This window comes from Giraffa tippelskirchi, chromosome 5, assembly GCF_054371585.1.
Source record: "Giraffa tippelskirchi isolate mGirTip1 chromosome 5, T2T-mGirTip1v1.2.pri, whole genome shotgun sequence".
Lineage (NCBI taxonomy): Eukaryota > Metazoa > Chordata > Mammalia > Artiodactyla > Giraffidae > Giraffa > Giraffa tippelskirchi.
The window spans coordinates 2065763-2319241 of record NC_137279.1 but is presented as its reverse complement, the minus strand read 5'-3'; the positions used below and the strand labels follow the sequence as shown (position 1 = coordinate 2319241).

Here is a 253479-nt window from a genome sequence, read left to right as displayed (position 1 = left end):
GTTGGTGTATGAACATTCATAACAGATTATCCACAATAGCAAAACAGTAGAAACAAATCAAATGTCCATTAACTAATGACTGGATAAAGGAAATGGTCCATCTATGCAGTGGAATGTTTGTTGTTTAGTCACTAAGTCATGTCTGACTCTTCTGCAGCCCAATGGACTGTAGCCCACCACGCTCCTCTGTTCCTGGGGTTTCCCAGGTAAGAATATTGGAGTGGGTTGCTATTTCCTTTTCCAAGGGATCTTCCCGACCCAGGGATTGAACCCACTCTTATGTCTCTTGCATTAGCACGCAGGTTCTTTGCATAAAACACCACTAATTAAGGATGAGAAACACTTGGAATTTGTAAGGCACCAGAACTATAAACATTCTTGAAATACAGATTCATTCCTTTCAAGTACAAGCAACATAATTCATGTAGAGGGAAAAAAATCACCCAGTAGAGATTCTTAGAAGACTTCAGATTACAATTAGCACATCAATTATCCACATAGATATCCTGTTTCTGAAGTAGTTAGTGGAATTTTTTCAGTGTCTCAAAACATGAACAAATTAAAAATCTCCTCCTACCCTCAGGTCTTGTTTACAGATTTAATGGGTGGTATCGATAACCTGTTTGCTTAGCAAAAGGAACCTCAGCACTGCTCCAACTCAACCATCAGCAGCTGGAAATCACCCAAGTTCCAATTCCATTTAGTTTCATGCACAAGAGATCATGGTAAAGCAGTGAAATGGGAAGAAAAGAGGGTCTCTAAATTCGGGCTCAGAATTCAGGCACCTGGGCATTCTGATTCTGTGCACCTGCCTCATGCTCTTTTCTATCCATCAGGCTGATGCTGGCCCATCTCAATGCAGCCTGCAAACTCTAAGCCCTCCCATGGAAATTCCTCATGAGAGCTTGGCTTTATCCAAAACAGATCTGATCCTGTTACACTCAGGCTCCTATTACGTCTTTATCTTGCATGACCAGACTACCCTAGGTGATCAGAAGCAAAGGTCTGCAAGCCATCAACATGTTCCAAAGGATTCTTTGCATCGAGATCCAATGGATACAGAGTCCAATCCCCACTCCAGTACACATACACACACATGGCCCTACTAAATCCCAATGGGCCCTCTTCACTTTTGTGCTCACAACCCAGCTCTTCAGACGGGGCTCACCATGGGCTAGAGAACTTTCCATTTCATGGGTTACAAGGAAAAGAGGAGAGAGACAGAGAAAATGAGCCATGAAGACCAGGCAGAGAAGGCAAGCAAGGAGGGTTCAAAGTAGATCTGAGACTAACAGGGAATAGAACAACTATTATGTTAAACCCCTACCAAAAAAATAGAGGGGGTGGGGGAGAAATAAACTAGAAGTTGGGGATAAGCTGTTATTATACTACCACCGTATATAAAATACTGATAAACAACAAGGTCCTACTGTATAACTCAGGGAACCATATTAATACCTTACAATAACTTATAATGGAAAAGAATATGAAAAAGAATATATGTATAGCTGAATCACTTTGCTGGACACTTGAAACTAACATAACATTGTAAAACAACCATGCTTTGATAAAAATTTCATTAAAAAAAAAAGTAGCGTGAGAAAAAGGTCAAAAGCCACTCCTCTAACAGTCAAGCAAAAGAAAAGGTAGCTAACGGAAATAAAAAGGGAAAGAAACTGAAAAATTCATAACAGGGAAAACACAATATTTTACATCACAAGCAAAATCCTGACAAAGTAGCTGATGTCACAAAAACTCAGTAATGTTTGTTGAATGAATAGGTAAATGAGTCACTAATTTTAAAGTCACTGCAATAAAACCAAACTCATCATTTTCTCTCCAAAACGCATTACTTCTGTTGATAATAAAATCATTTTCTCAGTTGCCTGAGCTCAGAACCTGGGAATCACCTGTACTATCCATTTTGCTCTCCTGGTCAATTTCAGACATTCAGGTGTAATTAATTCTTTCCTCACCAGGCTTTTTAACCCAACCGTCCCTGTCCACTATCCCACTCAGCCTGCATCTTAATTATGGATTCAACAAGTGTTTGGTGTGGGCCCACTAGACATCTTTCCCTAGTGGCTCAGTTGGTAAAGAATCTGCCTGCAATGCAGGAAACCTGAGTTTGATCCTTGGGTTGGAAAGATGCCCTGGAGAAGGAAATGGCAACCCACTCCAGTATTCTTGCCTGGAGAATCCCATGGACAGAGGACCTTGGCGGGATATAGTCCATGGGGTCACAAAGAGTCGGACACGACTGTGCGAATAACTTTCACTTTCTCTTTTCACTAAACATCCGGCCTCAACCACACATCTTACCCCACGAGATGCTCTGGCCTGCAAGGAGCTCAAATCAGAACTACAAACACATAACACAACATGACAAAAATAACCTGGGGGTCTTTACTAGAGACTGAGTGGCCAGCTCACAGCTGACTTATATATTCTCACTCTCCAGAGCCTCTTCCCTTTTAAGTAAAATTTTCAGCCCCCCCCCAACCTGAGGGATGAGCATGTTAGAGGCACTAGGGAAGGGACCAACCGCTTCACGTGCTTCATCTAATTCATGCCTCACAATAACGCTAGGGTTGTTTAAAAATGAGGAACTGGTGTTTTTCACCACAATTAAAAGTGAGAAGTAATTAAGTTTCCTAATGAGGGAACTAAGGCCCAGAGGGGTTGAACTGCTTGCCAAAGTTTACAGAGCAAGTAAACCAGAGCAGCCGTGTGTCTGATTCTGCACCCGTGCTCGCCTTCTCTGCGGGGAATGCACGTGATCACCAGACATACTTCCTTAAAGCTCTCTGTCACTCATAGCACTGAGACATACACATTACCATATGTAAAATAGATAGCCAGAGTGAATTTGCTCTATGACGCAAGGAGCTCAAACCCAGGGCTCTGTGACAACCTAAAGGGGTGGGATGGGGTGGGATGGGGTGGGAGGTGGGAGGGAGGTTCAAGGGTGGAGGCAGGGGTATGTGTATACCTACGGCTGGTTCATGTTGATGTGTGGCAGAAACCAATACGATGTTGTAAAGCAATGTTCCTTCAATCAAAACTTAATTAATTACAATAAATAAATAATAAAAAAAACCCTCTCCATCACTTGCTTCCAAATCCATGGCCCAAAGGAACACAGCCCTAGGAATCTTCACGCTACTTTTCACCTGATCATAGCTTGCTATACTAGCTTGACTCTCCCCAGAGCAAACTTTGTTCCCTGCAGGATGAACTCCACCTTGTTCCCCTCATGCTTTTCAGCTCATTCTAATCCATTCCTTCCCCAAACCCAACAAGGCTTCCTCTTCTCCAGCTGTTTACATCTTGCCTGTGCTGCAAGATCCAGCTGAGGTCACCATTCTCCCTAAAAGTATTGTCCACCAGCAGAAGCCCACCCTCATGCTCTCTTCTCTGGAATCTCAAAGTCTTGATATGTAATTAACTTGATACATAATCAGACACTGACTTGAATTGCTATTTAACTTTTTTTTTTAATTGAAGCATAACTGATCTATACTTCCCTGGTGGCTCAGGGGTAAGGAATTCACCTACAATGCAGGAGCCTCAGGAGACTTGGGTTTGATCCCTGAGTGGGGAAGATCCCCTGGAGGAGGGCATGGCAACCCACTCCAGTATCCTTGCCCAGAGAATCCCATGGACAGAGGAGTTTGGCGGGCTACAGCCCATGAGGTCGTGAAGAGCTGGACAGGACTAAGATAACTGAGCAGCACAGGCACTCAGAGTGGATCTGCAGTGCTCCAGATGTCCAGGAAAGGGACTCAGTTATACACAATATATGTCATTTCTTCAGGTTATTTTCCCTTATAAGCTATTACAAAATATTGAGTATATTTCCCTGTGTTATACAGTAGGTCCTTGTTGGCTACTTACTTTTTATAGTAGTGTGTATGTGTTAATTCCATACTCCTAATTTACCCCTCCCCGCTTTTCCCCTTCGGTAACCGTAAGGTTGTTTTCCATGTCTGTGGGTTTATTTCTGTTTTGTATGTAAGTTCATTTGTATCATTTTTTAGATTCCACACAAAAGCAATATCATACGACACTTGTCTTGCACTGTCTGGCTTACATCACTGAATCACTATTTAATCAATAAGCATCTGTCCTTAACTGTGAGCTATAAGAATCAAGGATCTTAATCTTTACATCTTTTACCTGTGCTTTTTACAAAGAAGGGGCTTCACAAATAAATGAATACCTGGACATCAATAATGACTCATCACTCAGCTAACATTCTTTTGGGGTTATGGTAATCAGAAATATTAATGGGAATCAAAAAATTAATCAGAAAGGATTAATGCTTGTCAAAATGATAAATGTCTTCAGGAAGGAAAATGCCGCAAATATTGCACTGAGGTGCATATACTAAGCTATAATTAATTTTCCAGTAGATATAAACAAGTGTATTTTTAATATGATATTAGCATAACTTCACTGATGAAAAAAGCTATAAAAAACATCCAGCCTTAAAATAGTATATAGCCACAAAGATACACGTTTAATAACAGCAAAATGTTCTCCACAATGTGCTAATTAACCCAACTCAGATTTGTTTTCAGCATCTAGATATCAGAAGAAAAGGAAAATTGAGGAATGACTTCCCCAAGATCCTTCGAATTCTGACTCCACTGAGGACAGAAGAAGAGAGAGGCCAAAGTGAGATGTCAGGTAGAACCTCCTAACCCAACTTGGTGCTTCTGAGAAGCTATATTAATAGAACCAATTACTTTGAAAATATCTAAAAATAGGATTTTAGGAACGAACCTTTCAAACATCCAGAACATGTTAAATGATTTCTCAAGGACGTTCCCAAATTATTTTTTTTCTATTTTTTCCCCAAAGACAGCGGAGTTAGAGACTGTTAAGATGCTGTACATAGGACTTCCCTGGTGGTCCAGCAGCTAAGACTCCATGCTCCCGAAGCAGGGGACCCAGGTTAGGCCCCTGGTCACAGAAATAGATCCCTCGTGCTGAAACTAACTGCAGCCAAATAAACAAACACATATGTTAAAAAAAAAAAAAAAAAATCTGTGCAGCACCTCAGCCCTTGCCTTCCTTTCCTTCCTGCGGCCAGTGCTCCACCCTCAGCACCAAGGAGAGCTTGATACTTTTGACGATACACCCAGCCCCATCACCCCACAAACAGTGTTAGCTGAGTTATGGACCTCTTGATGTCTCCTGCGGCGAAAAGGCAACTCCTGGTTCTGATGTCAGATCCTTAGCAATTCACCTGACACCGCAACCTCGTTTAAGCTTTAGTCAGACGATGAAATGTGTGCCCTGTAAATAGAGCCAACTTCCCGTGTAATATCCATGCACTCTATTTGCACTGAAAATACCTTATTTGATCTGAAGGATGTATTGCTGTTCAGCCTCTCTTGGAAACCGTTTGCTTTCTGTTTCATTAAGTGGTTAAAGACAGAGCTCTCACGACACGAAGGATGGATGTGTGCCCTCAGCTACATTCTGAGAGCCATGAGTATGAAAATTAGGACATTACAGCCAAACTCAATAGCACATTTTTTGCAGTCATTGTCAGCACTGTCAACCTGAGAGTCATTCAGTGACACACAGGAGAGACGACAGTGTGATGAGGTCCAAAGGCATATGGTACTGAAGTCAGGATCAGTTGTTCATTGAAAGTGAAATCAGTCAGCAGAGTCCTGTGTTAATATCAGAATCTTTGTTTTTAAATACGTCGGAATTATAGATGCTCGTTCTACAGAGATTTATTTTAAAGGACTCTCTATAGAGTCATAGTCTACTTTGTACAGAATGGCTATTATTATCAAAAATATCCAGTACCTTGTATATTAGACATACAAGCTTTTAAAAACAGCCTGAAGTCTTTTGTCTGCATTTCAGAACCATGTGTTAAAGATAAATTCAACTGTGTTTGGTTTTACTTTCATGTGAAGAAACGTCTCTCCTGAACACCAATCTTCCACATCAGTATAATGAAAGGACTTCCTGTGGAATGAGAAATCATGCCTTTGTCATTGACAAGGGAACAAACAAGGCGCTAAGTCGCTTTAGGATCATAGCCATTCGTCCTGTCCACACCCTTCAGCTGTGTGGGCTCAGGAAGTGACCACAGTGGAGTGAAAAGGAACATAAACGCAGGCTCTGGGCAGCCACCACGACGGCCACATCCCTCATTCCCCTGCGGCCGAAGACTTCAACACGGCATATAGGGCCTTCTGGAAATGCCTGACTGTCTACTGTCTACCCTTATGACAGGGCCAAGAATTGTAGCTACTGAATGTCTTTTAAAACCAGAGCGAAAAAAAAATTTTAAACAGACTTCCAAAAGAAAGCCTCCACATTGTTCTTTGTAGCAACGAGTATCTACAGCTCAGAATCCACCAACAGCCAGCGGTTCAGATGCGGAGAGAGCCGAGACGCAGGTGGAAATTCAAAGGCGATGTTGCTAACCTGAAGGGCAATTACGTTGCCCCCATGGTTTCTAGGTTCAAGACTTAAGAACAAATTTTGCCCAAATGACTATATAAAATATCACGTATACACAAAAATTTTAAACCAAAAATATATATTATTTATGAAGTATTTTTTCCTCCAAAAGAAGGAGTCCTGTCCTGCTCTTTGTGGCTTCTGCACGCGGACTCCGGGTCCTGGGCACCTCACAGGCCCTCTCAGCGTGCCCTTGCGTCCTCGACAGCTGGAAACTCCTGGGTCTTCTGCACACTGTGCTATATGTTGAATGAAGTCAGTCTCCCAGGACCCTCTCTCTGCCAAGGGCATGCCTATATCCTTACCATTAGCCCCAGTGTTGACAGGGGTAGTCGTGTGTGTGTGTGTGTGTGTGTGTGTGTGTGTGTGTGTGTGTGTGTGTGTGTGTGTGTGTGTGTGTGTGTCTCGGGTCCAGATCCACATGCTGTCACCAATCTCGTGCTGGTCTCCAGCTGAGATGCCCTCCTGCTTATCCCTGGGGAGTAGCCCCTCTCTCCCCTAAACCATCAGTGATGCCAGAGTCTCATCTGGTCTCTGGTACTGTTAGCCTCCACTGCTGCATTCCAATGGTCTCGGGAACACCCAAATAAAGACACCCAGGAGGCCATGGAAATTCTGGTTCAGAAAAAGTTTCTGGAAGGCTTCAAAGGGCACAGCAAATCTGATACTGATGGGAATGACCGAGATAATCCAAGGAGAAGAAAGCTGAACTCCTGTGCTCTTACAGCCAGCTCTGTGTAATGGGTCCCCATCCTGACTGTGGAGTCCAAGAGGGTAAAGAACGTGACCGATAGATGTCCAGTGCCCCTCGGACTGTGCTGAGCACAGGGTCAGGCTCAGTAGATACCCAGGAAAGTGAAAGCGTTAGTCACTCAGTCGTGTCCGACTCTTTGTGATCCCATGGGCTGTAGCCCACCAGGCTCTTCTGTCCATGGGATTCTCCAGCAAGAATACTGGAGTGGGTTGCCATCTCCTCCTCCCGGGGATCTTTACCCAGGACTGAGTAGCCAACTGCTTCCTGTCCTGGTGGGTGGTAAGCAGCAAGCACCAGTGGTCCCTCCTTCCAGAGTGGAGGCTCTCCATTCAGCAGAGATGGTTGCTCTCTTTGTACCTTCCCTTAAAGTGCTCAGGGACTAGCGACCTCATGGTGTATGGGTGTGACCCAAGGTCTGCCCTGGCACTCGGGGGTCCGGAGTCATGTCCCGACCCCTGCGGAATGAATCACTCACTGCTCTTTCTGCCTCAGCCCCCTCCCCACCTCAACACAAGCAAACTGAAGCAGAAAGCTTCTCCTTTGTCTCAGTCAATATGCTGTGAGCGCTTCAACGCTGTGATTTATAAACCCTCGAGATACAACGTAACCCACTCCGTAATGGCGAGGGAAGCTGCCTTGGATCTCAGTTTGCTTAAGTCTTCATAAAGCAAGAGACAGGAGACACCCGCGGGTATTCCCAGGAATAAAATGTAAGTGGGAGTCAAGCCAAAGCAGTCACGTGCCTCTTGAATTTACTCCTGCAGAACAATTAGCATTTTCCCCAAGCCTCTCCCTCCACAAACCTTCACATGCTGCTCCCGCTGCTTAGAGAAAGACCCTTAGGAAAGTCTCTTCTTCTCTGGAAATTTCAGCTCTTCCTTCAAGGCCCAGATCAAAGTTTCTCCCTCCTGGGAAGGCTTCCCCAGGCAGCGATGGTGACCCATGACACAGCGCTTCAGACGACTGTCTAAAAACATTACATACATGTGCACATGCTAAACTGCTTCTGTCGTGTCCAACTGTTTGCGACACCATGGACCGTGGCCCACTAGGCTCCTCTGTCCATGGGATTCTCCAAGCGAGAGTACTGGAGTGGGTAGCCATTTCCTTCTCCAGGGGATCTTTCCAACCCAGGGATCAAACCCACATCTCTTTATGTCTCCTGCAGTGGCAGGCAGGTTCTTTACCACTAGTGCCACCTGGGAAGCCCATTATCACCTATTTATATGGCTTCCCCCACCTACATTTTGAGCTTCTTCAAGGCTGGGACCAGATCATTTATTTTTTTAAACCCAGAAGGTAAATCTAAAAGTTAATGCACATTGTTCACAGAAAGTAGTTGAGAGTTTTAATTACACCTCTGGTCTGTAGTCAGATGCCCTGGAATATTCTCACACAGAAGGAAACGGTGAATCCAGGCATAAACTGTACAACTCACTGGCTGGAAGCCCCCTCTCCCTTTGTGGGAGGAAATTAAGATACTAGGCTACACGACCATAATGTAAATTTTTGTCAGATTCTGAAGCATCCCTGATACTTTTTCTTGATTAAATCTTCTGAGTATCCGAAGACTATAGAAGGATGTTTCTGGCTTTATGTGATCATAAAGTTGTCAGGATGCATTCTGACATTTTCTAAACGTACTCAAAGCTGATGAAGTGGAGATGTTAGATTCTGGCATTGGAGTGGGGCCTTGAGTTTCAGCCAGAGGATTCCCAAGAGAAACAAAAGTGCTTTATATTGAAACCTAGGTAGGAAAATGTATTGGACGTTAGAGAATGACTTCAAGGTCCATAATCATTGGCATCACTGTCAGGGACTAGAACATCTTCCTAGGGATCCAACAGGTTACAGTTCATGACAGTGTCACGTCAGAGTGACCGTCCTCAACCACTGTCTGCATCAGAACCAACGGGAAGCAGAAGAACTCATTACAAATAATAACGTGCTAACATCTGGGATTGGTGTTTTATGTTAAATGACTGTTTAGGATGCTGTCAGAATGATTTGCTGGCATTTTTCTGAGTTACAGGGGAAAATTATAGTTTTTTTGATAATTCTCAAAGAATCAATGTAAACTACCACCTACCTTGTGCACACACGGTCCATAGTTAATAAGCTTTAAAGGGAATTATGAATTATTTCTGGGCTTCATTTCTCCACAAATTAGCGGTAAGAAGAAGACTTCTCAAAATGTAAATATGCTCATGAGCAAATGGTATACCTATGAATGTTAATTAACATGTATTAGGATAGAAAAAAAACACATACTTCTAAATTCCAGAAAGTCTACCAGATTAATGAGAGTAAGGACACAAAGAACTAAAAGTCTACACCCCCTTGGGCCAACATCCTGGTCCAGGTTTCTAGTGCTTTTCGATTGGGAAGGAGAATCATCTTGAAGGAAGGTGTCTTAACTCGGTTAAAGTCAAGATGAGGTCTGCTGACGCCGGGCCTTCCCGGCGGTCCAGCGGTTAAGACCCTGCACTTCCAACTGTAAGAGGCAAGGGTTCCGACCCCTGGTCAGAGAAGTAAGATTCTGCCTGCTGCACGATACGGCCAAAAAGAAAAAAAGATCTGCCAACGCCAAACACTTCTCCTTTCTCCCAAAAGGAAAAGAGGATTTGTAGCCATGCTTCAGGAATTCTACATTAGCAGCAGCTTCATAGTTATTTATAGGGGTCCTTGATGGGTTTCTATCTCTCTAAATCTGTTCATTCTCCTGAAAAAGACCATAAAGGCAAACAAATTTGATATGCTGGGAAAATGGTGTTTTTATTTTTCATTAATGATATTTTGAAGTTATTCATGCACTGAATAGGTCCCAGGTATTACTGCAGAAATGTCCCTTCCTCACTCTTTCAGGCCCTGCCCTTCAGCCTCATCCATCTTTGTCATCTTTGCAGCAGTAACAATGCTGCTCTCATCACCACTCAGCCCTTGCCTTTCAGTCAGTCACGCATCCTGTTCCTTTTTGATCCATCCTTCCTGCTCTTGGTCTGAAATTAACAACCTCAAGCCCAAGTTATACCTCGACTCTTCGCTCTCAACCACCCTGACTTCTTGCGTCTTTTTTGCCCTCTAAATCCTGTATCTTCCATGAAATCTCTGAGGTCAACAATGAGGCTCAAGTGGCAAGAGATAATGAGTTTTAAATGTCAGATGTTCCAAGAAAAAGAGCACTTTAAAGTTGTATTTTGACTCAAGCTCTTCTTTCCTTGCTATTTTTCTGCTGTTGTAAGAAGTTATATTTTCAGATCTATTTTAATCCATGAGAGATGCCTGATCCTGCAGGGGTAATCAAGCCTGCGTGACCTAAGCACTGGGAGATGAACATGTACTTTTGAGAACATAACACATATATTCAGTCAAAATCTAATTTTTTACATTTTCTTCTGATCTTTGTTTATGATTACTACTTAATACGTATTGATATTTCAACTGAAATTCTGCCATGCAGCAATCAGCTTCCTTATGGAAAGGCATGCTACTGTATACTTGTATACTTGACTGTATACTTGACATGCAACAAAGCCCTAGGAGGTACAAACACACAAAAAATATATGATCCCAGCACTCTCAGTCGAATAAGAAAGACAGACCTGGGACTTCCCTGGCGGTCCAGTGGCTAAGACTCCAAGCTTCTGACGCAGGGGGCCCAGGTTCAACCCCTGGTCAGGGAACTAAATCTCACATGGTACAACTAAGTTTGCATGTCACAGCTAAAGATCCATATGCTGCAACTAAGACTCAGCATAGCCAAATAAATAAACATTTAAAAACAAGAAAGAAAGAAAAGGAAGACAGACCTACAAATATATAAGCAGTGCAATGTGATACATGCATAACCTAATATCTGCCACAACAGTGAGTGGACCATGGCAGTTAGTTTTTGGAGGATTCAGAGACAAATCAGATCTGAACACTGCCCTTTTAGAATTTACAGTCTAGCAAAGAAGAAAAGCTAAGTACAAGGTGGATATAAAACAGGTTAGAAAAAATGAAAATCTTGGTGAATGTGTAAAGCCAAAGGGCAATGAACATTTGGAAGAGAACATTTTCATCCAGGGAAACTCAAGATTGCATAAAGATCATGGTATGTGGGCTGGGCCTTGAAAACACAGCAATGGAAATGCTCTGTGTTTCCAACTCAATTTTGCTGTGAACCTAAAACTGCTCTAAAGAAGAAAGTTGCTTTGCAGCTTCTCTTCTCATAATCTTTTAACACAAAACATAATGAGCCCCATTCCTCCCCATTCATTTCTGTATGCAGAACAAATATGTCACTTTTCTGCGTGTGCTATGACAACAAAAAAGGCTGAGAGGCCCCTGATTCACACTGACACCAACTGAACTTAAGATCTGCGGGAAATACACTGAGAAGGAGCACTTGATAGAACGTGGTGTCCCCATCAGAGCACTCCAGAGAAAGGCACGCCCTCCTCTCTCGGTGACAGGGAAGTGAAACAGAACTCCCGAGGGTTACAGAGGAGCCTCGGTTCTTACCTTCCTCCTCCTCCGAGCTCCTAAATGACGCGTTCTCATCTAAAGCTTTGTGGCCCTTCCCAGTACTCCCAGGAAATGCAATTAATTTACAGGAAACTAAGTTAATGCAGTTTCTGCTCATTAAACACAGCATCAACTACGTATCTCAGGAAGAATGAAAAGGAAGCAACAATACAGACACATAGATATTGAACCACCACAAGGGTTATGATGTCCCAAAGGGGGTTCAGAATCATCTGAGATGGAAAAGGGCCACAGAAAGAGGTTGGTCAGTACCGGAAGCAGCAGTACAGGAGGGATGAGGACGAGGTGGTCCAGAACGCACAGAGAAGCCTCGGAGCTCAGCCTGGATAACCTTTCATGATTCCAAGGTCAAGCAAATACCTAATAGGCACCAATAGCCTCCTTTGGGGTCATTTAAGCTGACCACTCCATGAGAGCCCCGAAGATGCCCCAACACCACTGGAACCTGAGGGCAGGCGTCTGATAGGCAGACTTTGGGCAGGAGGGCAGGTCAGGGAGCCCTCGCCTGATCCCCAAAGCTTTCTCCGTGGACGCCTGTTTGAAAACACCCTGAGTGTGTCTGTGAACGATTAAGGGCCGGCAGTTACCAAATGGTGCTGTTAAATCCACCGGTGCATGCTTGCTTAGACTCACTGGGGCGTTGGAGTTGGGGGTGCTGTCAGAGGTCACCATCTGGAGCAATGTGGTCACTCGGTCCCCAGCCAGTGAGAGGTGGAAGGCTCCTCCCACACATTCCTTTGAAAAGAAGAAAGGATTCGTGGCTGTCATTTTCATCTGTAGCTCTACCCACCGATTGGACATGCGGCAATGAACCCGCCTCGGGCTGAGGGCTGATGACCTGAGGGGCTGACACCGGTGATCTTCACCCCAGTCTGGAGATCTCACGCATCCTGGAGTGTTCTCGGAAGTTGGGGAATTGTTCACAGCTGAGGACAAGTTCCTCACATAGGCAAGCGATGCTGGGTTTTATAATTCACATCTCAGGAAGTTTCACGTGCCAGTTTGCTAATCTGCTGCTGCTGCTGCTAAGTCGCTTCAGTCGTGTCCGACTCTGTGCGACCCCATAGACGGCAGCTCAGCAGGCTCCGCCGTCCCTGGGATCCTCCAGGCAAGAACACTGGAGTGGGTTGCCATTTCCTTCTCCAATGCATGAAAGTGAAAAGTGAACGTGAAGTCACTCAGTCGTGTCCGACTCTTAGCGACCCCATGGACTGCAGCCTACCAGGCTCCTCCGTCCATGGGATTTTCCAGGCAAGAGTACTGGAGTGGGGTGCCATTGCCTTCTACATGTTGCCAAATGCAGTACTTATCTGGGTGAAATACTGCTTAATCACGATTGGACCCCAACTGACTTACTAAGGCTCTACCAAAATATATGCATCAGACACCTCCATTTAAGTCTACTTTTCCTATTATCAGAAAAAAAGACAGTGACAGATAATAACTAGATCCATGGTAGTGATCGCTTTGAAGTGTATGCTGCTAAGTCGCTTCAGTCGTGTCCGACTCTGTGCGACCCCATAGACGGCAGCCCACCAGGCTCCGCCATCCTTGGGATTCTCCAGGCAAGAATACTGGAGTGGGTTGCCGTTTCCTTCTCCAGTGCATGGAAGGGAAAAGTGAAAGTGAAGTCGCTCAGTCGTGTCCGACTCCTAGTGACCCCATGGGCTGCAGCCTACCAGGCTCCTCCGTCCATGGGATTTTCCAGGCAAGAGAACTGGAGTGGGGTGCCATTGCCTTCTCCGTTTGAAGTGTATACAATTATTATATTTTACACCCAACGTTTTTATGTTATATACCAATTATACTTCAATTTCTTTTAAAAAAGGAAAAAAAGACAAAAGCACCCTGCTGTCTGTATAAAGACAATGAATTCTCAATATTCTATGAGTAGGATTCTTAGTTTCCTCAAATCCCGGGATCTCAAGTTGTATGCTGTTAGTCACCTCACAGGAATGGAACTTGCTTTATACTCATGCTTTTTAAATTTCAGTTATATGTTCTATAAAGCAAATGGCCCAAACGATAGTAGACTATATCAAGATGGAAAAGTAAAAAGTAAAAAAAGGAAAAAAATTGATCAATCATTTAGAAAACTGGCAAAGCCCATGTTACTCATCAAGAGATTTCAAAATATTAATTTTCTACCTCTCATGTGGAATTTTGGTTTAGATAGACTTCTCTTAGTTGTTGTTTTGAGTATTTCCTTTCATCAAATAAATTTCAATAATTGTTTAACCAACTGCAACTTTGTTTCATGGGTCCCAGCGAGACTTGGGGGAAAGAATTTGAACACAGGGGGATTTTTGTGATCACTGGTAGGTGGGGAGGGTTGTTTCTATTTAATTTCATTCCTTAAGAGGATTTTTAAAAGCCTCCTATATTCTATCCTTTGATCTCTCTCTCTTGCTTCCTTTCTTGCACCCTCTGTTTTCTCATATTCGCTGTTCCTTTATATCCTTACCAATAACTGTAACAGCCAATGCCCACTATGATTCAGCCACTGATGAGAAAAGTCATTTATCTCAAGTGGCACAAACGGCGACAACGAGAACACGTCACGCAATGTGACCGAAGCCACTGGCTTCTGAGTCGTCTGCAGACAGGATCTGAGCCCAGGGCACCTTTACTGCGGTGCCTGGGCCATTTCTGCTGGTCTGTTCTTCCTGTTTCTTGCCCTAACTCAGATCCAATACAACTCACTTCATATACATGTTCTTCTTAAAGAGTTTGTGTAGGAAGTAGGGAGGCTTGAAACAATACTGAAGAAAGGAGAAAAAAAAATCACCCCTGCCCTCCACACCAGCCTTTACTATGGGCCTGTTAGGCTCTTGAGTGTTAGATTTTTGAATCATGCTGTATTGCTAATGCATAAAAACAAAATTTTGTGCCCATATTTTCAGTTCACAAAGAATTTTTGCATATATCATCTAACATGTGCCACTTCTGATGCCCCAAAGAAGAGAAACATTGTTTATAAATTGAAATTTTATAATAAGATGCTTAATAAAACCTTAAGATTTTCTTCTACCCTGGTAAATTGCCAGATTTAGCAAATAAAAATATGATATCCACTTAAACTTGAATTGCAAATAACCAATGCTTAGTTTAGTACAAATATGTTCATGTGACATTTGGGACACACTATACTAAAAATTATCTGTTGTTTATGTGAAATTCAAATGTAACTGGGCATTCTGTATTTTACCTGGCAACCCTATTGGTAAGAAATAACCTTAAAAATGCTCTTCTAGCCAGGCTTTCTAACAAGCCATTTTTTTGCATAGATAACAGTAAGAGAGACCTTCTTTTTAAAGGAAGTCTGGGTAAGTCTTTTAATGAAGCAGACTCCCTCCATATGACAATCTTGCACAAAGTGACACTTTTGCATGTTTGAATTTTTGTTTAGTATATTTCTCCTACACCTTTGAAAGCACAATTTTAAAACAGGAAGAAAGACTCTTCTTGTCTGTTCAGACTCAACATAGAAATGCATATTCATAAAAGGACCTAGGCAGCAAAGGAAGCGATGAACTTCAAGTATCATAAAGACAAAGACATTAAAACAAATGAGGAAGAAAAACTGCCAGACATCATTTTAATCAACCAGGATATGATGGACTCCATGGTATTCTGCTCTTTAAATATGATATATTAAAGTTTTACTCTGTTCTTGGCAGAAGATATAATATGTACACGAGATAAGCTTAAAGGCTGCAGAAGCCAGGTGGTTCAGAAATGACAACACTGTATTTCAGGGCAGATGACTAGACAGGTCTTCAGAGGAGATCCAGAGCAACGTGGAGGTAGAAACGCTCAACATGAAGAGTGAGGGACCACGAGCAGAGCATCCCTGACCTCTGTCTCCATCGAATCCCTCCTCACTGATGTCGTCAGAAAAACAGCTTGCTGTGCGACGTGGGGCTGAGCTCACCCAGCTTGAGCACCAGTGTCGGTCAGAGTCTTGTATTCAGGTTACAACTCACTTTCACCGAAAGGATTATCCTAGAATCCTATAAGCAGAACTGATTTGGAGAAGGAAGAACTGAGGTCACATTCACCTCAGACCTGCACAGTGTTTAGAAAAGATAAGAGTGATGCTGCTCCCCCAACGCATCCTTGGGAAAGCCAGCCACCCCTGGGGTATGAGCAGGGCCATTCTCGCCACCCCTAGGACTCACAGAGCGAGGCTTCGCATCAGCTGTGCCTCCAAGAAGCTGCAGTTGCGCTGCTTTGAGGCCGAAGGTCATCAGTTCTTCTTACCAAACTATCACAGTTGTGATTTGATTTTCCTAGAACTTGGTTGTTTAGAGAGGCTATTCCATAATAATTTGCATGTGTTTAAGACATGGAGCTCATGTCTGACCAACAGAAACAACCAAAGGGCAGGTCATTCGTTAGAGATAAAACCAGAATAGGGGAGAAACTCACAATATTTAGGATTAAGATTATCTGCTCTGTGTAACAGCACAAGACAGAACGGGCACTTGTTATACCAGCATGTCTCTCAGGAATTTGAATCCGTGGCTATTTCTGATGGACTTAATTACTTAAGCAGTTGAATATATATTTATATGTATATATTTAATATATATATATATATATAATAAAAGCTCTTCTTTTCCTTCTTCGACTGTCTTTCCTTTTCCTTTTGTTTTTAATTCTTGGAAGTTCCAATATGCCTGTTTCTGGCTCACTAGGAACAGATAATGATCATGAAACCAACCAAAGGGTACTTACCATGAACTTGGCCACAGGTTGGACCCAAGGAGGGAAAAAAAAGATAAACAAGGTATAGTCCTTGGCCTTGCAGAGCGTAAGCTTACATTCAAGTAAAGGGTTGGCCTACAAAACAGAAATAATGATGGCACAAATTCAAATGTGGTAAGTGCCCAAGGAGAGAGGAGTGTTATGAGAACATACGTAAGGAAGCTTTCATTTAGGTTTTCCAGAGAGACAGGTTCTGAGTCTTAAGAAGTAGGTAAAGATCTCATTTGGCAGGTTTATAGAGGAAACAAAAATTCTGTCTGTTTTTTTTTAATACTATTTATCTTGGGTTGTGCTGGGTCTTTGTTACTGTGCAAGCTTTCCTCTAGTTGCAGTGAGCGGGGGCTACTTTTCATTGCGATGTGTAGGCTACTCCTGGTGGCTTCACTCAAGGGTCAGAGCATGGGCTCTAGGACACACAGGCTTCAGTGGCTCTGCCCCATGTGGAATCTTCCCAGACCAGGGACTGAACCCTTGTCCCCTGTATTGGCAAGTGAATTCTTATCCACTGGACCACCAGGGAAGTCCAGAAGCAAAAATTCTAAACGTGCACTGGTTGCAAAGCATGGAGGTAATAAATGGTGGGGATCGGATGTTGGATGTAGCACGGCTAATAAAGAACAGGAAGGATCATTCTGACGACACACTGCAGGTAACAGACAGGTTGCCCGGGGGGAAGGAACTTGAGTGTGCCCGTTGGGTGGCGGCGGTGGTGCTTTGCTTATCCCGTGTCTGTTTCCATTTTCCTTATTCTGCCAACAGTACTCTTCTCCCCAGCAATCAGCCACAGTCCCGGTCAGCCTACGAGCCGCACAGAGTGGGAAGAGGAGTGGTCCAGGGGAGGCTCCGTGCACCCCTCGCCCCAGCAGCTAATAACCCAGGGAAGAAGGCAGCTGGGTGAGGGGACGGGGCAGACAGCGGCAGGATCAAGGGGGCTGGTACCTGAGGCCAAAGCTAGGAAGTCAGCAGTCACCGTGGGTGAGAATCCAAGTGTAGTGACTGGAAAATACTCCTCAGGCACGCTGACGAGACCGTCACTGATAAGGTCAGAGAGAAGAGAGAAAAAGCTGTTTCTGTACACTGCGACGGCTGGAAGCAGGGTCCGAGAGAGCTGGTGAGGGAGTGGACAGGGAGGACACAGGGACTTTCCCACCTTAAACGTGATTTCACCTCATAAGAAAGATGGCTGATCCGGCAGGCCTCGGAGGGACGTGGGGAGTGGTGGTGGGTTTTTTTTAACAACTTGCTTTTATTGTGGTAAAAGTCATATAATATAAAACACACTATATGAACCATATTTTACTGTACAGCTCAATGGCACTAAGTGTGTTCACATTATCGTGCAGCTCTCACCATCACCCGTCTCCAGAATTTTTCACTTTCCTGAACTGAAACTCTGTTCCCAGTAAACACTAAGCCCCCAGCCCCCCGCCCCCGCCCCCTGGTATCTACCCACGCACTTTCTGACTCCATGAATTTGACCACTCCAGGTGCCTCATAGCAGAATCAAACAGTATCTGTCTGCACCTAATGGCTTCCCTGTTGGCTCAGTGGTAAAGAATCTGCCTGACAGTGAAGGAGACAAGGGTTCAACACCTGGGTCGGAAAGATCCCCTGGAGAAGGAAACGGCGACCCACTCCAGGATTCTTGCCTGGAGAATCCCATGGACAGAGGAGCCTGGCGGGCTACAGTCCACGGGGTCACAAAGAGTCGGACACAACTTGGCGACTTAGCAACAACAAGGCGTGATTAAAAATAGACGGGAAGAATCTGATCAAGAGAAAGGGCGAAGATGTCTGAAAAAGAAGAAATCACTGAAATAATCAGCAGTGTGAGGTTCCTGAAGGTGGGAGGGGGTAGGATTCCAAGTGGAGGTTGGCAAGTCCTTTGATGGGAGGAGGACAAGAAACGGTGCGGAGGTAGAGAGAGGAGAGTGACTGGAATCGAGAAAAACAGGGCATTCTCCAACAGCAGGGTGTGTTTGCTCTCCGCAGTAGAGTGGTGTGGGATCGGGGCCCATGGTGGACAAGGGAGAAAAGAAGGAAATACATCTGGAGGAGAGGTCTTCCCAGGTGACTCAGGAGTAAAGAATCCACCTGCCCCTGCAGGAGACACAAGAGACCTGGGTTCAGTCCCTGGGTCAGGAAGATCCCCTGGAGAAGGAAATGGCAACCCACTCCAGTAATTTTGCCTGCAGAATTCCATGGACAGAGGAGCCTGGTGGGCTATAGTCCGTGGGGCTGCAAAGAGTCAGACACAACTAAAGGACTGAGCACACATACACACACACACACACACACACACACAAACACACACACACTGGAAGGAAAGGAGTAAGCCTTCAGAGGTTGATTTCTTTAAGGTCATGTTTTTGTTCGCACACTGACTTGGCATACCCATCAAAGCAGCTGAATGGAAGAAGCATACTTGGGGATACTTAGGTGTTTCTCTCGGTCTTAAAACAGCACATGTAGGAATCCCCTAGTGGTCCAGTGGGTAGGACTCCAGACTTTACTGCCCAGGGCGGGGGTTCAGTCCCTGGCCTGGGAACTAAGATAACACACGCGGCACGGCACAGCTTAGAAAAAAAGAAAGAAAGAAAAAGAAAACAGTACATGTGCTGCCAAAGCCAGAAGAACCCACTCTTGACGGAGGCTGAGTAAAACTGCAAGTAAAATAATGTTCTTAATCCTATAGCTTTAGACACTGCTCGGAGATCTGGGTAAATGCAGGTTTTAAATGCCAAACTGAAAATGAGTTTTGAAACCAACAACTAAAGTTAGTATTGCCCCTTGGTTAATACTCTCGTGTGAGACACCTTCATTTTGATAAGTTATATGAACTATAGCTCCTGACAACCATACCAAGCATTCAGATTTAATCAGCATAAGGATAAGTGGATTGCTTGAATAAGTAAACAAATAAATAAATAAAAGAATGGCTTTGTCTTTGGTGCTTGGTTATAAAAACCTTATTCCACCACAGATATTTTAAAAGTGTCATAAACGACCATCCAGTAACATAAATCAGAGCATATACCTTGCAAAGCAATACCACTGATGTCTATGATCTGCCTGTGATTGATCATCTGCTTACCTCAGGCTGATCTAAGTGACAGTCCAGACTGCACACTGAAAGCAGGTTTGGGTCTAAAAATAGGGGTGAGTTTTTTTTTTTTTTAAAGCCAATGCTTTCAGGGTATAGAATTTTTAATTACTCATCTTAAGCATATTCACCATTGGGAAAAAAGGTAATTGTTAGGTTGTAGCATCATGGTGGCCAGAGTAATGTGGGAGATGGCCAAGGTGTCTGCATGGCTCTCTGGATGGAAGTTCCTGGGACCCACTCTGAAAAGCAGCTTTATTAACCTGACATTCAGTAAAGGCCAATAAAGGGGTCTATTCAATGCGCCAAGTCCATCTTTATCTTGCCGCATATCAATTTCTCACCAAATCAATCATCCTATCACTATTTTTTTAATCTGTCAATGATTAGTCTATATTGAGATGTCCTGACTTTTACTCTTCTCTCATTTATGTTTTTTAATTAAAAAAAATTTTTTTTAATATTTATTTGGCTGTGGTGGTCTTAGTTGCAACATGCAGGATCTTGTTTTCTTTTCTTTTCTGTTTTTATACTTTTTGGCTATGTTGTGCAGCTTGTGGGATCTTAGTTACCTGGCCAGGGATTGAACCCAGGACCCTGCATTGGGAGCACAGAGTCTTAGCCACTGGACCACCATGGGTGACCTTCTCTCTTGTTTCAATTCTTTAATCTGTCTTCTCATTCATGATATCTTTTCATCACCTGTGAAAACCCAGTTTAAAATGTCACCTCTTCCATGAAGCCTTCCCTAGCTCTAGTTAGTAAGCTAACCCCACCTCCTCCTCCAACGCCGCTATATACAGCCACACACACCCCTCTGCCCCTAGACCTTTCTGAATCCCAGCACTGATATTGTAATCTCAGTAAAGAGAGGATTTTGAAAGTCACGAGAATATGCGTAGGCACTGAAATAACTGGGACATGACATCTCAAGCGGTTACTTTCACTCCTCCAGTTGCATCATCACATTCTCCTCACACACACCCTAAATGCAAGCCCTGCAGCCACCCATCCCATTTCAGACTCAGACAGCTTCGTATGCTCAACCACGCCCTCTCACGTTTTCACCAACGCATCCCCCTCGCTCACTCTCAGACCATCTCTTGGACACTTCTGTCCACGAAACCCTCTGACCTGAAGCTTATGCTTCTCCCTGTCCTAGTCCGTTTCAATTACCTGTTTCAAGTCACCCCCCTGGAAAGTCGTGGATGCCTTTCGCATCCACTTCTTCCTTTTATCTCCTACCTGACTGCAGGCGACTTCAACAATGGTGTGGAAACGTTGAAAAGCAGTGGAAATCCTAGCTGATGTGGTGAGTATCTTCTATGTGCCAAATGCCATGTCAGCGCATTCTTAAAGTGCCTTGTTTAAGCCTTCCTCCAATCCCATGAGGCCTGTGCTTCAATGAAGCCCACTTTACAGAGGAGGGAATGGAGGCTTACATGCTCCATTTGATGCTTGGCTAAGGTCACACAGCTCGTAGGTAGCACAGCCAGGGTGGAGCCCAGGCAGCCTGTCCCCGAGCTACAAAATGCAGGAGATGCAGGAGACCCAGGTTCAATCCCTGGTCCAGAAGACCCCCTGGAGAAGGAAACGGCAACCCACTCCAGTATTCTAGCCTAGAGGATCCCATGGATGGAGGAGCCTGGCGGGCTACAGTCCATGGGGTCAAAAAAGTCAGACACGACTGAGTTACTAAACAACAACAACGCCTAGTGTAGTCTCTGGCCCATCATAAACATTCTGCTGATTCACCGGTAAAAACTGTCATCCTTGCAATTAAAGAAAGACTACACAAGTTGGTGATGGACAGGGAAGCCTGGCCTGCAGCAGTCCATGGGGTCGCAAAGAGTCGGACACCACTGAACTGAACTGACGCGATGTATGATCTGTCGCCATCTGTCAAGAGTCAAAATAATTTTACCTAGAACGCCACAGGCAACATGCACGTATTCCTTCCCCCCATTGTAAGCCCGAGATCACAGGCGTCCGGGATGCAGGTGGCCCTACACACGCTGCCGCCCCAGCTTCGGTCTGTATTTGAGAATTCACGGGGATTTGTGTACATTATCCTCTCTCCGAGCAAATGGCACTTCAGCTTGACCAAGTTTAATGTCCATATAAAAACGAGAAACGCTGCACACTGAGGCACGTGGACACATTTCCCATCCCTCTTTCAGGCTCCGCCAGCCGTCTGCATCCCGCATCACCGCCGCGGCTGAGCACTTTCCGTCCAGAAACCTCATTCTCCGTGGAATACTTGAATCAGAACAAATTACAGCAATAAGGAAAATGGGCCTCTGGATGCGCGCGCCGCACAGCAAGCACACTCTGGCCTGACTACTTAGCCGTGGCACGGGGTCTCCTAATGTGCTGCGCCTGGCCTCCCTGCACACAGGCCTCGGACGATGGAAGCCTGCAGTTAAAGTCACAGGAGGCCACAGAAACCTGGAGGAATAGAGAGTCAGATTTGTCTCCTTGGGACGAGGCTGTAAAACAATCCGCTAATGGGAAGAAGAAATTGAAGAGGTGCGTTTCAGAGCAGATGTCACAGCGAATGCTGGGCTGGTTTTGCAGTCTCTGCTCAGTACTTGGTTTTCTGCTGCCACCATGTCACTGTAGCTTAGAAAAGCAGCCTGAGACGGCGCGCAGACGGAGAAGTTGAGCTGGGCCTTGCGATGGTCAAGCTCCCCTTCCGTGGAGCACTGCCCTAAAATGGAAGGGGCGGACCAGGGCTTTCTCTGGCTCTCTCTCATGCAGCTTAACTGTCTGAAGAGAAAATGGCACAGAAAAGCTTAAATAAGGATGGTGTTGCCAAAGCATAGAAGTAACCGGCTTAGTTTTTAGCCAATTTCAGCATTTCCCGGTTGGCACTAGTGGTAAAGAACCCGCCTGCCAGTGCAGGACACTCAAGAGACACACACAGGTTTGATCCCTGGGTTGGGAAGATCCCCTGGAGGAGGGCATGGCAACTCACTCCAGTATTCTTGCCTGGAGAATCCCAGGACAGAGGAGCCTGGGGGGCTACCGGCCAAAGGGTCTCAAAGAGTTGGACACGACTGAAGCGATTGAGCACGCACAGTCTGTGCTGTGCACTTTTCCATCAAGACTCCTCTGGAAGGGACTTCTCTGGTAGCCCCGTGGTTAAGAAGCCACCTTCTCAATAGATGCAGAGAAAGCCTTTGACAAAATTCAGTACCCATTTAGGACTAAAACTGTTCAAAACATGGGCATAGAGGGAACCTACCTCAACAGAGTAAAGGCCATGTATGATAAGCCTACAGCAAACATTACTCTCAATGGTGAAAAACTGAAAGCATTCCCCCTGTGATCAGGAACAAGACAGGGTGTCCACTTTCAACACTATTATTCAACATAGTTCTGGAAGTCCTAGCTGCAGCCATCAGAGAAGAAAAAGAAATGAAAGGACTCCAGATCGGAAAAGAAGTGAAGCTCTGTAGATGACATGATACTGTACATAGAAAACCCCAAAGACAGTATCAAAAAATACTGGAGCTAATCAGTGAATTTAGCAAAGTTGCAGCATACAAAACCAATACACAGAAATCACTTGCATTTCTATGCACTAACCACGAAAACTCAGAAAGAGAAATTAAGGAATCAATCCCATTCATCATTGCAACAAAAAGAATTAAATGTCTAAGGAGACAAAAGAACTATACACAGAAAATTATAAAATAGATAGCCAGCAGGAATGTGCTGTATGGCTCAGGAAACGCAAACAGGGGCTCTGTATCAGCCTAGAGGGGTGCGATGGGGAGGGAGAAGGAAAGGGGGTTCAAAAGAGAGGGGACATATGTATACCTATGGCTGATTCATGTTGAGGTTTGACAAAAAACCACAAAATTCTGTAAAGCAATTATCCTTCAATAAAATAAAAAAAAGAAAGAAAAAGAAAAAAACAAAGAAGCCACCTTGCAATGCAGGGGACTTGGATTCAATTCCTGGTCAGGGAACTGAGGTCCCTCCTGCCCTGGGACAACTAGGCCCACGAGCCACAGCCGAGCCAGCACACCACAACTAGAGGTCTGCCCGCCACAGAGAAGACCCTGCGTGCCGCAACTAAGACCTGACAAAGCCAAATAAATAGGAAAATTTAAAAAATACAGAAGGGAACATGGGAATAAACAGAACGATGTCTCAAGACAGAGGCATATTATTACATGGTAGTTAATACGCTGGACCATGACTCAAAACAGCACTGGGCTTAAACATAGCTCTTTCACTTAAAGCTGTAAGCCCTGACCATCGCAGAGCCTTGTGGGTCTCTGTCTACAAACAAAGAATGGATCGTTGTGCATCTGAAGCTAACACAACATTGTAAATCACCTGTGCATGTGCTGTGTGCTCAACTGCTCAGTCACGTCTGACTCTTTGCGACCCCACGGACGGTAGCTCGCCAGGCTCCTCTGTCCATGAATTCTCCAGGCAAGAATACTGGAATGGGTTGCCATTTCCTTCTTCAGGAGATCTTCCCAACCCAGGGATCAAACCTGTGCCTCCTGCGTCTCCTGCATTGGCAGGTGGATTCTTTACTACCGCACCACCTGGAAAGTCCTAACTAACTCCTAGGAACGGGGTGTAAAATAAATAATAATAATAATAAAAAGAATGGAGCTTTTAGTTAAGTTCCAAGGAAACATAGTCATCAATGAATTCAGATGATCTTAGCATCTGCTGATTGCTAGTACAAGGTAACAAGTACCATGTGAACAAGAGGGTGGGTCTACAATTTCTTTCTTTGGTGAATAACATGCAAAAAAACACTTTATATAAATGTTGGCCACTTGGCTCAGTGACCAATGCAAATGCAACAAACACCTAAAGAGGTTGTCCAGGCAGCATGTCCCTCTTTCTCCGACTCCTGATTTCACCTTCAGTGAATCCTCAGTAAATACAGTCTACGACAGGCTTTTTCAACTTAATGATAAAGACAATATATTTGAAATGCTATTTCCAAACTTGGGCAACATTTCTCTGATCTTCAACCACAAAGTTCTACCAAATTATCATCAACACTAAGCATGCAGAATGTTAAAGCATTTCATCTATCAAAGTTGAAGTCAGGAGCTCAAACCAAATTCAATTTAGCTCTGATTTGAAAACATTTTGCTGTTATGGTTCTGTGGTTTTTAGAAGGAAAAAAAAAAGTACTCACAACCAATTCTGGTTGAAACAGGTCGAGGAGGTTAAATCTGAAATAGTTCTCCATTGGTTTGTGGTTAACCAGTTCGTTTATTGTTTCAGAAACTGAAATTGGTTCACCAGCCTCTGGTTTGGGTCCCTGGTTCAGTTCAGTTCAAGATGTTGGCAAATGAATACTCAGAAAAATGGACAATTCCTAAATTACCCTGTGCTAAATACGTCAGCTTTCTCAAAACCCACATGTCTTCTGCAAACCGCTCTTCTGCTGGTAGGATTACAGAGAACTGTCCTCGCCAGGGGCTGCCCAGTGTAACTCAGAGTAGAGCTGAAGCAGACATCTCTCGTCCAAGAGCAGAGAGAGTCCTACGGTCCTGCTTCCAACAGAGGGTGGTGACAGAGCCAAAATGGGCACCTCTCTCCGGCATCGGAAATCTCGGCATTGGTGGCTCTCCACAGCGAAGTCTGGCCACAAAGGGGTATCTCGTTCAGTCATGCGGCACGTCTCGAGGGCTTGTGCTTAGGCGCTCAGTCGTGTCCGACTCTGCGACCCCGTGGACTGTAGCCCACCAGGCTCCTCTGTCCATGAGATTCTCCAGGCAAGAATACTGCAGTGGGTTGCCATGCCCTGCTCCAGGGGATCTTCCCAACCCAGGGGTGAAATCCAGGTCTCCTGCATTGCAGGCGGATTCCTTACCAACTGAGCCACCAGGGGAGCTCCATAAGTGTCGAGGAGTCACTTACAAATAATTGGTGGATTTTTTTCAAGTGGATATATTGATACACACATGAACACATTCATACAGATACTGACTGTATATAAGGATTCATGAACAAATTATTCGCAGTTACCTGTGCTCTGAATGACGTTCTTGCCTAGGAGTAAAATGCATGGGGCAACAGGGTACACATCTAGGAATGTGACCCCAAAGGGGCGTAAAGTGCTGTACGTAGCCAAAGAAAATTGTGACAGCAGATACTTTTTTGACATTCCCTTCTTCCTGTTCATACCACAGATACACTTGGAAATGAAGACCTGAAATTTGGACAAGGCTAAGGACTGAGGTGTGTCCCCAGGCACCCCAGGTCATGGACCCTGCAGTCTGGGTGTTGCCATGAAAGCAGCTCAGCCGCTTAAGCCACTGTGCCCTGCAAACAACCAGCTCCAACAAGATCATGGTGCCTTGACGTGACCACTAGAAAGTCAGCAGGTTCTTGGTTTGATTCTGCTTCAGAGAAATCATCCCTGAATATTCATTGGAAGGACTGATGCTGAAGTTGAAGCTCCAATACTCTGGCCACCTGATGTGAAGAACTGCCTCATTGCAAAAGACTCTGATGTTGGGAAAGATTGAAGGCAGGAAAAGGGGACGACAGAGGATGAGATGGTTGGATGGCATCATCAACTCAGTGGACACGAGTTTGAGCAATTCCAGGAGACAGTGAAGGACAGGGAAGCCTGGTGTGCTGCAGTCCATGGGGTCGCCAAGGGCTGGACACGGCTTGGTGATCAAACAACAACAAAGAGGAAAAATGACACTGTTCCTTTTCCTCAGTCAGGCCCCCGTCTGTGTTTCCAAACAGGTTTCAAGTTCTCACCCTTGAGACGGGCACCGTACCCGGTGACCTTGGTTAACGCAGATTTGCAGAAGCTCAAGCAATAAATACTGAGGAAGGAATCTTCTCCATGTTCCAAATGCGAACTCTGGATGGTGCAGACAAGAAGGAATTTAGAAATCTCCTCCTCTAGTGGCTTCTAGCTGACCAACAGAATGAGCCACGCAGCTTTATTTAAAAATAAATAAAATAGTTTGACAGAAAACAGCAAAATTCTGTAAAGCAATTATCCTTCAGTAAAAAATAATTTAAATAAATAAATAAAATAAAATGCCCATTGACTAAGAATCGCCAGTGCTACAACCAGGAAATCTGGGAATTTAGGAAGCTCCTCCCAAAATTCTGATGATCAGTCGTATGTGGACCCCACTGATCTAGCCCAATCCCCTCCTTCCATTCAGAAGGAAGCAAATGCAGTCCACACCTTGATTGTAGGAATAACAGCTAATATGCTTGGGGTGCCCACTGTGGACCAGACACTTTAATATGTGTTATCTCCGGTCTTTACAACCCCTCTTATATTCATACCATGAGCAGACAACTTCTTACAATCTCCTCTCTCTAGATGTTCAGCACTGTTCTCATGTAGTTATTCCTCGATGGACATTTAGGAGTTTCCAAGTGTTGCTCCAGCAAGTCCTGCCGTCGAAGCAAAGAAGAGAAAGCGATTGAGTTGCACTTCTCATCAGCAGCACGTTCTCAGGGATGTTTCCGGGGACCTTCAGGAATCTACGATACTGTTGGGTTGGTGGCATGGCAGCTCCACAATGATCAAGGAGATGAACAAACTCAGAGGAAATTCATGTGCTCATGATTCACAAGCTGGTATGAATAACCCAATGCAAACCCTCGTGCTCAGCCACCAGGCAGTCAGAGAGACCAGGGCTCCTGGAATTTAACGACCCCTTCCCACCTTCAGCCACTTCCATGTGGGGTCAACTCATGATCTGAATTGATGGGACCACCCAAAGCATTAGGACTCCCAGCTATATGACTGGTTTTCAGATGCAAAGTGGTTTGGCTCTCATTAAAAATATTTTTTCTTGCTGCTTTTTCTACTGTTGCTTGCCTCCAGAATTTCTAGGAAAAAAAAAAAAACACATGTTAATCAAAATGAACATGAATATTTCACTTTTCAAACTATGCTTAAACTTATTAAGCATAGTTTCCCAAAATGACAAAATGAAATATGTCAGCATCTGACATCAACCCTGGCAGCACTGCCACCAGACCCTGCCACTTGCCCTCAGGTCTTTTACATCATTTCTGAACCCCAATCAAAGCTTCCTAAGGGAAAATTTTGGCAGCCTGAAGACACAGCTAATCCCCTTATAAATAGTTGTTCTTCCAAACTGCCAGAAAATTGAATGGATTATAACACAATAGAGCTATAAAAGTTAGTGCCTCCATAATAAATGTCAACTACACTTCTTGTGATTATTTACCTCCTTCTGTCAATTATATAGGTAATGCAATTTATATAATCGACATTGTGTACACAGAAACTAATGCCTGAAACAGGAAGGGGATATAAAAGATTCTCCTGCAAATTAAAAATTTCATGAGCTTTACAAGGCATTCCTTGGCCATATTGAGGGTTTGGTTCCAGATCACCACCCACAGTAAAGCAAGTTATAGGAATTTTTTAGTTTCCCATTACACATAATAATTATGTTTAGGGACTTCCCTGGTGGTTCAGGGGCTTCCCAGGTGGCACAGTGGTAAAAAATCCACCTGCTGATGCAGGAGATGTGGGTTCAATCCCTGGGTCAGGAAGATCCCCTGGAGGAGGACATGGCAACCCACTCCAGTATTCTTGCCTGGAGAATCCCATGGACAGAGGAGCCTGGCGGGCTACAGTCCTTGGGTCGCAAGAGTCAGACAAGACTGAGCGACTAACATGCTGGTGGTCCAGGGACAAAGACTTCATCTTTCAATTCAGGGGTTCGATCCCTGGTTGGGGAACTAAGATCACACTTGCTTGAGACCAAAAAAGAAAAACATAAAACAGAAGCCATATTGTAACAAATCCAATAAAGACTTTAAAAATGAACCACTTCCAAAAAAAAAAACTTAAAAAAAATAAAAAGTTATGTTTATGCTATGCTGTAGTCTGTTACATGTGCCATAGCATTACATTGTTTAAAAAAGATGTACATACTTCAATTTAAACATACTTTATTGCTAAAAATATGCTAAACATCACCTGAGCTTTCAGTGAGTCATAATCATTTTGCAATAATAACATCAAAGATTGTGTATGCTAAGTCGCTTCAGTCATGTCCAATTCTTTGAGACCCCATGGACTGTTACTCGCCAGGCTCCTCTGTCCATGGGATTCTCCAGGCAAGCATCCTGGAGTGGGCTGCCATGCCCTCCTCCAGGGGATCTTCCCAACCCAGGGATCAAACCCGTGTCTCTTTAAGTCTCCAGCATTGGCAGGCGGGTTCTTTACCATTACTGATTACAGATCAGCATGGCAAATATAATAATAATGAAAATGTCAAATTCTGTGAAAATTACCAAAGTATAACAGAGACACGAAACAAACGAATGCTGTTGGAAAAAATAGCACAGATATACTTCCTCAATGCAGAGTTGCCACAAACTTTTAATTTGTAAAAAGCAAAATAAAGCAAAGCACAATAAAATGAGACATGCCTGTATTTATAGAAACATGTGGGGACTTCAGCATCACTGAGTCTTAGCTCACATTAACTCTCCAGGCCCATTCATGGACATTGTCCTGCTTGAGCCTCAAGCAGTTATCAAAGGAAGCAGCCGTGGACCAGTGGAAGGGGAGGACTTCTACCAGGAACCCTAAATTGGAGCCCAAGCTCCTACCGTCCTTGCTGATCAGTTACAGTATTTAACTATGTGTCCATGGTCTTCAGTATCCACATGGAAAATATTCAGGAAAAAAAAATTTCTGGAAAGTTCCCCAAAGCAAAACTTGAATTTGCCACCTGTGGGCATCTATTTACATCTATTTCCATAGCATTTACATTGTATTAGGTATTATAACTAATCTCAGTTCAGTTTAGTCTCTCAGTCGTTGACTCTCTGCAACCCCATGGACTGCAGCACGCCAGGCCTCCCTGTCCATCACCAACTCACACAGCTTGCTCAAATTCATGTCCATCGAGTCGGTGATGCCATCCAACCATCTCATCCTCTGTCATCCCCTTCTCCTCCTGCCTTCAATCTTTTCTAGCATCAGGGTCTTTTCTAATGAGTCCATTCTTTGCATCAAGTTGCCGAAATATTGGAGCTTCAGCTTCAGCATCAGTTCTTCGAATGAATATTCAGGACTGATTTCCTTTAGGATTGACTGGTTTGATCTCCTTGTAGTCCAAAGGACTCTCAAGAGTCTTCATATTGTTCATGGGTTTCTGAAGACAAGAATACTGAAGATACCAAAAGACAACTGCATTTAATCTGCCTGAGCCTCAGCGTCACTACCTGTAAAATGGGAGTGGTAACAGCTACTTTCATTTATTGAAAAGACCAAATGGCATGAACACCTAAAAGCATCAAGCTCAGTAGTCAATTTATACTTTCTGGTGGTGCAGATTCCACTGGGAAATTTTTTATCTTGACAAAATGATTCCAAAACATAACAAGTTTTCAGGAAGAGTCAGTAAAAAGCCTTAAAGAAGAGTAACAACAGGAGACTATTGTGGCGGTACATTAATTACCTTAATGGTCCCAATTTCTCTACCCCTCCCTGCCTGCACCTTCTGTGGAAGGTGCCTCTGCGGTCTCTTCCATCAAAAGGTAGAGTTGAGTTCCCAGACCCTCAGGGCTGAGTTCAGTCATGTGACTTGTTTTGGCCAATGAGATGTTAACAAGCTTGCAACAAACAGAGATTTGAAAACACTGTATCTGCTTCCTGTCCTGCCCTCTGCCCCTTGCAGTAGGAACATCTGGGCTGGTACCTGGAGGATAAAACGTATGCAGTCGGGTTACATGCAGCTCCTCAGCCCACAGCCGGCAAACCACCAGGCTAAGAATGAGACCAGCTAAAACCAACTTAGCCTGACCTAAATCAAGCTGCAGATTCATGAGCTAAATAAATGTGTATTGTTTTCAGCCACCCTTTCTCAATGGAGTCTCCATGAGAAAATTAAGCCCTATAGAAAAAATATTTGAGTGACTATTTTTCTAATCTTCCCCTATGGAACATAGTTAATTAGTTACATATAATAAATGCCTTAGAGTATTAAGGTTTAAATGCTTCTTGAAACCCTGTTTAAAAGGGCTATTTTAAGCCCTTGCATTTGGGGTTTTTTCTTGGGTGGGAGGGTTCTTTTTTTTTTTTTTGGCCCCTCATGCAGGATCTTTGTTCCCTGACTTGGGATTGAACCCATGCCGCCTGCAGTGGAAGCACAGAATCTCAACCACTGCAGGGAAGTCCTAAGCCCTTGCATTTTGGATGGTTGTTATATAGTATAGGGGCTACCCAGGTGAGTCAGTGGTGAAGAAAATCCACCAGCCAGTGCAGGAGATGCCAGAGATACCAGTTTGATCCCTGGCTCAGGAAGATCCCCTGGAGGAGGAAATGGCAACCCACTCAACTATTCTTGCCTGGAGAATTCCATAGACAGAGGAGCCTGGAGGGCTACAGTCCATGGAGTCGCAAAGAGGAGGACACGACTGTGCGACTGAGCAGGCGCTCACATATACAGCATAACTGCACAATAGATAATGGACACAGCCATACATTAAATACACCCACATATAAATATATATTTAAATGCTTTATCAAGTCACTATTGTGCTGAAATACAGTTGATCCTTGAACAGAGCAACACATGGGTTTGCACTTGCACAGGTTCACTTATATCCAGATTTTTTTCAATAGTAAACAAACACTACAGGACCCCGTGGGGCGTGGCCGGTTGAATTCGAGGAAGGGCTGGCGCCCCTAACGCTCTGCATTGTTCAAGGGTGAACCCTCATGTGCCACCAAAACGGCAGAGCAACAGACCAAAATTAAACCTCAAAGAAGCCTGAAATACACACAAAATAGAGAATAAAAGTGGCATGTTAAGTCTTTGGGGAAGAGATGGAGCATTCGATGAGGTCTCTTAGGAAAAGTAGGTATTATATGGAGAACCAAGGTGTCACTACCTGACATCGTGCCTTCAGATACACTCCACCCAGTTAAAAATTTAATCTTTTGTTAAAGAAAGAGCTCTGTCATAAAAAGTAGACAAAAAACTATGTCATCTTCTAGTGAAAGAGGTCTGTTCAAGCATAATATTAATAAAAGGAGCCAAAGCAGAAAGACTGACAGTCAGCGATATAAAAATTTTAAACAGTACATATTTTAAGTATTAACTCTGGCACAAAATGCTTATATTTTGATTCATAGCTGAAAGGCAAACAAAAAATGGAATTTGGTCATGAAAAATAAAGAAGTGAAGTGTTAGACACTCAATCATGTCCGACTCTTTGCGACCCTATGGACTGTAGCCCACCAGGCTCCCCTGTCCATGGGATTCTATAGGCAAGAATGCTGGAGGGGGTTGCCATGCCCTCCTCCAGGGATCTCCATAACCCAGGGATCAAACCCAGGTATCTTGTGTGTCTGACATTGGCAGGCAGGTTCTTTACCACCAGCACCACCTGGGAAGCCTCTTGTATGTATGGACCATATCTATATCCACTCACCTCTTGACAGACATTTAGGGTGTTTCTGTGACTTCGCTATTGAAGTAAATTTAACTTAAATAGCTAAATGAGATAAGATACATAACGTTCTTAGTTCAGGGCCTGACACAAATATCCATCTTCTTCTCTTTTCTCTTTTTATGAATAATACTAAAGTCTAAAGACAACTGAAAATGTTTGTGTGATCGACGCCGACTGTTCTGCTTTATGAACACTAATCTCAATTGGATCCATTCTGCTTATTTTACTTCTTTAATACTCTGTTAGTGCTTCTACGCTTGTATTATAATTTATTTTAACTAATAGAGATTTAATAACCAAATATGTTACAAGATGCTCTTCAATAGTTTTGACCGTGATGTTTTTTTTAAAAAAAGACACCGGGGGACTTTGCCGGCGGTCCCGGTTAAGACCCTGCCCTCCCAATGCAGGGAACACGGGTTCCATCCCTGCTGGTTGGGAAACGAAGATCCTGCAAGTCACACGGTGCAGCCAAAAATCAGCAAAGGCAAAAGTCAATTCTTTGGAAAGATTAATAAAGTTAATTTTAAAATAAATAAGACATTCAGGACACAATTCATGCGCTGACATACATGAGTGGGAAAACATCCACAAAAATATTTAACCTATCTAAGGTCAATAATAAAATCAGAAGTAGTAGTAAATAAGTCCTTTGCTCCCTGAACACCTGCCTCAGCCTGCAAAGCAGCAGGCATCTGTGAGTCATTCAGCATCATTAACGCACTTCATCAGGGGCCTCGGGCACAAGGAAATTAGATGGTACCGCTTTGCTCCTATGTGCGTCCGTGCTGGGTCGCTCAGTCGTGTCCGACTCTTTGTGACCCTGCGGACTGTAGCCCGCCAGGCTCCTCTGTCCATGGGATTCTCCGGGCAAGAACCCTGGAGTGTACTGGACGTAAATCAACACCACACTGCAGCCAGGCCCCTACAGAAGGAATCTGCCTAACCCCTTCCAGAATATCCTAAATAAGAAGGTGCAATAGGTAGAATCAAAGCTGTCTGGAGCTGGGGCACATTTATCTCTCTGACAAGTATGGATTATTCCGTAATACCTCTCAGTGCACTGGCCAGCAGGAGAGCACGGAGAGCTAATGAAAGCAATGACGCCTTTGCCGGACATGAACTCTCTGCCATTGACTCTCTTCTGAGAAATGGGATGAGCCTGTCAAGTCCACGGGGGCACAGCTGTGTCCGTGGGCCACAGAAGTGCAAATACCGAGAGCCTTGTGGTCACTGTGGCTGAGATCATGGGTGTTCAAGCTCAGGGATGGAGCGCTTTATCTAGCCTTCAACTTTACGGAGAAGCGATGATGACATAAGGCCGGGCTCATCGCAGCTGTACATTTCAGCGGAATGGAGAGATAAGGACCCGAGTTTGATAACATCCTAAGCTCGGATGTATCATGTGATTTGCAACCCTGAGCCGCGTCATGTAAACTCTGCATTCTTCACCCCCGTTTAAGGCCCGCTGGAGTCCCTGAAAAGACCCTGATGCTGGGAAAGATTGAAGGCGGGAGGAGAAGGGGACGGCAGAGGATGAGATGGTTGGATGGCATCCCCAACTCAATGGACATGAGTTTGAGTAGACTCCGGGAGTTGGTGATGGACAGGGAGGCCTGGCGTGCTGCAGTCCATGGGGTCGCAAGGAGTCGGACACAACTGAGCGACTGAACTGAACTGAACTGAACTGAACTGGAGTCCCTGAAAAGCCAGGATGAGGTTCAGGTCTGGGGAAGGGGGTCTGTGGAGCGATGGAGGGGACAGGAAACGGCACACAGCGACTGAGGAGGCTGAGTCCACAGAGCCGTGGGCGGAGAGCGGGGACATGCCAGGCTGGGAACGCCGGGCACGCCCCTCGCCCCTGCGACAGAAGTGTCAAGGGAAAGGAGAGGTCGCCGCAAACCAGGGATAAAAATGGCTCTGCCAAAAAGAGCTCCCTCCGGGAGCTGTGACTTCAGAGGAGGGACATAAGCCACCTACAGGGAGAGGGGGGTCCCCAGCAGGTAGTATTGACTGAACCCCACCAACATGGAGGGGAGGGGGAAGGGGCAGGCCACCTCCCAAAAGTCACCGAGCAGGACATGGCAGCAGGGAAAGAGGATCGAAAGGGGCAAACGAGAGACGCCCAATGTAAGTGGAAAGAGAGAATGTACATAACCTCTGGTGGGGGGCTCCCCGGGTGGGCCAGTGTTAAGATGGCAGCTGCCAGCAGGGGTTGCAGGTTCGATCCCTGGTTGGCCCACATGCCTAGTGGCCAAAAAAACCAAACCATAAAACAGAAGCAGTATTGTAACAAATCCAGTAAAGACTTAAAAAAACCAAAAAACAAACAAAAGAAACCTTCAAAAAATGAATAAATAAATAACCTCTGGTGTCGCGTAAGCCTTTCCCTCAGTAATTCCCGAGGTGATACGCTCTCTTGGTTCCCACTCCAGGAGGACCAGTTTGAACACAGGAGCGAGTGAAGGACATTGCTCTCCCCTGGTCAGTTTCCGCAAGCTCTTCCAGGTCACAGACACATCAGCTCCTGCTTCCTCCTTCCTCCCCCCCTCACCCTCCCCAAATCAAGCATCATCACTTCAATCCCCCGAAGAGTATTTATTTTCCTCCTACAAAGAGACCTACAGTTGAGCAGTGACATTCTTTTGAAGAGAATAATTAGAGCTCTCAGTTTTCCCTTTAATACAAATCAGGTGAGCAGTGTACTTCCTCCGAATGCTGGCAGCTTTTTGGCTGCTTGGGAACCCTGGAAATATTGATCAGTTACAAATACTCGGACGCTTGCATCTCCTGAATTTGCTTACTGCAGCCCTTCTTCCTGGTCCGTCAGGAGAGCTCCAGCAATTTTGTTATCATGATAAATTATCCTACCCGGTAGGTCACTCTTTTTTACCTAAAGTCACAATTTGCTCTCTCCTCTAGGTCACAACCTGATTTTTCAGGGTGACAGATTTATTGCTTGCTTTGTGCTCCAAAAAACAAATAGCCAACATTGCTCAAAATACAGTCCTGTCACAATAACTTTGGCTATTTCCCAACAGGAATGAGACCCAGCATTCATGCCTCTGTTTGCATGTGGTGGAGAGAGAAGCCATTTCCACACTGCTATGGATCGGGGCTGAAGGGGCAGTATTAGGTCAAAGCCAAGCTGCTAGTTCAAGCAACTGATAAGCAAGTATTTGCTGGCATGGTCTTGGAGGAGCTTTTCTTCTTTGAAGGAAGCTCAAAAGACAGAGCAAGCAGCTACCTGTGACCTCCCAAGCAAGCCTTTTTGCTGATGGCACATTTTCCTCAGCCCTTGTCCCCATGAAATGTCCCTAAAAGCCGAGAATGATACTCTGATGTTTCCAGGGTCAGGCCAGGTCACAGAGCAGAGCTCACACAATGGAATGTGGACCAAAGTGATGAGCAACACTTCCAGGTCTGTACATCACACACCCACATTCTGTCTCCCAGCTTCCTCCCCAGCCTGCTGCCTGGGTGTGCACCCAGCACCTCTCAATGCACTGCCTCCGGAGGAAGTCTGCCCCCCTCTGCACGCTGGGCTCCAATCTGGCTGGTCTTTGACCCAGCCCCACACCCTGCGTTCTGTTCTCCATCTGTTAATCCAAGTTCATCCTCTCCCCCTGGAGAATTCATGTTTTTCTTCGAGTCCAGATCTCCCATGCATCACCAGCAACCAGAAAAAATTCTAGAGCCTTCTGGCTTCTTTTGATCCATCCATCTGAGAAGTTATCAGAGGTCCCAACTCTGCCTCAGATCCATAAGGGTGTGGTGTGTGCGTGCCCACTCACTCGGTCGTGTCTGACTCTTTGTGACCCCATGGACTGTAGCCCACCAGGCTCCTCTGTTCAAGAGATTCTCCAGGCAAGAATACTGGAGTGGGTTGCCATGCCCTCCTCCAGGGGATCTTCCTGACCCAGGGATCGAACCCACATCTCCTGTGTCTCCTGCATTGGCAGGCGGGTTCTTTACCACTGAGCCACTTGGGAAGCTCTAAAAATAAAGACTAAAATGAGTGAAAAATAGCAGCCTGATTAAATTGTGGAGGAACCTCAACAGCGTAATAGTGAAAGGGAAAAGGGCACAATTCATATGCCTGCCAATGCAAGGAGATGCAAGAGATGCAGATTCGATCCCTGGCTCAGGAAGATCCCCTGGAGGAGGAAATGGCAACCTACACCAGTATTCTTGCCTGGAGAATTCCATGGACAGAGGAGCCTGGCGGGCTACAGGCCATGGAGTCGCAAAGAGTTGGATGCAACTGAGCACACACACACACATAACGTGGTAGGATTCTGTTTATATACAGAGTGAAACAGCAAGATGAAGCTGTTTTTTTACTCTGTGGTATGCATAGACGGTTGGGTGGCAAAACCAAATAGAGATGGCCATTATCCGTATCTTTTCTTTTCTATGTTATTTCTGGATTCTTAAAAAGAGAACATTCTCAGGACTCCCGTGGTGGTCCAGGGGCTAAGACTCTGCCCTCCCAGTGGAGGGGACCCAGGTTTGAAGCCTGGTCAGGGAGCTAGATCCCATATGCCACAACTAAGTGTTCTCATTCTGCAAATAAAGATTCTGCAACTAAGACCCAGCACAGCCAAATAAATAAGTGCATGTATATATATACAAAATTTAAATAACATTCTCTCCATGTTTGACACTTGTGTCTACATAAGTGGAACCCTGAAAATTTAGTGAGTGAAGCACTGAAAATCCAGATGAACTCTTTATGTGATGCCATAAAAAGGAAAAACAACTCAAACAATAAAGTGATTAAACATGAGTTAAGCTCACGACATGGTGTGGATAGACAGAATTCACATTATTTGCATTCCCCACTCTATTCTAGAGCATGCTTTCTGCATCATGTTTCTAAGCATTTATTAAACTCCAGCACTGTGTCAGCCACCACGCCAGCTCTGATAACACAAATATGATTGAGACGAATTTTCCTCCTCGGGGATTTAATGCATCCTGGAAGGTGATAAGAAAGAGGCAAAAATAGTTAAGAGTCACAAAACCTGGTAGCAACTGCTGTAATAGAAATGTGGAAGGGTTCCATGGGAATACAAGAAAAAAAATACCTTTTTCTTCCTGGAAATAGAGCTGGGAAAAATTCACAGGTGAGGCTTTGTTTTGCTTCTTGTTTGAGGATGTTTTTGTTTTCTGTTTTGGTGTTGTTTTTTGGGTGATTTGTTGGTTTTTTGTTGGAAGAAGTTCAAAAGCGGAGGGGAACATTGAGGCAGAAGAGTTTGTACGGAAGTGTGGAAGGAAAGCTTCACGGTGTGTTAGGGAAATCAAAATACAGAAGAATGAGATCAGAAAACGAAGGGGCTTGTAGGTCATGGCTTTTGCTACTACAGACCACAGATGAGTTAAATAGAGGCTGTCATATAAATAAAGCTTTATTGGCACCCAGCCCTGTCCCTTCGTTCCCCATATCACCTGTGGCTGTAACGCAGAACTGAGTGGTTGCAACAGAGACCCTATGACCATCGAGAAAAAATGGACCTTGCTTTGCAGCAATGAGGAACAACAGAATAGTTGTAGGAGTGGGTGCATCCCACACAGGACACCCACACGAGTGGGTGTATACTCAGGGCCGAGTATGCAAGCAGTGCTGCAGTCAGGATGCTTCTCATGAGGGACGAGAGATGAGAGCTATCATTTAACCCACGTTGTAAATGCTGTAGAGGAAGAAGCCTACAACGTGAACAGACTCCAATCTACTCACCTCTTCTGCGATGAATGGACATCTGGCTTGTTGCCAAGTTTTTCCTTCTCTTTTGTGACCACTGCTACCCTGAATCTTTTACTCCAAATCTCTGAGCCCACACAGGCAATGATGAGTTAGTCTGCAGTGAAGATGGGAAGAACTGCCAGGTCACGTGGTCTGCACACAGTCAGCTTTACTAGGTCACATCAAACTGCCTCCCAAACCAGGTAAGCATGAATCACGTGCACCTCGCCAGCCTCCACACTGTCAGGGGGAGAATAGAGCAGAGGGAAGATCAGGGGCTCTGGGACCAGGACACAGACCGTCAGCCCCGGCTCTGCCACTTCTCTGCTGTGTGACCTTGCAAACTCCCCTAACCACTCTGTGTCTCTGTTTCCTCATCTGGTCAGTCAGTTCAGTTCAGTCACTCAGTCGTGTCCAACTCTTTGCGACCCCATGGACTGCAGCACGCCAGGCCTCCCTGTCCATCACCAACTCCCGGAGTTTACTCAAACTCATGTCCATTGAGTCTGTGATGCCATCCAACCATTTCATCCTCTGTCGTCCCCTTCACCTCCTACCTTCTCTTTCCCAGCATCAAGGTCTTTTCCAAGGAGTCGGTTCTTTGCATCAGGTGGCCAAAGTATTGGAGTTTCAGCTTCAGCATCAGTCCTTCCAATGAATATTCAGGACTTCTTTCCTTTAGGACTGACTGATTTGATCTTGTAGTCCAAGGGACTCTCAAGAGTCTTCTCCAACACCACAATTCAAAAGCATCATTTTTTCAGTGCACAGCTTTCTTTATGGTCCAATTCTCACATCCATACATGACCACTGGAAAAACCATAGCTTTGACTAGACAGACCTTTGTCGGCCAAGTAATGTCTCTGCTTTTTAATATGCTGTCTAGGTTCATCACAGCTTTTCTTCCAAGGAGCAAGCATCTTTTAATTTCATCTGGTAAATGGAGATAATTACAGAACATTCCCTATAGGGTTGTTGAGAGAATTAAATAGCTACTCTGTGTAAAGCCTATAAAATAATGCCTTCCTACACAAGTGTTAGATAATTTCTTATAAATTTCACTTCGTGGGAATAAAGTGGTATCTTCCTTGTAGTTTTCATTTCCCAAAATGACAACTCAAATCTCTCCCCACTTTTCTCCTTCATTCATTAGACTTTCTCCTGTTGATTCACTGAAATTCTCTGTGTGGTATTCTGGACTCATCATTTGTCACTTATACGTGTTGCAAATCTCTTTTCCCAGCTGTGGCCTGTCTTGTTCACTCTTTTTATGACACACAGAGTATAGATGAAAAGCATGAATTTTTGAAAAAGATACTGTACATATTGGAAAGTCAAGGGCCTGATGACTAAAGCAAAGTTTTCCGAACAAGCACCTGTCAGCCTCCGTCAGACAATTGCCAAACTCTCCCCCTGGCTTTTTACTAAATCAAACTGGCCTAAACAACACACCAAACTCAAATCAAAGTGAATTTATAATCACTGATCCCCCGTACTAACACAGTCAGGGACACACAGGAAAATAAAGCACAATTCCTGCCTTCATCAGGTTTCATGTCCAGCTCTGACGGGAGAGCAAACACGTGAAAAGACATCTCAGATTACAAGGTAATGACGTCACCGGTAGTGGGCACCACTGTATGCCCACCAGTAGTGGGCACCACTGCATGCACGCTCAGTCTCTCAGTCATGTCCGGCTCTTGGTGATCCTATGAACTGCAGCCCACCTGGCTCCTCTGTCCATGGGATTCTCCAGCAAAAATACTGGAGTGGGTTGCCATTTCCTCCTCCTGGGAATCTTCCTGACCCAGGGATTGAACCTGCACCTTCTGCATTGCAGGTGGATTCTTCACCACTAAGCCACTGGGAAAGCCCGCACCACTGTATGTATCACCATAATTCATTTCTATGTTCAGGACACTTATTTCGTAAGTCACACCAACAAAGAGAACAAAAGGGTGAAAAAGTCACTTCTTGCCCTGTCGTGGGGACCCTTGAAATACCACAGTTTATAATGTCCAAACCACAAAGGAACAGACTCACTAAATTAGTGGTCCACAGATGGGGATGTTGCCATGGATTCCACGTCTGAGAAGACCATCAGGCTGTAGCTAAGCCCCTGCTGTCTCATCCTTACCATCATCTACGATTTCGGACACATCGTGCGTGTTGAGCAACTGCCGGCCTTTAAAGAAACCTCATTATCTCATTTCTTGTGAACATCATGGTTTCTTCACGAGAGTCACTTGGGTTGTTCAAGGATCTTCCCATAGGAGTCTTCAGTGATAAATGCAAGTTGGTCCTAATAATTTGTATTCTTCATCATTTTGTGATCCAAATATGGTCTCTGTGGACCTGAAATATTTAAAGTCGACGGTGTTTGATTTAATCAATCCAACTCTGGTTCCAAGGTCAATATCAGTGATCAGAGCACAAGAAATGTTTCCAAACACAGTTTTCACTGAACATTTAAAATATCATATTTTAGTAGTGAGTATTTGTGGATCCCAATCTCCCAATTTATTCCTCCCCCACTCCTCCTTAACCCCGATAACAATAAGTTTATTTTCTACATCTGTGACTCTATTTCTGTTTTGTAGAACTCTACTCAAAACTCTGTAATGGTCTATATGGGAAAAGAACCTAAAAAAAAAGTGGATATATATATAACTGATTCACTTTGCTGTACACCTGAAATTAAGACAACATTGTACATAAACTATACTCCAAAAAAAATTTTTAAAAACCATATTTTAATCATCAAAACTTACTTGAGTCCATATTATAATTATTAGAAGCCGAAAGACCAGTAGGCAAAACTATTTAAATTCTGATGCATTGCTTCAATTCAAGTAATGGTCACAATAATAATAAGGACAGTTAATATTAAACAAGGGCCCTTGTGTGCAGCCCTGAGCAAAGCACTTTATATCAATTATTTTACTTTATTGCAACAGTCACCCTCTATGCTGGGTATTATTAGCATTCCTGTTTCATGGAATCTATCTGAATTAGGACTTATCTGTTCAAGTCAATAAACATTTCTCATGCACCTGTTGTGCGTGAAGCAGTCCCCGGCTGTGAGGAGGCTATGAAGACTGCAGCACACGTGATTACGCTCCAAGATAGCAGACCACCACGAGGTGTCCTAGGAGAAGCACAGCTGCTTTGGCAGCTCAAACACAGCAGTGACCGCATCTGCAAAGGAATCTGAAAAGGTTTCACTGAGCAGATGTTAGCAGATTACGGCTTTAAAACCAAGGAAACCCCTCCCATTCTTTCCCTCCCCACTCAGACCACAAGGGCTCTGCCCTGGGCCTTTAGCGAAGGCACCACAGCACAGATGACCCCCGGCCCTCCGTCGGGACCCCTGGCACAGGAGTCCTAGTCTCTCTTCCCTGCCTCTATCACCCCCTCTCGGCGACTCTGATTCTGGGTCTCCACCCTGCTTCTTGGAGGTGTCACCTGCTCAGGAGTTGGGTCATGGCCCACTCTGACTTCAGCCCGTCCCACATTCCCAGAAAGATCTGTTAGGACCCAACAGATCATGTCCATGTATTTAGCTGCTTACATAAGGAAATATATAGAGATTTGAAGGTGTATCATTTTACCCCCAAAAGTATGTAATAAAACCACAGAGAGCAAAATCCACTGGACTGTAGTCGTGACTTGCAAGACATTTGGGGGAAATTGCTTGGGCACACAATGATGCCCCTGACTCCAACCCACTCATGTTTTTTCCATTTCCATTTTGTAGACAATCTATAATCACAGGCCATCAAAAAAAAAAAAAAAAAGTATTTCCACAGGAATCAGCAGAATTTTCCAAGGTCCCATCCAAACCGCTCTGTACACATTCAGAATCTGAATCACAGAATTCCTTTTCTGCTGTCAATCACCATGTTTGTCTTCTTTTTGTGGCCACCAGAAGCTACCAGTGAGATAACCCAGAAAACCTCAAGCACAGAGGAGCTGATCGGAATGGACTTTGCTACTCCCCAGCTGGTGGGAAGAAGCCTGCCTGGGGCAAGGAGCTTCAGAGGATGGAGGGTGACTCAACCAGCCGATGGTGTGATTCACCTACCCCCGGGGAGGATCAACTGACAGGGAAGTTAACCTGATCCTTCATGGCAGGTACCAGGGCTCTGTAATCACCACTGCTTGGGAAGACCTGTGGTTCAGGCAGAGATGGGTGTGGCCCAGGGCAGAACTCGGAGCAGAAAGACCTGAGTCTGCCGTAATGCATCATCAGTGCTCACCTAAGCCAGTCCTTTGTTTTCTTCTGCTGCAAAAGAGTGGGTAGTTCACTAAATAATCTTTTAGATTCCCTATCGTTTTAACATTTTCTGGCTAGATTACTTTCCCTTCTAGACATGGCTACTCTCCTGTGATACTCATCAGGCTGGTTTCCCAATATACAGAGGAAGGGGCTCTTAGAAGTAGCAGAAGTTAAATTTCAGGTCACCATCATTATTAAAAACGAAAGTTTCTCTCTGTGCACCAAGATAAAGCACCACCTCTCAATCTAACCTCAAATATGCAGATGACACCACCGTAATAGCAGAAAAGAGAAGAGAAACTAAAGAGCCTCTGGATGAAAGAGAAGAGTGAAAAGGCTGGATTAAAACTCAGCATTCAAAAAACTAAGATCATGGCAAATATAAGGGGAAAAAGTAGAAGCAGTGACAGATTTTATTTTCTTGGGCTCCAAAATCACTGTGGACAGTGACTGCAGCCACGAAATTTAAAAACACTTGCTTCTTGGAAGGAAAGCTATGAGAAACCTAGACAGTATATTAAACAACAGGGACATCACTTTGTTGACAAACGTCCACATAGTCAAAGCTATGATTTTTCCAGTAGTCATGTACAGATGTCAGAGTTGGACCATAAAGAAGGCTGAGCGCCAAAGAATTGATGCTTTTAAACTGTGGTGTTGGAGAAGACTCTTGAGAGTCCCTTGAACAGCAAGGAGATTCAACCAGTCAATCGTACAGGAAATCAACCCTGAATATTCATTAGAAGAAAGACGGATGCTGAAGCTGAAGCTGAAGCTCCAATACTTCGGCCACCTGATACAAAGAGCTGACTCACTGGAAAAGACCCTGATGCTGGGAAATATTGGGGGCAGGAGGAGAAGCGGATGACAGAGGATGACATGGTTAGATAGCATCACTGACTCAATGGACATGAGTTTGAGCAAACTCTGGGAGATGGTTAAGGACAAGGGAGCCTGGTGTGCTGCAGTCCATGGGGCTGCAAAGTGCCTTAGTGACTTAGTGACTTAGCGACTGAACAACAACAAAAGCTACCAGGCGTATCCTGATGCCTCCTGCAAGACTGCCCACACCTCTCCTTCCTATGGACTCGGGGGTAGAGGGAGGGATGGTCCCTGGCTGCCCTTCTCAACACCCCATCCCAGGCCCCATCTTCACTCTTTTTTATTTTCCTCTTTAGCACTTATTAGGGCTTCCCCAGTAGCTCAGATGGCAAAGAATCTGGCTGCCATGCAGGAGACCCAGCTTCAATCTGAGTCAAGAAGATGCCCTGAAGAAGGGAGTGGAAACCCACTCCAGTATTCTTGCCTGGAGGACTCCATGGACAAGGAGCCTGGCGGGCTACTACAGGCCATGGGGTCGCAAAGAGCTGGACATGACTGAGCCATTGACACTGTCAGTACGTACCAACATCTAGCATGGGGTATATTTTATTCATCTCACTTATTCTGTCTGCTCTCTATGAAAGTATATTCTGCTTTATTCGCAGCTGAATTTTTAGCACCTAGAAAAGCACCTGGCACATAACAGGCACTCAACAAGTATTGGTTGAATACATAAATAAATATTATTTACTGTTATGATATGACAATAGCCATTTTTAAAAGAGGGACATGTGTCAGGTATATAACCAAAATAAAGGCAGCCCCTGCCTTCCGGAGGTTTTCCAGCTTCAGATGACAGGAAAGGCCCACTTACCTTCTACTGAAGACAGCAACAACAAAATGAATACATGGGCAATCACGACACAATCTGGTTTCTGACATGAATCAGGGGATGTGGACTCAGGATGATAAGAGAATCAGATAAACACATTATTCTAGAACATTTCCAGTCTGGGCTCAGAGGACACAGAGAGTAAACACAGGAATCTTAAAGGCTTTTCTGCTGGAGACGGTCAGGCCACTTGCAGCCTGGGCTTTGCTTCGTAAGCCCAAAGGGTAGTGAATCGCCCCACAGCTCCATAACAGAAGAAAACCAGGATCTTTCCTCCTAAATGACTCCCAAACCCAGCGCCTGATGCAGTCTGAAGCATCAGGTCAGGGTGGGTGATAGGCCCGCCCTGTGTTCCTCTTTACCCTCTGAAAGTCACGCTTTCTTATCTCCTTGTCAGTTTACCACCTCTGGGCTCATCCTTTGGGTTGGCAGAATTCAGTGTCCTGCAGCTATGGGACTGGGGACCCCGTTTCCAGGCGGGTTGGCAGGCAGGGCCCGTTTCAGCTGGATAGGCTACCCGCCCGCGCACCTCATGGCCCTCTGCGCCTCCAAGCCAGCGAGAGGGTGTCCGGACCTTCTCAGGTGTCCTGGGATTGGTAAACACAACCCACCACCGCTGCTCAAGCTGCGAGTTTGGCCGTCTTCCCTAATTCCTCCTCACCCACCCCGCAAGTGTGTTTAACTATCTCCATGTATGTGTCAAGTGTATCCATTCAGCCCCAACTCAGTTTCACTGCTCTGGCCCCAGAAGCCATCATGGGCCACCTGATACTACGCAACAGCTTAACACTCTCCTTGCCTCCCCACAATCCGATCTGACTTTGTAACTGCCTTCCTAACTCTCTGTTATCCCCAAGATAAAGACCAAAGTCCCTAGCCTAGTTTACGAATGGCATTCCTAATCTAGCCCTGTTGATCTCTCTGATTTCATCTCTGGCTTCTCCTTCTGCCCTGCTCTCCACATGGAGTAAAAATCCAGGATTTCCCTGGAGGTCCGGTGGTCAAGACTTTGCCTTCCAATGCAGGGGGGTGTGGGCTCGATCCCTGGTCAGGGCAGTAAGATCCCACATGCCTCGAAGTCAAAAAAGCAAAACATAAAGCAGAAGCAATACCGTAACAAATTCAATAATGTTTTAAAATGGTCCACATGAAAAAAAAAGAAGAAAATCCAGAATCTCCCTCCTAAGGCTTCTTCTAATTATTCACAAACTTCCTCCCTGCCCCTCAGCCACACCTTTCAGAACTACTTTGTGTTCACCCACTCCCAGTACACACTGCCAGCAGTTTCACGTTCCTGGAGCATTCTGTCCGCCCGTCAGCTTTCTCAGGTATCACTTTGGAAATCATGTCTTTAAGAAATCTTCCCCAAACCTTCAGTTCTGCCATTTGCTGTACCTACTCCCCACACCACACAGTGCATCCTGGTATCATTGTCTGTCTGTCTGTCTGTAACCCCATCAGGTGATAAGAAGCCCTTTTAGGTGGGAACCGTACCTTGTTCTCTGTTGTATCTCTCGTCATAAGACGGTGAGTAGCAAACACAAAGCACCACATTCTGCAAAAAGTCAATGCGTGAGAGTTGCCTCTTCTCCAAGTCCATGATTCTATAGGGCAACCCATCCAAAGGCAGGGTGAAAATCCTGAGCACTCCCGAAGGAGAGTCCTTGAGTTAACATAAGTGAGGGCTTCCCTGGTGGTCCAGTGGTTAGGAATCCACCTTCAATGCAGGGGCCACCAGTCCAGTCCTTGGTCAGAGAAGACCTCACCAAGCCCCTGTGCCACAACTGCTGAGCCCACTCCTGAGCCAGAGGACTGCAATGCCCACAGCCTGTGCTCCACAGCAAGAGAAGCCACCCCAACGAAGCCCACGCACTGCAACTAGAGAAAAACCCCAGCAGCATTGAAGACACAGCACAGCCAAAAATAAATACATAATAAAATAAAAATTAAAGAAAAACTAAATGAGTTGGTAACAAGGTTCCTCTGGCTTTTCCCTTGCTTATGAGGTTTTTTTTAAAAAAAATCTTTCAGAACGTGAAACAAGTGGTCGAAAGTGACCACGTTCTTGAGCATCCGCAGGTGAGAAATCAAGGTGAAACCTAATTCTCACACTTTCCTCCCTAGAGAGCTCCCTGGAAGAAATGGCCAGAATGCAGGTTTTTAGCTAAAAGGAAAATATGTCGTACTTCCTCGAATCGGTAGGTGCCTCCCCTCATCATCGGTGCAGCCACGTGTGGCAGCATAGGCCGTGTGGTGCTAACATCGGCGCCCTCCAGGAGAACCTACACGTGCTTTAAGGGCCAGCGGGCTTCTCCCAACCCCGCCCCTCCCACCGCTCCTGGGTGAGACTGACCTGGGTAAGGGACCACCGAGCGCCCAGCCCCCTGCATGTACAAGGACTGCAGCTAAGATAGCCTCTAGCGTCTCCTCCCGAGGTCATCAGGGACCACACCTGCCTGGATTCACACACAGAAGGCCAAGTGACGGGGACTCGCGTAGATCACACACAGCCAGCCCTTCTGGGTCTCAGACCCCGGACCCCTGTGTTCCCTCCTCCTGAAACCCCATCCCCCGAAGTTCACTCTGCCGGCTGCTCCTCCCAGAAGCTTCCAAAGCTCTCACTTCCCTGACCACCGCATCTAAAGCGAGGTCAGCCCCAGCCTCCCCACCCGCGGCAGGGAGACAGCCTCCACCCTCCTCCCTCGGAAACTGTCAGCCCGAGTCCCAGTGCCTGGAGCACAGTGAGACCAAACAAACGGAAACGTCGGAGTCTGGAGCAGAGAAAGGTTTACTGCAGGGCCACGCAAGGAGATGGTGGCCCATCTCCCGGGCCCTTAAAATTCCCCAACTCCCCAAAGTGTGAAGTGGTTCGGCAAAGCGCTTTTAAAGGCCAGGCTGGGGGGCAGGGAGGGGTCACAGGGTGTGTGATCAGCTCGTGCACAACTCTCTGATTGGCTGACTGTGAGGGAACAGGGCAGGTCACAGGAGTTCAGTCGTCAGTCCAGAGACTCCAGAAGCCCTAGGGCCGTGTGCTCATGGTTATCAGGTAGTTAACATCTTCTATAGGAGACAGGTTTTTACATAGGCAAAACAACTCAGGAAATGTGCATCAAACACCATTATCTAACTCGACATTCAAAAAACTAAGATCAAGTCATCCAGTCCCATCACTTCTTGGCAAATAAATGGGGAAACAATGGAAACAGTCACAGACTTTATTTTAGGGGGCTCCAAAATCACTGCAGATGTAACTGCAGCCATGAAATTAAAAAATGCTTGCTCTTTGGAAGAAAAGCCACTACCAACCTACACAACACAGTAAAAAGCGGAGACGTTACTTTGCCGACAAAAGACCGTTTAGTCCAAGCTATGGCTTTTCCAGTGGTCATGTATGGATGTGAGAGTTGGACTATAAAGAAAGCTGAGTGCCGAAGAATTGATGCTTTTGAACTGTGGTGTTGGAGAAGACTCTTGAGAGTTCCCTGGATTGCAAGGAGATCCAACCAGTCAATCCTAAAGGAGATCAGTCCTGGGTGTTCACTGGAAGGACTGATGCTGAAGCTGAAACTCCAGTCCTTTGGCCACCTGATCCGAAGAGCTGACTCATTTGAAAAGACCCTGATGCTGGGAAAGATTGAAGGTGGGAGGAGAAGGGGACGACAGAGGATGAGATGGTTGGATGGCATCACCAACGCAATGGACATGAGTTTGAGCAAGCTCTGGGAGTTGGTGATGGACAGGGAAGCCTGGCGTGCTGCAGTCCATGGAGTTGCAAAGAGTCAGACACCACTGAGCAACTGAACTGAACTGAACTGAGGTACTTTAGAGAGAAGGTAAAGCAGTGGATCTGGGGGAGGGGGTCTGTCCCAGGAAGACCCTATGGGGTCCTGCTGAGTTACAAAATGATATTGGTTATTCGTTTTTGCAAGCTTCCTCAAATATAGGCTGCATGAAGGCAAACAGCTGCTCGGTCTGTCTTCCACTGCAGGGCCGGGTCGGCACGGTGCCCAGTACAGGTTTATTATCCAGTCAGCAAAGGCTGGTCTTGCATTGCGTGAGTGGCCGAAAGCCTGAAGGTCAATTTTCCAATTGCTGCATTTCAATGGGTTAAATTCCTCATAAGCGAGTCAAAAGCAGAGGCTGTGGCAATTATCAGAAGTTCAGATGCAAAAACCCCACCTGGACCTCAAATCTCCATTTCAAGAGACAGTGCTTGTTCCTGGTTCTGGAGTTGACTTTGTGTAAATCTCCCCATAAACTCCTTTTCTACTGCCAGTGGGCAAGAGGGCTTTCTCCTTCCTCCTCAAGTGGGGAGCTTCAAATGAGTGAGGTGCTGATGTATTATGGACTTGTGTGCAGATGGTTTGGGTGTGGGGTTTTGGTTCTCATTTCCACTGTTCACTTAGAAAAGAGGGCTTCCCTGGTGACTCAGACAGTAAAGAATCTGCCTGCAGTGCAGGAGACCTGGGTTTAATCCCTGGGTCAGGAAGATCCCCTGGAGGAGGAAATGGCAACCCGCTCCAGGATTCTAGCCTGGAGAATCCCATGGACAGAGGAGCCTGGCGGGCTGCAGTCCATGGGCCAGAGAGTTGGACTCGAGTGACACTTCCACTTTCACACTATATACATAATAGATAAATAACAAGAATCCAGACACCACTGAGCAACTGAACTGAACAGGAACCCACTGTATAGCACAGGCAGCTATACTCAACATCCTGAAATAACTTGCAATGGAGAAGCATCTGAAAAATAATATACATATTATTATATATAACAACCGGTACTGAATCCAAGCTCGCTCTGCTTGGCAAATGGAGCCGGCGGACCGAGAAGATGGCAGACTGATGTCTCCAATAACCGTCTTCCCTGGGTCTGATGCCAGGTTCCTTTATGGGTAAGAGATGGGGGAGGCGAGGAAACAAAATATGTCCCAGAGTGGCAAGCCTCAGGCAGGGGGATGTATTAATTTCTTCCTTCCTGCCATCCACAGGTGGACAGGGCTCTGAACAAAGGCATTTTAGTTTAACAGTCAGGCGGAGGGGCGGGATTCTCTGAGGCAGACCACTCTGTGTGACTATAATAACAATAGCAATGAAAAGCACGTCAAAGCAACAGTTCCAACACAGAGTCAGAATTGGCTTTTCCCAGCAACAATACTATGTATAGTGTTATATAATATACATATATATAATATATTGTACATATATATTAATACATGTACAATATGTTATATAACACTATATATATAGTATTCATATAACACTATATATAGTATTCTTATATATTAATATATAGCTGCAATAATACTGTATGGAGTGTTATATTTCCTGTAACAATACTATCTATAACACTATGTATAGTATTATAATATTATATTATATACTAATATATAGCTGAATCACTTCGCTTTATACCCAAAACTAATACAACATTGTAAATAACTATAATAAAAAATAGAAAAAGTTTTACATCGGTTGTCTCAATTTAAATCTTTAAAAGGTTATCTCAATTTAAATCTTTAAAAGAAAGATCTTTCCTGGTGGTCCAGAGGTTAAGAATCCGCCCACCAGTGCAGGGGACATGGATTGATGCCTGGTCCAGGAAGATCCCACTTGCTTCAGGGTAACTGAGCCCCTGAGACCTAGAGCCGAAGCTCTACAATAACAGAAGCCACCACAATGAGAACCCCACACACGGCAATGAACAGGAGCCCCAGTTCGCCACAGCTAGAGCAAAGCCCGCACAGCAACCAAGACCCAGCACAGCCAAAGCGAACAAATAAAAGAAGCCCACGTACGTCTACTACTCTCATGGTTTTCCATCTTTTTTTTTTAATATAATTCATTCTTGGAGCAATTTCAGGTTAACTGAGTGGAAGGTAGAGATTGCCAACACGCCCCCATCTTCACGGGCAATCGCCTCCCCGGCTGTCAACATCCCCCAAGTGCGGCATGCTTGTTACAGCTGATAGAGCTACGCTGACTCTATCATCACTGTTGTTTAGTCGCTAAGTCTCACACTTTTGTGACCCCAAGGACTGTAGCCCGCCAGGCACCTCTGTCTATGGGATTTCCCGGGCAAGAAGACTGGAGCGGGTAGCCATTTCCTCCTCCAGGGGATCTTCCCCACCCAGGGAGCAAACTTCCCTCTCCTGCATTGGCAGGGAAATTCTTTACCACTGAGCCCCCAGGGAAGAGTCCTAGTTCACTTTAGGGCTCACTTTTGGTGTTATACTTCCTGTGGGCTTGGAGAAATATAATCCACCAGAGGAACCTCAGACAGAGTAGTTTCACTGCCCTAAATGTCTTCTGTAGTTTGGAGATCTTTTTTTTTTTTTTACTCTTTCATTCTTAAAAATTCAAATGAACCCTTCACTGTTACCCTATTCAAGAAAAATAGGAAGACAACATTCCAAATGTATATACAGTAATGTCTGGCATTCAAATCCAGAAAGCTGTTGGATAAGATTAAATAAGTGAATAAACTTAGTTTTCCTTTGGTTATTTGGTGGCGGGAGGTGGGGTGGGGGGGAGTCTGACGTTCAGGTTGTCCAGAATCAGACTCCAGGCACCCCCTCGAATCTCTACCCCAGCCTGTCTCGTTTAGTCACTGCTGCTCAGGCACGTTTTGTCCGTTGAAGCCCCCGCGTCTTTGCTGAGGCTGCTCCGCCCACCCCCACCTCACCCCCCCGCAAGCATCCTCCTCCACCTGGTCACCGTCCATCCTTCAAGGCTCAGGGGTGTCCCAGGGCACCCAGGGAGCCACTGCCGGGGCCCCCACCCCTCCCGATCGTCCCCTCTCTGACCTCCTGCTCAGTCTCTGTGCCATCATTTGGTTTTGATTCGTATCCTGGTTTTCACTGCTGTTAAAGTTTTATATGTGTCAGTCTCCTCTCCCCCAGCTGCACGGTAAACAACTAGAACACAAGGGCTCTGTTCTCTCCACAAGAAAGAGCCTCGGTCCAAGCCTAGATACACAGCTCACTACATTCTTTGCACATTTCACAAACTGTCATCAACTCAAGCTGGCAGTGTTTCCACCATAAGAAAACGGATTTCCCACGTGGTGCTAGTGGTAAAGAACCCACCTGCCAATGCAAGGAGACATAAGAGACGCAGGTTCGATCCCTGGGTCAGGAAGATCCCCTGGAGAAGGGAATGGCTACCCACTCCAGTACTCTTGCCTGGAGAATCCCGAGGACAGAGGAGCCCGGCAGGCTACAGTCCGTGGGGTTGCAAAGAGTCAGACACGACTGAGTGACTGAGCACACCATAGGAAAAGCAGGTACGATCAGATCAAGACCATCTTTTTTATGCCTCAGTTGAACTAGAACAGAAGCATAAACCCAAACTGGTTTGGTTCACGATGACAAATCCAGATTTATCTCCTAGCAAAGCTTCCACAAGATGGAATCAAATTGCCAGGAGAAATATCAATAGCCACAGATATGCAAATGATACCATTCTAATGTCAGAAAGTAAAGAGGAGCTAGAGAGCCTCTTGATGAGGGTGAAAGAGGAGAGTGGAAAAGCTGGCTTAAAACTCTACCTTTTAAAAACCAAGATCATGATATCTAGTCCCATCACTTCATGGCAAATAGAAGGGGAAAAAGTGGAAGCAGTGATAGGTTTTATTTTCCTGGGCTCCAAAATCACTGCAGACAGTGACTTCGGCCATGAAATTAAAAGACCCTTGCCCCTTGGAAGAAAAGCTATGACAAACCTAGACAGCGTATTAAACCAGGGGCATCACTTTGCCGACAAAAGTCCATCTAGTCCAAGGTATGGTTTTTCCAGTAATCATGTACAGATGTGAGAGTTGGACCATAAAGAAGGCTGAGCAGCAAAGAATTGATGTTTTCAAATTGTGATGCTGATGAAGACTCTTGAGAGTCCCTTGGACAGCAGGGAGATCAAACCAGTCAATCCTAAAGGAAAGCAACCCTGACTATTCATTGGAAGGACTGATGCTGAAGCTGAAGCTCCAACACTTTGGCCACCTGATGCAGTTGACTCACTGGAAAAGATCCTGATGCTGGGAAAGATTGAAGGCAAAAGGAGAAGAGGGTGGCAGAGGATGAGATGGTTAGACAGCATCACCGACTCGATGAACGTGAATTAGAGCAAACTCCGAGAGACAGTGAAGGACAGGGAAGTCTGGAGTGCTGCAGTCCATGGGATCGCAAACAGTCAGACACGACTTAGCCACTGAACAACAACAACAAAAATGATTCCCAAACAAGAACCAAGTACAGTGATTCCACCTTCATTAGATATTAACTAATCTACAGCTAACCAAACCGATCTTCCCCCAAACTCCACACCCAAGCGGCTCTGCATGTTCCTTAGGGGTAACTGTAATTATACGTGGCAGATAAATTGTTAGCCCTGGGGTATATTCCCTCTAAACCAACTTGCCCTGACATACCAGCTCCTGGTCCTTCTGGAAAATAAAGTACACAAAAATGTTTTTGTACAAGTGACTGTCTTTTGGGTCTAATCTCTCCTGGAGTTCTATAGCATGGAAACAATTACAGCACAAAAGGACAGAATTGAGAAAGGTGTGTTTGTGTAATGAGGATAAACTTCTTTGGTTGACATAAGGCTATTTTTTGCTTAAAAGCTGTTTTAGTGCTGTTGTAAGATACCAGTCCCCTTTTTCTTTTTCAAGCCCATCCCTTAGAAGAAAAGAAAATACGGTCGGTGATCATTAGCCAGTTTTATTTTATTTACTAAGATAAGATTTACAGCTTTCAAGTACGGCTAAGCTCTTGTGTACGGCCCACAATTACCTTTGTGACACAGAATATGGTGGCCAAGTTTCTTAGTAAATGCTGGACTCTCCCAAGACAGTGAAAATTCCTGCATACCGCTTGCCCCAGTGACCTCAAAGAAATAGTCAAATCACAGCTCATTACTGATTAGAACAGTCATATAACAGAAGGTAATGTGTGAAAAATCAGTTATCACAAGACAACAGAAAAACAAAGATTATTTTTAAATGGTATTAGGATAACTAGATAACTTTGTGGACAGGAAAAAGGATGCAAGAGCATGATTTACATTAATGCACAAAATCAAAGTCCAAACTAGAGCACATTAAATAGTTTTAAAATCATTACAATTTAGCAGAAAACCAAGTAGGTCTTTTGAAGAACAATCACATGTTCCTCAGATTTGACACAACTGAAGAAAATCTGAAAGAAAACAGAACTCTATCAAATAAAATAAAATACTTAAATTTCTATACAAAAAAAATCAAGATTAGAGGAAAATTAGTATAAATGTCAGATAAGGAGTATCATAAATATCTCATCTTAAAGTCTAAGAAAAACAGAACTCAAAAAGCCAAAAGACAAAAGATGGAAACAGCTAAGTCAACAAAAGAAAATGAAAATTATAAAATAGTGCCTGTTGGTAGTTAAGGAAATAAAAATAAATACTTATAATGACCGTAAAAATAATGAACATTTGCTATGTGCTGAGCACTAGATAGCACGTGTATCAAGTCTGAGCCCCTCATAGTGGAAGCTCATATTCTTAACCACTGGACTGCCAGGGAAGTCTGAAAAACACTGTCCTAGAGTAGGAACACAAAACAACACAGAAAAGTGTTCAAATATAAGGTACCACTCAAAAATAAGTGTTAATCATTATGATTACAATGATCTAAAATGTAAAAAAAGAGATGGAGAGGAAAACAAAAAAGAAGGGACCACCTATAGTATTTGACTGTTCCTAAGCATCTTAGCTCAGTTGGTAAAGAATCCGCCTGCAAAGCAGGAGACCCCAGTTCGATTCCTGGGTCCGGAAGATCCCCTAGAGAAGGAATAGGCTACCCACCCAGTATTCTGGCCTGGAGACTGTATAGTCCATGGGGTCACAAAGAGTCAGACACAACTGAGCAACTTTCACTTTCAAGCATGTCAAACTGACTTTCAACAAGCTCCACTTATAATCTTTATCCAAATTTTATAAAATAAAAAAATTCTAAAAGTTTCCATAGAAAAACAGAGAAGTATGACCTTATATCCTAGTCATCCTTCTTGTTTCGTTCGAGCCAATGAATTTAAAAACTAATGGGGGTGGAGGTGAAAGACCCTTTAAAACGCCTTAGGGTTGGTAACAGCTGCCCCAACGCAGGTGACAGGGCGACACTGATACCCGTTCTCATAAGCACAAGGGATCTGCAAAGAACTGGGATACTTTCCTTCCTCTGCTCATTGTGGGAAATTTTGTTATTAATTAATTTACATATTTATTCTGGGTGTGAAGGCTCTTCTGCTAGGGCTTTCTCTCGTGGCGGGCCAGGGCTACCGCTCAGTGTGGCGCATGGGCTTCTCACTGCGGTGGCCTCTCTTGTTGCAAAGCAAGGACTCTGGGCACTTCGGCCTCAGGAGTTGTGGCTCTGGGGCTCTAGAGCACAGGCTCAGCAGTTGTGGCACACGGGCTTAGCTACCCCATGGCACGCGGGATCTTCCTGGACCAGGGATCGAACCTGTGTCCCCTGCACTGACAGATGGATTTTTATCCACTGTACCACCAGGGAAGTCCATGGGGAAATTCCTTTTAATTTGCTACAAGGGAAGACAGGCTGTGTCTGAGACCACATACTAGAGAGCTGCCCTCTGGAATCCACTGAGAACAAAAACGGCAGCGACAACGTGTGCGGGGATGTGTGTTCAGTCACCTGTCTGTGTCCGACCCAGCAACAGTATAAGCACCAATATTTTCAGTCTCCCAGATGCCTCTGATGAATTTCTAGGACAGCAGCACTCGACAGTCCAATCAAGACCAGCATGTGTTAGCTCTCCTGGTACTGGAAGAACCGTTCTCATCAGACTTGAGCCCAGTTTTGGAACCTTAATGTGAGCATAATATATATGTGATCCAATATATTGATCCCTAATATGTGCCAGTGTTCACAGCGCGGTATCTTGATTCTGATCCCTTCTTCTGGTATCTTCTTCATCTTTGTCGTCAGAATTTATCCATTCCTCTAATAAACTATGTTAGCTATCATATTAAGTGTGAAAGTGAAAGCAGCCCATTGTTTGACACTTCAGCTAAAGCAGCACAGTCCCCCTGAACTCCCTGGGAGGCTGGAATGTTCTCTACGCACACTGTCCGTTACTGCAGCCACCAGCCATGAAGGACAGTGCAGAAAGAGTTAAACAGCAAGAAACTACACCCCGAGGCCTGCGCGGGACAGCTGCTCAACCCAGGAGTTCAGCGTGGAGCTGGTGGGCTCTGACCTGCAGAGGTGACCGTCTCGGACTTTGCAGCCAAAGTCACTACATCTCCAGGACATAGAGGCCATCTCCAGGAAGGGCGAGATCACAGCCCTTGGTTTCACTTGACGTGCTATTTATTTATGAGTTTAGACTAAAGCAGGAAGCAGAGAGAAATGAAAACAGATCTCATTGTTAGGTGTGTCGAAAACAGCCATCTAAGGAATCAATTGGACATGATATGTGACCAATTAAGATTAATACTAGTGTGTGCTCAGTTGCTTCAGTCATGTCTGACTCTGCGGTCCCATGGACTAGCCCATCAGGCTCCTCTGTTCATGGGATTCTCCAGGCAAGGATTGTGGAGTGGGTTGCCATGCCCTCCTCCAGGGGATCTTCCTGACCCAGGGATTGAACCCGCATCTCCTGTGGCTCTTGCATTGGCAGGCGGATTCTTTACCACTGAGCCATCAGTGAAGTGACAATATTCATTTTCCATAGGGGTTACAAACCCCTAGATCTTACTCCCTTTCTTAAAAGTCACCAAAGGGAGAGGGAACAGTGGCGCTAGTGGTAAAGATGCTGCCTGACAATGCAGGAGACATAACAGACTCAGGTTTGACCCCTGGGTCAGGAAGATCCCCCGGAGGAGGGCACGGCAACCCACTCCAGGATGCTTGCCTGGAGAATTCCACGGACAGAGGAGCCCGGCAGGATTCACAGGGTTGCAAAGAGTCGGAGGCAACTGAAGCAAATTAGCACATAAGAAAAGAGGATTACCACGTCATGTTCTCTTCTCTGACAACTCTCCAGTATGTACAAATTCACAGATTACATCTCAGCCAGAAAAGCCTGCCAAAATCTGTAAGCTCCATTATTAACGACAGCAACAACTACTGCTAGCCAGAGTTCTGATAAGGGTCCCTGCACTGGGGCTTTAAACACACCCATCTTCACCCATCTTAAATTCTGCGTGGCATCCCCATTCTACAGATGAGGAAACAGAAGTTCAAGCATGTTAAGAATTTGCCCAAAATCAGGCAGCAAGGAAAAGAGTTAGGATTTAAACCCAGATCAGTATGACTCAAACACGCATGCTCTTCACAGGGAGCTCTGCTCGATGCGGTGTGGCAGCTTGGATGGGAGAGGAGGCTGGGGGAGAATGGATACCTGTGTAAGTATGGCCGAGTCCCTGTGCGGTTCACTTGAAACTGTCGCAACATTGTTAATTGGCTGTGAAAGTGAAAGTGAAAGTCGCTCAGTCGTGTCTGACTCTGCCACCCCACAGACTATACAGTCCATGGAATTCTCCAGGCCAGAATACTGGAGTGGGTAGCCATTCCGTTCTGGGGAATCTTCCCGACCCAGGGATTGAACCCAGGTATCTCGAATTGCAGGTGGATTCCTTATGAGCTGAGCCACAAGGGAAGCTCTACAAAACAAAAAGGTTTTTTAAATAAAACTCAGCTGAGACAAATAAACAGAAAGATGATAGATTTAAAGCTAATCATATCAATAACAATAATAAATGTAAAAGCTTAAACACCCCAATTGAAGGGTAGAAAAAAACAAAACAAACAAACAAAAAAGCCCATTCTCATTCTTCAGCTTAACTCCATAAACTGAGAGATGGGCACACATGAACTGCAGCTCACATCCGTGCAGCTGCTGGAGGGGATTTGCAAACACAGTAAGAATAACGTCCACCCTTCTCACCATTTGCCTCTGTTTCACAGAACCTGTGTTCTCCTAAACCCAGACTCCTGCCCTCTGTCCCTCCTCCCCTCTTCTCTCTCCATCACCCATGTGGGTCTCCCGGGAGCCTCCCTCCCTGAATAAACCCAAGCTCTTCAATGCACAAGTGATCACACCCAGTTCATCTTGTACCCTGACCGCACTGAACACAGAGATAAACCCAGTGCACTCACAGAGGCTGCTCAGTCCTCGGTGTGTCTCAGGAAAAGAATCAGACATAAACGGAACCCTTTAAACTCATGACTATGATCACATATGTCCTTACTTCCCATGCTGGCTTTTACACCAATGCCTACTGTTTCCAGGGCCTGAGGACAGCTAACATTCATTGAGCGCCCAACTGTGTAACTTGAGAAGCCTGGCACATTATATAATGAACTGCTAAATGAAAGCATAGACAATGAATTTGCCAAAGCAAAGCAGCCTGTATGTTTGTGGATCACAGAACTGATTCTAAAGCCGTTAGTTGGGAACTGCTTCGTGACTCCGAGGGTGAGCTCGGGGCTGGAACCAGAGGCGGCTCTTGCTGACTCCTGCACTGTGCTGAGCCCATCACCTGGTCTCCCCCTGCTTCTATCCGAAAATTGGGGCCAGTAGGTTAAAGCAGACCCGAGATAGATTCTGAAAAATAACTAATCTACTAGAAGGACAGAAAAAAGTCTTTTCTAATGTTATAGGGGAAGAAAATCCTACACGACGGAGTAAGTCCAATGGTCCTAAGGAGCATGTACAAATTACACCCCATTGAAAAAGCAAAAACATAGAAACTCTGGAAGACCCCCAGAGGGGCTCCTGTTTCTGATGGTATTCCATGAGCCATCTGTATAAGGTCGGTTTCCCCACCTCAGTGGGATGGTCCTTTTGTCTCACCTGAAACATCAGGCACTATTGGGTTGTATAGTTTTCTGAAATCCACCCTTTATTTGGATTGCTGCTCAATTAAAAATAGATGAGAAAATTCATAAAGATAATTATGAATTGGAGAGGGCAGGATTTCAGTGTTTATTTCCTATCATTTGAGAAAACAATGCATCCTTTGTAATCCGGAACTTGCCCGAGTCTCACCAAGAAGGGCCCTGAAAATAGATACCTGACATCAAATTGTGCCTTAATGGACACTAAGTATTCACATGGATTGTGAGGTTTAATTCAATGAACCCAGATACTGCCACAGTTTATTTTATTCTCAGAGAGACCAACTTTAGAACACCTTATGGTTTTCAGGGACGTGGGAATGTCAGCTAAACAGTGTTATCTGACATGGTCAGGTCCACCCAAGTTACCTGTCCGGTCTAGGGGAATCCTTGCCATCAACTCCAAGTCCTTAATAACCTAGTTCAACCTGAATCCTTTTCTTTTTTCCTCTGAGCAACCAGTGGAAGCCCATATAATTCTCATCTTATAAAAGAATTCATTTAGAGGTGGTTTGAAAGTTAATGGTTAAACCCATTGTTTGTGGTCCCATGAATATAGGTCACAATAGTAACAAGCCTTTAGACAGAAGGTACATAAAGAGAGAGGAGCAGTTCAGGACCTTATTACAACATGTCTATCAAACCCAGGGGAACAAACAATGTGTCTGATTGATTTTTAAAAAGTCTGGCAGACAGCTCTCATTGTGCCTGTAGCCCCAAACCTTGCCCCAAATTAAAACTGGAAGCTGAAAAAAACAGCCTTCCTGACTCAACCACCGGGACTCACTCTCTTGGGGCAAAACCCCTCAGTTCCACTCAAGATTCTCATCTTTCCTCTCGTGGGTTCAGGTGTGGGTGACCCAGAGATGTCTCCCCATCAGCGACTGTGCCAAGGATGGAGAGATTCTGGACAACAAGACCCACCCACCGTGCCCCTGACGGCAAACATAGGAAAAGCTCCTTTTCACTTTGGTTATGTCTGTTCCCATAAGTCTGTCCTTATGGTAAAGGCCAAATACTAACAGGACAAATGAGTAATATGTAAGAAAGGCCTCTGGAGAATAATTCAGGGAGAGGAAGATAACTTCTGAGCAGTAAGTCACATCTCAAGTCTCCCAATACCAGTAATGAAGAGCTTCTGAAGTCCACACGTAATATGATGGTGGCCCTTCTCACAATACATGTTTGTCTCCACGTGACCATGAACTGTCCCCTTGCCTTCTCATTGCGGCCAGCAAGTGTCATTCAAAAGGTGCCCAGTCCTGTGCATGCAGTGAACAGCCCTGCAGGCTACACTAGGATAAACTCAGCTGGTTGGGGATTTCAGATTAAAGGTGCAAAGCATGTAGCAGATTGTAAAACAATATTTAGATTCAAACAGATAAAGGAAATGCAGCTGGAAACTGCGGAGGATTAATTAAAAGACACGTGGAGTGGGGGTAGTTTTTCTAGGGGTCCAGCAGTTAAGCCTCCAAGCTCCCAATGCAGGCGGCCAGGGTTCAATCCCTGGTCACGGAGATAGACCTCACACGCCACAACTAAGATCTCGCATGTCACAACTAAAGATAGCGAGTGCAGCAACTACGACCTGGCGCAGCCAAATAAATACATAAACACTTTTTAAAAAAAGACTACATCTGGGTCCATTCTAACAGTCACATTTAAGATTTATAAAACGCAGGCAAGTGAACGATAAAAATTGGATGTGGGCATTGTATAAGAAAGAAAGAAAGAAAGTGAAGTTGCTCAATCGTGTCCGACTCTTTGCGACCCCAGGGACTGTAGCCCACCAGGCTCCTCCATCCATGAGATTTTCCAGGCAAGAGTACTGGAGTGGGTTGCCATTGCCTTCTCCAGGAGATCTTCCCGACCCAGGGATCGAACCCAGGTCTCCCTCATTGTAGGCAGACGCTTTACCGTCTGCGCCACCAGGGCATTGTATAAGATTTCATAAACATTTCCAGTGTCCATAAGGTACAAAAGAGGTCTGCATTTGCAATTACTTACAGGAAGAACCATCTTTCTGGACTTGCAGAGCCAAGGGAACCAGAAAGCAGATATCTCAGAGTACAGAAGTAGTATCTTTGGATATAGGGCTTACATTTTCTTTTGCTCACCGATTGGGTCCTGACTACACGAAAACAGGAATTAACTAGCTTAGCAAAATACCAAACCAAATTCCTTTCCCCTAAAAAACAAAAATGAACAAACCAAACAGGTTGTTTGTTTTATGACAGGAGTTAGGAGAGGACCGACATTCACTGGTTTTCAGGTGTGAAACAAGTTAAGAGAGTTTATGTAACCGGGTGTTTAAGGTAAAACTGCAGCTGAAATCACCGCCAGGCTTCTCAGGGAGGCGGTCCCCCTGTGAGTCGTGCCTCCCAGGACAGAGGGGGTGCTGGGCAGTGCCCCCCGTGGGTCCCCACTTACAGTCTCCGCCCCACCACCGGCGAGCCGTTCTGGACTTCACTCCATGGAGGTAACACTGTCCACACTTCCCTCCTGGTGCAGAGGGGTCGGGAGTGAATGGAGCAGAAGACATCCTTCAGGCTGCCCAGAACACACCTCAGAAAGAAGTATAATATATACATACACACACATGCCAAGTGGAAAGTCATCCCAAGTGAAATCAAGTGAGGTTTACATTCCATTATTTAAAATAGAAAAGCGATGATAATAAAGACTGTATCATGTGTTATCACCTCATATGTGGAATCTGAAAAAATGATACAAACAGACTCACAGACATAGAAGACAGATTTATATTACCAAAGGGGAAAGGAGGGAAGGAGTTTGGAATTAGCATATATAGTCCTGAACATATACAGAGGACTATATATAAAACAGATGACCGACAAGGACCTACTGTATAGCGCAGGGAACTCTACTCAATATCTTGTAATAACCCATAATGGAAAAGAATCTGAAAAAGAGCTATACATATATATGTATATGTAACTGAATCACTTTGCTGTACACATGAAACTAACACAACACTATAAATTAACTGTATTTCAATTTAAAAATGAAATGAAATCAAACAGTAGCTAGCTGAGCGCTGAAGAATTGAGGCTTTTGAACTGTGGTGTTGGAGAAGACTTAACAGTCCCTTGGACAGCAAGGAGATCCAGCCAGTCCATCCTAAAGGAAATCAATCCTGGATATTCATTGGAAGGACTGATGCTGAAGCTGAAGCTCCAATATTTTGGCCACCTGACTCGAAGAACTGACTCACTGGAAAAGTCCCTGATGCTGGGAAAAACTGAAGGCAAAAGGAGAAGAGGGCAGCAGAGGATGAGATGGTTGGATGGCATCACCGACTCAATGGACATGAATCTGAGCAAACTCTGGGAGATAGTGAAGGACAGGGAAGTCTGGAGTGCTGCAGTCTTTGGGGTCACAAAGAGTGGGACACGACTTAGCAGTTGAACAACAAGCTTTCAAAGTGATAAGATTTTAAAATTCCAAGATAGTATTTTGGTTTTTTAATACATACACACACACATGCACACATGTGTCTCTAGCTATGGAAGTATATTTTAAACTAAGCCAAGGAGAATATAATATTTAATGTAGATTATAGATTACAAAAGCTGTAAAGAAAATTCCCTAAAGTGACATAGTGTAACTTCTATGCTGAATACAGAAAAGTAACTAAACATCGCCCAAAGGCTCTGGAATCATCTCTCTCTCCCCTTTCAGCGTCTGAGACAGATTTGTAACTGTAACCAGTTTGTATAGATGAGGTAACTAGAGCTGAATTTAAAAAATAAAAAAAAAAACATTATCACAAAAAAATACAAATTGAAGCTCTTGAGATCCAGTTCCCTGGTGTTTGGGTATAACAAAAAAATCTGTTTTCAGATTCACAGGTTTATTGTGGATTTAATTAAAGGTCTTTAGATATTTAAGTCAGCATTCAGCAATGGTTTTGAACTCCATCTTTTTAACATTTGAAATGACCTGATAAATCACTTAGGAGGAGTTAACAATGCAGCTCACAGAAAACTTCAAACGTTATCAACACAATCGGTCTTTTGTGTCTCTTAGTGATTTTAGGGCTGAGGCAGATCCTTGCAGTCAGTCAAAACTGTCCAAACTCCTTCTAGAACAATGACAGTAATCCAGCTGAGGCTTAACAAAGAGTACTAAGTATTGCAGATTTCTGAATTGGGCCAGCTTTAGATAATGCTTTGGGCTTCCCTGGTGGCTCAGACGGTAAGTGTCTGCCTGCAATGCGGGAGACCTGGGTTCGATCCCTGGGTCGGGAAGATCTCCTGGAGAAGGAAATGGCAACCCACTCCAGTACTCTTGCCTGGAAAATTCCATGGACAGAGGAGCCTTGTAAGCTACAGTCCATGGGGTTGCAAAGAGTCGGACACGACTGAGCGACTTCACTTCACTCACTGATGTCAAATAAGATAAAGCCAGAAATACTTAATTTGCTATCAAATTGTTTGGAAACCCATTCTTAAAAAAAAAAAAAGAAATTTAATTCCTAACTCATGTCACACATGCAAGCATTTCTCCATTTCCTGCTGTTTGTTTGTTTGTTTCTGGCCGAGTCGGTCTGAGTAGCACTGGGAGGGCTTAACTGCATCTCGGTATGTGAGACCTTAGTTCTCTGACCAGGAATGGAGCCCATGTCCGCTGCTTTGGAAGGTGGATTCTTAACATACTGGACCACCAGCGAAGGCCCTCCATTTTCTGTGTTTTGCCTTTCGTTTTGAAACTTGAGCAAACCTCCCATGCCTTCATTTGTCAAATAATGAATGGACAGACACTTTGTATGGAAAATATAACACAAATACGCCATCTGTGTTTTGCAACTTCACCAAGTCCTCACAAGCTGAGGCCAGGTCAGCAAAACCAGTGACACACCACCCACCTCCCCAACAATGAAAAAAAAAAATCTCCGTGTACACGGCCCACTTCACCAGGCTGATTTCCATATTCCACTGATGCCATATCGACGTTGAAATCAGAAGGTCTAGAAAGCAGCTTTCACCAAGCACAGTGACAATTCCCAGTATTTGTCCCAAGAAGATATTAAGGGTTTTTCTTGTAATTAATTTACATGTAGGTTTGAGATGAATAAGTGATTGTTAGAATCAATTCCAATCAGTAGTCGATAATTTTCTTCTGCTGCTGCTAAGTCCCTTCAGTCTTGTCCGACTCTGTGAGACGCCATAGACGGCAGCCCACCAGGCTCCCCCATCCCTGGGATTCTCCAGGCAAGAACACTGGAGTGGGTTGCCATTTCCTTCTCCAGTGCATGAAAGTGAAAAGTGAAAGTGAAGTCGTTCAGTCGTGTCCGACTCTTTGAGACCCCATGGACTGCAGCCCACCAGGCTCCTCCATCCATGGGATTTTTCCAGGCAAGAGGACTGGAGTGGGGTGCCATTGCCTCCTCCTCAATAATTTTATAGCTCTAGTCAAAAACATCTACTCTGGAAGATCTGAGTGGTTTGCAAACAATGGGGACAAAGTAATAACCGATATCCATTGTTACTATGTGCCCGGTTTTTTTTATGTAATTAGCTCATTTAACTCTCACAACAACCTTAGGGCGTAGGCACAACCCTTCTTTTACAGATGAAGAAACTGAAGCGTCAAGGCGTGGAGGAGCTTGCCCAAGGTCATCCAGCACAACACACCAATGCCATCGGCCTCCAGCACTTCACTGCCTCTGGGCACACACGCACGCACCCCCTCTGCTCACTCCAGATGAGCACCCTCTTTCCCCACATGCAGGAGACATTGTGATCTAATAACACACCAAACATGAGTAAGGACCCCGCTGCTCTGTTATACTGAGTCTGGGTGTCCCCCACAAAGCCCAGGTCAGCTCTGGGAGGACCTCGTCAGTTCTCAGGGCTGCCTACTGACCTGACTTTGATAATACTGAAGGATGGATGATGGAACTTAGAAACAAAGTCAGCCCCATTGCTGGAACGTTCTGTAGCGGCTGGGCGTCCAGCCAGACAGCCTAGATAATGACCATGGCATGGACAGAATACCCAGGGGGAGGGGAGTGAGATGTAAATGCAGGACGGCTGTCATTGCTCTAGGTTTTCAGAAATATTGTCCAGTGATCAGTTATGGCTCTCACACTTAAGGGAGTCATTGAGAGAGGTACTTTCTGTGACTGAGTGAGCAAGCGGACGAGAAAGTGGAGAGAGATGGAACACGGGAGAAAAAGGAGGAGGAGACAGCGCCCACACAGACCTGATACCACACCTGATGCCACATAGACCCGCTTCAGCACTGTGAATGCCTACACAGGTCAACTGGAAGGCAAACATCAACACTGCAGAAAGTTTCCATGTTGAGAAAGGAATACAAACTGGCACCCAACAGTAAGTATGCTGCATTTTTAGGCTGCTTAATTTGATTTACATCTAAATTAAAAAACAGACTAAGCTAGCAAGGTAATGCTCAAAATCCTTCAAGCTAGGCTTCAGCAGTACATGAACCGAGAACTTCCAGATGTTCGAGGTGGATTAAGAAATGGCAGAGGAACCAGAGATCAAATTGCCAACATCTGACTAGATCATCGGAAAAGGAAATGGCACCCCACTCCAGTATTCTTGCCTGGAGAATCCCAGGGACAGAGGAGCCTGGTGGGTTGCCGTCTATGGGGTCGCACAGAGTCGGACACGACTGAAGCAACTTAGCAGCAGCAGCAGCAGACTGGATCATAGAAAATTTCCAAAAAAAGAGAATTCCAAAAAAATATCTACTTCTGCCTCGTTGACTATGCTAAAGCCTTTGACTGTGTGGATCACAACAAAGTGTGGAAAATTCTTAAAGAGATGGGAATACCAGAACACCTTACCTGCCTCCTGTGAAACCTGTATGCAGGTGAAGAACCGGACATGGAACAATGGACTGGTTCCAAACTGGGAAAGGAGTCCGTCAAGACTATATATTGTTACCCTGCTTGTTTTACTTATATGCAGAGTACATCATGAGAAATGCCAGGCTAGATGAATCACAAGCTGGAATCAAAAAGGCTGACTTAAATCTCAGCATTCAAAAAACTAAGATCATGGAATCCAGTCCCATCACTTCATGGCAAACAGATGGGGGAAAAGTGGAAATAGTGACAGATTTAATTTTCTTGGGCTCCAAAATCACTTCAGACAGTGACTGCAGCCACAAAATTAAAAGATGCTTGCTCCTCAGAAGGAAAGCTATGATGAACTTAGTGTATTAAAAAGCAGAGACATCACTTTGCCAACAAAGGTTTGCATAGTCAAAGCTATGGTTTTTCCAGTAGTCATGTACGGATGTGAGAGTTGGACCATAAGGAAGGCTGAGTGCTGAAGAACTGATGCTTTCAAATTGTGGTGTGGAGAAGAATCTTGAGAGTCCCTTGGACTGCAAGGAGATCAAACATGTCCATCCTAAAGGAAATCAGTCCTGAATACTCATTGGAAGGACTGATGTTGAAGCCGAAGCTCCAACACTTCGGCCACCTGCTGCAGCACCCCATCAAAACAGGCTGACCCGCAGTAGAAACTGGGTGCCCTCAGCTCTAGTCTCTCTCTCTTTTCTTAGTGATCTTTTCATTTCCAGCATCTCAACTATGTCTTTCTCGAGGCTCACATGTTTGGGATTTTTAAAAATATATTCTTGAGTGTTTTGGCCTTTAGTTTTTCAACTGTTGAAGGTTCCCAGGTTCACATCCCTGTCTAAAAATAAAATAGGTTTTGGTTCTGCTATTAATGTCTCCCTGCCATTTGAACCAACACTGTGCTACCTTCCACCACTGAGGACAGGAAAACACCATCTCCTGTCCTGTGTCTGCTCGTTGTCCTCAGTTTTCTTGACTTTTCACTGATGACTCATGAGCCATGGGACGACACGTGTGCAGGCAGGCCAAGCCGCACGGCTACGGATGACCAGGGGCAGGACCACAGTGTACCTTCCGCTCGGTCCACGCGGACCAGGCTCTCTCTGGCATCTCTCGGGGGACATTCTGACCTCCCTCATTTGGCTTCCTGCTAAAGGCCTCTGTCTCTTCACGGGTCACCAGGGAGCACCGTGAGAATGTCAACGACCAGATGCCGGACCATTGACAGAGAGCCGGGCGGGCTGTGTAGTTCACCACGGCGGCTGACAGAACACGCTTGGCCTTACTGGACAAGCAGGTCTGCTCCGAGCTCCTTAAAGGGTGGGGGAGAGCAGAGCGATGAGCGTCCAGACTCCAGGACAAATGGGCCAAGCACAGCTCCGTTCCCGAGCTGACTGACTCCGGGAAAATAATTCAGCTTCAGGAATCCCCACTTCCCTCTTTTTTTTTTTGAAAGTATAGGTTATTTACAATGTTCTGTTAGTTCCAGGTGTACAGCAGAGGGATTCAGAATATATAGTCTTTGTTTTCAGATTCCTTTTCCTTATAGACTATCACAAAGTATTTCGTAGACTTCCCTGTGCTATGCAGTAGGTCCTTGATGATTACCTATTTTATATATAGTAGTGTGCATATGTTAATCCCAAACTCCTAATTTATCTTTCCCCCACCCTTTCCCCCCAGACTTAATCATAAGTCTGTTTTCTATGTCTGCGTGTTTATTTCTGAATGGCCAACAATAGAAGAACGGTAAGTTACAGAGGAGTCATCTAAAGGAACGGCAACCAGAAATTAAAAATTATGTTTTAGAAAGAAACATATGGGATGGAAAAATATTGATCATATAATGTAAATGTCTAAAAGGGCAGACTATAAAACAATATATATGACACCAATTTTGCCTGTATTTCAGAACTTAAATACTGGAAAAAGGCTAGAAGAAAATATTTCAAACCTGTAAGATCAGATCCTTGGAAGGAAAGCTATGACAAATCTAGACAGTGTATTAAAAAGCAGAGACATCACTTTGCTGACAAAGGTCTGTCTAGCCAAAGCTATGGTTTTCCAGTAGTCATGTATATGTGTGAGAGTTGGACCATAAAGAAGGCTGAGTGTTTAAGAACTGAGGCTTTAAAATTGTGGTGTTGGAGAAGACTCTTGAGAGGCCCTTGGACTGCAAGGAGATCAAACCAGTCAATCCTAAAGGAAATCAGTCCTTAATATCCATTGGAAGGACTGATGCTGAAGCTGAAGCTCCAATACTCTGGCCACCTGATACAAAGAGCCAACTCATAGGAAAAGACCCTGACGCTGGGAAAGACTGAAGGCAGGAGGAGAAGGGGATGACAGAGGACGAGATAGCATCACCAACTCAATGGACATGAGATTGAGCAAAACTCCGGGAGATGGTGAAGAACAGGGAAGCCTGGCGTGCTACAGACCATGGGGCCGCAAAGAGTGGGACACGACTGAACAATAACAACAAAAGGCCTCAGGATGCCAGGATTGCAGGTGACTCCCTTCATGCTTGGCATTTTCTAAATTGTCTTAATCTCTTTATCTGTACACATATCTACATGTACATAGATTTTTTTACTTGAATGCATAAATGTGATCATACGCCCCTACTTTTTCTTCTCTCTGGCTTGGTTCTCCCAGTCATGCAATGACCTGGCTTTGCTCGTCTACTATAAACCTTCACGAGACCCCTCCAAGCTTTCCTGAGAAGGCTCTGCATAGCTTTTCTTTAATGGCCGCATTATAGCCAATGAAGTGGAGATTCTATAATTTATTCAGCTATCCCCCAATCGGTGGTTGGTCTCTCTGCTTGCATATGTCCATGCTCCCAGGACAGACGCTAACCACAGGCCAGCCTCTGTTCGGGTGGAATGGGGTCAGGACCCCGAGCCCTCCACAGCCCCTGAGGAACCCCCTGTTACTTGGCCCATTCTGCAGTGCCCTCAAGGACGCTCCAGTCCCGCTTCCAGAATGCTGCCTCTCATCCCTCAAAAGATGCATTAGGGATGCCTGGTACCCCCGGCATCCTAAACCCTGATAACAGCTCTCCTCCTTCCTCTCTTCCACCAGACTGAACTTCACAGGGTCCACTCTTCATCCCCAGCACCAGTTACAGCCTCCGGCACAGTTTAGCTGATGGAGCAAACGGATGGATGGATAAATAAACAGATGAAGAAGCGAGTGTACAGACAGAGGCATGAACGTTAGGACGTTTTGAGGAACTACAAGTAGTTCTTTACAGCCAGAGTATAGAATGAAAGAGAAGGTAGGGGAGAACATAGATCAGAGAAGTTAAGAAAAAAAGTCAGGGACATATGTACACCCGTAGCTGATTCATGTTGATGTATGGCAGAAACCAACACAATATCATAAAGCAATTATCCTTCAATTAAAAATAAATAAATTTAAAAAAAAGTCGGATCCTAAAGGGTCTTGTGTAGTAAACAGTATGAATATTTTATTCTAAAGAGTAGGGCAAACCACTGAAGAATTTAAAGCAGCAGAATAATTAATCACTTAAAAAAAAAGTGTGTTAAGCAGGAGTGTGGGCAAAGGCCTGGAGGAAGCCAGGGCAAAGGCAGAGAACCATCAGGAGAGGACAGAGGAGTCAGAGGGGGGAATGATGCGCCGGCCGCGGGGCTGGACCTGCTGTGTGTTCTCACCCAACCGTCCCACCGTCGCAGGAGCTGTGGTTCATGCTGCACCCACCCTGAGAAAATAGTGGGAACGGGAGCACAGACCTCACCAAGGGTCACACTGGTGACCAGTGATGTGCCCGGACCAGACCTCGAGTCCCTCTGGCTCAAGGCCAGTGAGCTGTCTGGTCTGGATATTGGAAACCAAGGCAACAGCAGGACCAGAGGACGGGATGCCACTGAGGGATGCTAAGGGAACAGGAGGGACTGAGCTGGGCAACTGAATGCACACAGCAAGTTAATCAGGAGGAAATTTTTAGAGTGATGCTCAAATTTCTGATTTAGCAATTTGGCAGCGTCCTTCATCCAAAACATTTGGCATTTGAAATGAAAGATGATGAGTTCCATTTGAGACATGATGAATTGGATCGGCATTTATGATTTTATTGATATTTATATATATTTATATTATTTAAGGACATTATGCATTACCAATTCTATGTTTAAATTTCTGTGCATTTCCCTAGCTTAAGTCTTCTAGTGATCAGTACTAACAGTGTTAGTGGATATTTATGGAATGACTGCTGTGTACCAGGCACATAAACCATTTAATTCATAATAATTAGTTTTAGGATTAAATGATAGCACGCATGTAAAGCACTTCGCAGAGTGCCTGGCTCACAGCATGTGCTCAACAAACGGAGAAATGATACACGAAGACATGAAAGGAAAGAGAAGCTGAAAAAGTAGCAAAAGAATCACACACCTACTTACAACTATCCTAAATCTCACATATATTCTAATATTAATATAATTAATTGGAATAAAGCTTCAAGATCACAATAATGGCCCAAAAAAGACACTGAATTTAAGCACAGCACAATTAAGTTTGTGGAATTTTGTTGGGTGGTAATAGAAGGTAGTGAAAAAGAGAATGAATAATTGAAATCTCACAATAATTCCAAATTTTTTATTTACCTGAAAAATCAGCTCTCTTTTCTCTTAATTATTAGCTAAAGATAAAGATGGTTTGTGGCTATCTGGGAAATACAAAAGAACTGGAAAGATCTAAAAATACATTAATATCTAAATAAATAATTCTTGAGGATATAACTTGTTAGATTCATGGAAATAGAAATAGCAGGTAGAAAGCATGCCTCGCTCTTTGAAACTCACGTTTGTTTTTCTCTATTTCATACAGTATAAGACAACCTTTCTAAGTATTGGGTTGACCAAAAAGTTCATTTGGGTTTTTCCATGAACCTTACAGAAAAACCAGAACAAACCTTCTGGCCAACCCAATATCTTCAATTAATCCTTTCTTTTTTGGTTTTATCTTTTCTTTCTTTTATCTTTTCTATGCCCTTATTTTATTACTATCAGTAGACTGATGATTGATGTCTTGACTAATCACAGATTGCTGTGTGTTCAGAAACCATTTAAGTATTGCTTACGTGTGTGTGTGTTTGTGCATGCATGTTCAGTTGCTAAATCATGTCTGACTCTTTGCAACCCCAGGGACTGTAGTCCCTCAGGCTTCTCTGTCTGTGGGAATTTTTTCAGGCAAAAACATTGAGTGGATTGCCATCAATATTTTAAAATCCTTCCTCATTTACCATTTTTGATTAAATGCTCTCTTCTTTCACAAAGGATTGAGAGGGCAAAAAAATAACAATAAAACAGTGTGTATTAGAATAACTTCAACACAATCAAGATTGAGTTGTATGGCCCCATGGAAGACTTAGCCATGTGAATATTTCATTCTAGAGGAACACTTATTACTTGAAAGATCATTTCACTCATGTAGTCTACCAGATGATGTCAGGTAACATACAACCTTCAGGTCCATGAAGGACCTGAGATCTATTTGTGGCTCCATACCTTTTAGAAAATAATTACTATGTAATTTCTAGAGAAATCATTTTGGATGTTCTACATATCCCTCTTTTTAAAATAGTTTAGGTAATTTAGTTATTTGCCTAAATGTTTTAAAAAGGCTTAAACGGAAACAAAATGGCACTGGGTTTATTTCATTTACTCTAAATAAAGATATGAACCATAAGTCATCAGACACAGATCACAGATTGTGATAAACATGGGGAACTCAACACAAGCCTAAAGAATCAAGTCGGAAAGATTTCAATTGCTGAACATTGACTAAGGCTCTGTTTAATTATTAGTGCTATAAAAAGTGAGTAATATTTACCTGGCCATAATAGTACTGTGTAAAAGTAACTTATCTTTCCTGCCAGGTGCCCCATTTCTCACAGTTATTAAAAAGAATGAAAAGAAATCTTTACACAGCCATTACTTCTCCAGATCCGCCACCCCATCATCTTATATGATTAGGGGCTTGCAGGTTGTTAAAGAAGCTGATTTTTTTTTACGTGCCAGTGCTAGCCCGGTTCTTAAATGAAATTAGTGACAGGTGGCTTTGTTAGTGAAGGGTACCAGCAAAAATACCCCAGTGAGCAATGGGGTATGTGTATGTGTGTGTGCGGTATGTGTGACAGTGGTAAAATATCTGCCTGCCAATGGCAGGAGATGCAAGAGATATGGGCTTGATCCCTGGGTCAGGAAGATCCCCTGGAGAAGGAAACAGCAACCCGCTCCAGGATTCTTGCTTGGAGAATCCCACGGACAGAGGAGCCTGGCGGACTACAGTCCACAGGGTCGCAAAGAATTGGACACGACTGAGTGGCTGAGCACACAGACTCCCCAATAACTGGTACAACCAGTCCCTCTGGGTGATGAGTCACTTAGGGTGCTTGTTCTTAGTAAATCCAAATTAAACATACCCACAGGGCTTTCTGGTATGCGCTCATGCACAGTGCTGACCAGAAAGCCGATTTTACAAGACTATCAGTTCCTAATGGATATGTCATAATGTCTTGGAAGAGTATATTCAGAAAGTTTACAGCAACTGTGATTCATTAACCCAACTTCAACATCATCATGCAATATGGGTTCAGATGGCATTACTGAATGCTTTCTGGATTTTGGCAAAGATGTCCAGGAGTCATCAGTTATCTGTCAATCATTTACAAATCCTTTCTGAAATCAGTTAGCAAATAATGTTTATCAGTATAAACAAGGATCCTTGTACATGTGAGTCACGGTAGGTCTGCTCTGTGGTGGGATCTGAAGAGTTTGGTGGGATAGTGAGGGTGATTAAATGCCCACATCTGCCCAAAGAAAATGGTTAGACTGTGTCTTGATTGGGAAAAATAACTACTAAAAATTGAGGTTGTAATTCCTCTTCCGCTTTTCCCCCAGCCTGGTTGGAACGTAAATTGTTCATTAACCATCTCGGGCTGAGTTCCGTGCACCTGTTATTTGTATCACATGTGAATGTTATTCCAGCCTTCTTTCACAAAAATATGTTCATTTCTCACAAAGTTCTGAGTGTCTATTTCTAGTCAATTAGCCTCCTAGATAAGCTTCAAAAGACCAAAGTAACTCATTAATGCGACATTTCCTCAGCATGCCAGTAAGTTCTACAGGAACGTGAATAAGACAGGCAAATAGCAAATTGTATTTTTTAAAGGTTCTAGTGGGAGTTATTAGGAACCCAGTAATACTACCATCTTTCAATATTTTTTTGTATATTTTGTAAATAAGTCTGTCTAATCAGAGGTATATAACAAAGCATGGAATCCAATCTCTTTATTGTTCCACGTTTTATTAAATAGCCATATACACAAAAGAAGGCCAGAGCAAAGAATGACGTGACTCTGTTAAATTACGGATCATGGGAGGTCTTCCACAGGGTGTCAGGCAGTCCCTGTGATGAAGAATGGGCGTCAAGAACAAAACACAGAAAAGAAACTTGCATGTATCTTCCAAAACTCAATTTATGGAAGATGGGTCTCTCACCCAAGACCCCAAGTCACACAGTCTATAGTGGTTTTTAATGACATCAAAATGTGTATTGGAGGGCTTCCCTGGTGGTCTAGCGGTTAAGAACCCACCTTGTTACACAAGGGACACCAGTTTGATACCTGGTCTGGGAAGATCCCACATACTGCGAGCAACTAAGCGTATGTCACAGCTACTGAACGCAAGCTCCAGAGCCACAACCATGCGCCCACGCATCACAGCTCCCAAAGCCCGCTCGCCTAGAGCCCAGACTCTGCAACAAGAGACGCCACACTGCAACGAGAAGCCCGCACACTGCAACTGGAGAAAAAGCCCAGACAGCAACGAAGACCCAGCACAGCCAAAAGTTTAACAAGTAAATAATTTAAAAAAAATAAATAAATAAAGACTTCTGGGACTTCCCTGGAGGTCCAGTGATTAAGAATCCATCTGCCAATGCAGGCGACACAGGTTCAATCCCTGGTCCGAGAAGACCCTACATGCCTCAGGGCAACTAAACCCAGCTGCCACAACTACTCAAGTCTGCACACCTAGAGCCCGCGCTGCCCAGCAGGAGAAGCCCTTACACCGCAGAGAAGCACGGCCTCCACTCAGCGCGGCCCCCACTCAGCGCAGCCGGAGAAAACGAAGACCCAGTGCAGCCAGTACACAGGAAACAAATAATTTTTTTTAATTGGTGAAGATTGAAATTTAAAAAAACACAATATATTACTACAGACTGAATGCAGAAGTGGATGTGAGAAGGTGGCTTTCTATTAAGCTAGACATTAAAAAGACCTCTGAAAATGCACTTTTTAAAGATTCTTTTGCTTTGGAAAATAGCTCTTTGCAATTTTCAATGTGTTATCATAATACACCTTGATAACAATAAATTAATATACTTATAGCTAATAATTTTTACTTTCTCAGTTTTAATTCCAAATGCAATAAACATGAACAGATATAATTTACATAAGCAAAAACCTTTTGGCGTCCTAATAATTTTTAAGAGAATAGCTGCTTCGCAGGGTCATATATCCTTTAACATTTACACAGGTACATTTCTGGTACTGCACCACATTATTGTCTGATTGCTTAAAGAAATAGCAACAAAGAACTGACGTGGATAATTATAATCACCCAATCCTTCGTGGCTTGAAGTATATATTTACTTGTCCAGCTAAATACTTCACTTCCAGCCTCCCTTGCAGCTAAGTGTGAAAGAAAAAGTGAAAGTGAGAGTCACTCAGTCGTGTCAGACTCTTTGCGGACCCCATGAAATAGTCCATGGAATTCTCCAGGCCAGAATACTGGACTGGGTAGCCTTTCCCTTCTCCAGGGGATCTTCCCAACCCAGGGATAGAACCCAGGTCTCCTGCATTGCAGGTGGACTCTTCACCAACTGAGCTATCAGGAAAGCAGCTAAGTGAGCGTACGTGTCAAATTTCTGCCCAGTGAAATATAAGCAAAGTGTTTACACAGTACTTTCAGGAAATGTACTGAAAAAGGAATACATGTTTTCTCCCTTCATCCATACTGCTTCCTGGTAGTGATGGCTGACCTCTAGCAGCTGTTTTGGAACATGAGGACAAGAGACAGAGGACACAGAAATGGAAGGACTGAGCTCCTGTCTAACTTCATAGGGGCACTGTACCATCCCTACCTCTGAATTTCTTTTATAGGAGAAAAATAAATGTCTTATTTAAACCACTGTCTTCCTGGTTTTTCTATTATATGCAGTCAAATTTAATCCAAAAAATATAATTTTGATGGGGAAAATGCTGTACATAAACATTCTGGGTTTTCCAAATGCATTTTAGGGGGAAAAAAAATTGCTCCATTAGCAAAATCAAAACATACAAGAAAACAACTAACTGTTTCACAACATAGGAAAAGACACACATTGTTCTAAGAATCCAGATTTTATTACTTTGGAAAACGATAGAGATATTCCACAAGAGCCTGAAACTAACCTTGGTCATTTGAATATTATCTCTTTCATGTGAGGAGTAACCCTTTTTTTCCCATGGATTCAAGGAAAGAATGATAATTTTTAAATTATGGGAAATGTATTTGCCAGCATTAACCTCAAAGTATAAAGTGTTACTTTTGGGGGGCAAAGAAATAGTCTGCCCTTTTAATCAACTGACCAATCTACAAGCAAGCTAAGGTTAACTCCTCAGCTAATGAACAGGCACGATAAAAAAAAAAAAAAAGCTGGTTGACAAAACAGGAAGAGATGAATGAGCGTAAGCTCAGCAAGGCTGCCTGCAGGGCTTCGCAGTGTCAATCACATCCCCGGACATCACTTGGAGAATGAATGTCTGCCCATGTTATCATCTAAAATATATTTACAGAGGTCAGAAGAGCTACATCTGTCCTCCTCTATGCAAAGAGGTGATGACATCCAGGGGGTATGTCACAAGCCTAAGTTTAGTTAGTGGGTTTAAGCTGGTTTGCAGTTTTCTCCACTAAGTGTGATCTTCTGACCCCTCAGTTTTACAACCTTCTACTCTCTGCGCTGCACACCAACTCTCCACTTCTGAGTTAATCATTTCTGTGCCATTATCTGCCAAGAGTTCTTATCTCTTTTGCTGTCACTTTATAACAGGGTCCTCTTATCAACCTGCCTGGAGTCACGTGATTCGTCCAAGCCTATCAAAAGTTTCCATTCCTCTGATTAGAAACCATCACGAAACTGGATACAAGGTTTACAGCAGATCACTAATGCTGGAAAAAGTACAGAGTTCAGGGAAAGACTTGCTTGTAACTTTCTGGATTCTTGGAGTTTTTTTTTTCCTGGCTTTTTCTTAACTTTCACTCAGGGTTATTGTAGTCTGATGTGTCCTTCCCAAGGCTACAAAATTTGACAAGCTGCACTTCCTTCTTATATTCAATGATATCTGCTCTAAACCAAAGGACTGCCTATAATTTCATTAAGAATGTCTTCTAATTCGGATATTGGGGATTTACAAGAATCTGTAAAGCACGGACTCACACCTGTTGGTAAGTAGGAGTTGCTCTATTTATCACCTATTTATTATCCTGCTATGACACTAATACATGTAATTCAATGCCATTGATGTATTTACTATTATAAGTCACTGCTTTTCCAGTTGTGTTTATTAAAAGCACGTAAGTCCACGTATATATCACACATTTATCTTTCTTGAAGTTAAAGAGGCAAATGAGTATTTCAAATATTCTTATAGCCTTTGTTTTTGGATGTCATTCCACCAGCCTAAAACAGCCAGAAAACAAAATGTACAATATATTCATTTCATCCCTAATATTTTCTGATACTTTTAAATGAGAAATAATAAACTAAAAGTTGAACCACTTAAAACAAGTTAACCATATGGAGTCATCATTGATCCAAACTTAGTAAATGCTTTCAACTGTCTGTGGAGTTTGAAGCCACACCACAGTCTGTCTCATTCATTGCAGGTACTACAGAAAACTTTAGATCTTCATTCCAAAAGACAAAACCGAAACTTAAAATCATACCATCATTAGTTAAGAAGTTAAGGGTTACAGATTTTCAAAATAATGAGTCTATCTTCTTTTTATAAACAGAATAAGTACACAAAGCTAATTTTCATTTTTAAAAACAAGAAATGCCGAGTCACAAACGTTAACGTTACAGCAAGAACACCTTCAACTAACCCTAAACGTAAAGGGGGAAAAAGAAAAGACTCCCAGGCATCTGTAATTATTGGTCTGTGGGAAATCTTGCCTGTAGTCCTCCACGCTAGTGTTTGAAGGCCCTAAGCCCTTTCTTGCAGCACTTTCTTAGGCTTTGGAACGAACTGGAATGTGCCTGTAATTCGCAAAGGCCTGAGTTCCAGCTCTGCTGAGAAGGAAAACCAAGGTCTGGGTTTTTCCTCGTTCTCCCTTCATAACCAGCTGACTCCACTGAACGCAGTGATTGCTTTTTTATGAGTCAACTACACCCTAAAGTACATCAGTTGAGGAAATGGCCAAAAAAAAAAAAAAAAGTTCTGTACTTACGAAACGGAAAACACTAGGACGGCAGGCCGAGTGCAACAGAGTCAACTGCTCTGCAGATAAAAAGAAAACACGGTACAGAAGCGAGCTGGGGGAGAACACGGGCGATTTCACAGCTTTGCCCGGGGAGCAGCCGGGGGCGCCTGGGCAAAGGGTCCCTGAAGGCGGAGGCCGCTGGGCGAGGGCGCGCCCGAGCCGGGGGCACGGGGGCGCGCGGCGAGGCCCGGGGAGGCGGGGGCGCGCGGCGAGGGCGCGCCCGGAGACGCGCCCACCTGTGGATGCGAATTCAGGGCGAGGAAATCCGCGACCGCGCGCGGGGACCCTCACTTGGCGGCGCCAGCCTGGGGGCAAATGGTCGCGGTTGAGGCAGTGGAAGGGACCGCCTTCGCGTTGCCTAGGCTCCCGCCCAGCGCCCAGGCCGCGCGGGGTCGGTCCGGGGTGCGAAGCTGGACCCCCTGCACGTCTGGGCTCCGCAGGGTCCGGAGCGCCGGCGGCCGAGGGGGCGGGGGTGGGGGCGCCCTTCTAATCCCGGAGGGACCGCTGGAGGCTGAGCCTCAAGAAGGTCCTGAAGGAGGAACCCAGGAGCCCACCCCGACCCCCGAAACCTGTGCGGGCACTTTAGGGCGCCGGATGACAGGCCGACCAAAGAACAGTTTTCCGTTCAAAGAGCAGTCTCTCCCGACCTCGTTCGCGGGCACCGCCCGCTGCCCAGGCACGTTCCGCCCACCCCGCTTACCCCCCAGGTGCCCGGGTATGGCAGCCCCACAGGTGGCTGTGAGACGCCCTCTGGAACATCCGGGTCACCTGGGGGAGGCTCTGGTGGTCGTCTGCTCCAGTGTAGCCTCCCGGGATGCTGGGGTGGGGGGTGTCACTCCGGGGTGCTGGGGGCCCTTTCTCAGACGCTTGGCCAGACGGTCACTCAGAGGGACAGTGCTCCATCAGCTCCTTCAGGGCGTCCCGCACTCGCCTCTAGAATGAGGGGGGGGGGGTGGGGCTGACCACCCAGGGAAGGCCCACCGAGAACCCACAGGTGCAGCTCAGCGTGTCTGCAGTCCCCGGGGCTTTGATGGCAATTGGCACTTTGGGAGCAGGGGGGAGAAGCCCCCCAAACCGAGCCCATTGTATGTACGGCACAGTCAGGGATTGAATTCTGCCTCAGTTTCTCTGTTCTGCTGTGAATGTGCCTGTTTATATAAAAAGCCATCTCTGTGGGTCCAAACTGGCATGACAGTTTTATGTATTGGTGGTTCCATGACAGCTGCATATAGTCTGTGCTCATATAGAAACATGAAAATAAGATGCCGGTGTGTCTTCTGCCTGCCGGCAGGGCTGTCCAAGAGTGTGAAGGCAGCAGACCTGGGCTATAACTAGATTGTTCCCTTCAAGGGAACTGCTCTCAGATGCCCACAGACTCTTGGTTTCTGGCTTAGGTTTTTTACATTCTCATAAACAGGGTGACTTTATTTTTCTGGGCTCCAAGATCACTGCAGATGGTGATTGCAGCAATGAAATTAAAAGATGCTTACTCCTTGGAAGGAAAGTTATGACCAACCTGGACAGCATATTAAAAAGCAGAGACATTACTTTGCCAACAAAGGTCCATCTAGTCAAGGCTATGGCTTTTCCAGTGGTCATGTATGGATGTGAGAGTTGGACTATAAAGAAAGCTGAGCACTGAAGAATTGATGCTTTTGGACTGTGGTGTTGGGGAAGACTCTTGAGAGTCCCTTGGACTGCAAGGAGATCCAACCAGTCCATCCTAAAGGAGATCAGTCCTGGGTGTTCATTGGAAGGACTGATGTTGAAGCTGAAGCTCCAATACTTTGGCCACCTGCTGCGAAGAGCTGACTCATTTGAAAAGACCCTGATGCTGGGAAAGATTGAGGGCAGGAGGAGAAGGGGACGACAGAGTATGAGATGGCTGGATGTTATCACCGACTCGATGGACATGGGTTTGGGTGCACTCAGGGAGTTGGTGATGGACAGGGAGGCCTGGCTTGCTGTGGTTCATGGGGTCGCAAAGAGTCGGACACGACTGAGCAATTGAACTGAACTGAAATAGAGTGACTTTACAGAGTGATATACAGTAATAGTTTGAGAGAGAGAATAAAGTATTTGTCTATATCAGCAAAAGAGCCAAATCTGTGTTGTAGGAAACATGTCATCTAAGGCGTTTTCAGCGACCCTCCGACTGTGTGCTCAACGTTATGGTTGATTTGTGTTAACTTTATGTAATTCTTCTAATTAATTGCATTTTCAAAGAATATTTTACAGTCCATATAATGTCACATGTGAACCACAGTAAGTTCTGTGTAGTTAGGGTATGTAATAGGGGTTCCCTGGTGGCTCAGATGGTAAAGAATCCGCCTTCAATGCAGGAAACCAAGGTTTGATCCTTGGGTCAGGAAGACCTCTTGGAGAAAGGAATGGCAACCCACTCCAGTGTTCTTGCCCAGAGAATTCCACGAGCTGAGGAGTCTGGCAGGCTACAGTCCCTGGGGTTGCCAAGAGTCAGACAGGATTGAGTGCCTAAGCACACACACAAAATACATAACACACAGTGAAAGCGCTTCCTGGAGGCTGCAACACGAATGTTACTATCTGGTCCTCTCACTATCTGGTGCTCTCGGAGACTGATTTTATGCGGATGATAACCCTCAGCAAGCTCTGTGCCCTTAAGGATCTCTGGAAGCCGCATCACACAGTGGGCAGTGAGATGCCGGCTGTGTCGCCCTACCCTCTCGCCAGCTCTGTTTGCAGTGCCGCTGAGAACACCATCACCCAAGCCTGCGCTCTGGTTCTCGAGCTGGGCTCAGGTGGCCAGTGTTGTCTGGGAGGCCGAGCCCTGGAGCCTCCTCTCCTCCCTGGCTCCTGCCCACCTCCCAAACACTGCTTCTGAGATTCTCTCTACTGGCCTGGATCTGCAACTGTGATGTGACTTAAAGGCCTTCTTTAATGACTCCTTTAATGAAGCAAGAGAGATACACGGAGAAAGTGAGAAAACAGGCTTGGAGATGCTTTCTTCCTTTACTTGACGCTTCCACCCAGACACAATGTCTAGGGTTATCTTGGATTCAGCCTTGAACTTGAACTGAGCTAGAGCAGGGCTCTGGGACTGTCTCCCACCATGGTCCAACCTCCCCAGATACCTCCTGGCATGTTCTATGCAGGGCAAGAAGCAGACATCTTGCCCCCCAGGCCAGAACCTCCCTTTGAGGGTTCATCCTTTCTCCTCACCTTGTTGGAACTTCTCCGAGAAATCCACCTGGCTTCAAGGAGCTTCAGGAATTGGGGCGGGGGGGGGCATTGTATCTGGGGAGGGCCTAGGGGAAGAGCTGACTATGAATGGTGTGAGTATGAGAGATGGCGCCTGGAAACCCATGTGGACTGAAACTGACCAGACCAATCAATAAAGCTGCCTCCTTCTCAGTCTGTTAGGAAGCTCTGTTATGTATGTTTACGTGATTCATAAGAAATGATATATTTAACTTTTAAAGCTCAAATAAGCAGAATATCTGCAGATAATGCGATTGAGTCCTGAGGACAGTGTCAAACACTGCAAGACAGTACAGTTGGTAAGAACCTTCCACTAGAAGGATCCATTTTTCATGGTCCTTAGAATGACGGGGCTTCCCAAGTGGCGCTAATGGTAAAAAGCCCTCCTGCCAAAACAGGACATTTAAGAGTTGCGGGTTCCATTCCTGGGGCTGGAAGATCCCCTGGAGGAGGGCATGGCAACCCACTCCAGTATTCTTGCCTGGAAAATCCCATGGACAGAGGAGCCTGGCAGGCTACTGTCCATAGGGTCCCAAAGAGTCGGACAGGACTGAAGCAACTTAGCATGCAGAATGGCTAGTGACTCCCTTCCTAGCTGTTTTCCTTACAGAGGATGCTTTGGGGGAAGTTAGGGGGAAAGAGAAAAAGATAAAAGAACTGGTATTAATAACACTGTGGTGGCTGCTCTCCTGGCATGGTCACCTGCGTGTAGAATCTATTTTGTTTAAAAAAAGGTTTTCTTTGTGAACCTTATTTTGTTGTTTAGTCACTGAATTGTGTCCGACTCTATGCGACCCCAGAGACTGTAGCCCACCAGGCTCCTCTGTCCATGGGATTCTCCAGGCAAGAATATTGGAGTGGGTTGCCATTTGCTTCTCCAGGGGATCTTCCCAAGCCAGGGATAGAACCCTGGTCTCCTGCATTGGCACGCAGATTCTTTACCACTGAGCCACCAGCAAAGTCCAAGTCTTATTTTACTGATGGGAAAAAAAAAAAAAAGAACTTAGAAAGGTCAAATGATTTACCCAAGGTCACTCAGTTTGTCAAAAGAGTGGGCTGTAAGTGGAACCCATGGATGTGACTCTGAAAATCATGCATTTTCCTCAAGGTTGTATCTTTTTGTCCCTGTTGATATAAAGAAGTAATGATCACAAGCAATGTTGATCTATTCAGACTTTCTTCTGAAAGGCATTTTGGACTTAAGAAAGACACTGGTCAATGGCTCTTTGTCTTCCTCCTCCATCCACAGTGGAAATCAGGTTTAGAACCCCCAAGAGTTTGAAAGGGTGGGCGTGGGTCAGCATCTGGAGCCCTGAGGGCTGAGCAGCAATGCAGAGGGGTGGGGGGAGGGAGGCCCTGCTTGTCTCAGGCTCTGGAATTTCCTGAAAGGATCTTTGACGTTGAGCTTGCAGTTTTGTGGCCTCTGGTGACAACTCATGGGGCTACTGAGCAGATGACCAGGAAATAGAAAATTCACAGCATCCACTTGTAATCGTCAGAGGTATGAGGATGGCAGGAAAATCCCTCAAAATGGGTGCGTTTACAGAGGACTTTTTATTCCTATATATAATACAGAAAGTCACTCAGTCGTGTCTGACTCTTTGCGACCCCATGGACTATAAAGACCACGGAATTCTCCAGGCCAGAATACCAGAGTGAATAGCCTTTCCCTTCTCCAGGGGGTCTTCCCAACCCAGGGATCGAACCCAGGTCTCCCGCAGGTGTATTCTTTACCAGCTGAGCCATAAGCGAAGCTCAATAGATCAACATTTTACTCCTAAGAAACAAGCAAATGTCTCCTGGGGGGAGGGGACAGGGAAAGAGGCAGTTTAAACACCACCTCCCCCGCCCTTTTTAAGCACTTTTGACAAAGCTGGGTGTGTCTCCTGGCGCTAAAGTTTTCACAGTAAACGCTGCTTTTTGCTGCGGGTCTGGGCGTCTGCAGCCTCAGGGTCCCAACGCTCCGTCGCCTCCAGTGGGCCTGGAAAGAAAACTGCTCGGAACCCGCCCCTCGCCCATCCCGTCCCCGAGGCGACGCCCCACAGTGTCCAGACGAGAAACCCAGGGGAAAGCGAAAGGATTCGCCCCACGGCTCGGTGCACACTGACCACCACCTCTTAACCAAGAAAGTTGTTTTCAAGTTGGAGGCAGGTTGGAAAAGGACCCTCCGAATCAAGCGACCCACTACCCCTGGGGGACCCTAACTTGCCCGCGCGGCAAGTCCCGGGGGGGACGGTCCCCTCCGCGAGCCCCGCCTTTCCAAACCCACACTTTCTTTGCTGGGTAAGAGGCCCCCACATTGCTCGACGGCCACGGCTCAGCGAGTCCGGCACACTTAGATCTTAAGAGCCCCCGACCCGGAGGGCTTCCCTGAGACACAGCCTCGCCGCTGTCCAGCCCGGAACGGCCCCAGCCCGGGAAGGGGAAGCGGGGCGGCACGTCACCCCTTCTCTTGTGAAGCTTCCAGTCTGGCCAGAGTCAGTGGGACGTCAGTCTCGAGTCATCTAGTGCTGGGATCCGAGTTCCTGCTCGGGGGGGAGGCGGCAGAGGGGCTCTGGGGAGTGGGATCGCCTGGGAAGCAGCTCTCACCCAGGGCTTGGTGGTCTGCTTTGGGCCAGCAACGTCCCCGTGGATGTCACTCACCGTTCTGGTTTGTCCCCAACAACCTGGACGGGGTGGTTCCCAGAGTTGAGTTGCAGCTCACTCACGCCTCCATTTCAATTAGAGAGGAACAGCTAGATTACACTGGCGGATTCCCAGGTGGCGCTAGTGGTAAAGAGCCAATGCAGGAGACGTTAAGAGACACAGGTTCGACCCCTGGCTCCGGAAGACACCCTGGAGGAGGGCATGGCAATCCACTCCAGTATTCTTGCCTGGAGAATCCCATGGACAGAGGAGCCTGGCGGACCCCAGTTCTTAGGGTCGCAAAGAGTCAGGCAGGACTGAAGTGAATGAGCGCACAGATTAGGTTGGACCAGCACCTACCCAAGGTCAGGTCCCAGCCGGCTCCTTTCGCAAGACCGGATGTCCCCGTTCACCTCGAGGGCCACTGGCTCTACCACGGTGGGACGCACCTGGATCCCTGGGCTGGGGGAATTCTCTGCAAAGCAGAAGCTCTGCAAGGAAACCTTCATACCAAGAGCAGCAGGTTCTGATACTCCAGGCCAAAGTCTCCCCAACCTCACCTTTCCCTCGGGACAAAGATGCGAGTCTGTCTGGGGAGGGCTTGAGGGGTCTTGGTTACCCAGGTAATTGTGTCACCTTGCGTTTTCCTCGCTGGTCAAGATGGGGCCAAATATACACTAAGATGCTCCCATAGCGACTGGGCTTGCATCGCTGTTGGCGGCCACCCCTACCAGGCAGTCTTTCCGGGGTAGACGGTCTAAACTGGCTGCCGTTCTTCCTCCTGGACTGGAGGTTGTTGTTGAGGATGTCGGAAGTAGTTCTTTACGCAGGCGTCAGAAAAAGATTTTTAAAAAAGACACGACTTTTCACCTATTCCAGTTTATTTTCTGAACGCTTCGGCCAATTCCATGCTCTTTGGTAACTTACATGACTACACTAAAATTTAACTCTTAAAAAAAAAAAAAGTGCTTCCAGCGCGGGGGTGGGACTCCTCCACCCCAGCCACCCCGCCCTCCAGCTCAGGAGCGCGACTCCAGAGTTCTTGCTAAATTTAATTTTCAGAGAAAAGCAAAAGTGACTTCTGATGGGCTTTTCGAGTGGCAGGGGCGGAGAAATGCAACAAAGCCCGCGCTTCAGCGGTGTATTCTGTCTCCCCCCAGGCTGGCCTCGCCTGACCGCGGAGACTTTCTGGGGAAAGGGCGGAGGGGTGGGCTGGGAATCTAGGTTTCTTCTGAAGATTAGACACGTGCTCCGAGAAAAGTATTCTGGTTTCTCGAAAGCACCAAAAAGTAGGAATGGAGGAGGCGCTAGACATGGTTTCCAAGGATGCGGATTTGCACGTTTTTGAGAGGTTGGGTGGGTCGTGGCGGAGGGGGGTCTCCCACGGGGGGGGGGGTCTCCCACGGGGGGGGTCTCCCACCCAGGCGCGCGAGGACAAGGGTCTTCCACGCCGTTCCTCCGGGGACCCATGTTGTCGAGCCCAGGAAACCAGTCCTGAAAATCTGGACATTTTACGCCTCTGCAGACTGCACGCGGGAAGTGCGCGCGGCCGGCAGGCACGCCTCAGGTCAGGTCAAGGGCAGGCGGTGCCCGGCGCGACCGGGAAGGCGACGCCTGCGGGCCGGCGGAGGCGAGAGGGCCGGGCAGTAGCCTCCTCCCGGGCCCGGGGCGCGAGACCCCCTCCGCTGCTGCCCACGGGCGCAGGGGGCGCACGGCCCCGTGACGCTGAGTCTGGATAAAATATGCCGGGACTGCGCTTCTCAGGCTCGTCAAGGCTGCGGGAGCCTCCCCGAGCCATCATCTTTTGTAATTGCAACCGTCAATCAAGGCTTTAAGACAAAGTCAGAACCGGGAAGGGCGAGCCTAGAGACCAGCCCCGTAGGACAGGAGGTGGAGGCGTGGGGGGCAAGGGGGAAAGTGGAGCGAAGTTTGCAGGGGAGCAGGGAGCAAGTTGAGTATGTTGGGAGTGGCTGGAGCCGGAGCCGTCTCACTGGGCCTCTGGTCCCCAGCAGTTAACTGCCCCGCAGCCGGGGTGCCTTCCTCGGGGCGCCTTCGTCGGGGCGCTCTACCGGGAGGCCGCGGGCGAGACGTCCCGCGCCAAGGGTGGGAGGCGTCGGCCCCCGGGCCCGTGCTTTGTGATTCCAAGGCGATGGGTGTATACTTCCGAGAGCGCAGACCCCCCCGGGCCTGGACGAGCAGGACCACCCGGACCCTGACCCTCAGCCCCACCTCCCCGCCCTTCCAGGGGTCCGCGCGGCACCCCACCCCCCGCCTCGCGCTGCGGCCTCTGCTACCTGGAACCATCCCCAGGTAACCTTCCCGGCACCGCGGGCGGGCTAGGCGCCTCCTCCCGGCGCTCTGCTTCCTCCAGGGTGTTCGGGGAGACGCCCAGGCCCATCCCAGGTCACAGGGCGAACGGGTCCCCGGCTCCGGCGGGGGCCCCATGCCCCGGGGATTGAAGGGGCAAGGACCGGAGGGAGTGTTGGGGGAGGAAGGGTGCGCCCGGAGCCGGGCCTGCCGCCCCTCCCTCCGCGCCTGCTGCCCAAACCCCTTGAGGAGCGCCCTGGGGAAAGATGACCGTGCGCTCGGGTCTCTCCTGCGGGAGGTTTCCCGCCTTGTCCACCAAAGGCGGGATTTCCACGTCCCCCGGAGGGATCGGCATAGCTCTGGCCCTCGGGACACCCCTCTCCCGCCCCGTTCCTGGAACTGGAGCCCTCGGGGCCGGGGGTTCTCAGGAAGGGAGGTTTTCTCCGGGTCTGAGGCCTCCTTCCCATTTGGTGCCCGTGGGCTCTCAGCAAACCGGGCAGAGCCGTCAGCCTGGACTCGAGCTTTAAAGCAAGGTGAAACCTTTCCGCTGTTACACGCCCGCGCAATCTTTTAAGAGCCCATTTTAAAAAACCTGACCCGGACCCCTTTTCTGACACCGTCGCCGCTCCCCTTTGTGAGGAGACAGATGGATGCCGGGTGGCTCTTTGTCACCCTCATGCCAGGTCTTTGGGGAGTGATGAGAGGGGAGAGTGGCCTCCACACCTGTGTGTCCTCAACAGGCCCTCTCTGGGGCTGAGGCTGGGCTCTGAACCTGACCGCGACCTTTGCCTGTAGCCAAGTCGGGCACACCTCAAGTCCCGGCAGAGACTGCCACACTGCAACCGTGGTCCTGTTAGACCCTCCGCATCCTTCTCTCAAACCCTCCCAACCTCTTCCTCCTGCTCCAGCAACCGGGGTCTTCCCTCCCACACTGGGGGGAGCACTAGAGAACTCCCACCCCCAGCTGCCAGCCTGGTGTTGGTAAGGAGGGTCAAAGTGCCCCCAGATGCTCTCTGCAGTGGGAGGGCTTTGTAATAAACTGATTAAGGCTTCGTAATAAACTTATTCTGAAAGTTCATCTGAATCCACACGTAATGTGCTAGCATTGATTTGAGCCCTTTCTGAGCTTCATTCACAAGGATGCTTAAAACAATCAGGCAATACTGAAAATGGACTGACTGTACGTGATATTGTCACCAAAATCTGAGCATCAGAAGGGTCACTGATGTCAGCAACCCACTGCAACCCACTGCCCTTTACCACCTAAGGGGCAGCCTTCTTCTCACCAAGTTTAAAGGTTTTCATGAAACCTGCAGATGCTACTAAAACTGAGGTCTGAATAACTTAGATTCTGAGTACTGGATGTTAAGCAGCAAAATGAAAAGTCAGTTCTGAGAGGCAGCAGTGTGTGAATGGCCAGGCCTGGGGATGTGGTGAGGAACCCATTTCATTCAAAAGTGTAGATTATGCATGGCAGTGATTGGAGTACTTTTCAATTCATCAAATACTGGACTGGCCAGTTTGAGTGTGTGATCTCTATGCCATTCACATAGAATAAATTCAGAGCCTTTGAGATTCAAATTCACCCCCTTGTGGGTGGACTCTGATAATCACTCAGACTCTCAGCAGATTCTGAATATGAGGCGTTTCACATGCAGTCAGGAGGCTGGGGAAAGAGTGTTTTCATCTTGTTCAGATGAGATTTGAAAACTTTGAAGATGGGGCTGGGCTGGTGTGGAAGAGCTTGCATAACAGATGGTTCTTTAAAACTTTTTTTCAAGTGCTGGGCCTCTGGGCCTCAAGTGGCCCGTCCCACCCAAGAGACCTGGGGATGGAAAAGGAAGCTGGCGCTTCTCTTTGCGTTCTGTATGGAAACCCGGCTCACTAACATTTTAGGAAGTCTGTCGCCAGCCTGATCTGGGGGCTCGAGGAGGCGGGTGGTGTTTATAAGTGAGGGAAGGAGCTGGAGGAGAGTGGGGGGCTGGGGAGGGCAGTTCAGATTGTCGGCAATTGCGCGGACTCTCGGCTACGCGGCTGTTCCCTCCTGAGCAGGTGGACCGCGCCGCTGGGCCCCTCTCGGGGCGGGGGGGGGGGGGGGTGGCTGCGGACTCAGTGCCGAGGGGAGTGGGGCCCGGAGACCCTCGAGCGCAGGCCAGCTCTTCTTTTCTCTCCTGGCTTGTTTAAACGCGTTCAACTCCTCCTGCAGCTCCTCACCCGGCGCGCACGGTGGGCGCACCCCCGCGGGCTTCCCCCCTTCGCGCCGACACCTCCAACCAGCTTCTCCTCGGCCGCCGCGCTCAGACAGAGGTCGCTTCTCAGCCGCTCTAAGACCTGCCGCGTGCACATCCCCCGCCCGAGGCCGGGCGGGGTGGGAGGGGGCGAGGCGGGGTGAAGAGGTTGGGGCAGCGAGGGGCCGGGAAGCCTGCGCCTCGTCCTCATTGGCTGGCGCCTGGGGTCCGACCCGAGTCCGGAACCCGCGTCCCCATCCCCGGTCCTCACCCCTCATCCCGGCCTCCCCCGACCCGGTCCTCCTCCCTTCCCTCTCCCCCCCCAGCCTCGCCGCCCCGGGGCTGCAGAGGACCGCTCCCGGACGGGAGTGGACGAGGCGGCGGAGGGAGGCTGGAACTTCCAGCTCCACGCCTGAGACTGAGCGGGAGGGAGGCAGACACGGGCAAGGGGCGGAGAGGAGAGGACACGGAGGCCAGAGACCGCGCTAGCGGGAGACCCTGCGGATCCCGAGCGGAGGGCTGGGTGCGGGTCGCCGAGTCAAGCCGTCCGGGAGCCGCGGCGGCAGCAGCAGCAGCTCGGCTGCCGCCTCCGCTGCGCGCCCGGAGCTTGGCCGGACGCGCCCCCGCGCCCCCGGCAGCTGCGCCCTCGCCGAGCCGGGCCCCCGCGCCCGGACGCGGTCTTCGCTCGGTGCCCGCCGCTTCCTCCTCGCGGTTTGGGGGCGGCTGGGGAGCAGCGCGCCTGGACGGGTCTCCGGAGTCCTGACTGCAGCCCCGGAGGCGGCGGGGGCGCGCTCCAGCCCGCCGGCGAGAGAGCAGCCGGCCGGCCGCCCCCTCCTTCTCCCCGGCGGAGTTGAAGCCGTGCCGCCCGCGTTCAGGTGCAGGGCTTCCGGACGGACACGGACCCCCTGTCCCCGCCCGCGGCCGCCTTGTCATGCTGCCCAAAGTGGAGACGGAAGCCCTGGGACTGGCTCGGTCGCATGGGGACCAGGGGCAGATGCCGGAAAACATGCAAGGTAAGGAGGCGCTCGCGGCGCGCGGCTCCCGCGGCTCCCCCGCCCCCGGCTCGCCCCGCGGGCTGCAGCCGCCGGCCCCGCGCGGGCGCTGGACTGGCCGCCCGGCGCTCGCCGCCGCGGGGCTGCTGGGCTGCGGGGCGGCGCGCGGGCGTCGGGCCCCCTCCCCAGGGGAAGGCATAAAAGTTTATGGCTCTTGAACAATGCGGGGCGGGGATTTTCCGAGCAATGCCTAATTGGCCGCTTCTAATTAAGAAGAGAGGTTTCGAGCTCCGGCGACCCGAGCCGGGGCAGCCTCAGACTAAAGACCTCATTATTCCGACGATCCTTCTAAGAAATGGAACTTCTCTCGAGAAGCCCGAGCAGGTTCCCAGTCACTGGAATCGGGGGAACTTGAACCAGTGCTCTTGAGTGCAGAAGAACCCTCTGCCTGGGAAAGTCAGCTGCAGAAAGCGCAGGACCTCGGGGAGAGCTGGCTTAGCGGTGTCAGGACGCCTGGACACCCTGCAGCCCCGGCGCACCCGGGTGGTCGGCTGGCATTTGAACAACTTCTTAAAACGGCAGGCAGAACTGGAAAGAACCAGTTGTCTCCAGCCCACCCTCCGGCCGGGCACTGCGGAGTGAGTGCAGGGCGGGGGCGGCGGCCTAGCTTCCACCCTCTTCGGTCGGATACCTGGGAATCTGGAAGTCCCGTTTGTTTCTCCAGCTTTTGATTGCTGACCACAAGCGCGGGGGGCGGGGGGAATGGCAAATCCCTTAGGCTGTATTTTCGCCGCGTTCCAAAAGAAGCGATTCTAGACCTGGCCGTGTTAAGCCCTTCAGAAGTTTATCGCAGTTGCTCGGGGCCAGGGAGGGAACAATGCTAGGAAAAGTCTCCGGTGCCCTTCCATCCTCGCCCCCGCCAGCGCGCAGGATGTGCGGGCCGGCGGGCCTGTGATCCCGAGCGCTTCCTGCCATCCCCTCGAGCCAGCTTGAAAGGGCCGGGGACGCGCCGAGAGCAGAGTTCAGGGCCTGCGCCCGCGGCGGTGCGGGAGAGGCGGCGCTGGGCCCGGGGCCTGAGGTCGCTCCGCTGTTTGGAGACGAGGGGGTGGCGGGAGGGCGAGCGTCCCCGCTGGTGGGGTCTGTCACGGCTAGAGGATCCTGGGGTCTCGCCCAGCCTCCAGGGAGGGCCGTGGAAGTCCCTGGGGACCGAGTCCCTAGAGTCTAACCTGTAGGCTGGCTGCCCCGGGGGGGACCCGGTTGGTCCAAAAAGGCTTTCCCGCCGGGCACCTGGGATTCCGCGAAGCGGGCGCAGGGGAAGCGGCCCCGGGGCGCCGCCTCGGGCCCCTCGGCCGCCACTGCCGGGCAGGACTGTCCCTTGGGCGCCCTCGGGGCCGGCGAGACGCTGGCGTCCAAGGGAAAGTTTCGGCTTCTTCCCGCGCGCGATTCTGGGCGCCTCGGGGAAAGAAGCGCAAGAAGCTGCAGCAGGAAGTCGGGCGGGGGGCAGACAGGAGGGAGATAGCACGGCGGTATTTTCTTTGTAAAATTCGAGAGGGCCGTTCCTGACCCGACCCAGCGCCCTGGAGCAGAGAGCCGGACTTCCCTGGTGCCCGGGGCTCCGGGACGTCGCCGGCTGCTTGCTCAGCCCTGGGGTGGAAAGCTGGTGGGAAGCGCCCGGCGCGGCTTCCTCCAGGCCACGCGGCCTGCCGCCCGAGGGGAGCCCCTGGGGACGTGGACCCTACGCCCTAGACCCGCTCGGGCCCTGGCTTGGGCCGCGCCGCCGTCCGAACTGTGGGGGGTGGGGGAGAGGGGCAGCAAGGGACCCGCTACCGGGTCCCGGGACAGTTCGGGGAACTCGTCCACGTGCCTCCGCGGCCTCTGCCATCCCAGGCGCCGGCGTCCCCCTCTGCTTTCTCAAGATCGGGACTTCTTTGCCCGGATGCATTGGATTCTCCGAAGACTCACTCGGGCTACAGCACGTGGGCGCCTCTGAAAGATGCCCGGGTCTCGCACCACGGCGTCGGTCTCCCCACGCGGCCTCGGTCTTGGAATTTTCCAAGAGGGTCCCCAGCCGCGGTCCTTTGGATGTCGGATCCCGAGGCGCGCGCCGGGTGCCCCACCTCTCCGCACCGCTCAGGTGCGAAGTGAAGAGGAGAGGGGGAGGAGAAAAGCACACGCGTGGTGAAGGACACTTTTCCTGTCCGGAAACGTGCCTGGAGACAACAGCCACGACCTTTTAGGAGGATTGAGGCTATTGACAAACTTCTGGAAACCTCAGCCTCAGCCAGACCCCCAGGTTCCCCAAACGCAAGCGGGGACCTCCCTCGGCCCCGCCGAGAGGACTGCGCTCTGCGTCTGTATTTCTATTTCTCGGAGCTCAGACGCCTGCCTCGGCTTTTCCCATCTTTTCCTTGGATCCCCCCCTCCCCAAACTCCGGCTAACTCATCCCGATCTACGCCCCAGCCCAGGACTCCGTGTCTCGGGAGAGGCTGCCGGTAGGGGGGTCAGTCGAGAAGCGCGGCTAGGGACCCCCCACCCTAAAGGCCCTTACCAGAGGCCCCCAGATTCCGTAAAGAAAACAGAACTGTACTTCTAAAAGAAAAAAAAAAAATCAGAACTCTTTGGCCGAGAGGCCGCAGTGGTGATGGAGCGGCCTGGCGCTTCGGGGCTGGGTGGGGGGCCTATTGCTCCCTTTCCTTTTCGGTAAACAAATCAGAGGAAACTCCTGCCGGCCCTCAGTTCCCCACCCCCGCCCCGCCCCCTGAAAATGCCACTGATTAACTTAAAACAAACTTGACTGGGGCGTTTGTGCGCCTGTGTGTAGCCCAAAGTTGAGCAAGGGGCGAGAGGCAAGTGCGCCCCGGGGTTTCGCGGGAGGTGCCCGGAGGCTTCGGGCGGTGGCCGGGCCGCGCGGACCTGCCCTCGCCGCCACTCCCCACCCCCACCCCCGCGGCGCGCGCTGCGAGGCTCCCCCGGCGTGGACAGAGTCTCCGGGAGGGGCCGGATCAGGTATTACCTGGGTCTCCCGGCCTCCGCCCCTCCTGCGCAGTTTTTCTCGGTCTTGGAGCTGCGAAGACGCCTTCCCCGGACTGCGTCCGGAGCTGGACAGTTACCCGATCCCTGCAAGGAGCCGCCCGAAGCTGCCGCCTGATTTCTGTTTAACAGGGGAGCTCGAGGTGTTTATATTTTGCAGCGATGATCGGAAACATGTGAAGTTCATTAAAGGACTTCAGTACTTCGCGACGAAACCAAACTCTCGTGTGTATCTTTTGCTTTCCTTTTTTTTCCCCCTTCGTCCGTGCTCCCTCCCTTTTTTCTAGTAATTTTTACAGTAGATTTTCAAAAGTGCAGAGATCAAAGCCCAACCAGTACGTAACTGGGTGTTTGGATTAATCTAACGGCTCTGAACGCTGGGAGGCTCGGGCTGTGGCTGGCATGGGGCTGCTGACTGCGTCCGGGGCTCCCAGTTCTCGGTGGGGGGTTGGCGTTGCTTTCACCCAGACACCCTTAAGGCTCGGTGAACTTTGGGCAAACCTGGTTCCAGGGCGAGGATGACACTGTGTGCTTCTTTCTCTTCCTTAGGAAAAGGTGACGTTTGGGAACTTATCAGCAAGGGGATTTAAAAGGAATTCTAAGTTGTTACTTTATGCAGCTTGTGTTTCTTTTCTGGATCTCTCGCTTTGCAGAGTTAGGAGACTTGTGTTCAACAGTGGTCAGCTTAAGAATGTTTAACAAAAAGAATTTAGAATTATTTTTAAATTAAAATAATGTAAAGTGCTTACTCATCGGTGCCAAAAGAGGTTTTACTTTGACTGTAAAAATAACTCTACAGTGCACCTGTAAGACATTTTTACTTTCTGTTTTACCTGGTGATGTTTGCCCTCGGGTCACCAAAATGCTTCCTATTGCAGGATTAAAACCTACCTAGTAAATTAATTGGATGTGTGCATTTCTCTTCTTGTTTCAGTGTCTCAGTTTAAAATGGTGAATTACTCCTATGATGAAGATCTTGAAGAGCTCTGCCCCGTGTGTGGAGATAAAGTGTCTGGGTACCATTATGGGCTCCTCACCTGTGAAAGCTGCAAGGTTTGCCTCTACGTTGCTACCTGAGAAATATAATGTTCAAAACCAAAATAAACCATTGGACTACTTCTTCAAGCTAAATGTAGGCTGTCTTTTTTGGACTCAAAAATGAGAGAGGGAAAGAGTGAGTCTTAGTGAGATGATTCTTAGAAATATGTGTCTGATTTAATCCCCAAAGCAAAGAAATTTATGCTGTTTAGAAAACTTTGCCAGTATCATGACTTTAAAATAGTTTATTGTAGGAAAGTGATGTAGCTGTAGAAAGACTTCTATTTCTAACAGTCCAGAATATTGATTTTGCTTGACTTATATATATTTAAAGCATTGTTGTTCTTGAGAGCCAGCATGACAAAGTATTTCCCAAATACATTTTAACTTCGGAGTATTCTGTGCTACACATCCAAACATTTTTTATCCACAGTTATAAAAGTCTAAATTCCCAACTGCATGATTTCATCCTGATTTATTCCAAAAATAATGTTTAAGACTTTTGAAATTTATATCAGAAAGAATAAGAAACCAGATCTTAAGTTTATAATATGTGTAGTTTTAAGTATATGGTGACTTATTTAAATGTAAGAGTTTTTAATATGTGAGAGTACTATATTATTACTAATAATATCAACTATACAGTAAGGATTTATCTCAGACTTTTTTCGTACATTCTCAGTAAATTTAATACTCCTATCTTTCAACATTTTTAAAAGTAGAAAACTCAGTATAATTACTAAACCACTGCCAAGAAAATCTCTTTTTTTTTTTATAGCAAAGTAAGATGGTTTCACTTTGTGGTCAGTAGGGCAAACACAGAATATACCATCCAAGCAGTTACTATGTTATAAAGCCACAGATTTTATTTCTGATTAATTCTTTTGGGTGAAATATAAGGAAGGCAGACACTCTGCGAAAACCCAGTTCTCTGCTCTACATGCTTTTTTCCCTCATAAGTTTCACCTTTTTCTTTGCAGTTCCCCAACTTGAATGTATTCCAATGGAATTATGAACATTTTCCACATTTTTCCATTTTATTCTTTTAATGCTTTTGCTTTTAACTCTTTAGTGCTGACGTTTATAAAACGTCTGAAGTGTTTTGTTATTTCATTTTTTCCATTGGTATTTTACTGTAGTTTGGCACCAAAATTATATCAGACTACTTAAAAATAATTCAGCTCTCAAAGTGCCTTGTCTGGAACATGAAGGTTAATGAGGAAAAAAAAAGATTACTGGTCAATATAGCATGTATTTTCCCCTGAATGTTGAGATAAAACGGTGTGTAGACAAAGCTCTCCAAGATTTGATGTGATTCTTGTGAAGTATAACTCTGATGTCAGAAAAATCTCTACCATAGCCTGGTTTTGAAGGGTTGATCTTGTTAAAACGTGAAACAAGCCACAGAACCACATAAGGACTCAAACGGTGCAATGAAAAGATTTACTGGTGATTTTCTTAAAATGAAACAATAGAAGAGACGGGTGTTAGCTTTATAATATGTCTTACTGTTTTCTCTTATAGGGCTTTTTTAAGCGAACAGTCCAAAATAATAAAAGGTACACGTGTATAGAAAACCAGAACTGCCAAATTGACAAAACACAGAGAAAGCGTTGCCCTTACTGTCGATTTCAAAAATGTCTAAGTGTCGGAATGAAGCTAGAAGGTAAGTTTTTTCTCAAGACTGCTGCCTGTTCAAATTCTCCAAGGACATAGGATTTAAAACAACATTGTACTTATAACATGGTAACAGTATTTTCCTAGTCTTTTAACACTAATGACAATAATATCTTTTTATGTTTTGTCAGCAGAATAGTCTGAGGCTCATTTAAAGGCTGGTGAACTCTACTACGAAGAAATTTTTTAACGTTGGCATTTCACCTCCCCACCTCATTTTTTAGTTTCAGCAGATGCATTTCATAGGGTAGATGAAAGCAAGACCAATGTGATTCAGCTGAGAACAAGTAAAAATAATTCGCCAAAATACTTTTAAAAGTCTTTTAAAGGTTTCAAGTCAGGATGGCCTAGTAAAAAAGTTTGCTTTTTAAATAGGCACACTTGTCATAATTGTTACTATTAGTTACATGATTCCTGAATAAGAGTTAAAACCTTTAATTATAAAGAGATTTTTCTCATGGAGAGTATCATTGTTGATTGTGTGGGGAAGCCCTTTTTTTTTTTTAAGACAATGAGTGAGCCTGCAAAATTTAAAAAATTTTGAGAATCAGGAAACATGAAAACTAATAAACTGTCACATCGGTAGCAGTGGTTTGACGAGAACAAGAGAGTGGTTCCCCCAAAGCCACATTAAGTTTTATGTTGAAAAAGTAGGATCTACGCTTATGCTGTACAGATTGGAGGAAGTAAAGTTAATATGTGACTGCTATAAATAACCTGTAGTTCAGGGACTGTTATGGTGTGTTGCTGTTTTTCAGTCTCTGACCTACTGACTTTCCATAGATTGCATATACTGTAAATAAAGTAGTAGGAAGGGATGCAGACCCCGGAGATGTGCCGGATGCGGGAGCCCATTCCATTTGATCAGTGAGGCACAGACTGGTTGTCTTTGGGGCTTTTCTGTTGCATGGCACTCAGACTTGATGGAAATACTCAAAAAATTTCAAATACTCTGCAGAAATTGCTGATAGATTCCTTCCCAATAGAAGTAGCCTCCTGGGTTATCCAGGGACTGTGATGAGATTGAGAAAGGATGTAACTGCTTCTTGTCAATTTCTTCATTACCAATCACTTTATTATTTTCCAAACAGCAAAACAGTGTGGTAGATGCTTACTATAGTATGAGACTCAGAAGATAAAATGTTAAAAATTAAATGTTGCGATCGCATATGATGTCGTTGATTCCTTTTTTTAAAAAAAAAACAAAAGGAAAAGGTTGCATTTCTTCACCTTAAAAAGTGTGCTTTCTTAACAGGAAGTCACTTGCGGTGCATGCTTATACTCTGTTCACAGTGAGATGAAACAATCGAATATTCAATAAATGATCGTCCAGATGAAAAACTCTTTATTATCTTGTGTGGTATTCTAGGTGCCTTGCATTCACAATAAATTTTTAATGCTGTACTAATCCTAAGATAAAAAGCTCCAGAACTTAACCTCCAGCAGTTTCACCATGTCACAAGCTGTCAGAGGTTGCTATGTCTGGTCTAATTGCCAGTGGTCACTATGAGCTACCAGAGACCCACTAAGGATATTGCTAGACGTGGCCCTGGACACCACCCAGTATTGTGATGGTGAACCGTTTTGACAGCTTCCGAAATGAATATGCTTTAGTTAGGTCCAGTTCTGCTTAAATTAAAAACAATAATCGGTGGCTACCTGGCGTGTACCCAACAAGTATGCGTGAGGGTGGTTTTCCAAGAAGAGCGTGTACCTAGTAGCAATTTTGCAGTAAATTAGCCAAAAAGACTGAGAGAGGAAGATGTTCTCAGGAGAAATAGTCACAATTCGATCCAGTAATGGCCCCTTTGATTTTTTTGTGGGGGGCGGGTGTGTGCACCCTTTGAGCAGTTTGCGTTTCCATAAAGAGAAGCCTAACCTCGCTGGCAGGACAGAATCTCATCCTTGTCCTTGGCAACACAGAGCACCCCTGTGGGTAGCAAAGACTAGGAGTCTCTTCAGTCCACCGAAGGGTTAATGTGTCCCCACATAGCTGAAATTTTTTTTTGATGACAAACACAGTTGGAGGAAAGAATTCATAAATAAAGAGGACATGGCTTTTGGGGGGAATCTTTGAGAGCTATTGTGGTGAAAATAACCACACACAGACCCCTTCTGGTCCATTTTGAGCCTTTCTATCTATCCGGAGATCTGGACAGTGCTCACAATTTACATCTTATTTATACCCTTACTTCCTTTTTTTTTTTTCATGCCCACACTAACAGCGGTAAGGGCAGACCGAATGCGCGGAGGAAGGAATAAGTTCGGGCCCATGTACAAGAGGGACAGGGCCCTGAAGCAGCAGAAAAAAGCCCTCATCCGAGCCAACGGACTGAAGCTGGAAGCCATGTCTCAGGTGATCCAAGCCATGCCGCCCGAGCTGAGCATCTCCTCTGCGATTCAGAACATCCATTCTGCCTCCAAAGGCCTACCTCTGAACCACGCTGCCTTGCCTCCTACAGACTACGACCGGAGCCCCTTTGTGACCTCCCCCATCAGCATGACCATGCCCCCTCACGGCAGCCTGCCCGGGTACCAGACCTACAGCCACTTTCCCAGCCGCGCCATCAAGTCCGAGTACCCCGACCCCTACACCAGCTCCCCAGAGTCCATCATGGGCTACTCCTACGTGGATAGTTACCAGACCAGCTCCCCGGCCAGCATCCCCCACCTCATCCTGGAACTGCTCAAGTGTGAGCCGGACGAGCCCCAAGTGCAGGCCAAGATCATGGCCTACCTGCAGCAGGAGCAGGCCGGCCGCAGCAAGCAGGAGCGGCTCAGCACGTTCGGGCTCATGTGCAAGATGGCAGACCAGACGCTCTTCTCCATCGTGGAGTGGGCCCGCAGCAGTGTCTTCTTCAGGGAGCTCAAGGTACGTGCTGGCCGCGGGGCGCGGGGCTCCCCTCCCAGCGGGAGGCCCGGCTCTGTGCCCGACGCGCAGGGTCTGGGTGCCAAAGCGGCGTTTTAGACCTTGACATCAGAACTGCCGCGGCTTCCCTCTACAGGCCTGTAGTTTCTGCAGCTCTTCGTTTAGGGGCATGCATTTAATGTCACCTACGGTAAACTTGGGTTTTTTTTCTGAACAGGGAAATTGCTGTTCCCTTTCCCTTATTATTACCTTATTCCTTCTACCTTGGTTTATGGCTGAAACATTGAAGCCAGCGTGAAACAGAACGTAGTAAACTTTTGAAAAATTACCAAGTAAGGAGCTCCATTATAATGTTGCCAATTTAGAAGGAAAAAATGCCAATGATTCCTTGTGTTTAGACACTAAAGAATGCAAATGCTACTACTGGTTAAGAGTATCAAGCAGGTATTTACTACCTGTTTACCTTGACATTAGGGTGGTAAACCTTTGGTTTTCAGAGCAGATTCCAATAGGATGTTTACTGCCTTTGGCTGGGGAATGGGCCCCGTGTGAGTGCTAGTCTGCTTGGCTGGGCTTTGGTTCTCATAATGTGTCTGTCGTTGATTTTAATGGATTGGTACATTGTAAACACAGTCCTTGTTTATACAAGGATCTCTGTTTAACTACATAATTATTTTATTTCCTGAAACTGAAGACTGAATTAATATGGGAAAGTTATAACGAAGTTTGGGATCAGAGAGTAATTACAGGACTACCAGTAGGAGTGTTTGGTCGGTGGTTTCATTCTCTGTGTTAAAGACAGAACTGAATTCTGGGCTTGATTTCTAGTCTTATCTGTTATAAAATCAATTTCTTCCTGTTACCATGGCGGCTTCAGCCTTTGGGAGGAGATTTAAAAATCTCTGCAAGGAGGACAGTACAAAGCAGACTTTTCATTTAAAGGTTCTGTCTGAAGTTGTGTGCGCGTGGATGGGTGGAGTGTGGAAACCACGTGCAAACGGAAAACACGGCTTTCCATGGCCGCCTTCTCTCGGCACCGTGATCTGAAACAGGAAAGTTATCTGAATGGACCCAGGCAAGTCACTGGGCTGCCGTCAGCCTGCCGTTGGGTCCAGCCCTGCTCCCGGGCGCCTGCCCGCGTGTGCAGAGGGCTGACGGCGGGGGTCACAGCGGGGATGAGAAGGTGCCCTGTTGGCTGCCAGACCAGACCCTCTGGCGTGGACCGCCCTGGGGTCATCGGGTGCTTATCATCAAAGATGAGAGACACTTTCCTGATGGTGATCTTGGGTTCACAACGTTGTCCCTTAAGAGAACAGGTAAGAGGTGGGAAAATGAAAATGAAAATGGTCATTCCAGATGCAGGTGAGAGGTTAGGAAATGTAGGACGCAAGCCTCACCTTCGCAGAGGGACCCAGCTGGCATTAGATCCTTGCTGCTTAGTAACTGTCTCTGTTGGACAGTTGTCAATCTCTGAGCCTTAGTTTTCTAGTCTGTGAAATTACAGCTGTGGTGTTATGGGGGAGGTGGAGGTATGTAGGGAATAACACTACATCTATTGAGATATTTCAAGGAATAAGCAAGACGATATGGGCAAAGCTTCTAGTCCTGAGAACCCATCATATATTATATACTTAGTAAAGCAGTGCTATTTTAAAATTGTTCTGACTGTTTTATGACATATGTGTGGAGGCTTTACTTAATACTCTTATATTCAGGAAAAAAAAAACATGCAGTTGTACTCTTTTTAGTTTGACGTTGGAAAGCAGAATTACCGTGTGCGTGATAGAGAAGTGAAATTGTGTACTCGTAATTACTGCCAGTTGAGGACCTCAAACTTAAGGCAGTACTTTGGGTGGAAGATGGATACAAGGTTGAATAAGACAAAATATTTGCCGTCAAAGATAATTGCATAAATATCTACCTAAAAAAACAAAACAAAGCTGAAGTTTGTTTCACAAAATCATGAGGAAAGAAATCATGTGTGTTATTTACATGAAAAAAGAGAAAGTTGTGAAGTGAATGTAGAGAACCTCAGGTGGGACTTTAAGAGTGCTAGAAAACATGCTCTCCAGATTTCTCTTTTCCCTTCCCCGTAGTTAAATTGTATGAGATTCTTTTCTAGGGCATGACATTTCATATTTGGTTAAAATATGAACATTTTTGGGAATGGGACATATTAAAGCATTCTGAGTCCTTTGTACTGTTGTTTAAGGCATTTATCAGTCTTCTGTGAGAAAATGCTTTAAAGAAGAAAAAGGAACAGATATAAATGCTGGGGCTGGCTCCTGTAAAAGGCGGGGGGTGACCCCAGGACAGAAAGACAACTAGACCCTCTTCGCTGTTGGCCTTGGACTTACACTTTTGAAAGAGGTATTGCCCTTGAAGTATTTTTCAGAGGAATAAAAGTAGAATTTCAGAATAACTTAGGGATTGTTTAAATACAGAATTGAGAGGTGACCATTTGTTTCGGAAGAATTCCTTTTCCTTTGTTTATAAATCTACTTTGTACAAACCAGACCAAGGCGTTTGAAGCCAGCATGGAGACAATGTGTGTTGCCCTGTATTTCTCCAGGGCAGAGGCTTGCAAACTTTTGAACTAAGGCCCGCAGTAAGAAACATATTCTGCATTGGAACCTGGTGTACCAAACACACACACACACATACACAGACACACACACACTTAGCTGAGCCTGGTGTACAAAACACACATACACAGACACACACAGACACACACACACTTAGCTGAGCCAAAGTTCCATGATACAGTACATGGTTTTGTCCATGCCATACATGCTGATATTTTCTATTCTATTTTGCTTTAGTCTAATTTATTTCATGCTTTAAAAAAAAAAAATTCCCAGTCATGACCCCCTGAGCTGATTTCCCGACCGCTAAGGAAGCAGAACCAGCAGTCCAGGAACCCTTGCTCCCAGGCAGGGTTGTGGGCCAGCCTCCGGGCGTGGTCGACCTGCCCCCACCAGGAACACCTCCCACTCAAGGCCTCCCCCCCTACCCCCACAGGCCTGGCCTCAGGGCCCCCTGGAAACCTGCAGCCCGGTCCTCCGCCTACCTTCCTGCAAACCTTGTAATTTTAAAATTGTGTTTGGGAAGATTTAGGTGGACAGCCCCTTTTACACATTTGTCTTTTTCTTGTTAACTTCACCGTAAATTACCCATCAGGCGGTATACTTATAGAGCAGATTGCTTATACCTCTACAACCCCGACCTGGTAAGGCACACGTTTGTTTGCTCCAGGAGAAGTAATAGGATAATCGGGCAGTTTTGCAGATGACCCCTTGCTCACTCTCACAGGACACGTTGCACTCTCTGCGTGGAGAAGAGGGGAATGAAGATTTCATTTGTTTACTGTCTAAAAGGATCAAAAGGGCCAGAGGAAATCTGGTGGGTTGTTTAGCTACACGGTGGGAAAAAAAGAAAAATTATATTCTGGTTCCCATTCAAAATATTGGAATGGGAAAGAAGTAATTTTAACTCCCATACGTGCATCTTGAAAAACAGCACATGAACAGCAAAAAAGAAAAAACAAACAAACAATGTAGAAACCGTGCAATTTCAGAGCTCGGTGATGACCAGGGAAAAGAGAGAGAGAGTACATGTAAGTGAGCTATTTGTTTCTTATATGAGGGGCAGTTCTGAGTTCCGTCCAAAGTCGTGGCATGGGAAAGGTGAACTAGCCAGGGTAGCTGTCCAGCCAGCACCGGTGCGTCCAGCGATCCTCGCGGCCTGGACACCACGGGCTTTCCAGAGCGGAACGAGATGGTGGGGGTCCTTGGGCTCTAGCACCTCTGTTTACATATGGAGAAGCTGAGGCAGGGGGCCTGTGGCCTGTTTAAGATTATAGAGCTGTCTACCGCAGGGAAGAACTGGGGGACTGGCCATTCAGGTTCCAAGAAGCTGTGCTTCTCCACAGCCCCGCCCCCACCCCTCAGGACACACGCACGCATACGCACACACATGCACATGACACACGCACGCATATGCACACGTGCACACGCACGCGAGCCCTATAACCTTTGACTCCAGAAATCCACGCCTTTCCCAGTGAAGCCACGGCAGACCTCCCGGTTATCAGAAGTCCATCACTACCGCCCGATTACTAAATCACTGATAATCAGCAAGATGGATTTTCTCTGAGCCCAGACCCCTCCCTGGGAGGGAGGGAGTCACTTTAAAAAGCTGCTACAATTCTCGCAGGCCACGGAGGTCCTCAGTGAGTGAAGTGCGTCTTCCGCCAACACTCCTGAGCCCTGGAGGAGGGTCCAGACCCCTCTGGGTGCCTCCGCTCTGCCCACCGCCCCCGGGAGGACCAGTGGCCACGTGGGGCTCTGCCCCGCTGTAAACTGGATAAAGGAGTTACGTCCTGGGTCTGGCTGGGCGCCAGGTACATCGCGTGGGCTCCTTTCTGTGTGTTTGTGAAGACAGGCAGGAAGGGAGGTTAGGGTTGTAACCAGGTGGTAGAGGGCCGTGGATCGCCCCAGCCTGACCGTATTTCTGGGGTCGAGGCAGACGTTCACTATACCTTCGAATCTTTAAGCTCCACCTGTCTCATGGTGGCCTGTATTCTTGACTTTAACTTGTGTTTTTGGAAATCAAGAGCGAATTCCAGACCCCCCTCGCCCAACATCGCAGAAAGTGCTGTCGTTGCGAGTCAAGAAGATGGTGCCCTTTTCCCTTCGCTCATTTTTCTCTCATCTGTGTCTTGAGTATCTCACAAACACAAGAGCAGTGGGCAAGTAATTCCCACTTTGTTGAACAACTAATGAATCTGCAAGATCTTTTTGATCGTCTAATGAGACCAGATGTCTTCCGAGGATTCTGGGAGTGGATGGAGAAGAACTTCCCCTCTGTGAATGATTCTCCTACATGGAGGAATAAAAAAAGTCTAAATTAATCCTGACTGAAACGCATAACTAGTGTTTCTGTGGAAAATAGGGCTCAGAGGCTCAGGGAATTTGTGCCAAAGGAATTCAGCCACGCAGCAGCCAGTTTTCTCGAAAGCCAGGAGGCTGGGGGTGGGAGGCAGCCGTCCTTTTTTCTCTGCTCTGGTGCAAAATGCTTTTTGAGCAGAGTTTTAATTTATTTATCATTAACACCCTAGATCCCTTTCCCCAAGCCTCAGTTGACGTCTCCCAACCGACACAGGTCTGCAGTTTGCAGTTTGCTGGATTTGCCCCAGTTTGAAGCCGTGTTCTTCCGTGGACTTGCTTAGCCCTTCTTTTCTCTGTGTGTGTGCACGTTGACCTGCTGTATCTGCCATCCTGCTCTCTTTAATGCCTCCCAGGTGCCTCAGGGGTAAAGAATCCACCTGCCAATGCAGAAGATGCAAGTTCAATGCCTGGGTCGGGAAGATCTCCTGGAGAAAGAAATGGCAACCCACTCCAGTATTCTAGCCTCGAGATGCCCATGGACATAGGAGCCTGGTGGGCTGCAGTCCATAGGGTCACAAAGAGTCAGACACAGCTGAGTGCACACATACGGCTCCCTTTTGCCTCTGCCTGAGCTTTCAGGATCGTGTACCCAGAATTACAGTCTGTCACTTTACTTACCTGTGTTTTCATCTCTTTGGATGCAAAGTAGTTCCTCTTAGAAGCAGATGATCAGCATGTAATGCGATTTCCCATAAAGAGGGAAGAAGTATTTCTATTCGAAGGCAAATAAAAACATCTCTGACCATGAAACTTATTTCTCAAAAAGAGATCAGAAGGAAATAAATGGACCCTCCATAGGTTTACCAGGAAACTGGAGAACTGGCTCCTCTTCCACTGGAGGTGGGCATGGAAGTTTTCTGCTGCCTTTGAATTTGGAGGGAAGGTTGGAATCTGCAGGTTTGACTCTGTGAGTCAGGGCTCTTCGGCATCAGACGTCTGCTTCTGTGGCTCCTCCAGGCAGACCTGGCACCGAGCCTCGGGGCTGGTTGCTGGTGCTGAGATGTGGGTGTTTCTGGCTTTCCGTGCATGTCGCTTACTGATTGAGGGATCTTCCTTTAGCCTTTAAAGTCTTCTTGGTCACTGTCTGCTGGGTGAATCAGCTCTCCCCCATCAATACCTGTTTAAGTTTAAGGTCTTTGGCAGAAATGAACCCTCCCCCACCCCCACCCCCCACCCCCACCCCGACTGTGGAGTGCTGGATTCTCCACCCTCTCAGTTCCTTTTAAAGTATTGTTGTTGTTGTTAAGTCACTAAGTCAGGTTGGACCCTTTTTCAACCCTAGGGACTGTAGCCCCCCGGGCTCCTCTGTCCAGGCAAGAATACTGGAGTGGGTTGCCATTTCCTTCTCCAGAGAATCTTCCAGACCCAGGGATTGAACTTGTGCCTCCTGCATTGCAGGTGGATTCTTTACCGTGGAGCCACCAGGGAAGCCCTTAAAAGTATCACACTTGCTTTATTCAGTGAGAACACATCTCAGCCTGCAGACTGGGTCTAACGCTGGGTTTCCCTGTGACCAGATGCCAGTAGTTGCTGTGCAGTGGGGTGGAAGCCGGGGGATTTGGTGGGCGCGGTGATCGTGGCTTCATGCTGGGTTTGCTTGTTCACGTACCCGACGCGCTTCCTGTCCCCGTGAATCTGTTGTTACCTACCGGGATGGTGAGGAGCATGGCAGAAGCTCGCCACACCAGGGACGCCATGTTTGACTGGCTGGGCCGCTGTCAGGGGTCAGGAATGAATGGTGAGGGTGGAAAGAAAGTGGGTATTTCCCTTGCTCTGCTCAAGGTCAGATGGTAGAGGGAAGAGGCCCCTTTGATCGGGTGCTTGCACTGCCTGCTGTAGGACTGGGTGCCACTCCTCAGGCACCTGTCCGGTCGGCTCCTTCCCAGGAGGGAGGGTGGGACAAGGTCCCCTCTTGCCCAGGAGGGGAAGCCCTGGACCCTTGCTGTCACGTAAGGTGGCCCTTCCAGACGACACATCCGTCCATCCCTTCTGGATCCAGAGAGATGCAGAATTAACTGATTAATAAAAGTTTGCTAACTAGGTTTTTATTTTATAATTTTTTGAAATTTATTTTATTCCCATATAATTGTTGTGTACATTTCTGCTGAACAGCAGAGTGATTCAGTTATACATGTATGTATTGTTTCTCATATTCTTTTCTATTTTGATTTATCACAGGGTATTGAATACAGTTCCCTGTCCTATATACAGCAGGACCTTGTTTGTCCAGCCTGTGTATCATAGTTGGCTCCTGCTAATCCCAGACTCCCAACCCATCCTTCCCCCAGCCCCCAGCCTTGGCAACCACAAGTCTGTCCCCTGTGTCTGTGAGTTTGTTTCACGGATGAGTTCGTTTGTTTCATGGTTTAGATTCCTCTATATGTGATATCATATGGTATTTGTCTGTTTCACAGATGAGTTCATTTGTGTCACGATTTAGATTCTGCTATATGTGATGTCATACGGTATTTGTTTTCCTTCATTTAGTATGGTAATCTCTAGGTCCATCCAGGTTGCTGCAAATGGCATTATTTCATCCTTTTTCATGGCTGACTAGTACTCCACTGTATACACATACCATATCTTCTTTATCCATTCCTCTGTAAATGGACATCTAGGTTGTTTCCATGTCTTGGCTGTTTTAAAGAGTGCTGCTGTGAACGTTGGGGTACACGCACTTTTTGCATTACAGTTTTGTCTGAATATACACCCAGGAGTGGGATTGTAGGTAACTCTATTTTTAGTTTTTTACGGAACCTCTACACAGCTCTCCGCAGTGGCTGTGCCAGTTTGCATGCCCACCAGCGATGAGGTAGGAAGGTCCCCTTTTCTCCACACTCTCTCCAGCACTTATTTGTAGACTCTCTAATGATGGCCATTCTGACCAGTGTCAGCTATTACCTCATTGTAGTTTTGCTAACTAGGCTTTTAAACCACCAAATTTTTTTTAGTCAAATAATCTGTCACTGGCAAAATTAACCGAGGCGCTTCAGCCAGTGTGGGGAGGGGGTAGGAATCAGGAATGAGAGAGATGCAGGAAGAAACACAGACGGGGGAAAAAATAAAAGCTCAGTAGGTAACCTGCCCCCAAAGCTTGGAGTTACATTAATAGGAGAGAGCTTAGGGAGACTTGAGGTCAACAGAAAATACTTTGTTTGGACAATAGGTGATAATAGTAGCTGCCACTTACTGAGTTTTTACTGTGAGTCAGACAACTGTAAGTCGCTTTACCAGTACTGTGTCTCATTTAATACTCAGTACCTCCTGGGCAGTGAGCAGGTTTGCTCCCAGTGAGCAGCTGAGGTTCTGAGACCTAAAGACTTTCACTGATTTGCCCCAAGTCACGTGGCTATTAAGTACTAATGATGTCATTGAAACCAAAAATGCAAAAATGCATGTGGTGGTCTTTTGTAGACTACGCCCATCTCAATACTGTTTTACAATGGGTCTAAAGGACCTGTGTTCCTCTTCAGCTACAGAGAGCCATTTCTTAAAATGGCCCGAGAACATGTAAATTCTTTCTTTTCTTAGTTGGTGATGACCTTGTAGGGCTGGAATATAGAACTGGAGAAGAGGAGGAGTTTGCATTGGTTGCAGACTCCAGAGCTTCTAAACCTTAATCTGTAAACACGTGTGTAACTGGAGGCTCAGCAGGGGGGTGGTGCTCCCCACCTGGGGACACCGGGCAGGCTCTCCCACCCCCAAGCCCACCCCGAGTGCCCAGCTCTGCTCCCTCCCGCACGGCCAGTAGAGGCCAGTGTGTCAGTCTGCTGCTTCGAAGCTGGTCCACACCTGTTTGCTGAGACTCCCCCGGGTCCCTGGTCGGTCCAAGGCCTGCACACGTACGCCCAGCAGGACACACGGACTGCTCACAGATCTTACAGCAGGTCCAGAACGTCTGCTCCTCAGTCCCCGAGCCCCGGGACCCAGTCTGCTGACGATGTCCGCTGTCACACTGAGTTGGGTAGTGGGTGACAACGCCGAAAACATGACTCATGTGTGACACTCCTTAACACACTTTTGAAGGACTTTGCCCTCTGAACCTGTGAGGTAAAATAGGTCTTTCTATTTTCCAGGGTGAGTGAAGGATGACTTGCTCTGACTTATTCTTCTGCAGCTCGGGAAGTCGATCATACAAATCTCTGAGGGCTCCACATCCATTTGCAGAATGGCTGCATGGAAATTGCGCGTTTGTGCTGTTGTTCACATTAAAGACATTCATCTCCAACCCGAGAATGCCGCCCGCGCTCGCCTCTGCCAGCCCTGGGTCTTTCTTAAATACCTGATGCTTAACCCCTGCTTCCTCTGTGGGTCTGCCCTCGCCACACGCCAGGCAAAGCTCGGGCCTCCTGTGCACGGGCCCCGGCCAGCGTCTCTGGAGACACTCTGACCTGCTGTATCGTTTTCTTGGTTTTCTCCCCTTTCCTTCATCTCTCCTTTCTATCTGCCCAGACCCCCCCTCTCTTTACTCACTCAGGGGGCTTCTCCTCCTTCCCCCGGGGTCTCTCGGCTCCCCAGAGGCGCCTGCGGCGTTGTGGGTCCCGGGAGCTTGCCCCGTCCAGGGCTGCATCTGTATTTCCCTGAAGATGGGACGTGGTGGGCCAGGAGGGCCCCCGAACCCTGGAGGTCTGAGGGCAGATGGAGAAGCCATGAGAAATGGTCAAGTCGGTGATCCCAGGAGTGGGCAGCGTGCGAGGGTAGTCGGCGGAATGTCTGTGTGGCCTTGTCTCCAGGCGAGACACAGTGGGGTTTCCTGCTGCAGAAGCAAGTCAGCCTCCAGGGCCAGGGCACAGGAGACTGACTGGGGGGTGTGGGACCCCTGTAACGCCCACCTACACTGTGTAAGCAGCACCTCCGCACAGTCCTGCAAAGGGTTGCCCATGTGTCCCTGCCTTTTAACTTCCTCCATGGAAATCTTTCTTTTTAAAAAATGTTTACTTGGCTGCATGGGGTCTTAGCTGCGGCACGTGGGAACTTCTCTGTGGCATGCGGGGTCTTCATTGTGGTGCACAGATTCTCTAGTTGCAGTTCGAGGGCTTCATTGGTCCGAGACATGGGAGTTTTTAGTTCCTCGACCAGGGATCAAACCCACATGCCCTGCGTTGCGAAGCGATTCTTAACCACCGGACCACCAGGGAAGTCCCCTGGAAATCATTTTCAAACGCCACGTTTCCGACCTCCCAGGACCAAGTCTGGGTTATTCACATCCAACACCCTTGGAAGGAACAGCCAAACGCTAGGAAGGAAATGGTTCAAATCTGAAGGGCACAGGACTCCAGGGCCTGCTGCTCTTCATTTCTCCGTGAAGACTAAAAGAACGCCACATTATCCTGAATATTTAGAAATGTCACCAGGATTACACAACATTCAGGATTAACGTTGCAGCCAACCGTGATCTGATTTCTGACTCTGTAAGAAGGCCTTTTCTTGACGTGGCAGATGAACTAATTGGCTAACAGGTCTAAAGTCTGTCTTTTATTGCACAAGACGAGGGTTGCAGAGGCAGAGGGTAACCCCTTCTGTCATTCATTTGGGGAGCGTGGAGGATCCGTGGCTCAAGGTGCTGCTTTTTAAAGTCTGCACAGCAGGACCACCTCCTGTGAAATGACAATCGCATTTCTCAATAGCCTGTTTACAGAATACTTTACCTGGGAGAGCAGGATAATTATTTCACTTAAATTAAAAACACATTTTTATGGAGGGTGAAATACAGAAGATATCAGGTCTGTGTTGCAGGGATACACTCAAGATGGGGAGGGGCGTGGGGGTGGGTCAAGGCAGCACTGATAACATCCTGTCTTCACTTTTAAGCAGTATTAAATTACAAAACGGTCATCAGAAAATTCCCAGGAGGATGTTTTCAGTGACTTCTTAAGCAGTGTCCCTGATGTGGTTGATCCAGGCACACTCACATGCATTTGGTAGGAAATAATTCCACGCACACGCAGGTTTCGGGTCCCCCGTGGTTCTCCCGGGCAGATCTTGTGTGTATATATCACAAGAGTTCTGAGTGCATATTCTATTTCAGACGTGCTCTCTGAAATGTCAGCTGATTCTAAGAACTGTTGTTTCATTTTGACCAGAGGATCTTGCCTCCTCAGAACTCACCACAAACCCTTTACCTCACACATCTCAGCACCACCGATGTGCTTCTTTGATCCCAAAGTCGCGATGAATAAGAGGTTTTGCTTATTGCCTAATTTAAAAACTTACTAAATATTACATTTCCCCTTGTAAAATAATGATACAGATTAGTGTTTGTGCAGAAGTGTGGGCAACAGAATTCTTCAAAAGTTCTCCTTTGGGTGATGAAAGCTGTTAGATGATTTTGACTGCCTAATCAAATGTAATTGGAAGCTTGAAGTGCCTCAGATTTCCTTGTACGGTTATCAAAGCAGGAAATGTTAACTCTTGGAGCTGATGAAAGGCTTCTCTCACAGTATTCTTTCAATTCCAGTTCTGACAGAGGGAATGAAAGAACAGGGCTGTTGCTAAAAACTCAGGGCTTGAAATGCTGCTTAGCGTTAATTGCTGTATTAGCTAGTTAACACATTATTATACATTTTAATTGGTTCTTGCTCCAGGTTCAGAGAAAAAAAAATTCTGGATCTGTTTGGCAAGCAAATGAAGGAGGGAAGATGCTTGGGCACAATAATACTGCCATTTATACAAGGTTCAACTCATGCCAGATATTTAGCGTGGAAACAATAGCCGTCACTTTTGAGGGGTCTAACTTGCTTTAAAAGTATTAATAGTTTGCTTTCATATATTGGGATTTGTGGTTATGAATGTTTTCAAAGGAGTTTTATTTGACCATAGAGAATTCCTTTTATGGTTTTATCAATGACATGTCACAATCTTGAAAACATAACTTCGTTGCAGTCATGGATTTGGATGAGTCCAGCTGAGGGTTGGCTTTTGAAAAGAGCCAGAACACATTATGCCTGCATTTCATTCACCAGGACGTAGCGTTTTTTTTCTTTAGGAGTGAATCTCTAAAGAAATCCTTTAAGAATCTAATCAATTCAAGAAGGCTTGAATCTGTAGCCATTGGTAAAACACTTCTGGTGTAAATGATGAGCTGTGACTTAGAATCAGGGCAGATTTGAGATTTTATCCATTTATGTCTTACCTATTCACGCCCTCATTCACCCAGCCTTGACTGAGTTCTTACTGTGTGTCAATCCCTGTGCTGCAGACAGGACAGGTGGGCTCCCTGCGCCCCCCGCCCCTGGACACCAGCCGTGTCCTCTGGGACGCTTTGCTCAATTCAAGTAGGAGCAACACCCAGCCGCCCAGCAGACCCGGCCTCTGGAAGCCTGTGCAGCTACGTGTGGCAATGCTCGCACTGATGGTTGAAACAACATACTGAACCTGAAAGAGATGATCGATTCTCACAGACAGCAAGCCAACCCCTGAGAAACACGGCAGGGGTTTGTAGCAGTAGTGGCAAATTGCATAAATGAGTACACAGGCATTTTATGCATCTTAAAGAGGGGACTCTTTATTTTATATAAATAAAACTTGGGTTTCATTCTGTCACTGAAATTTAAAAATAAACATTTCGTGTAAACAATGACATTGGACAATTTCATATAACCACAGTTGACAGAGGTGAATATTAGAAGATATTTATTTATTCTTCAGTTCAGTTCAGTCACTCAGTCATGTCCAACTCTTTGTGACCCCATGAACCGCAGCACTCCAGGGCTCCCTGTCCATCACCAGCTCCCTGAGTCCACCCAAACCCATGTCCATCGAGTCGGTGATGCCATCCAGCCATCTCATCCTCTGTCGTCCCCTTCTCCTCCTGCCCCTAATCCTTCCCAGCATCAGGGTCTTTTCCAATGAGTCAACTCTTCACATGAGGTGGCCAAAGTATTGGAGTTTCAGCTTCAGCATCAGTCCTTCCAATGAACACCCAGGACTGATCTCCTTTGGGATGGACTGGTTGGATCTCCTTGCAGTCCAAGGGACTCTCAAGAGTTTTATTTATTCTTAGCTATAAATAATGTGGACAAAGAAAGTAAAGACGAGGAAAATGAAGTACCATTTATATAATTCAATTAACTGTATATAGTCCAGAATTTGAAGCACCCCATTGATACATTTGGGGCTTCCCTTGTGGCTCAGTTGGAATCTGCCTGCAGTGCGGGGGACCCGGGTTCGATCCCTGGGTCGGGAGGATCCCCTGGAGAAGGAAATGGCAACCCACTCCAGTGTTCTTGCCTGAAGAATCCCATGGACAGAGGAGCCTGGTGGGTTATAGTCCATGGGGTCACAAGAGTCGGAGATGACTTTAGCAACTAAACCACCACCAACCAGTGGCACATTGGCAGTAGTCCAGTGATGACTAGCACCAAGAGAGAGGGAGGTTTGCCTAGAACGCAGGGTAAGCTCTTGGGGGCGCCTACCCTGCAGGTAGCTGGGGCAAGGCTGGTCAGGGGAGGGGAGGTCCTGCAGGATGAGTAGGAGATGCCAGCCAGACGAGCAGGTGGAAGTGAGGAGGTCAGGGAGGTGTCTCCAGCAGAGAGGAGCTGGTGCAGAAAGCATGAGGCCTGGGCCCCGTAATCTGGTGACACCTGCATAATTCCTTTAGCAGGAAGGTGACCGGACAGGTAGCGAGGTCACTACATGGGCTCTTATGTATGGATCTTGTTCTAGGCAAAGGGACGCCGCCAGAGGAGGTTGAGGAGTGACCCAGAGGGGCTGGAAATGTGCACAGTGACCTTTGGACATACATGCAGACTGTTCCTTTTTGGGGGTGGAGTTACTTTTTTTGTATGTTGATTATATCTCAAAACCACTATTTTACTTTTCAAGCTTTATTTTTTTTTATTTTTTTATTTTAATAACATTTTATTATTCAAGCTTTTTTTTTTTCTGTTTCATTTTTTGAACTCAATTTTGGTGTCGTTTTCCTTTGTTTTCCCATTATTTAGCTGAAATGCATTCCGATGATTTCTTTTTATGTATTGCTTAAACGTTGTTGTTGTTGTGAAGAAGATATAAAGTCTTTTATATATACTTTGTTATTTCTGCTATTCTTTCCAACAGGCCTTTTCTTCTAGGTAAATTCTAGTCACTGGTGACATGGATCAATTTGAGGTTCTGGTTTTTATTTCATGTTTAATTTAAACCCATGTGACATTTGAAAATTCCTTCAGTATAACTCGTATTTTGACCAGGAAACTTTTTTCTTTTTAACCTTACACAGATCTATTGCTGTTTGTTTCACACTCATTGATTTAATGGCACCAAATCAGTTTATATTGACAGTGTTGGTGAGAGGGTTTATCTAGCCCAGTGGACCTAGAACGATCACATACCAGCTTTTAAAATTATTTGTTCAAATCATTCCTTCATTCAGTCCATGTTAATTAAATGCCCACTAAGAGGACTTCCCTGGGGCTCCAGTGGTTAAGAGCTTGTGCTTCCAGTGCAAGGATATGGGTTCAATTCCTGGTCAGGGAACTAAGATCCCGCATGCCACATGGCGAGGCCAGAAAAATAACATTATCCACTAAGTGACAAGCCCTATTCTAGACCAGGGGATGCTGTCGTGAACAAGACTAACAAGGATACCGTTTCTATTCACTTTATAGTGGGAGGGAAGCACATGGTAAACAGACAAGAAAGATAACATGAACAGAATAAATGAGTGAGGAAAGTATGGGAAGAGAGGGCATCAGAAAAAGCCAGCGTGAGGAGTGAACACTTGAGCTGAAACCTAAGAGGCAGGAAAGAACCAGGCTTGCTGAGCATGGAGGCACAGTCCAAACTCAGGGACAGCAAGTACAAAGGCCCCGGAGTGGAAACTAGCTCGATATTTTCAAGAAACATGAAGAAAGCCAAAGAGCATAGAGTCAAAGAGTTTGGCGAGGTCCAGCCCACGTAGGGCTCCGATTTTGTGCTGTTTGGGATAGGAACTCTTAGGGAGATTTTAGACAATGCAGTGTCTTCACTGCATTCTCATTACGGGAAACATCTCTGTGGCCACAGGTGGGAAATGGTTCAGAAAGAAGCAAGAAAGGATGTAGGAGGTTCAGCAGGCCAGTGGCTTAGACACGGTGTGACAATGGGACCGGAGAAGTGACGGTGTGGATGGACTTGGGACGCGGGTTGAGGTAAAGCGGACAGACTTGCTGAAAGGGGCTTTCGGAGAAAAAGATGAGACAAGTGCAGTTTGGGTTTTTGGCTTGAGCCTCTGAGAGCCATTGTGGAGAAGGAAGGGGAACCCGCATCTCTGTGAGCAGGGCCTGCAGACGGCCTGAGATGCTCCTGGAATAGGTAGATACAGATGCCAGGACTGGTCCTTACATGCTGCCTTGGGGACCCTCTGATGTTCTGTAGCTACAACATCCCCCACAGACAAGAAGCCAAGTTCTCCCCAGAGACCCGGATCCTTGACACCCTATACAGTTGGCCTCGGAGTTCAGCAGTCAAGATGCTCTTTGATTTGCAACTTAGACCCTTCATCCTGCACAAGTGTCTCCACCCTGTCAGTGAAATCAAAACAGGAGGGCACCCTTGGCTTGGTTCTCATCTCTTACTGAGTTACAGCTTGTTGAGTTGCAGCTACATGAAGGCTTACCACTATTCTCTCCTTAAGGGATCCAGAGGTATTTCAGTAAATAGGAGTCTGGTTAAGACCGAACCCCTCTGCCAACAGAAACTGACCAGGTTGCAAATTCGACTGGAGTGGCACCTCAGGGAAATGAATGGCTGAGGACGTTCAGTGCTTGACCCATGTAACTTGCCTTTCCAAGAAGACAGAAGGGAGCTTTGGACCATCAAACCTTTAAAATTGTCTAGAAGAATTTGATCCCAAAGTTTGAGTCACCTCCTTGACGCAGACCCACCTCTGTTTTCCTCCACAGCCTTGGCTTTTTTATGAGGAGAAAATTGCAGGGTATTTTAAATATTCTACCGAAGCTTCATCTCTAATCCTTTCATTATCTTTGTTGCTTTTGTAAGAACTTTCACTTTCTGTTCTATGGTAACAGATAATCCAAGCTACAGTCTCTCCAACGCGTCTCTCCCCACGGCGCAGACCAGATTTGGATTATAAAACAAATCCAGGGATTTATGTACAAAATTATAGATGGGCATGAATATTCCAGGGGCTTCCCAGGTGGCACTAGTGGTGAAGAACCTACCTACCAAGGCAGGAGATGTAAGATATGTGGGTTTGATCCCTGTGTCGGGAAGATCCCCTGGAGGAGGGCATGGCAACCCACTCCAGTATTCTTGCCTGGAGAATCTCATAAACAGAGAAGCCTGGCCGGATACAGTCTGTAGGGTTGCAGAGAGTCGGACATGAGTACGCCTGACATATCAGGATCATACCCTGCCTACAGTGATGAGTGTTTCATGTATTATAATTCTTACATCGCCTGATACTCCAAAAGGACTTCATTTCCCACTGCTTGTACATTGCATACTTTACTTCTTGACATTGAAGAACATCTTGATATTTATTTTGTCTAGTATCTCTGCAGTTGGGAAGGTTTCTGAAGCTTAAGCTCATTCATTTCAGGTAAAAGTGCCTCTGATTTCTATTCCAATAAGGAATTTCCTGCATAGGATGTCACTGGGGCAGAAAGGAGGTGGGGATAAAGCTAAAAATCTACACAGAAGTCAGATAGGATTTAAGTGTAGACCGCCCACATTGAATCAATTCGGAATATTCATTGGAAGGACTAAAGCTGAAGCTCCAGTACTTTGGCCACCTGATTCGAAGAGCCGACTCACTGGAAAAGACCTTGATGCTGGGAGAGGTTGAGGGCAAGAGGGGAAGGGGGCGACAGAGGATGGGATGGCTGGATGGCATCACTGACTCAATGGACATGCGTTTGAGCAAACTCGGGGAGATAGTGAAGGACACGGAAGCCTGGCGCGCTGCAGTCCGTGGGGTCGCAAAGAGGTGAAGACTGAGGGACTGAACAGCAATAACCATCCACGCTGAATAACACAGATAAGAAGCCCAGGCACCTTTACTGAGTTTTCTTCCCCAGAATGATGCCTCGCCGGGTACGGGAGGACGAGGGCAGTCCTGCCTGTTGTTTCAAGTCGTAACTGCGGTATCAGCATGAGCGCATCGGGTGCTCTCCCGCTGGTCCACCTTCTCAGCTGGACTCACCGGCCGGCCGCTCTCACGCATCTTCCTGTTTCTACGGCTCCTCTCTCCTTGCCTTGAGACGTGTCTCACGCACGTATCCGACCAATTGAAACAGAAAGTGCCATAAGTTTTATGTCAGTTTTGCTGAAGCATTCGTAAAGAATTCGAAGTCTCCAGCAACAGGCGTACTGTGTGTCCATGTAGGTGTCATCGTGACCTGCTGAGAAGGGTGAAGGGTTTCCTGTGGTGACGTGCTGAAGCAGGTTATAAGGGTTTGAAGAGCCTCATATTGCAGAAACTCAGTTTTTCTGTTCTTAAGGGGAATGGCACAGTCAACTGTTGAGGAATCATACGTTTCCTCTTGGATTTTAGTTACCCAGTCTTTTACAATTTTTTTAAATTGTTTTATTTCTTGGCCCTGCCATACCTCATGTGTGTTCTAGCTCCCTAACCGGGGCCGGAACCCATTCCCCCTTAACCGCTGGACTGCCAGGGAAGTCCATATTTACCCAGTCTTAAACACCTGAGTGAAAAGACTCGAGTTCTGCAGGGATTCATCAGGAGGAGCACGGGGAGATAGACTCTCCACTGCGTCTCAGTTCGATGCCTGCGTCCATGAGTGGTTGCCTCTCGGCTGGATTCTCATTGGCTTTCAAATGGCATCTTGGAGAATGTTCTGGTGAAGAGTTTACTCTCGAGAGCTCAATGTTCAAAATAAATTTAAAATGTTTTGAGAAGTTTTTAAAAAGTGAATTTTTCTCACTTTTAATACTGCTTTAAAACACTGAAGTGAATGTCTCAAGTGGTTTTTGTTTGTGAGGTGGTATGGCTACGTAAGTTATGCAAAAGAACTTAAATGTCCTCACCAAAACAAAAATAAAGAAATGAGGTGATGGATGTTAATTAACAAAATGGAGGAATCCTCCCAAAATGTAAGGGGGAGATTGGGATTGACATATACACACTCCTGTATGTAAAATCGATAACTAATAAGACCCTAGTGTACAGCACAGGGGCCTCTACTCGACAGTCTGATGATCTACATGGGAAAAGAATCTAAGAGTGGAAATACGTGTATGTATAACTGAATCACTTGGCTGTATAGCAAAAACCAGCACAACATTGTAAATCAACTACACTCCAATAAAAATTAAAAAAAAAAACCCAAGATATAGATGTATCAAATCATCACAATATACACTTAAAGTATCTTAGAGAATTTGGTATGTCAACTAAATACATTGATAAAACTGAAATAAATAATTTATTGTACAGGGAACCAAAGGAGTATGTGTTGGTTGAATGGGTGGGTAACAGGTCCCTTTGTGCATTTGCTGGGAACTTTTGTTTTGAGGAGTAATTAAGGGAGTGAGGGAAGGGAGTCCAGCAAACTCTTAGCCAAGTCATATTTTGGAGTGTCGTGTGGATTTTATATCTGAAGAAACTGTAAGAATGTCCTATTAATAAAACGATCAATCAGGAGACTTCGTGGACTGTTTCTGCATAGTAACGTTTAGCAGAGAATCTGATCTAGAAATCGAATGGACCCGAGGGTCTGGATTAGAGCTGGTTCGGGGGTTCAGGTTGCCGACTCTCTGCAGGAGCGTGCCCTCCCTTGTGAGGTATAAACTGAGCAGTGATGATAGTAAGTGGCAGAACTCTGGAAGGATATGTAAGGCAGAGGAGAAGTTCGTTGGCATCCTTTGAAACAAAAGCGTGAGGGTGAATTTCGTTTTAAAAAATTTTCCTGGAGCATAGTTGATTTACAGAGCTGTGTTTCAAGTGTACAGCCAGGCACATCGGTGACACGCACCCACACACCCACTCGTGTCTAGAGTCTTTTCCCATACAGGTTATCGGGGAGTATTGAGGAGAGTTTCCAGTGCTATACAGTAGGTTCTTACTAAAATGAATTTATTTTGTGAAATGAGAACAAGCTACCTACTTTTCCAGATTCCTGTCCTTTTATGAGTTGGTTTTTTTTTTTTTTTTTTGAGCCATTTTCTTCTTTGGTTAGGAACAATTTACCCAGATGGCTACCTGGAGAGAAGAAATTAGACACCAGCCACATCATTTTTACAACCATTTAGACTAATGTTTTTTGGTTTCTAAATCAAATGTGCCACACAGAACACTTTCACAGACAGGAGCTTGGATCCACAAAGTGGGATCTTAGCAGTAGGGTTTTCCACGGTTTTGAGCCCTAATGCACTTCGCTTCAGGAGGTGGAAAAACCCTACTGTATCAACAATTAGCTTAGGTTCAAAAGCACTGTGCTGCTCAGATCAGACGCTTTACAAAGATTTCTGAGACAAGGAGCATCTACTCCGCTTTACCTTTATCGAAGTAAAACGCTACGTAAAACCATGTAGAAAGGGCACTGGCAACAGCAGAGCTGTCTGAAATCGATTGTTCCTTTATATTTGAGTATCGGGCAAATCCAGTTGTTAAATTACTCCATATGGAGATTGGTGAGTGAATGTTTACATAACTGCTCCCACTTTTCCTGTCTCTTAGTCTGATCAGTTTCAGAGCAGAGAAGTAAATATATATATATATATATATATAAAATTAAAAGAGAGCTTTGAGATTGAGTCCTTTAATGGCTGATTGTTTCTCTAAATAGACCATTTTCTTTTTTTTTTCCCTTGTAATATTACTTTACTTTTTAAAAATGACTTCTTTTTAAAATTGTATTTGTTTATTTGTTTTTGGCCATGCTGGGTCTTCGTTGCCGTGCGGGCTTCTCACTGTGGCGGCTTCTCTTGTTTCGGAGCACCGGGTATGTGGGCTCAGTAGTTTGCAGATTCTTTACCACCGAGCCACCAGGGAATCCCCTAGTTCACTTTTATGTTGAGTAAAAGATTCTTTCTACCCTGTGGTCCTTTTGCAGTTTTCAAAAGTTTCACACACACGATTTCATGTAATTTCAGAATAACCCTTTGTTCTCACCTCTGTATTACCCCCTCCCCCAAACTGGTAACCACTAGTGTGTTCTCTAGATCTGTGATTCTGCTTCTTTTTGTTTTATTTACTGGCTTGTTGTATTTTTTAGACTCATATACGTCATATCATACAGTGTTTGTCTTTCTCTGTCTGACCTGCTTCACTTAGCATAATGCTCTCCAAGTCCATCCATGTTGCTGCAAATGGCAACATTTTCATTCTTTTTTATGACTGAATAGTATTCCAGTGTGTGTGTGTGTGTGTGTGTGTGTGTGTGTGTGTGTGTACCACATCTTCTTTATCCATCATCTGTTGATGAACACTCAGGTTGTTTCTATGTCTTAGCTGTTGTAAATAATGCTGCTATGAACACTGAGATGTATGTATTATTTCAAATTAGTGGGTTCTTTTTTTTTTTTTCAGATATAAACCCAGAGTGGAATTTCTGGGTCAGATGGTAGTTCTATTTTTAGTTTTTGAGAAATATACTATTTTCAGTTAAAAAAAAAAACCTTAATTGTCTCCATTCTCATGGATTTAAGGCTCTGATGGAAAGCAGAGCTGATATTAAGGAAGACCACAGGAGCTGGTACACTTCTGTAACTCAGCATCTCACCTACCCCTAGACAGAGCTAGTCATAGTATTTAGCAGATTTTTTTTTTTTTCTGGGTGTTTTGAGTGCCTGTATGTTGTCTTAGATGCAAGGAAGAAATTGATTCATCTTTGCTATGACTGTCTTCCCAAGGAAATACTTATAAAGGGATAGGCTCTAACTCATCAAAAATCAAGATAGTAAATGGGAAAAGAATTTCAGAAAGAATAGATTAATGTATATGTATAACTGAATCGCTTTGCTGTATGCCTAAAACTGACATAACACTGTTAATCAACTATGCTCCAATATAAAATGAAAAATTTTTTTAAATCAATGTAAAGAAATACTGGAAGTAAATCTGACAAACCTGATCTTCCTGATTCGGGGTGCTTCTTATACCAGAAAACCGATTGGCTACAAAAGGGAATACCTAGATGGGACCATTTATAGGGATTGTATTCCAGCAAGCAGTTTGGGGGCAAGTGGGGAAGAATATGGGGCATTTTTTAATATTTTATTTTTTATCATACTATATAGTAATCATATATGTTTTTAAATGATAGTCTGTTTATTAGTAAACTCTTTGTGGGTTAGTCATAATAGCAACTTTGTTTCAGTATCAAAAGACAAAATTTGAATGATTTGAGGATACATGAGCTACCACATAAAGTGAAGTTCTTTTAATCAAAATGTTTAAAGGTCAAATGATAACATTTCGTATATGTTATGAAACGAAAACACACCCCTCCCCCCACCACCATTGAAATCTGTTTTTAGTTAATAGGAAATGGGAGTAAAATATTTTATTGAGTCTAAATATAAGCTTTCATATATTAAAAGAAAAGCTATTTACAGGTGATTTGTTACTAAATACAATCTTGGAGGGGCACTTTTAATTACCAGAAAGGTAAGGTAACAATAAACACAGGAAATATAAATGAATATAGTGTTCACAGAGCCATGCTGCTATAAATAACCTCCTCTGCTCTGTCACTATTATTAGCATGGATGAACAAAAGAAGATTCCAGAAATAGAAAGGGGAAGAGCTTCTCTAGGAGCCTTGTAGTCCACGGAGTAGGAAATATTTCTAGCAAGCTCATGAATTTAGGGGGTTAATTGATTTTTAAAAGGACATTTCCATGCTGTCCATTTGCCAAGGAAATTCTTTTTACTGGCATGTTTGTAAAATTGGCAGACCGATGTTTCCTCCGGGTGACACAAGGTGTGATGAAGAATTTTATCTTGACTTCCTTACTAAAATCGGCCCTGAGGGCTTGCCTTGTTAACTTATTTGGTTACTCCCACATTTCTCTAGGGGATCAGGTGATGCGACCGAAGTTGGGATGGGGTGGTGGACAGCCCTGGCCAAGGGTCAGGTCTGTGCATCACCCGAGCCACCAGCTCTGAGCTCTGGGCCAGAGCGGCTGTGGATGTGTCCCCGTGCCAGTTTCCTGACTGATGAACGTGACAGGTGTGTGTTGAGCTCGCAAGTACTCCAGGCCCAGCACGAAGCAGTGGGGTTACGGGGTAGATGAGAATACCTGGTTCCTGCCCACAGACCACTCACGGCTGGGGGGACAGACCTGGAGCTGATGAAGACTACATCATAGATGATCTCTGTGCAGAAATACAGAGCAGGGACTTCCCTGGTGGTCCACAGGCAGCTCTGCACTTCCAACGCAGTGGGGCACAGGTTTGATCCCTGGCTGGGGAACTAAGATCCCATATGCTGTGAAGCCAAGATGACAGTAACAAACAAAGTAAAAATAAACTTGAATGTTTGTTAAAAAAAAAAAAAAAGCAGGGCAGAGCTGTACTCTGAGGGCACTGAGGAAAGCTTTGCAAAAATGGGGCCATCTGAATCAACTCCAATTTGGAGGCTGCCTCATCTATAAAAACAGATGGAGGTGGCTGTACTTGCTTATCTTCCAAGGGTCTGGTGAGAAACCAATAGCATCATAAAAGTGAGCTGAAAAGAATAAAAGACAATATAAGCATAGAGTACTCTTCCCCCATATGACACATACAACAAATTTCTAATTTGTCTCATTTTTAATAACAAAAGATTCACATGCTTAAATAGTACTTGTCCTTGTGAGCATGTTCAGTCATGTCTGACTCTTTGCAAACCCGTGGGCTGTAGCCCACCCGGCTCCTCTGTCCATGGGATTCTCCAGGCAGGATACTGGAGTGGGGTGCCGTTTCCTCTTCCAGGGGGTCTTCCCAACCCAGGGATGGAACCTCCATCTCTTCCATCTCCTGCATTTGCAGACCCATTCTTGACTACTGTGCCATCTGGGAAAGGCACAAATAGTTCATTGTCTGCTAATTTTCTTTTTCTTTTTTGATAACTAATGATGAGTGTAATTATTTGAAAACTGCCTATAAAAGTGTAGTTCAGTGACAGAAACACAAATCTCAAGTACTTTTTGGTTTTTGTTTTTGATCAATATGGTCCAGAATCAAAAGAAGAAATGATAACTCCTCCAAAATACAGATATGTTTTCCCATAAGTAGTAATGATAGTAATTACTTCTGAAGTAGTTATATTTGTGGTGATTTTCAGGATGTGGAGTTATGACAATGTAGTAATTAGTATTAAAAATATTAGATCACTTTTAAAGAAAAAACAGATTCCTTATGCACAAACTATGTGTTTTCTGGTGAAAGAGATCATCTTTCTTAGGCAAATTAAATATCAGATTTATCTCTGTCTGGTAAATATTTATTTTCTTATCCTCAGTTGGATAGCTGGCACTGTGATTTGCTGATTTATTCCACAGGTATTTTTTGAGTGCCTATTTTGTGCAGTGTCAAACTGGGTGAGCAACATCTTGTGGAATATGTTCCAATATGTCTTTTTATTTATTTTTTAAAATATTTATTTGATGTATTTATTTACTTGGCTGCACCGGGTCTTAGGTACTACATGTGGAATCTAGTTCCCTGACCAGGAATCAATGCCCCCTGCATTGGGAGTGCAGAGTCTTAGCCACTGGACCACCAGGGAAGTCCCAAGCAATGTGTCTTTTTAGAATGAAACATTTTTAAAATTAATTTTTAATGGAGTATAGTTGCTTTACAATGTTGTATTCCTTTCTGCTGTATTGGAAGATGAATCAGTTATACATATACATATATCCCCTCCTTTTTAGGTAGAGTGAAACACTTAAACATACATGCATGTCAATCGTGGATTGCGTTTCCACTCAGCACCTCCATTCATATAAGTGAGTCAGTGTTTGAGCACAAAAAAAGAGGGAAGCCTCTTTTTATTGCTTTGGCAAATGTGCAAATTAACTTGGGGTGTGTGAAGGGTTTGAGCAGACAAATGACCATTGAAAATTACCATCATGAATCACTTTGACTTCCAGTATTGCGTTTGTTAAAAGTAGATGAGAAACAGAGGAAAGGGGTAAAACAGGAGGTCTGTCCTGTGCCCTTGGCTCCTTTACTGACAGGTTGGCATAAAGCTTCACCCTGACAGCCCAGGTTCACGTTCAAAGGCACAGCCCCATGACTGTGTCCAGGGTGCAGCCCTCCCTGTAGTCCATCCACACTGGCTTCTCTCCCGGAAGCTCCCTGCCTTCCTCCTTTCAGCAGCTCGCGCTGAGTTGAGAATTCTCTAGTCAGGAGCCTTCATGAGTCCCCTGTTTCCAGGTTTCCAGTAAATGTAAGCATGGTAGTTTGAATTTAGGAAAAAAAAAAAAAAATCAAAGTGTATATGAAAGCTCTTCTGCTTTCATATGATTTCTTTTTGTTAAGAAACAATAGTGTTTATTTATCATGTTTGGCTTAGAATTTCTTTGGTATTCGGTCCTCTCAATTTTTACAAGAAGCACAACGCAGTCCCATCTTTAGCAAACAAAACAGTTCTCAGTTGAGGGTGGGTGAGGAAGTTATATGAAGATTGAGTGGGAACGTCAACCCAAGGACATAATAGACAAGAAACCATTTTTTTCCTCCTTTTCTTCAGAAGTAGTCTTCCGCATGGTTTAATGTGCTACCATAACCCCGGTTCCAATATTTCAAAAGATACAGAACTTCCCAGCATGATGATAAAGTTTTCCTGTGTTCCAATAATAAACCCTCAGCGTACCAGTGACTTCCAGTCCCTTTGTGGCAACTTGTGAAGACCAACCAGGCCCCGCGTCCTCAGCCTGCAGTATCAGTGTGGGTGTCGGAAACAGATGTTCACGGGACAATGCCATTTGTTGTCACTGTCGATACTATGTGGCAACTTTCCCAAACGAAATTGTTTGTGGATGGAAAAGAATGTAAGCAGTGATTCATGCCCAGGAATTTTTTTTTTTTTTTTGGCTGCAGGCTGATCATATTTTTGTTTGTTTTAAATCGCAGACCATTAATGGATTAAAAATTTTAGGGTAACTTATTATTAGAGTATCTTTTCCGTTTTTGGGGTCCAGCATTTCCTTCTAAAAGGAGTGACTATTTTAGGTGCTTTACTGGAAATATTCAGTGCCTTGCTTTTATCTGAGGATTCAGAGAAATGAATGCCTGCCTTGCTTCTTATTTTTGTTCATAATTTGGAAGCATAGAGAATTCAAAATAATCAAACATTAAGTAGAACATTTATTGCTAATAGGCAGCATTATATGATCTTGGTTTGAACTTTTTGTGATTATTCCAAAGGAGCAGCCATGCTTACCGTAAGAGACAATGGTTTTATCTGTGCAAATTAAATATTAATTTATAAAGAAGCTTAAAATATGCTCACAATGAAATAGGTACTACAAAGCTACTTAAAAATTAGGCCCACTGTGTTCTATCTCTCTCTCTCTCTCTCACACACACACACACACACTCACACACATCTTTTTCAGGAAGGAAACCCAACAAGAATTCAAGGCATCATATCCATCATTCTACTGCTGTTTTTATCAAAACAAATTGTAATCCGCAAAGGAAAGTCTTTTCATGTTTATTCATAACAGCAGATGCCTAAGGCCATAATTATAAAATGTTCTATGTTTTTTTAAAAGACATAGGTATCTCTTATAATTAGGTTTCCGCATGACAGAAAAATTATTTCAGGGGACATGAAACAGAATCTGACTTGTAAACAACAGCCAAAGGAAAGAAAGACTGGGATCACACGTAGAGGAGTCCTAGGCTGGAAGCAGGAGTCTGCGGTCCTTCCACAGACTGTGATTTTAAAATCGTGGCCTGTGGCAGCCTCATCACAGTCCACCTTGTCTCAGCTGTAAGGCGACGGGTCAGGCTGGGTGACCTTTGGGGCCTTTGCAGTTCTCACAGCTCCAGATGCTTGTTTGGTGGTAAGACCAACAGTAGGACTTCAGATTCTACTTTCTGTCAATCATTGTTCACCTTCTTTGGATCACAGGCACCTGTGAGCATCTGATGAGGATTATCGTGACTCTTCCCAGGAAATGGCATGAACAGGAGTTTGCGAGCTGTTCTAGGGCTTCACAGACCCCTTGGAGCCCAGGGAGGGGGCCCAGGTTAAAAATTCCGTGACTGGGTAGCTTCACGTTTTTGTGAAAATTTGAAGAGGCACTTAGCTCGAAACTTTTGTAGAAGAACTTTTAAAATTATCATTTAGGTTCATTATTTTTATTCTCTAACATTTCCACGTGGTAGACTGGACATTGGTGTCAGCCTGCTTGAAGAATGGAAACCCACATTAGTTGGTCAACTAAAGACCAGTATGTACGGTACCTGGAAGAGACCCTGTGTGTATACACAGCTGGAGGAGAGGGTGTCCCACGTCCCAGCCAAGGCCTCGCTTCAGAGCAGGAAATGAATGAACTGAGGTCTGCTTGCATCTCCCAATCAATGAATTCATGAAGAATTCAAAATTAAATGCTCCTAACAAAGGGCTTCCCCGGGTGGTTCAGTGGTAAAGAATCTGCCTTCAGTGCAGGAGACACAGGAGACATGGGTTCGATCCCTGGGTCAGGAAGATCCCCTGGAGGAGGGCATGGCACCCACTCCAGTATTCTTGCCTGGAGAATCCCATGGACAGAGGAACCTGTCAGGCTACGGTCCACGGGGTCACAAAGAGTCAGACACGACTGAAGCGACTTACTGTGTGTGTTATGTATGTACCAAAGGGGCTAGGAGCCTAGGGAGGACCATTTCCAGCTCTGTTCACTTTCTGTACCCTACACAGAATATGGACAGAGTGACTGGAGAAAATCATAACTCATCATATGTAAGTACAAAATAGGAATTAATCCTGAAGCAGATTTAAGAATATTTAAACTGCTAATTTCCTTCCAGCCTAGGTCTCTCTATTTTTAAGCCACCCATGGGTGATTCAACATTTTTCTAAATTCTGATGTCATTTGGAGAAAGCTTTGGACTTTCTTTTCCTTAATTTTTGGTTGCATCATGTGGCTTGTGGGATATTAGTCCCCTGGCCAGGGACTGAACCCAGGCCCTCAGCAGTAAAAGCACAGAGTCCTAACCACTGGACTGGCAGAGAATTCCTGGACTTTGTAAGGTACTTTCATGTAGGTGATCTTATTTGGTCCTTTAGTGAGCTATCTTTTTGGGGGGGAGTGGGGGGGGGAATACATACATCACTAAATGTGTGTAATTCCTTTTAATGAGTCGTGTGAATCTCAAAAAATCTACTCACCTGCTTCTTTCATCCAGAAAATTTATAAGCTTCAGTAGAACTTTGTTTTTATCGTCACAGCCACAGCATTTAAGTTCTCAAGCGGACACATTCCTTATGGGCTCCCTTTTACATTTTTCGAATTCTATTAACGTCTCTGTGTTCGGGTCAAATTGGATAGATGGATGTTGCCTCCTCTTGGCAGTCCCAGCCAGTCTAAGGCATTCTCCAGGACACAGAAATTCTAGTCCCGGTGTTACAGGAAAGCCCCCCGCTCCCCTTGACAGCAGTGATCCTGATGAGGGTGCCCTGCCCTCCTGCCCACGTTCTCTGGAGCAGATGTTATTGGCATCAGGGACACGCTGGGGTACGAGATACCCCACCCCGTCCGTGGAGCAGAGTCCTCAGAGCCCCACATCCCGGCTTTGATCTCCGGCGGTATTTTTCTCTGTTATGTCACAGAGGTCACCTGGCTCATGTGTGACAAACTGCCTGCATAAGTCACAGTGCCAGTGGCAGAGATTTGTAACCGTGCGCCTGGTCCATTGCTCTTGAATTATTTCACAGGCCCGCTGCTTTACATTTACACTCTGTCGGAAGATGAACAGGGGAAGGGAGTAAAACCAAGGGCAGGGTCTCATCCTGAAGGACAAGGGGAAACAGGTGGAAGGTTAATGGCCCTGGAGCGATTCCACCAGCCGCTCAGCCTTGATATATGGGCCTCGGGCCTAAAACGGGCATTGGCTTTCAAAGATATATTATTTCATTTGAGGAGAGACATCCTGGAGTTCCTGCATTTGTCTGCTGATAGATGACCCCCCTGTCCACAATTGGTTATGGCGGCTGAGTTTTCCTTGGGCCCGCTCCCGTACATAAAAATTTTGCTGAGCTCTCCAACCTCTCACGGGCCCGGGGAGCAAGGATGGGACGTGTGCAAGCCGCCTGCCAGGCTGCGGCTGGAATGCTGTTGCTATTTTAGTAGTTCCTTTTGAACCAGGAGGCAAGTGGGGGGCGAAAGACGCCTGTCTTCATTCATGCAGAACTCGATACGGGTGGCTTTGCCCCAAAAACGGAGGGTGGAAGGGACGGTGGTATCAGGCGTGTCTGAGGGTTGTGTGAGACGAACCTGGAGTAGTTGGGGGCGCTGCCCTGGCCGGCCAGTGGTTAGGACTTCTCATATCCCGGGCAGGGAGTGTGGGTTCGATCCCTGGTCGGGGAGCTAAGATCATACACGCCTCGCGGCCAGAAAACCAGAACATGAAAGCAGAAGCAATACTGTAACAAATTCAATAAAGACTTTAAAAATGGTCCACATCAAAAGAAATCTTAAAAAACACAAGACGGCGAGCCCAGGGAGATGCTCGGCCATTAAGATCTCATTAGAGCCCACCAGAGGGCTTTGGACTTTGGTTTTGCACCCACCCCTAAGCTTGGGATAAAGGGCTTACTTAGTCTGTTTTATTATTTTGTTCAGAAAATTTGAGTTGATTTGGGGAAGGGAGAGAACACGGTGATAGATTTGCCCAGTGAGAACCGCCGGACAGTGCCACCAAAAAATATGTCTCGTGGCTCAAATGTCTTTTGTGAATTGAACTGGGCACCAGGGTAATGGAACCAGTGCCTCTCGGCCTCTGAGAAGTTGTCCTCCAGATTCTAAAGCTGCAAACATCACTCCTAGTATTCATAGATTTGATGATCATGAGAATATATTAGGCACTCCAGTAGGCCTTACCTTGCAAGTCATCTGCAATTATTAACTCTAGTTCTGGGGTGTGTCTATACAAAATCTTCAACTTTATAACTCCTGATAACTGTTATACGAGCCTTGTCAGAGAGATAATGGTTATTTTTATGGCAAGCATTCAGGAAAAATGAGCTCTGTAAACTCACCATCTAAACAGAAGGTGAGTTTTCTTTCCGGTCCTTTTGTGTTTCAGAGCCCTTGCGTTTGGTGAATATATGAAGGGTCAAAATTCCATTTGTGGACATTTTTATACTGAATACCTTTGTCAAAGGCAAACTAATTATCATCATAGACACAATGGGATTTATAAGAAGTTAATATTGGGCAACCCATCTGATAATATATAAGTACCAATAGGAACTTAATTTTTACTTGAGAGACCTAGCTGTGCCACAGACTCGCATACGCTTGACAAGGCACTGTTGTCCCAGTCCTTATTCAGACAACATCACGCCTGGCCCTCGGTGGAAAGATACAGTGTCTGACCATTGGCTCTGCTAGTAATATGCTTATGTTATTGTTGTGTAGTTTCTAAGTCATGTCTGACTCTTGGCAACCCCTTGGACTATAGCCCTCCAGGCTGCTCTGTCCATGGGATTTCCCAAGCAAGAGTACTGGAGTGGGTTGCCATTTCCTTTTCCAGGGGATCTTCCTGACCCAGAGATCAAACCAGTATCTCCTGTTTTGCCAGGCAGATTCTTAACCACTGAGCCCCCTGGAAAATACTGTAGGCTTATAGAGATGTTCTTTTCCTCTGGAATATTGTAAAAGTGCAGGTTAGACCAGACTCGAGAGACCCACAGGAAGAAGATGCCCTGACTATTTTAAAGGAAAGCTTTAAAATCAGAACCTCTTAATTATAGAGATAGTTGGATGGTGAGTGGAATCTCCTCGTCCACTTGTTGCTTGGATAGATGAGAATCCCTATGGGCTTCCCTGGTGACTCAGTGGTAAAGAATCTGTCTGCCAATGCGGGAGACATGGGTTCAATTCCTGGGTCAGGAAGATCCCCTGGAGGAGGAAATGGCAAACCGTTCCAGTATCCTTGCCTGGGAAATCCCATGGACAGAGGAGTCAGGCGGGCTACAGTCCACAGGTATTGCAAACAGTCGGACACAACTTATCGACTAAACGACAAACCAGTCAAGGGGACCATAGATAAAATAATCCCAGCAGAAGGGCAGGTCCCAAACCACACTGGGATATGAAGTGGTGGCTGTAGACTTTTTGCTCCTGACCTGAACGCCTCCTTTTCACCTTTTGCGGAGCTGGCAACGTTGTTTTAGCCCTCTTCCCCCTTCCTCCGTGCTATTTCCCCGCCAGCAGAACCCCATCCTGTGGGTTCTGTCCCTGCGTAAGACAGAGATCAGATCAAAGGCTCTCACATAATGGGAGCTCACTCTGAATCAGTGAGGAGCCCCCACCCCCTGCATCTGTCGGTCTCCCGCTCAGATGGACTCTTCCAGAAGGCAAGCGAGGAAGCCACATACTTGCAAACGGTCTCTTAATTGCTCATTTGCAGTTGGACAGAACGCTAACCGCAGAAAGACTTCAAAGCCAATGGAATCTGCATTGAAAACAGGATCTCAATACCCGTAGTCGCTTATTGTTGCAAAATTAGAATAACAAATGTTCCCAGCATGGAGCCAACATAAACTTGCCCGAGTATTATTCAACCTGAGACTGATTCAACTTTTTTTTCTTCTTCGCCGCAATAGAAGTGGCGCACTTTGCCCTGTTTGTTATTCTATACCGTTCATTTTAATGATATAGTTAAGTCTCCATCACACTTTGTATTTTTACGTATAATTACCCGTATTAAAAAAACACTCATTAGCGTTCCATTCCACTGACTTAATTATGCCCTTAATTAAGTCTTGACTAACTGGGGGTCACTGCGGTGTCAGTGGGATTTGTCACTGTTCGTCAGCAGGTGTCTGGTTGCTTCTATTTTTGGTTTTCCTCTGGTTTGAATGCATTTAAGAGCTTGCTTTTTCCTAAATACCAGAGTCCCCATTGGAGGAAGGAACAGAATATATTTGACAGGCAGTTGGAAAGCTTGTTTGTAGGAGGACATTTTTGTTATCATTATTCTAAGAATACCCCTGGTTTAGGGGAAAGATGCTGAGAACAGAGTTGGATACCACAGATGCACTTTTTAAAAGATCAATATGTTTACATCCTAGAAATCATAATCACATTCATGTATGCAATTCTAAAAATTTCCTTAAAGAACAAAAAATGATGTTTTGTGGTGGTTATGAGATCATCACGTTAGATGTTTTGCACCAGGGTCCTTTGTATTAGTTAATTATTTCATTGACATTTGTTGTTATAAAAATATAAAGCAAATTACAAAAATAGGAATCAAACTGAAACAAAAAAGTGTCTTTCGTGTGTGTAATGTTCACATAAGTCAATTCATTGCTTGGAAGGACTTTTAATAATTAGACTGCTTATACTATCACATTTGGTATTAGAGTGTTTTAGGCTCATGATTTTAGTGCATTACTTAAGGGAGATATAATTCCCGTGTTTATGTCCATAATAGGCACCTAATGTTGATCTGAGTAATTGATTAGTCCAGTCAGATTTGTATAATTAGTTGTTGCCAGCTTTTCAACATAAGCCCCCAAAACACTTGCTGTGAATCTACAAAGCTTTTACATTTATTAATCAGTTTTTTCATCTAAAAATGTATGCAAGCTATCTGAAAAGAATCTATATATATTTTTTCTGGAATTAGGATGGCTTTTCTAACATAAACCCTAAGAAACTAAACTCAGACTATATGTCTCTTAAGTTTTTCAGTCTAGAAATTCTGATTTTATGAGTAGCATTTATTTTCATTTAAAGGTAAAAAAGTCACAATTTTTCTACCAGTTAAGATGTTTTTCAGAACTTAAATTTCTAATGGTGACTTTAAATGAGACAATGGGTTACAGATATCAGATTATCAACAACATAAAATATTGTGATCTTACTGTCACTATATTTTGATGTTACATAAACAATTTAGATTTACCTACAAATAGGGTAGGGCAGAGTAAGAAGGATTTTTAAAGAGATATATACTATAATTCAACTCACTCTATTTCTCAAATCAATTAATTTCATCCTGAAGTATTAATTCCAGCTGCCTTTTCTAGGGGCTTCTAGAGTAATGAATATTCTCTTTGTTATCCAAATTGTCAAAGCCAGTGTCATTTGAGATTTATTTTAAGTTTTCTTCTCAACTTTAAAAGTAATTTAAAATCTAAATATGTGCTCATCCAGAGTTTCTAAACCATTTCAGTGATGAGATGAGATGAATTTTTATGACTTCTATGGGCTACTGTATAGCCCTGTAATAGACCCTGGAGAATGAAGGCCTGGATCCTGTGTGTAACCAACAGTAGGTACCAAAGCAACATAAAATCTGATTTCCTCACACATACACAGTTGAACTCATAAGCGTACGGTTGAATTGCTGTAGGGTTGGTCAGATAATTTTATGATTCCTTCTTTCGTTCAGTAAATACTTCTCAAGGGTCAGCTGTGTCTAGTTACATCTTAGGACTTAGAGATGCAACATCCCTCCTTTTGAGAAATATATTTTATCTGTATTTTAGTGGTATTGAATCTTTTTGAGTAACTACACTGACTCAATAAAAGCATTTGTAATTTAGCAAGCCAGCCTAATCAAGGATTAAAGGTCCAAATCATGGAGTGTTTCTGCTCCCCCTCTGCTTAAGTTTTCAAGAGACTCTGCAGCTTCCCCATTCCGTGCATAGTATGATTTCAAGTACATTCCCTGGCTGTGTTCAAAGATATTTTTAATAGTTAGTGTCCCTTTTGACACTCAGAGTCAAGGTGAAAAGGAACAATAATGATTAAGGAGAATAATAATTTTTTTTCACAAATTAATAAATAGTAACTTTATTAGATGAATCAGAGAAGGGTGAAAATCATGTAGGTAAACAATGCTTTTAAAGCCTGATAAAATCTCTAGAAATATTTTTTTCCTGTGACAGCTGAATGATACCCATTTGTAGATTTGATTGGTAACTCTCCAGAGCTGCATAAGTTATGTGGTTTCATTAAAAATACATCAATCCTTTTGGGATACCTTCTCTAATTCATTGATTTGATAATATAAGTCTAATAAACATTTTTGGCATCACAAAATGCAATATCAAAGTGTACTATACCTACAAGTACAAAATGTAACAGGAAAGCAAGTAGACTTCCCAAGAGAATCAGCCACAGAATAGTGCTGGGTCAAGCAGTGCTGAAACCTGGTTCTGAAACTGGGCAGGACCCCTGGGCTTCCCTGGCGGCTCAGTGTTAAAGAGGCCGCCTGCCAGAGCAGGGGACTCAGGTTCGATCCCTGGGTGGGGAAGATCCCCAGGAGAAGGAAATGGCAGCCCACTCCAGTACTCTTGCCTGGATCATCCCACGGACAGAGGAGCCTGGAGGGCTATAGTCCATGGGGTCGCAAAGAGTCGGACACCACTGAGTGACTAAACCACCATCACAGGACCCTTCAGGGCCTTTCTGGGTACAAAAGCCTTTCTGTGTCCCCTGTTTCATGTTTGTAGAAAAAGAGTTTAGTGTCCTAGGCTTTCCCTGACTTCCAAAGAGCAGACTCAAGCAGTTACTAATTAGGGAAGTCAGGAAGTAAAGTAAAACAGCGTATGATTAGGATTGCCCACATATCACCCCTTACCTCATCAACAACCCACCAGGAGAAAGTCACACACCCTGCAGCCCTCACCCTAAACGTTGGCTTTAAAAGTTGCTCCCTGAAAGCCAGTGGGGAGTTCAGGTCTTTTGAGCACCAGCTGCCCGTTCTCCTGGCTTGGTGCCCTGCAGTAAACGCTGTGCTTCACCACAGCCCGGTGTCAGCAGGTTGGCTTTGCTGCCTGGCCAGCAAGGGAACCCAGGTTCAGTTCGGTAACACTACTTAAGAATTCTATCATCAGGCCATTTTGTAAGCTACTTTGTTCCGGGTCAGATGACCTGAAGGTGATGGGAGGCGGTAGCATCTGGACTCTGCCCCAGGGAGGCTCCAGTGTGAGTTACGGCTGATCTGGAAACATCAGTTTCTTCTTTCCTTAATGGATACCTGAATGTCTGGTGCTGGGCTTGATACAAATTCCTGTGCTCCTTGCTGGGCACTGAGTAAACTGTTCCTTGCCTCTCATCACAGTGGAAGCCTCATCGCATGGCCTCTGTTTCTTGTTTTTGTTTGTTTTGTCTTTTTATCTTTTGGACCTGCTGGGTGGTAAGCGAGATCTTAGTTCCCTGACCAGGGATGGAACCTGCGTCCCCTGCATTGGAAGGCAGATTCTTCACGACTGGACCATCAGTCCTGCATGGACTTTGGAGTCAGACTTGCCTCAGATCCTAGATCTGCTGCTTTCTGGTCACATGCTCTCAGGAAAGGAACTTAACTTTAGTGTCCTTGTCTATAAAATAGGGATCATGTACTGTCGATGTGGTCATTTTAAATAAAGTGAAATCCTATTTGCACAGTGGACTGTGCAAGAACCGGGATGCACAGAGATGGAATGGTCTCCATCCTCAGATAGGAGGGCATGTGTGTGTAAGATGTGAGGACCAGTGCTACTTGGGAGGTGGGGGAGAGGAGAGAAGGCTGTCCCCCAGCAAGAGCTACATCTCCGGGGTTCTGCACTAAAGAGATCCCTGGTGTAGACCGGCAACCAGCAAGTGTGTTTATTTGTATGCATTTCGTATCTGCTCTTTAGTTGCCCAGACCTTTACAAGACAATTCTCTCACGTCTGTATGGCTCTCTCTGCTTCTCTTGGGTCTGATGGAAGGCCTGCTGTCTCTGGTCCTCACTGAAGGATGGAGGGAGGGGAGGGAAGCTGTGAGGCCATCATCCTGTCCAGCTCCGCGGTCAGGAGACAAATGCTGGAGGGAAGGGAAAGGACTGCAGGAGTCAAGTATGACCCGCTCCCCTAAGTTGCTCAGTGACTCGGTGCTTCCCCGTACTGCAGCATGTCAGACAGGCTTATTTATGCCGAATAATCATGTCTGTTATTAATGGAGGGGCATGAGGGCGGGGAGAGAATGAGTTCCGGAAACTTTTTTAGAAATTAAAAAAAAAAAAACAACCCTTAGATAATTGCTTTACAATATGGCGTGTGCAATGATAGAGGTCCCCCGAGGAGAAGAAAGGCTCAGCACATATGAGTCCCTTTTTTTCTCTGCAACCCTGACCTGGGTTAAGACTGGGGACAGAGGAGCAAAGGGCAGGCAGGTTGCGGTTTCTGAAGAAGTCAAAGGGTCTGTGCAGGCGAGTTCTGTTTTAGCCCTGACCTACCTGCCCTGTTTTAGCTGCAGGTATTCTCCACAGATGCACACACCTGCCCATCGACACACACACACTCAGAAGCTCTCCGCCGTGCCTTCCTGCTGTGGAGCCCGGGGGTCCCTTCTCTTTGTCCCTCCACTTCCCTGTCTCCCACGTTCTCTTACTTCTGTTAGATGTCTCACTGCCCGTCAGCTCTTCCCGCTTCCCCTCCAGCAGGTCCCCTCACCTCACAGGCAAGTGTGAGACTCCACTTCTCAAAAAGCAAAGCCCATCTCCCAACCTGCATCCTTTCCCATCACGGTCCCCGCGCCCTGGCTCTGCCGTGGGTGTCTGCAGGGCCCGCGGGGGCTGCACCCCACCCCACCCAGAGACGCTCACCCGTCTCAGAGCCTCCCAGCGCCCTTGGCTACGTCCTCTCGGCCTGTGCCTCCTCTTCCTGTTGCACCCCTGAGGCTCCTCTGCACCTCCTGATCGCTCAGTCCCTGGCTCCCCTCCCTTGACCCGCCCCTTGACCCGCCCAGAAACGGTGTTTTACTCTGGGTTCTGTCATTGGTCTCTCTCCTTCTCACACTGCGTGTCCTTGGAGATGCAGCCCACAAACCTTCTCCCCCAGACTCAGCTGTTTCTTGACACACGGGCATCAGTGCCCAGGGGCCTTCCTGGGGTCACAGCCCCTCCAGCTCTTTTCCTGGGTTGTGTGGTTTCATCACGCCGCTCTCAGCTGCCCACGGCATGTGCAGAACAAGCTACGGCTCGCCAGCAGGCATCTCATCACCCCTGCCTTCTCACCTCCCTCCCCGACTCCAGACACAGGAGCTGCTCACACACAGCCACCGCTGTGCTGGGCCCACGTGGGCAGACAGGAAGCTTCCGCAGTGGGTCGAGGTGGAATTAACCTCCCTCCTTCCTGTGTGACTGCAGTTTCCCGCTTGTTCTTTTTGAGCTGATCTGTCTATGTATTCCAACACCGCCACCACCAGACTCAAAGCCTCTGGTGGGCCCAGTGTAAATGTAGTCACGGAGGTCTCTGAAACCGGGGTGTCAGACAGACGCTGGGACCCGTGGTGCGGCCCTCAGCTTCTTTCCCCCGGGGGCACCTGTATGTCTGCCTCCCCTACTCGTCCGCACCCCTCCTTTGTCGCTCTGGAGGATCCTCCCACAAACCCGAGCAGAGAGTTTTAAACTCCTTGGATAGCAAGGTTCATTTGTCAGAAATTCACCCGTGTTCATATGAAAATGCCATACTGATTTAAAGCAGGGGTATCAAACTTTTTTAAAAATGCTTTTGGCTATAACATGCAGTATGTGGGATCGTAACTCCCTGACCAGGGATCGAATTCAGATCCCTCACATTGGAAGTGCTGAGTCTTGACCTTTGGACCCCCCAGGGAAGTCCGGTCCCAGAGATCTCAACCAGGACCCTTTGCGCTCTTGAAAATGACTGAGGACTCCCAAGACCTTGAGTTCATGTGAGTTTTTAACTCTCAATGTTAATGCCTTCGGAGTTAGAACAGAGAAACAGTTAAAGCGCAAGAATTCACTGGCCGTTCCACTGAGCATAAGAGTGATGTCATCTCATCCTGGGGCCTCTGGCACTGTCCTGAGAGGCAGAGGGTCAAAGGGCGAATCTCATCCGAGTGCAAACAGGAAGACCTTCTGACCGCACTTGTAAGCCGGTGGTTTAGGTATCCCTCCTGTGGGCATTTCCTCTCTCATGGGAATCAAAGCGTGATGCCAGCTGAATGCACTTCCCAAACCAGAATTCCCACATCAGCCAGTCAGTGGAGACCCCCAGGGAATGAAATCTTCCCAGCTGCCCGTGAGGTCACTGTGCTGGAGCAGGGCAGCCTGGGGGCAGACGGAACTGTGTGGGAGTCGCAGGGCACGCGGTCCCCTGCCGTGGTCAGCCCCGGCCTCCCCAGCACACGCTCACTCACCTGGACCTTGACCACCGGGAGTGGGTGGTGAGGGGCGGCTGGGCCCCACGGCACTCGCTTCCTGAGGTCGAGGTCCTCTGGGTTCATGCGGCAGCTACAGTTTCTGTCTGGTTGCCCCCAGGACAGGGAAGAAAGTTTGTGAAGGGACCCCATCCAAACAAAAGCCTGGACCTGGTGCTTTGGTTTTCATTTGGGATTGAACTCTTGGTTGGTTGTAAGGATTGAACTGAGGATTAAGGGCTGTGCCTGACTTTTGTAGAAGCACAATGCTGTCCTCTAAACACGGCGAGTATTTACTGAGCCCAAGCCTTGCCCGAAGGTCTAGGCATGTGCTAGCTTGGTGAACTCCCACCACAAGTTCAAGGTGTCAGCATTTATTAGAATTTGATGGGAGCTGGGGAGGGGCTAGGGATAAGTCAGGAGCTTGGGGTTAAATACACACAGTACTTTTGTGACAGATCTCCAACAGGGACCTACGGTGTAGCACAGGGAACTCTGCTCAATGTTCTGTGATAACCCAAGTGAGAAAGGAATCTGATACAGAGTGAATGTGTGTGTGTGTGACTGAATCGCTTTGCTGTACACCTGAAGCTATCACAACATTGTAAATGAACTATACGCCAATAAAATTTAAAAAAAAGGAATTTGATGGACACTGGACTAAAGGAAGGCTCAAGGAGTTAAGTCTGCCCAACCCTCCTCTGTTGGCCGCTGGTGGAGTCTGGCTTTGCATCAGGCCTGACCTATTGCAAAGCTCTCACCCCTTGCCATCGGGTGTATTTCCTTACACCGTATTTGTGGGCCCAAAACGTCGGGTTGTGAGCGTGTGTGTATTAGACTGTGTGTGCACACACATTCACACTTGGAGGGGGTTGTCTGTTTCCTGGAACTCTGCAAAAATTTTATTCAAGGGGTGGTGATTCCATCAGCCCTGGCCTCACGGTCAGCCTGTTAGACATGCTGAGGAGCCTGGTGAATCAGAGCCTGTATCTTAACAAGAGCCCAGCTAACTGGGGGCGCCTTGGCATTTGAGACACACAGGTGCTGCGTCTCCTGACCTCCGGAATGAGGATGACGGGAGGCCGCTAGGGGGGCTTCCTGGTTAGAGAGACATCCAGGAGCTTCAGGGAAAAAACGGAGGAAGGGGTGCTTCTTAAGAGAACATGCTTTAAAAGCATGCATGTACACTATCTTGTCTGTAATCTCAGACAACATGGACGAATTCCTCCAGACCTAGTCTGTACAGAGGACGCGCTGTAATTTCTCATGGTCATCTTTGAGGTCTGCCTGCAGTGTGCTTGATTAAAAGCCGGCAAAGACAGAAGGGCCCCCTTGAAGAATGTGGTTTGTGGTGGAGTCTAATTTGTGCCACTGGGCAAAGGTCACGGAGAGGAGCTCGTTAATGCACTCGGGCCGGGACGAGATCCATCTCCATACTTCACCATATTGATCTGGGCTCGTGGGCGCGCCCCTCCTTGAACTGATGAGCTCACGGGTGGTGTGGATGGCCAGCTTTCCGAGCTGAGGATTCTAGCAGGGCAAAAGGTGGATGGGCAAACACTCTCGTTTTAGCTCCTCCTTTCGGTGCCTAGGGGCTTGTTTTTTATTTACTCAGAAAAAAAGAAAGTAAGAGATGGGTTGCTTTTCCACTGTGAGGAGTTGTTTTTCTTGTGCAGTCTCTCTAAATCATGTGAGCCCAAAGGAGGGATTAAATGTATTTGAATATAGACGGATGGTTTGCTTTCAAACATAACGTGGATGTTAACAAACACAGCTCGTTCCTTCATTAAAAGGTACCTGCTCGGCGTGGTCTTTAGGACCCAGGAGCCACCCCATCCATGCTTCTCTTTGTCAAGAGTCACTGCCTCTCCTGTATCCCTGTCCTCCTGTAATTGCTGGAGCACCGAGGAAGCACTGGCTCTGTGGATCCAGCTCGTGAAACATTTATGTGACCTTTGTGTACTTCTTCCTGGAAGTAATGGGCCGTGGGAATTCCAGAAGGGCAGTAGCAAACATTTCCTTTTTCTTCCTAAGTGTAGATTCCAGATTCAAGCTGGACGGGAACACGCTCAGCACGCTGCTAAGCCTCAGACTTGGTTTCCAAGAGACTCGCCCCCCCAGCCCCCGTACCACCATCCACGTGGTGACAAGCTCGCTGAGAAGTTCCCTGGTCACCCGTGAACCCCTCCCCGCCCCAGCCCAGCGCCGAGCTCAGCAAGGAGCGGTCAGCTTTAGAGGCTCCATAGGCTTCTCCTAGACTCCATTTTGCTAATTTTCAAGCCAAATTTTGCTTTGGGAAAGAGAGTTAAGCCTGTATCTGAGGCAAGTAGATGGGTCAGGTTTTTGTAACATGAAAATTACACCTCATTCTTGGCTAGAGATTTCTGAAATGGACGTCTGTGAAATACCACTTTGAAATGGGTTTCCATGTTGAAACTTCTTCACAGGGAAAGTCGCCTCTTTGGTGAGATTCCCCGTCTAAGGCTTTTGCTTGCATGTCCCCACCCCCACCTTTGTGAAGGCAGGCGGTCACCAGAAGGAACACTCTGCTCTGCGTTTTAATTTTTTAATTTTAATTACTTTACAGCATCCTGTTGGTCTCTGCCGTCCATCAGCACGAATCAGCCACAGGCATACACAGGTCCGCTCGCTCTTAAACCCCCTTCCCCATCCCCCCTCGAGGCTGGCACAGAGCACTGGCTTTGGGTTCCCTCTGCACACACGTGTGCTGAGTCGCTTCGGTCACGTCCAGCTCTTTGGGACCTTATGGACTGTAGCCCGCCAGCCTCCTTTACCTGCATCGTACAGCAAATTCCCACTGGCTCTCTGTTTTACACATGGTAACATATATGTTTCCACTACTGGAGTAAACATATACACTGTCTCAAATCATCCCACCTTCTCCCTCCCTCACTGTTCAAAAGCCTGTTCTGTGTCTGCATCTCCACTGCTGCCCTATAGATAGGTTCATCAGTACCAGCTTTCTAGATTCCATGAGTGCATGCGTACTAAGTCGCTTCAGTTCTGTCCGATTCTTTGCGACTCTATGAACTACAGCCCCCCAGGCTCCTCTGCCCATGGGATTCTCCAGGCAAGAATCCTGGAGTGGGTTGCCACGCCCTCCTCCAGGGGATCTTCCCCACCCAGGGATGGAACCCGAGTCTCTTGAGTCTCCTGCATTGGCAGGCGGATTCTTTACCACTGTGTCACCTGGGAAGCCTTCTAAGACTCCATGTATATGTGCAAATATATGATATTTGTCTTTCTCCTCCTGACTTGCTTCAGTTTGTTTATTGGTGTTTGAGCTCCTTTTGAGCAGTTGAAAGAGCGAGGAGACCCCAGAGTCCTCCGTCTGATCTGCCCAGTCCCGGCTGCGGTTCAGACAGCGCTGAGTCGGGCCCTGGGGAGCTGGGATCCTGCCCACCTTGCGGCCTGACTGGGTCCTGTGTTGGTGAAGATTCTGGACCCTCTAGCCGAGCAGTGAGTTATGATTATTCGGTATCTTCTAGGTTCTGAATCATAGTCAAGGAAAAATTTTTAAATTTTTTTGGCAGGGAAAAGTCCTAATTGGTCATAAAGACATAATAGGAAAAGTGCTTCATGTCACAGCTGGAAGGCCTTTGCCTTCTATTAATAACTCGTGAACAGAGGCCAACATCACCAAGACCGGCCAGAGGAGTGGGAACGTGCTGTAAGGCCCACCCTCCTCACACAGGTGCAGGGAGCTCGGGACGGTGCCGCTAAAAATCTAGCTTCTGTGAATTAATTCCAAAGACCATTACTGTGCAGCTTCATAGGATGTTTTCCCCTTTTAACTAGAAAATGGTTCGAAACTAGTGCTGATACGATGTTGGGAAACAGTGTTTCAATGATGCTGATGTCCTTCATGGTTAGCTTTGGGCCCTTCAGGGGGTTGAGGAGTCCTGGGTACCTCCCCCCCCAATGCCGAGCTGCAAGAAGGAGTTTCTTGGTGACTCAGCCCACCTTTGGGTCCTCTGGCACCGGGGCCAGGCCACACAGGGGCTACCCGGCGTTTCAGTGGTGACCCGGGGTACCAGGAAGCCAGGTGCGTGACCGCGAAGGTGCAGGGTGCGAGGTTTGACGGAGGTGACCCTCGGTGCTGCCCCAGGGACACAGCCCGGAAAGGGGGTCCCCACAGACAGCTGGCCGGGGCCACATCCCCTGAGGTCAGGCGTGGGCTGTTAGGGGAAAGGGATCAAGTTAAGTGCTTATTTGCCCAAGTGTCTGAAGAGAAAACATGGTTCATGGCTGTCGTTGTTGTTCAGTCTCCCCACTGTGTCCGACTCTTAACTGCAGCATGCCAGGCTCCCCGTCCTCCGCTGTCTCCTTTGCTCAAATTCATGTCCGTTGAGTTGATGATGTCAGTCATACCAGATCGTACTTTGTGGATTTTCAAAAATGTGAAGAGAGGACGCTCTTTTTCGCCTCTCAGCCCCTTCTCCATCTTGGATCTACTTTATCCAGAAGAACCACACCCTTATCTCCGTTGGGGCACAGAACAGACCCCCGTGGGGTTAAGTAAATGCCAGGCCTTAGCTCACCTTCCATTCAGGTTACCTTCATAGTCTTTCCACGGAAATAAGAGAGAACTTTAGAATCTAGATTTTATGTCCACATAAAAACTCCAGGCTTCTGTCATTGGGTGACTGTGTTTTTGTGTGTTTCCAAAGGACTTTGTTTTTTTTTCCTCAAATTAGCCATTTTTTACATCTGAAATAGAGAACTTGTATCACCTTTAGTGTATTTCCTTGCAGGAAATAAATTGAGGCAATTTATATTTAAAAAAAATAAAAACTTTTAGAGAGAAAAGACTGTTTTTAATTCCTGTGTGCAGAAGGCTCAGTGACAGGGCAGTGTGCAGTGTGCTAGGATTCAGAACACCTGGGTTCCCATCCCATTTCTGACCCCCCAGGTCACCTTCTGGGAATCAGAGCCCAGAGCTCACCCGGACAGTTTCCCACTCTGTAAAAATAAAGTCTTTGAACTAAAGGGTCCTTTCAGCGCTGGTCACGTAAACATTAACTAAGCAAAGCAAAAACTGTTTGGTTTACCTCAGACTAATCATCCCGCACTTTAGGACGCAACCTTTGACTCCTGGAGTTTTGTCTTTTTGTTTTTCTGTAACTTTTTCTTTTGTGTTGCGGTACAGATGATTACCAGTGTTGTGTTCGTTTCGGGTGAACAGCGAAGGGACTCAGCCATATTACTACATACTTATCATTCTGTCCCAAACTCCCCTCCCATCCAGGCTGCCGCAGAACACTGAGCCGAGTTCTCTGTGCTGTACAGGAGGACCTCGTTGGTTATCCATTTTAAATGGAGCAGTGTGTCCATGTCCATCGCAAACTCCCTGAACTATCCCTTCCCCCCTTCCTTCCCCCTGGCAACCATAACTTCGTTTAGGTCTGTGAGTCTGTGTTTTGCAAGTAAGTTCATTTATATAATTTCTTTTCAGATTCCACATATAAGGAGTATCAGGATATTTCTCTTTCTCTATCTGACTTACTTCACTCAGCATGACAATCTCTAGGTCCATCCATGTTGCTGCAAATGACATTACTTCATTCTTTTTAATTTCTGAGTAATAGTCAATGGAATTGAATATTCATTGTATGTACATACCATATCTTCTTTATCCATCCCTCCGTCGATGGACATTTAGGTTTCTTCCATGTCTGGGCTATTATAAACAGTGCTGCAATGAACATTGGGGTGCCTGTATCCTTTTGGACCATGATTTTCTCTGGATTATATGCCCAGGACTGGGGTTGCAGGGTCCTATGGTAGCTATATTTTTAGTTTTTTGAGGAACCTCCATACCATTCTCCGTAGCGGCCGTACCAATTTCCATTCCCACCAACAGTGTAGGAGGAATCTTTAAAAAGGCTGCAAATGAACTTACCTACAAAACAGGAATAGAGTTACAGGTGTAGACACTTGAGGTTTATCTTTAGTTGTTGCCAGTTCTCTGAACATATTTCTGGGCATCTCTGAAGGCACAGGTTCACATACGCTCAGCGCCGCCCCCTTAAGAGGGGAGTTGAATCATGGGAAGGGAGCAGGTCCTCCTGTGTCCCTGGGGATCTGGGTGGAGGGATTCTCCCAGCAGCCTTTGTGCTCAGTGAATTCCCATCATGGTCCCCAGGGACCTCTCCTTCGCCTCTGCCTTAATTTCAATTGTATTTTTGGTGAGTGATATTTAGGCCACTTGGGTTCTTTCCTCCTTTCTTTGGCCAAAAGCCTGATTGAAGCAGCCAGCCAAAAAGGACCCAAGGTCATTTTAGCCTCTACGAACTTTTTTTTTCCTTCTGACTTTGAAACGCAGTCTACAGAGGGGAAGCTGCATCCCCAGACCTTAAGGGCGTCACAGAGCTCGCGTCTTTCTTTTCCACCTGGTGTCCCAAGGACTCCAGGGGGGAGTCCATCTCCTGGGGTGCAGGGCAGCCCAAAGCTTCCCTCATTTATGCCGTGATCACTGTTGTGATTCTGTAGTGAGCCACTACGTCCCCGGGATTCTCTGGCTGGTGTCATTATTGTCTTTAAGGCGGTGTCTGGAAAATGAAGATTACAATCTTAATCTTGTTACCCTGTTCTGAAAATGACAATCGAATTCGCAGATGCTTTCTGGCCTTTCCAACCAGGCTTAAAGGGCTTTGTCCTCATGGCCGGACCATCCGCCTGGTTGGACATGTGAGGAAAGTTGCCTTAATTGTACAAGAGGAGACTTCTAAACGAGACAGGAAACAGGCAGTGGTCATAAATGAAACAATACCTGCTAGCAGAAAGCACTGGAAAATATTTCACATTAATCTGCTTTAAAAGATTTCTCATTCATCAACCTTTTCCATCACCTGAAATTTTTCCTTTGTACTTCATTTAGCACCTCTTATATTTTGCCTTCCTTTATTTCATTAGATTCATGTTTCCCTACTATTAGTCTGCGGTGTGCCAGCTGCCCAGCTGGGCACACTTGTATTTCATCTCATTTAACAAAAACAGTGGCTTGTGAGAGCAGCTGAGGTTGAAGGAATCTGAATTCTTTGCCCAAAGTTACATGGTGAAGAACCCAGGAGCAAGGCAGGAAGCCAGGGTTCTGAGCTGTAAAGCCCAAATGTTCCTTCACAATGTCTTGTGGTTCTGAACCAGGTGATAAACGGGCTTCCCTTGTGGCTCAGCTGGTAAAGAATCCACCTGCAATGTGGGAGACCTGGGTTTGATCCCTGGTTTGGGAAGATCCCCTGGAGAAGGGAAAGGCCACCCACTCCAGTATTCTGGCCTGGAGACTCCCATGGACTGTCTGCTCCACTGGGGTCACAGAGAGTAGGACAGAACTGAGCGACTTTCACTTTCACTTTCCCTCCTTTTCCGGAGTGTCCTAGTTATCTTTGGAAGACAGGCCATCAGAAAGTTGTGTTCTAGCATCAGATTATCACAGCTCCCCCTTGACGTCACCGTCAGCTTTACAGGGAGCTTTACCTGCAGCTTCACTGACTGTGAAGCCCAGTGTTGTCTGTGGCCAGGATGCTGTCCTTGCCTGGTTTGCATGCCATCAAGAATCCTCCTGTGAAAACGCACACGAGATTTCTCTCGGGAGTCCAGCACTAGGAAGGCCGTGTGGGGTGGCATAAGTCCGCAGACCGTGTAAGGGTGGTTCTCCAGTGACAGGACCCACGCTGTGGCCCCTCCCCGCCCTGGAACAGCCCTTGTGGAGCTGGTTTGGAGACGGATGCTGTCCTTGGCTTCGGCTTATTCTCCTCCCTTTATTTTCCCTTGGTCTCCACTTTTTCATTTCTGTCCTTGTCCATCTTTTACTCTATTTACGTAGAAACTGCTTTAAAAGTTTTTAAGGTTGTTGCATTTTATTTTATTGCTTTTTTGTTTTATATTATACTGGGTAGAAGGAATGGCACCCCACTCCAGTACTCTTGCCTGGGAAATCCCACTGACAGAGGAGCCTGGTGGGCTGCCATCTATGGGGTCGCAGAGTCGGACATGACTGAGCACAGCGACACAGCTGACGTGTGATCTTGTGTTGGTTTCAGGGGCAAGATGACTTCAGTCCAGCTCAGTTCAGTCGCTCAGTCGTGTCTGACTCTTTGCGACCCCACGGACTGCAGCACGCCAGGCCTCCCTGTCCATCACCAACTCCCAAAGTTTATTCAAACTCTTGTCCACTGAGTCCATGATGCCATCCAACCATCTCATCCTCTGTCACCCCTTTCTCCTCCTGCCCTCAATCTTTCCCAGCATCAGGGTCTTTTCCAGTGAGTCAGCTCTTCACATCAGGTGGCCAAAGTATTGGAGCTTCAGCTTCAACATCAGTCCTTCCAATGAACACCCAGGACTGATCTCCTTTAGGATGGACTGGTAGGATCTCCTTGCAGTCCAAGGGACTCTCAAGAGTCTTCTCCAACACCACAGTCCAAAAGCATCAATTCTTCGGTGCTCAGCTTTCTTCACTGTCCAACTCTCACATCCATACATGACCACTGGAAAAACCATAGCCTTGACTAGACGGACCTTTGTTGGCAAAGTAATGTCTCTGCTTTTTAATACGCTGTCTAGGTTGATCTTAGGTTTTCTTCCAAGGAGCAAGCGTCTTTTAATTTCATGGCTACAGTCACCGTCTGCAGTGATTTTGGAGCCCACGGAGATAAAGTCTGTCACTGTTTCCATTGTTTCCCCATTTATTTGCCATGAAGTGATGGGACCAGATGCCATGATCTTAGTTTTCTGAATGTTGAGCTTTAAGCCAGCTTTTTTACTCTCCTCTTTCACTTCATCAAGAGGCTCTTTAGTTCTTCTTTGCTTTCTGCCATAAGGGTGATGTCATCTGCATATCTGAGGTTATTGATATTTCTCCTGGCAATCTTAATTCCAGCTTGTGCTTCATCCAGCCCAGCATTTTGCATGATGTACTCTGCATATAAGTTAAATAAGCAGGGTGACAATATACAGCCTTGATGTACTCCTTTTCCTATTTGGAACCAGTCCAATTTTCCAATTCTGGTTCTAACTGTTGCTTCTTGAGCTGCATACAGATTTCTCAAGGGGCAGGTCAGGTGGTCTGGTATTCCCATGATTTAGTTGTATATATTTTTTTTTTTCAGATTTTTTTTCTCGTATAGGTCATTACAGAGTTCCTTGTGCTATACAACAGGTCCTTGTTGATTGTCTATTTTATATATAATAGCGTGTAGGGTGTCATATTTTACACACACAGACACCTGTGTTTATTTTCTAATAATTGGTTCCACAGAGCCTAACATTTTAAATGCTACCTTGTGCACTGATTATTTTGCACAGGTATGTCATGTTTGCTTGGTTTGTTTGTAAGTTCCTTGAGCATAAGAATTACGTCTTATTCCATTCAAGTCTCATTGGCACCGAGCACCAATCTGTGTTGTTTGACTGACTGCTGACTGAGAAATATCCATAATCTGACAAGATGAATGACTCCTAGGTTAACTGTGCCCCCATACAGACCATCCTTTTTACTGCCAGTCTCACACATCTGGAGCTGGATTGGCAATGAAATTCATCAATACACTAATTCCTATTTCTTTACTTTGTAAACTGTTGCGACCTTACAGAAGTATCACCCCATCTGGCTGAGTTTTCCTGTCAAAGCCACTCTTACGGAAAGGATGGACCCAGCTCACCTTTTATGAGTGGCAGAAACCCCTTTTTCTTCCCATCTCTTTGCATACAAACATGGTTTTGAAGCAGTGGGATGTGATTGGTTCCATCATCAAAATGGCCTTTTTGCGTCGTAGCTCTCACTTTTGTCAGCTCTTTTGGATTCTGTGTGGCCGGACCTAGAGACCTGGACAGAACATGCCACCAGGACCCCTGGGGGCAGACTCTACACTGAGCCCACGAGGGCTGTGAACACACTGTTAGCGTGTAATTAATTCATATTTCAGCAAGAAGCTTTTTGAAATGGGGGAAGAGGAAGAGGAAAATCTAGGCAAACGTTTTCCTTCCCTTTGACAAATTCTGAGAATATCGTTACAATTCTGTTTGAAAGAAATGGCTAGATTGTATTGTGGTGTCTGTTGATGAACAGATTTAGACAGTGATCTTTCACTCTTACATACATTATGCAGTCTTTTTCCTCCAAACCTCAAATATGTCTCTCACTTATGTAATTACCGCGTATGTATGCAAATAAAAAGGTGACACGGAATATCTGGCATTAGCACATCTTTCCCGTCCAGGGGTTAAGACTTCGCCTTCCAGTGCAGGGGCTGTGGGTTCAATCCCTGGTCAGGGTCCTAAGGTCCCGCATCCCTTGTGGCCAAAAAACAAAGCATAAAACAGAAGAGATATTGTAACACATTCAATGAAGTCTTTAAAAATGGTCCACAGAGTTTAAAAAGTCTTTTCAAAAGATTAAAAAGAAAGAAAAGAATATTGAATTCAGCATTCCTGGGAATTAATGTGTACCAGGAACCTGAATACTTTGGATAAACAATTTCAGGAGCATCTGACTTTGACGTGAATTTTGTGATTTTTTTCTTTTGATGGAAAGCCTGTAACAGAAGTCACAGCATCCCTCATTTCCAAACAGAGGATTTGCTGAGCCTGTTCTGATGACTCATGATGCTCATGGGCACCTGCTCTTGGACCCGGGGTTCAGGGTGGTCCCCTTAGGAGTTCCTGAGGTCTCGGGTCCTTGATGCACCTCCTGCCCCTGGACTGAGATGTTCAAGATGTAGATCGCGGGCTGGTCTGTTTGATCTTCTGCCTCCTTCCTGTGCTGACAGTTTGCATGTTCGTTTCCCAGCTCTTTCCCCCGTCGTGTGGACGTGGCCCCTGTCCCCAGAGGTCAAGGCCGCCAGCTGTCGGGCAGCCCACTCATCCCTCAGTTCCTGGATGCAGGGCCAGTGGGCACACCGATTGCTGGTGCCCGTTACCCAAGCACTGGACAGGGAGGTCTGCTTCGGGAGAGGTCCTCGGAGGGGAATCTAGGGAGTGTGGAAGAGTCTTGTGTCCGAAGGAATAGCCTGACTGCAATAGATCGTTCCGGTGACTGTGTATGTGATGAATTGGGGGCTTCCCGGGTAGCTCAGACAGTAAAGAATCTGTCTGCAATGCGGGAGACCCAGGTCCGATCCCTGGGTTGGGAAGATCTCCTGGAGCAGGCAATGGCAACCCGCGCCAGGATTCTTGCCTGGAGAATTCCAAGGACAGAGGAGCCTGGCGGGCTACAGTTCACAGGGTCGCAAAGAGTTGGACAGGACTGACCGACCGACACCTTTCATGTGATGGATGACTTGACAGAGAAGCATGGGGACTCACCTGGGTCCTGATTTCCACGGAGTCTTGGTCGAGACCTGCATGGAAGGGACTTGGTGGGAATGGCAACACGAGACAGATGCCCCTAGTCAAGCCCCTCTGCGTCCCTCCCTTCCCATCCCAAGGGGAGAAACGTGGAAGGGGGCAGAAGAGCTGGGCCCCGGGGCTGAGGGTTGCCAGGCAAGTCCTTGTGGTCTGCACCCTCAGCCACAGAATTTAGCAAAGCACCCGAGAGTCACTTCAATTGTCCTCCGAGTGAGGAGGAACTTCTGCTCATAAATCTGTTGAGTTTTGCAACAATTGACCGGGGAGTTTGACTGGCTGTTACTGCCCTTGTTCAGTATTGTGGTTAGTGCCTGTTTAATCATTGTTAATGTGAAATCATTTTTTCTTGGACTTTGTAGCAGTTTATTATAGAGGTTGCAGATAGCCATCAGTGTTCTTTATAAAGACAGTAAGGGAGTCAAGTAGTTGTGTGTCTGTCTTGCCCAAAGCAGATTCTCAGTGAGAGTTGCTAAGTTGGTGCTGATTTGTTTGGGAGTTGATTTTCCTTTCCTTGCTTCTGAATATTCCTTTATAAATGTCATCATTGTCACGAATGGAAGTCCACCTTGAGTGATTTTTTTTCTTTTGTCCAGAAATAATAGCTGGATGTTATTAATAATGATTCTGAAGAATCTTTTTTTTTTAAGATAATAGGTGGTTTATTATTGACTTAATATATATAATAATTGAAAGTCGCTCAGTCATGTCCAGCTATTTGCAACCCCATGGACTATACAGTCCATAGAATTCTCCAGGCCAGAATGCTGGAGTGGGCAGCCTTTCCCTTTTCCAGGGGATCTTCCCAACCCAGGGATCGAACCCAGGTCTCCCGAATTGCAGGCGGATTCTTTACCAGCTGAGCCACCAGGGAAGCCCAATATAAATAATAAGTGGTTTATTATTGACTTATATAGTGGAAAATAGGTTAAGATATATTGCATTCGTCACAATGAACTTTTTAGCGTTTTCTTTTGTATTGGAGTAGAGCCTGTTAACAGTGTTGTGATGTTTCAGGTGAACAGCAGTGCAGCTCGACCTCACACACATGGGTACCCGCTCTCGCCCAAACTCCCCTCCCATCCAGGCTGCCAGGTAACATGAGCAGAGTTCCGTGTGCCGTGCAGCAGGTCCTTGTTGGTTGGTTATCCGTTTCAAATACAGCAGTGTATATACATGTTATCTTAAGTTTCTTCACACTACTTTTTAAATATTTTGTTCTGAGTTGTTTTAATAGAAGCTACTGAGAAAAAGGAAAATGTATTATTAAATGATACTAGACAACATGAAGACCTGCTTAAACACACTGTTCTCCTAAGCTTCCCTGAGCCTCTGGGAGTCCCCCCAAGAAAGAAGCAGGGTGGGGTTTGGGGGAGAATGGATATGTGTATGTACGGCTGAGTCCCTTCACAGTTTGCCTGGAACTATCACAGTATTGTTAATCGGCTATGCCCCAATACAAAATAAAAAGTTTAAATTAAAAAAAAGAAAGAAGCAGGGTGAAATGGCCCCAGCGTCTAGTGCACATGGGGTTATAATAACAGATGGAGCCTTCTGGTGCTTCTCCTTGGACTGTGACTTTCTTGAAGGCAGGGTGTATCCTGGTCAGCCTCGTTTTCCCCCGAGTCTCTAGTGTAAGACCTGGTACGCACCCGATTTAATGATCAGAAACGGGAAATGGGTTCACGTCTCCTTTCAATTACCGACCCACGTCAGTTGAATGTTTTCCTAAAAATGCTTTTCTTGAAGCTGTACCACAGTGACTCACAATGTCGATTTTCAGATAAAGGCCCCTGGGAGAGGGAACGTGGACTCACAGTTCCGTGGCCAGACGGTGAGGAGATAAAGGGGCAGGGGGCAACAGAGAGGATCTGATACGTTCAGTGTGGGCTTGAGAAAGATCCACACATTTTTCTTCTTCTAATTGTTTGCCAGCCTCACTGCACTCATGAGAAAGCACAGGTTTCTAATGATTAACCTCCTGGGTTGTGGGGAGGTGTGCTGGCAACCCCGTGAGGCCTGTGCTTGTTCACACGCTCATCTATAATGTCAGCATGAGTCGCTGCCCGCGGAGCACCTAGGCTTCTGAGATAAGCCCTCCCTCTTATTACAGCTGATAACACAGGATCGTGTGAGGTGGCATTGCCAGCTAGCGAGAGGTTCTGATGTATCGTGGAAATTACACTCCGTCGGTCCGCTGTCTGGCCTTCCCAAACGCCACCCGAAATTGTTAACGGCATGAATACCCAGAGAGCTGACTCGGAGGAGATAGTTTTTCTCCTTCCCACCGCCACCACCGTGTCACCTGTAAGCTTGTTTTCTAAAGAGACGTTATCTTTGGAATTGCCAACATCTCTTATCTGGAGATAAGGAAGGAGTCGGTCATCATATTTGCCTTGTCCTTTCATTCAAAGAGCTGCATACAAACGAGGACAGCCAGAGCCCAGGGAAGCTGCATCCTCGCCAATTTCAAGATAACATAAAATCTCACATAATCGATTATGGAAATAGTGAAATGGAATGTCAGCCTGGAAAGTCTCCGCAGAGAGCCTTAAAACCAGCCTGAGAGGGGCGTTAAAATTACAATTAGTCAAGAAGTCTTTGCCGAGGGCCAGCGTGGGTCCAGACCCGCCGGCCGGCATGTGGGGTCATCTGAGTGTTCGGTGGCCCTGCCCTCCACAAGCACCTGAGGAGTGGCTCTGGCCGATGTCAAGTGCCAGGGACACAGGCCGAAAGCAGGCTCTTGTGGGAGTGAAGGTACCTCCTCCAGTCACGTGTTCCTCCGTTTATCTCACGAGCATTTCTGCCGAGGCGGCGCTGGGCCCCTCAGGAGCTGCTGCTCCCGGGCACCCCTGGCTACAAGCAGGGAGACAGGTAGACAAGCACAGAACTTGGTGGAATCAGAAGAAATGAGGACATGAACAGCCCAAAGTACAAAGCCGAGAATGAAGTGCTAGCATGAGAAATCGACATGCTGAATTTCACCCATTATTGCAACTCTGGAAGAAGCTGTGCTTAGCTGCTCAGTTATTTCTGACTCTTTGCAGCCCCGTGGACTGTAGCCCTGCAGGCTCCTCTGTCCATGGGATTTTCCAGGCAAGAATACTGGAGTGGGTTGCCATTTCCTCCTCCAGGTTCTCTGAAGAAGCTGAGGACCCAGGAAATAGATTTCCAAAGCCTGTCTGGTCTGTCTCCTTCCTGCCTCAGGATGTGGGCAGGGGTGCACGTGAAGAAAATCCCACGCCTTCTAGTACGAGCTGTGCTCAGAGAGCTGCGCGGTGGGATTTCATCAGCTGCTGTCACAGCCCAACCTGTACTCACAGCATTCAAGGTTCCTGTGAAGAAGGGTCTGAGCTTCTGCTCTCATGAGGCCACGCACCAGTGTTGGTGAGCGTTCTCCCTGAAGAGGAGTCATTTCCACAAGTGAGGGCCTGCTTCTGCCTTGTCCACCTTTGCACCCCAGACCCGACACGTACTCTCAGCAAGCAAGTGGCTCTTCACATCTGTTTACTCAAGAAGTGAAATTCTCTTGGTCAGAGCCGACTTACTACTTCAGATCATTTCTGATGGAGATGTTTCTGGATCTGTTTTCCTGATCACAGAGTAGCTTCCATCTCTACAGTTGCCTTTTTCCCTCTAACAAGATCAGGTGCGGTCTTCCAGATGGGAGCCTTGTGTCTGGCCTTGTTTCTTCATTTCTGTCTTGTCTCACACTTTATTCATTCCATTCTCATGGCAAGAGCTGTCTTGTGCATTTTTAAGTGAGAAGATAAAGGTTAGAGAACTAAGTGGCTTGGCCAAGCTCTTGGAGCTGGAAAGTGCACAGTTGTGCCTGGAATCCTTGATTTAGTCTAAGTTCATTGCTGGCTTGACCACATTCACTGTTTCCTAGACTCATGGAAATAGTCGGTCCTAAGCTTATATCATTGGATAAGACCCTACTGCTGGGAAAGTTTGAAGGCAGGAGGAGAAGAGGGCGACAGAGATGGTTGGATGGCATCACCAACTCAATGGACATGAGTTTGAGCAAGCTCTGGGAGATAGTGAAGGACAGGGAAGCTTGGCGTGCTGCAGTCCATGTGATCGCAAAGAGTCGGACAAGACTTAGGGACTAAACAACAACAAGCTCGTATCACTGCTAGTGTATGAGTGAAAACTTCCTAAGAATCCCCAACCATCCAAATCTCATTGAATACTCACTTAAAAATGAGTTTGTTAATAGTGAGTTAAATTAACTTGAAAAAAAAAGATTGGTTTAGAAAATTCTAGCACTTTTTTCTTTTTTTTGAAATTGAGTATGATTGATTTACAGTATTGTGTTAGTTTCAGGTGTATAGCAAACTGATATAATTATATACATTGATATATATATATATACATATATTTCAGATTATTTTCCATTATAGGTTGTTAAAAGTATTGAATATTGTTCTCTGTGCTGTACAGTAAATCCTTGTTGCTTATTTATTCTATACGTGGTGATTTAGTCACTAAGTCGTGTCCGACTCTTGCGACTCCATGGACAGAGAAGCCAGGCAAGAATACTGGAGTGGGTTGCCATTTTCTTCTCCAGGGGGTCTTCCCAACCCAGGAATTGAACCCGGGTCTCCTGCATTGCAGGCAGATTCTTTACCAACTGAGCTATGAGGGGAACCCGTTCTCTATGTAGTCATGTGTAATATTAATCCCAAACTCCTCATTTATTCCTCCACCCCTCCCTTTCCTGTTTGGTAACCATACATCTGTTTTCCACATCTGTGAGTCTGGCACCTCTTGGTGTAATTTGGAGACACCCTAGAATTTCAGAGAGAGAAAGGAGTCATCTAGGTGGACCAGCTAATTAGGTCTCTGAGACCCTGTTTTCTCACCTGTAAATTGAAGAAAATGATGTCAGTTCTGTTAACTCCACAGGCAGGTTCTCTGAATTCAATAAACAATACACAAAACTCTTTAAAACTCTTTAGCTGTTACAAGACACCTAAATGTCAGGTGTTATCTATGTAAAAGCATGATGTATCAACATTCAGGCCCACCAAGATCTTTGGCTGGTTACGGTTGCAAAATGAAGAGAAGCTGTTACAAATAGTCCTGGAAATGGGTCCATATGCCTCCAAGTCTGACGGTGGATATGTGGCCTGTACCTGAATGGGTGTGTTGCTGGCACTGAAGAATGTGGTCCTCTGGGAGGGGGGTGGCATTCTGTGGATGCAACACTCACTGTGAGTCAGCCCTCTGCACTTTACGCCCCACTGCTGACGTGGGACGGAGGTACTGTTCTCGGCCCACGTTTCAGATGCCGAAACTGAAGTGGAGGTAGTTTGTGGGAGGATTGGCCAAATCTTAAAGCAAGTGCAGGTGAGCATCAAGACTGGGCGTGGTGATTGTTCCCATCAAAGTCTACACGATGTGAACTAGCTGAGGCGGATGACAACAGCCCTGGGCCTCTCAATTCAAAAGTCATTTGAACTGTCGTGCTGGTTGCTTTTCATATAAATCCTCGTGGTTTGGGGGCTTGCTAATGTGTGTGTGCTCAGTCACGCACTTGTGGCTGACTCTCTGCGACCCCAGGGCCTGGGGCCCACCAGGCTCCTCTGTCCGTGGGATTCTCCAGGCGAGAATCCTGGAGTGGGTTGCCATTCCCTTCTCCAGCAGACCTTCCCCACCCAGGGATCCAACCCACACTGCAGGCAGACTCTTCACTACTGAGCCAGCATCCATACACTAGTTCAGCTTGGGCTCAGTGTAGTCACCTCTAGATAGATATACAAGCCTGGGCTATTTGAGTCATTCTTCTCCTTCTTTTCTTTCGTATCTTTATTTTGGCTGTGCTGGGTCTTCATTGTGTGGTGTGCAGGCTTTCTCCCTGAGGCATATGGATCTTAGTTTCTGGTTCAGGGATGGAGCCCAACTTGCCTGCATTGGAAGGCGGAGTCTCAGCCACTGGACTGCCAGGGAAACCCCTAATCAGGCTCATTCTAGTGGGGTCCACTGAGGACCGTCTGGGCGCCTGTCCCTCCCACGAGCAAATGCTACTAGACCCACTAGTGACAAGTAGGCCCATCTGATGGAGTACCTTTCCCTAGCAGCTCATTGATGACAGATACTTTGCTTAAGTATTTCTCTGTGGCCTGAAATGTATTTGTCCAAATGCAAAGAATGACTTTCAGGAGGGAGGATGTGAATTCATCTGGTGATCATTGGTGGTTTTTCCTTGCTTATATGGTAGGTTCTCTTGTGTAAAAAAAAAAAAAAATCATGCAAAATGAAAAATACTGGTGAATTACAGAGTCTTTTTTTTTCCATTTCTTTTACAGGTAGATGACCAAATGAAGCTGCTTCAGAACTGCTGGAGTGAGCTCTTAATTCTCGACCACATTTACCGACAAGTGGTTCACGGAAAGGAGGGCTCCATCTTCCTGGTTACTGGGCAACAAGTGAGTGTAGACGCCAAAAGGAAAAAAGAAGTGTCTTTTTATTAAGCGTGTGCAGGATGGCAGGAATTCAACTAGGTCAGAAGCTCTTTTGCACTTTGAAAGGGATATATATTGGCTGCATATAATTTAGAGACGCTGACTTGGTGTGCCCTGTTCCCGCTCGGGTGGTTACAGTGAAACTTGTCCCAGACAGCCCACCCCTGCCGGCCTGCTGGGGTTGCAAGTGGTGCTTTGAAGGGTCAAAACAATTGCTGAGTCAGGATTAATGGTTGGTACCTTGGGTTTCTTACCCAAGCTTCTGCATGAATCTATCACACTTTTTTGTTAGCTATTAAAAAAAAAAAAACTTGGAAATGATGAAATCTTGGTATTTTGGAATCATGTTGGTGGAAAAGACTGATTCAGATATTGTATGTCAATCATCTAGATCTTTGGCCTAAAGGCAAGCAAGTGAGAAGGGAAGGCAGAGTTCATTTTCAAGAGTCAGTCGCTGGTTTTTTTTTCCCCTCTCCACCTTTATTTTTCTTTTTTTAAATTGGAGTATAACTTTTAAATTGGAGTATAACTGCTTTACACTCTTGCGTTAGTTTCTTCCATACAGGGAAGTGAATCGGCTGTGTCCACATATCCATCCCCTCCCTCGTAGGCCCCCCGCCACGGGATGGGCCCACGCCTCTCGGTCATCACGGCGCACCGCGCTGAGGCCCCTCGGCAGCAGCTTCCCACCAGCGATGCGTTTTGCACAGGCTGGTGTATGGGTGTCAGTCCTACCAGGTCAATTCGTCCCACTCTCCCCTAGCCAGTCATTATCGAAAAGGAAGATGGAAACAGGAAATTACCATGAGGTCCTACTCCTTTATGAATGGATATTTGTTTCGTCCACAAGTATTTATTGAGCATCCTGCAGGGTCCCTCAGTCACTATCCTGTGGCTTTGCTATATATTAGTGACCAAAACAGAAAAGTACTCCAACGATAATGGGGCTTAATGCTTCAGCAGGAGAAGCTGACAGTAATCAATAATCCTAATAAATGTGAGAAGTCAAAGTGCTATTGAATTTAAAAAAAAAAAGGAATCAGCGTCCATCCCTGGTGTGTTGCTGTGTGACCCATGGGTTGCAGTGGTAACGGGACGGGTTGGCTGAGCCTTATTCAGAAGGTGAGATTTGAACAAAGCCTTGAGGGAAGAAAGACACCTGGCCTTCTGGACGCCTGAGAGGAGAGAAAGTCTGCCTAGTGAACCTGATTCCAACTTTCCTGGGTTCTGGCATGGCCCTCCTGGTTCTTGGCCTCTGTTTTCTGTGATGGGTTATTAAAATGGATGTGAGGGATGTGGAGACCCGTTTAGTCCAGGAGGCTGTTCGAGGCATGGGTTGAAGGCTGCTGCAGGACTCAGGACTCGGGCACCGTCATCTTTTACATCCGACCATAAATGTTTATGTGCTTGAAAGCCCGGCAGTGCATATTTGAAAGTGAAAGGCTGTTTCCACATCATTTGCTGAATTATAGATAAATCACATGTTCCCAACCAAGTTAAAGGCAAGCAGTGTCTCAGAGTTTTTGCAGATCGGATCAGCCACCATCACTGCCTGGCCCCTGCTTCCTGCACCGCTCCTGAGAAAAAGGCTTTCTAGAATCAAGCCTCAGCGGGCTTGACTTCCCGATCTTTTGCATTTCCGTTGAGCGTTTCCAGCCTGTGACCCAGGTCTTTGGAAGAAGTGTACCCATTTTCAGAGCCTCATCATAGCCTGCCTCCCAACCCCCTCCCTCCCGGGCCCCACTGGGAGCTACATGAGAAGAACAAGACTCAGCCCACAAATTAATTTGATTTCGTCCTTCCGAGTTCCAGAAATCAAATGGGTTTGTGCCGTTCTTTCTCAGAGCACTTCCATCCCTGCTCTTAGAAATGCTCCTCATTTCACGTTTCATTTTGCGCTAAGTGCTGACCCTGGGTAAAGGCAATTACGATGTAAAAAGTAGAGAAAGTGTGCTTCTTCCATGTTCCAAACCAAGAACAGTCAAGGAGTGGATGGCGTCCCTCCTCTTTAGTATCAATTATTGCTACTTTGTGTTTTGCCATCACAAGGGAACTTCTTACTTAACCCAGAAGGTAGCTATTTTAATTCTATCTAAGACTGGCTTCTCTAAGGGGACATTAAATAACCTTTTTAAGCCAAAAGGAAAAAATGATTGTCAGTAACGTTAAGCATCGCCAAATCAATTCTATATATCAGTATTTAGCATCTTATCATATGATAAGAATTCATTTCTCTTCAGTATTTTTAAACCACATACGCACAAAATATATGGCTGAAAGTGCATATATAAAATAGCAACAGAGGATTTTGAAGTGGTACTGCTTTTAGTGTTTGCATATTGTTGCTAATGAACAGCCGCTGTAACATTTTCCTATGGGAAGGGCCTGCTGGCACCTTTTTCATTATCTTCTGTTATTGTGTATCGTATTAAAAAGACAGGCATCTTCCAGCATACAAGTCATCAAAAATTTCAGCTATCAGAACGGAAAGCAATTTAGCTAAAACTGTTGCTCCCTTCATGATGAGCGAAATTTATCCAAAGGGGACATCCAGTTATAGTATTTCTTCAATATCTCCCTTGAATTTAATGGCACAAAGATTCCGGGTAAGGGAGTAATAAATTAATTTTACTAAGTACATAAAAGACAAGGCCAGCTGCTCCTGCGGTGAGCGCAAACTCCACATTCGACAATGAAAATATAATTATGTTTGTAATAAAATGTAAAGAAGTTGCAGATCTGGGCGCTGTTTCAGGAATAAATCACTGCTCCTCCTTCAGAGCCGTGTGATTTGATAAATTATCCTTGAAGGAGAAGTTATCAGAGCCCCCCCCTTCATGAGCATGTTTGAGCTCTGGCATTAGCCTGTGTATAAATATATAGCGATAAAGTTGTCTGTGTGCCAGTTGATTTCCCGAGGTCCCCCTCAGTAGTTCAGAGTCCCGTGAACCCATTTCAGTTCCTTTCTCTTATAGTGTGTTACGTTTCCAAGTATGAAATTCTAACCGTTGAACTTATTTCATACCTGTTCCATCTATACACCTCGCAAGTTTTAACTTACCCATCTTTTTAAAAAATGAATTTAGAGTCCTTTCAGTTACAGGGTACCTCATCTGCAACTGTGAAGTTCTAGTTTTGTAACTTACTGCCTCGCTGTTAGAACCACACGTAGCGGAACTGAATTAACCCCTCTTAATACTAAACAAGAAGCACGTGCTCAGTCACTCAGCCATGCCTGAGTCTTCACAACCCTGTGGACTGCAGCCCACCAGCCTCCTCTGTCCACGGGATTTCTCAGACAAGAAGACTGGCGTGGGTCGCCGTTCCCTTGTCCAGTAGCAACGTATTCGTGCCTTATTTTAGCACCCTTTCCAGGTGTAGGGCCGACTAGTGATTTTTTTTTGATGTGTTATGTGCATTCTAAGCTATAGTGCTGGTGATTCCAAGTTTAAGTTGGCAATGTTGTCCCAGCTGTTCTCATTTCTTAGTGATGGTGGGAGAGGGCGGCCCCTTACTGTGATCCGGCTGGACCCGCACTGAGAGGAGGGCACGGACGGGCGGGCCTTCCCGCGCCTTCCAGGGGCCCCGCCTCTCAGCGCCTCGGCCCCGCCCACCCCTCCTGCCCCACCTCTGACCCTGGCTTCGGTTCCCTGTTCTACCCCGCTTTGTCCCTGTAGGATTTATATTCTTCTTATTAGGAGGAGTCGCTAGAACCTGTACAGTCCCCAAGGGATTTGGAGCTGAGCCACCCCTGTTAAGTAAGAAGAACGTCCTTGGAGTAGGAAGCTCTCCTGTCAGTGAAGGTTGGGGCATCCCTGGGCATGCCTGGCGGGTGACCCTGAGTGGTCTGTGGCATCCTTCCGCTGGTCCTCTCCGCCTCCGGCTCAGGCTTCAGGCCGCCTGGGTGCCGGCCCTTCCTTTCACACGGTCCGAGACAGAAGCCACAGGAGCACTTAGAACAGCTGATGTGTGAATTTAGGGGGAGATGCAGGCACCTGGCCCAGGCAGGAGGACGGTGTGGCGGGATGCGGGGGGCCTCCCGAGGACACGCGTGGACTGGGGCTTTTTCATGCGCAGTTGACTCTCTGTAAACCGACTGACACCTTTGGGGGGTCGTCTTTCCACTGACTCACAATTCTTCTCACTCTCGAAAAAAGGTTTCTGTGCACCCACTATTCTCTAGTTAAAGCTGAAACTTCAACTCATCATATTTACACAATAAAAAAAAAATCCATTCTGCCTTGTTTTTAATTGCAAATTCTCCTCGAGGGACTCGTTCTCCTGCTTAGGAGGCAGCCCTGTGCCTTCTCCTAGAGAAGCAAGTGCAGTCAATTATGGTAATGAAATGTCAATAAATATAAAAATTTAATACAGTCTGCTCCGGGTGAGAGGCAGATGAGGACTTGCCTCCCAGACAAATTTGCTGCTGCTGCAGATATTAAATGCACCTAAAAGAGTATCTGGTTGCCTGAGAGCTCGCCAGTGAAGAAAAGGATGGGGGCGCAGGTACCAACTGGGCTTTCCCACTATGCTGTCATTGCAGCAGCAAAACCGGTTCTGCCATTGACAGCCACCCCAACGTCTTAACTTACTATAGTGGGTCGAACTTTCCGTGTCCCTGTGAATAATCTGAGAGGGATGCATCTACTGTTTCTCTTTTTTTCTTTAATGGAGAAGAAAATAAGCCTGTTTTGTTTTCCAAATCAAGAAATTATTCTTCTCATAAATAAGATCGTTGTGTCTTTGGAGAGTGATGTATCAATAATCACATGAGGGTAGCTAGTTGTTGTAGCTTTTTAGGAAGCAGCAAAGTAGGGGACCGCAGGAGGAAATGGCAACCCCCCCCCCCCCAGTACTCGGTACTCTTGCCCGGAGAGTTCCACGGACAGAGCAGCCTGGGCGGCCCGTGGGGTCGCAGAGTCAGATACAACTGAGTCACCATCACTCGCTCAAACCAAAGGACAATCTAAATGTGATACCTTCATCATCTGCAAGCATCGGGTCTTGAACGATGGTTACTTTAAAATGAAGTCTCTTACTAATTTTATTAAATAACATTTTTGAAAAATAAATAATAAACACACCTCTGCCTTCACTTGCCTCATTAATTGACTTTGTATACACTTAGAATGAAGGCTGCCCAGGGGATGCGGTGGTAAAGAATCGCTTGCCAACGCAGGAGATACAGGAGGCGTAGTTTCAATTCCTGGGTCAGGAAGATCCCCTGGAGGAGGAAATGGCAACCCACTCCAGTATTCTTGCTTGGAGAATCCCATGGACAGAGGAGCCTGGCAGGCTGCAGTCCATGGGGTCTCACAGACTTGAATACCACTTAGCGACTGAGCATACATTTAGAATGCTCCTCTGGATTCACTTTTTATGGACAGTGTATTTTCCTTTAAACTTATTCATGAGTTAACAAGTTTCATCTTAGGCAATAATGTCACTTCACAATAGGAAAAAAGATAAAGATATCTATAGTACAATTGAGGTCTTCAAGACCTGCTTCCTGCAAAGCTCATCAAAATGATTAGATTGATCAGAAAGATTATGATACAATTTATCATAATAGACTGTGTCTTAAACTGTTTTCATGGGCAGAGTATCCTGTGTTACGAATCTGATTTTGCCTGCAGTGCTTAAAAGTCTCAAGGGGGGAAAAAATATACACACACACACACACACACACACGTATATATACGATGTGGTATGTGTGCTCAGTCACGTCCAACGCTTTGAGATCCCATGGACTCTTGGCCACCAGGCTCTTCTATCCATGGGATTCTCCAGGCAAGAATACTGGAGTGGGTGGCCATTTCCTCCTCTGGGGGATCTTCCCGACCCAGGAATTGAACCTGTGTTTCCCAAGTCTCCTGCATTGGCAGGCAGATTCTTTACCACTGGACCACCTGGGAAGCCCCATGTATGTGTATATATGTGTACGTATATGTACATATAAAGTCTAAATAAATAGTAAAGATATATATAGACTTGCCAGTTCTGCGTGTGCCTTTCTCTTCTGCTAATACGCTGCTGTCTGTGTTGCAGGTAGACTATTCCGTCATAGCCTCACAGGCGGGGACCACACTCAACAACCTCATGAGCCACGCACAGGAACTGGTGGCAAAGCTTCGCTCTCTCCAGTTTGATCAACGAGAGTTCGTGTGTCTGAAGTTCTTGGTGCTCTTTAGTTTAGGTAAGGAATCCTTTCCTCATCCAAGTGACTAAATGATCCCGACCTTTGAGTGCCTTAAAGTCCATCCATGTTTTTGTTTTTCCGAAAGAGAAGAACCTTTTCTAATCATGAAATCTTCCAGCTTGATCATGTTTTCCTGCGTGGTCCTGGCTGGGCTGCAGCCCTGTAGTGGGTGGACTGGGGCGTGGAGAAGGAGTTCTGACTGATGGGTGACCCTGAGAGAAAGCTGTGACCGAGGGTCAGGAAGGACACTTGGGGTCACATTTGGGCCACCTTATCTGCTCTTGGCCGTTTCTCTGTCCCTTTTGTTTCAGCTTGCAAGCTACTGCTGTTTTTGTTCTTATAAAATATGGAGAGTAATTAAAAACTTGATTCTTAAATCTCTATCAGGATTAACTAGAGTATGTTTATAACCAAATGCACACTATGCAAGCATAAAAGATGACGGTTGTCAAGGGGAAAGGATGCTTCTTTAGGAAAGCTTTGGAGAAGAAAGATAACTAAGCAAGACAGATTAGCTAAATCAAGGTTCCCAGTGAGTCAGCTGAGAAAAATCACCACTGCTTGGAATAAAAAAAGGATTAAGGAGATGGCTTTCTATTGACTTCAAAGGAACAGATTTTTCTGCCTGTCCCGTACTTGATTTCTGTATTTTGTTGGCTTAATAAAGCCAACCTAAATAAACTTTTTGCCAAGTGCATTTATTACTTATTGGCAGACAGCTGAGGGAGGCAACTTCCCTTGAATGAAAAAAATGCAGAAATCAGATTTGCCAACATATGTTTTTTCTTTAGTCTTCGGTTATAAGATAGTTGTGAATTCATATCCTAAGAAATAAAACAATAAAACATACTGCAAAGTAAAACAGATGTGTCTACACTCCAAATTTGGTACTTTCGTTTTAAAATTCTTCTTGACAGCACAGCACAACTGTTGCTAATAAAGGCATAGTTTGAAGTAATAGAACCAGAGTTAATTTTTCATATGTAGTCAACATTTAAAAGAAAAGGAACATTTTCATATTTTGGAAAATGTGATAAATATAGCAAAAAGAAATGTTACTGAAAATTTAAAAAGACAACAGAATTTCATAGATGTAGTGTTCAAAGGTTTACCATGCCAGCCCTGGGACCTGTGTGGTTTCTGTATTAACCACAAGAAATAGGAGAGTTCTATTCAACTACGTCGATGTCTTTTACCCAAGAGCATTTTTTTAAAAAATAGAGAGGAACATATAGCATAGGCCTGCTTGCTGTCATCTCACAAATTATTCTGCTTTATGGCAAGATCTTAGTCTTTTCAACTTGTGCATTTGATCAGTAATTAAATGAAAAATGTGGTAATGTGTGTGTAAGAAATCTTACAGCATCTCAGTGATAAAATATTTAAAGAGAGTCATCTCACTTCAATGGTATTTTAAATTAGTTGAAGAACTGCGTGACATTTGAAGATGCGGAGATTAACCATCAGCCATGTTTCGTTTTCATCACTTTTATCTTTCCTTCATCATTTTTCAAAATTATTATATTCTTGGCCAAATCCTATGGATGGGTGGTCGGGGGCGTGGGCCGGGGGCCCGGGGGAGGGGGCGGTTCTGAAGTGCTCGAAACCCGCGAACTTCACAGGTTATCTTCCCGCACAGTTGGGCCCTGTGTTTTCCAGAACCTCACTCACAGAGCACTCTGTTTTAATGAGTATGTTAACCGTTTCAGGATCCTGAGCATCAGGGAATACCTAGTTGAATGTCCCTTAAAACTATGCTTGTTTGTGGCTTAAGGGAGAAAGGGAAGCATGGCTTTCTGGTTAGATGTAAATCAAGTGTGGCCAAGAGTTCATTTTTAAAGAATCATGCATAGTTTCTGGCCGTAAAGTCCAAGTAGTTTCCAATCTCTGAATGGAAAACTTTAGTCCCCCTTAGAAACATTAAATAATCACTCTTTGGAAGGGATGTGGTAATTCACCTTTGGGCACTCACGCCAGCCCCCAAAGCCTGTTGTACCCAGGATGGGTGTGAAATCACGTCAGGGCCTCCCCCAGAAGCTGACCCTGTGCCCCTGAGTCTGAAACCAGTGGTGTTCCAATCCCAGGTTTATTCCTGTATTGCTGTGATCAATATCCCTTGAGATAGTCCTATCTCAAGGCTCCAGCCTTGAGCCTCTGGGATCCTGGAGATGGCTGAGGCTTCGTGTGGACTCACCTGAGGTCAGGGGCTGTGTGGACTGAAAGATGAAGCGGGGTTTCCAGGTGGATGTGGTGAGAGTAGGTGTGAGCCCTCGCAGGTCCAGCCTCCTAAGACACAAGATGCCGCACCGTGCAAAACACGGGAGGCAGGAGGGCAGGTGAACAGGGGACCATCGGGGGACTGGCAGGGGATGTGGCCGGAGAGGCAGGCGAGAGGCACTCCTCCAGTGCCGAGCACTTCCTGTCCCAGCCACGGGGATGCAGTGGCCACCAAACCTGGGGACCACAGTCTTCATCCTGCAGAAAGTCCGGATGCTTTCTAAAGGGTTGGAGGGGGTTAATCACTGAAGAGGATTTACCTTCCCTATGGGGACATGGAAAGTGGACTGGAAACTGTGTTCAGTGGATTTAGCATGCCTTGAAGACAGGAGTGAGATGGGTGTGGACGTGTCACGGGGCACAGACCTCAGGATGTGATGGGTGCAGAGGAGAGGTTGGGATGCATCTTAGGGTTCTGGGCTCCTCACTCAGAAGAGATTCTACAGGAGTGGCCCCTGACTGAGTTGAACCAGTGTGTTGGTCGCTCAGTCGTGTCCGACTCTTCGTGACCCCATCGACTGACCCCATGGAGCCCGCCAGGCTCCTCTGTCCATGGGATTCTCCAGGCAAGAATACTGGAGTGGGTTGCCATGCCCTCCTCCAGGGGATCTTCCCGACCCAGGGATCAAACCCCAGTCTCCTGCATTGCAGGCAGTTTCTTTGCCGTCTGAGCCACCAGGGAAGCAACTAGGCTTCTCCTAAAAGTTATCCTACACTGAAGCTGTGTCCTGATTTCATGAAAAGCTAATGGCGGAACTAAAGTAAAAGCTGCAGCTGACCAAAATTCTCCCAATCTGCTACCTAATTTTTTCCCCTTCAGATTGTGTCCATAAGCAGACATCAGTTGGTTAAGCTGGTTGAGAAAAAGAAAAAGTGAAAAAACGCCCTGTCTTCCAGGATATTTCTCTGTGTGTTATAGAATAGACTCCAGAGTCCAGGTCTTCGCTGTTTTTTTGTTTGTTTATTTGGTTTCTTAAAATCCTATTACTTTTTTATTTTTTCTTTTTCTCACCTAACTATGCTCAGTTGTGTCCAACTTTTGCAACCCCATGGACTATAGTCCCCCAGGCTCCTGTGTCCATGGGATTCTCCAGGCAAGAATACTGGGGTGGGTTTCCATTTCCTCCTCCAGGGCATCTTCTAGACCCAGGGATCAAACCCACATCTCCTGTGTCTCCTGCATTGTCAGGCAGATTCTTGACCACTGAGCCACCTGGGAACCCTTCTCACCTTACTATGAGATAACATAATTTGCATCCGTGGAGATAATTCTAAGTTGTCCAGTACAAACTGATAACCCAAGAGAGGCCAAAATAAAATGTTTGTTTCTTTATTGGCTCGTACTCCCACCTTTTAAACAGGAATCATGGTTGCTGATGCCGTTTGCTGTCACCCACCAGAACAGAGGTGACTCTCATAGAGGAAGAGGTAGGCGTGTGGAGTCATGATCCCAGTACTGTCTTTACCGTGTGGCTTCCAAGACCAGTAGACTGGTCCCATCCACTGCATCACCTGGAAACACGTGCAGAGCTGAGAAGGTCCCCTGGCCTTTACCTGCCGCTTCCTGGATAAGGCTGTTGCATGGTCCAGCCCAGCAGGGACATGAATGTGGTCTGAGAGCTCAGAGCAGTGTCCCAGCTGAGGGGTCACCCTGGCCGGGATCTTCTCGGCCTCGGGGCTCTGTGGCTGGACTTGCTGGACTCTGGTTCGATCCCAGGTTGCAGGAGAAAGGAGACACGTGTTGCCTCCTATTTTGCCTGGCGCGCGCCCTTGACCGTTGTGAGGCATTCTCTTGTCTGGTCAGTCAGTATTTCTGACAGCACTTTTTCATACTCAGCTGAGTGGAAGAGATTGTTTTTCTCTTTGAGACGATTTCCCCGACCTAAAAAGTAGATTGAGGTTAGAAGTTGTCCTTTATTTTTCTCTGTATCGCAGATTTCATTGCTTGGTACACAGCAGGGACTTAGGAAATGTCACTGATGAAGTAGACGCATCAGTAGAGTTACTCAGCTTTATTTTGTTTTTTTAGCAGCTACTTTTATTAATTTTTGTTTTATATTAGAATATAGTTGATTTACAATGCTATGTTAGTTTCAGGTATACAGAAACATGATTCAGTTTGACTTATTCAGTTTTAAACTCAAGGCAAAGCCTTTACCGAAATAGTTTGTGATCTGTAATAGGAGGTATTTCAGCCAGAAAGTTCTAAGTGCTTAGTTGATTCAGGCGTGTCTAACTATTTGCGACTCTGTGGACCATAGGCCGTCAGGTTCCTCTGTCCATGGGATTCTCCAGGCAGGACCACTGGAGTGGGTTGCCATGCCCTCCTCCAGGGAACCTTCCTGACCCAGGGATCGGACCCACATCTCATGTCTCCTGCGTTGGCAGCTGGGTTCTTTATCTATCCAAGCGCAGGTTAATTTTCAGAGACTAGTTTTTCCAAAGTACTCTCTAACAACTACCTCCTCAAAATTAAATTCTTTCTTTCTTTTTTCTTTAATCGAAGTATAGTTGATTTACAATGTTCCAGGTGTACCGCAGAGTGATTTAGTTATACCTATATGTGTGTATAACACTTTTTCAGATTCTTGTTCAATGTAGCTTATTACAGGATATTAACTATAGTTCCCTGTGCTGTGCAGTAGGTCCTTGTTGATTCTCTACTTTATACATAGTAGTGTGTGTGTGTTCACCTCCAACTCCTAATTTATCCCCTTTACCTCTCCCTTTGGTAACCATAAGTTTGTTTTCTATGTCTGTGAGTCTACTTCTGTTTTGTAAGTAAATTCATTTGTATCATTTTTTTCAGATTCCACATATTAGTGATATCATGGGCTTCCCTAGTGACTCAGACAGTAAAGAATCTGCCCGCAGTGCAGGAGACCCAGGTTCCATCCCCTGGAGAAGGGAACGGCTGCCCACTCCAGTGTTCTTGCCTGAAGAATCCCATGAACAGAGGAGCCTCACAGGTTACAGTCCATGGGATCTCAGAGAGTCAGACATGACTGAACAGCTAACACTAACTAACTATAAGTGATATCATACGCTATTTGTCTCTCTCTGTCTGACTTACTTCATGTAGTATGATGATCTCTAAGTCCATCCATGTTGCACAGTTACATTATTTTCTGTTACCAGTTTGCATTCTCCCAGTTTATGTGGGGAGCTATTTGTTTATAATCTCTTAGGGAAAGCTAAGTTGTAGTAACATTAGAAAGAATATCAGTGGCTAAAACCAGGTGGTTAATGCATATCTGTTCCAAGCAAGTAAACGCAAGACAGTAGGCCGTCAGCCCATGTTCACGGACAGTGGCTGAGGACGGCTGTCCGGTCCTCGGGGTGGACACCACAGTGGGTGGACACAGTTGTGTCTTGAGCCATCAGGGCAGCTCTTAGCTTCGCTCCGAGCGTCCAGGTGTTGGCTGGGGCGCCGCTCCCGCCGTCACACAGCGCAGGGAAGTCATCCTCACGAGGGCAGACGCCCCGGGGGACGACTCGACTGGGGGATCCCCGGCCTGACAGCCACCCGCGGCCTGTCCCCGGAGGAGGAGCGCCGAGTGAGCAGAGGGCGTTTCCTTCATCCCCTGGCTCGGCTCCTTCATCCCGCAGGCTCAGCACGACCCCTGCACCTCAGGGACGTCGAGCACAGTGTCTGAAACACAAATGACCCTCCAAGCAATTGCTGAGTGTCGGAGAACAAAACAGCATTAGTGTGGTCTGATCCACAGTCAGAAGCAGTTGGACAGTGGCTAGGTGGCGCCTTCAGGTCCGAAAGCCCTTGAAAAATTACAATTTGTTCATGTCAATATATGGGGAAAACCACTACAATGTTGTAGACTAATTAGCCCCCAACTAAAATAAATAAATATAAATAAATTTATTGGAAAAAAATTACAATTTGGAGTGAAAAGCGAGGTATTTCTAAGGCAGGACAGAGTGGTTTTCTCCTATCTGTGTGGCTGGCGTAAGCTCTGCAGTCTGACCCGACACGGGGGGCTGGCCGTTGTTCTTGGTGAGGTCAAGGCCGCCGAGCCCCTGGATTAACCAGCTCCCTGGCCCGTGAACAGGGACGGGTATCTGGTTTGCTCCAAGCTTACTCTTGAACATAGAGTAGGTTTTTAAGAAATATGTATTGCATGTTTCACAAATGAAAGAATGCTTTTCCATCCGACTTGCAGGTTAAACAGAAAGGGGTGAAACCTGGTGAGGGGAGGGATAAAATGGAATATTGGGGTTGACATATACACAGTACTGTATGTAAAATAGATGTAAAATAGATCTTAAAAAGAGAAGATACATGTATAACTGGACTTTCCAGGAGGCTCAGTGGTAAAGATCCACCTGCAATGCAGAAGACTGAGGTTCGATCCCTGGATTAGGAATATCCCCTGAAGGAGGAAGTGGCAACTCACTCCAGGATTCTTGCCTAGAGAATCCCGTGGACAGAGGAGCCTGGTGGGCTACTGTCCGTGGGGTCACAAGAGTCGGACAGGACCTGGAGACTATAAACAGCAGCAGCAGCATATGTGTAACTGGTTCACTGTGTTGTGCACCTGAAATTAACAACATTATAAATCAATTACACTCCAATAAAAATAAAAAATATATATATTATAAAAAATTTTTTAAGTAATAGAAACTGAAAAAAATTAGTTTTAAACAATGTACAAAGTTTCAAGGCAGGAGGCTAGAAAATAGATCCTCTGGATACAGATTAAAGAATTTGACATCTTTTTATTTTAGAAATTAAGGATATGAGTCTTCGCATTGTGAGGGGAGTTCTTATGAAAGTAGAGACTAAACAGAATCTTCTCCTTTGGGAATAACATAAATAATGACATTCAGTACTGAGGATCAGTGTTCAGGTTCTGTTGAATCTGCGGCACTAAGAGGCTCGTGTCAAAGTGAGCCATCGGAGGAGGGGCAGGAAGGCGTTGCTCCTCTAGTGTTAACAGTAAAGGACCTTCAGGGCTTCCCTGGTGGTCCAGTGGCTAGGAATCCACCTTCCAACGCTGGGGACCTGGCTTTGACCCCTGCTTGGGGAACCAAGATCCCACATGCCGCAGGGCAGCTAAGCCCGAGTGCTACAACTGGAGAAGCTTGCGTGTTGCAACAGAGACTCAGCAAAATTTTAAAAAACATTTTTAAATACCTTCAAATGGGTAAACGTCTTACTATCTCCCTTTCATTTCATATTTTAAAAAAGAAGACCAGGTAGTTTTTCGGCTCAGAGCCACACCTGGAACTAACAATCCCAAAGTCCAGTCTGTTTTTCCTCTGCTACAGCAGACTGTCCTCTTCAGGGACCTATGAGCTCATCAGTCAGTGTGTTTTAAATGCTTTCTACATCCTAAGGCACCATCTCTACAGACAGAATGATGTAGGGAATCAGGAGTGTCCTCTGAAGAATATGGACCAGAAAGAAGACCAGACTCTTGGGTAAAAGCAGGGAACTGCTTTACATGAATTTCCCATTTTTATTGACTATACTAAGGAATTGCAAAGCTTTTCACTTCCCTTGGTTTCTAAATGTGAGTGTGTGTGAGAGAAAGAGAGAGAGATCGTATGTCTGTGCGCTCTGGGTCCAGGATTTCAGCGAGCTGTGGAGAGCGTTTGTGTTGTAGCCTTGGCACCTCCCTCTCAGAGAATCCCTCTTGTGGTTTGTTGTTGCCTCAGGTTTGTCATTTTTTTTGATCACGAACCACACCTAGGAAAGCTGCATGATCCCAAGCTTTCAGTACTTGTGTGTCTGCTTTATATCCAGGTGGACTCTGTGATGTTCAAAGGAGATGGTTAGCCAAAGTAACTTGATGGTCATCGTCCTCTTCCCCTTCGGTCATCAGCATTAAACACTCTAAACAGAAAAAGAGGAGTCTAGGAGGTTCAGAACGTGAAGCTCCTTGGTGGGGAGGGGCGAATTAGGACATTCTATCTTCTGCTTTGCTAAAGGGTCCGCCCTGACTCTTGCAATGTGACGTTGATTTTGTTAATAGTAAATAAAATCGCGCTACGTTTTCTAGCTTGAGAATGTGGATGGTGAGTTCAGTCTTTTGGGTTAAAGAGACGTAGTTTTGGTCACTGGTTTTCCCAAAAGGCTTATTTTTTGATAGGATGGGTTTTGTTTTGTTTTGTTTCTGCCTGGGGCTTTTAAAAAAGGATTTATTCTTGTTTCCTTCCCCTGCACACACCGTTTCTCCTCCTGGCTTTCAGTGCCAGAACCTGGCCAAGATGCACGGTCAGTGCTCCCCAGGGAGCAGGTGGCAAAGAAAAACGCCAGGAGGGCGACGAGCCCCGCGCAGTCAGAGCCTCTGTGCAGAGCTCAGGAAGCTGTCACCGAAGGGAACTTGCGTCACTGTCGGGACCAGACTGTTCCTCTGTGTAGATTTCATTTGAAATGAGGGCTTTCTAATGGGCGGGGAAGCGCAGAGCAACTGTTGCTCTCAGATCCCAGTTAACCAGAGGCCACAGGACTTGCGGGAATAGTCAACGTTGCGCCCTGAAGTGCTGCACGGAAAAGGCCCGCATGTTCCTGGCCTGGCGACCGTAGCAGGTCAGTCCTGGCCTCCCTAACTGAGGCCGCTGCTCCTTCACTCTGTCGCTGCTGGATGGGAAGGACCACCTGAAAGCCATTGCCAAGGGTGGCGTGTGCCCTCTTGTAATAAGAGAAGACCTCACCCCCCTGCACGCCCACCTCCTCCCCTGTACAGGGTGTGAGCTGGTTGCTAAACTGCATTCCTTTCACCAGTCCCAGTCCAGAGGTCATCGAGGCAGCAGCATTCAGTCCCGCCTTCTGGGGAGGAGACAGTTTTGCAGGATCCGGAGATGACTGGCGAGTTATGGGACGTCGGGTTGTTCTGGCCTGGGCTGTGCCCCCGATGCCCTGCTGACCCTCAGCTGGGCAGCCTTGGCAGGGGGTGCACATATGGACACAGCAGAGGCCCCTTGCTCTGCCCCCCCTGACTTCTAGATGAATCTGGAAATAGCGACAGCCACCTTTCGAGGAGGGGACGCCAGGAGAGGAGCTGCAGAAGAAAGAGCTTATTTTGCCCACGTCTCCAGCAGGGGCCCAGCAGCTTGCTGGGTTTGAGGGGTTTTGCCTTTGGAGTGTGTGCCCCTGTTGAGTTGGAAGGGGCAGTGGAGGGCGGATAAGAGCACAGTTCTAAGCAAAGCTGCAGGAACCAAGGGAAACATAAAATCCCCTTTGCTTTGCTTTTGTGCAACATTAATCCACAAAAGTGGATTCTGTACCCAGCAAATTGATGACAGTGGTTCAACGCTGTGTTTGCAGCGCCTGAAACAAAATGAACTGTGCTCTCTGTCAATCAGACCACGACACAGGAGCGTAGGGTCAACTGCGGAGCAAACCCACGGCCGACCCGGGACGTGTTGCTGAGCTCAGCTCACAGCCTCGGTCCAGAAGTGCCAGGAGAGATTGCCAGGCTGGAACACAAGCAGACGTTCGTACGTGTGCATCCCCCTGTGTGTCTAATATTCATTCAGTTCTGAAAACAGGCACAGCTGTCTGCATGTCACAGAACTACTTACAAAGTATCTGCACAAAACATACAACAGCAAACACCAGTGTTCCCGCGATGTGGTCATTGGTTTTCCTGAAGCTGGTTTCAATATTTGCTTTGTTGTAGCCTTTCAAACCCCCACCTGTGTGCTCGAGTGTGCACACACACACACAGACACGCACACACACATACACACACACACACCCGTCTCTGACTGGTGGATATATTCCCTTCACATCGGTCCCCAAGTGCATTGGTTAAATTGTTCCTCGTGAAACATAAGGAAAAGCGGGCTCCCGGCTTCTCCCTACAATTAGCATTCAGTCTCGGTTTTTCCCTTTTCGTATATGATATTCTAATTTAGAAAAACACTCACCAGACACTTTCCAGATCTCCATAGTAATGCCTGGCTGATGGAGATGCAGCGGAAGGTAATGCTGGCAAATAAGCATTTCCTAAAATTTATGTAATCATTTGAAATTCAGAAAGGATTGATTAGCATTCAGGAGATGCCCCTGCTCAATATTTACACCATAGAGATTTGGCAGGAGCAAATAATGGCACATAAAGTTGATGCTTGTCTTAATTAAATGCGGTATAATAGGTGTTGTGTGGATTTTTTTTTTCTTTCAGTGAGCAAAGCAGTTTAGCAATGAGTAGATATAATTCATTTTGGAGTTCTAAGTTTGAGCTGAATCGATACGAATTTACAGCCGTGGAAGAAGTGATTATCATTTGTTATCTGCTGGCGCAAGAATATAATTGCCTGAATAGCATTTATTTAGGCATATTTCTGAATAGCCTATGCCTAAAAATATTTATCATTTTTTAGTTGTTCACACTAATATTGTCATTTTGCTAACTACTGCCATTTAGCGAGATGATTTTTTAGAGTTCGGTTGGCCTGGCAAACTGGGAGCAACCAGGGAGGGAAGTGGAGGCGGGCGCGGGGTGTTCTGCCCAGGTTTCTCTTGCCTTGGTCCTGCCAGCTGCCCTGTGAAGACCCCAGAACCAGTGTCTTAGTCTTGGCTCAGAAGAGGTGAGTTGGTTAATGTGGCCAGTTCAGGTCCTGCACACTGGTTAACTCCAGACCCCTCAGGCCTCAGGAGCTTTCTAGAATGGAGCCAGTCTGTCACTCATGGCTGAAACATTCATAAACCTTTTTCCTATTGACTGATAAAATCCAGTCTTGAGTTCTGAGTACGTTTGGTTTTTGTTGTTGTTCAGTTGCTAAGTTGTGCTCAATTCTTTGCAACCCCATGGACTGCAGCACGCCGGGCTTCCCTGTCCTTCGCTATCTCCCTGAGCTTGCTCAAACTCATGTCCATCGAGTCGGTGATGCCATCCAACCATCTCATCCTCACCCCCATCTCCTCCTGCCTTCAATCTTTCCCAGCATCAGGGTCTTTTCCAGTGAGTCAGCTCTTCACATCAGGTGGTCAAAGTTTGGAGTTTCAGCTTCAACAGCAGTGCTTCCAGTGAACATTCAGGACTGATTTCCTTTAGGATGGACTGGTTTGCTTTAGGATATTTGGTTAAGACAGAGCAATTCAAGCCAGGAACCAAGAGGAAATGTAAAAGATAAACGCCCTTCATCGTTTTGAAGCATTAAATGGCAAAACACACTGAGTGCCTGCTACGTGTGAAGCCGTTGCATTGGGCAGTGTGTGAGCTGACAGTACACAGTCTTTCCAAAGAGGAAGCTTCCCGTCGGACACAGAGCTTAGCTTGGCCCCGGGGCCGCCGTTCCAGAAAAGGCCTTCCCTGGGCCACACACCCTGATGCCCTGATTCCCTCCCTCCGTCCTTCCTTCCTCGGGACCGCGGCTCACCAGTCCCGCGGTGCCAGTGAGAGGCCTCTGTCAGCCCTCACAGGGCGTGAGTCTGACCGCCAGCAGAGGCAGGAGGAGCGCAAAGCTGGGCGTGGGGTCCGACGGAACCTCTGGAGGGGACCCTGCCCCGCACCCGGAGCTGCCTGGATTTTTGGCAGAAACTTTGGGCCTGCCCCCCAAAAAGACACTGAATCCTAGAATTTTACATAGAAAAGACCCTGCACTGAGTCCAAGGCCAAGTCCAGGCACTTCTCCCTGGATGGGGAGGTGGAGCGGGTCAGCTCAGGTGACTCGTGCCCGGTCCCGCGGGGTCAGAGTCTGACGGTTAGACTCCACACACAGGCCCGGATTGCAGCAAAGGCTGCGTTACTGCTTTTGCACGATTTCAAAGGTAGACGGAGCTATTTCTTGAGTATCTTTCTTAATGAAATCTAAAACTGTCATCATTCTGATTCATAAAAGTAATTTTCCAGGAAAGGAAGGCGTGCTCATTGCCTTTTATTACACTCCTGGTGGCTCAGACGATAAAGAGGCTGCCTGTACTACGGAAGACCCAAGTTGATCCCTGGGTCGGGTCGGGAAGATCCCCTGGAGAAAAAAATGTCAACCCACTCCAGTATCCTTGCCTGGAGAATCTCATGGACAGAGGAGCTGGCAGGTTACAGTCCATAGGGTTGCAAAGAGTCGGACGCGACTGAGCAACTTCAGTTTCACTTTCTCCTTCTAATACCTGCAATCATCATGCAGAACATTGTTTATTTAGAAAGTACTCTTTATATATAACATAACATTACAAGTGGTTCAGAAACTGTGGCTGACATGCCCAAGGCCACACAGCTCGGAGTCTGAGAGTCTGTGACCCAAGCCTGGTTCTCTAATCCCAGACCTGTGGTCATCCGTCTACACCCACGGGGAAGGTAGTCTTAGGTTCTGGGTCTAAAGTAGGAAAGGAGAGAAGAGGGAGGGGTTTGTAACCAGTTGCTTACTACCCAGGTAGGAAAGGCTGCAAGCTTGAATCCACATTCTTGGGCAACTTAGCTCTCCTGTTTCCCCATCTGTAAAATCGAAATAATAATGGTCTCCTAAAAGCGCTGTTGTGAGGGCTAAATGCAATCGTTATTATGAAGAATTTAGCACGGCACCTGGCCCAGGGTACCGGTAAGGTACCAATAATTATTAATATTATTTAAAGCATCTCTGTTTACATCAGCAGAAGTCATATAAGTGAAGGTCCCTTATTGGGATATGCCTCTTTCCAAAATGTCATCTCTGGTGAACAGATTATATGGAAAAGATCTTCCTCATGGCAGCAGAAACTACTCTATTAATTCAGCACCAGGACATAGTTTGAAATCTTCCATCTACTAACCCATGGTGCCGTGATTACCTTGGATATTTTGAAATGTGTCAGAGGAAGCAAATTCAAGCCACTTCCCTTCACTCCGTGTACCACAAATCTCCAAATTCCACCAAAGGCACACGGAATAAGCAATCGGTCCTCTTTCTAAGCTGCTGGGGCCCCAGTCATGATGTTCCAACCACGTGGAGTAGCTGGGTCAACACCTGCTCTCTATGAAAATGTTCATTCCAGGAGATTCAACATTTCCCTCCAGTTGTCTAGGATTATCCATGCTCTGTAGTTAACTTTACCTAAAAAGCTTGTGAGTTCTACTTTCAGACATATTAATACTTGGTCTCTAATGGCTCTGTAGAAATCACAGCTTCCAATATACGAAATGGAAGATTTCACTTAGAGAAAGAAAGCAATTTCTTTTGGAACAAAAATCCTGGGTAACCTTTTCCCTCCAAGGGAGTTGTTGGAATTCAAGAACTAAAACCTTTCAGAGAAGTTATCTTTGTTCTTTTGTGAACACATTTTAAAATAAGAGGATGCTTTATTAATAACCATTCTTAATAGTGATTCTGAGATGGTTAGGGACAGGGAGGCCTGGTGTGCTGTAGTCCATGGGGTTGTAAAGAGTTGGACACAACTGGGTGACTGAACAACAACGATAATCTTAACAGATTCTCCCCCCCTCTTTATATTTTTGGCTTCTAACTCAAGGGGCTCAATGGAATAGGAAAAATGAAGCCATGAACTAGTGCATGTTTTAAAATATTTTCGGTTCAGAGTCCTGGGTTCTAGAAGCAGGTTGGGGTGGGGAGACAGTTTGGGAAGCCCAGGCTGATGTTGGCAGCCTCCCGCGTGGTGTGACTCTCCCTGGGGCTTCCTCAGCCTCCGGTGTACAAACAGACACCAGGGTCTGCCTCACGGCTGTGTGCGGTCACCCTTCGCGGCTCAGGTCAAGATAACTGACTCCAAGGAGTCTTCCTTGTCTCACAGATGGGCTCATGCTTCCTCCTCTGGATTCCTGTTGCTTCTTTCACAAATCTCCACCAACCACAGTATTTCATCATCGAATTGTACATCCGCGAGCATCTCCAGGTCTGTTTTTCATTCTGCATTCCTGGTGCTTAGCTCCGTGCCTGGAAAATCGTTCATATTGAAACCAGTACTTGCCTAGCAAGTGTGCTCAGTGCTTAAGCGTGTAAATCATAAGGCTCTCTACCAATGCTTATCATTTAGGATAATGAGGACCCGTTCTAAGTGGACCAGTCAGGAATCTGGAGGATGTCTGATCTTCTACATCTTTCTCGCAACAAGAATGGATTACCCACCAGACCTACTTCTTGGCTAGAAAGTCCCCTCCCCAACATCCTGCTCAGGACTGCCACGTTGGGTTTCACCCAGGGCTGCTTTCTACTGACCCGATTTAGGAAGAGGGTGGCAGATTTTGTCAATGCAAAGCAGTCAACAGTCAAAAGTACTGTTGACATTTCAGGACACTTAGCTTTCACACTGATTAGCTGATTCTGTGTAGATTTTCTTTTTAATGCGAAGACGCATCTGGTGTCCAAATTTCTACCTTCCAGGTCTTTATTATGAACAGAATCTTATGATTTATCAGATATGCTAAGCTTGGGTCCTCAACAGATTCTCCCTTTCCTACTATGGTTAGTTTCAAACTCAGAGGACTGGGCTTAGTGGAGCAGGAGAACAGGAAGTAGAGAGGACAAGACGAATGTGTGCGTTTTAAAGTATTTTAAGAATTATCAAAATTAAAGTTTTTATCATAAAAGTCTTTAGTACATTCCTGATACTCATAGTATGGAGTTTTAGTAATTATCTATTTCTTTTAAAATTAAAAATAAAAAATTACTGTCATTATTGCTTGCTGCAAAAAAAATTATGGGGCAAATTGCATAGCCACATGTTCTGGCATTTGTCCAGAACAACCCATATCAAAAAGGATCTGGCCCACGAATGCTGTATCAGTATCGTTTCTTATTATAACTTTAAGGAACTTCCTCTCTCAAAGAGGTAGCTGCAGAATCTCACTCGGAGCTTACAAAAGAACAGAGGCTTTTAGGGTTAAAAAGCGTCTTCATTTACCCTCTTCGCTCCATGTTTTCTAGATTCTCACTTTGATTCTTGTGGCTCTGGAATCCTTCCTAAATCCAGAGCCTGGGTCATCATTTTCACTGATCCATAGACTTCACTGTTAATGTACCACAATCTCTTGATTCATTCTCCAGGTGGTGGATGTTTATTATAAACCACACGGTGTGTGTGCTCAGTCGTGTCTGACTCTCTGTGACCCCACGGACTGTAGCCCACCAGGCTCCTCTGCCCGTGGATTTCTCCAGGCAAGAATCCTGGAGTGAGTTGCCATTTCCTCCTCCGGGGGATCTTCCTGACCCAGGGAAATCAACTATACTCCAGTATAAAATTAAATTATATTTTAAAAAATACTGAAATCCAAGATACAAGATTACTAGAGATTGATAAGGTTGCTGAACATTAACAGTAAACTTCCTGAGTTGCTAATTTAGTTGTGGAAATACGTCACTGGTTTGTGGAGAATTCTTCAAAGTACACATGAGCTGTCAGCAGCCCTCATATGTAAATAAGAAAAAAAGAGTAGCTCTGCTTTCTGTCTTGCTCCTCAGTGGCCCTGTTGCGCGGGATCACCTGGTGCTACCACCGCAGGAAGTGTGTGAAGGCAGACACAAGACAGTGTTCTTGGCTTATTTGCTGTAACTTGATACAGCGGTGAGGTTCACAGTCCGTGTGAGTGGCAGTCGGTAGGTACCATGGAGACCTCCTGCCCTCCTTCGCTTCTGGGTACTGGAGTGCAGCTAAGGCAACTTATGATATGTTCAAAGTCTAGTGTTCTACTAGTAAAAAGATCTTTATGGCTTTTAAATATTAAATAAAATCAAGTTAGAACGATGTATTAACAACCGCTACATTCAGCTTGCTGGGAGGGGTGGAGGTGCAGAGCCTGTCCATCCCTGTCCGTCCCTGTCCGTCCCTGAGAATCGCGGCTCCCGGGGGGCACTCCAACCACCCCAGGCATTTTCAGTACTTCTGAAACTCCATTTAGAAACTGTACGCTTACCTGCAGCAAGATCGCCAGGGCTAAATAACACAGCATTTCTTTTGTTTTGACTTCGAAGGCTGGTTAATTACTAGTTAATAATCACGTTAGTAAAAAAAATTTTTTTCAAGAATTGGGAGAGAAAACAGTACAATAAAGTGAAAAAAAGCAGGGCAGCCCTGATACGGGAGGGGAACAGCCTGAGTCCAAAAGCAGGGCGGCCCTGATACAGGAGGGGAACGGCCTGAGTCCAGAGATGCATGTCCACCTGAAACTCACTGCCAACCAGCGATACTCCAAGAATTCCATTCAGAAAATGAAAATAAGATACACATAGACTGTAAATACGAGCAAAAAACTATTTGAGAATAAAAACTTCCTTGATAAACTTAAAATGTATTAAAAGCACCGTTTCTATGTGAGAGATTTTCTCTTTCCTTTTACACGTTTCCTTAGCTGAATACTCTATAAACACGGAATAAAAATTGCCCTCTGGCCATGAGGAAGCATGAAGGGGCCCTGTGGGCGTGTTCCAGCCTCAGGAGGGTGGAGAGGATCCCTTCATCTTCCTGGTTCGGCTCTTGGCTCAGTCGTAGCACGCTCGCAGACAGTCTGTCTATTCATACTTCTTAGTGCTGTGAATTTACACCCTGTATTCAAAAGAGTGACTGTGGCTGATGAAGGGATCGTGGTCAAGGGTGCTTCCCAGCCTGCATGGCCCCAAAGTGCCTTCAGCACTGACCACCGCGAGGCGGGCCCCTGCCTTCTCAGCTCTTGGAATCACACGTCCGGTGGTGCTGAGGCCAAGGGCCTCCTTGTTTCTGACCATGACCACCAAGTCAGCGTCAGCCATGGAGTCACTAGGATTTCCCCGCCACCCACAGCTGGTTTCCACATCCACTCACCCCCCCCCCGCCCCTCCACACACTGCAAGCACATCGAAGGGATATGATTAGGGAGGAGGGGCCTTTCTACCAGGGAGAGGCTTGCAGGCTGGGGCTGCCTGTAGCAAGGACGAGCTGCAGACTGAGAGAGCCCCGTGTGCCAGCGGTGTGTGCACCTCCCAGGGCTGGGAGCACACCCACCAGGAGCTCCTCCCTCGTGGGGAGCACATCTTTCTTTGCGTTACATCCCAGGCAGCGCTGACCAAGCGGGAGGTGTACCTGCCTGCATCCCTGAACTTCCGATCCCACCCGTGGGCTCCTCTTCATTCCCTAGGACCCATCTAAGTGTTGCTTCTTCCCAGATCCCTGCCTGACTTCCCACGACGTTTTTCTACCAACTTCCATGTAATAATTGCAGTTATTTGTTTGTCTCGGGGTTTGCACCACTTGCTGAAGTCGTAACCCCAGTCTTGGCAGATGTAGGTGTTCAAGAATCCTGGCTGGGTGGCTGTATGGAAGGAGGGTGGGGGATGGATGCCTGGATGATGCCTGGATGCATGGACAGTCATCGATTAGCAGGCATGTCAAGCAATTTGAAGCAGCACTCTCTCTCACACGCTTTTTATTTCTATCCCAATTCATTCTATCCCCAGAATGACACAAACAGGGACCAAAATCAAATGAAAAAATAAGAACCTAAACCATATCTTGTCATCCTTGGTACATATTAGTGGGGGAAATATGAAATTGTGCTATTCCTCCAAAGAGTTATAGGTAAACCAGTTTGTCCATCGCTAGGTTTGTTTTTATAGCATCAGTGTGACGTCGAGACTAAAACAATCCTGGACATTAGTGAGTGTCATTTATATTTCATGCCTCTGTGTTTATACCAGTAAGACCCTGGCTGATTATCAGTACCACTTAAAAATATGACTCCTTGTTAAATAATTGATACATGTGATGGGGAGAGCTTCAAACAATGCTCAGAGCTCCAATAATTAATGGACTGATTACAAGATGCTTGTAAAATGGCTTAAACACGAAGCATACGGCATAGGTGTAATTGTTGCCGTGTTAACCCTGTGTATATAAAAGTGGGCAAGTGTTCAGTGAGGCTGGCGAAGGGTGGGAGACAAAGGGGAAGACAGGTCGCGAGACAGCACACTGATATAGGTATTGATATTGATATAGAGGTCTTGGTGTTATTTTCGAGGATTACTCTCGTGGCTGCGCTGGCTCTTCCCTGCTGTGCACCGGCTTTCTCTGGTTGCAGCGAGCAGCGGCCACTCCCCAGCTGCGGTGCGCCGGTGTCTCATTGCGGAGGCTTCTCTCGCGGTGGAGCTCGGGCTCCAGGCGTGTGAGCCTCAGTAGCAGCTGTGCACCGGCCTTGTCGCGCTTGTGGAATCTTCCCAGACCAGGGATTGAACCCGTGTCCCCAACCTTGGCAGGCGGAGTCTTGACGATTGGACCACCAGGGATGCTCTTCATGCTGTTGGTTTAAGATTTTTTTGTACGGTTCTATAAAGGCAGGATACAGGCATTGTTGACACCCCAGACATTTTCTGAGAGTGATTCTAATGACATAATAGCATCATCCACGAGTCACAGTTCGCCGTGAACCTTTTTAAGAGGCAGAGAGCAGGGCCTTTCAGCCCAGGTGCCTTTTCTGGCCCAGTAACTAAAGCGCTCTTTCTCCAGCCCCGGGGCCCACGGAGGGAAGGACTGGGGTTGCACTGTGACTCCCCTCTGTTATTTCCTGTCCTCGGAAATGACCCACTCTCTAAGCTTTCTCACCGTCTATGACATCTCAGCCCTTTTCCTTCCCGGATAAGTTCCTTTAGCATTTGTTGTAAAGCTGGCTTGGGGCCTCTCTCCACTTTTGCTTGTCTGTGAAGCTTTTGATTTCTCCATCTAATGTGAACAAGAGCCTCGCTGGGTGTTCCTGGATGCAGGCTTTTCCCTTTCATCACTTGGATATATCGTGCCATTCCCTTCTGCCTTGTGGAGTTTCTGCTGAAAAATCAGCTGATAACCTTATGGGGATTCCCTTGTATGTTATTCGTTGCTTTTCTCTTGATGGTTTAGTATTTTCTCTTTATCTTTAATTTTTATGTGTTTGATCACTGTGTGTCTTGACATGTTCCTCCATGGGTTCCTCCATGGGACTCTCTGTGCTTCCTGGACTTGGGTGGCTGTTTTCTCTCCTCTGTTAGGGAAGCTTTTTGCTATAATCCCTTCAAACATTTTCTCAGACCCTCTCTCTCTCTCTCTTCTCCTTCTGGGACCCCTATAATGCAAATGTTGGTGCGTTTAATGGTGTCCCAGAGGTTATGACATTTCACATTTCAGACTGAGAAAGAGGAGCCGGAAAGGAAAACGGCCCTCCTGCCAGTGTACCACCGGCTGAAGTGACCCCACTCACCCCATCCCACCCTGAGGACTCAGCCCCACGCTCCTGCCCGACCCCCACCCCGAGGAAGAGGAGGCTGTTGGGAAGATGAAGCAGTGCCTGATCCTGTAGCAGGTTCACGGGCAGTCCATCTGTCAGAACACATCGGGCGGTCGTAGGACAGTCTTTTTCAGGAAAGCCGTGGGTTTCACGTTCACAGGAACCATCCATCACTTCCTAAGATTATGGCGTGATTTACTGTCAGAGCATCATGCAGTCTCTGATTTTCTGCCTCTTGTGAAACATTGTGCTTTCCTTTTCTATTGATGTATCAACTATAATAGTTACAAGCAGCTACAGGAAAATCAATAGCACGCTTTCATTACCGTGTACATCAAGCAAAGAGTCCCAATGGCAGGAGCTCACCTGGCGAGACCCAGCTCGCCAGCCACGGGAGGGGCACGTGGCCGGTCTCTGCCAGGCTGAGCGGGAGATGGTGGGGCTCTGCACGCCCGCTGTGGGAATTCTAGAAATGCTGCTGTATTTGAGAGTGAAGGGCAGAGAGCCTGGGAAAGCCCCTCAGACGGCGTGGAGAGCGCGAGCATCTTTCAGTGGACGTAAAGACGCTGCTCCTGTAGGTTCTGTTCTGCATCTGCCCCTTCAGGTCCTCTGGGCTGTGGTGACTGTGCCCCAGACTGACTCTCGGAGCCGGGAGGTGAAAGGTACAAATGCCACACGCTGCCCAGCCCAGCACTGAGGCCTCTGCACACCGTGTCCCTGCAAAGCGACATCGTCAGAGTCCAGTAAGCTCTGGAGGCCAGGTGGACACGTGGATGAGTTGAATAGTCTCAGAGCACAGGTTGGAGGACTGGAAAAAAAAAATGGGATTTTAAAGCAACGAGAGGATCTTGGCTGCCAATCATGCGTGGGGGACAGGCAAGACCTCAGGCCTCTCCAGCATTTCAGCATCAATTTGGGCAACATAGAGAGGCAATTTGCAGAGCAGATCCTAACACATCTCAAATCTGAACTGTGTGGAATCATAAGTCCTATTGAATTTCCAATCTCAAATACATGGACAATGAAATCCTTTATCATTTATCAGTACTTTCTGACAGTGATGATATGTACAGTTAAGTCCCCCACACGTGAACTTTCAAAGGTGCAAACGTGTGTTCGCATGTTCAGTCACGTCAGTCAGTTCACATGTGAGGCACACATTGTCACGTGTGCATCCTTTACAAGTGGTTGTGCTTTTCTGCACTTTATAGAGTGCGGTGGTACAGTATCTTAATTTCAAGCCCAGCATGCCCGGAAGCAGCATAAAAGCAGCAATATGTAGCCAATTGTGTTAGTTGGACATGTAAGCTAACTTTGTTGGACTTGGAACAAATTAGATTTACGAACACACTCTCAGAACAGAACTTGTTTGTATGTAGGGGACTTACTGTATAAAGGTTTTTCATAGTTTGCTATTAATACTGTGCGCCAACTCCAAACCCCCATTATAAAAATTACCTTTAGAGATAATATATTTTATCAAGAAGGTAGAAATTCACACGTGGATAATTTTTGAATTTGTGTAAGAGCCTTGAAGAACTACAAAAATATTTTTTGGAAATGCCACTCAAGCTTAAACAAACAGCAAACAAGCGAAAACCCTGAGCAGGTCACCTTCCCAAAGCCACATTTGAAGGTGGATGTCAACAAGCAGTTTGAGTTCTTGGGGTTTGTTTGTTTGGAAGGAGATGGGGGTGGAGGGAGGAATATTTCGATGACAGATTTTTCAAATATTCTATTTTCTTTCTTAGTATTCCCAATTTCTGGTTTTTTTTCCTTCCATGTTTATATGCTGCTAGATTTTGCATGAGAATGTTTTAAAGTTCCTTCTGACATTTTGACAACAGGACAGACAGGCTCTGTCCTTCTGCCCGATGGCCTCAGAGACAGGTGCTCCTCTCCCTAACTGTGGCCATGGTGTCCATTTTTATTTGCAATGTCCCCAACAGTTAAACCTGCACAGATAATTCCTACAATGTCAATCTCTAATTGCATCCCTGCTCTCATTATTTCTTTCGCTATTCTCCCCTTTACTTAACAGGCAATATTTTTTTTAACCTGTTTTAGAGGTGCTTGTCCCTTCTGTAACTGGAGATCTGAGTCGAATGGATTATCGTTTGGACCGTTTTCAACCGGGCATCATTACAGAATCCCTGTGAACTCAGCTAACGGTCTCTTGATGTCACACCCATGCTTTTTAATAATTCTGTCATCTGGCGGCCAGGATGCACTCTTTGCACATCCTTTATCTTGCACAGTTAAAAAGCAGCCCTTCCACGACACAGCGATAGCCAACACGCTGGGGCGGCCCCCACGGCTGCTGGCGGCCACAGACAGGGGGCACGGACCCTGGTAGGAAGACCTGGAGCCGGATGCGGTGCCAGGAGGGGGCTTCCCAGCCCAGCTTCCTCGCCCGTGGGCTCGAGTGAGTGGGGAAATCCACAGGGACAGCACGTTTGTCGTCAAGTCCTCTGCTTCCCCCGGGAGGCTGCGGGTCAGATGTCACCACCCGTGGTGGGCACTGACTGTTCTAAAAGTAGCTACAGGGAAAGAATACATTTTAAGCAGGAATTGAGGATGCACAGAAAATGAGGTGATAATCTATGAGAAGCTAAACAAGGGGAGAGAGAAGGAAGGAAGGAAGGAAAGAGAAGAAAGGAGGGATCAGTTAGCGGTAGAAAACCAAATACCCACTAAAGCAAAGCAGCCGTCATACTTACCTTATTCCCTAACCGTGTACGGTTTGCATTTTCTTCCTAATCAAGCAAAAAAAAGAAAGATGAAGTTCATAACTATTCTAGAATTACACTGGCATAAACATTAGTCTGTGATCCACTTGAGTTCTTCAATTGGTGCTTTCTTTATACAGATGAGTTAAGAAAAATAACTTGAACATTTGTAATACTTTCACAAGCATTCTCTCCACTCTCAGCCCATCACAAGGTCCTCCCATCGCAGGGTCCCCACTGGCCCTGCCCTTCCAGCTCCTCGGCGTAGAACCCTGGGATCTGCCGCAGCATCTGGAAGCCGGGTGTGTGAGCGTGGTCAGGAGCGCCTGTGCAGGAAGGTTCTAGGACCAGCCTCACAGGGGGCGTCATTTCCTGAGCTAGACTCCCCCGCCCGATGATGCCTGTCCTTGCTCTCGACATGTTTAGGAAGGGACAGGCTTGTACTGAGGCAGAGGCCACGCACCCTCTCTTCACCACCTCTGGTCCAGCCACAGGAAGGGGACCGGCTGGCCTTGCAAGGGTTCAGTTGATCACAGTGGTCGTGGCCCTGGGAGTGTCCAGAGCAGTGGGCGGCACTCAGGACAGAGGGGGCCCTCTCCTCTGGTGGCCCCACCACTCGGAAGTGGATACCTGATCTTTAAAGGGTTATGGGAACCCCAAGCAAACGGTTAGGAAGGGTCTTATCAGAGTCAGTGTCGGACATGTGCTCAGGAAGCCGCCTTGTTCACCCGCTGATGCCTGGTTTGTGTTGAAGCTGGTCTTACATCTCTTCTCTGCCGACGTCTGCCTGAACAACTGGAAGCTGTTTCAGAAGTTTAAGAAGATGTTTCCTTTCCCTGCCCCATCCATTCTGCACTTGCCAGCCTCTCAGGGAATCCCCTTTGGAGATGGGGCTCCGGGAATATTGACGCTGCAACTCTGGGAGCAAAATTCAACGCCCTTCAGCAGGGTGGGAGGAGCTTGGTCCCGCACCTCCACTCCCACCGACGACCGAGGCCCCCAGGAGCAGAAGGCGAGCGTGAGTCAAGGCCCGGAGGGCAGACTGGAGACTCATCCAGCTCCCAGTTCTGCCACCAACCAGCACCAAGTAAAAGAATACAGACAAGAACAGCATCAGCCCACTGGGTTGTCCGCCTTGAATGAGAGCGCGGAAACACAGACACTTAAGAAATGTTCCTTGCTGACATTATTGGTTACTAGGCCATTCATCATAAATATACAAGTTCCACCCCCTTACAAGCTAAAAATGCTCAGACGGCTGTTACAAGATATTTATTTGCATACATCCAGCGGACTTCCTTTCTGCCAGGACTTCTGTTTTAATCGGAGAAATAAGAACTGGTCTTGATTAGATGGTGAGGGATTTGTTTGCTTTGAAATAGTGAACATAAACAGTTTCTCTGTTCACCTCACACAATCTAAGATTTATGCCTTTTTAAACGAAATATTTCTATCCACAAATGTCAAGCATCTGGAGATTTTTTTTTTTTTTAAGATGTGCTTGATGCTTTGTAGAAGTGTTTCTTTAAAATTTAGGAAATGGAAGCTTTCTTGTTTCTTCACCGTGCTTCAGTGCTTAGTTGCTCAGTCATGTCCAGCTCTTTGCAACCCCACAGACCGTAGCCCACCAGGATCCTTTGTCCATAGGGATTCGCCAGGCAAGAATACTGGAGTGGGTTGCCATGCCCTCCTTCAGGGGATCTTCCCAACCCAGGAATCGAACCCAGGTGTCCTGCATTGCAGGCCAATTCTTTACTGTCTGAGCCACCAGGGAAGCCCAAGCATACTGGAGTGGGCTGCCATTTCCTTCTCCAGGGCATCTTCCCAACCCAGGAATCGAACCAGGGTCTCCTGCATTGCAGGCGGATTCCTTACCAGCTGAACTACCCGGGAAGCCCGTGTTCCTTCACAACTGAAGAATAACCACAGTGCATTCACCCTTGAAAGAACCTCCCTGGTTCCAGAGTCACTGTTGCCTTTGGTGATGGCCAGGTCAACTCCCGGTTTGCTGTTTGTGATCTAATGTCACTACGTGGGAATTTAAAAATTTTCCCCAGTTTTCTGTTAATGAAGGACAACACATAATGGGCAGATTTCCACAAATCAAATCTTAAACAGTTATTTCATTCCTGCTGCACAAGATGAGACTTGTTACTAATACCAGCTGCATCTTGGAGAGTGGTCTGGAGGTGCCCTTGAACTTGATGTGGGTCAAGTCCCTGGGCCACCGCCAGGCCTGGGGAAGGCATATCCAGTGCTCTGCCTCACGTGCTGGACGCTCACTCAAGGTTGGAAGTGCCCGTGAGACACGGCAGTTTCTTACCCCGGGCTCCTCAGGGCCGCGGGAGCAGCCCCCTCGCCGTGGGGATGAGCGCAGGGCGGAGATCGGGCAGTGCGGTGTCATCCCCGCTGACCCTGACTCTTACCAGAGCTGCTCCGGGTGACCCTCGGGTCAGGAAGAGCCTTCTCTGCGCTGGAGATGTTGCGCAGCAGCGAAGTCGTCACTGTGGGTGAAATGACTGAAGGTACCTTACAGCCTTACAGGGGGCGTCCCGCCTCGAGGAATCACCGTTAGAATTCATTGCAAAGAGGAGGAACCGGAGACCTGGTGGTGTTGCCTCGTTCCAAGATCGTTTGACCAGTGAGGTGTTCACAGGTTCAAAATCACCTCTTTTCCTATTTCCCAGCTGCGGAAACACACAGACCAGTTATTCCCCTAAATAGTCAAGCATTGGCTGTAATACCGCCTCAAGGGGCACCAACGTCTGCCGCCTCTGACATCACGATGCCCGGCGGGGAAAGGCGAGGTGACCACCTATCCCTCATTCCCTCGCTCTGCCAGCTTAGAGTCGGGCACATTTCCCAGAGCAAATATGAGCCAGTGTCAGGTATTGTGATACCAGCGCTATCCCTGCCTCAGCAAAATCCACAGTCACAGAGAAGGCGGGCGGGTGGGTGGAGAGCTTCCTTTGCCAATGTTTCAGGCTCTTAACAGTTCTTCTTTCTTTCTTTTTCCTGTTTTTTCGCCGGGTCGTCATTGCAGTGCAGGGCTTCTCTGGTTGTGGGGTGCAGGTCCAGAGTCGGGGTGCATGGGTTTAGTTGCCTCACTGTATGTGGGATCTTAGTTCCCTGACCAAGGATGGAACCCGAGTCCCCTGTGTTGGAAGGCACACTCTTCCTCACTGGACCACCAGAGAAGTCCCTTAAAAGTTTGCATCATTAAACAAATACAGAACAAACTGGTGATGGATTTTCTGTCTTTCACTAACAAATACATATCCCTAAGCAGTTGGGTGAACTATTACTTTCTATCCAAACAATTGACGAGTATTTGTCTTCAGTGATCTCGTTAGGTAATCAGTATCCCTTCCTCCCTGGTTCTCACCCCAAAGACCTCTCTTTTCTTTTTATATCAAATGATTCTGATAAGTATCGGTCGACTGAATGATTTTTTTTCCCCCTTCATTCAACCTCTGATCTTATTGAGCAGAATTTTAATAAGCTGAGGAAAATGATGTAATGATAAGTAGCAAGTATATCTAGCTCTTGAAGGGTAGTTTTATTTTAATCTTACAAACTAGAAAGAAACCTTGGCTATCTCGATCAGATGTATATAAATAACAGTTCTCATGTGGACCGAGGGTTACAAGTGTACCTTTTTACAGGTGGAAACAGAACATGCAAAGTACAAGAAATCTCACTAATTCCGAACGATTCAACTTCAACAGAAAGCTGAATTCACATGTAATTAAAGAAATGCAGTTTTGGGACCTCACCCCAGTGCTTCCTCTAAGATAACAGAGTCAACACGGGAGAGTGGGGTGCTCTGAGAAGAGGCTTGGAGGCCCCGGGTGCAGCACTAAAATACCCCACTTTCCTTGCCACGCTCGCATCAGCCCTGGCGTCTCAGAAGACGGGTGTGGGGGAGGGAGCTAAGGCAGAGGGAAAGGCTGTGGTAAGACGTCAAAGAGCAAAACAGATACTTCATCCTCAGAAGCTGTAAAACGTGATGCGCCTACATTTCATAAAATGGCTTACAGAAAGCCTTTAACATTTTAAAACTGGATTTTAAAATAGATGACACATTAATAGTACTTTTTTTTTTTTTGGTCTGCGCTGGGTCTTCCTTTCGGTGCTGGGCTTTCTCTAGTTGCAGAGCCCAGGACTCTAGAGCTCTTAGGCTTTGTTGCCTCAAGGCGTGTGGGATCTTAGTTCCCCGACTGGGGATCGAACCCACAGCCCCTGCATTGCACAGCAGATTCTTAACCGCCTGACCACCAGGGAAGTCCCAATAGTTTAATTCCTTGGATTTCTGATTCTGCTGCTGGTTTCAGATAGAATTTATTTCTCAGGAATTAAGATACTTACACAGTGAAACGGAAAGGCATCTTTTAAACTTCTTTTCAAAAACAAAGCCCAAATACAGCCTCTGAGTTTGCATAGAATTCAACTTGCTGAGTCTTCATTCAGGAACCAAACACAAATAGCAGTGGAGTTCTCAGTCCCTATTTCTGGCTGCTTGGGAGGCAGAATTCCCTGCCTTGACACACGTTCTTGTACTGGCTTAACTGTAATGGGTTTCATCCTTTTGAAAGAACCAGTGCTTATTCTTCCAAATGACATGTGTGTTATATTCACGTCTTGGTTTCCGCTAACACGAGTGAGAGGAGAACTGGTTCTGGGGTGTTTGATTCATCTCTGTCCCGTCACAGAGGCCGCTGGGGGTGCTGAAGCTGGGCCGTGGCCGCGATGTCCCCAGAGCCGCCTCACCCCGGGGAGTGGACCACAGCTGGGCAGTGGAGACACACGGGTTTCTGACCCCAGACTGCTCGTGAACTAGGTGCCCTGGGAGAGTCCGTGAGGTTCCTGCCCAGTCAGCCAGGGGCCCTGAGGTCTGCGTGATGCAAGTTATACAGAATAAACTAGTTATCTGGGGGAGGATTTTGAATGCTTTTTTTCAACATTTCCACCCACCCTTTAGTTTGCAGTCAGCTCCTTTTCCCCGTGGACCCTCGGCCCTTTGCATCCCTGGCCCCGTCTGCCTCCTCCTGGGCCTGAAGGATAGAAAGCAGGCTGGAACAAGGCTGGACAGGGAGCAGGCCGCCCCTGGCCATGCAACCACCCTGTGGCCTGTGGACCAACGGGCAGTTTAAAGAAAAAGCATTTCTTTCAAATGCTGAATTATGAAAGAGTATTGATTGTATGGTGGAAATATCTGGAAGATTACATCTTTTGTCTTCTGGACCAAGGCTCTAACTTGCAGAAATGGTTCAAGTCAATTGTGTATTGTGAATATAACATTGTTTTCTAAATGTACATTTATATTCTGAAATGTTACCCTCCCCCTTTATTTTTTCGCTTAGAAATAAGCTCTTTGAGAGTTTGTAGGAAAGTTCTAAAACACTAACCAGAGCTGAGTAGGTCAGGCTTTTTGCCCCTCACTCACCCTCAAAATAAGATTTTAATTGGCTAAGCTAATATTGGATCCAAGTTCATAAAAGTTTGAAATCAAATCATTAAATGCAAATATGGTCTTCATCCCAAAGACGATAAGAATGCCTTTAAGCTAATATTTTTAACAAGAACGGTTGGACAGCGCTCTCTTGTAAATTTTATCATACCTGAGGCAGTTTTCTTCATTCGATTAGCTGGAAAGCTGAATTTATCCCCAGGCAAACCAGACATCGAGCCTGGGCTAAATTCAACAACTGGAGCTTAAATTTGGCTTAATATATCCCCACTTGGATCTGCCTGTTTAATTCTCTTTCATATGATAACGTTGGTTTATTCATAGGCTTGACTTGCCACCTGAACAAACTGAAGACCATAACCTTATTCGGAGAGAGTAAGAAAACGTGGCCAAAACCACAGAAATTCCTGAGTAAAAATCAAAACTGCAAACTTGTGAGTCGAAACCTATTCTAGGACGTGACTACGAGAGATGGGGAGGAGCTTCTCTCTGGAGGCAGACAGGGTTTTATGCATGTAGACGTGTTGTATTCTGAGCAGACAGATGGTCTTTATAACAAGGTAAGGACCGAGGCTGCCAAGGCTGGCTGGCCAGGGCCACTCCAGCTAGAAGTAGTTCCTGTTTATCAAGCACTGTCTGCATTTACCCCAAGGATTAAGTCTGTCTGACACACAGTTTTATTTGAAATTTAGGAGGAGACCAGGGAATTGTTCTATCCTGTGCCCCTTTCAGTTCTGTTTCCTGGTTCAAACTACTCCATTAATTCCTAGACAGATTTTTCTCTTTTTTTGCCTTTCGTTCTGCATGCATTTTTATGTGGTTTTCTATATGTGGCATATAGAACTTAATAAAACTTACGGCCTGCTTCAATTCGTGATCTTAAAACCCCTGTAGTATGGCCTTTCTTCCTCATTTTTATCCTAGAATTCTGGAAAACACTGCAAATGTGTGTAGAGAAGGAAAGTCTGAATGCCCTCTGTCAGCAGTGGTCCGGACGTGGCTCACAATCCCCAGACAGGCTTTTCTCAACATCTTCAGACTACATACCTCTTCATAGTACCGGGCAAACCAAATGTTTTTCCTTCTGATGTTTACTGAACTCAGTTTCATCTCTTTTTCCAGAGCTGAATGATAGAAATGCGTCCTGTTGTTGTGTCTGAGGTTGGTCGTGACTTCACGCCGTGAGGAGCTCTGAAGCTGCCTAGGGCTCTAGTCACCAGGGCTCTGGCTCAGGCGAGGTCAGCAGGCCCTTCTTAGGGACGTGGTTCCTGCTCGTGGGAGCTTGATTCCAGGGGGCAAGTCTCCTCAGGTCTGTCCTGGGCGTCTTGCCTTCCCTGAGGAGGCGGTCTAGCAGGGGAGGCAGGACACGGCCTGTGGGTTTGGGAGGGTCCGATCAGACATGTTCAGAGGGCCTTCAGACACACGCAAGGTGAAGAGGGATGTGTGCATTAACGTGAGAATCCGTTCTTCCATTCACCAAGTGTGAAGGGGGCTCTGACTTTGCCCAGGCACCGTGGTAGGATGGGGGAGGGGTGACCATTGCCAAGGTCGACGTCCCGTCCCCACGATTGACAGGTAACCACATCGCCCCCTGCGATGGCGTGGGCAGAGCACGCCGCACAGTCCACAGGGATGGGATTGGAGAGGCCCCCCTGGAGGCCAGGGTGTCTGGGCCGAGGCCTGGGGACATTGGCTGGTAATCAGAACAGGGAAATCTAGAGGCAGAGAGCAGACTTGGGTACCCAGGGAATGGAGGGCGATGTTACCACCCGAGTCTGCGATGCCCACTAGCCGTTCAGGCAGGAGGTCCGGAATCCAGGATGTCCAGAAGGAAGCCAGTGTCCAGAAGCGGTTGGATCTACAGAGTGAAGTCACGCCCTGAAGCTGTCGTCCTGGGCCTTGAGTGTGCAGCGAAGGTGGACACCGGGCAGAGGAGATCGGTGCTCTACACACGGAAGGTGGGGGGGGCCGGGGGGAAGCCGGCGGGCCTGGCACTGCCAGCAGAGCACACGGCCAGCACCCGGTTTAGAGTCTGTGTCCCCAGAAAGCATAGCCCATAGTGGAGCTGGTGCTTTTTGCTTCTGATCATGAAACGGTTCTACACGAAAGAAAAACACAGTCTGCCGTGGATTTGATGTGGAAGCGTAACGGCGTGTCAAAGGCCTAGAGAGGAAGAAGAAAATACTTTGGTTCAGGGCCACGCAGCATTACGGCAAGAGATATACTCTGCAGTCATCCTCCACATCCGGGGAGCGCGTCCCGCGTGCTGCCCCCGGCCTGGGTGTCCCCGCCTTCACAGCGCCCCTCATGAGGGCGACAGGCAAGCTTAAAGATCAGATAAATGCTTTATGAAGAATTAGATAACTGTGTACTGTGAAGTCAGTCAAGCAGGCATCAATAAGAAGGTTCAGTGTAAGGATGTGAGTGAAGAGGGAACACAAAATGGATAGGAGTCACCCTTCAGCTGCAGAAACCTGGTCTGTGGAAGGAACAGACACCGCGGACGGCCTGGAGAGCATCGGGGATGCTCTGGTTCTGCAGAGCGATGGGTTCTCAGGTCTTTGTTCTGTTATGTTTGCACACCCACACAGACAGTACAGTTTTCAATGTTTAATTGTGGTAAAATAAAGCAAAGAAGAACTAAAGAGCCTCTTGATGAAAGTGAAAGAGGAGAGTGAAAAAGTTGGCTTAAAGCTCAACGTTCAGAAAACTAAGATCACGGCATCTGGTCCCATCACTTCATGGGAAATAGATGGGGAAACAGTGGAAACAGTGTCAGACTTTATTTTTGGGGGCTCCAAAATCACTGCAGATGGTGATTGCAGCCGTGAAATTAAAAGACGCTTACTCCTTGGAAGGAAGGTTATGACCAACCTAGACAGCATATTTAAAAGCAGAGACATTACTTTGGCAACAAAGGTCCATCTAGTCAAGGCTATGGTTTTTCCAGTGGGCAGGTATGGATGTGAGAGTTGGACTATAAAGAAAGCTGAGCACAGAAGAATTGATGCTTTTAAACTGTGGTGTTGGAGAAGACTCTTGAGAGTCCCTTGGACTGCAAGGATATCCAACCAGTCCATCCTAAAGGAGATCAGTCCTGGGTGTTCATTGGAAGGACTGATGTTGAAGCTGAAACTCCAATACTTTGGCCACCTGATAAGAAGAGCTGACTCATTGGAAAAGACCCTAATGCTGGGAAGGATTGGGGGCAGAAGGAGAAGGGGACGACAGAGGATGAGATGGTTGGATGGCATCACCGACTCGATGGACATGGGTTTGGGTAAACTCCGAGAGTTGGTGATAGACAGGGAGGCCTGGTGTGCTGCAATTCATGGGGTCGCAAAGAGTCGGACACGACTGAGTGACTGGACTGAACTGACACAGCACATAAAATTTCTTGTTTCATTGAATTATAGTTGTGTTAAAGTCGGCCGTACAGCAAAGTGACTCAGTTATACATGTATTCTTATATGCATATTTTTTCATAGTCTTTTCCACTGTGGTTTATCACAGGGCATTGAAGACAGCTCCCTGTGCTAGACAGTAGGACCTTGCTTATCCATCTGCTAATCCCAAACTCCCAACCCGTCCTTCGCCCTTGGCAACCACATGTCTGTTCTGTACGGAGCATGAACTTTCTCACCTTTGCTGTTTTTAAGTGGACAGTTCAAGGATGTTAAGTGCATTTACATTGTTGTCCACTCAGTCTCCCAAACTCTTTCCACTTAGCAGAGCTCTGAACCCATTAGACAGCCCCCGCCCGCCGTTCCCCAGACCCCGGCAGCCCCCACTGCACCGCTGTCTGTATGGGTCTGAGTCCTGCAGTGCTTGTCTCTTTGTGACTGGCCTGTCGCACCCAGCACGGGGTCCTCATCGTTCCTCCACGTCACCTCCTGTGTCAGAATGTCCCTGCTTCCTAAGCCGGTCACTGTTTCATTGAAGCTACAGGCCCATTTTTTAATTCCTTTACCCATTAACAGGCACTTCGGTCTCTGCCATCTTTTGCTGCTGTGAACAGATATGAGTGTACACACAACTCTTGCATACATTGCAAATATTTTTAAGGAAAAGTAAGGCAGAAGGAGGGGCCAGAGTGATTTGATAGTGAGGCAGAGCTGTTTTAGAAAGAGTTGTCAGCAGAGGCGTCCCGAGGGGGTGACGTGTGAGCAGAAACTGGGGTGTCCTGAGGGAAAAAGTCCATAGGATCGAGAAGAACCATCTAGACTTGGGGAACAGCACGTGTGAGGTCCTAAGTCAGGAGCAAGCGAGGAGACCAGCGTGTCCGGAGAGGAGCCCGGCAGAGACGTGGTCTCAGGGTTAGACCGGGGCGAGGATGTCGGTGCTGTTCTGAGAAGGAAATGTGTGTGAGCTCAGTGGAACAGTGGTGTGTTTTGGCTGCACTGGGTCTTCACTGCTGGCGTGGGCTTGCAGCGAGCAGGGCCTGTTCTTGGCGGCGCGCAGGCTTCTCCCCGTGCAGAGCGCCGGGCCGTGGGCTCAAGGGCTCGGTAGTCGTGACGCACAGGCTTAGCTGCTCCCAGGCATGTGGGGTCTTCCCGCACCAGGGGCCGAACCACATCCCCCACACTGGCTGCTGGATTCTTACCCACTACACGCCACCAAGGAAGTCTCTGGAATAGTGTTTGCTTTGACTATTTAAATGAAGCCATTTGTATTTAATCGGTCTGTACTCTGTAGATTCCCGGCCCAGGCTGCCTGACTTGGGTCAGCACCCCACAGCCCGCTTTGCAACGTCTGTGAGCTTTGTGGTCAAGTCCACACAAAAACTACCCTCCTCCCCCTTGTAACGGGGGTGCCACGTGGATGTACATCAATTCAGGCACCATTTTCCTAACAGACATTGTGTCCACTCTCGGCTGCATACTAAACAGAGTTTGAAATAATTTGCGAGTCAAGCCCAAAACCATCTCGGAGAATCAAAGTCATGCCCGGACAGTTGAGTGAAAAGGGTGGGTGCAGAGCGATACGTGTCACTACTCGTGTGTTGACAGCGTGAATCCAGTGCCTTTCTTCCAAAGCTTGGATTCATAATCACGCAGTTGTGGACTCTTAGGGCGAGTCCAGCCGTTGCCCTTCAGGGACCAGGAAACTCAAGGCCCCAAAGAGTGATGTGCTCGTGATCTCACAGTCAGAGACAGGATCAGAACCAGAATCATGACATTTGGTTAGTGGGCGGTGTTCTTTTCCGCTGGGGAGAAAGCTGCTGCCCGTTAGGGGTGACGAACTCCAAACGCAAACTGACACGGGCACAGGCCCCCGCAGGTGACGCTCTCTATGCAGCGGTGCTTCCTGAGCCTGCACTTTCGGCAGCCCCGGGAGGCACTGCGATAGTGGCTTTTTGTGGAATGTCCTACATGTTTGGAGAAACTGTACTTCAAAATTAAGAAAAGAGAGTGGAAAGTCTGCTGCTAAGTCGCTTCAGTCGTGTCCGACTCTGTGTGACCCCATAGACGGCCGCCCACCAGGCTCCGCCGTCCCTAGGATTCTCCAGGCAAGAATACTGGAGTGGGTTGCCATTTCCTTCTCCAGTGCATGAAAGGGAAAAGTGAAAGTGAAGTCGCTCAGTCGTGTCCGACCTGAAACTTAAGGCTTGGCCATGTTTTCCTGAATATTCTTTATGATTGAGAATGGGATAAATGTGCAAGGAATCCTCTGCCTTTCATTGATTTTGGAAAACTGCAACATCAGAGATTCTGTTTTGTCCATGAAACAGCCCCAATGTCAAGGGCTGGGGGGGTGGGGGGCTGCGCAGAAAAGCCCCCCAGGAGGGTACTTATGACTCTGGTCTGTGCTCAGTGTCACTGTGAATATTTATAACCATGACCTGTGGCATTAGGACGATTAAGGTGTATAATACATAAATATGGGGCTAGTGTTAAAGAACCCACCTGTCAATGCAGGAAACATAACTGACGCAGGTTGGATCCCTGGGTCGGGAAGATCCCCTGGAGAAGGAAATGGCAACCCACTCCAGGATTCTTGCCTGGAGAGTCCCATGGACAGAGGAGCCTGGTGGGCTGCAGTCCATGGGGTCACAAAGAGTTGGACATGACTGAAGCAACTTAGCATGCATCAGTATGAGTGTCAGGGGTATGTTATTTCATTCAAATTCTCTGAAAACTGTTCATTCACAGACCTTGAGACCCTTTAGAAGCTGAGCTATTGGAGCACCCAGTACGGCCCATTCCGAAACCCCCTCAGGTGGCAGGAACTTGCGGCTGTGTGACACATTAACAGTCCTAAGAGGTCTGTGAAAACATCCTTTGCAGGTTGACTAATGCTGGCTGAATGCTAGCCATTCCCACGTTCTCTGGGTCTGTCCTTAGAGATAGTGGAAAAGCTATTTAATCTTTCTGAGTCTAAATCTCATAACCCGTAGTGCCTTCTCGAGAGAGAACCCTTGGCCAGTTGGTGGTCTCCAGAATCCCAGCCCCGGCCCCTTCTCATCTCCATCCGCACGCTCCCCCGACTCCTGGGGTCTCATCCTCAGCTGACCACTGATGGCTCCCGCATCTGGACACCAGTCCCGCTTCCCTGCTGAGTCTGGAGCCCCCGTCTGCAGCCGTTTGCCCTGCATCCCCGGGGATGTCCGACGTGCCCCTGGACTCACCGTGGCTGCACCTGGACTCACCACGTCCTACGCGGCCTCCTCGCCGCCTCCTGCCGGGGGCGGGGGTGGAGGTGCCCACCACCTGTCTCGCTTGACAGACACCCAGACCACCATCCAGGGCCTTTTCTCTCTCCCGCTCTCGATTAACCCAGGGCGACAAGCCCTGCGGCGTGAACGCCTGGATGGCCTTCAAGCCCATCCCCCTCCCCCCCTCCCGCCTTGGCCACCGAGTTTGTCACCTGCACACACCTGCTGTTTCCCGCTCAGAGAGCTGACCGTGTCCTTCCGTCTTCACATCTTGCAATGCTTCTGTGTAGCTTCAGAACAAAAGGCAGATTCTTTTGTACAGCGCCCTCCACCCCAAACTTTACGGTCCACCCTTCTCTTCCCCCTGCCACTCCAATGCCCACTCCCTGCCCTTCACAGAAGCGAAGCTGCTCTGAGGACCGATTCCCTGTCTCTGGGGCTCTGTGTGTGGATCGCTCCTCTCACTTCCCCGTCTTGTCAGCTCACTCTGCCTCGTTTCTCGACACTTTTCAGATGTCGCCTCCCCCCAGAACTCTTCCTGCCCCCAGGCCCTGTGTGTGCCCGGGGCGCCCACTGTTTGTCTCTAGCACTTTACCCAGAGTCTTTTTATTCCTCTCTCTTTATCATCTCACACAGGGCTGAATGAATGAATGAATTCATAGGCTGTGTATACATAAGGTGTGAAGTAAGAAAGCACAGTAGTGCTGTGTCATTTGTAAAGCACCAGCTAGTTGTAAGGAGATCCAACCAGTCCATCCTAAAGGAAATCAGTCCTGAGTATTCACTGGAAGGACTGATGCTGAAGCAGAAACTCCAATACTTTGGCCACCTGATGCAAAGAGCTGACTCATTTGAAAAGACCCTGATGCTGGGAAAGATTGAAGGCAGGAGGAGAAGGGGACAACAGAGGATGAGATGGTTGGATGGCATCACCAACTCGATGGACATGAGTTTGAGTAAACTCCGGGAGCTGGTGATGGACAGGGAGGCCTGGTGTGCTGCAGTCTATGGGGTCGCAAAGAGTTGGACATGACTGAGCGACTGAACTGAACTGAACTAGTTGTAAGGGCTCATTTCTATGTACAAAAATAATACATGTCCTATATGCCCACATTTTTACACGCAATTCTCGCCAAAGACTTGGATTTTCTCGTTCTGTGAAGACGCTGGATTGTGTGCTCCAGTAGCTACAGATGGCTCTTGGCTAATAATCATACACATGTGTACACATACACAGATTTATAGAAAGGACTTAGCAGTAGTTAATTCAAAATCTTGAGTTTAAGTTTTGCCGTAAACAGAGCGTAGACTCTAATTGCGGGCATCAGCACTGCAACTTGGTTCACATGAAAAGAGCTAGCATGTTGCTCTCCAAAATTATTTCTACAAATTATTTAAGGTTAGCCCTTTAAAAATAATTCTAAAATGAATTCCCAATAGAAAATTCGTTTGTTTTCTCCTCTGCTGGCGTTACCAGAGGAAAAGGATCTTCGCGGGACAAGTCACGAGCCAGTTTAGAGGTCGCCCCTCCGAAAGCCTCAAGGGGAAGCAGTCTTCCCCGGGTGTGGAGTGGTACCTCTTTCCCCCACTTTTGTATCTCTGAAAGGACAGGATGAGATTTCTTTTCTTCCCCCAACGTGCGAAAAGTTAACAAAGATAATTATATTCTCCGGCCATTTGAGCCCCCCGGTCCCCAGCCCCCTTGCTCTGCAGAGGACCAGTCTCCAAAAAGAGCATGCTGAACGGGAGCCGTGCCATGCGGCAGGGACCAGGGCAGCAGAAACTGGCGTCTTCAGCTTCAGAAGGAGCCTGAAAGCTGCGTGCGACCGAAAAGCCAGCTGTAATGTATTCAAGAAGACCTAAGGGTTTACTTTCCAATAAGGATGGAAGAGGATCTGAGCCCCCACTGTGAACTGATCGTCAGGCTGCTCCATATAACAAGTTGGTAATTAGTCCCTGAGTGAGTAAAGTAGAATAGATGATAGGAGATTGATACTTAAAGGAGAAGCTCAAAATGCTTTTTTGCCGGTCATCAAAATTTAAAGGCGCTGGAGAAAGGGTTGGGGGTGCCTCTGTCTGTTTACATACTGTTTCCGACTCAGAATTTGTAATGATGGGGTTCATTAACCTGCATTTATAAATTGTATTAAGATGAAGCTTACATCAGTTTCAAAGAAACATGTAGCGTGCCAAACACAGGAGGCTCGGGGATCCGGTGTGACGCGCCCCAGAAGAGCTGGGGGGATTTCGGTCTCCTGTCCATCTCCCCCAGCTGGGTCTCCTTCTCAGACCCACACGTGGGGCAAGGCTGTTTCATCTGGGAACTGAAGAGCAAATCCCAAAAGCAGATTTCCAAGGACCCCAGAACATGGAATAATTTGTCCAAATTTTGCTTTCTCATATAATTAGCTATCCGTTCATTCACGAATTTCCAGCATTATGGACTCCTGCTAGAGGCGAGTGAAGACCCTGAGGCAGGCCAGCACCCATTCGTTACTTGTAGAATGGGGCTTGATTTGTAAGGCGGCATCCCAGACAAAATGATTAGCATTTTAAAGGTATTTCATGTTTAGTTTTTTAGGATAGGGCATGAATTAGCCTAAAAATGAATTCCTTGAGCACATTTAAATCTGGTCTCTTCCGAAAAAGTACACATAAGTGGCCTGTGTGAAAGGGAAAATTCCAAGTCTTCCGAGAGGTGGTGGCATCTGTGTGTTGGCACTTTTCGTCTCGATTTGCTTTCTTGTTTGAATTCACAATTTTTAAAGGTTATATTCCATCTGTAGTTATTATTAACACAACACACTGGCTGTCCCCCCTGTGTTGTAGGACATATCTTGGCCCTCCCCTTCTCCCTCTCCCCGCCGGGAACCACCAGCTTGTTCTTTGTATCTGCAGGTCTGTTTCTTTTTGTTGTTGTTCACTACTTTGTTGTATTTTAGATTTCACAGATAAGTGATGTCATACAGTATGTGTCTTTCTCTGTCTGACTTACTTCACTAAGAATAATGCCCTCCAAGTCTATCCATGTTATTGCAAATGGCAGAATCTCATTCTCTTTTATAGTTGGGTAGTGTTCCATTATTCAGTTCAGTTCAGTCGCTCAGTTGTGTCCAACTCTTTGCGACCCCGTGGACTGCAGCACGCCAGGCCTCCCTGTCCATCACCAACTCCCAGGGCTTGCTCAAACTCGTTACACCTTCTGTATCATCTGTTGATGGACACTAGGTTGCTTCCACGTCTCAGCTGTTGTAAATAGTGCTGCTATGAACATTGGGGTGCATGTGTGTTTTCCAATTATTGTTTTCATTTTCTTCAGATATATATCCAGGAGTGGAATTTCTGGGTCATATGGTAGCTGCATTTTTAGTTTTTTGAGAAACCTCCATGCTGTTTTCCACAATGGCTGTACCAATGTACATTCTCCATGTGGAAAAACCAAGTTCTGCCTGTCAGATGGGAAATACAAGAGACTCAAGAACAAGGGCCATATTCCATACCCAGATGAGTGTGTGGGCATGTTTTCCCTAAGGCAAAACTGACCCCCATTGTCCAAACACGTGAACTGAGACTTGGTTATTCAGATCATAAAGAGACTCACCACAGGATTCTTGAGGAGAACACACTATTACATTTAAAATATTTTATTTCAGGGAGAGATGTATACGTTGATTTTTGAAAGCCAGAGTCAAGCTAGAAAAAGGAAGGAAACCGACTTAGAAGATGCATAGCAGCTCCAGGGTTTCCCGGGGGGCTCAGTGGTCAAGAATCCGCCTGCCATTGAAGGAGATGCGGGAGACTCAGGTTCGATGCCTGAGTCGGAAAGATCCTCTGGAAGAGGAAATGTCAACCCACCCCAGTATCCTTGCCGGGAAAACCCCACGGACAGAGCAGCCTGATGGGCTGCAGTCCATGGGGCCGCAGAGAGTCAGACAGGACTGAGCACACTCACAAGCAGCATAAAAAATATGTAGCAGCTAATGTAATAGGTCATTTTATAATTAAGCAATTTTTGGACAAATACCCCGAAATATAAAGCAAACAATTGGAGAAATTTCTGGGGAGGCCTTGACTAAAATATATAACACAGTTCTCGTCCCAAGATGCTGGCAGTTTCCATGGGGAAATGGACGGTTAATAAGAGGACAAGATGACGTGAGAGAGACACAGAGCTGAAACACATCAGCCAGAGCTGTGATTTAGGAACTTCCTGGTCAGTGGATGAGAGGAACTCAATCAAAATGTTTTTCGTTCTTTCCTTCCTTCCTTTCTTTCTCTCTCTCTTTCACTTTATAGCTTTAATATCAGAATCATTGCCACTGAATTACAAACTGCCTGTATAGACATAGAAACAAAGGAGACATTCAATAAGTAGGTACCTTTGGGACAACTGGCAGCGTGACTTTTGCTATATTTAATGATAAACACAGTATTTTCCTTCAGAAGGACAACTGCATGTGTTTTTAAACTTTGGGGAGTTTGGACCAGTATTCATAGAAATTATCCAGCAAATGCTGACCTGAAGACTTTAAATGTTTATCTGTAACAACAGTAAGTGATTTAACCAGAACTTATGATCCATCCTTTGTTTTCTGTTTCTTAGCAGTTCATTGTGTTTTGTTTTTATTAAGCGAGTGGCGTAATTTATCACAGAAGGTTGAACCTTATTCTCAAAAAATACATTTATCAAAAAAAGGTTTCAAAAACTTTCTGAAAAGACCATTGTTCATTTATCTTGCATTTTATACTGTGCAAATTCCTGCATCCTCCTTATGAGTCTCTGTGACTTTCATTAGCTTTTCTTGCTATGACAATATCTGTCATTGTAGCATAAAATAATACTTCATTTCGATTTTTTTCCCTATGATTGTGTTAAAATCACTATAACATGAATTTGCTTGTCTTCTTTTTTCTTTCAACTTCTTAGTAGTATATAAAAGAGCAAAGTAAATTATTCGTTAGGTTTTAGGTTTAAGTGTTTTCTTTAGGTTGAGCGGGAAGGTAAAGAGAAGCAGCACCAAGAAGCTGGTCAGACTTCAGGTGAACTGTTTCTGAATTACCGGTTCTCTGCCGTGATGCTCTAGGAAGGACCAATGTTCTCTGCCGTGATGCTCTAGGAAGGACCAGTGTTCTCTGCCGTGACGCTCTAGGAAGGACCAGTGTTCTCTGCCGTGATGCTCTAGGAAGGACCCATGTCTGTAACCAGGGTGTGCGCCTCTGCGATTTGAACAGCGTGGCAGAGAGCCAGGCTGATGTGAATGCAGACTTTTCTGTCATCTGTCCTGGTACAGCATATTCAAGGGATTTCCAGTTGTGTTTAGACTTTATAATTTTGAACCAAATATAACCAATAGGTGTTTTAGTTGAATTCTAAGGCATTTTAGACGAGGTAGATGGAAGACGCATTATTAACTGTCAGGTGCTACCTGGTCACTGTTCGGTGGACACCACCTTGGAAGGCGCAAGCTCCTCGTTAGGTAGCATTTGTCTGTGCATTTGTCTGTCTGTGCATCTCGTTAATACGTAATCGAATATTTTCGACTCTCCCGTTGCCCTTTGAAGTAGAGGTGATCGTACCAGTGCCCACGCTATTTCGGTACTAATTCCCCACTCTTTTTAATTTGGGGCAGAGATTTGGGGACGGAATTGGGGAAGCATGCTTCATGCAAAGTTATGACTGAAAATGTAAACACCGAAATCATCCTGGACACATCTCAGCAGCAAATGTGAGGCAGCCTATTGCCGCAGCACGTAGAGACCCCAAAGTGGCCGTGCCCGTATGCACGGGCTAAGTGTACCAACCTGCAGTGGCAGAAACACGAGACGCGAGTGACCTTGGTGACTCAGCGGAGTTTGGTACAGTTAACCTTTTAGCCATGGTATTATTTGGTTTTCTATGGAATCGTTCTTATTTATTTTTGTCCAATTAGAAGATAAAGCAGGGGGAGAGGTGCCTGCGTCTGTGTACTTTCTTAGCACAGATGATGTATGTAAACACACACACATATCTATGGATTTCTCCCAGAGGCAGCTGTCTACACACCGTAAACAAGTTGTACAGCTCACATAAACAACCTCCAGAAGAGAAACCCCACCCTTACCATTTTCCTTCGCTCGTTGTCTGTCTGTCTGGCTGTCTGTCTGTCTGTGTGTCAGGCTCTTTTCACTCTGTCTCCCTCTTACTCCACATTATGAGGGCCTGCAGGGCAAGGATCCTCAGGAGTCAGATGGATTGTCTGACTCCATCTCCTCTGTGTGAATGGCTCATGTCTAGAAGGGAAAATAAAAAAAAAAAAGCAAAGTATCAACTTCAGGAACCACATTCAGGTTAAAGGGCACCGGCCGTCCTGGCTTGAACTCTGCCTAAAGGACGAACCTTTCATTTGATAAAGATCATTAGTCACCAAGACATATATTTTAGAGAGTTCCCAGCAGCGAGAACTCCACGGGCAGTCACTGGAGTGTACCAGATGGTTCATTAGCATAGGCTAGACAAGTCAAAGGCTTTCAGAATCATTTAGAAAATGTCAAACAGAAACAGGAACCCTGTCACTTTTTATTAGAATTAACTACATCACACCCTGGACACGGATTTCACCTTGGGTCAGAAAAATTAATACAGAGTTCCATGCATTGTGTCATATACTGGGTTAAGATCAGTCTTCCTCAAGGGACTCATTTGCTGGCAATATATTATGATCCTTCTACTTTCGGAATCCTCAAACCTTTTCTTTTGTGAGATATGAAAAGAATTGACCTTGCTCAAAACCCACTGGTGTCTAACTGGTTGGAGGTATAGGCAGAATTGCAACAGGACATTCTTCTAAGGCACATCTGTGACTGTTTTCTCAGGTAGGTCCATGAGTGGGGTGGACTGACCATCCAGCGGTGCGTCAAGTGGGCTTTATGTCAGGAGAAAAATGCAACCCTTAATTGAACACGCTGCTGTAAACAGGAATTAAAACACCATTGAAATATTGTGGGTTTGTTTTTTTTTTTTTTGATCCAGATGTCAAAAACCTGGAGAACTTCCAGCTGGTCGAAGGTGTCCAGGAGCAAGTCAACGCCGCCCTGTTGGACTATACGGTGTGTAACTACCCGCAGCAAACAGAGAAGTTCGGGCAGCTGCTGCTCCGACTGCCGGAGATCCGGGCCATCAGCATGCAGGCGGAGGAGTACCTCTACTACAAGCACCTGAACGGGGACGTCCCCTACAACAACCTGCTGATCGAGATGCTGCATGCGAAACGAGCTTAGCCACAGCCCCCGGGAGCTCAGCTTCCCAAAAACACAGAGATTGGTGGGGTGGGGGAGGAGAACAGGAAGAAAGGGAAAAAAAAATACTCTGAATGGCTCCAAGCAACATGAATTAAACACTTGGTTTAAAGATACTGAATTTAATAAGGCATAGTAATCAAATACTGAATAGCCAATAAATGATGTATCAGGGTATTTGTATCGCAAACTGTGAATCAAAGGTGTCACATCCCCAAAGCGTTCCGTGTGAAAGACACTGGGACGGAGTGGACTGAACCACAGATGGATCCCAACACCATGTCAGGCTGGAAACGGACAGAAGCTTTCTTGTATATTGAAACTGATCTCCGCTGTGAAGAAATCTAGGAACTGATCTGTGTTATTCATTAGGCTTACGTGGCAGGGAATTTGAGCTTACAGAATTCCTCCGTGGTAAAGCTGAACTGAAACCATCCTCAAGAATCCATCAGCTGCACGGATAACAGCCCTCTCCTCTTCCTTCCAAGGACCCAGCACCTTCTGTCCTGTGGTCCCGGAGTCTGTACTGAGGACCTGTGCTCAGCCACACCCCCTAGAAGCTCCACCAAACCTTGAAAAGCCTAATCTTGAATGTCTGTATCTTAGACCTGCCAACAGCTAATAAGAACCGTCCATTAATGCGTGAGCTTTGCCATTTTGACCATGTTCTGGTTTGTTTTGTCATGTGTTCATAATGTTTGAAAAAAGAAAAAAAAAGCAGGCAGTGTCCCTCTTCTGATCCTATTACAAGCGTTCATTAATATTAAGGGCAGCGACTACAAACTTTTAAAGCTTTAGCTTTAGCATTACTGGATTTCATAAAAAGTCCCAGCGGAAAGGCTCATTAGGATACATCAGCCTTTTTAACCATCAAGGTTTGTAGTTCATTAAAAAATACAATAGGAAGCATTTTGCTGGAATGTCAAATAGTCACCGTTCTGAACAGTAAAACAACACGGAAGCATGTTAAGCTATGCAAAGTAAAGGCGGGGGTGAGCAGATACATTGATTGACGTGTTGCAATTGATCATCCCCCGAACGTAGAGAGAAAACGGTGATCTTTACATAGCCTGGAAAGATAGGAATGTGCTTCAAATCTTCCCCAACAGGGAAGGGAAGAGAGTAATAGTGACCTTTCTAAGTCACTATATAGACCAAAGTCTGCTATAGAACAAATATTGGAGGACAGAGAACTGTGAAACAAAGTCTCCAGACGACACTGTCAGTATTATCAACAGGCGATGCCAGAGATGCAGAAGTCTTGCCTTACTTCACAATTCTCAAAGGTAGCAGATGTGGATCAACACTTGTTTGAAATAAAGTATTAATACTTTAAAGTCAAATGAAATAGAGTGTTTACATTCCTTAGGTCCTCTGGGGGGAGGGGGGAACCGTGAAATGACAAAAGAGCTGAAGTCGCAATTTCCTTAATGTTATTTTTCTGATCGGTAATTATTTTTAACAGTACTTGGTTATTGTATGTCGTGAGACACTAAAATCAGAAACGGGGATCTCATTTAGATTTTAATTGTTTTTTTTTTTTGAGATTATTGGCGGCACAATCATTTGTAGAAACTGTAAAAAAAATGAAAGGATCTCCTAGTCCCTTAATTTTTTCATAAATGTTTCTGGCTTTTGAATAGTTTATTTATATTGTATATCATAGTTTCAACTGTAGACAATTATGATGCTAATTTATTGTTCCTTGGTTTCACCTTTGTCTAAAATACAGCCAAGACTGAAGAAACCAAATCTATATGTTTATTGTAGCATGTCAAGTTAGTGGAACATAGTTCAGAGACAGAAAGGGGTCTTAATGAATTTAAATCATTCACTTGATTAAATGTCTGTAAATCTTCATGGTTCTTAACGGTAGTTTATTTAATGTCTATTGTAAATTATGTGACTTGTAGCTTCCTCTGTTTTCTAGTAAATTTAACAAGGGTGGAGTCTTATCTGGTTTTCTTTCAAAGCGTTGTAAGTTGTATACCAAAGATATTAGTTATTACTTCTGTGAGTACAGAGAAGATTATTTTATTATTTTTATTAATCACCTCTAACACACGTCCAAGTGAAGGGTACCCATAGCTAAGCCGGGCGTCCATAGCTCGTCACTCAGAGGTCACTGTGTTGTCTCCGTGGCTCAAAGGACAGCGGAAGACAGTTGATCAGAGTCCATACCCAAAGCAGTAAATCGAGCAGCATCTTTACTCTCCCCAGTTAAAAACCGAGTTGGAGGGGAAAAGTGTCAACAGTTTATGAGATGGTTCCATCAATGTATATGGAACACGGGCTGAGACAATTTCTAGATCTGGGAGATGGTTATTTGGAGGATACTTAACATGGCCAAAAAAAAAAAAAACTTTCAAAAACAAATACATTGATCCCAAAAGTCTAAGTTTTATTTTAAATGTACAGTATTCCCCACTGACTATTTTATCGAAACAAGGCCACATATTATTGTGTTGTTAACCTAATAAATTACACAAGGAGAACAGTTAGAAAGATGGGCAACATGGCCTTAAGCCACACTGATGGTGATGTTAAAGACGGAAGCTGATAAACAAGAATGCCATGTGGCGTCCGCGGCGCACGCAGACTTTCTCTAGTGTTTGTCGTTAACCGGGTTGCAGCCAGACGTTGACTTAGCCACTGCCTTATCAGCTGCAGGATTTACCAAAGGCAGGCTCAGATATGAAGGTTTGGGGCTTGGCCTATGTTTATAAACAGACAATCTGTCACATCTGGATATTTCTCTTACGGATCTTCTGCTGCCCCCTGGATCTGAATCCACGCGATGTCGAGAGTGTGAAGTCAGTTCCTCGTTGACGTTACTTAACTGTATCCGTGAAATCAAATTGTCATGTTGGTTCTTGCCAGGAATTTCTCAACAAAATGGAATTTTTTTTTTTCAGTATTTCAATAAATATTGATATGCCCAGCCTGATCATTCTTAAAAGTTTTTATGGTGTCCTCAGTCTACTGGGTTCTAAAGCATCTAAAGTAACCGAGATCCTCGACTAGGATTGAAGTCAGAAGAATTGCACGCACATAGGTACTTCTCGGGTGGTCCACTGTCCTTAGGGGGAGACGTGAAGCATGGAACTCAACCTGTGCGTCACCTCTCCATACGTAACGTAAAGCACTTTGTACCACTTATCACAGCCGACGGCTGTATCTGACGGTATCTGTCTCCGTAGCACTCGCTGTGTCCTTTTCCCAGGTGTTCGGTCAATTCAGTTGATCCTCGAATCAGCTCCAAAGTCTGCCTCGATGGACGTGAGTTTGTGCCAACTCCAGGAGATGGCGAAGAACAGGGAAGCCTGGCATGCGGCAGTCCGTGGGGTCGCCGAGTCAGACACGAATGAGCGACTGAACAACAGATCAGCTTCACGAGGTAGCATCCTCTTCCTCTGACAGTCTCTTGCTCAAAGTGACACATTAGTCAGTGGAAAGGGTGGATCCAAGACTCAGAAGCCCTTAAACACAACACTGTGTTTGTCTCTAGGCCAAGATGACACTTAGAATTTGCTTCAAAAGGAAAAGATATGTTAGACAAAGTGAGGCCATCTGGTACTAAGTTATTGCTATTTGATATAAATTTTATCAATGATATCCAGATGGCGCAGTGGTAAAGAACCCACCTGCCAGTGCAGGAGATGCAAGAGATGGGGGTTTGATCCCTGGGTGGGGAAGATTTCCTGGAGAAGAAAATGGCAACTCACTCCAGTATTCTTGCCTGGAAAATTCCATGGGCAGAGGAGCCTGGTGGGCTACAGTCCATGGGGTCACAAAGAATTGGATGCAATTGAGCAACTACCCTCACAAAGGATCCCAAAGAATCAGAACGCCATACCTAAGGTCTAGTAGACTATGGAGCTAAGATTTTTAATCAGCTAAACAGTGGCCCACAAAAGGCATCTCCCTTGTCAGCCTCTTACTAGGAAGAACTTAAAAAATTCTTGCCGACATTCCATGAAAAATGAAAAAAATATGTATATGTTCAGACATTGTATTCATACATGATCTACATTCATAAATACAAATATGTATATAGTTCGTACATGACCTATAACTTAACACATAGAAAAGTGCATAGTTTGATAAACTTTTACATAGGTATACGCCCAGGTAATCACCACACAGGTCAAGGAAGTCATAGAACATATTTTTTTTAATGTTTTTGTAAGTGGCTATATACATTTTTTAAAAAATTGGTGGAGGGGACGTTTTTCCAAGAGCCCAGCCCGGCGGCCAGTGGAGGTGATTCTGATAAGCAGAGACCTCACTCCCAGCACTTAGAATGACTCTCACAAAGTTGCTGAATCCTTCAGCATGAACCAGCCCTGGGGTGGGTGGAGGGGGGCCGGGAAATGGTTCTCGCTGATGTGCGTTTGATTGTTATATTCGATATTCACAGTAACTTTGAAGGGGTTTGTACCTTTAACTAAGTTTGACGTTCAGTTTGAAGCCACGTCTGATGTATATTTTTATGAGAACCATGTGGAGGGTTTGTTCTCCGCAACGTGGGTCAAAATGCTCCGACACTCAGTGATCTTGACATTTCCCTGGAATAATAAAGACCAATTTTCGTGCACGCCGAACAGGAAGTGTATAGTTTAGTCACTCAAAATAAATATTCCTGCAGGACTTTAACTGCTGCACACAGGCATTTGTTTTATGTTAAGTGAGGAATTAATAATTCAGTGACTCAGATCAGGCTGTGGCGGTGGTGGTTTTGTTTGCAGGAAAGCTTAGAGCCGGTCTGTGAAACGTCACATGTTTAATTGTTGCTGGAAAAGAGGGAAGAAGGGGGTGTCATTAGACTAATCTAATCGCTGAGTATCCCTGACCATGAGTTTGACACTAAATGATCAAGAAGCCAGCAGACTGGATACTGCAGGTCCTCCTGCTCCCCTCCTGAGCTGAGGGCAGTGTGCGGCGGACCCTGGACTCCCCGGGAGGTCTGGTGGTCCCCAGACCAGCCTCCCCGGGATGCTGTGTCTAAGACTGTTTTCAGGACCAAATCAGTGAGAAAGAGCCGAGAGGGGATGGGAGGTGTCCTTGCAAGGACAACTTTTTGAAAAATTCTATAAATTCATTCAAAACAGCTTCCTTAAGGGAACCCTCCTGCACTGTTGGTGGGAATGTAAATTGGTACAGCCACTCTGGAGAGCAGCATGGCGTTTCCTTTAAAAAATAAAAATAGAGCTGCCATAGGACCCTGCAATCCCACTCCTGGGCATATATCTGGAGAAAAACATGATCCAAAAGGATATATGCACCCTAACTGTTCACTGAAGCACTGTTTACAATGGCCAAGACATGGAAGCAACCTAAATGTCCATTGACAGAGGAATGGATCATGAAGATATGGTACATACATTATTACTCAGCCATTAAAAAGAATGAAATATGCCATTTGCAGCAACTTGGATGGACCTAGAGAGCATCATACTGAGTGAAGTAAGTCAGACAGGGAAGAAGAAATATCATATGACATCTGTTTTATGTGGAAGAATCTAAAAAGAAATGATGCAAGCAAATGAACTTCCTGACAAAGCAGAGACTCACAGACTTTGAGAATGAACTTATTGTTGCCACGGGGAAGGATGGGGGAAGGGATAGTTAGGGAGTTTGGGATGGATATGTACACATTGCTATATCTTAAATGGATAACCAACAAGGTCTTTATAGCACAGGGAACTCTGCTCAATGTTATGTGGCAGCCTGCATGGGAGGGGATTAGGGAAGAGCAGATACCTGTATATGTATGGCTGAGGCCCTTTGCTGTCCACCTGAAACTATCACAGCATTATTAATCAGCTGTACCGCAAGGTGAAGAGGGTGTCAGAGGATGAGATGGCTGGATGGCATCACCGATGCAATGGACACGAACTTGGGCAGACTTCAGGAGATAGTGAGGGATGGGGAGGTCTGGCGTGCTGCAGTCCACGGCGTCACAAAGAGTCGGACACGACCGGGTGACTGAACAACAACATACGCCAACACAATATAAAAATTTTTTTAAAAACCTGCTTCTCTAGCATCCGCCGTTGAGTGGAGGTAAGTTGTGGTGGTGGAGGTGTGGGCTCCCCAACACACCTTTTCTGGGGGCACACTGGGTCCCCGAGTGACCTGGTGAGGCATGTCCACTGACCAGGTTCGGATGAGAGAGAAATGAACTGCTCTTATTTCAGCCACTGTATGATGGAGTCTCTTTGTTTCAAAAGCTTGGTATTTCCCCAAATAAACAAAAATGATATTGCTGGATCCTCAAGGCAAGCCCATCTTAACAACAAGGAAACCAGCATTTACAGGAGTTAAGTAATTTGCCCAAGTCACAGCCAGGAGGTGGTAGGGCAGGGTGCACACGGTTCTGATTCCAAACCCCATGCTTTGAACCCCCTGGAAGCACAAACCAAGGCACCCCAGGTCTCATGTTCATTACTGGCCCTTTTCTTTAGAAGCGATGGTGACAGACACATTTTTTAAAATAGTGGCATCCAAAACCCAAAAACGTGCTTTGTCTCAACAAGAGCAGGGGTGATCAGTTATCACCACTGACATCTAACACAGGTGCTGACTGACTTAGAGAGTGAACTTAACGGCTGCCGGCGGGAAGGATGGGGGGAAGGGATAGTTAGGAAGCTGGGGATGGATGTGGATGGACAGACGGCTGTATTTAAAATGGATAACCAACTAAGTCCCACCGCACAGCATGAGGACCTCTGCTCACGGTTACGCGGCGGCCTGAATGGGAGGGGAGTTGGAGGGAGAATGGATACATGTATTAATGTATGTGTGGCTGAGTCCCTGGCCATCCACCTGAAACTGTCACAGCATTGTTAATCAGCTATACTCCAATACAAAATAAAAGGTTTAAAATGCATACATAAGTAAAACAGGTGTTGACTGCCAAGTGCCTCAGGGACCCCCAAAACCTACAAATTCTTTGAGTCTTACCCACAGGAGAACCAGGGGTGGAAACCTTTATCTGTACACCTTCTCGGCCCGGAAACATCGCCGTCAACACTGCCCACCATTGGTCCTGACCACCTGACAACTTGAAGAGCCCCTTAATTTTCCCACACTGTAGGCCGACTAGTAGTTTCCCTGTTTAGTGTCACCACAAAACCAGTCGAGAAGCATCCTATTTGCATCCATTGTTCATAACATCCTGTCTGTGGGACTTCCCTGCTAGTCCAGGTGCTGAGACTCCACCCCTAGTGTCTGGGGCCAGGTTCGATCCCCGGTCAGGGAGCTAGACAGCAAATGGCACAACTACAAAAAAAGAAGAGGCTCCACGTGCTGCAACTGGATACCCTGCACGCCCCAACCAACACCTGACACCCCCGAATAAATAAATATTTTAAAAAAATATTCATAGACATCCTATCTGGGAATCCAGGGCAATAATGTTTATGAAGAATAAACATTTGGTGCATGTCAATTCAGCTCACTTCCTTTGCCATTAGCCCACTTACTAACGTATTCACTATTTAAAAAAAAAAAAAACCTTGTCCCAAGGATTTTCCCCAGAAATAAATCAGGACTGTCAAAATCTCTCTGCCCCCGCGGAGCAGCGGCTTCTATAAATAAGTGTGGAAACACGTGTCGCGCTGCCCCTGGCGTGGCCATAACAGGTTGCATTTCCCCTCTGCTCCTCCGCGGCCTTGTGCTATTCCAGTGTCAAATGTTCCTACAACTATTGTGTGGCCTGGATTGTGGCCAAGTTCCCCTGGCAATGCCCGGCCTCCCACCTCCCTTAAAGGAGCAGAACGTGTACGAGCGCCCATCCCGTGGGAAAAGAGGTGTCCCCCTCCACGACCTACTCCCAGTGTCGATGAGAAGAGGGTGACGACGGGGAGCCACCACTGTGCCCTGACACAGGCTGAGCATCACTCAGTCCAAGCACCTCCTCTGATTTTCACAACAAGCCTGTTTGTCACCATTGCTTCGCAGACGAGGAAACCACGGCTGAATCACGGCCGTTTCCTAGGGTCACACAGCTGGCGGGGCAAGGCCAGGATGCAAACCCAGCTCCACTTCTTGCAGCCCAGCAGCTCACCCGGATCAACACAGACCCCGCAAAAGCACACGGGGAGTGACAGGTGCCCAGCTCCTCACCTGCTTTTTCATCTCATCATCACACGGCCTGACTCTTGGGGCAAACGTCCCTTTGCCCAAGTTCAGTGGAGATCTAGGTACATATCAACAAACAGCAAGACAACACAACCTGGTCACGTGATAATCTCACATCAGTAAAAACAACCACCTTAGCATAACTAAGCACAGAAGTAAAAGTAGTAAGCCTGGCTGGTAGAGAGCCTCTGCGTTTTTGCTGCATGTTTTCTGTTTGCTTTTGCTTTATTTCATTTTAATGTGTTATTGTTGTTCAGTCGCTCAGTCATGTCTGACTCTTTGTGACCCCATGGACTGCAGCATGCCAGGCCTCCCTGTCCATCACCAACTCCCGGAGTTTACTCAAACTCATGTCCATTGAGTAGGTGATGCCATCCAACCATCTCATCCTCTGTCGTCCCCTTCTCCTCCTGCCCCCAATCCCTCCCAGCATTAGGGTCTTTTCCAATGAGTCAACTCTTCCCATGAGGTGGCCAAAGTATTGGAGTTTCAGCTTCGACATCAGTCCTTCCAGTGAACACCCAGGACTGATCTCCTTTTGGATGGACTGGTTGGATCTCCTTGCTGTCCAAGGGACTCTCAAGAGTCTTCTCCAACACCACAGTTCAAAAGCATCAATTCTTCCATGCTGTATGTAAAGGGACTCAAATGAGGACCTGGGTTATTTTCAACACTAAAATGCAGGCACTTTCTGCAGCCTCAGTGGTGCCTAGAATTACTGGCCGAAGAGAATCTGGTGGAAAGTGCAGTATTTAGACACAGACGCTGCTCACAGAGGCATGAAAGGCTGAGCCCTGGTGACGACTGAGGGACGAGAAGTGGGAGCCGGATGGTGTGAGGGAAACACAGACAAGGAACACCAGAGCCCCGCAGGGACGGGGGGTGAGCCCAGAGTGGGGGGACGGTTAGAGCAGGGGCGGGGCGCCCCACCTTGCAAAGGAAGAAGTGTGTAATCTGGGATCCGCCGGGGAACAAGGAGAAGGGCCATTGTTCTCCTCACATTAAACAGCCACTGCATTACCTCATTCTGGGGACAACCGTGGCCAAGTAAGGAGCTGGGGTGTTGGGAGGTGACATGGAACAGTCTCACCGGTGTGTGGTTTTCAGCCCCGCTGAAGCACCCTCAAAACTTCCTGCATTTATTTTCCCGTGCGGCAGCAGAGAGTCAGGAGAAGGGGGTTTCCACCCAGCTCTGATTTACGACCCTCGGAGGTGCCAAGTTCCTGTTTTTCCAGCCCTGCGGGGAACTTTCCCAGATATGATCTGCTGGGCAACAGAGCCCCCAGCAGACGTGGGTGGGAGGGGGCCGCCGGAGAACCGGGCTGCGAGTGTGTTTATATCGTGAACACAGTGCAGGATCGTTCCGGGGGCCCAGGGAAACCCCAAGCCCGCTTATTTTGTAATCTGTTCACGAACCACTTATTCTTTTATGGTTAATCATCTCTGCTTGCTTCTAAGCCCCCCAAGCAGAATAAAGGCCTGGGACCTCCTCCTCTCACCAGGAATTTCTCAGGGGGTCAGGAGTGGAAAGGAGCTACTATCGTCCCCTAGCTGCCTCCCCCGGGGGTCCTGGCTGCCTTCAGCCCATGGTCAGAAGTGTGGACTTGTGGCGGGGCGGGGGAAGTGCAGTGGCTTTGCAAACATGGGCGCTACACACCTGCCACCTGTATACCTGGGAACATTGCAGAGAAAGCGTCGAGCTCCCAGAGGTGGAGCGGAGGGGGAGAGCAGCAGGCAGGGGTCCCCGCTCCCCCGCCCTGCCTCACCATCCCGCTTTGTCATCAGCTGCCTGTAAATCAGGTAGGATGCTCCCCACCCTGCCTCAGACTTCGCCCCCAGCTCGCCCGGATCTTTCTCTGCATCTTGGGGGCACAGTCTCAGACATGCGCTTTCCTTGGGCAGAGGAAGGTGAGCAGGCGGACCACCCCCCTGTGGTCAGGGGCTCAGGGCAGCAGGGGTCCCGGTCCTGGCCCAGACTCCACCCTCCCCTCTTCTTCCTTTCTGACGGAGCTGTGCTCTCCGAGAGCCAAGCCTGCAGAGCAGCAGTCGCAAGTCCCCAGTAGGGAGACGTGCCCTCACGTGGGCCTAAAGAATTAAAAAGGGAAGGCTAGCAACACCCCCGAGTTTCCCCCACGGGGAAGCTTTTGGTGGCCAGGCTCTCCACCAGGGACCTCCAAGCCTGTTCACATCCTTGGCGGCTCGTAACTCCATAAGTGAACGTGAAGTCGCTCAGTCGTGTCCGACTCTTTGTGACCCCGTGGACTGTAGCCCACCAGGCTCCTCCATCCCTGGGATTCTCCAGGCAAGAATACTGGAGTGGGTTGCTAGTTCCTTCTCCAGGGGATCTTCTCAACCCAGGGATCAAACCTGGGTCTCCCACATTGCAGGCAGATGCTTTACCCTCTGAGCCACCAGAGAAGCCCTTGTAACTCCATACCTACTCATAAGAGGGGCTTAATAAATGTTTCTTGGGTTGAATCAAATATTTAATGGCTTTTCTCATAATTTAACATGTTTGAAAACAAATAGTTTAAAAAGCAAGATGAATGATCGTTCACTGTGAAAAAGAAAGACCATCCTGAAATATAAGAAAACCCTCCTTCTCATCTTTCTTATAACTGCTTTCAAACAGAACCAAACATTGTGCTTTCACAATTCCTAATTTCTATGTCAGTAGATTCTTGATTATCTAGGTTAAAGGAAATAAGACTTAGAAAACAATTTTTTTTTATTTTTAAAAATTATTTACTTTTAATTGGAGAATAATTGCTTTACAATATTGTGTTGGTTTCGGCCATACCTCAACATGAATCAGTCATTGGTATACCTACGTCCACTCCCTCTTGAACCTCCCGCACCTCCCACCCATGCCACCCCTCAAGGTCATCACAGAGCACTGGATTTGAGCTCTCTGTATACAGCAATTTTCCATTAGCCATTTATTTTACATGTGGTAATGGGACAGATTTCCTTTTCTTGGGCTCCAAAATCACTGCAGATGATGACTGCAGCCATGAAATTAAAAGATGCTTGCTCCTTGGAAGAAAAGCTATGACAAACCTAGACAGCACGTTAAAAAGCAGAGACCACTTTTCCAACAAAGGTCCGTCTACTCAAAGCTATGGTTTTTCCAGTAATCACGTGTGGATGTTGAGAGTTGGATTATAAAGAAGGCTGAGCGCCGAAGAACTGAGGCTTTTGAACTATGGTGCTGGAGAAGCGAGTCCCTTGGACTGCAAGGAGATCAAATCACTCAGTCCTAAAGGAAATAAACCCTGAATATTCATTGGAAGGACTGACGCTTAAGCTCCAATACTTTGGTCACCTGATGTGTACAGCTGACTTAATGGAAGAGACCCTGATGCTGGGAAAGATTGAGGGCAAGAGGAGAAGGGGGCGGCAGAGAATGAGATGGTTGGATGTCATGACTGACTCAATGGACGTGAGTTTGAGCAAACTCGGGGAGACAGAGAAGGACAGGGAAGCCTGCGTGCTGTAGTCCTTGGGGTCCCAAAGAGTTGGACACAACTTGACAACTGAACAACATATATATAAGGGGCTTCCCAGGTGGCGCTAGTGGTAAAGAGTCTGCCTGCCAATGCAGGAGACATAAAAAGACGGGTTTGATCCCTGGGTCGGGAAGATCCCCTGGAGGAAGGCATGGCCACCCACTCCAGTACTCTTGCCTGGAGACTCCCATGGACAGACGAGCCTGGCGGCCTACAGTCCATGGGGTCGTGAAGAGTCGGGCACGACTGAAGCGACTGAACAACAAAGGGCTTTCTCAGGCGGAAGTGTCTTTCACCAGCTGCTGTTCCCGGGTCGGCTCTCAGCCTCTGTGCTGGGTCCGCAAAGAACCCCCCAAGGGTGGTGCTGTCCCCTGGCCTCATCCAACCCTGTCTCTGCCTTTTCATTAGAAATCCGTTCCCTTGAATATGTATTAAAAATACTTGACATTTGCCATGACTGTCACAGTCAGCATCTGAAAACAAGAACATTTTTATTGGTATGAATACACTAGTTCCCAGCTTCATTTAGCTGAAACCAAAGGTACAATTCCATTGATTTGAACACAGTTTCTTACGAATGTACTCAGAGAGAAGGTCACTAAAACAAGACTGGGAGAATGTCCCCAGTACCCATTATACTTGGAAGTCAAGAACTTCCAAGCATCAGAACAGAATGTTCAGCATTTTCATAATTAGCTCACCGTAACCTGGAAATGAAGAAGGGGGAGAAAAATAGAACAACTCACTCAGGAAACAGAAATAGTGCCCTTGACTCCCGAACTGCAGTTGAGCTGCATACATTTGGCTGAAAAAAAATTCTGAGACCTCGTATTAGGCATTTTCTATCAATTACAGTATTTAAAATTCAAATATACTTTTTTTCTATATTTGAACTCACTTTTTATGCTTTCTAATGTAGATTACTTTGCAACATGCAGTTTAAACGTTACATGGCCAATTATTCCTATTTTGTTCATTCTTTTCCTCAAAATCAAGTTTTTTATTCTAGCAAGTGGAAAACTATACCAGTCCCTTTATAACTTAAAGTTATAAGTTCTTTAATTTTAAAAATATAGTCTTAAAAAAGAAGACCTAGATGTATCTAAATTATAAAAATAATAAAAAGCCTTGCTCCTTTGGAAGGGGAAAAACAAGGAGACATGTGGAGACAGTGAAGTCTGGGGTCTGTGTACTTAGGGTGCCGGGATTAAAGTCTATGACAGATGAATTCTCATTTTTAAGTCCCCCTAATGATAAGCTCAGATTTTAGTAAGTATTTAGGGATCCTTTTAGGAATGTATAGAAGATAAAATTCCAATTTCAAGACTGAAATTAAATGAGGATAATTTTACGATGAATTTGGGATAGCTCTACAAAGGTGGGACTATAGTATGATGTCTCAGACTTTTTTCCTGTAGCTATTTTCTTATATTAAACAATCCACGAAAACCGTAAAGACAAGAGTGGGATTATTGATTCTTCTCACTTGGTTTGTCCTGTGTTGGTGTTGAGGGAGCACTGGAAGCTGTGTCCCTGAGCTATGGCCCCTGACACGCAGGGAGCTTCGCCGCTGTACGCGGAGCACTTTACGCACAGCAGAGACAGCCAGCCTGCAGGCCCACTGGACTGTGATCAAATACACCGTTACCCAAAACGTGGATGGACAAGCTGGCTCATTGGGTCGAGGTTATCGTCAAAAGAAACTCTTTGGGATGTTCATAGATTAAAATGAGTGCTTTCAAAGCCCAAGGGAGACCTCTCGTTGTCATCAACAGCAGAATGAAAGACCCAGGGTACAGCCCGGACTGCACGAGCTCTGGTTCTGACCCAGTCTCCGATCTGCGACAGCTGAGTTTGCTTCCCTGGACCTCAGTTTGTTTACCTGGAAATGAAAACACATCCTGGCATCATCTCAAGAGCTTCTCTAGCTCTAACATCCTGAGATGTGATGGGTGATAAGTCTACACACACTGTACACGACCAGGATTAGATGAGCCCTCAAGGGGAAAACAGAGTAGGAAATAATCCAGCCATTAGTATCTTGATGACAGCATAAAGAACAGGCTCGAAACTCACAGATGTTAGAGAATGGCTAAACATATATATTTATGTTTTTTCATAAATGGTTTTTTATGTGGTTTTTATGTGGTTTTTTATGGTTTTTCCAGTGGTCATGTATGGATGTGAGAGTTGGATGGTGAAGAAAGCTGAGCGCCGCAGAAGTGATGCTTTTGAACTGTGGTGTTGGAGAAGACTCTTGCGAGTTTCTTGGACTGCAAGGAGATCCAATCAATCCATCCTAAAAGAGATCAATCCTGGGTGTTCATTGGAAGGTCTGATGTTGAAGCTGAAGCTCCAATACTTTGGCCACCTCATGTGAAGGGTTGACTCATTGGAAAAGACCCTAATGCTGGGTAGGATTGGGGGCGGGAGGAGAAGGGGACGACAGAGGATGAGATGGTTGGATGGCATCACCGACTCGATGAACATGGGTTTGGGTAGACTCCGGGAGTTGGTGATGGACAGAGAGGCCTGGCGTGCTGCAATTCATGGGGTCGCAGAGAGTCGGACACGACTGAGCGACTGAACTGAACTGAACTGACTGAAACATATATATTAAAAAGATGCTCAACTTCATTTCTAATTTTAAGATGCAAATAAAAACAAGGATACACCCTTTGACCGGTCAGATGAGCTAAGATGAACATCTAGATTCCCAGTGGTGACTGGGTGTCAGGGAACTGACACTGCGGATGCTCTGGGTAAGAATGAAAATCGGTGCAGACCTCTCGGAGGTCAATTTGTTAACATCTACACAAAGTTAAAACCCCTCAAATAAGTCCATTTCTAGGAAATTAGCTTATAGATATACTTGCCAAAGTACTCTATGTGTACAGGAAAGTTCATGAAAGAACAGTCACTACTTATCTCTTGAGGTGAATTTCTCACTGGTGTGAACACAGCCATACAGCCACCCCAGGAATGTGACTGCAGAGAAACTTCAAAGCTCAGTTCAGTTCAGTTCAGTTCAGTCGCTCAGTCACGGCCGGCTCTTTGTGACCCCCTGGACTGCAGCACGCCAGGCCTCCCTGTCCATCAGTGACTCCTGGAGTTTACTCAAACTCATGTCCATTGAGTCGGTGATGCCATCCAACCATCTCATCCTCTGTCGTCCCCTTCTCCTCCCGCCTTCAATCTTCCCAGCATCAGGGTCTTTTCCAATGAGTCAGCTCTTCACATCAGGTGGCCTAGGTATTGGAGTTTCAGCTTCAGCATCAGTCCTTCCAATGAATATTCAGGACTGATTTCTTTTGGGATGGACTGGTTGGATCTCCTTGCAGTCCAAGGGACTCTCAAGAGTCTTCTCCAACACCACAGTCCAAAAGCATCAATTCTTTGGTGGTCAGCTTTCTTTATAGTCCAACTCTCACATCCATACATGACTACTGGAAAAACCATAGCTTTGAATAGATAGGCGTTTGTTGGCAAAGGAATGTCTATGCTTTTTAATATGCTTTCTAGTTTGGTCATAACTTTTCTTCCAAGGAGTAAGCGTCTTTTAATTTCATGGCTGCAGTCACCATCTGCAGTGATTTTGAAGCCCCAAAAAATAAAGTCTGTCACTGTTTCCATTGTTTTCCCATCTGTTTGCCATGAAGTGATGGGACCAGATGCCATGATCTTGGTTTTCTGAATGTTGAGTTTTAAGCCAACTTTTTCACTCTCCTCTTTCACCTTCATCAAGAGGCTCATTAGTTCTTCACTTTCTGCCATAAGGGTGGTGTCATCTGCATATCTGAGATTATTGATATTTCTCCCGGCAATCTTGATTCCAGCTGTGCTTCCTCCAGCCCAGTGTTTCTCATGATGTACTCTGCATGTAAGGTAAATAAGCAAGGTGACTTCGCAGACCCCTGGAAAATGCCCAGTTCTCTCCTTCTTGGGTTCAGGCCTCCCTTGTGGCCAGGAGCTCAGAACACACCGCTCACTGCACTGATCCATGGAGATCAGGGCCAGCACACTTTACACTCACCCTGCACCTTCACTGCCACCAGCTCCTCCGACCAGCCGTAAATCTTGGGGGATTTGGGCCCTGCCAGGGGCCGATTCAGCAGGCGGAGACACCATGTCCCCTGCCACACCTATCACAGGCTCAGAGCCCCCGACACAGCCTGCAACAGAGGGTGACGGTCTCCGAGAGGCTCCCTGCAGCTCGGATCAAAGGGAACAGCAGGCATCTGTCAGTCCTGAACCCGACAGGCGGGCTGTGAGCCCGTGGTGGCCGGGGTCTGTGGCAGCGCCCCGAACGTGTCTGGCTCTCAAGGCCACAGGGCTCCAGGGGACCCCAGAGCCTGCAGGCTTCATGTTTCCCTGTTAGACTTTTAGGTCTCGATAAACTCAAAGACAGGTGCACAAATGAGGGCACAGGAAAGACCTAGAAGAAACATACCACTGTCACGTTTCATGCAGCTGTTCCTGTGACTGAACGACATTTAACCAAGGCCCCTCCCAGTCCTGGCGGCAGTCCCAGGGGTTCTGGTCGTATGTGACTAATAATAGCTGGAAGAAACAGAGCAACCCGGGGGGAATGATGACATGCTGGCCCAAAAGGAAGAGCTGTTACAATGCATCTTTCCTTTTATCTGTTAATTCCAAGTTTATCCCTCCTCCCTTCTCCTTTGGGACCCATAAGTTTGTTTCCTATGTCTGTTGAGAGTCTGCTTCTGTTTTGTAAAGATGTTCATTTGTATCACCTTTTTAGATCCCACATGAAGTGATATGACATGGTGTCTGTCTTTCTCTGTTTGACACGCTTCTCTTAGTATGATCATCTCTAGGTCCATCCGTGTTGCCGCAAATGGCATTATTTCATTCTTTCTTATGACCGAGGAATATTCCATTGTATGCAGATCCCATGTCTTCTTAATCCAGAGCAACGCATCTTGCTCCTGTTTCAGCTGATTAAATTGCTCCGCTCGTCCTGATTCGCTCCCTACACTGTCTCGACTCCGCCTCCCAGTCCCTCTGTTGTCAGTCCTGCCTCCATCACTCCCGCACCATCACTCACCTGAAAACATGGGACTTGGGACCAGGCAGCCCTGGATTCAATCGTGTTGTTTTCCTCAAAAGATAATGGATGTGCTTAGCGTGATGGGTAGAGGTGGGGAGAGCACAGAAGAACATGTATGCTCGTGGTATTTAAATGATTCCTTATTGGCTGCATTGAGGGCAAGAGGAGGAGGTGGGGGCAGAGGATGAGATGGTTGGATGGTATCACTGACTCAATCGATGTGAGTTTGAGTAAGCTCCGAGAGATGATGAAGGACAGGAAAGCCTGGCGTGCTGCAGCCCAGGGAGTCGCAGAGTTGGACATGACTGAGTGACTGAACAACAACAACGCTGGCTGCAGGGAAAAAAAATCTGGAAGCCCCTTAGCCACCCACACCTGGGCTTCTCCTAGCACTCCAGAAATTCCCCTTCCAGGCAAACGGGCTCCACGATGGCCCCCTTGTCCTGCAGCTCACATGATCCCATCCCCTGGGAAGCCTCCATCTTTTTAACTACTATCCCTATTAGATTGAAAGTATCTAGAAGGCAGAAGTCATTTCATATTCAGCTTGTCTGATGAGAGAGAAGATATAAGCATATAAAATAACAGGGGATTAACTAATAACCTCTTGAACTGGTTGATGACTCCTCTTCAGCCTCGGAAGGCAGAGCTCAGATTCCATCACCTCCATAAAGCCTCCTGGCCCTTCTGTCCTTCAGGGTCCCTTGGTCCTTTATTCCTCAGCTGAAAGAAAGGATGAAATGATGCCATCTGCGGCTACATGGGTGAACCTAGAGACGATCATACTAGTGAGTCAGAAGAAGGGAGACAAATTCCAGATGGTATCCCTTGTATATGGAATCAAAAACGGTGATACAGTCATGAACTTATTTACAAAACAGAAACAGACTCACAGACATAGAAAACAAACTTACGGTTACCAAAGGGGAGAGGTGCAGGGGAGGGATAAATTGGGAGCTTGGGATTAACATACACATACTATATATAGAATAGATCGCCAACAAGGGCCTCCGGTACAGCACAGGGAACTCGACTCAGGGTTCTGTAATAACCTAGATGGGAAGAGAATCTGAAAAAGAGTGGATACATGTACATATATAACTGAACCACTTTGCCGTACACTTGAAACTAACACCACGTTGGAAACTGACTATACACCAAAATAAAATTAAAATTAAATAAAAACTACCCTAGCATTTTCATCTACACAGTTAACTTAGCAACCAACCATGAAATACAATTCTTTTGCTATTTTTTGTGCTGTTATTTCTATTTTTGACGAGTCAAGGCTTTATCTCCTCAGGCATCAGGAAATGTCTTCCCTACCCCAATTTCCCAAGTCCTAAATGGGTCTCTCAACAAACACAAATAATAATTATCAATTTCATTTGCTCATGTGAATTCTAATTGTGTATATTAATATAGTAAGCTCCGGGAGTTGGTGATGGACAGGGAAGCCTGGCGTGCTGCAGTCCATGGGGTCACAAAGAGTCGGACATGACTGAGCGACTGAACTGAATTATAAACAACTAATATTCACTGTTAGTTAAAGCCAGGTAAGTTTTTTAAAGCATACTGAAATTTCGTAACCCCGAATTGTTTGATATTAAAGTGAAACGCTCTATATTTTCTAACACTAGTGGATGACACATGAAACATGACCATTTAGGACTAAATTGGAATTTGAAGTAAAATTCCGACAAACGTAATTTTAAGGGACATGGCCTCGGATTGAGTCACTGTTAAACTCTCAGCAGTTACCACTCGGAAAACACCCAACAAATTGGCTTAATTATTTAAGCTATTAATAAAGGGGCAGTCAGAACCTCCCTTGAGTTGAGCGCTCCCTAAATGCTTCCTGGTGGTGCAGCGGTTAAGACTCCACGCTTCCAACGCACAGGTTCAATCCCTGGTCCAGGAGCTGAGATCCCACCTGCTGCGGGGCAACCGGGTCTGGAAGCCACCACTAGGAAGGACACCCGCGCCGCAATGAGGAGCCCACACGGTGGGATGAACGACCCCACAGGCTGCAGTTAACACCCAGCGCGGCCAAGTAAATAGAGTGCCCGGGAGGTCTGGGATGGCCTCTCTGAGACGCTGCATCCGAGAGGAGACCTTAGAAGCAGCCCTCCAGCGCTGGTAAAGGTCATCAGTGCGTGTAAAAGCCTCAGGCAGCAGGAAGAAGCCCCACACGGGTCAGGGCTCCAGGGACCAGGGTAAGGAGTTCAATTTTCCTCTAAGTGCAGCGGGGAGCCTCGAAGGGACCGAAGTCGAATAGCTCCGCGATGGGATTCACATGTTTAAATGATGACGCTGGCTACCGCGTGTGGGACGCATTTGTCCCGAGAGCCGGCGTGGAAGCCTAGACCCCAGGGAGGAGGCTGGTTAGCAGAACGAAGGAGCCACGTGGGCTTCAGGCCGCCAGCTGAGCCGCCCTCCAGGGGCCGCGCTCCCTCAGCCGGGAGCCAGGCACTTGGCGGGACCCTGAGGAGATGAGCCAGAAGCCCAGCACACTGCCTGAGCCGGCCCAGGTCTGTGCCATCAAATCCCTCCTCCCGACACCGCACATCCATGAGGTGGAGGCGAGGTAGGTGGAGGGGAAGATGGGAAGACAGCTCACCCTCCACTGTCCCTCTTCAGGGATGAAAACACCTTCCTCAAAACGGGGGGCGGGGGGGCAGGGGATCAGAAGGAACCCCGCCCCCACCAGGCTCAAGAGCCGGGCAGACAGCACTCCCACCACGGTGCCGTCACTCCGGGGCAGTCACCTCACTCACCTCTCAACCCGGATCTCTAGCACCAGGTGAGTAACATCCGCTACCGTCTCAGCAGGGATGACACGCGGGCACGGCTGGGGCGGGCAAAGCGGAGGCCTGTTCCTCCCCCACCTCGTGCCAACTTGGCCCCGGGCACAGGTTCCATTGTGGTCAGAGCAGCCGCACGCCCGCCCTTCACCTACAGCACAGACCACCGAGGCACCCCTGAGAGGTTCAGTTGTGTTTTGGTCCAGAACCATTTGCCATTCTGTCCCGAACACACAGGTCCCTGTGTGTTGATCTAACCAATTGGTAGTGTTTTGAGTCATACATCATGGGGCCAATGGCGCCTTAACCACGAATTACATTAATATATCATCAAAGCTACGGCACTGGTATGATGTATGGCTTCAATACATCATTGGGGTGCCAGGCTGCTAATGATGTATTACTCAAAACCATAGCAACAGCTAGAAAGATCAAAATAAGTTTTGTATTTTTCAAACTTATTCTCAGTAAATGAGATTTTTTTTTTTCAGTTTCCACAATAAAATACGTGTTCCAAGGATATACGGGGACGCAAGTTCTCCTGATAAAGTATCAAGACGTTTCCTGGGTTGTTCACTCTGTGCTTAGTCACTCAGTCGTGTCTGACTCTGCAACCCCGTGGACTGCAGCCCGCCAGGCTCCTCTGTCCATGGGATTCTCCAGGCAATACTGGAGTGGGTTGCCGTTTCCTCCTCCAGGGGATCTTCCCGACCCAGGGATAGAACCTGCATCTCCTGTGTCTCCTGCATTGCAGGTGGGTTCTTGACCCATTGAGCCATCAGGGAAGCACCCATTTACTCTATACTCGCTCCTAAGTTCACTTTGAAATATCAAAACCAAATCTCAGAAAAAGCGTATCACTGATGAATGTATGGTCCTCTGCATTTTCCAAGGGTCTCCAGTCCAGTGTCACAACTGCACGTCTGTAAAGCAGCCGTTTTGCTGATGAAGTTCAAGCATTTTCTCCCCAAACTTTCCAAAGGACCTAGACTATGTCAGGGCAGAAACGTCCTTCAGTTAACAACTCACAGGCAAGCTTGCTTCACACAACCTGACACAGCAAATGCCTGCATCTCTTCTCCTTCTCCTTGCCTACAGAGGATGCAGGCGCTGTCCCTGAGAGATTTTCCAACGTGTCTGAGGGATTTAAATCTAAACCGCAAACCTCCCACCTGGCAGCCCTGGGCCGTCGCTATTTTTAGCACAATGCGAATTGGCAAAGAAAGGGGAATCGTATAATTGCACCCGCTGCAACAGTAACTCCATCGCTAGGGGGAAATCTTTTAATCCAGATTCTCACTGCAAATCTCAGCTGTCTGACACCAGTTCCATTCACTTGAGAATGGTCTGCAGAGCAAACAGGCACTCGGCGTGTGCACACACACACTCTCACAAGCACACACATACATACCACACACCCACAAAGCAGGAGAATGAGGCATTAGAGCCAGGAAGCTAACCCCAAAGCAGGCCTTCTGAAGAAGACGTGATATTCGACTAACCACGGGCCCTCAGATTTGACTTCTCAGTTTAATTCCTAAAAAACTTCAGCAACTTCCCTGGTGGTCCAGTGGCTGAGATTCCGTGATCCCAAGGCAGGGGGCCCGGGTTTGATCTCTGGTCAGGGAACTAGATCCCACAGCCTCAACTTAAGAGTTTGCATGCCACAACTAAACATCCCATGCGCCAAAACTGAGGCCCGGCACAGCCAAATAAATGTTAAAAAAAAGAAGAAACTTTCAGAATCAGTGTCACTTAGAGAAGGGAACTGTGGTGCTGGATAAGACTCTTGAGAGTCCCTTGGACTGCAAGGAGATCAAACCAGTCCATCCTAAAGGAAATCAGTCCTGAATATTCATTGGAAGGACTGATGCTGAAGCTCCAATACTTTGGCCACCTGATGTGAAGAGTCCACTCATTAGAAAAGACCCTGATGCTGGGAAAGATTGAAGGCAGGAGGAGAAGAGGGTGGCAGAGGATGAGATGGTTGGATGACATCACTGACTCAGTGGACATGAGTTTGAGCGAGCTCTGGGAGTTGGTGATGGACAGGGAAGCCTGGCGTGCTGCAGTCCATGGGGTGGCAAAGAGTTGGACATGAATGAGCAACTGAACAACAACGACAGCTCCCAGGTCTACGCAGAGGTGGGAGCACGTTTCTGAAGCCTCTGAGACAGACGTCTGTGCTCTCGGCACTCGACATGTCCTGAAACTCAGTGCAGCATTCTGATCCCTAAGTGGGGTGCCTCCTGCCATTTTCCCAGGAGGGTGGTAGTCAGTCACCCCAGATCCCTCCGAGCCCCTCGAGGCAGGAAAGCCGGTCCTCATTCCTATGTCTGACATCGGAAGTGAATCCTCCCCCCTTCTTCTCTTCATCTGGGCTGAAGGCTGCAGGGGAGCCGGCCATGTGAGGATGGATTAGGGAGAACTGATGATTCAGCACCTGCGCTTCCCACCCAGAGCTCGGTGATCACTTTAGTCTCAATCAGCAGATAGAGAACGAAAGCCCTGGAGAAGAGACAGGAAGATTCACGCCAGAAAAGGCAAGAGCGACAAAGATCCTTGACTCAGAAGCGGGGGGTTTGTGATGGGCTTGGGCTAAAAAGACTCTGCCAGATGGGTTTATACTTCGTTTTTGAAGGCAACCAGAGAAAGGGATCCTGGTTACCTCTGAACCACAGTTAACCACAGAGCTCTGGGGGGGCCTCAGAGACTGGAGTCCAGGCCCTGGTTTTACAAATGAGGCATATGAAATGCTGAGCGGACCTGTGATTCCTGGACCGTTCTGGAGGCATTTGTTCATTATTACACTCTGTGGGGCTCAGATAGGAGTGGAAGCTTTTCTCTGTCCAGAGTGACCATTTTCCTCGTCTTCTGCACTTAGTCTGAGTCCAGCTCCTACCTTAAAAGCCAAGCCCAAGCCTCACCTCCTCCAGGAAGCCTTCCTGATTTCCCCCAGCCAGTGGCGCTTCCCCTGGAGGCTGACCGTCTCTGAGCTCTGACAGAGTGCTGCTTTGTATAACTACTCAAGCTTTCTAAGAGACACCCAGTCAGCTCAACCTCAGTAACTTCAGAAAAAATGCCCTTTGAAGACCATGGACCTGCTCCGGGAGCAGGGTGGCGGGGAGGTGTGAGAGGAGGGTGGGGGCAGAGGAGCAGGCACCTCTCAGAGCAGCTAACTTGGGGTGCTGATAAAGGCGGGAAACAGACGGTGTGACACAATCTCTTGTAAAGACTGAAGATAGTCCTAATGCCATTCTGTATATTTGCCTGCTTCCTGCCTTATGGACAACCTGGCTATGTGCCTTATTTGCAAAGAGGAAGGAAGTTCTGTAGCAAGTCCCTTAATCAGAGTGCAAAGTAAAACTTTTGTGCCCCTTTCACCAGTATGCAATAATCACTTCTTTCTAAGCTTTTAAGCTGAATTAGCACTGTATCATTTTCATGCATAGGTAAATATATGAATGGAAAAAGACCCTGATGCTGGGAAAGGTTGAAGGCAGGAGGAGAAGGGGGCGACCGAGGATGAGATGGTTGGATGGCATCACCGGCTCCAATGGACATGAATTTTAGCAAACTCCAGGAGCTGGTGAAGGACAGGGAAGCCTGGTGTGCTGCAGCCCATGGGGTCACAAAGAGTGGGACACGACTTAGGGACTGAACAACAACAAAATATATAATAATATAGTTATACAGGCAGAGATGTATATGCAATCTGTAGTTTCCTAACATAATAAACAGTTTGAAACACACACAAATAAACACAACAAAGTCTTTGGTCATTTTTGCCTAGATCCTTCAAAGCAAATTAGAAATTGATGGCTATACCAGAATTCTTATTAAGAAACAGATATTATTATATGGTTTCTTGAAGAGTCTTGTGTTGTTTGCTTTTTTTCGGTCAGTGCCACACAGCTTATGGGATCTTAGTTCCCCAACCAGGGACTGAACCCACACCCTCGGCAGTGAAAGCCTGCAGCCCTAACCCCTGGACCGCCAGGGAATTTCTAGCAGTCTTGTCTTTAACTGCTTCAAGTAAACAAGAGTTGCTCACACTCATCCAAATAAAATGCTTCCTAATGCTTCTAAGTTTTCTCACAAACCATCCAGAGAGAGCCTGGGCTCCACTGAGTTTTTAAGATATGAGAAAAAGCATGTTCATCACAAAGTAGCCATCTTTCAAATCTGTAAGGCGGGCCCTTAGGAGATGCACCTTGGATCTGCCAGCTACTCCATTAAAACAGTGCATATATTAACAGAAGACTAAATAGCGTGGCTTATCACGGACATGCAGAAAACAGAGTCGTGTCAACCAGAGGGCTTCCCCTGGGGTGGGGGGCGGGGAGGCCGGTGGGGCGATCAACGCTGATGCACGGAGGCTCAGCTGCTGGCGGGAGCGCCTGGCAGTGTCAACAGCAATGGAAGGACAACGCTGCGCACAGAAACAGGCGACGCTACACACAAACGTTCACCAAAAACATAGAAATAAATAAGTACGTGTGTCTCAGGTTCACCAGTGCAGCAAGGCAGCACAGTGAATCGCTTTCACTTAAATCGAATTCCATGAACCGCACCGAGCGCGTCGCCTCCTCCTCCCCCGGAGTCTTGGAGCCCGGACCCCCGCCTCATGGACGGTGCACAGCCCCCTCCCTCCCTCCAGGTCCAGCGAAGCACACGGCGCTGCCACAGCGCCCCGTCGGCCCACGTGACGCCCTCCGAGGCCAGACCCGTCTCCCCAGGAAAGGACGGCCAGGCGCGATGTGTTTCCCCCGGCACTCGGGCGCTCCCTGACCTTCCTTCCTGCCTGCGCCGCATCCTTTGTTACCAAGATAACTTGTTTATAACAGGGCTGGGGGTCGCTTACGGAAAACGCGGGCACGCGCGCTGCTTGGGCGTGCCGGGAAAGGGCCTGCAGGGCGGGGCCGTACCAGGGGCTGCGCCTGCCTCCATCTCGGCTTCCTGAAGCCTCGTGTGGACGCGAGGACTCCCGCAGGGTCAGAGTTTGACTCTGCAAACTGCAGATAGTCCCTTCTCTCTCCCCTTTGTGAGTTGCATCTTTCAAGGCAGCGTATTTTCTTGTTTCTGAAGTTTAAAAAGGCGTTTGTACGCATGCCTGGCCGCTCATCCTATGTACCAAGCCTTGACTATGAAGAGTTAAGTGAAATGAGAAAAACACAGCACACTCTTCAACTGGGTACAGAATCATACGTGAACGGGGTTTCATAACAGAGTTATCTCTGAAAATCTTGTTTTCTAACATTTCTATTTTGTCCATCCTAAAGGAAATCAGTCCTGAATAGTTGTTGGAAGGACTGATGCTGAAGCTGAAACCCCAATACTTTGGCCACCAGATGCGAAGAACTGACTCATTTGAAAAGACCCTGATGCTGGGAAAGATTGAAGGCGGGAAGAGAAGGGGATGACAGAGGATGAGATGGTTAGATGGCATCACCGACTCGATGGACATGGGTTTGAGCAAGCTCTGGGAGTTGGTGATGGACAGGAAGGCCTGGCGTGCTGCAGTCCATGGGATTGCCAAGAGTCTGACATGACTGAGCGACTGAACTGGTACTGATACTGAAATTGAATAAAGATCCCATTTTAACCAAAAAATAAAATAAAAATGCATTTGTGTGTTTGGGTATAATGCACATAATACAATGGATATTAACTAGACTTTTCTGTGGTCATCATTTTGAAACATATACAAATAGTGAATCATCATGTCTACCTGAAACTGATATGTCGATGATACCTCAATTTTTATTTTCTTGATTTTTTAAAAATCTGAATTTTATTGGCGTGCAGTTGATTTACAATGTTATGTTAGCTTCAGGTGTACAGCAAAGTGATTCAGTTACATATATACATATATTCATTCTTATTTAGAGTCTTTATCACAGAATATTGATACCTCATTTTTAAAAATGCATTCGTCCAATTTTCAGGTCTTGCAAACCCGCCCCCTTGCCGTCAGCTGTGTCCACACCACACAGCCGTCCCCGTCATCGCGCGACCGCTGACCTTCACATGGGTGAGTCCCTGCACCTGGAACCCCCTTTCCATCCCTTGCCCAGCCAATCACTGCTTGTACCCCATGTCTCACCTTGGTCTCCCCTTCTCCCGGAAGTCTCCATGACCCCAGGCATGACACTCGGAAAGGAGTGAAGGGGTGACCCTCAGTGCCTGGTTGAGGAGATGACCTGGGGGGAGGGGAGCCCTCCTCACTGGGAGGCTCTCTCGTCTGTACCGGAGCACGAAGACCCGAGAGTTCACCCAGGTTGCTGTGAAGAAGCCCCAGCTCCCGAGGAGGACCAGTGTCTAGAATAGGCGAGGTTCCTGGCAAGAGCAACTGGTAAGAAGTTGAGTTCTTCAAAGACCCAAAAGGATTTGAATCTTACCAGAATGTCTCATGCTGAAGCTGAAGGTCCATACTTTGGCCACCTGATGTGAAGAGTCACCGACTCATTGGAAAAGACCCTGATGCTGGGAAAGATTAAAGGCAGGAGGCGAAGGGGATGACAGAGGATGAGATGGTTGGATGGCATCACCAACTCGATGGACATGAATTCGAGCAAACTCCAGGAGATGGTGAAGGACCTGGCGTGCTGCAGTCCATGGGGTTGCCAAGAGTTGGGCATGACTTAGAGACTGAACAAGTAGATCTCAAATAAACAAACAAGTTCACATATGTACATGCCTAGGCATTTCCTGGATCTTACAAGGCATAAACTCATCATATGGATAAATATGCTTCCCATTAAGGAGATGTAAGAGGACCCCAGGAGCATCTGAGGGTTCCAAGACTCGGGGCAGCTCCCAGAGGCCCACTGGCATGAAACCCAGCTCTCAGGACAATCTGTAGTCGAATTACAGAACTCAGTGCTTTTGGAGCTCAAGGGCCAACCTGCCTCTTTCCTGTAAGAGCATCCAATACCCTTGAAAGCTTCAAGGGACAGGAAAATTCAGTCACATTCAGCCCCAGAACTAGGAGTGGCCCAATTAGCCATCTCCGAATAGGAAGAATGATATTGCACAGACTGATTCGGGTTTGAATCCAAGCTCCCCCACTTATTAACTGTGTGACCTTGGGAAAGTTCCTTAACCTCTCTGAGCTACCATTTTCCATCTGTTATAAGATAATGGAATGACACTCTCTCAGGGTAATTGGCAGGTTATATAAACCCCTAAGCAAAGAGTGAAGGTTCAGTAATCACTGGCTATGATCATTAATAAATACAAGTGGTTGTTATGGAGACACAAGCGCTGCAGAGTAGAGGACTGTGACACAGACTTTTGAGTCACGTACATCCATTTACAAAAGAGCCATCAAAGGATAGTTCCAAAGCTCAGATTGTTACCTGCTGGTTCTTTGTCATATGTCCCTGTTTTAGGGAGCCCTTTGAAATCGGGGGGATCTACACTAATATGGCCTGGTATTAACAGCATGTCATTGCTTCTCTAAAAGGAATTATACTGCATATCCGCAGGATGAGACTCACCACTCGGGGCTATAATTAGTCCGTGTCCATTAAATAGCAGTTGCACAACTTCCTAGTAATTTACAGGAATCCTAAATTATAAGGCTGCTTCTTGAAAATGTTTTTGCCTCCATCATCTCACCCTCCCAGTCTCGTTAGGCTCGGGGCTTTTAAACCAGAAAGAGAACTAACTGCTTTTTGCATAGCAGAGAACAGATTCTAAAAGCATCCCTCTAACTCTATCCTAAATTTGACCAACAAGGGGGAGAAAAGGTTTATGTGGCAACTGAGAAAGTCATATGGCAAAGGGACCCACATGAAACTAAGTCTAACAAGCTTATCTTCCCCCGTATCTCTACAGGAACACAGTTGGAAGAAATATCATTCGTGTGTGTGTGATATTCCATGACATTAAATTGATTACAAACAGATTGACTGGGTAGAGTATACTGTGTTGAGCAAGAAAATTTAGTATATGTGCTGCTGAAGCGAGCACAGAGCAAGAAAATTTAAATCAATGGCAGACACTATGCAAAGGTCTTCAAAGAAATCATCACTTTGTAATTATAAGAAAACAGGAATGCATGGATTGGCCTCATTTCCAATGCCACTGCAAGAAAACAGACTTTAAAAATCTTAAATTAAGATGTATTATGAATGTGAAACACCGAGTCATATTTAGGAAGAGAGAGTATCTTACATAAAAATGATATAAATTTGCATTCATCTAGAAAATTCAAAGTAAATCAATATGACATAAATTATAGGTGCTGGAAATTGTGGAGCTGGTTTTAAAGGAAGATAATTTACACTGTTCTTCACTATGGTGTTAAACAAACATAACCAGAAAGTGCAACCTGGAAATCAAGTCAGTTGCAAAGCATACTGGTGGCCCTATGCAATGGGTACCCCTGGAATGTACCTGATCGATGTAAGTGACATGCAGGTAACTGGTGGGTAACAGGTTCACTAGGTCGTCAGTGGTCAGGCCTGAGCCTTGTTCCTGAAGGTCAGTGAGAGGGTGGGAGGACCTCCTTGTCTCTGTCCCCCATCCACGCTGCTGCCCCGATCCAAGTTTCATTTCCATTTTCTCATCCAATTACACCTTCCTCAGTTCCTCACTAAAATTTATAGCAAACTTTGCAAAGCTTTTGACCTGTAGCATCTTATTAAACTTTTATGAAAAATCAATGCCACTCCATCCTACGGAGGGGCTGTTCCTCACGCCGTTGTCAGGGGTGAGTGAAGCCTATTTACCCCGGATCTGACGAGAGAGATTGAAACTGCAAGAAGTCTTCATCTCACAGGCCAGGGGGCCATAAATAGGAAATTCTCATATTTTTCTAAAATATGGTGTTTCAAGAAATGCCACCTTGCGAAAATGAGTCTGAAAAGAAAGCAAAAGAGTATGTTTTTAATCATTTGTCTTTTTTTATTGTTGTTTTGATCGCGTCGTTCTCCCCCAGAATACTGTCTCGGGCCCCCCGGCTCCCCTCTGGGTTCCTCGTGTGGACACACTGGACCCTCCTGGACCAGGACCCGGCCCCGCTGCCCCGCTGCTCTACAGCTCTGCCAGTGACGCGCACCAGCGGTCAGCCCAGGAACCAGCCTAGAACCCTCTTAACTCGCCAACGGCTCTTGATTCTGTACCCTGGCTCCGACCCGCTCCCCGCCTCCACTCTGTTCTTACGCCCAACACGCCAGCCCTCAGCATTCTCTCCTAGACCATCACCAATGGCTTCCTAACTCTTCTCTCGGCTGCCCATCTTTATTTTAAATATGAGGCAGTAAGTACTTTTTTAAAGTGCAATTGATTTTATTTTTTAAATTTATTTTTATTTATTTTTGGCTGCACCACACTGCATGTGGAATCTTATTTCCCCAGCCAGGTATCACACCCGTGCCCCCTGCGTAGAGTATTAACCATGGAACCACCAGGGAAGTCCCTCCGCCTCCCATCTTGGCCACATACATCCATGATAAACTCTGACTCCAGAGTATCTACCCTTCCGCACATGCTGACCACACGCTCCCTGCCACTGAAGCCCTTCGGAGTCCCTGTCAGCCACCTTCAGCATGAGGCCCAGCTACTCTGAGCCAGGAGCCGGGCCCCCTCCACAGCCCTGGGCTTAGCTGCCATTTCCTGAGTGCTTCACATGTACAGGGCTGTGGGGCTTGGGTTTTTCCCACATAAAATGCTTATAAACCTATGGACTCCTGGGCCCCTTATGAAAACGCCTCCCTCTTGAATCTGGAACTCGAGGACTTGAGCTTGGTTTCTGTTGAGATTGAACACGTAACAGATGACAAAAGTTATGTCCGACTCTGAGATCCCATGGCCTATACAGTCCGTGGAATTCTCCAGGCCAGAATACCGGAGTGGGTAGCCTTTCTGTTCTCCAGGGGATCGTCCCAACCCAGGGATCGAACCTAGGTCTCCTGCATTGCAGGCAGATTCTTTACCAGCTGAGCCACAAGGGAAGCCTTAACAAATGACAAGAGAGGGTGAAATCCACATCCCATCCTTCTTTGAGCAATGGTTTCTCTCAACCTTTCTGAGGGAGAAACAGCTGCAGTGACAAGAATAGCTAAAAGCCCACCATCAACTAAATACTCCAGAGTTGACTGAAGGCAAAGGGTTAGTCCACCAGGCTCCTCTGTCCATGGGATTCTCCAGGCAAGAATCCTGGAGTGGGCTGCTATGCTGTCTTCCAGGGGATCTTCCCGACCCAGGGATCAAACTCGCATCTCCTGCAGCTCCTGTATTGCAGGCAGATCCTTTACCGCTGAGCCACCGGGGTAGCCCGACTTATGAACACTAGAATACTAAAAGTATTTTACAAGCTTCAAACACATTATCATGTTACTAAAACTCTGTTGAAACTGTGAGCGCTGAACCACACAAATCTTACCGCGATCTTTACAACAAGCAGTTGAAGAAAGATAAGGTATAATAATAAAAGAAATAGTATACTCTGGCCTCCAGGCAAAAGGCATTAGAAATTGATATTTTTTTCAAGAAAAAAGTCAACAAACATCTTGGCAGTGAAACGGGAAAGTCAAATTTAGTCAAGACGATATTATCACGGAAAGAAATTGATGCAGTAGGCTCGTCTTCGAAAACTATTCAGCTCATCTTGATGTTGTCTCTGAAGGGAATATAATTTTTCTCTGGCTTGAACCTTGATTACCATGGGGAAAATTTTAACTGGGATGCTCTTTTGTGATAGATAAAATGTGTGTGGATGGGTCGTAGAACATGAGCAGGATTCTCCAAGGAGTTAAGGTTTTAGTCATTCTACGGCCAATGGAGTATTTTTATGAAGTTGTGTTTATAAATATGGCTGATTGTGGAGTACTTGCTGAGATGCCTAATTTTTACTCTTTTGATCAATTAGCCATATAACACAGAACTATGACAGCTCATGAAAATGTTCTTTAAGGAAAAAAAAAGGAGTGTAGGTAAGCAATAGTGTCCAGTAATCTAAAAATAAATCATTCCAAGCTGTGGATAATAGGAAACGGTGGTACAAAAGGACCTTTGGGAAAGGACTGTGGCTATCGAAAGATGAGGGTAAGGAATTTGAGAAAGTAACCAAACCATACAGTGTTGGAACGAGAAGACCCCTTACAGATCACAAGACCTTGATGACTAACCTCATTCCCAAGACCCAGGAAAGGCAACTGCCAACTGCAGGAATATTCCAGCTACTAGCGTTACAATCATGTAGAATCTTACATGCAGACCAGGGTGTATTTCAACCCTAATCAGATAAATAATTGCTGTATTTTTAATTCTTTGCAAAGCCACTAGGTGTTTGGTATTTTTTTTTAATTATATTGGGATAAACTCCCTTGACTGTTTATTACATGTTTACTGGTATCGTACCATATATCAACTATGTTATAGGAAAACCTAGTGTCAGATTAATCCAGTCTTCCCAGCTTTAATCTTGTGCTCTTTTATAAATCAGAGAGCAGTATGTTGAAAGATTTCTCCATCAATTACTACAAAAAAAATATTTCTCTTAGTGTAATAATTAAGCCAGAAGCTACAAATAAATATGGCAAATGTTATAGAATCAGAGCATTAATAAGGAACAATCTTCAGTCAGAATGTTTATTTTATTAACTTTTCAAGAAAAACATATCACCATTTATTTTTACACATGTTTTATACTCATCCCCCAAATATCTGAGTGAAATTTGATGCCCAAGATAGCTTACGGAAGCAGGTAAACAGGAAAATTGGAAACTGGAATGGCATTTAAGTTCTTTGTTTAAAAATAAGTATTTTTGTAAAGCAACTATACTCCAATAAAAATTAATTTAAAATATAATTAATTATTAAAAATAAACAATAAAAAAGAAAATAGGCACTTTTTTAAAAGTCAATAAATTTTTAAAAATAATATAACATTCATAAATGATTTTTGAAATTCAAAAATGTTTGAAAGGATGGTCTATTTTAGGAGAAGTAAGAAAATGAAAAGAAGGGTTCCTTTCTGTTGAGACAGAATTAAGAAATAAGGTCATCAGAAGATTTGGAGTGGAAAAAAATAGACATCTCAGGTGTATAACTTCTCACTATGTAAGACTAAACTTGGACTGCATCTAAATTTGAATTTTTAAAAAAGCATTCTATACCATCTAATAAATACAAGAGAATACAGTGTCGACTTGGCTTTGAAGAAACACATTTTCATTTATTTAATTACAGGGCCACTAAGAAGTCTCTTCACACTCGAAAAATACCCTTCCGATTGAGTTCATTGAAACCTAAAATTCCAAAATCTTATTTTAAAACACAATAGTCCTAGGAAAGGTGGACTATTCAACTATTCAGCAAACTGTCATTTATCCTTGAGTGTAAGCTAGGTTATCATAGTCTCTCTGAGTGTTGCTAAGAGACCAGCAGAAAGGATAGAGAATCTGGAGGAAGACAGGCAGTGAAGATGAGACCGCACAGGCTGCAGTGCAGCTCACTCAATATCTGGCTGAGGCTAAAGAGATCTCTGCATTTCGACATCAGTCAAGGCAAACGCTAGAACATCTTCAAATAACTAGACAGTCTTTAACCGCCGCGCATTGTCAGGTTGTAGACCCAAAGGCCTGGAAGGGAATCAACTTGGCCTTCATCTTGGCAGTTTCCTTGGCTGACTCCCTGATCAGGTTTGTTTTGCAAAGGTCACTTAATTAGTACTCTGGGTAACTGTTATAAGTTAACATTATCTTCCCCCAGATAATGATAGCATTTTGCATGTGCTAAGTCAAACAGGAATTAACAAAATTCCGATGGCTTACTTAAACGATAAATAATGAGCCATTTTAAGGAAGCTATCTCCTGGGGTGTGCGGAAAAGCCTGCCGCTCCAGTGGGCTCGCGGACGGGAAAACAGGAAAGGGAGCAGCCCACACTGGTTCAGGAGGAGCAGCAGCGGGAGCAGGTCACCCAGGGTGGGCACAGGCCCACGCTGGCTCTGGCTCTGGCACATTTTTTTTTTCTTTTCTGTGCTTTTTTTTTTTAAGCCAATCACTCTTGAGACATCTGTGAAAATACCACACATACCAACAGCCAATAAAATGATCTCCCTAATCCAAATTATAGAGGTGTGAACCATGTCTTCACCGCTCCCAGGCTGCCTTCCTGAAATCGCACTTGACAAAACTATTATCAGCGCAAAGTTTCAAACTCTTAAAAGCTCTGTAAGCAGGACCTCCTCAATTCTGTTTTAGTAGCATCACGATCACGAAATATACCGGTCTAGATTAACTGTTTTATATGTGATTTTATTTATTTATCTTTGGTTGCACTGGGTCTTCACTGCGGTGTGGGCTTTTGTCTAATCGTGGCAAGTGGGGGCGACTCTCAGTTGTGATGTGCAGGCTTCTCACGGCGGTGTCTTCTCTTGCTGTGGAGGACAGGCTTCAGCAGTTGCAGCCTGTGGGCTCAAGAGATGCTTTTCCAGGTTCTAGGGCGCACACTCAGTAGCTGTGGCTCCGCAGAATGTGGGATCCTCCCTGACCAGGAATCAAACCCATGTCTCCTGCATTGGCAGGCAGATTCTTTACCATTGAGCCACGAGGGAAGTCCTAGATTAACATTTTATGGACAACATCTTTTTCTTACTCAAACCTGGGAGCTTAAAGCTTTGAATTTCAAGTGATAATGTAAAAGGCCTATAACCCTATAAAAATATAGGAGACCGAAACCTCTTTCTTATGAAATTTATTGAAATGATCTGCTCCAGCAGGACAGTTGCGAAGATGAGCTTGGTCCCCACCAAGAGAGGAGAGCCTGTCTTTACTGTGTTCCTAACAGCCCACATCAATCTTGCTTTGAGGACCTTACATAGCATCAGTAAAACTCAGTCCTGTGTCACGTTGTACAACCTCGTTCCCTACCCATCTTGATCTTAAAGGTTATTTCTGGAGAAGATAGGCCAGCAAATCATATTTTCTTAAACATTTTACTTTAGTCATTTATGAGCCCACCCATCTTGAAAAATACATCAGAAAACTTGAAGCCTGGTAACTCAGAAATGACACAACAAATAATGCATGAAATTTAACCCAAGTATGATATAAAGTTAAGATTATCTATTTATGTAGAAAATAATTATTTGAATTATTCTGTTGAGGCTCTTTTCTGTTCTTGTACTAAACTGAATTTCAGGGCAAATTAATATACAATATGCTTTTCGTATTTACTCATTTTTCAGGTATGTTATAATGAGAGAAACTGGCAATGGTGAACATACCCTGTTAAAAACAGGGACAGTTTCTCAGATTCGTCTTTAGCAAGAAACGAGCTGGACATCCTTCCCGTGGATAGTGCTGTGAATGGCAGTACCCAGTGGAGGCGCCACACCTCCCACAGCATCAGCGATGCATGTGGAATTTTAAGGGAGACGCCATAAAGACAAGGAGAGAAGACAGAAGCATGCAGGTGGGCCACTCATGTACATTAATCCCCAGTCAGACAGGGCCCGATGGCGGAGCATCTCGGAGGAAGAAAACAGAAGCACTCACAGCATAAACATCCCCAGTGGGGAGCAAGGAGGCCCAGAGGCCCTGACGGCAGGGCGGGCAGGGACCCACCCATCCACCCAGCCCCGACACCGCCACCAGCGGGGAGGGCCCGCTGTGTGTTTATTGGGTCCGGGGCCGAGGCTGCGATGCACCATCCATAAGACAGAATTGGGGGCAAGTCACTGAGAGAGCCTGCGGTGACAGCTCTAGTTGACATTACCCTGCCTCCTAAGTTACTGTCTCATTTCGTCTCCGCTAGGTGGGGGAACGTCAGCAACAGGACTCTACAACAGGCAGTGCTGGCTGTGGCCCTAAGCACCTCGGTGGTGACACAATATAAACTTCACTCCATGAAACCCTGGAAGCTGATGTAAACAGCTTTTAACAGCAGTGAACATTTGTTGGCTCTGCTGAGACCATCTGGATGTTCCATTGTGTTCAGCTGAACGCCGGCTGCCGCTGCGTGACAGTTGATGTATGTTAAGTACAAGCAAAGTGCGTCGCCCGCGCTGGGGCCTGGAGAGAGGACTTGCAGTGTTTTGTGGAATATTCCCTCAGATCGCCTGCATCCTTCGTGGCTCCATGCCAGAGTCCTCCGGCTTTTTTTTTTAAATCAAAGGAGAGTTTTGCTTTTACTGTTTGAAAGGTTAGGAAAACCATGCCAAAGTCCTTGCAGGCAGCTTGGAGAGCTTGGGCACACAGGAACGACTCTCAATGTGGAGGAAAAAGGAAAGGTATCCTGGGAGCAGGCGGGCTCTGCTGGTTTCACGCGCAACATGCCTGACATACCAGCCGGTAAAGCGCCACTGAGAAAACCTCGCGGATCAACGCGGAGCCGCTGGAGGTCTGGAAAGGAGAGAGTATCCCTTAAAAGCACAGTCTCCCTCCCCTGCACAAGCCGGCTGGAGGTGTGCGTCTGTGCGCAGGGAGGGGCCCCTGCTAACTCAGCGCGCTCCTCCCTCCTCCCTTTGGCCCCGAAGCTGCAGGAGTGGGAAGAGCTGGAAGACCCCGTGCGGCACCCGGCCACGAGCACAGCTGGAGACCCAAGGAGCACCAGGAGGGCTCGGAAACCTCCCCGACCACCCCCCAGCCCCACAGCCTTACTGGAGCACGTGTGAGACGTGTCACACGCCCCCCTGCGTGAATCCGGGGGACACCAGCCCTGGAGCCCCAAGTTCTGGAGATGAAAACACTGCTCTGCTTTTTTTTTTTTTTGACTATATCAGTTTAAAAATGATTTAATAAATGGAATTCTGCGTTACTGCACAAGACAGAGAAACTGGATGATGGATATATAAGACTTCATCTCAGGTTGTTCACGTGGGAAACACACCCATACCATCCTGTGTTTGGAGCGCTGCCAAATCTCGATGGACAGGAGACATGAGGGGCCAAAATTCTACCCATAAGTGAAATCTATGATTTGTGTAACCCTGGATACAAGATTCAGATAACACCTGGTTCTGACAAGGACTGAAATTGTGGCACTGTCCTTTATACTGGAAGGCAAGATATAGGCCTGGAAGACACCTGCAGGAACAGAAGAAATGGTGAGGACCGGATATACTCATCTGTGAAATGGGTATACTACACCGCCACAGAGTCCTTCTGAGGATTAAACTGAACATCATGCAAAGATGGCATGTATGATACAATAGGGGAGATAAATATATATATCAATTCAGTTCAGTCACTCAGTTGTGTCCGACTCTTTGCGACCCCATGAATCGCAGCACGCCAGGCCTCCCTGTCCATCACCAACTCCCAGAGTTGACCCAAACTCATGTCCATCGAGTCGGTGATGCCACCCAACCATCTCATCCTCTGTCGTCCCCTTCTCCTCCTGCCCCCAATCCTTCCCAGCATCAGGGTCTTCTCCAATGAGTCAACTCTTCCCATGAGGTGGCCAAAGTATTGGAGTTTCAGCTTCAACATCAGTCCTTCCAATGAACACCCAGGGCTGATCTCCTTTAGGATGGACTGGTTGGATCTTCCTGCAGTCCAAGGGACTCTCAAGAGCCTTCTCCAGCACCACAGTTGAAAAGCATCAATTCTTCGGTGCTCAGCTTTCTTCACTTGGGTGGCTTCCCAGGTGGTGCTAGTGGTAAAGAACCTGCCTGCCAGTGTAGGAGACATAAGAGACTTGGGTTCAATCCCTGGGTCGGGAATATCCCCTGGAGAAGGAAATGGCAACCCACTCCAGTATTCTTGCCTGGAGAATCCCACAGACAAAGGAGCCTGATGGGCTACAATCCATAGGGTTGCAAAAAGTGGTACACAACTGAAGTGATTGAGTATGTATGTATGTATAATTATGACTGATTCAAGTTGTATGGCAGAAACCAACACAAAATTGTAAAGCAATTATCCACCAATAAAAACATTAATAAAATTGTAAAAAATGATGTCACATATAATACAATGTGATGTATTTCAACAAACTTTGGCTGAAAATTATTATTAGAAAATCTATACCGAAAATTTGATTATGCAAAGTTGTTACATGGACTCTGGAGGGGTCCAGGTTCAATCCCTGGTTAAGGAACTAGATCCCACATGCTGCAACTAAGACCCAGTGCAACCAAATAAATAAAAATAAATAAATATTTTTAAAATACATTGAGAGATAGCTATGTAAGTTAACTTTGTGAGGCTGAGCTCTGTGTTCTTTGAAACAGTTTACACCAAACATTCTAAGTTACACTTGTGGATTAATTGTGTATCAGGAGCAAATTACAACGTCTGATGGCTTCTAAAAATTGCCTTTATCTCTCAATTCTTTTCCTTATTACAAATTAAACAGGACTTCCTCAGTGGCTCAGTGGATAGGAATCTGCCTGCCAATGCAGGGGACACGGGTTCGATCCCTTGTCCAGGAAGATTCCACATGCTGTGGAGCAGCTAAGCCCATGCGCCACAGCTACGGAACCGTGGGCTACAGCTACGGAGCCGGCGTGCTACAGCTACGGAGCCGGCGTGCTACAGCTACGGAGCCGGCGTGCTACAGCTACGGAGCCGGCGTGCTACAGCTACGGAGCCGGCGTGCTACAGCTACGGAGCCGGCGTGCTATAGCTACTGAGCTGTGTGCTACAGCTACGGAGCCGGCGTGCTACAGCTACGGAGCCGGCGTGCTACAGCTACGGAGCCTGCGTGCTACAGCTACCGAGGCTGCGTGCTACAGCTACGGAGCCGGCGTGCTACAGCTACCGAGCCTACGTGCTACAGCTACGGAGCCGGCGTGCTACAGCTACCGAGGCTGCGTGCTACAGCTACCGAGCCTGTGTGCTACAGCTACGGAGCTGTGTGCTACAGCTACCGAGCCTGCGTGCTACAGCTACCGAGGCTGCGTGCTACAGCTACGGAGCTGCGTGCTACAGCTACGGAGCCTGCGTGCTACAGCTACGGAGCCGGCGTGCTACAGCTACCGAGCCTGTGTGCTACAGCTACCGAGCCTGTGTGCTACAGCTACCGAGCCTGCGTGCTACAGCTACCGAGCCTGCGTGCTATAGCTACCGAGCCTGTGTGCTACCGCTACAGAGCCTGTGTGCTATAGCTACCGAGCCTGTGTGCTACAGCTACCGAGCCTGCCTGCTACAGCTACCGAGCCTGCCTGCTACAGCTACTGAGCCTGGGTGCTACAATTACCGAGCCTGTGTGCTGCAACCACTGAGCTTGTGTGTGGCAACTACTGAAGCCCATGTGAGTAGAGCCCGTGCTCCCCAACAAGAGAAGCCCCTGAGATAAGAAGCCCAGGACCCGAACGAAGAGCAGCCCCAGTTCCACAACCAGAGGAAGCCTGCGCGAAGCGACAGAGACCCCGTGCAGCCAACAGTAAATCAACAGATACTATTTTAAAGGGACCAAATTAAACAAAGAAACTCTGTTCATAGTGCAAAAGGAACGAGCACAGAGAAACGTCTTATATCTGTTACATGAAATTTATACATACATCATTGTGTACAGTGGAAGTCCCACTCTGAGAATAATTTTCAAGGTGCCTAGAACACTGGCTGGTTCAGGATAAGCACAGCAAATATTCACTGACTAAAGGAGAGAACTCTTAAAGACCCTAGATACATAATGCTACAACGCAGCCCTCTCATCTCGACTGTCAGCAAACCTCAAACACAACTATCACAGCAAGTGAGCTTCTACAGTAACAACTTACAACAACAAAACTGACAACTGCCAGAATTTCTGGAAAGAGCGTGGCTTCTTTTCATCAGAACCTAACTAATTTCCAAAGGATGATGAAGGAGATATTGACTAAACAATTGTTATATTTTTTAATTCATAGTTTTTATTTCCCATAGAATCTTACATTATAGATGATAGATTTCAAAGTACTTTCACTCATTATCTCATTAGAAATGACCTGTCTTAAACTTAACACATTATAAATCAACTGTACTTCAATAAAATAAAAGTATTTGAAAGAAAGAATGACCTGCCTTTATTCGCTTTTCTCTGAAAAAAACAAAAACAACCAATTTAAAGTATGCTGTTTAAAGAATAACTACAGTTGAATTATTAGAATCTTGTTTGATTTTCTATTCACTTTTGCCCCTCTCAAATCAAATCACACCCAAAATAATAAATGTTATGCAACGGGATGGAGTACATGGCTTCTGTGACAAGTTGTATCATGCAAACATGACTTCAGCGTGTCTCCACAAGCTCTTCTGAAATCTGACTTTGATGCTCCCCCTTCAAGGGGGAGGGTCTCGTCCCCTCTCCGTGAACCTCAGTGGACTTTTATGCCTACGTCAGCCGAGAGTTCGGCACAAGTGATGCTGGGACTTCTGAGGCTAGAGGTGATAAATGCCACAGTGTTGTTCTCATTTAATCACTAAGTCATGGCCAACTCTTTGCAACCCATGGACTGTATACACCAGGCTCCTCTGTCCACAGGCTTCTGCAGGCCAGAATACTGGAGTGGGTAGCCGTTCCCTTCTCCAGGGGACCTTCTCCACTCAGGGACTGAACCCTGGTCTCCTGCATTGCAGGCAGGTTCTTTACCATCTGAGCCACATGGAAGCCAAAATACCACGTACATACCTCCACCTTTTTCTCTTGGGACGCTCGCTCTTGGAACTTGGCCAGACAGCCTAGAGGAGGCCTGTGTGGGGACGCCACAGCCCTGGCTGAGCTCACAGCTCACAGCCAGCACCAACCTGCCGACCATCTGAAGGAGCCGCCTTGAAGAGGGATCTTCAGACCCTGGTTCAGTGGATGAACTCAGCCCAAGGTGAAAACACACGAGCATTTCGAATAAATGATAATAAAATAAATGATTTCTCTGTTTCAGATGACTACGTTTGTATGCAGAAATATACAAGTATACATTCTAACACTAGAATTCAAAGACCCTGCAAAAGCTATTCTATGTCTATTATTTATAATATTTTGCTTAAGTGGTTGATTGAGTACAGCGACTATTTGTAGAACTCAGAAATAGTGGGTTACTTCCCAGATGGTCCAATGGCTAAGACTCTGCACTCCCAGTGCAGGGGCCCTGGGTTCAATCCCTGGCCAGGGAACTAGATCCCACAGGCCACAATTAAGAGTTCCCACGATGTGACTAAAGAACCCATGTGCTGCAACTGAGACTCGACAGCCGAACTTTTATCTGAACTTCCTTTCACCTACAGAACACAAATGACCATGCAGGGTTCACTTATGCTCTCCAAAAACTGTTTGTGAAACAACAACACAGCTTCAAATAATTAGAGCTTATACATGTCATTATTAAGTCAGCTGAACAACCCATCCAGAAGTGTGTTTCAGAAATTATAAAACCTTTCTGTACAATATAAAGTTTGGTTGTTGATCCAGTGAAGGAATATAAATGGAAAAACACTTTGTGAACTATAAAACATTTTCCTAAGAGAAGCTGAGATTTAAAAAAAGCTTATCATTTCAAAGTCTAACAGTTAGCTACAGTTAGATATACATGACCAGAACATTGTAAATAATACATTTATAAATTCATTAATCCTTTTAAAAATTCCACACGAATGAAAAGTTGTGCATTTTTAAACAGCTTCTTTGCCAGGAGGGGATTGGATTAGATGACCTCTCAAAGTTCTTTTCAGGGCCCATGAATCCGAGAGATGCAAGCTGCCTTGCTATCCACAGACACCAGATCACAGAGGATTTTGAATTTAATTTCAGTTACTTAAGTTCTGTGTGTTCTGCAAAAATGAAGAAGCTCACCTCAATGCCTATATCAGTGAAGGAATAATTGAATCATTTTTCATAACAAATAGCACAAATGTAAAAATCGTTCATTTCTCAAAAACATGAATATTATTTGCCTCTGATTTTATAAACATGAATATTATTTGCCTGTGATTTTAGTATTCTTAATTTCTAAAATGCAACACTCTTACAATAGCTACAGGAGAAAGTGAGACTATAAATTAATAAAGTCTTCAAAAGAGCATTGCCTAAATAAGCATATTTCATGCAGGTCCCCAAAACAAGAGGTTAAATGTTTCTTAGAATCACAGCAAAGATATTTACAGAGGGGATTTTGACCGTGTTCAGTGGAATCAAATTAATATTCATGGCTTCATCTGCATAAGCACTGGAAGAGCCTTATTTGATTCTTCAGTTTTCTGTACAAATATGTGTTTAAATATTTGCTACCTCGGAAACAAAACCAGCAACTCATTAGACACTGGAAAAATTAAAGCAAAACATAAAAAGCAAGTTTTGATCAAACGTAGTGGTAGGAGCAAGCCAGCGATCCCAGAGCATCTGTATGGTAAAATGGAATGCCACCTAGTTTTCTTAAAAAGTGAAGATGCTAATTCTGCTGATGAAGATATCGTCTTCCCCTCTCGTGCCCTATTCATTATGCAAGGCTGCAGAATATGAAGCGGGGCTGTGTGATCTGGCCGATCTAATGATCTCCCCCACCTGCTCATCTGGTACAATTTTAATTAACACTCCAAGGAGGTTTGTCAAGAGTAATCAAAAACATTGTCGCTTATAAAGCTGTGGCAAGAAATCAATAGTTTTCATCAGAAAAGGTAAGGTCTGGCATAACTGAACCATTTAATTGCTTCATTCCAATAAACAAAAACTGCACATTTTAATGACTTGATTCAGGAGATCGATACGGAGCTGCAGTTCGCATTGGGCAGCAACATGTGGTGGGGCGCCCGCAGCCCTTCGCCTCCCGAAAGCTGCATTTCTCTTTTTTATTTCATCCCGGAGCGGCACCGGGTGGCTGCGCCCACGCGGGGCTGTGATTTATATGCGCTGGGTGACCTCCAGGGCCGTAAGACGGGGACGGGTGACTAGTTCTCAATGGTAAGCTACTGGCACTTGACAAAGTGCCTGAAGCAGAATGAATTTACTTCTCTTTTCCTCCGTCATCAACAGGCCCTGCCCTGACCCCCGCTCTGACTCCTATAACAAGATCTCCTGTCGCCGCCGGAAAAATTTACTGTCTCCTCTCCTTCTCATTGAGCCCGACTGAGGGCTGCCGTCACCTTCAGTGAACTGAGTCCACGGGAGATTTAACTAAACACCAGCCCTAGTTTAAAAACTAAAGCAGTGCATTTCCTGTAAAGCAGGAGGCGTTCAAAGGCATCTGTTTGCCCACGGCATGATTTTCTAACAAGCAATATCTTTCTTTGGGCTACGTTTAAGGCAAAGCCACGTGTGGGCCCCCAACCTCACTGTTTCAATGTGGTCCCCTGAAGGTGAAGCTCTCGTTAAAACGACACACCTTAAGAACTCTGTTCATCATTGCTGGGAGAAGACGGATGTCCCCATGGCACTGAAGTCATTTTGAAGGTTACTCGAAAACAGAAATTCTTAACCGTGCAAAAATATCGTATGTGATATGCATAAACGGAACCCATCCAGTTCCACTGCGATAACTACGCAGAGATGCAAGAGGAGATAAAGACATCAGATTAAACATTCTGAGCAGAAGATGTGCTCTGGTGACTTTCTTCACGGCGATATTTTTAAATACCTTGTCAAAAAGGACTTTTCAGCAGCAACTTCAAAAATACCCAGATAAGCCTCAGCCTATTTGAACATTCACGACTGAAATACAAGCATGAAGCATAAACCCATATTTATGAAATGTACCTGATCTTAATAATCAGCTTAAAATACTTAAGCAATCAAAATGAGTATTTGCAAACGCTCGTGTCAACAACACGACAATTAAAAGACTGACGTGTGATGGTTTATTCCATCTCACTGAAGCCTTAATGCCAAATTTCCACTCCCTCTTTAATTTTCAATTCTTCCACCCTCCCTGCTTCACAGCTCCTGGCTATTGGCTTTTACAATCTGTCCCTAGAGAGTGAGGAGTTATTACCCCTGTCGATGGAAGAGAAAGGGATGTTATTCCCTTGTCACCCTCTGCGGCTCCAGCAGATTCCGAGCGCTGATGGATAGCCTTCATTGGAGAGAGGCTGCTGAGACGCTGTTAGTCCTCGGGCCTGTCAGATCCATCCACCTGTGCCCCTGGCATTACTTACTGGAGTCGGAGTGACACTCGGCGTCCCCAGGGACGACCAAAAACCTCCAGGAGCAACCCTGCAGGGGCCGCTCCACTGCCCAGGAGTAAACTCCATGCAGACGTCCAGGGGGCCCGGCAGAGAGGAGGCTACACCTTGGCATCTTGGGCATCATGGTGAACGCAAGAGTGGACTGGCCGAGTCCCTCAGAATTGCACCAGGTTTATCTTTTCAGGCACTGAGTATGTATAAACTTATGAGAAGGCTGAGGGAAGCTAAGGGGGCGCTGCCACCCTTGTGAGACGGCCCTCCAACGTTTGATTCTTCTTGTCGCTGTGACTTCATCATCCCATCCTGACAGTCAGGAGACTGGAACTCTCTACTTAATTCATAAGTTTCAGGACCGTATTTCTTTCTCTCAGATTCAAAACAGGAATAACTGCTTCCATCAATTGCCAAAAAGTCATTATTTACAGAATGATTTTTTTAATTTTATTATGAAAAATATATTACATGGCCAGAAAATATCAGCCAGGAGTACCTCATCCCAAGAAAGGTCTGCTGCTGCTGCTGCTTCAGGCTCTAAACTGCGAGAAGTTTCTTATTTTTTTTTTTAATCAAGAGAACAAATCCACACTCTTATATATTTACTTTTCAATAAGTTTAAATCCTCGAAGGGGACAGCATCCCATGGATTCTGTGTCTAACGGCCTCAGCAAGAAGGTGCTGTGCTGTGCTCAGTCGCTCAGTCGTGTCTGACTCTCCGTGGCCCCATGGACCGCAGCCCGCCAGGCTCCTCTGTCCACGGAGATTCTCCAGGCAAGGATACTGGAGTGGGTTGCCATGCCCTTCTCCAGGGGATCTTCCCAACCCAGGGATCACACCCAGGTCTCCACACATTGCGGGCAGATTCTTTACTGTCTTGAGCCACCAGGGAAGCCCAAGAATACTGACGTGGGTAGCCTATCCCTTCTCCAGTGGATCTTTCCGACCCAGGAATCGAACCAGGGTCTCCTGCATGGCAGGCGGATTCCTTACCAGCTAAGCTTCCAGGGAAGCCCAGCAGGAAGGTAGCTCCAAGATCTGGCAGAAGCCATGCCACTGTTCCATGTGCGCAAATTATCTTTCCCCATATGACTCCGGTTTTGTGAGGACCTCCCCCCGGAGTTGCTGTTGTCCTTTGCGTTGTACACATCAGCCAGCACATCTCTTGCCTAGACAGAATGCAGTTTCCTCTCTAGCACACACACCCTCAAGTTTCAAGAGAGCCGCAGGTTCCCTCTGGTTCCGTGGATCCAGCTTATAACGGGCAAAACTGGCCTTGGCCCACACCTTCCAGACACATTTGTCGTGGTAGGGGTCCTGTTCCCAGCAGGCGGGGGCACTCATCCTCAGGGGTCAGGGGACCAGTATCACCAGCCCATGTCTCCTCCATCCTGTCCTGCGTGTCGCTGGCATCCACAGACATCATCAGCTGGTACAGCTTCGAGCCACATCGCCCCCTTGCTGAGGCTCACAGCTGAGCCTGTGACACTTATTAGCGTCCAAAGTTCAGCTGCTCTATACTGTGAGAAATTTCTTTTTTAAAAATAATATTTTTTTATTTATTTGAGCGTGTTGGGTCTTAGCTGTGGTGCACCGGCTCAGTTGATCCGAGGCGTGTGTGTGATCTCAGTTTCCCGACCAGGGTGCGAACCTGAGTCCCCCGCACTGGGAGGCAGATTCTTAACCACTGGACCACCAGGGACGTCCCAGAGATTTCTTAACCGAAGCGCGCAGAACCTTTTATCCTCTTTGTCTCTGGTTTGCCCCGCACATCTGCCCTCCCCACTGTCTTTACCCTGAGGTGGGGGGGTCCATGGGGGCTCTGCAGTCACTGCTCGGGGGGCCTGAAGACCTGCCCTGTGAGTCAGGAGGTCCCGCCCACACGAGGTCAAGGTCAGAGGCCCTGGCCTGTGTATGGACTCCAAGATCCTTTGGTCACAAGACTTACCAGGACCTGATTCCTCCACCTGCACATTTATTCATTTATAAATTAGACACAACCAGAGGTCCCAATGGCAACCCACTCCAGTACTCTTGCCTGGAAAATCCCATGGACGGAGAAGCCTGGTAGGCTGCAGTCCATGGGGTCGCACGGAGTCGGACAGGACTGAGCGACTTCACTTTCACTTTTCACTTCTCACTTTCATGCATTGGAGAAGGAAATGGCAACCCACTCCAGTGTTCTTGCCTGGAGAATCCCAGGGACAGCGGAGCCTGGTGGGCTGCCGTCTATGGGGTCGCACAGAGTCGGACACGACTGAAGCGACTTAGCAGCAGCAGTAGCAGAGGTCCCAAGGATCCTCAGAACCAAATGTGCTTCGGAATTTTCCAATTTCAGCAAGGTCACAGGGCGCCAGTCATCACAAGACATTTCTAGGACTCGAGGGCACCCCCCTTTCCCACCCTACATGAGGAAGTGTCAGGACTTCTGCAGACATGTGTGCTTATGCTCATGACTTGGACAACTGTGCTCAGTAAAAGCTATGAATAGCCACACATCCATTCTGGTCAGCTCAGGCTGAGTCCACAAATGAATTACAAAATAGCTTGTGCATTTTGGAGCTTTTGAACGTCAGGATAAGAGATTGTGAACCTTTACTGCTACACAATTATGGGGTAAAACTTAGGTCAAAGGGAGATGAGATGAAAATAGAAAAGGGGGCACTCACATTTCCCTTTAGTAGGCCCACAGTGTGCATACTTTATCTTGGAAACCACTGGACACCAGCAGACACACTGTTCTCAGGCTCCAAGAGGGGTGTGCACAGTGGAGAACTGCTCCAGGCAGAAGGATGTGGGGTCATTTAACATTTCCATGGTTCTCCCTCCCCCAAGAGGCAGTGCAAAACTTCACCTTGGCTACAATTAAAATCCAAGGCCCAGGGACTTCCCTGGTGGTCTAGTGGTTAAGAATCCACCTTCCAATGCAGGGGACAGGGATCCAATCCCTGGTCTAGGAATTAAGATCCCACATGCCAAGGGTCAACTAAGCCCTCGAGCCACAACTAGAGAAGCCTGCTCTCCGCAACGAAGACCCAGTACAGTCGAAACAAGCCAATGTCCATGCCAACCCGTCCAGCCTCTCCCTCCTAAGGATACACAGTGCCTGCCTAGGCAGACTTACCTATAACCAGGAGGGAGGAGGAGAGGTCACAACTTGAGGTGAGCAAAAGTCCCTTTGCTAAACTGACTTGTTTATTAATGACTGGGGGACACACACACAAGTGTTTGCCTAGTGTGTTCACTGGAACTCTTCCAAGGATTAACAACCGGTATTATTTCTCTAGAACTGACTCAGTCTTACCAGTTGTCATAGTAACATTGGGTTGGCCAAAAAGTTCATTTGGGTTTCTCCACATTAAGGGAAAAAGCTGAACCACATTTTTGGCCAACCCAATATTTTAGTACGGGTCAGTAATCTTATTTCCCGTTCTGAGCTCTGCTATCCCCGCCCCCAGGGACCAGGTGAACTGAGGCACGAAAAAGGCGGAGGCGCGTAGATGAAGGGTAGGTTTTTGCTTGAAATCATAGTGAAAGGTTTTAAATTGTAGCATAAAGCACTTTCCACAAAGAGCTGCCATTCATCCTAAGCGGCTCTTGCCAAAACCCTGATGGTCAAGCCCTCGCTTGCTCTTATCCACATTTTCTTTTAACGAGAAGACCAATAGGGAGACCAAGTGAGGGGCTGGTGACGTCAGGGACACCTAGACTACTCCTCAAGAGGGTCACTGTCTTTCCTCTACACTTTCCCTTGGACTCATGCTTATTTCGCTTCTACTTAGACCCCGGAGGCAGCGCTTTTCCCATCACGGGTCAGTGCTCCAGTGACAGTACTAGGCAGGAGCTCAAGCAGGGTGGACCCTATCCCCCACCCCTCCCATCATCTCCCACCGAGGGCCCTGGGTCTGATGGGACAAAAAAAAAAACCTGTCAATTAGTGCAGAGAGTTTTAGAAGTTCACGCCAGCTGTGCTCTTATTCACAAGTACCTCAGTTTGACCCTCACAAGTACCAATTAAAGGAGCGATATTACAAAGCGGTTTTAACTCTGGAGTCAGTATTCCACGCCCGGAGGATTTCCATTTGCATATAATTTGTGCTGACTTCATGTCAGCATTTATCAAAATGTCCTGAGCCTCTTTTTCAACAAAGACAGGCTTTTTACACCCAGAGTTGTGAGATTCCCCAAAGAGGCTTGATCAATCTCAGATCCAAGTTCGAGAACTGCCCTAAATACAAACTCTCCTAAATATCAAGGAACACAGAGATTTAAATTCACCAAAATTTCCCCTGAAAAGAGAAAGACATTCTTTGTTGCCTGCATTGTGAAATGTGTTTTGTAGTTTATTATATATTTGTCTTCCATTCATGTCATAGGTTCAGCCAAAAAAAAATCACCATTGTGTAAAGACAGTGTCTGACTCAAACTGGACAGTCCAGTAGACTCCTAGCTCAGGATCTCTTCAAAGTGTCAGACCGATTCCAGCCATGCTGCCAGGAGGTAATTCTGTACCCCAGTTGACAGACAGACATACAAGTACACAAGTCACCTTATCCACGGTGCTACTTTTGAGTTTTAGAGAAGCCCTGTCCATTAGAAACACGCCAGCCACATACTAAACTTCACAGTTTCTTGTAGCCACTTTAAAAAAAAGGAAACAGAAATAGATGAAATTTTACAAATATATTGTTTTATTTAAAATGCTATTATTCCAACATGTGATTTACAGAACAAAATTATGGTAAATCTTTGAAATACAATGTATATTTTACAGTCACAAGGCTTCTCAATGTGAACTACAAATTTTCATCAGATATAATGGATATGTTTAGGTTTCATAAAATTTAAAGTAAAAAATGTAGACTCACAGACTTACATTGTTCCAAATCATACTGAAAGTTTTCCTATAACTGACTCGAGTCACCAGTTTTTCTTAATTTTACTTTTAATTTGTCACAACTTAAAATTGAGTTTTTCAAGTTGTAGGACCTACTTTGCAAGCACATGGTGGCCTCATGTGGCCGAGCGGGTCTGAACTGGACTCTGCGCCTCCTGAGTCAGCGACAGGCGGGGGGCGGGAGCAGCCTCACCCTGCACACCCAGGGCCCCACAGCTGGGCAAGCGGCCAGTCCACATGTGCTGTGTCCTCAGCTCTGCAAGGGGATGCCCTGCTACCACGTGCGCTGGTGGGAGTGGGAGGGTGGCTTCCCTTCTGCCATCCAGTCCCCTCGCAAGAGCCCACCGCACTCAAGCTCTGATCAGGAAGTGGACCCACAATGAGGATCACGGGCCAGGGGAGTGACTATAGGACCCAGATGGCCCCCAGTTGGGGCGGGCGTGAAAGACCAGGGGTGCATCACTGCCGACACAGGTGGACACAGGTGGGGACAGGTGGGGACAGGTGGACACAGGTGGACACAGGTGGACACAGGTGGGGACAGGTGGACATAGGTGGAGACAGGTGGGACTCAGGGATGCTTAGAGAGCCAGACACAGGGTAGACCCTGCTGCTGCTGCTGCTGTTTAGGCACTAAGCTATGTCCAGCTCTTTTGTGAACCCATGAACTGCAGCATACCAGGCTCCCTCCCCTCTCCTCCACCATCTCCTGGAGTTTTCTCAAATGCATGCTTGAGTCAATGATGCTATACAACCATCTCAATCCTCTGTCGTCCCCTTCTCCTCCTGCCCTCAATCCTTCCCATCTCAGGGTCTTTTCCAAAGAGTCAGCTCTTCGCATCAGGTGGCCAGAGTATTGGAGCTTCACCATCAGTCCTTGCAAAGAATATTCAGGGTTTATTTCCATTAGGATTGACTGGTTTGATCTTCCGTCTCTTTATTGGAAGGGTAAAAGTCAAGCCCTCCAACAGATTCTAGCAATTACTCTCAGAAATTCTAATGGCCAAGAAGTTTGATGCCTTTTTAACTGCATCCAACTTTCACATTAGATGTTCCCACATTTATATTACAAATTAAACAGTCTGAGAATATGTGTATTAAGATCAACAAGTTCACAAAATTGTTTAAAATGTATGTAGGATACATATATATATAATTATGACTGATTCATGTTGATGTATAGCAGAGACCATTACAACATTGTAAAGCAATTATCATCCAAAAAAATAAATAGAAGAAAAAATGTATGTATAAAAGGATAAAATAAATACTATATGATTCTACTTGTATGAGGTCCCTAGAGTAGACACATTAATAGACAGGAAACAGAAAGGCGGTTGCCAGGAGCTGGGGGTAGGGGGAGAGTTTGCGGGGGCGGGGCTTCAGTTTGGGAAGAAGAGAAATTCTGAAGATGGAGGTGGTGATGGCTGCACAACAGTGCGAACAGACTTACAGCCACTGAACTCACAACACCTAAAAATGGTTAACATGCTAAACCTTCATTCACCACAGTAAAAAAAAAGGGGAATGCTCATCGAGCCTGCCCCAGTACACAAGTGTACTGCTCTATAGAACTGGACTTGTTCTCAGTCATGTTCGAGTCTTTGTGGTCCGCTAGACCATAGCCCGTCAGGCTCCTCTGCTCGTGGGGTTCTCCAGGCAAGGATACCGGAGTGCTTGTCACGCCCTCCTCAAGGGGATCTTCCCTACTCAGGGACTGAACCCGTGTCCCCTGCATTGCAGGCGAGTCTTTACCGCTGAGCCACCAGGGAAGCCTGGGAAGCTGGCTGATGGCCTAGAGAAAACACCCAGGCCCTAATCCCATGGAATGTGAGAATGGTTGTTGGCAAGATGGACTTTGCAGGTGTGATTCAGATAAGGGTGCCGAGATGAAGATCCTGGATTAACATAAGGATGCTGGATTGTCCGGGTACACCTCAACTGTGGTCACCATGCCCTTAAAGGAAGCAGGGAGAAGAAGATTTGACGGAGAAGAAAGTCACAGGAGGAAGAAGGAAGCGGAGTCGGAGGACAGCCGCTCCCTGCCGGCTCCAAAGGTGACAAAGGGATCCACAGCCCCGGGATGCCAGAGCGCAGCTTTGGAAGGTGGAAGAGGCAGGGACCTGGGCTCCTCCAAGAGGCCTCGGAAGGACCATAGCTCTGCTGGCAACTTGACTGTGGTTCCGTGAACTGACTTCAGACCCTGACTTCCAGAACAGTGAGAGAATAAGTGTGTGGTATTTGTACGCACCTAGTTTATAGTAGTAGTTTGTTACAGTAGGAAGCTAATACATATATGATGCTCATATATTTATATAACAAATATCTTTTTTGCAATACAGTGTACTAACTATAGGTTTCCCAGGTGGCTCAGGGGTACAGAATCCGCCTGCCAACACAGGAGATGTAGATTCGATCCCTGGGTCGGGAAGATCCCCTGGAGAAGGAAACGGCAACCCACTCCAGTATTCTTGCCTGCAGAATCCCATGGACAGAGGAGCCCGACAGGCTACAGTCCAGGAGTTGCAAAGAGTCAGAGCACACACTCACGTTATTAACTGTGGTCTCCATACATTACATCCCAGGAATTATTTACATTATAACTGGGAATTGGTACCTCATATTTTAATAGTAAGACTACATTTTTGATACAAAGCATCTTGTATGTTAGTTACAGTCCCATTTTTCGTCTTAGAAAGCTTTGTATTAAAGGTGTTATATTAAATGGTATTGGTATCTCCAAATTAAAATCAAATAATTCTCTTTGAAAATTCAAAATGTAAAATACTCAGCATAGGCAGAATACCCTTTGACATAAATCAGGCAGTATTTCATGGGATCTGTCTCCTAAGGCTAAAGAAATAAAACCAAAAATAAACAAATGGGATCCAATTTAACATAAAAGCTTTTCAACAGCAAAATAAATCATCAACAAGATGAAAACACATCCTAATGCAGGAGAAAATATTTGCAAATTATATGACTGACAGTTCACAGCAGTATTATTTACAATAGCCAAGACATGGAAGCAACCAAAATGTCCATCAACAGACAAACAGATTAAGAAGATGTGGTAGATATACATAATGGAATACTACTCAGCCATAAAAAGAAGGAAATTCTACCATTTGCGACAGTGTGGGTGGACCTAGAGAGTATTATGCTTAGTGAAATAAATCATCCAGAGAAAGACAAATACTCTATGTTATCACTTATTTATGGAATCTAAAAAATAAAAGAAATGAATGTGTATAACAAAACAGATACAGAAAGCAAACCAGTGGGGAGAGGGAAAGAGGAGGGGCCAAGACAGGGGTTGGGGATTACAGGTACAAAGTACTGTGTGAAGAATAAACAAGCAACAAGGATACACTGTACAGTACATGAAAATACAGCCATTATTTTCTAATAACTTTAAATGGAATCTATACAAATACTGAATAACTGTATTATACATCTGAACGAATATAATATTGTAAATCAACCACACATCAATAGAATAAAATAAAATGCTCAGGAAAAACCCACCAGAAGCAAACTATTACTAACCCATTAATCACCTAAAATAGTCCAGTATATCTCCAGAGGCATTTAAAGTCAACAATCAGATATCCTTGAAATGGAAGAGGCGAACAGAATACAGGTAAATTCCGTTCAATTTGCATTCATTCCAGATTTAATACACACGTAGGTAAGAACAGCTTCTAAGACTGGGGAACATTCACTGAGCAGACCCCTAGATCCCAGGGAAGGGCCTAATACCCTCCTAAACCTTGGAAAAGCAACACGAAATTCACCGCCCCCGGTCACGCCGGGAAGGCATCGCCCGGGCTCGTCCGGGTGAGCCGCCATCCCCTCCCAGATCTAAGACGATAACGTTTCAGAAACGGGGAGTTTTCAAGCCCCGCACTGTGAGCTGTTGGCACTAACCCTGTCGGGTTGCAGCATCTCCGGATGAGAAGCGCGGGGCAGACCCGCAGCGTGGCCCCTGCAGCAGCGGCTGGCCCGTCGCCTGGGCGCGCCGGCTCATTGGGGGCGCGGGGAGGAGGGGGTCGGGGGTCGGGTGTGGGGGGCCATCGCCTCAGCGCCCCGGCTCACTGAGGCAGGGGGGAGTGGGGGTCTCCTCCCCAGCCTCAAGGAGGTGTCGCTGAACCAGAAAACCGCTCTTTCCTCCGAGCTCTGGGCCTCCACCGGGAAGCCCACCGGGGGGTGGGGTGGGGGGCGCCATGGAGTTACACGAAAAATGTTGTTTTCAGCAGAGAAGCTGAAAAGCAATACTAACGCTCTCCCCATCACTAAGCTCTGCAGACTTCACCCCCGGACACAGCTCAACCGTGAGCCCCTCCACCCACCGCCGCACGCGCCACCGGCCCCTCACTGGGGTTCCAGGCCGGCGGACTGCAGGAGCCCCCGGCCCTTCGGACCATTCACTCACCTGCTGAACTCCCTGGGCTGAAGGTGAGCTGGTGGGATTGCCCATCCACGTCCTACCTGAAGCCCGGTGATGGCCTCTCCTTCTCAGCGTCAGTCATGCTGACCAGGGTTCCTGGCCTTCCCCAATCAACAGAAATGGAGGACAGGCCTGGAGCTCAGACCCACAGCATCCACACCATTGAAGGGCTCAGCTCAAGGGCCATCGACTACCAGTCCTCTGACCAAAGCAAGCTGCGTGGCCAAGTCCAAAATGAATGAGACAGAGAAGAATCTCTGCCGCTGGCCGGAGCGGAGGGGAACGAATGCTTGCCAACAGCAAGTGAAACTCCCAGGCCAGGCTGCGGAGCACCAGTCTCGGTCACACTTGGCACCGCACGCACCCAGCTCGAGGGTACGTGCGACTATGAAGCCACTGGGACTGGAGAAAACAGTGGCCCCAAATAGGAGCCCAGGTTCTAAGTCACGAATCAGAGCCACCACTGAAAATGGACTTACGGCCCAGACCCGCCTCTCTCCGGCAGCTCCTCACAGGCTCCGGGGTGGGTAACCACTGGGGTTCACTTAGCTGTGGGTACTGAGTGCGAGGCAGCCCCTCGCCTCCACAGGGACTAAGAAATGAATATGCAAGGAGTAACAGGATGCAAAGAAGAAATTAAGTATCGTTGAAGCGAGAGAATTGTGGGTATTTCTTAAGTCATCATGTGCTGAAATTTTCTCTATGATGGCTTCAGAGTCGCTCCGGTCAAATAAAAAAGGTTATTTGGAGATTCATTTGTTTTTTAAGTTTCATGAGACCACACAGCAACTATCCGATCAACCCTGCCGTCTGCGGCCACAATGATTATTTGAAAATGTAGATCTGACCATGTTCCCTCCCTAGTAAAATCCCTGCAAAGCCTTCCCCGGGGCTCTGGTTAAAATCCAGTCTCCTGTCAATGGTGTCCTAGAACCTTTCACCTCTCCAGCTTCATCTCCCAGCCACCCTCCTCCTGGGCTCCAGCCACCAGAGAGGTTTTCGTTTTTAATACAAAGTCATCAGGACCTCCCTGGTGGCCCAGTGGTTAGGACTCCCCACTTCCACTGCAGCGGGCTTGGGTTCCATCCCTGGTCGGAGAACTGAGATCCTGAACACCGCACAGTGCAGCCAATTTTTGTTTTAATTTAAACATAAAATTAAAAAAAAATAAGACATCAAGATCTCATCGCTAGCCCTCGCACTTGTTCCCTCCTCCTGAGAAACTCTTCTCCTTCCCTTCTTTGCCTGGCTAATCCCTGACCAGTGCTTGGGTTTAAACAGAGAGGAGGCTTCTGGGACCCACTGCCGCTGCGTGCCCCCGGAGCATCCTGTCACCCGCCATCACGACAGGCATCCCACGCCTGTTGCTCTTCTGTCTTCCTGCAGTCCCCTTACACCCGCGAAGGCAAGGACTGTGTCTCTGACCCACTCCCCACTGATTACATGTCCTCAGAAGGCTGCTTTCCCCTGTTTTCACTGGAATCCTCTGCTGTCTTTGTCTCAACAGCTGTTGAATCTAATACTAGAGTTTTCAGCAAAAGAAATTCTGCTGAAACTTTTTGAAAACGATACCAATTCGGTGTGTGGTTGGTAACGAGCTTTGTCTGCAACTTCTGGGCACCCTTCGAAGTTCAGTTCAGATTTCACCTCCCTGGCCAGGAAGTCCTCTGTGCAACTCCTGCAAGTAAAGCCTGAGGCCCTGCCTCTGGGCTCGCAGGGTAAGTGTGTACACCTGATCTCAGCACCAGCCACATCGTGCTCTTGAGGTTCTCAGTCAAGATATGCTGATTTCGGGGGAACTGAACTCACGTGTGACCTTCACCAGAATCCTTTTGGCCTGTGCTTCTACTGATTGATGGCTGGCTCTTTTCTGAAAGCAGTGTTCAGTTCAGTTCAGCTCAGTCACGTCCGACTCTTTGCAACCCCATGGACTGCAGCACTCCAGACTTCCCTGTCCATCACCAACTCCCCGAGCTTGCTCAAACTCATGTCCATTGAGTTGGTGATACCATCCAACCATCTCATCCTCTGTCGTCCCCTTCTCCTCCCGCCTTCAATCTTTCCCAGCATCGGGTCTTTTCAAATGAGTCAGTTCTTTGCATCAGGTGGCCAAAGGATTGGAACTTCAGCTTTAGCATCAGTCCTTCCAGTTAATATTCAGGACTGATTTCCTTTAGGATGGACTGGTTGGATCTCCTTGCAGTCCAAGGGACTTCCAAGAGTCTTCTCCAACAGCCACAATTCAAAAGCATCAGTTCTTCAGTGCTCAGCTTTCTTTATGGTCCAACTCTCACATCAGTACATAACTACTGGAAAAACCACAGCTTTGACTAGATGGACCTTTGTTGGCAAAGTAATGTCTCTGGTTTTTAATATGCTGTCTAGGTCGGTCATAGCTTTTCTTCCAAGGAGCAAGTGTCTTTTAATTTCATGGCTGCAGTCACCATCTGCAGTGATTTTGGAACCAAGAAAATAAAGTCTGTCACTGTTTCCATTGTTTCCCCATCTATTTGCCGTAAAGCAATGGGAAAGCAGTGAGGTTGTCTCAAATCAAAACATGCATGAAATAATGTTCCATAGCTACA

General features: G+C 46.4%; 1 protein-coding gene and 3 long non-coding RNA genes across 17 annotated transcripts; 1 reads left to right on the top strand and 3 right to left on the bottom strand.

Annotated features, from left to right (window-relative positions):
- Nucleotides 1-27170: 27170 nt before the first annotated feature.
- LOC145506728 (uncharacterized) lies at nt 27171-76373 on the bottom strand. The gene is made up of 5 exons (XR_014054221.1): nt 76152-76373; nt 40929-41085; nt 38433-40230; nt 37870-38115; nt 27171-27512 (listed from the first exon to the last, which is right to left on the bottom strand). It is a non-coding gene; the product is annotated as an uncharacterized LOC145506728 (long non-coding RNA).
- Nucleotides 74848-201915, top strand: NR5A2 (nuclear receptor subfamily 5 group A member 2). Of its 14 annotated transcripts, XM_081492000.1 has the most exons (8): nt 75083-75146; nt 87460-87597; nt 91542-91660; nt 93170-93311; nt 95548-96194; nt 151088-151207; nt 157292-157439; nt 198706-201915. In XM_081492000.1, the coding sequence occupies exons 1-8, from the start codon at nt 75083-75085 to the stop codon at nt 198951-198953; spliced, it is 1626 nt and encodes a 541-aa protein (XP_081348126.1). In that variant the 3' UTR covers nt 198954-201915. The 14 variants fall into 14 exon arrangements, with proteins under 14 accessions (XP_081348129.1, XP_081348130.1, XP_081348136.1 ...); XM_081492003.1 differs by lacking the exon at nt 87460-87597 and having other exon boundaries at nt 74848-75146; XM_081492004.1 differs by lacking the exon at nt 87460-87597 and having other exon boundaries at nt 74859-75146; nt 151088-151211; nt 157296-157439.
- Nucleotides 117663-123805, bottom strand: LOC145506727 (uncharacterized). Its single transcript, XR_014054219.1, has 2 exons — nt 123430-123805; nt 117663-118773 (listed from the first exon to the last, which is right to left on the bottom strand). It is a non-coding gene; the product is annotated as an uncharacterized LOC145506727 (long non-coding RNA).
- A 9184-nt stretch (nt 201916-211099) lies between the features above and the next one.
- LOC145506731 (uncharacterized) lies at nt 211100-223477 on the bottom strand. Its single transcript, XR_014054224.1, has 3 exons — nt 223365-223477; nt 216301-216419; nt 211100-212924 (listed from the first exon to the last, which is right to left on the bottom strand). It is a non-coding gene; the product is annotated as an uncharacterized LOC145506731 (long non-coding RNA).
- Between the last annotated feature and the right edge of the window lie 30002 nt (nt 223478-253479).

What these genes read in the sequence shown, in the direction of transcription:
- NR5A2 (XM_081492000.1), top strand. Translation starts at nt 75,083, where the DNA reads ATGTCTTCTAATTCGGATATTGGGGATTTACAAGAATCTGTAAAGCAC. An exon ending in TGTCGGAATGAAGCTAGAAG is followed by an intron (nt 93,312 to 95,547) that starts GTAAGTTTTTTC and finishes CCACACTAACAG; the next exon opens with CGGTAAGGGCAGACCGAATG. An exon ending in CTTGGTGCTCTTTAGTTTAG is followed by an intron (nt 157,440 to 198,705) that starts GTAAGGAATCCT and finishes TTTTTGATCCAG; the next exon opens with ATGTCAAAAACCTGGAGAAC.